Source organism: Acipenser ruthenus, chromosome 7 (assembly GCF_902713425.1).
Source record: "Acipenser ruthenus chromosome 7, fAciRut3.2 maternal haplotype, whole genome shotgun sequence".
NCBI lineage: Eukaryota > Metazoa > Chordata > Actinopteri > Acipenseriformes > Acipenseridae > Acipenser > Acipenser ruthenus.
The window spans coordinates 67020515-67287988 of record NC_081195.1 but is presented as its reverse complement, the minus strand read 5'-3'; the positions used below and the strand labels follow the sequence as shown (position 1 = coordinate 67287988).

Sequence of the window (267474 nt, the reverse complement as noted above, 5' to 3'; positions counted from 1 at the left end):
TTATATATTTGTATTTTGGAAATCAAGTAGGCCTGCACCAACAATACTAATCTCACAAGTCTAACTTGTTCCTGAGCTGGTAACCAGTGGTGTACCACAGAGATCAGTATTAGGTCCTCTGCTATTCCTAATCTACATTAATGATTTAGATTCTGGTATAGTAAGCAAACTTGTTAAATTTGCAGAAGACACAAAAATAGGAGGAGTGGCAAACACTGTTGCAGCAGCAAAGGTCATTCAAAATGATCTAGACAGCATTCAGAACTGGGCAGGCACATGGCAAATGACATTTAATAGAGAAAAGTGTAAAGTAAACTTATGTTCTTATGTTCTTATGTTCTAAAAGTGTACTGCACGCAGGCAATGAAAATGTGCATTATAAATACCATATGGGAGATACTGAAATTGAAGAAGGAATGTATGAAAAAGACCTAGGAGTTTATGTTGACTCAGAAATGTCTTCATCTAGACAATGTGGGGAAGCTATAAAAAAAGGCCAACAAGATGCTCGGATATATTGTGAAAAGTGTTGAATTTAAATCAAGGGAAGTAATGTTAAAACTTTACAATGCATTAGTAAGACCTCATCTAGAATATTGTGTTTAGCTCTGGTCTCCTCGTTACAAAAAGGATATTGCTGCTCTAGAAAGAGTGCATAGAAGAGCGACCAGAATTATCCCGGGTTTAAAAGGCATGTCATATGCAGACAGGCTAAAAGAATTGAATCTGTTCAGTCTTGAACAAAGAAGACAATGTGGTGATCTGATTCAAGCATTCAAAATCCTAAAAGGTATTGGCAATGTCGACCCAGGGGACTTTTTCGACCTGAAAAAAGAAACAAGCACCAGGGGTCACAAATGGAGATTAGATAAAGGGGCATTCAAAACAGAAAATAGGAGGCACTTTTTTACACAGAGAATTGTGAGGGTCTGGAACCAACTCCCCAGTAATGTTGTTGAAGCTGACACCCTGGTATCCTTCAAGAAGCTGCTTGATGAGATTCTGGGATCAATAAGCTACTAACAACCAAACGAGCAAGATGGGCTGAATGGCCTCCTCTCGTTTGTAAACTTTCTTATGTTCTTATGGTCTAATATTCTGGAGATTCTTTGGAATATGGAATGCATTCTATTTATCTCTACATGTTCTGTGTTGGTTGTGTTCTGTTTAACCCTACATGTTCTGTGTTCGTTCTGTTCTGTTTCCCATGAACCAGGACACTATTAGGTGGACAATCTGCGGTGAAGTTTGTGGAATTAGGCAATGAACTCAAAGTGTTTTTTTCACCATTGCCCAAAATATGGCAATGTCCAGTACAAACAGCAAACCGACACACCAAAGTTTACTTTTCAAGCACCTTACAGCACCCCCCTTCCTGCCTTTGTTTGTATATATATATATATATATATAGTTAACAATGATTGTTTGACCACACAGGTTCTGCAAATGTACAACCTCAGGTAAGCAACATTCTATATTAGTCACTTATTCAGAAAAAAAAAAAACTGAATTAAACTTTTGTATTTAAATAATACAATATATAATAATGTCCTCATATCTTTTTTCTTCCGTTATAAAAACTTTAGTGGGCGCACGGGCAAGTGCCTCTGTGATTTTTTCATGGCTGGCTACTGCCCTGCATTATATATATATATATATATATATATATATATATATATATATATATATATATATATATATATATATATATATATACACTGCTGTGAAAAGCATTTGCCCCCTGTCTGATTTTCTGCATTTTTGCACATTTTTCACATTGTATTTGGTCAGATTTTGTTGTGGGTTGTAGTAGTATATAGAGGGAGTCTGAGAGAAAAAATGACGCCAAAGTTTGGTGCTTCTTTCAATTGATTGGTGTGCAAGGTAATCAAACATGCAATCTTCAGGTGTGAAAAAGTTATTGCCCCCCCCCTAGTTAACTCAACCCAACTAAAGGGATAATTAGGGTCAGCTGTTTGAGTACTTTGGTTAACAACCAGGCCTGATTTAAGCCAGCCCTGCCCAATATAAATCTGACTAACTTTGGCCCTTATCATCAGAGTGAAGTTGTCAGCATGCGGTTCTAGAGACACATGCCACGAACAAAAGAAATTCCTGAAGACCTCTGGGAAAAAAAGTTGTTGATGTCTATCAGTCTGGATATTCTAGATGAGGTCTTACTAATGCATTGTAAACTTTTAACATTACTTCCCTTGATTTAAATTAAACACATTTCACAATATATCCGAGCATTTTGTCTGCCTTTTTTATAGCTTCCCCACATTGTCTAGATGAAGACATTTCTGAGTCAACATAAACTCCTAGGTCTTTTTCATAGATTCCTTCTTCAATTTCAGTATCTCCCATTTGATATTTATAATGCACATTTTTATTGCCTGCGTGCAGTACACTTTTCTCTATTAAATTTAATTTGCCATGTGCCTGTCCAGTTCTGAATACTGTCTAGATCATTTTGAATGACCTTTGCTGCTGCAACAGTGTTTGCCACTCCTCCTATTTTTGTGTTGTCTGCAAGTTTAACAAGTTTGCTTACTATACCAGAATCTAAATCATGAATGTAGATTAGGAATAGCAGAGGACCTAATACTGATCCATGTGGTACTCCACTGGTTACCTCGCTCCATTTTGAGGTTTCTCCTCTAATCAGTACTTTCTGTTTTCTACCTGTTAACCACTCCCTAATCCACGTGCATGCATTTCCTTGAATCCCTACTGCGTTCAGTTTGAGAATTAATCTTTTATGCGGGACTTTGTCAAAAGCTTTCTGGAAATCTAAATACACCATGTCATATGCATTATGCATTGTCGATGTTGCATCCTCAAAAAAATCAAGCAGATTAGTTAGACATGATCTCCCTTTCCTAAAACCATGCTGACTGTCTCCCAGGATACTGTTACCATATAGGTAATTTTCCATTTTGGCTCTTATTACAGTTTCCATAAGTTTACATATAATAGAAGTCAGGCTTGTTGGTCTGTAGTTACCTGGTTCGGTTTTGTCTCCCTTTTTGTGGATCGGTATTACGTTTGCAATTCTCAAGTCTGTCGGTACAACCCCTGTGTCAAGAGACTGCTGCATGATCTTGGTTAGCGGTTTGTAAATAACTTCTTTCATTTCTTTGAGTACTATTGGGAGGATCTCATCTGACCCAGGGGATTTGTTTATTTTAAGAGCTCCTAGTCCCTTTACAACACATATTGGTGCATATATGTTGTTTTTAAATATATAGTGACCCCAAGCACGTTAGCTTGCAGTTCCATACCTCTCCACTAGGCTGCTTCTGCTTTTTCTTTCTTGGTACCTAAGTTTAGAGCAGTGGATCCCAACCTTCAATAGGGGCCACCTGGAGTTTACCGCTTGAGACTAGCACAGCAATTCATTTAAGGATTCGATCACGTGCTTACCTTGCTTGTTGTAGTTATAACTAGTTTTGTAACATTGCCAGGTTGGATTTCTTATTATAAAAATGTGCAGTTTTGCACTTTGGAGTAAAGACCTTGACAAGGTGGCCCTGGTTTTGAAGCTGGTTTAGTTTCATATCTGCCAATAGCTTCCCGAAACTAATTTCTACCCATTTTACTTTCTCTAAAGATTTCTCTTTCTTCAGCCCTGATTGGACTGCTGTCAGTATCATTTTCTACTGGTAATATAAGAATCCCCCGAAAGGCAACTGCCTGGAGATTTTCCACTGGTTCAAGTAACTCCCAATATTAATACACACTTGAAATCGAACAAAACATACCCCTTTCGTAATATCAATAATATATTTCAGATCTATTGCATATACATATCACCTATCAAAAACATCGTATAGCCTACATTACAATCTATGCAATACTGCATACATTAGAACACGCGGGCTTTAAAATAACATGTTAGGAAATGTACAATGCATCATTGTATGTTATACTAACTGTATATTGCACATACTGGAGCTCGTTTCTCTAATTATAGGGTTTATAACATGTATCCGTTTTTTTTTCTAACCAGTGGTTGTAAACTTTGTAATTCAGTACTTCAGAAATGTGCCCATTGTTACAAACGATTCAAAATTGAGTTACTAGTGTATAAAAAGCGCTATAAAAATGCAAATAAATAATTAAATAAATGATTACCAATATAATAGTCACAAATAACATGTGGTCCTGTACACTCCTCAGAGGCACCCTTACTCAGGGGTGCTGAGGGTGAAATGTCAACATCTTTTTTTACACTTGAGTTTTGAGTTCTCGACATTGACTCCCCACGTCCGTATTATCAATAAAATGAACAATAAAGTGGGGGCCCTTTTGTTTTTTGACCTACTAGATTTTTACAAAACACCATAACATTAGTTATCACTAAAACACCAAAGAAACAAAAGCTTCACAACAATGCGACACCGTGCCGCACAGCTCGTTTCACCCAAACGAAATTCATTTTTGCAGCATTACTGTTGTTCCACATCGCCACCGCGTGGAAAGTAGTGGAACTGCTACAACTCGCCCCTCATACAAGTAGCGGGGCAGGGCACTCGCGCTTTCATTCTGACACCTACAGACCCAGAGCAGTGCGGTACAGAGGACGCAGCACAAGGAACAGCACCGCGATTCCAGGCAGACTCCCGAACAAGTCTGCAGGCGGATATTTGTACAATGGCCAATACAACACCTGTCCACGCGACTGCAATGAAGACTTGCGTTTTTCTGCATTTGCTGGTGTTTTTAGCGGAATCTGCGAAGGAGGGCAGCTTATACATGTGGATCGATTCGAACCAAGCCAGAACCCTAATAGGTAAAAGAAAAACTAAGTAAAGTTTTACAACAAAAAGTAAATCAAGAATTAAAAACGAAGAGTTCAGTATATATATATATATATATATATATATATATATATATATATATATATATATATATATATATAATTACTTTGTCGCCTTTACATTTATATAAAAAAAGAGAGTTGAGCTTTTAATATCTCTATACAAATATACTGCACTGTAGTCATCTCTCCTGGGAGTTAACATTTTGTTGCAATATAGCGCTTTGCTTTTTAGTTAATCAGTCAAAATGTGGAATTCAAGATTGGCTTAGCATAAAGTGCCTACTTATATTTAAAATTTGTGAATTATAGAAGGAAGGTTGTGTTTAAAACGTGTGTATCGGGATGCATTTTGACACAATTTTATTTTCTCTTGTGGCACTTCTTTAGCCTCCCAGCCTTCTAATTTCCGAGAGAAATATTTAGCCGATCTAAATATATCTTTTTGTCATTATAGACACCGGTCTAAATGATATTTTTTCTCTATAAACCCCAGCTGAACGGTTATCATTGGATATTTTATAATTACAAATACACTGCAATGCAATTGTTTTTGTTTGTTTGTTTGTTTTTTTCGAACAGGATACTTACACATTTTGTCAATATCGTCTTACACTCGCAGGTTTTGAGGAAGATATTTTAATTGTGTCTGAAGGGAAAATGGCCCCTTTTACTCACGACTTCAGAAAAGCGCAGCAGAGGATGCCAGCTATTCCTGTCAATATTCAGCACATGAATTTCACCTGGCAAGCGACAGGGCAGGTAAGACTAGGCGCCGAACACTAACATATTGACTGCAGGAATGTGCAAGACTGCGGGCTAAAGGGTTATGGGAAAAGAGTCGTGAGGAAAATAAACACCGAAAACTGACACGTTTGAAATGGTATATTTAGAATGTTAAAGTAAACAAAAACATTTTTAGAATAATTACAGGTGATTTAAGAATATTCCTAAAATAGTACATGTATTTAAAAAATAATAATTTAAAATAGTTTCTTAATGTGGCAGCTACTGTACATCTACTAGACCTCTATTGTGATATCTAACTTGATGTTGGGCTCACAAACGTTGAAAAAAAGTTTCAGATTGAAGATGCAGAAGTCATTGAAAAATTAAACTGTAAAAACTGTAAAGTGAACAGCTTCAGCAGTTACTTGAATCCTTAACATATTTATTTGCTTGTTGAGAGGATTGTTACATTAAATAATTTTATTTTACTTTCCCTCCAAATGGTGCAAAATGCATTTGGAGTAAAGAATTTGATAAGGCTGGTCCATCATTTCATCATTTTCCTTGTGTGCATGCGTGTGAGTCAGTGTGTGTCAGTTTGTGTATGTGTGTGAGTCAGTGTGTGTCAGTGTGAGTGTGTGTGTGAGTCAGTGTGAGAGTGTGTGAGTGTGAGTCAGTGTGTGTCAGTGTGAGTGTGTGTGAGTCAGTGTGAGAGTGTGTGGGTGTGTGAGTCAGTGTGAGTGTGTGTCAGTGTGTGTCAGTGTGAGTGTGTGTGTGTGTGTGTCAGTGTCAGTGTGTTTCAGTGTGAGTGAGTCAGTGTGAGTCAGTGTGAGTGTCTCAGTGTGAGTCAGTGTGAGTCAGTGTGAGTCAGTGTGTTTCAGTGTGTTTCAGTGTGTGTGTGGCAGTGTGAGTCAGTGTGAGTGTGTCAGTGTGAGTCAGTGTGAGTGTGTGTGTGAGTCAGTGTTAGTGTGTCAGTGTGAGTCAGTGTGAGTGTGTGTGTGAGTCAGTGTGAGTCAGTGTGAGTCAGTGTGAGTCAGTGTGTTTCAGTGTGAGTGTCAGTGTGTGTGTCCGGGTAGGACATGCCCAGTTGTATCATGTCACCTTATAGAGGAAATACCTTATTTGGTGACCTCAATGCCCCCCCCCCCCCCCCTCCCCCCGAGCTGAATGTGAGGAATATGTTGCTGATGCGAGGGCCTGGTTTATTTATAGAGGTGGTTCTCCTTGGAAATGGAGTACTCTAAATAAAGCTCTTAATATTTTGATTCTCTTCTCCTGTGGTATTTTACATCTTGGTGTTGTAGACATGCCTCCAGGGATCAAAGCCTAATGCTGTAGAGATTCTACTCTATTTAATGCAACAGGCATGTGCCCACCATGTGTTCCATCTGCTGATAGAGAACAACACTGGTACATTTCTCAGGCTTCTGCCAGAAACGACACTTTACCGCTTGGACAGGACGGCTTGCTTGCGGCTGGTGCCAGATTTGCTGCTGTCTTGTGCAACGCTGCATACTGCTTTGCAATAGGGCTGTGCAGAAAGTGCAGGGCCCGTGCTTTCACTTGCAAGAACTGGGTTCAGTCTATAAAGCAAACCCCCTGCAACTTAAAAGGAATCAGGTCTTTATTACAGAAAGTTGTAAAAAACGGACAGGGTAATGTAGGGGAGGCTCGGTCCTGTATGAATCCATTTTATAAATCAAAGGCACTTTTTATAGAAAAAAACATGTTTTTAATGTTCTTTAGTTTAATTTTTTAAAAGGGTTTACTTAAGGGTAATGAGCAAATTTTAAAATGAGCCATAATGTTTAATTGATCATTACAGTAAGTGCAAAAAATTAGATTAATCTTGAAATAAGTTTAGGGTGGAATTCCCTTAAAGAAACAAACCCACTAAGGGTTAAGAGGACATTTGCAATGGTTAGACAGAAAGTACACGAAAACTCCCAGTGTAAAACACCAGGATATTTGGATTAACAATAGGAAACGTACCAGTTTTTGAAAGTTGAGGCAGTGAGTTTATTTTTAATGTACCACTATAAGAAATGTCACAAAACATCTTTGAGAATTACATTTATATATACAGAGCATCAAAAGAAACTTATCACTATTATAACATATTTATTTTTGGAAAAAAATAAGGTATATAAATGATGGGCATTGACGAAATGTTTTTGGTATCTTTTTAATCACTCGATCATTCATCCTTGACCATGACACGCTTCAGTGACTGTGACTGAAGCATATGCACTTAATCACCTAATTACTGAGACACTTGATTGGACACTGGATATGGAGTGAAAATCACAGAAAAAAAACAATATGCCACGTCTGTCAAGAGAGCATCGCCTTTGTGCAATCGGCATGTTGGAGGCTGGACTAGGGCAGCGTACTGCGGCTCGCCGTCTTGGGTGCTCACAGCCAGCAATTTCAAACCTGGCGAGATGGTATAACCAGACACACTCTGTCAATGACAGGCCACAGACTGTGAGACCAAGAGTCACAACACCTGCCCAAGATCGACAGATCATTTTGCAGCATCTTCGTGATGTCAATTGTTAATCAGCACAATAAAAAGTCTCTGCACCTGCTCTAAAAGAGTTTGTCATTTTTCGATCACATCTAGTGAATTTTATCCAAATATAAGTGATATGTTTCTTTTGATGCTCAAATATAAGTGATACATTTCTTTTAATGCTCAAGTATGAGTGATACATTTATTTTGATGCTCAGTATACATAGCTGGATTATGTTATAATTGACCAGATTCATTAAGATTTTGCTCAATTAAAAAGTTTGCACGCAGTACTGTAATGTTGTAAAACGAAATCTCATAATAAAATTGAATACTGTTCTTTTTAATGTAGCTTGCTCACTACTTGCATTCACAGTGTTATTGTGCACAGTGGTATGTTTATGTGTCATATGGCTAACATACAATATGGTTTTGTATCTGATATGGTTCTAATGTGGTTATGTGTCCTCTGCAGCTGTCTTCTCCCCAGTCAACAGTAGCTCTGGGATGTCGATCACAAATATCAAATTCAATGGCATGTCTGTGCTTTCCTCCTGTTGATCTGGCAGTGTATAACTGTTCCCAAAATGAGGCAACATATCCAAGTATGACACAGATTAAAGAATGAAAAACAATTTGACCAACTTTCTGTTCTTTCCAAACAAATCGGCCCCCTTAAAAATCTTGCTTCCTGGGGATCCCTTGAAAGGAACGACTCAACACGTTCAGAAAGAATTAGCAAGAACAGGATCCCCCGGAGGAGCCAGTAGCTGGGATTCGTTTGAGGACTTAACAAGGCTTTTGTTCTACTTTGTTGCTTCGTGGTTCGAATTATACAGAACAGACACACACACACACATATATACTGTATATATATATATATATATATATATATATATATATATATATATATATATATATATATATATATACTGTATATATATATATATATATACACCTGGTGAAGCTTTGTGGGTATGGAATTAATAAAGATCTGGTTTCAGAAGGCCACATGTGTCATGATTGTATTCCCAATGAGATCATAATCTGCAAACCAGCGATGGAGTGTTAGCGGAGGTTTTTGTCTTTCTCTTCTTTGACTTCAAAGCCATCCTCGCAGGCTTAAGAACAAAGACTCCAAAGCATAAAGTGTGGGCAGAGTGATCCCGTATGAGTTATCTGTGCTGATTAGCATTCAGCTGCAGGATTAACCTCCCAGTATGCTGTGAGCTCCCCAGCCCTGGCTCGGTTTTTTTCTCTCGCTTGCTATTTTAATTTTGCTATTTTTTCTTTTACACAGAAAGGCAAACAGCAACTAATCAAGGTGTGGTGCAGCTAATGAAATGAACACGGCTAGTTTCAAACAGCAGCTAATCAAGGTGTGGTGCAGCTAATGAAATGAACACGGCTAGTTTCAAACAGCAGCTAATCAAGGTGTGGTGCAGCTAATGAAATGAACACGGCTAGTTTCAAACAGCAGCTAATCAAGGTGTGGTGCAGCTAATGAAATGAACACGGCTAGTTTCAAACAGCAGCTAATCAAGGTGTGGTGCAGCTAATGAAATGAACACGGCTAGTTTCAGACAGCAGCTAATCAAGGTGTGGTGCAGCTAATGAAATGAACACGGCTAGTTTCAAACAGCAGCTAATCAAGGTGTGGTGCAGCTAATGAAATGAACACGGCTAGTTTCAAACAGCAGCTAATCAAGGTGTGGTGCAGCTAATGAAATGAACACGGCTAGTTTCAAACAGCAGCTAATCAAGGTGTGGTGCAGCTAATGAAATGAACACGGCTAGTTTCAAACAGCAGCTAATCAAGGTGTGGTGCAGCTAATGAAATGAACACGGCTAGTTTCAAACAGCAGCTAATCAAGGTGTGGTGCAGCTAATGAAATGAACACGGCTAGTTTCAAACAGCAGCTAATCAAGGTGTGGTGCAGCTAATGAAATGAACACGGCTAGTTTCAAACAGCAGCTAATCAAGGTGTGGTGCAGCTAATGAAATGAACACGGCTAGTTTCAAACAGCAGCTAATCAAGGTGTGGTGCAGCTAATGAAATGAACACGGCTAGTTTCAGACAGCAGCTAATCAAGGTGTGGTGCAGCTAATGAAATGAACACGGCTAGTTTCAAACAGCAGCTAATCAAGGTGTGGTGCAGCTAATGAAATGAACACGGCTAGTTTCAAACAGCAGCTAATCAAGGTGTGGTGCAGCTAATGAAATGAACACGGCTAGTTTCAAACAGCAGCTAATCAAGGTGTGGTGCAGCTAATGAAATGAACACGGCTAGTTTCAAACAGAGACTGTCAGTCAGTGGCACCTCCTCTCCCACCCATTTACTTCACATGCCTGGAAAGTTAAAACTGAATCAGCTCAATGAGATTATTTGACAAGGGGGTAATTTTCAAAGGGATAGGATATTTTTGCAATATAAAGAGAAAGTGAGGAGGGGAGCTCCAATCTCAGAGTCTAGAAGTGGCAGGATCTTCTCCTTTCCCAGTCAGTGAGTCATCTTGCCTATATGGTTTTGTATTGGTTTTTAAATTTTTTATTAATGTACTTACACTTTTGTGAGCCTCAATTAATGTCTCCATGTTTTCCTCAAGAGAAAATGTGAAATATAAAGGCCATAATAATAATAATAATAATAATAATAATAATAATAATAATAAATAGAAAAAAGCCCACATATACATTTAAAGTATGAATGTATTACGTACAGAGGTAAATAAATAAATATGGCATTTCAAATTGGGGAGAAAATGGGGTAAAAAACAATTAGTGATTCAAAATTAAAAAAAAAAAAAAAAGATAAGAAAAAAAATGAATGTATGTTGGTTTCAACATTATACAAGGAAAAGTGATCTGATAATGTTCCGTACCTGTAAAAGCACACTAATGGATAACGGCTGTGCTGTCATTATTGTGTGTGCTTTTCATAAGCCCTTTATTATTTTTGTGTGTGTGTGTATATATATATATATATATATATATATATATATATATATATAGTTGGTGTAGTTGGAAATTTATAATTTATAGAAATATCTCGAAAACAAATAATAATAGGAAAAATATTTTGAAGCAAAAGTTTTGCATTTGTGGATGAGGAAAGAAAGTTACAAGAAATACCTGTCTACACTTATTTATTTCAGCTTTTTTTTTTTTTGCAAAACTCCTAAATGCTAATTCAAAAGTATTCATACCCTGACAAGGAAAATGAAATTAATAGCTAGTTGAGGCACCTTTAGCAACAATAACTTCTTTTAAATGATTAGGATATTTGTCAATGAGCTGGTTACACTGTTGTACCAGATGTGCTTGGAGGAGATTCTGCGAATTCTTCAGAGGTAACTGCAGTGCTTTAAACTCCCTAGTTTGTAATGGGTCGCCTCCTAGTGGCTGATGAGTTCATAATGCAACAGAGCTTGCTCTTTAGTTGAATGGTGAGATGTTTGTCTTTGAACCGCGAGGTTAGCGGGCCGCGGTTCGCGTCCAGCCCTCGCCTTTCCATTCAGTTCAATGGGCTGGGATGCCACGCCATTATTACATTAAGTTTGAAAGTCACAGAAAATAATACAATTAAATCTAAACAACAACAATAATACACTAGTTACGACAACTCTGTACAAAAACATCACTGCGTTTGCACATAAGACCCGGCACAACAGACACTGTGTTTTTAATTGGTTGTTTATTTCGGTATGTTTCAGGCAGAGTATTTCTATGAGTTCCAGGCATTAAGGTCTCTAGACAAGGATGTGATGGGGGACCCCACTGTCAATGTGCCCCTGCTGGGGATGGTTTCACACAAACCCTCAGGTCAGTATCACATCACTCACACTGTAAACATGTGTAGCACAGCCTGGAGGGATGCTTTATACCCTTTACTTTCCCATATATTTCATCTTGTACCTGTTCAACTTCCTATATTCTGTGTGTTATGCATGATTCTCTAATGGTGTTTCTGCTTAGATCATTATTTACCAGGCTTGCTAACTACCAACTGAATGTGGGGACGTGAGGCAGGGAAGCATAGCAGCGATGCACAGGATTCAGTGAACAAAGCTTTACCTACGAGGCAGGCTTTAGTGTACTGTGCAACACTAATATGGCATTCCCCCAGTCAGCCTTGATAAGTCATTTCAGAAGCATTTTGTGGTGGCATAGTTAGTAAGAATGGTAAATAGTTACATATGCAGAAATAATAACAGGTCACGATAGAGAACATGCATAACTGGATATTACAAGTACAGAAATGATATGATATTGTGCACTGAACTGTAGGATTGTACTGAAAGAAGTTAGTTCTCTTTTGCTGTGAGAAAATGCTGTTCATCAGATTACGACATTAGGGCTGGTTCACGTTAGCATGTGGCTATCCATATAATCTCAATGAGACATATCAAAGCAAGTGAAACACATTGCAGGGGCTTTGTTTCCCCTAATCTCCAGGCAGAAGTATGTATTAGTTCCCTTTGATGTAAAGTCTTTAGGGCATACTGTATTTCTCTGGCTGCTCTATTACCACCTTCGCAAACAGTGGATAGATTAGTGTGGGTTACAAGCAATTAAAACATGCCTGTGACATCAGCCTTTGATGTCCCGCTTGATTAAATCTGTGATTCGCCTGAGATCACATTGCAAAGTGATTACTGGAAGATTACTGTCCCAGATTCCAAAGTGCTGGAACTTCCAGGGGCTTCACTATGAATTGGCAGGGGGGGGGGGGGGGGGGTTACTAACAAATGATGCGGTCACTTACAAATTATGTTATAGGCACGAATACCACCATGGTGTGTTTGAATGCACTGTTCATTCAAATTCTCTAATATTTGTCCCATCTCTGAATATAGTTTGTAACTCAGTGATCTGGCCAGTAGACTGTTATATTCTTATACTCGTTGATCTCAAACTGACCTAGTGGACATTTTTGTACATTAAGCAAAGAAAGAATTACACCCCACATCTTGAAGTAATAAGATAAACTGTTTGCTTGATTCCAGTGGTTCAGATTGGTTTCCCCTGCTTTGGAAATCAGGACGGAGTGGCCGCGTTTGAAGTCACTATTCTTGTAATGGACGCAGAAGGCAACATTATTCTTCGGACTCCCCACAATGCTATTTTCTTTAAAACTTGTCAAAGAGGTAAGCAGAACCCATCAATGAGGTAAACTGTATCTTAAGCGATAAGACCCTGTGAAACATGCCCTACAGTATGGTAAAGTCTGCAGGCAGTGAGCAAGCGGTAAGACCCTGTGAAGCATGCCCTACAGTCTGGTAAAGTCTGCAGGCAGTGAGCAAGCGGTAAGACCCTGTGAAGCATGCCCTATAGTCTGGTAAAGTCTGCAGGCAGTGAGCAAGCTGTAAAAGAATTCAGCATTATTCAAATAAAAATGCAACAAGTGACATACCTCCCCACCATGGCTGTACACACAAGTGACATACCTCCCCACCATGGCTGTACACACAAGTGACATACCTCCCCACCATGGCTGTACACACAAGTGACATACCTCCCCACCATGGCTGTACACACAAGTGACATACCTCCCCACCATGGCTGTACACACAAGTGACATACCTCCCCACCATGGCTGTACACACAGAATCCGAGCCGAAGTAAAGTTTCACATAAATGCAGACAGACAGACAAATGCCTCCATTAATCCTCGAATTATATAACATGTATGGCTCCTCTGTTCACCCCCAGATTCTAAAACTCTCAATAACTTGAAAAGAAATGTCTTCAGCTAGCTTCACTGCAATTGGACAAGCGTCTTGATTGCTGGTAATGCATTGACTGTTGTTATGTTTCTCTCTGCAGGCTTTGTGATTTAAAGATCTCACATGTGGTGATATGGCTCATGAAGTTTGCTGGAGATCACAGAGCGTTGTGTTCTTTAGGCCCTTGAAAAACACTCGTCGGTTTTGCATACCATCCAGTCTCCTACTCTGCCTTAAGCAGAAGTTTCCAATAGGACCTAAATATCCCTCTAATGACAGTAAATACACTGCTCTCCTGGTAATGTAAACCAGCTAACCTCACTTAAGCTTGCCATGGATTCATGTTAGATAAGTTACATTGTGGTTTGTGGTGGAAACCTTCAAGTTGTAATGGCATGCCCGTTAGAGTCACAGAAAGGCATTTGTTAACCCTGTGAGGGATGAATAACCCTGGTGACTCAGTATAGTGGAGGCGCCCACCTTACTGCCTTACTGCACTTGCTGATGCCACACTCGTTCAGGCTACATGGTCAGAACTGCTTGCTCAGACATGGTGAAGCATGTGTAACCTTACTGAATGATGGGACAATGCTACTGCGAGGGCGGCTACAATGTTATGGCACCAGAGTGGGAACATGTCATATTTTCATATGCCAGTGGTATCAAGTAATACGCAATGCCGGTCCATTATTGTACCCCTGTACCACATCAGTACCAGACAGTGTGCTACCATAGCAGGACCCAATCCATTGTGTTGCCATGTCTGTTAATGCAGTGGTCTGCACATGGTCCTTAGGGTTTCTTCAGGGTAATGCAGGCATGCAGGTGTTCTGTATACATGGAAATATGCTTGTAGAATCTAGAATTATGTAACAATCTGCCATTCACTTTCATTGGGATTCCAAGTAAACAGGACATTGTGCAGTTTGGATAAACACATGTCATAAAGAGTCAGGCGACTCTTTAAGTGTGCTGTACTTGTAGACAACAGCCTCCTTGACTACTATTACATCCTGGACTCGGAGAACTGGCTTCTCCTTGTACCCTCCATGTGCCCTAAAGTTCTTCCTTAAAAAGCAGAATAATGGGGCTCCCGAGTGGTGCATCCGGTAAAGGCGCTCCGCACGGAGTGCAGGATGCACTCTATAGCCTGGAGATCGCTGGTCTGAGTCCAGGCTATTCCACTGCTGACCGAGGACGGGAGCTCCCAGGGGGTGGTGCACAATTGTCGGCCAGGGTGTCTTCGGCTCACCGCGCACCAACGACTCCTGTAGACTGACCGGGCACCTGCGGGCTTGCCTGTAGCTGCCCAGAGCTGCGTTGTCCTCCAAAGCTGTAGATCTGGGTTGGCTGCATGGTGGGCCTGCAGAGTGAAAAGAAGCAGTTGGCTGATGGCACACTTCACAGGACAGCGTGTGTTTGTCTTCTCTGCTCCCGAGTCATCACAGGGGTGGTAGCGGTGAGCTGAGCCAATTGGACATTTCAAATTGGGAGAAAAACGGGGTAAAATCAATTGCCGATTACTAAATTAAAAAAAAGCAGAATAATAAATCACTGATTTTTAAAAAGAGTTCAGATTGGTCCGTGTGCTATACTCAGGGTGGTTTAGCACCTTCCTAGTTTTCGGGCCGCGAATGCCGTTATCTATGCATGTGTTGATTTGAATGAGAAGTGGTGGCACTAATGTGATGCAGGTGGGCTCATGTCACTAATGCTGCCTTACGCTGATTGGATACGGCTCTTGTACGCAACGCCCTGATTAGCTAAACAGACTTAGATTTCAATATACAACGTGTGGGTAACGGTTTAGGATTCGGCTCTATAGAGTAATCCCTGCGCAGAGAGTGTTGTTAAGTCGGTGTATCGCTTTACTTCCACTGCTAAAGCAAACCGAGCTCAAGATAAAGTGTCTAATCCTGTGAAAGCCCTCCAGTATCAGTGGAAATGCATGGAGCATGACGTGACCCTGAGCGAAGGCAGTTCTGTTTCATGATGTCATGTGAAGCGAGCCCAGCTGTTCCAGCAAGCCAGCAGGACTGCCTCAACCCACCAGTTACAAATCAGGATTAGCTTCACCGCTATACCAGAGTAATCCCTGTTTCAGAAGGGATATACAACACCGCTAGGAATGAAAAAACTGGGGGATCTGGAGGAGCAACACGATAAACTGAACCAGAGACGCATTTCCAGGGAAACAATGGAAATGCGTTGTGTGAAATGTTCCAGAATATTTTCACAGCAATGTATTTGACATACAGTACTGTGCAAAAGTTTTAGGCAGGTGTGAAAAAATGCTGTAAAGTAAGAATGCTTTCAAAAATAGACATGTTAATAGAGTATATTTATCAATTAACTAAATGCAAAGTGAGTGAACAGAAGAAAAATCTAAATCAAATCCATATTTGGTGTGACCACCCTTTGCCTTCAAAACAGCATCAATTCTTCTAGGTACACTTGCACAAAGTCAGGGATTTTGTAGGCATATAGTCAGGTGTATGATTAAACAATTATACCAAACAGGTGCTAATGATCATCAATTCAATATATAGGTTGAAACACAATCATTAACTGAAACAGAAACAACTGTGTAGGAGGAATAAAACTGGGTGAGGAACAGCCAAACTCAGCTAACAAGGTGAGGTTGCTGAAGACAGTTTACTGTCAAAAGTCATACACCATGGCAAGACTGAGCACAGCAACAAGACACAAGGTAGTTATACTGCATCAGCAAGGTCTCTCCCAGGCAGAAATTTCAAGGCAGGCAGGGGTTTCCAGATGTGCTGTCCAAGCTCTTTTGAAGAAGCAGAAAGAAACGGGCAACATTGAGGACCGTAGACGCAGTGGTCGGCCAAGGAAACTTATTGCAGCAGATGAAAGACACATCATGCTTACTTCCCTTTGCAATCGGAAGATGTCCAGCAGTGCCATCAGCTCAGAATTGGCAGAAAACAGTGGGACCCTGGTACACCCATCTAGTGTCCGGAGAAGTCTGGTCAGAAGTGGCCTTCATGGAAGACTTGCGGCCAAAAAGCCATACCTCCGACGTGGAAACAAGGCCAAGCGACTCAACTATGCACGAAAACACAGGAACTGGGGTGCATAAAAATGGCAGCAGGTGCTCTGGACTGATGAGTCAAAATTTGAAATATTTGGCTGTAGCAGAAGGCAGTTTGTTCGCCGAAGGGCTGGAGAGTGGTACACGAATGAGTGTCTGCAGGCAACAGTGAAGCATGGTGGAGGTTCCTTGCAAGTCTGGGGCTGCATTTCTGCAAATGGAGTTGGGGATTTGGTCAGAATTAATGGTCTCCTCAATGCTGAGAAGTACAGGCAGATACTTATCCATCATGCAGTACCATCAGAGAGGCATCTGATTGGCCCCAAATTTATTCTGCAGCATGACAACGACCCCAAACATACAGCGAAAGTCATTAAGAACTATCTTCAGCGTAAAGAAGAACAAGGAGTCCTAGAAGTGATGGTATGGCCCCCACAGAGCCCTGATCTCAACATCATCGAGTCTGTCTGGGATTACATGAAGAGAGAGAAGCAACTGAGGCTGCCTAAATCCACAGAAGAATTGTGGTTAGTTCTCCAAGATGTCTGGGCCAACCTACCTGCCGAGTTCCTTCAAAAACTGTGTGCAAGTGTACCTAGAAGAATTGATGCTGTTTTGAAGGCAAAGGGTGGTCACACCAAATATTGATTCGATGTAGATTTTTCTTCTGCATTTTGTTAATTGATAAATATAAACTATTAACATGTCTATTTTTGAAAGCAGTCTTACTTTACAGCATTTTTTCATACCTGCCTAAAACTTTTGCACAGTACTGTATATCTGTGAAATGGCTATTGTGACCAGCGGACGTAATTGAAAAGTCCCACGTTTGTAACTGACTGATTGTATTAGGAGTTGCCAGGCTCTTGTTCTGAGAAGTTTGGAGGCGAGACTCTTTGGTAACATTAGAAGACATGTTGTTGCACCATGCAGGAGCGGCTCCTGATAATATCACTCTGTTATTGTCACACTGCGGTTAACACCACTCACATTAATCAGGCATACAGCTCATTTCCACCCCATTGACTAGTATTATTGGCAATGAAGGCGTAACATTCAGAGGGTTAGGGTTAGGGTTATTGTCACACTGCGGTTAGCATTATTGGCAATGAAGGCATAACATTCAGAGGGTTACATTTGAGCTAGTTGCAGGACAGACCTGAAATATTCTGAATAAGGAACAGTGCAATGTGGATGTTTACAGCTTTGAATGTGTTGTACAGTAAATTATACTAATAATTAAATGTTATTAATGAGCAGTCTCTATCTCTCTCTCTCTCTCTCTCTCTCTCTCTCTATCTCTCTCTCTCTCTCTCTCTCTCTCTCTCTCTCTCTCTCTCTCTCTCTCTCGACAGCGAAGTGCCCCGGGGGGTGTCGGAACGCGGGCTTCTGCAATGACAGGCAGGTGTGCGACTGCACAGATGGGTTCTATGGCCCCCATTGTGAGAAAGGTAAAGCAAATGTGTCACAAACTATTAGAACATTACAAGAGTTTCCATGGCTTGCATCTGGATGTCTTTGAAACACGCTAAAGAAAAACAGATGTGGGCTGAGTAATATTATAGTCTAATAGCTGTTATAAAAACACCTGCAGTCTCCAGTAATGTTTGATGTAGGTTTGGATTCAAATCAGAAGTAGTTAGTAATTTGGGGTTTGGTTAAAAATGGACCAAAAAATAAATAAAAACATAGACTGGCCAAGTCTTAACTAGTTGCTTTTGATCAAACTGAATCATTTTTCAATTTAACAGTTTTCCGTTAAGTATATAGTAAACTACAAAGTTGTATGTAATTCAATATGTTAACATAACATTGTTCAGCAGGTTTCATTCGATTTTATGATGTTAATTCTATAGGGGGAGTGCAAAACCTTTGGCTATAGCTGTAGTACAAGTTGAGTATTCAGTTGTGTTCATAGGAAAGTTTGCTAATACCGCTGTACTTCACTGGCTCCAGTAAAACTGCAATGTAAGAGAATATCAGTGCGGAGTGCTGGTGCGTTGTACCACCAGCAACCTGAAAAATACATTGGGCATTGCAAATACAGCTACACAATGATAAGGGGAACAGTGCACAGGGCACTGGAGCTGATAAAGGGTAAAACAGTCAACATTAAGCATGACGTTTCATACATCTTATCTGTTGTGCACTATAATTTGCTATTTATTGCAGTTGTGAAAGAAACACATGTTATAGCTAGTAGCCTAGAATGATTCTAGGTTGAACGCAGCTCTGTTTGCATGTCTTGCTTTTGTGTAGTCTTGCATTCCCTCGGTTATTCACCTGGAGCATGGAGTTTTTCCCACCCCTTCCATTCTTTCGGTCAATAACCAAGCAGCTGCTTCCCATAATGACTGGCATGCTTTCTAGCAAATGACATGCTTCGAAATGAGGTGTAATGACTTAGGAAGTGCGGCAGATTACCTGAAAATAAGGCCCGCTAATGCTAAGTGCAATGCACCGTTGAAACGGAAAGCATGCGATTGACTAATTTCATTTTCCTTTCATTCTGATCCCGCTCCTGCTGTTCTCTCTCTGCCCCAGCTCTCTGTGCTCCCCGGTGTCTGAACGGAGGGCTGTGTGTCAGCCCCGGAGTGTGTATATGTCCTCCAGGTTACTACGGCATCAACTGTGACAAGGGTAAGCACGGATCAGGGAAACTCCTAACCCTAGCCCACACACCATGTGCTATACAGCATATACCAGTATGAGTGCCCAATAGCAAAAATAGGGTATGTTTTATCTGTACAAAACCAGACATTAAAGGGATACTTTGTGTCATTTACATTATAATAATAATAAGGATGTGTGTTCTCTGTCTTTCTCTATTATTGTGTCTGCTTTGATCTTTATTTACTAAGCTTACTAACTATTCCAGCAAACAAAGTCCTTTATCAACCCCTGGCTCTGCTTCTGACTGGGATTTTGGTTGGATTTTTCAATAACTGACTCACAGCTGCCGCAGTTGGGAGGGCACAGAAATTACCGCTGCACATACCCAATGGGCAACATTTAGGAGTCTTTTCAGAAGCACACCATTGGTTGAAAATAACTGGTTTTGTGGGTCTGGTAAATAATGACCCAAGCACAGACCGCAATAGAGAATTACACACACAGTTTCCCTGTCTTCCAGCATTTGTTTTGTGAATGATGCATGTCTGGTTCGATTTGTTTTCAAAGGCTTGTGAAAATCAATCTGTAGAGAATCAGTGGTTCTGCACCACTGATTTTATACAGATTGATTTTCACTAGTGATGTTCTGCACCACTGATTTTATACAGATTGATTTTCACAAGCAATGTTCTGCACCACTGATTCTATACAGATTGATTTTCACAAGCAATGTTCTGCACCACTGATTCTATACAGATTGATTTTCACAAGCGATGTTCTGCACCACTGATTCTATACAGATTGATTTTCACAAGCGATGTTCTGCACCACTGATTCTATACAGATTGATTTTCACAAGCAATGTTCTGCACCACTGATTCTATACAGTGTGATTGTCTTTTCCAGCAAACTGCACCACAGTCTGTCACAACGGTGGGACCTGCTTTCACCCGGGGAAGTGCATCTGCCCTGCAGGGTTCGAGGGCCCTCACTGTGAAATCGGTGAGTACAGCCAGTCCACATTCCACTCTGATAAGCCAGGCTAAAGCACGAGGGTGCTGGGTGACTGCACCTTGTTTTAAGTTCAAAGCGGGTACCTTTCATTCTCTCTTAGAAAGCATTACATTCTCCCCATTTTAGCCGTACTTTAGCCTCTGTAAAACCAGTCAGCTCTAGAACGAGTTGCTTGAAACAATGCTGGAAAAGGCTGCCTGAAAGTTGCCAGGTGTTGTGGGCTTTTAGTCTGTTTTGTGGTCCTCCTCTCACAGTGTTTCATATCAAAGTGGGTCTCACTAATTTACTTGAACTAGCTGAAGAGCACACTTCACTGGCAGCTGTTAAAAACCTGATCAAACATAAAAGCGTTTTCTCAGGTGAGTGAAAATTTTCAGCGGGCCTTTCTGTGTTTATTGTAACTGATACTGGGAATGGTTCGGTGGCGTGATTTAATAAATAAATAAATAAATAAATAAATAAATAAATAAAACTTGTTCCAGACTGCAGACTGATTTATTAGCGCAGTTCTTTCAAAGTAACCGGCCCTTTGTGAGAGACTTCTAATTACACTGCTGCAAATCCTTTCCACAAATATAAGTTTCCCTTTTTACAGAACACAAAAAGGAAAGTGAAATTCAACAAGGTTTTATAGTGTATGTATGTATGTGGGTGTAACTTAATATGCACATTGATAAACACCTCTGTAATTAGAAGTCTCTTCAGATCACTTTTTATTTTACATATTATATTTCATCTTTGTTTCACAATCCCTGCATTAATGTTTCAGGGGTTTCTTTATTGGAAGACACATAAAGAGAGCGGAGACAAAGACTTATATCATTAATATCCATATTGGGCTGCTCTGTTGATATCTAAACCATTTCAGAATGTGATGTACTGCAGTGTAGAGGATTCTACTTATCATTAGAGGCAAGGTTCCAGAATAAGAGTCCATTTCTCATGTGAAAAATGAATATATATCTAAAATACCAGAATACTACGAATACACTTCAAATGTGGAAAATAAGTGGGAAAAGATACTTATTTCAAACATATATTTTGAATCTGTAATTGTTTTATTTTCTGATCATACAAGTGTGGAGAGATAATGCAAAAAGACTTTATAGTTTTAAGTATAAAAAGTTGTCAGTATGTTAACAATGAAAAGAAAAGTGACAGGTATGTTATTTAAACAGTTGTAGCAGCACGTGGGGCTGTATTATGTTATATTCTTCTGAACCCCGCAACCTAATCTTTAAGATACCTCCAGTTCCATTACTTGGGTGTTAGATACTGGTTCTGTAAAGTCAACAGGTGTTGTTTCTCCTTTCAAAAAAACAGGAGTTAAATAAAGACTGGAGTAAACTCTTTGACAATATGGCCCATTATGTATTGCTGATGAAATGTGGACAGCTGGTTTAGCAATTCGTTTAATCATAGTCTGAAGTTACATTTTCGTTGCATACGTTCCTTGATCATACCTCTTAGAACTATTGATTGTGTTAAATATGTGATCGACACAGTTTAATAATCTCCCACAGTCTGTGTGAAGTCCTTAACCATGTTTGGAAGATCAGGTCTTGAGTGTGCGGGTACACTGCAGAGCATTCTCAAATTCAGTCGCACTGAGACGTATTACAGCAGCTTGTTTTCATTTTTTTCTCAGGCAAGTGCCGTCAGCCTTGCAGAAATGGAGGGAAGTGCACTGGGAGAAACAAATGCAAGTGTCCTAAAGGATTCCTGGGGGATCTGTGCTCAAAGGGTAAGCACAGCAAGGACGCAGACTGGGTTAGGTGCTCGTCGAATGTGCAAAAAGTCTGGAATCTCATGCTGTGCCATGCTGCAGTGCTTTCTTTTTTGTTTCACTCTCAATAGGAGATACACTTGCAGGAAAGTTAGCAATAATCCAACTAGGACACTCTTTTAATATTCCGCTGAAGAAATCGGAGCAGATTTACTGTATCAGCAGCCCACAGCATGACAGCAATAGCTGCACAATGGATTTGGAAGTGCTGCAGTGGTCCTGTAATGGAATGCCAGTGTGTGGATGGGATCATACCATTGTGAGCCATTGTGAGCCATTGTAGTGCCACTGCATTGCCATTAGAGGTCAGCTGTTATGGGTATTGCTTTGATACTGTGCAGGGATGACCCCAATGAAATAGGCAGGCAAAACACACCAGCAAATTATGTTACTTAGTTGCTTTTTTTAATGTTTTTATGTTTTTACTTTAAAAAAAAAAAAAAAAAAGTTAATTAAAGACAATAAAAATTTTTTTTTAAATGTGACCCTTTTATGAAGCCAGAGCGAATTTAACATGAGTCCTAGAGATGTGGAAGTAGCAGGTGTTTTAAAATGTCAAGTAAATGTTGCTTTTTAGACAAGCCGTTACCACGGGAGCAGTTTATCCAGTTCACATGGCTCTGTACACAACAACTCGTTAGCTGCAGGCAGCTGGGTTGGGTCACAGTCATCATCTGTAAGAAGAGCTCCCCAAAGAGTGAAACTGATCACATAGAACTGACTGATGCCTACAAGCTTTATATATAATATATATATATATATATATATATATATATATATATATATATATATATATATATATATATATAACACACACACAAACACCCGTGTATCTACAGTCATTTACAGGCATTATTATAACTGGAGTATGAGGGATGTTATTTTAATTTGGTAGGTTTGCCCCCCCTCCACCCCCACCCCATTAGATCTGCTTTAAAAGCTATGCCAAGCTTCCTGAGTCACATAAGCCTCTCTCCCTGTTCCCTTTGCAGCTGTCTGTGACCCGGGCTGTGGGGCGCACGGAACCTGCATGGAACCAAACAAATGCCACTGCAAAGACGGCTGGCATGGAAGACACTGTAACAAAAGTGAGTGAGAAGACAGGTCGAAGGCATCCAGGCTGGCCATTCTTTCCAAGCTTCCTTGGGAAGTGCGTAATCTCCGGAAACCTGATCTCCCTTCGCATTTGTTCTGCCACATCGACCGTACGGAACAGGACATGAAAGAAAATGATTAGTATGACCTCTGGATGTTTAAATTGCTTCTACCCCCGCCCCACTCTAAATTCCACAACTACTGTATGACATTAAAGAGGCACCAGCAATGCTAGCAGTAAAAGCCAGTCATCAAAGATCACAGGCTACCCAGAGAGCTCTTTCAAAAGGAGCCCACAGCTGGCAACATGCTTGCTCGTTTAGCGGAGTTCATTAGCACTATTGCCTTCCTGAGAAGCAATAACATCATCGTCGAAAAAATAAATAAATCAATGAGTGAAGAGTTTGAACAGGCAACAGAGGAGAGAGGACGATCTTAGGCATGCTGATGCATCACTGCCACTTTCTTCAAAACGAAACAAATGAAAAATGAAAGCACCACATAGTGAGGGGTCCTCAACCTCATTGACTGTGGTAATCAGTAGGGTAAATGTGTACAAAAGCAACAGCTAATCTCATTACACCCAATCCGAAAGGTCTGTAAACTAGGAGCATATGATAAAAGCAAATTCAAGGCAGTAAACACTCACTGAGAAAGACTTCTAGTCTAAACATTTTGTCAGAGAATTTGCTAAGTTTCCAGTTGTTGTGTTCAGCATGTAGAGTGTGGCTGTCAGACAGTGTCGCATCAATCACTGGTTCTGTAATCAAAGTTAAAGCCACTGTGATTCCACAATCAATTGAGTCAATTCAAAGCATTGAGTCTCAAGACACAATCTGCCTCATTAACTGAATCGTTTGTCTCGTCGTCACTGACAAACTCCAGCAAGAAGGAAGTTACAGCCACAGCCAGACAACAGCCAAGCAGAGGTTTGTAATTCAGAGTTCAGAGGAAGGGTGCTGGTTTAGCTGGTCCCGTTGGTGCATACAGATTGATTTAAGGTCAATGCTAGAGTACATAAGGCCTTAATGTACTTTAATGAATACGAATACCCCTAGTGTGACATTTAGTAAAGAATGCAATGCAACGTCAACGGCTGCCAATTGCATAGAAGGGTTTTTACGGAATTCCATAAAAAGATGCCATAAATACGCTTTAACATGTATCTGCTCCATGAGGAATGTTGTGGATTATCATGCGGTGCCTTGCACTTTTCTTTTCCTTTTTTTTAGTATCGAAAAAAACGGTGGCACAGCATGGCAGTCTTACAGCCTCTCTTTTGTTTCTGATTATGTCATTCATTTAGGGAACCGAGCCAGTGTAATGAGCGCCCTGAGGCCAACCAGCACCAAGCACAAACTGCACACGCCTTCTCCGAAAGAGGCTGACGAGGGCAAGAACCCACCCGAAACCAATTACATCTTGTGAGCGCACACTTCTGAACTCTCCATTTACTTCTTAGACCCAGTTGCCTTGTGGATCGACTGTATTTCTCTGATTACCATGGTCTGAAGGCCGGGGTTTCTTAACTTTGCTATAAACCACTGACCAGTTAAGAAATGTTCCTTTGTTATTTTTGTTTCATTAATATTGTCAGAATGGTAAGTTATGGAATGACGCCCTGTTGATATTTTATAGATGTGTGTTCCGTTTCTAACTGTTCATTTATCTGTGCAACCATAATGTTTGTTATCCAATATCCGTGGGGCGTGGGGGAAACATTTTGAAAAATTCAAGAGAATTACATATTGTTTTTAAAAACGTACGTGCCATTTGTCACAAACACGAAGCATTTTTTCTGTTTTTTAACAAGTAATGTCATATAACTCAGAATTTAAAACTGTTTGAATAGGACCACATATTACAAAAAATCATTCAGTACCATTTTGTTTCATAATTAAAACCATTCTTTTTTTGATAGGTATTAAAATGTTGCAGGTATTCAACTTTGATCATTCTAACTATCAACCTTAATATTAAAATTAATAATCTGTACAAACTGACAAAATGGCATATTGTGATACTGTATTTAATAGTTTCTGCTACATTATGTCTTGAGAATTTAAGTTGTTGTATTAGTCAGCAGGCCACTCAACAAGTAAACATCCTTGATGTTATTTATTTTTGTGAACCCCATTTCAAACCCTCAAGCCCCCCTTACATAGCGTCGCTGCAAGGGGTTCCAAAAAATAATTTGTGAGGGAACTGAACTTCAAGCATTAGCAAACACAGTGGAGTGCGTAACAAACTTCCCAGTGCTGTCTCCTGATCCCCACATATCCTGTCAACAGATCAACAATTGCTTTGATCTATATTATTCATGCTTCCCAGAGCTTTTAAACTGGGATTCGAAACCAGACAGATACCCATGTATAGGTTAGCTGAAACCAGAAACTATTCATCTGAACACTGAGTACTTTTCTTGGTTTTGTTTCTTACTGTCTGCACGTGCTCAGCATGGCTGCGAGAGAGCGGTTCTTTCTGAATATGGCATTCAGCTAAAGAGTTTGAATAATAATCATCCAAGGAAAGGGTAGTGCAGGGATACAGGAGATGACAATAGTAAGCAATGCATTTGTTTAATAACACTTCAAAGATGCTTGCTTTTATCGCTTCTTTACTAAATATGCCTTTTGAAGTTAATATAACATCATTTTTCAGTTTGGCGTTTCATTTTTTTTTTATATATATAAATATGATTTAATAACTGTTTTTTCCTTTTCGCGAGAACACATTAAACACATTTTAATTCTTGTTACTTTTTAATTGCCATTACAAAATGTTGTATTGAAACTGCATACTATATTGTAAACCAAAAAAAATGCATTTCTTTTATTTTCTTTCATATGTGCGCAATTATGTATTAAAATGAAATGTTGCTATGCCTCATATGTCTGTGCTGTCTTTGCTATGAACGCTTTTAAATCACAAATCATGACCCTGCTGGTGTGTTTTTATTTGTTTGGCAGGGATGGGATAATTCCATCCCTGCAATTTACACCCACACCATTTACACCAGCAGGGCTTCCGCCCCGCCACAACGGAAAATAATATTGTGCAGTGGTGCAGCAGTATTGTATTGGGTTGCTTTGCCCTGTTGATTCCAACACCTGCGTTTCCAGCACTGGTGGCAGTATTCATTCTAAACGTTTTTATAAAACAATTTTCACTTACTTTACAGGATGCCATGTTCCTACTTCCCAAGGTGTTTTTACACAAGCACTTTAACAGGGGAGGCAGACAGATTCAGAGCCAAAGTACACTTGATTACATGTAATTAGTGGCTGGGTTTAATAGGGAGGCAAACAGCTAGACAATTTGCATATTTCTCAAAACATTATTTGTATTCATTGAATGTCATTTTAATTTAAAAAAGATCAACGCCCCAGCCAGGTCTAATTAACGCTGTAAGTATATATTTGTCACTCCAGTCCGACACACCCCAGTGAGTGTTAAGATTCCCAGACATAACAGCATTCCAAAAAACCAAACAAGCTTTTAAAACGAAGTATAAAAAACCAAGCCTGGAACTGAGATGTAAACGCGCACATGCTTGTGGCTCAGGTGTCTGCCTCGCTGACCGCAGTGCATTATCCCTGTGAGATACCTGAGCCTGCTTCCTTGTTTGGATTTGCCAGCCTTGATAAAAGACATCCCCCGCACCTGTCAGACTGGAGGAGATGCTCTGATATTGAGCAGCATTGTCTCTCCTGGGAAGAGCACTAGGAAGAGGCTGAAGACACTCCATTAATTGAGAGATTGATTTCTGTGTTTTGTATTCTGCGCGCTCCTCAAAAACAAACACCCAAAACAAAGTGATAAAGCACTGTTTAACAAGAGACACGCAGAGAGTAGCTCTAGGAACTAGGAGATGTTGCACAAAGAAGGATTTGTTGAAGTCAGATCTTCATCAGCTGATTGCCCTTATAAACGTATACCATGGTATTTTCACACAGTATTTTTGCAGGTTTCCCCCCATGCTTTTCCCATGCTTATACTATGCATTTAGCATAGTTCAGCCTGGTTTGCCATGTTTATTAATATGCTTTACCATACCTTGCTATTCTTTACCATGCTTCCCTATGCTTTTGCATGTTTTCTCTGTGCTTTATTACACTTTGCTGTGCTTTTACTATGGTTCACTTTCATAAGGGTGAGAGAGTATGAAAACCCGCCCTTTGCACTGAGCTCCTTCGTGAATTCAATATAATCCAATTGCATTTTGTTGAACCGGGGTGAGACCAGGTTGAGATCTACATGGTTATAATAACACAAGGACCCATTTCAGAATATCATTGAGATTACCGTAGAGTGTGAGCAGGTCTTGGGCCCATGCAGTTGTCAGATCTGATTCCCTGTCTCCACAAGGAAACCAATACAAACCAATACCAATACCGATACAATCTAGCCAGAGTGTACTGCACTGTTTTTATAGTTACTAAGTTGTAATTTGCCAACGTCACACTCTGAATCCTACTCCTGCTGGATACTGTACAGGATGCAGTGTACGGCAGTTTGTGGTGTGAGAGGAGGCGAGGAACCGAGACTGTGTGGGAAGAGCCGGGCATCCACCGTAATTAAGCTGCAGCCCAAATGAGCAGGTCACCTTGCTCTGTCTTGCTATGAGCAGGTCACCTTGCTCTGTCTTGCTATGAGCAGGTCACCTTGCTCTGTCTTGCTATGAGCAGGTCACCTTGCTCTGTCTTGCTATGAGCAGTTCACCTTGCTCTGTCTTGCTAATGAGCAGGTTACCTTGCTCTGTCTTGCTATGAGCAGGTTACCTTGCTCTGTCTTGCTATGAGCAGGTCACCTTGCTTTGTCTTGCTATGAGCAGGTTACCTTGCTCTGTCTTGCTATCAGCAGGTTACCTTGCTTTGTCTTGCTATGAGCAGTTCATCTTGCTTTGTCTTGCTATGAGCAGGTTACCTTGCTCTGTCTTGCTATCAGCAGGTTACCTTGCTCGGTCTTGCTATGAGCAGTTCACCTTGCTTTGTCTTGCTATGAGCAGGTTACCTTGCTCTGTCTTGCTATCAGCAGGTTACCTTGCTCGGTCTTGCTATGAGCAGTTCACCTTGCTCGGTCTTGCTATGAGCAGGTCACCTTGCTCTGTCTTGCTATGAGCAGGTCACATTGCTCTGTCTTGCTATGAGCAGGTTACCTTGCTCTGTCTTGCTATCAGCAGGTTACCTTGCTCGGTCTTGCTATGAGCAGGTTACCTTGCTCTGTCTTGCTATGAGCAGTTCACCTTGCTTTGTCTTGCTATGAGCAGGTCACCTTGCTTTGTCTTGCTATGAGCAGGTCACCTTGCTTTGTCTTGCTATGAGCAGTTCACCTTGCTCGGTCTTGCTATGAGCAGGTTACCTTGCTTTGTCTTGCTATGAGCAGTTCACCTTGCTCTGTCTTGCTATGAGCAGGTTACCTTGCTCGGTCTTGCTATGAGGGGTTACCTTGCTCGGTCTTGCTATGAGCAGTTCACCTTGCTCTGTCTTGCTATGAGCAGGTTACCTTGCTCGGTCTTGCTATGAGGGGTTACCTTGCTCGGTCTTGCTATGAGCAGGTCACCTTGCTCTGTCTTGCTATGAGCAGGTCACATTGCTCAGTCTTGCTAATGAGCAGGTCACCTTGCTCAGTCTTGCTATGAGCAGGTCACCTTGTTCGGTCTTGCTATGAGCAGGTTACCTTGCTCAGTCTTGCTATGAGCAGGTCACCTTGCTCTGTCTTGCTATGAGCAGGTCACATTGCTCGGTCTTGCTATGAGCAGGTCACATTGCTTTGTCTTGCTATGAGCAGGTTACCTTGCTCGGTCTTGCTATGAGCAGGTTACCTTGCTCTGTCTTGCTATGAGCAGGTTACCTTGCTTTGTCTTGCTATGAGCAGGTTACCTTGCTCTGTCTTGCTATGAGCAGGTCACCTTGCTCTGTCTTGCTATGAGCAGGTTACCTTGCTTTGTCTTGCTATGAGCAGGTCACCTTGCTGTCTCTTGCTATGAGCAGTTCACCTTGCTCTGTCTTGCTAATGAGCAGGTCACCTTGCTCGGTCTTGCTATGAGCAGGTTACCTTGCTCGGTCTTGCTATGAGCAGTTCACCTTGCTCGGTCTTGCCATGAGCAGTTCACCTTGCTCTGTCTTGCTATGAGCAGGTCACCTTGCTCGGTCTTGCTATGAGCAGGTTACCTTGCTCGGTCTTGCTATGAGCAGGTCACCTTGCTCGGTCTTGCTATGAGCAGGTTACCTTGCTCTGTCTTGCTATGAGTGGTTACCTTGCTGTGTCTTGCTATGAGTGGCTACCTTGCTCGGTCTTGCTAATTTGTTCAGTGCCTTCCTGGTGCGGCCAATTACACAACAGTAATTCCCGCTAATCAGGGTTTAAATGCCATAAATGGCTGTGAGAATGTTTGCTGGCCAGTTTTATCTTTAAAGATTTTCTAGAACAGATATAAGGTTTGAATACTGACTGTAGTGGAGAGCCACTTCTGTACGCGCTCAGCTTTTGCAATGAGATCTTGCAGATTGTAATTAACAAAAAACTGTTACAGTTATATTCAACATTATAATGAGGACTTTGAGTCTGATATACAGGGCAATATAGAAACAACACACCATAAAATAAACATGATTATAGAACATGTTCAAATTGTCCTGGATACTGGAGCTCCAGAAGAACTTTGCAGATGTCTTGCTTGCAAACATGAGCACTAATGCCTCATTTTCACTACGGGCCATGACCACCCCTGGCCAAGAAAAACACGTTTCAGTGCTTATTCTAAACATAGAAGTTCTTGTCCTGCATCAAAAGGTCACTGGGGGATTGTGGGATAGCATTGTGCTGTGTTGTAAAGAAACCTGTAGCAGTAATGTACTATGTTCAGAAAAAAAAACTGCCCGAGCAGTGGATGCAATGGGGCAATGGACAGCCTTCTCGAGATCCAGTTGTTAAAATCATTTTTTGTTTCTTCGTTCTCCCACATGCCGCCACAATTATCTTTTGTGGCCAAACCATTGCAGTGGTGAAAAACGCTTGCATGTGTCGCTGTGTTCCCCTGTCGGCTTCTTATCCAGCACACGCCTCCCTGCTTCGTGATGACGGACTGCTCTTGCCACACCAGGTAGGATTTTGCAAACCAGGCCAGTAAAAGCGGCCACGGCCAGCCAGGAAACACCCTTTTTAAACGGGGTACACATCCATATGTTCCTGACTGAAAATTGGAAACAAAAGGAAAATGTTCTGTTGTATCTTTTTTTTTTTTATCTTACACTATGTTACTTATGCATGATCCTCTATACAACAGTACACTTTTTATTTTAAATTGGTGCGTTGTTATTAACAGACGCGAGGGACACTAAAAATAAATACACACACAACAGGATGACCTGTTACAAAGCTAATCAAATACAGGCTGTATCTTTGACATGAAAACATGTTTGGAATTCGGTATTACATTTTTTATTTTATCTTAATTTTTGCACACATTTTAAGTGCTTTTGACATTAATTTTAGTAGTCTCACAATGCATTTTAACGGAGTATCCCCACATCTCACTGCTAATATGTGTTCAAATCTCTCTAACTTGGATGTTCTGGCATATCTGGTTTGCTGGTACAGTGAGCAGAGGGGACTCACAGAGACAGAGACTCCTGCTCAATCTGAATAGCGGGAGGGGAAGCAATGAAACATTGTGAACCAGTGCAGAGGAACCGTGCAAGCTGATGGAAAGGAGCCCAACAATAGCGAGCACCATTCAGCTGACAAAGTCCCCTAATAATGCATACAGGTTTACATTGTTCTTTTGCAAGATGCAACCCTCCCATTAGCCCGCAAGACCACCCACTCAGATAATGCAAGGATCAGAGCGGAAGATGGATTTCAACAATACTCTATTATTTTAGGTGCACTCATGAAATAAACATTAAAAAGGCTTGAGGCTCCTGTCTCGTCAGTACAATATATATATATATATATATATATATATATATATATATATATATATATATATATGCATATATAAATAATAACGTCACTTGATATAAACTTTAAAAAATACTCAAAATGTTATATCGATGTATCAATTTATTTGACTACATCTGGACAGCATATTTTGCTTTTGGAGTCTAATTCCATAATGCTGCTCCAATAGTGCATATGTCTATTGCAAAGTGTTGGGGTGTAAGCAGTACCAGAGAGCAGTTACATGAGCAGCATGGCCCGCCAGCTCAGCCACGCGAGGGGTTCACTGCACTGGGTCTGCAGTGCCTTCATTTGTTAAAAGAGTAAGTAGTGTCAGCTCTGATTTGAATTGCTTTTTTACATTCCTCTTTCTGTTTGTATGGTGTTTGCAATCATATCCAGAGGTTCTGCAATGATTGCAAACATAACCAGCAATGGCAACAACACAATGAATTTGGAATAGATTTTGCACTGCAATGCACTAGCACACTGGCACTGGTATGGTACTGGAATTGCAGTGGACTAGCTCAGTGTATTGGCATACAGAGTATGTTGTGGAATCATTTTTATGGTTCATTCCATTGTAGTCACCCTTGTGCTTCTACCACTGCCCTTATCTAGGGGCCGTATCTACAGTACCGTTGCTGTTGTAGTGCCAACGTATCACCATCGTAGATCACTTGGCAAGGGCAGCACGTGTGCTGGTAAAACAGTTTCAGGCTTGCTAGATCTTAACATTTGATTGAAGCCACATGAACTACAACGATAAATTAACGAGGGCAGTGGAGGGAAAGTAATTTGATGTACATTAATTTACCCTTGATTAAAGATGAAAAGGAAATCGTGGGGGAAGACACATGAATCAGCGTGCGGATTATAAACCCATCCTTTCTATCTGTGCTTTTGAAATTGGCTGTGAGCTCACTGCTATTGCTGCTGTAACACGGGGTGATGTTAATTAAAGCATGTGAAGACAAATAATCGACAGCAGGATGTTTCTAGTAACTGCAATGAAAGGATATTCTGTCACCTTCCAAGCCTCTGCACAAGTATTCACTTCATTCCCTTGCCCCACGCTGTTTATAATACAGACGCTGGCTCCTAATAAATCATGCCGTCACACCCTCTGAACCTGTCAAGAGAAGGCAGTTTTATAATAATTTAACCTGGATTGGAAAAAGTCAGGGAAGTTTGAGGCAGTTTTGTTAGTTTTTTGTAAACTAGTTGCTCCAGGAAGTTTAAACCAATCCTGTGTACTTTTATTACGAGACACTGCACTGCATTGTAAACACACTGCTTCCAGTTGCTGTGGAAGATTCTAACTGCAACAACTGCTCTTAACGTGGATGTCGCGTTCCAATGAGATCAAAAAGAGAATGTAATTGGAGGACGTCTCCCAGGCATTTCGACAACTTGGAACTGTAGTAATCTGTGTGTCTGTGTTTCTGTCCGTGTATTCCCGCTGTTCCTGATGTGTTTACGCACTGTAATTGTGTTTCCCGCTCTGTATTCCCGCTGCCGCTATGTTAACCTCTGCGTAATCCAAGTCTGCTTGTTTGTGTTCTGTGTCTTCCCTGTGATTGGTCCCGTCTTTGTGTGTTCCCATTGGTCCAAAGTGTGTGGCCGAGGACCAATGGGATGTGTGTATGATCTGCACCCTGATTTACATACAGGAGGAGAGAAAAGTTATTATTATTACGATTATTTGTTTATTTAGCAGACGCTAAAGTGTATAAAAATGGCTGTGCCCAGCACTCTGTGTCACTGTTCCTAAATCACAAGTTGCTGATTGAGTTGTGTGTAGAGAGAGTGTCCAAATAAAGCGTTGAAAAGAACCAAGCATCTCCTGTTTTCTGCCTCTTGCAAAACGCTACAGTACACTGTAGAGATTCTCTATGGCTTCTGAAATCAATGCGTTTCCACAGGTATTCGGAATATTATAATCATCCAATCACCGTCAAAGATTTGTCAATTCCATCTTGGTATAAAAAAAAAAAATCTGGTTAGTTTATGATTAACAGTACTTAATCAAGAGAACAGTCTTTGTTTTTTTGATTTATAATAAGTTAATATGTCTTGTGTGGAGTGCTTTTTATTATAAAAGAAGTCATTTCATACAGTTTGAGCTGCCCAACGTTATCATGATCAAAGACAAGTATAAAGCAGGGTGGACTAACCGTTTTGGGAAAAGATCCAGGGCTCCCACCCCAACCCTAAGCCTGTCAGCTTATACTCAAGGCAGCAATCCAGACTAGGTGCATAATGACAGGACCGTCCAGTCTTCAAGCAGAGCCTGGCTTGCTTAGCACAGCACATACAGTGCAGGGGTTCAGTCCTCAGTCACTGCATCTCAGGTAAATGAAACACACTGATGCTCTTTCCAAGCGTTTTTCTTACAGGATCTCTATACTGATGGACAGTGGCATGCTTCGCATTGGGGATGAAGAGCCAGCCCAGCTTGCTGACTCCGGGTCATCACAGCGAGTGAGCGTGAGCCCTGTCAATGCACAGCTGCAGCCTGCACAGGGGGTTATTCACCATGGAAACATGGGACTGGCACTGGCAACGTTTATGTTTTCATTTGTTACCAACGGCAAGAAAAACACACTTGAGATTTTCAGTTATTAAAACATGCTGAGAGTGCCAAGTGTTGCAAAAACTCTTCTCAAATTCTCTGAGCCCTTTGCTCCAAATTGTCATTCAGACATGTATTGAGAGGCTTGTAGGTAGTCTTAAGTCGTTTATTACTTTGAATTGTGACTCGTGTTTTTTCTTCTTTCAGAAAAAAACAAACATGCTAATGACAATTTGGAGTAAAGGTGAGCTTTGCGAATGTTAAGAGTGATTGGGAGAATCTCAAAGTGCACTTGGAGAGAGCCCTCAGGGACCCCCACCCCCAGTTTTCCTATCATCACTGATTTTCAGCCACTTTCACACCCGCCACCTCCTTTTCAACCTGACACTGGAATTTCACCCATTTAGAGTGTGCCCAGTTTGGATTGGCTGGATGTTTGAAGCAGCTGGAAGTGCTTCAAAGCGAGGAGATGAAAGAGTGCTGTTGAAGGCCTGAGCTGCCAGGATGTGTGCATTAGGATGAAGGAAGAAGGACAAAGACACTTTCTGTGTGTCATTAGAGACTCCAGGCTCTGGACAACTCAGCAGGAAAGACGAGGAGTGGCATTTTACAATTATATCCATCATGAATTCCTTCAAATGTCTTTTTTTTTGTAAATAAGAGCCATGCATAATGAAATAGTGTGGTGCAAATCAATGTCAGGTTAAGTTACAGCACTTCAATAAAATCCTTCCGACACTATGAAAGGCCTCAGCCCTTACGGTTTGCATTATGTCACAGACTTTCCTGTTTACCGTGACTTCAAAGCAACCTCTCCAAAGTGTTTACTGTCTAAGGCTCATGCGGTTGCTAATGAGTGGAGATGGGTTATTTTTTTGTTTTTTTGTTTTAATAAACACTCGATTTTAATCTTTCCCATGCTCTAATACGTTCAACTGAAAGTGGAATGTTAAATTAAAAAGCAAAAACACCGGGCAGGGTTTAGAGAAGAAGTAAAATCACCAACTTATCTGGAAAGAAAGTATATGGGAAACTACACAACACTGGGAGAACATCACCCCAAAGGTAACTGCACTCAATTCCTAATGTGTTTCTTCCACTACGGAAGAGAGTAGACATGAAACGGCTTTATTTATTTATTTAAAATATTTGTTCTGGTTACACATCCAGGTTGGTCCTCTTAGTAATTCAAGAAGAGTTATAAAAACATTACCAGACAGTCCCAGACACAGCGGCATTACACCTCCTTACTTAACATCCTAACCCTCTGCACAGACTTGCCATAAGTAAATAAAAACTACTGCCTTATTTGCTTCTGACAAGCCTCTTTACAATAATTGGTGTTTTGAAATGTTCAGGACTCAACAAAATGACTGAAAAGCACAAACCGTAGGTATACTCATAGGCACTCTGAATTCCTGATTTCCAGATACACATGCTTGCATTAAGGTTACCCCCCTTAATCTCCTTGGAGGCCCAAGCATTTCTGGAATCTATTAGGGCAGAACAAAAATATTTGTTTTGGAACACCCCAGAAAAGTCAGGGAGTAGAGTTTGTGAATTCCTGCCGTGAATATGAACTCCCCGCTTGCCAGTTCATGTACAGATCTGTGCACCCGGGTCAGGAAGTCTTGGGTAGCACGCTCTGGGTTCGGGTTCACGTACCAGTCTGCTCACAAAGCGCTTCACTGATCAAGTCCAGCACATGGACAAGTGAATAAGCATCCAGAGGAGCTGAAACACTGGATAGTGAAAGCATTCTACACTCGGTATAGTACACAGGTTTGATTACCCCCCCCCCCCCACTCCCCCCCCCCCCCCTCCCACACACACACACACACACACACACACATACACTCACATTAAAACATGCATGCCTTGCTTCAGTGACTGTGAGTGGGTGGATTTGATATGAAAGCCTTTCACTTCTTTGTTGCTTCAAGATTTGTGGCTTTTCAATCTGAAGGGATCTTGAAGGTTCTAATGAAGAGGGGACCTAATCACAATCTATACCCAATCAATACTCGCTCAAAACGTGATGACGCGTCATTTACACATTGTTTTGAAGCCCTACTGTCTGGAACACAGGTTACAGAGGTTAAAAATGTGTATTAATGATTAAACAGTGTTTTCCCATGCAGGGGTAAATTATGGACCCCATTTTTGTACACACAAATATGTCTGAAAGAGGGCCGCGATACAACAGGTTCACACACTGTCAAATCCACCACTCAAATCATTCAAATAAGTGTAGCTGACCCCATCTGTTTGTTACATTGTTGACACGATTCGGATCCTCAGTGGCTGCAGCCAATCACTGAGGTCTCGGGTGTTAAAGGATGTGTCTGCGATGTCTCTTCTGTTACAGATGACACCGTAAGATCTGACCCTACATTCTGTACAGTGGTTAAAACACTTGGGGACGGTGCGAGAGCCAGCTTGCACCTAGCCAGTCAGTTTCACAATACCTTGGCAGGGTCGGCAGGTTCATTCTAATAAGACTCTTTATTAGTGACCAGGAAAGTGAAGACATGGAATAGCATGTCACTAACGAACCAGCTGGTCTCTCCAGCGATGGAAGGGATTTCTAGGATTTCTACAACATGGTATCTTCGTTCAGCTTGGGGGATGCAACACGAATGCTCCCATTACAATGAAGAAATGTCACTTTTCCAGAAAAACTCCCATCTCCAGCACAATTTCTAACAGAATGTGATGGGGGGATATTTAAGATCCTAACAAATACACAGATTGTTCCTAAATTATTAGACACGACACTAGAGGTCGGTTAGAGGAACACTTGCATGTGCGAGTGAGCACGGGCCATATGAGAAAACCGCACTCAACTGCAGTCAACATGTCACGGACAGCAGGTTCACAGAACTAAATGAGCCTGACCACCCATCTCTTACTAAGACAGAGCTACAGGATGCAACTTCGACTGACTGTTAGGAAACGTCTGTCTGCAGTGTCTTACAGTTCAATCACAAACGTGTCTGTCTGACTAATATCTGCAAACGCTCAATCATAAACTCTGAGATAGGGATGCCGTCAAATGACTAACAGCATAAATCGTATATATATATATATATATAACACACAACTCTCTTCTGGGCTGTAGAGAAAAAAAAAAAGCAAAATAAAGATATTTACTCTGCTGGAGAATCAGAAATTTGCATTGCAAATGTAACAAATGCCTTTATGTAAGAATTAGTCATGTTCTCCAACTGTCAACAGGGGTGGGTGTGCTTGCGCCAAGAAACTGCAGACTCTTTCAACATTTGCCAAAATCAATGTGACTGTCTGCAAGCAGTTAGAGACACACACTCTGGTAACAAAGACAAGCCGAAGGGAAACTTCAGGGTTTTGCCACCCATCCAGTATTTGCCGAGACGGAGGTCCCAGCTTTCAGTGGCTGATGTCCTCTGTATTATTTGATTCAGATTACAAAATATTTCAGAATATGTGGTATATTCTGAGGTACTTTTAAATATTTTAATTTAAAAAGCAGTTTAGATGAAGCCTAAAAAGCAGTAAAGTGTTCCACTCGCCATCTGTCCAGCGTTTATCCTTTCAAAACGGAGTAGCCCTCGGCAACGCAAGGCCTCGTAAGTGTAAAATCATGTGACTCTCTTCACTTCTACAGTAAACAGGAACGCCACAATAAATGACCCTCGGTGTGTGTTGCTACCTGGTCTGTGTTCAGGATCCAGACTGTTTCAGTTCAGCTAGCACACGTGGCAGACAGAGTTCCAGTGCGTGCAAAACTAAACAGCCACACCACCAATTATTTTTACTGTGTGGCAGCACATAAACAGGGCCCCCTGCTGCACCGAAAAGCATCACCTAGCAACACATGGCACCGTGTGCCTCCACTACCATAAAAAAAGCAGTTCCAGAGGAATGCAAAAAATGTTTTTGGCTTTAAACAAAATCCAGCGCTTTAGAAATGCTGTTTAGTCGCCACTTGTTCAGGGCTGACCACCGTAGTAGCAGATGAAGAATCTGCAGCACCCAGAGGTCTGTTTTTCTAACATCGCTGTTTCCACCTCACATCTTGTCCAAATAAACATCTTTTCACAAACCCGGGAGGACTGACTTACTTTGTAGGCTTTCTGAAGCGCTGGCCCAGGGCTTGGTTTATTTCTTTAAGAATATATAAACAGGTAAGAACTATCTGAGATGCAACATCTTGCTCCCAGTCTAGAAGCATGTACATTTGGTTACACTTCAAAAATCAAGTGTGTTAAAAAACAAAAAGGGTAAATTAAACATCTCATTCTGAACTGCTGGGCAACACAGCTTTCCACTTTGTTTCTAAAGGAAGGCTGCTGATCAAGCAGTCGTAGTTTGAGGGTCACGTGTGAGTGTAACGGGCAGTGTTGTGTGATGAGAGGATGTTAAAAGCTCTATAACCATAAATGGAGACAAGCCTTGTTACATAAGTACCTGTGCAAGATGAATTATAGTTCATTACGATTTCAAACCCATGGCCATGGAAGATGCCTGAACTCCCCATCATGCTCCCCAGACCATTCGCAGGGTTCTGGCACACTGCATGGTAGCCATGTAGCCACCATCATCAGAGTGCAAGTGCCCCATTGTTGAGTGGACGTGATCCGCAGTGATGTCTAACTAAACTACGACACTGGTTTTACCGTCCAGAGTAATCAAAGGACCCAGGGGCTACCAGAAGTACATGCCCCACACGATGCCAATGGGGTAGAGGGGTCCTGATACAGTGTCCAGGCAGTTATGCAAAGCGTCCCATTGTTTAAGTGCAAGGGGAAACAGTTTTTATTCTATTTTCCAGGGAGAAGGAGGTAGGGTTATGTCTCTCAGTACATGTCAACCCCTAATACCAAGACAGGGTCTGTAATAACACCACACCATTGTAAAAACAATTTTCTGGTCCTGTGGTCAAGGGAGTGACAAGAAAACACGGCCAGATTAAGCCATCAAGGAGCGAAGACGCTGTTATGACAGCTCCACAATGACCTTGCTGTAAAGCAAAGGAAACAAAGTGACTCTGCCTTCTGGTTCACTGAGAAGCGTGCTGACAAACTAAACCACGCCATTAAAACATAAGAACACAAGACTGCTGGTTCAGCAACAGGAGGAGAAGGCAGGGAGTGAGGCCCAACAAAAGCAAAGCATGGCTTTCCTCAGCTCTATAGCCCTGTCCTCATCACATGCACTCCATCCACATCAGCACCATTGATTTGGGGGGCTCCCGAGTGGCGCATCCAGTAAAGGCGCTCCTCGCAGGATGTGCCCTATAGCCTGGAGATCGCTGGTTCGAATCCAGGCTATGTCACAGCTGACCGTGACCGAGAGTTCCTAGGGGGCGGCGCACAATTGGCTGAGCGCTGCCCGGGTAGGGAGGGCTTAGGTCGGCAGGGGAATCCACGGCTCACCGCGCATCAGCGACCCCTGTGGCCGATAGGGCGCCTGTGGCTCTGCAACGGAGCCACCAGATCTGTGTTGTCCTCCGGCACTATAGGTCTGGTGGCATTGCTGTGGATCTGCAGTACGAAAAATGACGGCTTGGAAGGAGCACGTTTCAGAGGACGCGTGTTTCAGCCTCCGTTTCCTGAGTCGGCGGGGGGGTTGCGAGCGGTGAGCCGGGGATACAGATAATAATTGGGCATGCTAAATTGGGGTGAAAACCGGGGTAAAAATAATTGGCGACGACTAAATTTATAAAAAAAAAAAAAAAAAAGGGGAGGCAGCTTGTGTTCCTACAAGTTAAACCACCCTTGGGCGGGTCCCCAGAGTCTCTCCTAGTAAAAGCACTCCCGCATGAAGTGCTGGGCGAGTCATGCCTTTGGGAGCTCGTTGGTGCGAATCCCAGTCAAGGCGAGTTGCTGATCTTTGCATTGCTTACCTTTTTGGTTTGTCACAGGATTAGGGAGGAAAATCTTTGGTTCGTCTGGTGAACCGCTGGGCAGTGGGGATGGAGGTGGTCTGTCGATTTTCATATACTGTAATTTGGGTACCTTCTAATTGAGATTGTCACCCTGCTACATGCACAACACTGCCCGCAGCACAGGCTAAGCACTGCCTCCACTTACACACGTGACTGGGACGACGCTAGCTGTCCACTTTCACTGTAATAATGCCATTACCTGAACCAATTGATCGTTTTCACCCTCCCTGCACCCCGGTTACAGACACATAAGGAATGGAGGATGTTCTGAACACTGAAATGCCTGTAACTATGAAACTTGCATTATTTACAATGATTTAATGTATGTTACTGTCTTAATAAAATACCACACCTTTAACATGAGGTACAAGAAGAAGAAGAAAGCCTAAGCCAGGAGAGCTGTGTTTAAGATGCCCAGCTTCAGATCTTCATGTCTTTTACAGGAGTCCTGTTTCCAGTTTCCAGTGGGCTCAGTTTGTAAGGGTGGAGGAGAGCTGTGTTCAGGGTGGTGTTCGTGATCCGCTGTAGTTTGTTCTAGCAGTATCGTCTAGTTTAAATTGGTTGTTACTGTGCAGCTGCTGCCCCGCTGCTTGTAATGGGTTTTCTCGTTAAATAAGAAAAAAAAGAAATAAAAAGAAACTGGCACTGGATTCAGCATCTGCCACCCTTGTTGTATAATTGAACGCCTGTGCCAGCATCATCCCAATTGTATCATATTCCTCTTCTAAACAGATTGTACATGGAACAGACACGGTGTGCAACTATCACATGTGCACCTTCCCCGCCAACCAGGATAATTATTCTATCACATGTGCGCCTTCCCAGCCAACCAGGATAATTATTCTATCACATGTGCACCTTCCCAGCCAACCAGGACAATTATTCTGCTGAATGCTGCCATTCATAGGGCTTCACTCTCTGAAATCACAAACACAAACACACATAGAATATAAGAAACGTTAAGAACATGTTAAGAACAGCAGTGCTCGTCTGCCTTTGTGGTTTTAAAGCTTTTAACCTCATCTCATCTCACCAACAGAGGACAGGACAGAATCCGTAACTGTAGTTTGTAATAGAAGAGTTCCTAATGCTCTTTTCATTGCATCAAGACGACAACTGACTGAATCAGACAGCTGTGCGGGAGATGGGAGTCGCTTGCCTATTACGCGAGTTCTGGCTTGACTGCATCACAGCTGCCTATTGAAAATAGTAACGCAGTGGTGTTCCGGCTTAACTATCCCTGACACACACTTTACTACAGGTTTCCAAGTTCCCTGAGAAATTAGAGCAGCTAACAGTAATATACACCTTCCTTCCTTCCTTCCTTCCTTCCTTCCTTCCTTCCTTCCTTCCTTCCTTCCTTCCTTCCACCCAATGCCTTCTCTGCTGCAGATGGTAGGCCTGGGCCCTATTAACAGTGATATGGCAGGGGTTTATATTTTCTCCAATCCTTGTATTTGATCCCATCATCAGCATCAGTGAAATTGAAATAATACAGACCCTTAGAACAAGGCTTCATTGAAATTCCACAGGATGATATACTTGATCACAGATCACTGTGGTGATCTTACACTCATTCTGTGAAAAAAACAATGCTCAGATCAATGATGACCTGAGAGCGCCAGGGAGAAACGGCTGCAGTCCTTTTGCACCACCCAAGGAGACACTGCTAATGTGTAATGCCACAATGCTAAACATGCAGGCTCTGTGTTTTCTTTTACAAGACAAGGACAGGTGATTTGAGAGGACAGGATTCAGTCAGATCAAAGGCTGGGGTAATCTGCATGGAATTTGTCAGTGCCGCTAAGCATGAATACAACATGCCCTGGAATTTGAAGTGGATTTTTTTTTTGTTTCCTCTCTATTCACTCGGGAGGAAGCTCCACGACTCCTTAGCTCTCTGTTGGCACTTTCCTGGAGAGGGGGGGCTTATTGTCCAGATGCTGTAATTCAGACAGTTTGGCTGAGAGCGCAAGACTCTGAGATAAGGGGCAAGGCCCCCTGACTATCTCTTTTGTTTTGCACATACCTTCCCTTGTCCTACACCTTCCCTCCCACGAGTGAGGCTGAATCAGAGAGCTTTTTATTTGTTCAGCTTTGAAGGACTTTGTGTCGGGAAACATGAAGGTTGTCATTTGCTGTTTTTGCAGCACTCAGGTTAGCACTCATTTGTCTTCAGTCTCTTTGACTATGGTCCTGTAAGCCTTGTATTTGCTTTATGCAGCAATGGAAACACAAAGAATACATTGATTATGTGCAAGTAATATAATCTCTGTTCCAAAGCTCTGAAAAACTGTATGCCAAATGCACAAGCTTTCAAACTGTATGCCAAATACACAAGCTTTCAAACTGTATGCCAAATGCACAAGCTTTCAAACTGTATGCCAAATGTACAAGCTTTCAAACTGTATGCCAAATACACAAGCTTTCAAACTGTATGCAAAATGCACAAGCTTTCAAACTGTATGTCAAATACACAAGCTTTCAAACTGTATGCCAAATGCACAAGCTTTCAAACTGTATGCCAAATGCACAAGCTTTCAAACTGTATGTCAAATACACAAGCTTTCAAACTGTATGCCAAATGCACAAGCTTTCAAACTGTATGCCAAATGCACAAGCTTTCAAACTGTATGCCAAATGCACAAGCTTTCAAACTGTATGTCAAATACACAAGCTTTCAAACTGTATGCCAAATGCACAAGCTTTCAAACTGTATGTCAAATGCACAAGCTTTCAAACTGTATGCCAAATGCACAAGCTTTCAAACTGTATGTCAAATGCACAAACTTTCAAACTGTATGTCAAATGCACAAGCTTTCAAACTGTATGTCAAATGCACAAGCTTTCAAACTGTATGCCAAATGCACAAGCTTTCAAACTGTATGCCAAATACACAAGCTTTCAAACTGTATGTCAAATGCACAAACTTTCAAACTGTATGTCAAATGCACAAGCTTTCAAACTGTATGCCAAATGCACAAACTTTCAAGTTACTTGTGATGAAACTTGCCAATAACCCCTTTTTATGAAGTTACTGTCATAATCTGGGGGTCTATTCAGGCTGTCATTCAAATAGAACCCCCCTTGTCCAATTGTGATGAAACTTGTTTTCTTAAGTGGAACTGAAATTATTATATGAGTATCATTCACCATTTCACACCATGCCCTCACTGAATGATCGGCAGTGTAATGAAAATGCAATCTTCACAAATGGGGAATGACGTGAGGCTGCTCTTGGTACTGTGTTACTACAGAGGCGTGTTAAATACCATCACAATGGGAATCCATGGCAGTACCATGCCACCCGGCCAGGACCAGTGTGCTACCATATCAGGACCACGGTGCAATATCTGTTCAAGACCCATAATGTTGTGGGGCATAGGTGTAGAAAGACTGGGCAGGCTTTTCAGTGATGGTCCAGCTGAGAGAATTCAAACACTGAGTGTAAGATTGAAATCAGCCTAACCCTAACCCTAATCTAAAGAATGGAGTAGTTTTACACTGGCTCATCTTTCTGTTTTGTATTTCGTGTACTTAAACAGTGTAGCTGTAATGAGCATAGGCATAAACATTTACAGCTGTTTTCACAGACCTTAATCAGCACAAATCTAGGGACTACCTTCCCTAATATAGCATTAGGTAGTTCAAGACTAGTGCTAGGAGGGGCCTGTGAAATAAAAAATAAACCAAGTTTACATGAACTGTGCTCTTATACCTCTCAGCTGTAAACAACTTCCAACTATAGTATCAGCAAAATACTATTGTGTTTACTTGGTATTTTTTTTTTATCATGGATTGTCTCTACACGTTGAATTGATTCAATGCTTCTGGGATCAATAAGCTACTAACAACCAAACGAGCAAGATGGGTCGAATGGCCTCCTCTCTTTTGCAACCTTTCAGATAAGAACGATTTCAAATAAGAGTAATTAGAAAAAAAGTGAGTATGGTTACCTTTAGGAGTGAAACATGTAGCTAAACTCAGAGAAAGTCTCGTTTAGTCAAAATTGTATTACTGTGTATAATTTGGAATACAGGTTAATTAATTACAGTCGGTATCTATTAACTCGAGTCATTTGTGGAAGACAGATGTAAAGCAGTGCTTGCTAGCAAATCCCACAGGCTCGTGAAGGCAACAGGCAGGTTATGTTACTGACTCAAGTCTGCCCTCTACTGTGTCTTTTTTCACTTGTGTTTTTCAGACATTTTGTAATGATCCCTTATATACTAACCCTAGCGCCGCACCTCTAAGGTTTGGGGCTCTAATGAGACCCCCTGCTGGCCAGATAGGCACATTGTATGTGTGCATAAAGACACTGACTGCAAACCCGCTAGCGGGATTCCCCTATTAGCGAAACTGTAGCGAGTCTGGCTTTAGTGCAGAGGGGCAATAGTTATGCAGAATTATCAGAAGATTATGAAAAGCAATGTAACGTGAATGTCTTTAGGAGTTGGTAGTAAATGCTCGACAGGGAACTCTTACGATACTATGCATGTATCTATAGCTCTATCTATTGACTCTGTGGCTTGTGTACCCGAAGTATGAGATTGAAAATAAACAGGCCTTCTGAAAAGTCTGGACTTGTGTGTGTTCAGTTAAGTACAAATGACGCCCGAACAAGGACATAATGCAATGTTAATGTTTTTTTTTTCTTCCTAGTGAGTGACAAGTCCCATTGAACACGGTCTTTAGAGTTTCTCTCCTGTGTGAATTCGCTGGTGTATTTTAAGGGATCCTGAATGTCTGAACATGCACTTTAGGGAGGAAGTGTATTTACAGAAAGGGTCATTGATATACAAATATGATTGAGAGCTACACAACATGGGCTGTATAATACCAAATTATACAAATTGGGTAAAACACACACACACACACACACACAAAGAGAAGAGGATCCTTGGATATGGAAAGAGAACCTGATAATTTCAAACATCTAAACATGCGATCACATGTGAAACAATACCTCAGAAATAGGGTCAAATCTTCAGAATCTACGTGCAAGGACTAGCATAGATGAAACTCTGCTATCAAACCCTTAAACTTGGGTTCCAGTAAAAACAAAACAAAACAAAACAAAACAAAAACACGCAGAACGTTTGAGAAGAAAAAAAACAAACTACAAACCAGCAACGAATCTTGACAACTTGTGCTTTAAAGTGAATAACATCCATGTGTATCCATTTACAAAACCAACACAACGTAGAAAGCAAGCAATCCAAATGCGGGCTAACCCTTTACTTAACCTCATAATGGCCAAACACACACTATTATTATTATTATTATTATTATTATTATTATTATTATTATTATTAATTTGCCAAAATTCTTTATTATGAACCTCATTAACAAAACAAAACTGTTTTTGAAGTTTGTGGTTCCCAATTTATTTTATTTTTTTTACAAATTGTATCATATATGATACTGTAGCGGGCACTGGGGAAGGCAGCAGCAGGGCTGGTAGGTGACGTAATCACACACACTTGAGCCCGATATAAGCCGGCTCTTTTTTACAGCGGTATCGGCGCTATGCTTTAGTGCTAGAGGTCCCGGGTTCGTCCTAGCCCTGTGTGATGATGAGTCTGCCTGCGTTAATCGAGATCGCTACACTACATTCGGGGAAAATGGTCATAGGTGTTTTTTAAGGAAAACGCAGAACATTTGCCATTCCACGCTTGTGACGTACCCGAGTGCCACAGTCGAAGTGCATTTTTACCATTTCAAATGCAAGCTGTGTTAAGACTGATACACAGCAAAAATAATAGGAATCCTTACAATTTCCTAAATTATTTGCTGCGTGTTATGGCGGCTGAACGGGAAGAGCCTGTAATCGTATCCCTTAAATCTTTAAACTCGGATTACTTTTGTCAACAAATCCAGACGAAAGTCCAGAGCGTGGTGGCTGGATTTCCGTCGTGACCGTGTTTCTTACGGAGACATAGGACCCGATGAAACACTGAGGTGCACTTAAATGAGTTGCGTAATTTACGACCCTACCACTGTGGAACTTCACAGCGCCTTGCCGCCCATATATTTACTTAACGGGAGACACTGCGTTTTTAGAACGCTTTCATGATAGTGTAACAGCTATAGGTATTTTAAATGGTTAACCAAGGGGTAGAAGTTATAATTCTAACGTTTAAATAAAATGTATTGCTAACTCCCGGAGGGAATGTTTTGGCAGTAGCCCCCATTTAAAATTCCAGCTAGCGTTGTTTAATTACTGCATTCATTTTCGGTTGTCTTACAGTTTAAGATTCTAATAACCCTCTTGCAGGGCTGCGATTCAACCAGTTAGGGCTACAAAAAAAACCCAAAAGACTGTGTTGGATAGATGCAAATTTATTAACAACATATTCTAATGTACACAATACTTCACATTTATCAAGCACAGTATTCCCAGCATTAATTACTAGAAAACAAATAGTAATATACCATATGTATATTAGAGTCTAAATCATAAATAATTAACAGAATTGTTGCAAAAAAATGAAATGGCCATAAATTCATAATTAATTCAGAATGAACACCACAGGAACACACCTGAATATCTTCTGCACTTCCTCAGAGTTCTAAAGGAATTCATTTTTAATTCAGCTCTTCAACTACCTGTATTCATTCCATGTTCCTTTGTAAGCGATGTTTATCCCATGTATAAGGCATGCATTCACACATGCATGATCCCATGTATAAGGCATGCATTCACACATGCATGAAGGAATACTTCTCACAGTCCCCCGGTGGGCGAGTAAGAGGGTAAGAATTAGTGAAGAATAAACAGTGAATTCATTAGAAACGGATGGAGGGGAAAGGGGAACCTGAATGTTTTTTAAATCATGATGAATTAACATGGCTGAATTCAAGCTGAATGACTTCTCAGAGGAAGTGCAGACGATATTCAGGCGTTATTCCTGTGGCATTCAGCCGGAATTCATTAGGAATTTGAGGCCAGTATTGGAAAGTATGAGCATTAAAACATAACGGCTGATCCTTCATCCCAAGGCTCTGGCGGAGCTGCTGATTGCCTGGCACTCTAGTTCCTCTTCATCGCCTCCAGCAGGCGCAGCAGGTGCAGGAACAGGTTAATGATGTCCAGGTACAGGTTGATGGAGGCCAGGATGTACTCCTCAGGGGAGAGCTTGTGCATCAGCAGGTGGGTGTCAAAGATGATGAAGCCACAGAACACAAGGGCTCCGGCACCAGCGAACACCAGCTCCACCGTCTCATTGTGGAAAAACAGCTGAGCGACAAAACACAACGGGAATGGTTTGGTTCGGGAGGGGGAGGGGTTTACAATACATTTAAACTTTCTTTGTGGCTCACGTTTTAAATAAAAACAATTTTTAAAAAGTACTTACCCTCATGAAACTTGCAATGATCAAAATCCACAGGCAAGCGAAAAGCCTGAATACAAGCAAACAAGCATGCTTCAGAATAATGACTCCAACACAGCAAGAGAAACCACTCGAATTGGGTTTTGCACAGGACAATAAACTAACTACAGTTACTTTCTTGTTTGAAGTTATAAATATTGCTTGTGGGTAAAGCCAAGAAAGGACAAAGTAATGATCACAGACAACAGAGACAATTCCCCAATTAGAATAATTTCAAACCAAGTCAAATCAGGGAAATTGGGACAAAGGCAACACATTGTGCAGGCTGAGACCGCAGGGATGACAATCTAACTAATTCTGGTGCTTGCAGTGAATATTCTTGACATCACAGAGTGGTTATCTACCATGGCAGAGAACTGACATCACAACCTGCCCCCAGTCCAAGGCTCTCCTACTGGGAGTCATGGTAGTCACTCCAGCCTCGTTAGAATACAGAACAAGTGAAATCTACTGTGGCTACCTGTACAGGGCTGAACTTTACAGGAAATCTGTGGTACTGCCACAGCTATCCAAGTTGTTTCGTTACCATTCTAGCTCTAAAGAATATTTGTGTATCTGTGGATAGATTAGAGGAGCTAGGCAGTCAAAGAGTGGGGGGAAAAGCTCTTCTTGTTCTCATTGTTGAAGAGGTCAAACATATCGCTAATGAAGATGGGTGCAAATCGGGGAATGCAGTTTGTTTGACGTATTTGTTGTTGTTTTGGGACAGATTAAGCACTAACCCGGCTCCTAGTTTGCTGAAGTCCCTCCTTGATTGGAAGGTGTAGGCAGTCAGGCCAACGAACACAGCGGCAGTGAGAGCAAAGGCCTGGAGCACCACAGAGTACTCGTAAAACGTGACTGAAAGACAACAGCAGCAATTAATACTGGAACACATCAATCGCCAGGGATGGAAAGAAGACTCCCATTGCAGAGTAGTTTGAGCCATTCCTGGTTTTACTAGGAGTTTAACAAAACACACCAGAGCATGTTACTTATGCACTGTGGCTAATCAAAAGCATACTAAAACCTGCGATAGGAGTCTTATTTCCATTCCCGAATCAAGAACCAAATGTCTGAAAGGGTTGGTTAAAGTAATACAAAGTAGTTCAGCACATTTGTTGCTGAACTCCAATACATGAGGCACATGTTACTCTTCATGCAAGTGCTAGAACAGAGATCTGAAGTTCACTCACCTGCAGTAGCAACAGTCACAGCTTCAAAAAGTGTCTGTGGAAGAAGTATTTAAAAAGTGTGCTCAGTCAAGATGAACAGGCCTATACTTGACAGCGTACAGGGTTTTTTTTTGGGGGGGGGGGTAAACACTTACGAAGCCAAGGAGCAGGTAAAGGTTGACTGGGTGCTGGTGTCTGTAGATGGCCAAGGCAAAGATAAGACCGAGCGAGCCAACAGTTGATACCAAAACTAGAGCAGGGCTATTGGGAGAACAGAACAACAGGGTTATAAAACACACTCACCTGCACAGCTACACATATGCCTGTCTTAGAGGGCACCACTGTATATATGAAAGGACTGAATTGTATGTATGCATATTTTTGTGTAATCTAGTATTACTGCTCTAAACCAAAGGGCAGAGATGGATACACTCAGCACACATTCATAAAACACAAAAATGAGCCTTTACTCTATTTACTATTGGTAAACCCGAGATAATGTTACAATCAAAATCCAATGGATTTAGATATCACCTTGAATATAAATGTGGAGTTTGCCATTATTCTGACATTGCTGCAATGAAAGCACTGCTCAGTGTCTCGGGGAGCGGAGAGCTCATCGGGATTTCACAGTGTATTACTAATACCTTGCGTGAACAAAGCTCTTGATGGAGTCACTGTACATGAAGACAGCTGACGTCACTGTGGTCAAAATAATCTGAATGGAAAGGATGCTGTACACCTTCCGCAGAAAATCTGTCAAACCAAGGAAGATAAACAGTGGTTAAAACAGAGGTGAATAAACCCGCCACTACATATCTGCAGAGTGAATGATAAAAGCCATATGTAAACCTGAGATTAACCATTTTAAACTGGGTTGAACAGACGAGTCGTGGAAGGACGAACTTCGGCCAGCCCTGATTAAACCCATCTGAGCGACTCCATGCCATTTCACTGGGGCCATATGACTAATCGACGGCATTATAGTCGCTTGACTGAAAAGGGATTCTATGAACAAACATAATACATCTCCCGGCGTCTTTATTTTACATTTTAAACGACTGTTCCATACAAATGCAATTACCAATGGAAACCAAACCACGTCATTGTGTATGCTGTGCAGAGCCGTGCGCACGTTATTTGTTTAGCAATCCAGACTTACTGCAAAATATTATCGATCTGCGCAAAACAAATACCAGCAAAAATATGACTAATATAGGCTAAATAAAACCGCACATACACAGCAGTACTTAACATTACATAAGAGAACACGTCAAACGTACTAGGTTTCGTTTTAAAATAGATGAAAACAATATAAACATGTAATAAAACACACGTCAACTGTATTAGATATAGTGTATTTGAACAATTTGTCTGGTGTGTGAAAGATATAAAGACCCTAGTATTTTTTTATGAAACTGATATTCTAGAATTTAGCCGCCGCTGTTATAATTTCGATTTCCATTTTGTTTTTTTTCTACTTACCCATTCGGATTTGGACGCTGGCCGTCGCCACATTCGTCCCGTAGTTAAAATCATCTTCGATTGAAGATCGTGGATACTTCTCGGTTTCCATTTTAGACAACAGAAAAGTACAACCACGATTTAAATACAACAGTGAGTTCTTCTCTTCCAAATACGTATCAACAATCTTATCTCGTCAGCTTCACTTCCGCCTAATCGCATCAGAGTATATCGAAGGCTTGACACCAACCCAAGGCCTGTGTAATCAAACGCAGAACGGCATCAAACCAGATCATCTGAAAAGTACAGAGGTGCAACGCAAATACCCACCACAATGAGGTGCACGGGTGCTAAGCAACTGAGCTAAAATACAATTAAATACAAAAAAACGTTTTCTGCTACTACCTGCTGCAGTTGCTAGAGGCAAAGACATTTCAATCTCAGCTATACAGTAGCTCGCCTTTAAAACGCTTTCTTTAGTTTACTGAAACAAAATAGCTGACTGAATAGCTCAAAGACAGTTGAAAGAAAGGGAACAAGGTGGAACCAGACTGCATGAAGACACAGCTTCAGTATGTTTGTGCTCATGTTAAAACACAGCATCAGTTTATTTGCATTTGACTGCATTCCCTTCTACAAAAGAGTAGCGATTGCTGAGACGTGCAGCCTTTTCCACTCTAGTAAGTCACTCAAGATAAATGAGTCTGCTTGAAGCAAGATAACAGGGAGCATCGGGCTTCTGTAACAGGGAGAGACATCAAGGAGACTGTACAGATCTGGGCTGTCTGTCTTTGACAGATGTTGAAGTAGTTTTTTAAAAAGTAGTGAGTAGTTGTTTCGTGATGAAAGAAATGCACAGTCCTTTTCTTCAGATATTAGTTTGGTTTATTCAATATATACAGGTTTAATTCTGGAAACAAAAAGAACGCTCAAAGCAAAACAGTACAGATCAAATTTTCATATGCAAACTGCACGGTGCAAAACTGAACTTCAAAACAAAACAGAACAAAATAATACAATGCATTACTGCAGGTTTGATCCTCCAGTACTTCTCGATCGACAAGTCTCCAATACTAGTCTTAATGAAAGAGAGAAGTGAGCTGAGCTGAGTGCACCTCGATTAAGTAGCCACTGACCTCAGCCCAACCCGTCTTCCTTTTGTGGGTTCAATCACCCCAGGCAACCCCCTGTGGAGAGTCTCATGTCCGTGTCGTAAAGAAAACTGGTTCAGCCTCACACTGCCTAAGAAAGTGTTATCTTGGTGTGGCCGTATACACCCAAGTCTAAGCTATCATGCTATAAGCTATCATGCTATGGTCATTACCATATGTGTAAGTATTTATCATGCGTGGTAGTTATGTGTCTCTTGTGTTTCAAGCTACAAAAATAGTAAAATAAACCTTTATGTACAATTTCCCTATCTCTCTCCTTCTACTCCTTTGCTTCTTCTGTGTGGATGTCAATGGCATATACTCGCATATACTTCAATTCCGATCTATCACTCTTGAGCAAACATTTCAAATAACAGCACATCAATACAGTTGACAAAAATGCAGCAGTCATCAGTACACATGCCCCTCAAAAGATCAGGTCCCACCAGCTATCATAATATTTAGGGTCCACTAAGAACTTCCATGCCATCTGCCATTTGGCTGCTTCACTTAATATTAAACCCACATTGTCTTTTAACAAACTCAAACTAAAACCAAACAGTTAATCTTATCATTTCTTAAGTGCATATTTCTCCAACAGATGTGCTATCTCCCCTTGTTTAAACAGCAGGAATAATTCAGAAGCTGTGGTACTGTACTGTAGAATCTCTTGAATGATTTAAAATGCTGCTCATCAAAGTGTGGGAGCTGTTGATAAAGAAAGATGGGAACCCGCATGAGGGGAGAGGGATGTGTTTAGACTTTGCAGGGACACCCTGAGAGCAAAATGTCAGCTGGAAAATGAAGCAGATTCAATCACAAAGTGCAGTTCGGCTCATTGCTCATTTTCTATGGAGTTATTCAAACACAGCTTCCTCTTATTAGTGCACTGTTTCTGCAAAACAACAGATTCTCCTGCAAACACTCAATAAGCTGTGCATGTGTGGTCTGGGAGGGACTGCATGGGGATAAGTTCATCTGCCACGCCTGCACTGGGTGTAGCTCATACAGTGCATGTACAAATTGTTCTGAACAATGCTGGCTTCAGAAAACTAAATCACAATATTACTTTTCTGAAAATGTCACTTTTCTGTGTTGCTTTTTTTGTGTGCATTTTAACCTGCCTTTCCATGGAGTAATGCATTTATATTCTTGGCAGCGGATATGTACATTATGTTACTTGGAACAGAATAATTATGAGGCTTAATGGTCAGCATTTAAGATGGGAATAAAACCCAGTTATTTCACTGCCAAGTTAACAGCTTCCTGCTGATGGAGTGCTGAGATGCATTCAAACATTGGCAGCAGCTGGGGCTGTTTCAGCTCAGTGCTACCACCAGGGGTCACTGTTTCACAGAGCCAGCCATTTTAATATTAAACGAGCAAGATTATTATTATTATTTATTTCTTAGCAGACGCCCTTATCCAGGGCGACTTACAATCGTAAGCAAATACATTTCAAGTGTTACAATACAAGTAATACAATAAGAGCAAGAAATACAATAACTTTTGTTCAAGCAAGAAAGAAATTAATAAATAACACAATAATTGAACTGTTCCTATCTTTCAGCAAAGGTGTTCCTTCCTGGTAAAATCGCGCTGAGAAATAGTACTGTATTTGTATAGTTTTTTCCATGCTTCTACTTTTTAGTACTATCGTTTTTTTTGGTTTTAACAATAACATGTGATTTACCATACTGGCTGGTACTGTGTTTTGTTACCATGGTCAATTTACCGCAGTCAACTTTTTTCAAGCAGATCTGCCAAGATGTGATCATCATAACGAGTGAGGTTTGATTGAAATGTATGATATTGAATGCATTGTCAATTGCTCTCTTTTAGGATCTAGGCTACTAAAACTGAGCGAGATGTGGCATGTCTGATCAGATACACATATTTACACAGAAAAGAGGTACCAGAGACAGAGGCACCATTTTACAATCGTACACAAAGATCTTCAGCTTTAAAAGGGAAAGGGGAAGTGAATTACAGGAAGAACTGGTGAACCAACCGTCAGGAGTGGGTCTTTGTGGTTACTGTAGAACTGCAGGGCGTGTCTGATTGCTTTCACCAGAGTTTCAATAAGATCGATCCTCTCCGATGTTGTTTATTGTTGACCATGGGCCAGCCTGACTCAAGACTTTGATTGCGTTCCTCATTGGCAGATTCAGCCCAGCTCCTTGATCACTAATACACACACGATTAAAACGCCGTCATTACTATTATTAATCCTATGTGCAACCCCCCCCCCCCCCGCTTCTCATATATTGAATGGTTTGGTCCAGCTCCTCTCTCTGTCCGCTTCAGAGCGAATGAGACTGAGGTTTTGAAACAGAAGTGCATCCGTTTGCAAAACAAGACGTGTAAGGCCACAAGTAGCCTTTATTTGTTTGTTGCGAATGAGTTTTATCTTTTAAATAAATGTTTAGCTTATTGTATCTACATTATTTCTTATATATGGGTCTAAAATAAGAACTGTCCCAATGATTACATCTAATTGTAAAACGCTGACACCTCAGCACAGAGTTGATACAGGTTCCCTTTACCTCATTATTCACACCTGTTGATACAGGTTCCCTTCACCTCATTATTCACACCTGTTGATACAGGTTCCCTTCACCTCATTATTCACACCTGTTGATACAGGTTCCCTTCACCTCATTATTCACACCTGTTGATACAGGTTCCCTTCACCTCATTATTCACACCTGTTGATACAGGTTCCCTTCACTTCATTATTCACACCTGTTGATACAGGTTCCCTTCACCTCATTATTCACACCTGTTGATACAGGTTCCCTTCACCTCATTATTCACACCTGTTGATACAGGTTCCCTTCACCTCATTATTCACACCTGTTGATACAGGTTCCCTTCACCTCATTATTCACACCTGTTGATACAGGTTCCCTTCACCTCATTATTCACACCTGTTGTTCCAGACCAGGCGCGCTATATTCAATCTTTTTTCTTACGGTTATTGTATTCTTTGCTTATTTGTATGGGTTACACGCCTGTATATCTATCTCCATATATTAATAGGAGCAAAACAGTTCAATATTCTACACGTGAAGTGTGGAAGCGGTGCTCTCCCTGCCCAAGAGAAGTGGGGGGAGGGGGGGCAACCCCCAAGCACTACACCCCTGGACATTTATTTTTTATTTTATTTTTGTAAAATTTGGGACAGTCTTTCCGGGTTTATGCAAAACTCGTCACGTGTTGTAGAAAGAGGCGGGACCGGGGCATTCCCAGTACACGGCTGTAGTGATACGTGAGCAAACTGCTGTCAGAAAAGAACATTTTACAACGGGACAGGACATCAGTGAGAAGCGCTTTTAATATACAACACCATGTCACGAATGACGAGTTGTGTTTTAACAACATCCACGTCCCTTTTCGACGTCCCGCCATTAATGATAGAGCAGTTTTGTAAAATACTAGACAGCAGTGATGGAGATCTTGGGTGGAGGGCTCTCGGTAAGTGGAAGTTTTCAGTTTCATTGGTAATGCTTTAAACAGTACGACATGTAAGTACGTGTTTATTATTATTATTATTATTATTATTATTATTATTATTATTATTATTATTATTATTATTATTATTATTATTATAAAGATTACAAACTATTATTGCACTGGCACGTACTTACATTTGCACACTACTACTATTAATAATAATAATAATAATAATAATAATAATAATAATAATAATAATAACAATAATAATAATAATAATAATAATAATAGTAATAATGTGTTAATATTTTATATAACGCAGTCGTGATCCGACACTTTGGAAACAAGTTGGATTTAGTTTTCCCATCTGTAGACAGTGGTGCACTGAATGGTGCAACTAGCTCTGAAGAGCAGCTTCTGAACCCATAGTCAGACAGACAAACACCAAAAGCAGACATCGCAGCAAGAACATTAAGGAGGATTGCAAGCATCATAAAAAGCTCAGGGGGTTGTAGAGGAAACGAATGCAACGTGTACTGAAGCTGCCCGCTCTTTAACTGTGGCAGCTGAGCGGATCTTGCCGGACTGGCTGGAGGTGCGTCGCGTGGAAAGGATGAGCGAGCAGGGGAAGAGCCGGACCCGTGAGCTGCTGTGGAGCTGGGCACAGAGGAACGGGACCGTGGGAGACCTTGTGCACATACTGCAAGAGATGGACCATCAGAGGGCGATACAGGTCTTCAGACAGCAAGGTACAGAGAGAGGGGCAGTTTAAAAAAAACTGTCCTTTAAAAAGCCTCATTCATATATATATATATATATATATATATATATATATATATATATATATATATATATATATATATATATATATAATTATATATATATATAGGTGAAATTCTCACCAAAAAGGTGCAGGTACTCTTATGCACAATCGGGTGTAAAAATTGAGACAATTTGAGTGCAAATGAATAAATACTTTTAAAATGTGTACATATCGGTACATGATACACTTACGAATACAAAATAAGCCTTAGAAAATAACTGATCAATTACCCATTCACCATAAACAAGGAATCTGAAAATACTGAAAGCTTTGTATCCTCTGCATGCATCACTCAGTCATGTACTGTAGTATAACACTTAAGATAAACCTTAAATGACAAGCATTAAGAAATATTACACTAGCGGTAACTGCTGTAGAGAGGGTTTTGTTTCATGATATCCTAAAAAAGGGATGATGTTATAAAAATGGTATTACAAAACAACAACTGTGCTATAAAAAAAATGACAGAAAAAGGTCTGAGTCAAACAATGCACAATATGGGCTAAAATACCCCTCACAGGCTATACTACTACTGATGATGTACTTGACTTGACCATCTGAATCTCCATAGTATTATTATTATTATTATTATTATTATTATTATTATTATTATTATTATTATTATTATTATTATTATTACCCAGGGCGACTTACAGTCATAAACAAAAAATACATCTCAAGAATTCTCAGCAATCATCCCCAGACTTCCCAGAGGGGGAGCTCAGACTCTGAATAATAAGTGCATGTTAGTTCTGTTCAACTATCTAATGTTGTGTTGACAGCTATTTCTTGTAACTTTTTTCCCTCCTCCACAAAAGCAAAACTTTTGCTATAAAAGCTTTTTCCTGTAATTTATTTATTTATTTGTTTTCAAGAAATTTCGAGAAATTATAAATTTCCATTGGGGTATGTAAACTTTTGACTACAACTGTGTGTGTGTATATATATATATATATATATATATATATATATATATATATATATATATATATATATATATATATATATATATATTAGCTCAAAGAGCCAGCTGCCCAATGTTTCAATATGTTGTACATATCTTTCTCAAGGGAGAAATATATATATAATCTATTCAGTGAAGCTGTGACTGTGAGGTGCACTTTTCAGCTGTATATATATAATCTATTCAGTGAAGCTGTGACTGTGAGGTGCACTTTTCAGCTGTATATACAGACGTGCTCAAATTTGTTGGTACCCCTCCACAAAAAATGAAGAATGCACAATTTTCTCTGAAATAACTTTAAACTGACACAAGTAATTGGCTTCCATCATTGTTTATTCCATATTTAATAGAAATCAGACTTTGCTTTTGATTTTTTATTCAACATAATATTGTAAATAATAAAACAAATGAAAATGGCATGGACAAAAATGATGGGACCGCTAACCTAATATTTTGTTGCACAACCTTTAGAGGCAATCACTGCAATCAAACGTTTTCTGTAGCTCTCAATGAGACTTCTGCACCTGTTAACAGGTAGTTTGGCCCACTCTTCCTGAGCAAACTGCTCCAGCTGTCTCAGGATTGATGGGTGCCTTCTCCAGACTGCAAGTTTCAGCTCTTTCCATAGATGTTCGATAGGATTCAGAGCAGGACTCGTAGAAGACCACTTCAGAATAGTCCAATGTTTTGTTCTTATCCATTCTTGGGTGCTTTTAGCTGTGTGTTTTGGGTCATTATCCTGTTGGAGGACCCATGACCTGCGACTGAGACAGAGCTTTCTGACACTGGGCAGTACGTTTCACTCCAGAATGCCTTGATAGTCTTGAGATTTCATTGTGCCCTGCACAGATTCAAGGCACCCTGTGCCAGGCGCAGCAAAGCAGCCCCAAAACATAACCGAGCCTCCTCCATGTTTCACTGTAGGTATGGTGTTCTTTTCTTTGAAAGCTTCATTTTTTCTACGATTTTCCTCTTGCGGCCGCGCCCAGAGAGGTTGGCTACAGTTCCATGGACCTTAAACTTCTTAATAATATTTGCAACTGTTGTCACAGGAACATCAAGCTACTTGGAGATGGTCTTGTAGCCTTTACCTTTACCATGCTTGTCTATTATTTTCTTTCTGATCTCCTCAGACAACTCTCTCCTTTGCTTTCTCTGGTCCATGTTCAGTGTGGTGCCCACAATGATACCAAACAGCACAGTGACTACTTTTCTCCATTTAAATAGGCTGAATGACTGATTACAAGATTGGAGACATGTGTGATACTAATTAAAGAAACTAATTAGTTTGAAATATCACTATAATCCAATTATTTATGATCTTTTCTAAGGGGTACCAACAAATGTGTCCAGGCCATTTTAGAATATCTTTGTAGAATAAGCAATAATTCATCTCTTTTCACAGCTTCTTTGATTTATTCTATGACATACCAAAGGCATGCAAGTATACATGATAAAATAGCTTTTAATTTCATCACTTTTCAGGAGGAATAAAGCATTATTTCAATGAGCTGTAAGGGTACCAACAAATTTGAGCACGTCTGTATATAATCTATTCAGTGAAGCTGTGACTGTGAGGTGCACTTTTCAGCTGTATATATATAATCTATTCAGTGAAGCTGTGACTGTGAGGTGCACTTTTCAGCTGTATATATATATATATAATATATTCAGTGAAGCTGTGACTGCGAGGTGCTCTTTTCATGTCCTCTGCACCCACCTTCTGTCATGTTATTGCAACTGCTTTCCCATGCTGATTTATACAGATAGGAACATTTGAAATGCATGTGGTGTTAGAGTGTCTATTTCTGTACAGAAATATAAGCAGAATGGCATGCACTAAAGCTCAGCCCTGTACAGAGGAGAATCACCCATTATTCTAACATGGAATAACTACTGTGACTCATTAATAAATACGGAAGTCTTCAGAAACCACCACAACAACTTTCTCTGGAAGCAGAAGAAGCACACACAGCATGAACATGTACTATAAAGAGAAGTGTGTACCAGCGGGTGACTCTCGGCCAGCATTTGGTTTTGTTATAGGAAGTTATCTATGGATTACTAAACCATAACAACTATAAAACACTCGTGAATGACGTTTATGAAACAGTTTTAACACTGCTTCAAAGGGGCTGAACAAAACTGCTGACAGTAAACTGAGAGCTAACTTTATCAAACAGAAAATGGGTGTTGATGCAAGTAGGATTTTATCAGTGTGTTTAACAGAGTATTGCTTTCATTCCAATTGTGCTTTGTTAATGAATATCGTTTTTGTTAAGTACTGCCTGCTTTACACATTAAGCATCAACACAATATAAACTTGATGTGCCATTGCATGTATGGTGTATTAGGCAGAATTTTTCAATACTGTACAACAACTTTAAATAGCAACTTGTTTACTTTCCATGTTAAAGAGCAAGTGGCTTCTGGTGTCATGTTTGTCTCTGTATATGTTACTGACCCTTAGCGCTGTCTGGTGTTTGCAGTCTTTTTGAGTGGCTGCCACTGCCTTTACTCAAACCTGAGCTCAGGAGCTGCTCTTCAGCTCTAAGTGCCTGCCGTAGATGCATGTATCCTAGGCTAGATCAGCCACAGTGTCTGCACCAACTAGTGGGGTCGCTTTCCTTCTGTTTCTGTACACTGCTGTGCAGAAGAGAATGTCAGTGCTTACTCTGGCAGATCAAGCCTGTGCAATGAGAACAGAAGAGCAGCTCCCAAAGTCATTGTCAAAACTGAAGTGACTCCAATAAGAGCCAGTCAGAACGATTGCGAACCACATGACGAGGTAAGGGGGTGTATGAACAATGCTAACCGGTGTGACAATAACTGAAGTGGTATGATCAGATCAGGTCCATTGACTCCCATTGTATTGAGACCAGGGCCTTTCACAGGTTTCTTGGGTTTGACCTGCAGGTGATTGTATTAAACTGTAGACTGTGAGCATGCCTAACTCATGCATCTTGTTGTATTATTCTTTATACTTTTAGGGTTAACATCTGCATCTTCACCATGGAGGTGTGATCATTTGAAGGCTGGAGAAATCTCTGATCATAGGGCATGTTATCAGGTAACATTGCAAAGCTTTGCAGCATTTAAGCCAATGTTTTAATGGTGTATTTTTCTATGCATATGGTCTGTATTTGTACAGTACCTGTAACACTAAATGCCCACACACTTTGCAGTTAACAAGAGGCTTCCAACAGAAGGTTTTATTTTTGTTAGTGGTTAATATACTCTACCCTCGTTTTAGAGTGCGTGTGTTCTTTCCAGTTGACTGACACTTGTCTCTGCGGTATTGCACTGTGGTTTATGGCACGTTTCTATGCACTGCTGCTTTGTGGAAAGTGTTTCTGTTTTTTTCATTTCTAATGTGCTACACAGATGGTGAATAATGCTGATGCTTGGGAGCTGGCTGATGAATCACGCGCTAGATCAGGTAAGAAGACAGATTCATATAGTTTATGAATTTGTATTTTGTTATATTCTAAATTTAAAGGTGAAACGTGAGAAACTCAGTCGCTTCCTTTTCAAAGCGTTTACTTTGTTTTGTAATGAAGTCCTGTTTGTTAAAACATATTTTAATGTCACAAAAACAAAACCTTGAGAGTGCTTCAGAGACCTGGAATTGTGTTTCTTAGTTGTTTGGTTCTAGTTTTGTAAAAGTAACAGGTGCGTTTCATCTTTCAAATAATAGGAGTTAATTAAAGACTGCAGTAAATGCTGTGAAAATAGAAGCCTTCTTTGAGTGTTATAGAAGTTAAGGGGGAATTGATTAGTTTGCAATTAGTAATAAACTAAAATGAACAAGATTATCAGTTAGTGTTTGTGCTACTTAAAAATATAACTGAAGTTGACTAAGTTTCCTTACGATAGCTTTAGATATTAATACGTCAGATCTTGTTGTCAATTCTTCTAATCTTAACAAATCTTAATATCCCCACCCCTAAAACTGATCAGCTTGTTTTCTCAATGTTGTATCTGTACTGTATATTGTAATGTTAATTAGTGGGTCTGTGAAGACCCCAGGGGAAAGCACCAGCTGGATTAACACTGAGTTAAAGAGCGGCGGTGTTCAGATCCGCCACGGTTTAGACCATTAAAATAGGCCCCATTGTGTTTCCACTCTCCCAGGAGCAAAGCAGCAGTCATTGATCAGCTATCCTGACATTATCGAGGGGACCAGGAACTTTCACCAAGACCTGAAGATTGGAGAGGGGGCCTTCTCTGAGGTGTATAGAGCAGTGATGAGGAACCAGGCGTATGCTGTGAAGTTATTCAAGCAGGTATACTTGGATAATGCAGTTCTGTGATGCTCAGCCCAGCTCAGTGAATGAATTGAGCAATGTGAATACATGAATTAAATCAGGGAGACTGGCATACTGTTAGAATATTGGGGTTATATTGACTGCTAGTGCACCACATAAAGGCTTTGACTGGCATCACAGGTGAACCTTAGCTGCTCCAGCCTGCCAGCAGGTATCACTTGTCTGCCGTGGTGCTGAAGGAGTTTTTTAGGCTAAGAAAGTAGTACAAAACAGCAGTCGTCTCCCCCAAACCCCAAGCATATGAAAAGAAAATCTCTAAAGAAAGATGCTTCATCTCTGTTTAAATAGCTGATGCTTTAGGACATGCACATAGAGCCCAAGCTTAGTACCATTGAGTAGAGATTGCTGAGCTATTTTACATTACTCTCGTTTAAAAATCACTAGAAAACAGCTTCTCATCTCTCTTACTAAAACAAATTACAGGGAAAACAGACTGAATGGAAAAAACTCTGGAAACTCTTCATGTCGGAAATAAACGTTCTGATTTTGTAAGTACATGGATGAAGCTGTCATGCATGCATGTATGTATGTATGTATGTATGTATGTATGCATGTATTTAATGTATGTATGTAGGTATGCATTAGGCATGTAAGGATTCATCATGTGTCGATAAATCGTGATGCTTTCTTTACATGATGTATCGGATCATAATAGAGGTATGTATCGCCTGCATGTCTAATTGCTTGCTCTGTATTATATATTTATAATGGTCTCCTGTGTTTCTAGGTACCACCATCCACACATTATAGAACTGAGTGGTTACTGCTCAGACAATGGGAGCTACTGCCTGGTCTATCCCTACATGCACAATGGCTCACTGCACAGCAGGCTCCACTGTCCCCCGGTAAGGCACCACAGACTAGCCAGGACTGTAAACAGACACCCCCATTTCCATTGTTAGGAAGTGGGGTGTAGTCTTGTGTATATCACTGTGCTCTGTTCCGATCAATACAGCAGTGTTGTGGTTAGCGTGTGTCTTTAATTGAAGCCTTTCAGATATCACAGTTCTCTGCAACCGTCCTCTTCCCCCTCACCAGGCTCAGGGCAGTTGTTTCTACATCATTCTTCTGGGACTTTTGGTGGAACCAGAAACAGTGCCTATTATCTTGCCTAAATCTTAGCTCAATCAATGCAATGGGAGTGTTTTCTAGTTCTCTGTTAAGGCTGGTCATTTCAAAATAGACTGGGCAGTTATTTAGTTTGAAGATTGTATGTATTTTTTTCTCTGTTTTCAGGACAATCCCACATTACTTCCTTGGGAGACACGCCTCAACATTGTCAAAGGAACAGCACAAGCCATCCAGTATCTGCACACAGCCCAGCCCTGCGCTGTCATATGTGGCAGCATCACCAGGTAGCTCATTTTCTTACACTGTTTTTGAAGATATAACTATAGTAATGCCGGAGTTCACTTAACTACATTACATGTAAGCACAGTAGACCCTTGGTAATCCAAACCGTGGTACTGTGAACTGAACCATGCTGCCATCATAACGAAATGCATGCTAGTGACAGCTGTAGAAACCCAGCTTCTTCATTTTGTGATAAAGGTTTAAAACATAAACAGATGTGTCTGTATTTTTTCTTTAAAAGGCAAAAACATTAAACAAAGACTAGTAAAGCATGTTTAGTCTGGTATGATCAATACAAATCACTGGTGGGAAAAGGGTCCGTTCCCAACTGGAGCAGATTATCAGGTGCCCTGCACTATTGCAGGGGTGTAGCATTGCATAGCATTGCATTGCGTCATACTCACACTGCTTGGCCCTTCGTTCCAGAAATAGATGACTGTGACATTTTAGTGTTTTTTCTTCATGCAAATCTCTCGTTTGTTGACCTCCTCAGTGCAAATATATTGCTGGATGAACGCTTTGAACCCAAGCTGTGTGACTTTGGCATGGCCAGCCTGAGGCCTCACACTGTTAATCACAGCAGCACCATCAGCCTGGACCCAGGTACCCGCAGAGCTTGGGGGTACCAGCCAGAGGAGTATATCCGGGATGGCAAGCTGTCAGTCAAACTGGACGTCTACAGCTTCGGTGTGGTGAGCATCAGCACTACTCTGTGCACTTCATGCAGCTCTTGAAGCTAGATTGTGCTCAAACAAAGCCCTGGTATTCAGGTCTTTGATAACAACTGCTCAAACAAAGACCTGGTATTCAGGTCTTTGATAACGACTGCTCAAACAAAGCCCTGGTATTCAGGTCTTTGATAGTGACTGCTCAAACAAAGCCCTGGTATTCAGGTCTTTGATAACGACTGCTCAAACAAAGCCCTGGTATTCAGGTCTTTGATAACGACTGCTCAAACAAACCCCTGGTATTCAGGTATTTGATAGTGACTGCTCAAACAAAGCCCTGGTATTCAGGTCTTTGAAAACGACTGCTCAAACAAAGCCCTGGTATTCAGGTCTTTGATAACGACTGCTCAGACAAACCCCTGATATTCAGGTCTTTGATAGCGACTGTGCTCAAACAAAGCCCTGGTATTCAGGTATTTGATAACGACTGTGCTCAAACAAAGCCCTGGTATTCAGGTCTTTGATAGCGACTGTGCTCAAACAAACCCCTGGTATTCAGGTCTTTGATAGTGACTGCTCAAACAAAGCCCTGGTATTCAGGTCTTTGATAACGACTGCTCAAACAAACCCCTGATATTCAGGTCTTTGATAGTGACTGCTCAAACAAAGCCCTGGTATTCAGGTCTTTGATAACGACTGTGCTCAAACAAAGCCTTGGTATTCAGGTCTTTGATAGCGACTGTGCTCAAACAAACCCCTGGTATTCAGGTCTTTGAAAACGACTGCTCAAACAAACCCCTGGTATTCAGGTCTTTGATAGCGACTGTGCTCAAACAAAGCCCTGGTATTCAGGTCCTGATAACGACTGTGCTCAAACAAACCCCTGGTATTCAGGTCCTGATAACGACTGTGCTCAAACAAACCCCTGGTATTCAGGTCTTTGAAAACGACTGCTCAAAAACCCCCTGGTATTCAGGTCTTTGATAGCGACTGTGCTCAAACAAACCCCTGGTATTCAGGTCTTTGATAACGACTGTTCAAACAAACCCCTGGTATTCAGGTCTTTGATAACGACTGTTCAAACAAACCTCTGGTATTCAGGTCTTTGAAAACGACTGCTCAAACAAACCCCTTGTATTCAGATCTTTGATGGCGACTGCACTCAAACAAACCCCTGATATTCAGGTCTTTGATAGTGACTGCTCAAACAAACCCCCAAACCCCTGATATTCAGGTCTTTGATAACGACTGTTCAAACAAACCCCTGGTATTCAGGTCTTTGATAGCGACTGTTCAAACAAACCCCTGGTATTCAGGTCTTTGATAGCGACTGTGCTCAAACAAAGCCCTAGTATTCAGGTCTTTGATAGCGACTGTGCTCAAACAAACCCCTGGTATTCAGGTCTTTGAAAACGACTGCTCAAACAAACCCCTGGTATTCAGGTCTTTGATAACGACTGCTCAAACAAACCCCTGGTATTCAGGTCTTTGATAGCGACTGTGCTCAAACAAAGCCCTGGTATTCAGGTCTTTGATGGCGACTGTTCAAACAAACCCCTGGTATTCAGGTCTTTGATAGCGACTGTGCTCAAACAAAGCCCTTTGCATTTCCTAGGTGATCATGGAGGTGTTATCAGGACGAAGAGCTATACAGGAGGGCCCGCGACACACTCTGCTGGTGAGACTGGGAATATACTGGCCCTGCATCAAGATGGATTCATAAACAAGGGTTTCCCTTTACAAAAGTTTACCACAGTATTTTTGCAGTTTTACCACGTGTTTGCCATAGATATACCATGCATTTACCATAGTTTACCCTGGTTTTACCATATTTATTAATATGCTTTACCATACCTTGCTATTCTTTACAGTGCTTACTTATGCTTTCACTATGCTTTATTGCACTTTGCTATGCTTTTACTGTGAGAAACTTTCATAAGGGTGTTAGCACCCCAGTAGCTTCCACACTTGGTTAGATGCTAACTGAAGTGAATCTTGGGTCGGGGGAATGTTTGGCAGCTAAGATATTTTCTTCTGAATGGACGTGTTTGTTTGGATCCACTTCTTCTCAACTAATCATTTATTCATTTGAAAAGTCATTACTGGCATCTCTCATACTGCCATCTCTAATACCAGATTGGATTTAAAACCAGGATCATGGCTGCTGATAGATGGTATTGAATGATTACCCCAGGACAGGAGACATGGAGCCCATGTGTTTCTTGGGCACACTTTACAATAAACAACGCTTTACAACGCTTTTATTCGTACGGTGCTCCGCTTGAATTCCTAATGAGTCGGTGGATCCTCATATCTTCACAACTTGAAAACTCATTACAAACAAAAATACAAAACACACTGCCAGAAATGCTTTTCAGAATTAATGATGTACCTGGCTTCAAAGATTTTGGATCTAGGCAAGACATTTCTAGTGTTAATATTTTTTAAAGAAAATTATTCTTTATTTATTTTTTAAATATAGGAAGCAAGTAACTTTTTCTTAATAAGAAAAGCATTTTTACGAAAGCTGCATTTTGTTGTCCCTTGACTGGCCTTAGTGGTGAGGTTTTTCTGTACTCTATAATCTGTGTTTCTGTTAGTGGTGAGGTTTCACTGTATTCTATAATCTGTGATTCTGTTAGTGGTGAGGTTTCACTGTATTCTATAATCTGTGTTTCTGTTAGTGGTGAGATTTCACTGTATTCTATAATCTGTGTTTCTCTTAGTGGTGAGGTTTCACTGTATTCTATAATCTGTGTTTCTCTTAGTGGTGAGGTTTCACTGTATTCTATAATCTGTGTTTCTGTTAGTGGTGAGGTTTCACTGTATTCTATAATCTGTGTTTCTGTTAGTGGTGAGGTGTCACTGTATTCTATAATCTGTGTTTCTGTTAGTGGTGAGGTTTCACTGTATTCTATAATCTGTGTTTCTCTTAGTGGTGAGGTTTCACTGTATTCTATAATCTGTGTTTCTCTTAGTGGTGAGGTTTCACTGTATTCTATAATCAGTGTTTCTGTTAGTGGTGAGGTTTCACTGTATTCTATAATCTGTGATTCTGTTAGTGGTGAGGTTTCACTGTATTCTATAATCTGTGTTTCTGTTAGTGGTTTCACTGTACTCTGTAATCCGTGTTTCTGTTAGTTGTGAGGCTTCACTGTACTCTGTAGTCCGTGTTTCTGTTAGTTGTGTGGCTTCACTGTATTCTGTAATCTGTGTTTCTGTTCCAGAGGGACTTGGTCACAGAGGCGGTGGAGAGAAGTGGCGGTGTTGACTCCTGCCTGCAGTTTCTGGATGAGAGGGCCGGTTCCTGGCCCCACGCTGTCTCACTGAAGCTCTTCCACTTAGCGATCGACTGCACAGCATCCCGCGCCAGGGTCAGGCCTCTGATGAAAACTGTAAGTACTGACCAGTACATGAAGCATCATCCCTCAGAATTTTACCAAAATAAAAGCGTAGCACACTGTAATAAAGCACAGTGAAGGCCAACGGTAAGCATTGTAAATCACATAGAGGAATGGTAAAGCATATTAAAAACACATGGCAAACAGTTGTAACCTATCAACCACTAAGTAAGTTTTGTGTTCCATTCTTATGCTCCTTTGTAACTAGTTTAATAAATGAATCGTTGAGATCTGGTGTTGTTCCCTCACCTCTCAAACTGGCCGCTGTTACTCCATTATTGAAGAAAACAAATCCTGACCCTGAAGCTTTATGTAATTACAGGCCAATCTCAAATCTGCCTTTTCTGGCCAAAATTTTAGAACGGGTGGTAGCGTCTCAGCTTCAGTCCCATTTAGTGTTAAATCAGCTTCATGAACCTTTGCAATCCGGTTTTAGATCTGTGCACAGCACAGAAACTGCCCTAGTTAAGGTAGGAAATGATTTGTTGATGGCTGCAGACTCAGGCTCCCCATCCATTCTTGTTTTATTGGATCTTAATGCGGCCTTTGTTACTGTGGATCATGACATTTTTTTACATCGTCTGAAGGACCTCGTTGGTCTTTCCTGTACTGTCCTTCATGGTTTACCTCATATCTGTCAAACAGAAAGCAGTATGTTACCTTAGGCGGGTTAAAGTCTGACATTACCTTTGTTACAGCTGGTGTTCCTCAGGGTTCTGTTCTGGGACCTCTCCTATTTAATATTTACATGCTCCCACTGGGTCAAATAAGTAGGCACTGTGGCATTCCATTTCATTGCTATGCTGATGATACACAAATCTATTTTCAGACTAAACCGGATGTTTCTTTGGCAGTTTCTGTACTCAATAACTGTCTGACTGATATAAAAACATGGATGCAGCAAAATTTCTTGCAGTTAAACTGTAGCAAGACAGAGGTCATGTTGTTGGGTTCTTCACATGAGGTCAGGAAAGCTGGCAATTTAGGGTTGGTTATTAATGGGCGTGAGATTAGTCCAATATCAGAAGTTACTTACCTATGTCTTTTGAGGTTCACATTAAGAATATCTGCAGTGTCCTTTTTTCACTTCCGGAATATTGCCCGCCTTAGGTCAACCTTGTCTTTGCCGGATGTGGAGAAACTAATTCCTGCCTTTATTACATCAAGGTTGAACTATTGTAATGCCTTGCTTGCTGGTGTTTCTTTAAAATCAATTAATCAGTTGCAGTATGTGCAAAATAGTGCTGCACGGCTTTTATCAAGATCTAGGAAGCATGAGCATATATCGCCAATCCTGGCATCATTATATTTGCTACCAGTAAAATTTTGAATAAATTACAAGATCAAGATGCTGACGTTTAAGGCTTTGCATGGCCTTGGCCCATCATATGTCCGGGACATGCTTAACCTTTATTTGCCACAGCGTAACCTGCGGTCTGCTAATGGCTCTAATCTGCTTGTGCTGAAGACAAGGCTTTTAAATCTGGACTCAAGACATATTTTTATCAATTGGCTATTTTGTAATTGTGCTTATTGTTTTACAGGTATTTCTCTTTTTATTTTTTGTTTTTCAGTTTTTATCTGTTGTTGAGCGCTTTGTGATTACTGGAATCAAAGGCACTATATAAATAAAATTCATTCTTCTTCTTCTTATTAGCCGTGGGAGGCACTGATTTCTTTTTTAACTGACTTGCAGAAAAGCACTTTATCAGCGGTCTGACCAGACATTCTCGTATCCTTTCATGTTTGCACTGGTCATTCCCTGTTGGTGTTTCTGCTGCGATCATCACATGCAAACTAACGGCTGAATGTGGGGAAGTGAGACGGTAAGCAAGTCAGTGTAGCGCAGGATTCACTGTACAATGGTGCACCAAGGGGATTCAGTGCAGCACTTATATTCTTACCCACCTCGCTGCAGAATAATCACCTTGGAGGAGTCCTTTCAGAAGTCATTTTGCTGGACTAGTTAGTTAAGCATGGCAGATAATGATGGAAGCAGAAACAACAGTAGAGGATACAAAAGTATTGATTGCCTTAGTACTGTAATGTGCTGTGAACACTGATGTTTGTATGCTATATGCAGGTGTTGGACGTGCTGAGTGAACTGAACCCAGCCTGTTACTCAGCAGAAGATCAGCCTCATACACTGAAAGACATGGAGCCTCCCCCTCTGACTTACGCACAACCCCACATGAGCCTGCCAGTGGAGAATGATGAAATCCAGGATTTTCATTTCCAAACCCCAGAGCTGAACACAGACGGTTCCCATCAAAGGGAGCAGGGGAGAGCCCAGAAGAGCCCTTGTGAGTGCAGCCAGTCTCAGGTCATGTTCAGAGGAAGTGACTCTGGGATGAATGCGAAGGGAAGTGAGGCAATCGCTGGCAAGTCACCCAACAGCGTGTGGAGGTTCCTGCTCCCAGGAAGCAGCGCCGAGGACTGGCCTGTGTCTCAGCGGCTGCCAGGCTCTTATTGCAGCAGAGCAGTGGAGTGCAGCTGTGCCTCTGAAGAAGCTGGAGGAGAGTGTGAGGAATGCAGAGCGAGTGGGTTCCTCTTAACAACACCTGTTACCCCCAGAGGCAAGTGCTTCTCCTTTAACTTACATCAGCCCGATATTTACTTTATCATATAATAAAAAATACATTTGAAAAAAGCCACTCACAATCGTGTGTGTAAAGGGTAAATAAACACCATTTTCAAGTTACAAAATGAGAAATAAAAAACTTAAACTGTGTTAAATTAAAGACTTGCTGTGTTAATTTCCAACAGGTGTTTTTCCATTTTAGAGTTGAGAAAAAGGTTTATATTTTGTACATGTATATTGTCATTACCTAAGTGGTAATACTATCAAGAAGCATTCTGTGTCAATACTTGTTATTAGGAAAGCTGCATCACCTACAGTAACACATACTAGCCAGGTATGGAAGATCATTATACAAAGGAAAAGTACTTGCTTTGCACATATTATAATTATAAAGGGGGGGGGGGGGGGGTGGAACTTGAAATCAATTTTGTAAGTTTTCCAAAAATTGTTTCCACAGACATCATCCAGTCAGCTTACAGAAGACGAGTGCTATGAACAAAGTGTGCAAACCTCAGGAATAGTGGGACACAAAGAAACAGCCTTCTGTCAGCTTTTTATTAAATATTCCAAGAAGAATATATAGTATGTCAATATTACAAAATACATTTCAAAGTATTGAGACATATAATATTCTATATATTTTTGGTATTTTGTTTTATAATAACATGCAGTTACAAAACGCACTGTGAAATAAGCCGTTAATATGTATTGGCAAAATGAAATATTAAAAACATGCTTAAAAAAATGAATTTCAATATGTTGTGTATCTATAATGGTATGTAGACAAAGAAGCCTAAAACACCATGAAAATTCAACAGGTTTCTGATCATTTGATGCAGTTTTGTAATAATAATTAAGTGCATTCATATTCCCTGTGGTACTGCACACATATTCAAGTTATGCAAAAGTTTCCAAACAGCTTATCTTAATTGTTTCTGGCAGCTTACAGACAACATTGTGTCACTGTGTGTCATACATTCGGTAAAACAGCTATCTGTGGCATTCAATGAACCTGAAGTCAAATTACAATACATTTCCTCAGTGAAAAGCTTGGCAATGGAATAGAAGAAAGGTTCGGAAGTAGATTTAATAATTTGATGTTTTCGGACCAAGTTGGTTTTACCAGTATTTTCAGAGATTACTGGTATTTGATTCTGCAATAAGGAGGAGCAAATTATTTCATCATTTATGTGGTCTGCTTTTATCTGGATATTGTGCAATACTTATGAAGTCAGTCGACATCAGTTGAAGCAACAGGATTTTCCACTTTGATGTCATTCCTACCAGGTTATATTGTCCTTGGAAGCTAATGTAAGCATAACCTAATTTAAGATCTATTTTTGGGATTAACTGTTTATTATTTAAACATGCTTTTAAATATAGCTTTAATAATGAAATGCTTTAATAAAATACTCTATGTAAAAACATGATAGGTGTGTATCACGAAACCCAAGTAGTTAATTTTGAAAATGACTGTTCAACAGTGCTGTTTACGTTTCTATAAAACATCCAGAGTGATCCACTGTGTGGAAGATGGCTTTGTTCTGTACAAATGTGGCAATAATAAAAAGGGATTAAATAATGTCTGTGTTTTCTGTTTTTTTGAACAGATTGTGTCAGCCCTGGAAATCCAGGGGACGTGTAGATGTTAGGAACCCCCTAAGAGACATTTAAAGATGCATTTTTTAATTGAATTTAAATAAGTATTGGGAAAAGCAAACCACTTGCAAGGAGTAGTAAATGCTATTTGTAGTGAAAAAATGAAATAAACAAGAACTTATATGATCTAAACTTTTATGATTTATTTAATTCATTATTAGTTTGAGCCAAGATATCCCCATTGAAATATAAAATCCCTCTAACTGTAACTTCCTTCCAGTAATCTTAATACCACTGTGATACTGTTAATTGTTATTCGATTTCATCCTCTCCCATACCCGGCATCCTCCTTTTTTTCTTACTACTGGCTCCGGATTCAAGATTCTCAGAACTATTTACAGCATCGTGGGTCTCGTTTCTTTTTCCAGCTCCTTCAGGGTCTGGTATCGGTGAGGACTCTGCTGTAGCGCCTCCTTGTGACTCTGGAGCAGTCACAGTGCTAGAAACGAACTGTTGGGGGAATGTAGAGGAAAAGTCAAAAGGTTTACAAAGAAAAATCTAATTTCTTTTCAATTGTGCAGATCAATCATTATCCAATTTCCTTTCAATTGTGCAGATCAATCATTAGTATAACCACAGGACACACTGATTTAGGACAGGGTTTGTGGCTTGGGATAGAATAGGGAGTGCTCTGCAGTAAGTAACCTTTAGAAAGATAATACAAGGACAAGACAGGACCCTTTTAGCACACTGAGGACTATTTTATGAATGCAAAGACTAGAAGTTCTTGCCACTGGCACCTAACAACCAAATCCCATTTGCTAATTATAAATGAAATTCTCTTGTGATTCAAGCAATCTCCCGTCAGTGAATCAATACGCCAGGGAAGTGGTGACATCACAGAGCTGTTGCTAAGAGTGACAGTTTTTAACACTCATCATTACATCGTTGTATCAATTTGGGAAGATTTTTTTTTTTTAATGTTTTACGGAATCAACTTCAGAAAAAACTCAAGTTGAAACCCAGTTGTGACGCAACCCTTTCCTGGCATATACATGCACAGCACTTTGATCCGAGTTTACCCAGGGAGGCACGTCTCATAGACTTCTAGGTAAGAATAGAATTACAACTTTGTACAACTACAAGTACAACGTTTACTGATTATTAAAGAATCCACAAGCACAACACTGGTATCATTGAAAAGAAAATTAAATGAGCCTCACACAGGCATTCTAGGACATAAAGGTTTTAGTTAATCAACATATTTGACCTTTTTGATCATTGGATAAAAAATAAAGAAATGATGCATGCCTACTTTTCGGGACAAAGTACCAAATTTTCTGATATCAGCGATTCCACGGGTTCCTCGTCTTGGGAGGACCTTGCGGGATGGGGTCTGTCTCTTCTTCTTGCCTGACTATGAGGTGAAAAGAAGATTTGAATCTCAGAAACCGTCCCTGTGATCTCACAGCAAGCATATGAAGCTCTCAGGACACAGCTTTGTTTCAGGATGGAGCAGTTCATTCTTTGCTCTGAGAAGTTTCTTGCTTTTTTAAAAAAATGTAAACAGCTGAAATGACTTTACTCCTCTTTGAAAAATGTGCCCATGAAAATAAGATCTATTGAACCATAATGTAAAGTCATGCTTCCGTTTATAGAATCTACATATTTAATCATTTTTTAACATTTGAATACCCTGTTACTGGCAAAGTATGTTTTGTATTTTTTCCTGTTGCTGTGTCTGCTCAGGTGCACCTGTAATTTCTGCCCCCTCTGCATTTTGCTAAGAGATCTAAAAAACTGTGTTTGAGGCACGTCTTAATGAACGATGACTGTGTATGTTTATTGATATTTTTATTTAATTTCTTACTTTGGAGTGCATTGAAGGAGTCTTGTGCTGGTCATTGGACTTCCTTTGCGTTTTACTGTCATAAGAAAATCCAGAATTAGCTCCGACACAGTTGAAACAATCTGAATTGTTGCCATCAACAGAATTGTCACTTGTGTTTAAGAAACTGGTTTGGGACTGAGAAGTGAGAGGGTTTGTTTCTGTGTGACCCTTCTCAGACTCCATCCAGGGTCCGAGGAACTGATCCTGTGACTCTGAGCTGAACCCAAGGCCTAGGTCTGTTTCTTGTTTCCCACCCCAGATGTTTCTTGGCTGTAGGCGTGTTGTGGAGCCACTGGCAGTGGAAGGACACTGTGTAGGTGTTCTAGGCTGGGTAGATTTGGGGGTGTCCTGACTGGTTGGGAACTCTGCAGCCTGGGGAGAAGACATCTGGTTCCACTCTGGGTTTTCCTCGTCCAGGATCTCCTCAAGCAGTTCTTTCAGGCGGGTGTTTCTTTTCGGTTTCTTTTTGCGTATCATAATTTTCAGAAAACTCTCTTTGGCGACCACGTAAACGCGCTTCCGTGCCCGCGTCACTGCAGTGTATATATGCTGCCAGTTTTGAAACCCCACAGATGTAATAACATACACGACTGTGTCAGATTCAGAACCCTTGAAAACAAAACAGAATACTAAAAGTGTATTATACACAATGGGTTACGCTTATAACCTTGGTTTTATGAAAGGTATAAATATTAATTCCTTATGGGTATTCATTAAGAATGGATAGCACACCAGATCCCTTCCCTCATTTATAGTCCATCTTCCATAGGTTGTTAGAGGATGAAGAATGAGGGAGTCTAGGTAGATTTACAACTATGTCCGTCAGCCTATAGAAGTAATTAACTTTGCTTCATAGAGTCGAATGAAACCTGCTGAATAATGTTACGTTTACATATTTAATTACATACCGCTTTGTAGTTTTCCATATACTTAACGAAAAACTGTACTACTATTATGGCTTTCGGTAGACTTTTGCGATATCACTGAATAGTTTATTTGATTACATGATGGTAAATAAACAATCAAAATATACACTCACAGTCCTATAACCCTATTATAAAACTGTTTTACTGTTCATATACAAGCTTATTTAGCCCATTGTGATTTTCACTGAAGACATGGAACAAGCACAAGTTGCTGACATGTGTGACCAATTAAGTTATTTCTAATGCAATGGCCTTAACAGCGGCTTAGTTTGAAACTTAAAATAAACAATATACAAAAATGCCCTCATGTGCTGTCATCCGTACTTGAGAATTGATCTAGTCTCTTCTCACATTCCCTATCCTTTGGTTCAGGGAAACTTAAGTGCCGCTGCAATTAAAGTCATCAAATAGCATTTCTCACCTGGTATGTGTGAATAGTCTTGGCCCAGGCATGTTTCAGTTTCCCGTCCCGTAACTCCCTGTAGGAGGCACACACTTTACGGCCATCTTTGTCATCGAGTGTCAATAAACGACATCCATCTATTTCAACATCCTGTGAAAAGATTTGTGAAATGAATTAGGAACAAACCGTGGCGGGGCTTCCAAAGCCTTTTGAATTGGAAACAAACCGTGGCGGGGCTTCCAAAGCCTTTTGAATTGGAAACAAACCGTGGCGGGGCTTCCAAAGCCTTTTGTCTTCACCTTTTCACTTAAATAAGCAGCATTAATGAACTACCATTTCACTGTTTTGCATAAAAGGGGGAGACAGCAACACACATAATCTGCAATACTGCTAATTTAGTAGTAGAGGAACACCAGTACACCTCATGAGAAAAAACACAAATGTGCCTGTGGCTAAAAAACTTTGAGCACCACTTACTTGGGACATACCTTAATTAAACAGCACACAGTGCAGCTAGGTCACCTTGTGATTGATGCTGCTGGAAAGACAAGCGAAGCAACTTTGCGAGAGAGAGAGTGCCTGGGAGAAAGAGAAGCAAGCCATGCCAATACCTTGTAAGGGATACAGTTTTTAATAAAATAGCCGGGAAATCAAGCTGATTATGCAAAAGCACAAATACTGTAGTATTTTTCTAATTAAGGTCAGGACTTCACGACTCAGCTGCTGTACAATGGGACTGTTACCATGCCCCAGTGGGGTGCATATCTCTGTGGGGTGTATGTAGTTATGTCCGCACATACATGTTTAACACGTTACAGGCTTGCTAGAGAACTCTAGAGAACCACTAATACAATTGTGATGAAACTTCTTTAGCGCAAGTTATTGAGTGCATCATAATCTGGGGGGAATGGAGGTTGTCTGACTGTTCAAATTTAAATAGAAAACTGATTTTCCAATTTTGATGAAACCTGAAAAGAACATTGTTTAGCACAAGATATCAGTGACTACCTTACCTAACATAACATTAGGTACTTCAAGATTAGGGCTAATCGGGGTCTGTGAAACCAGCCCTGAGGGCTCATTGCACCAACGTGGATTAACCACTAACCCAGATTAAATCAAGGATTATATTTTAATCACAATGCACACAACTTTAAACCAGATTTTATATGTAATCCTGTTTAAAAATGAATGCACGGTTAAACATTTCTTAATCCAATATTAAAATATATTCCCAGATTAACTAATGCTAGTTTAAATCCAGGTTGTTGCAATCAATTTGTTTATTATTATTATTATTATTATTATTATTATTATTATTATTATTATTATTATTAATAATAATTTAGTCGTTGCCAATTATTTTTATTATTTTTCTCCCAATTTGGAATGGCCAATTATTTTTAGGCTCAGCTCACCGCTACCACTCCTGCACTGACTCGGGATGAACACACGCTGTCCTCCGAAGCGTGTGCCGTCAGCCGACTGCTTTTTTTCACACTGCGGACTCACCATGCAGCCACCCAAGAGCTACAGCGTCGGAGGACAACGCAGCTCTCGGGCAGCTTACAGGCAAGCCCGCAGACGCCCGGCCAGACTACTGGGGTCGCTAGTGCGTGGTGAGCCGAGGACACCCTGGCCAGCATAAACCCTCCCTCCCCCCGGACGATGCTCGGCCAATTGTGCGCTGCCCCCTGGGAGTTCCCATCCACGGTCGGCTGTGGAATAGACTGGACTCGAACCGGCGATGTCCAGGCTATAGAGCGCATCCTGCACTCCACGTGGAGCGCCTTTATTCGGTCCTTCTGAATCAACCACTATACAGTAACAGGGTTTGGCATAGTGTACAGTGTCTGTGAAAACAAAGAGATCTGGAAATCTTATTTCACCATCCAAATAAATAAGATTAAAGTCATTATATACATTCAGTTATATAAGCAAGCTCTGGAGATTTAAGACTCAGAAGATATGGGGCGATGCTCTGAGACATTCGAGGTTCTTATGACAGAAAGGCAAACTGATATGTGTCTTTGCTACTTTAATGCACAGAAGATAAAGAAACTGAATTAAGGGAAAGAAGCAGCTTTGGTTTCAAGTGTTAAAAGGAACCCATACCTCAGTAATGAAGAATATTTCCCCATTATAAAGCCGGACAGTTTCCTGTTCAGTGAATTTAATCTTGAACTCTTTTTTGTTTGTCATTTCCTTAACATCAACATTTTTTGTGCAACATACTTTGTTGCCAATCTCGAATACCAACTCTGGATTTCTGAAATACAATTGAATATTTTTTAAAATTTTAATATAAAACACATTAAGTACACAAGTTCATATTACAAGTAACTTCTGTAAGTGCATTCCAGGTCTATTACACAAAACAAAGCAATCCGTTTTGTGTATCCTTGTTGAAGGTTTCGATCTGTAGAGTGAAAACGTGACCAATTAGACAGCATTCGACTTAAGGAGAGGAATCACACTGTACTGAATGGGGGATTGGGTCTTACCTTCCTCTTAGCAATGCATTGGTCTGTATTTTGAGGGGTGCTGCCACAGACCTGCACAATGAAGAATGATTAATTAGACTTGATATGTTTGTGTGACCCTGTACAGGCCATGCACTCTCACGCCACTCTACAGTCACTCTCAGATATCAAAGAAGGCCAGTAATACAGTGCTGACATGGCACCATGCAAAGTGATTTAGGCCAGTAATACAGTGCTGACATGGCACCATGCAAAGTGACTTAGCATTAGTATACAAAAGAAAATCTTACCTGCTATTCTTTTTGGAATAGTGTTCCCAGCAAAGTTTATTTATTATATAGCAATCACCACTGCAGTACAAAAACAAAAGAAAATGTTAATAGACATAGTATAATAGCATGGGGTTTAGATGCACCCAAATATTTATTATCCAACATTGTCAGCAACTAGGATATAGCAAAATACAGCAGGGCTCCAACTGCAACTAAAATGGTTGCCAATGCAACTACAAAAAATGTAGAAACAGTTCTTGGGGGTGGGGGGGGGGGGTGTAGGCACCATTCGTGCCTGTAACACAAACAATTCTGTTTCTCTATGGCAGGGCAGAAGCCCTGCTGCTGTAAATAGAGTGTGTGTGTGGGAATGTAAGATTGGCAGGGATGGTGTTAAAGCTATCCTTGCCAGCAATCACAGGTGTGACCATTCCCCAAGTAGGTAATTGGTGCTAATTGGGGAGTGGCCACATGTATAAAAAGGAGCCAGAAATCCTTTGTTTGGGGGCGAGTGTTTGGTTTGGTTTGTATTGTATTGTATTGTATTGTATTGTATTGTATTGTATTGTATTGTATTGTATTGTATTGTATTGTATTGGTAGTGAAGGCTAATGCCCAGCCCACACGTGTGTTATTCTTTTGTTTTAACCTTTTATTTTGGCCCTTGTGACAGTTTATTTTGTTCCTGTTTTTGTTAAAACAAACACAAAACGTGCACACCAGCGTTTACACTGCAGCTTTCTGTCTCTGGGTCTCCTTCTTGCTGACAACAGCTTTGGCCGTGACACTGCCCTGTCACACTCTCCCTTTGAAAACATGTCAATATTTATGAACGTACTATGATGTTGTGCTGTAAAGAAAGACAAGCCTGAATATCACATATATTAAACTGAAGTGTGAGATTGACAGTAACAATCTGATCAAACACAAATGCATGGAAGTCCAGAGTTGCTGTATTAACACCAGCAAAATAAGGGAACCCCAGTTTCATGCAGCAGTTGTGATGGTGACCAAACGTATGTGAGTGCCGTTGTGTAAAAAGTTGAATATGGTATCAACTTGCGACTAAGGTGGCACCCAGCAATTGGATTTGGTGACCAATGTTTTTGGGCCTAGGAGCCATTGTCTTCTAAAGCAGAAAGTCTGGAGTTCTGTACAGTATTAAAATATGGTTGAATGTTCATATTTGTATTACTTCATGTAAATTGTGTTTTAGATGTACAGTTGTGACAAAACAGGTTTTGTAGTAAGATTAGTACTTTTGAAAGGATATAATAAACAATGGCTTACTTTTTAAATGTAATGAACTGTGATTTTGCATCATCCTTCAACCCTGGGGCTGATTCTAAAAGGAATCTAATAGCATCTTCCAAACCTGGGAGACACGAAAACAAATACAATTAACTTTCACCACAGCAAATCTAGGAAAGACAGCTCCACTCAAAACTAAAGGAAAGGACATATAACTACAGTATGTCTGTGTAACAGGGCGAGGTGCCTTGTACATTGTTTTGTTTATTTATTTTCAGAACGGGGTCCCCCTCCGCCCCTGTGTCATTTTGTATTTGTTTATTATGATTTAGTATTTAAATGTATGACAGCGAAGCGCCGTGGGTTTGTTATTGTTTTGTTTACTTTTTAAAACATGTTCTGGCAGAGGCGAGATTGATGCTCGTCCTCTGCCAGGAATAATTAAACTCGTGCAGAAGGTGGCCATCTCCCGAATTAATTAGGTGATTAATTTTGTTGCTAATCGGGAGATGGTCACCTGAATATAAAAAGCCAGCAGCTCTCCATGTTCCGGGTGGGTGTTAGGAGCGGAGAGAGCGAGAGTGGAGAGAACGGAGAGTTTAAAAAGGAATTTAAGAAGATAACAGGATCAGTGAAGGCTATAGCTCAGCCTGACCTGTGTTTTATTTTGGGTTCGTGATTGGTTTTGTTTACCCTTTTATTTTGCTCTGTGAGTGCAAGTGTTTTTTGTTTAAATATTTTATTTATTTTTGTCATTAATAAAAACGGCAGCCAGCCGATTCTTTCTTTTACCTGCAGTACTCTCTGGTGTCAGTTTATTTTCCCTTCCTGCTTCTGCCTTGACGTCAGACCACTCGACCGCCCTGTCACAGTCTGTTTGATCAATTAATCAGTATAGTGAAAATATTAATTTGCTATCCCCAGGATGGAGCTATCCATGTAATTTTAGTGCTTAAAGTTTCCATGGATACTATCGATTACAGAAATAAGACTCATGAGACAGAAATAAGACTGGTGACAAAAAACAAACTCCTGCAAAAAAACAATCGATTGGCCTTACTGAATTCTCCATCATAGAACAGCAGTTTAAAAGGTGCATTTTACAAATCATTCTCCTGTACCAAAAACTAGTTAAAAGTGCTCACAGGTTAACTTACCAGTGTTTTGGTTTCCAGAGGGCAGAGGTATGAAAATAAAGCTCTTGTCATCAGTCTGTATTGTGACTTTCGAATCTTTCTGTGCCGGTACAGTGACGACAGCATCAAATTCCAGGTCGGAATAGGAACGATTCCTTATTCCTATTTCTGAAATTCTAAATTAATACATAAACATATAGAATTCTATAGACACAAAAACTGTCTAGCCAGAAGCATACACAAATGAACATGGACTACATAACATTATACAACGTTCAAGGTCATTTCAGCCAATTGGAACACAGGTAGACATTAATTTACAAATCACTGCTAAATGTGTTTTTACAGCCATGCAATTATACTACAGCCATGGATGAAACCTACATCACAATTAAGTGCAATTTATGTGCAATGTCATTCAGTTCAAACTTTAATATCGAAATAATCGGCCAACCAAAACATTTGCCTTTGGGTTGTCTTTACTAATGCTGGCCGCATTTAAATATATCCCCTTGGTAAGCAGGTGCTCGTACTTGATTATTCCATACAACCTGCAACCCATCAGACAATCAACATGCCACGGACAGCAGGTTCCACAGAACTGTCAGCGCAGACTGACTGTTTGACAGTGGAAAGCTGGCCAAAGTCAGGTCAAAGTATTTAAAAAGATGAGATCTCTCTCACTGTTAATCACATGATCTGCCATGAAGAGCATGCCAGGGATCTTTGTGACCAAGCAGCTACCGTATTCAAGCAGCCGTAAATATTAACCATCAGTTCAGGGCTTCCCAGGAACTTACTTTGTAGCGTTACGCACAATCAGATGGGATTCAGAACGATGATTAGTAGTTAACTCTATAGTCCATCCTTTTTTACAGAGGCCTTCAAACATGTCAGACAGAGCATTGCCAGGCTGGATGCTGGGTAGTTGTCTGACATCACCTAAGAAGAAATAATACAGACAGTGCACCATTTGGGTATTTTAAACTATGATGTTATAGAGCAGTAGTCCTCCTGTTTTTTGGCCACAGGTTGAGAACATGATTGTTTTTCTCTCTTGACATCTACCTTCTCATTTAACTACTTATTCCAGAATTGAAAATAAAACGACATTAAAATGCAGATGCATCAAATGGCACAAATATAAGAGATTGAGAGAACAGAGTTGTGTTCATTTTGTAATTATTTTAGTTAGTCTCCTAGTAGTATTGCAGTATTATTCCACATTATTTCAGCTGGCATAGTGGGCAGAACCTATTGGTCTCACACGCACAAACGTGCCCACTACCAGGGCCACTTTTACATAGCCTCCACTGGGCATTAATCTGCTTTTTTTCATTCCTCAAAATCCAGGACTACTGCAATTGAACTTTGCTTAACATGTTTTCTACTTCCATTAATCTATGATGGCATCTCTGAGTTTATAAAAGAAATGGGCAGTGCCTGCGCATATCGCTTTTTTCAGTCATCAAACAGTACGCCTCTAACATGATGGATATAACTGTTTAATTAGAAACTGCCATATCAAACTCACCAAGAATGATTACTTTTCTTAACTGTGCCTCCTTCATCAACCGTTTAAACACATAGTTCAAGATCTGGACCGAAGCCAGGCTGCCCTCATCCACCACAAAGACCTCCACCTCAGAAAACCTCCACGTAAAATCTTCTTGATAATCTTCAGATTCTTTTCTCCTTTTAGCCCTCTGTTTTTGATAAAGATCATAACTCCAAAGCACCTGTCAGAAATAAACATTGGGATTTTATCTGACATCCACAGTGCTACAGTAGTGCATTACAGTACACATGCTTGAGTGTTTTTTGTAATGGAAGTTTCCACTGCCTTATGTTGTTTTTCACAGGTGTATGCAATGTGTTTTTGTTGAGCAGTGTGCTCTTGCGCCTAGTTATCATTTTCACTGACATCTAGGCGCATACCTGTTCATTAGAAACAATTGTGTAGAACTGTGCCCCATCTGCACCATGAAACCAGTCAGAAAAGGACTTTAATTTCAACTTGGGGCAGCAGCCTTTGCATTGGATGATCATTAGGTAGCTTCCAATATCACAGCAAGTTGGAGAGACAGACTTCTGCCAACTTGAGTCTCGCATTTATTTTTTTTTGATCTGCTGCTACTGAAGGAAAATAACTGATTTCAAGTCAATCCCAGTAGCAGATGGAAACGCTTTGGAAGCTGCATATGATGTGTGAAATTTGTTTAGAAGTTAAACATGATAAATACCTGATACAACGTGTAAGCATCAAAGCCAGTTTGTTTCTTTAAATTGTTTGCTGCTTTTCCTACTGGAGCAGTGGGGAGAACCTTAGGCTTTCTCCCAGGCTCCTTTCCTTCGGATTGGTATTCAGCTTTCAAAGTCTGGCTTACTACAGTAGTTTTACCACATCCACCTTTCCCACTTATTAATGTGATAGGATTCTCACAAATCATTTCAACAGCTTTCAGTTGTTGTTTGTCCAGCAGTATTTCGTTTTGGACTAGCCTGACAATCTTCTCCGTATTAAAGTATGATTGTGGCCTGTGAGCCAGTTGTTGTATGGATTCAGCAATTTCTTTTTCACAGTCATAAAGGTATTTGAGAAAAATCTTATTACTTTCCTGCTTTAAGATATTGTTAATCTGTAGAAACTCCAACGATTGCTGTATTTGTTTCTTTGAAATCTTATTTGAAACATGAACCTTATTAACAAGATCATCCTTAAAGACATATGTGTGCCCATCACGGCTATGTTTCATTTCATTGTAGATCATTAGGGCATGTTGCTGCAGCTCTGGGACTTCGGAAAGCAGGTCACATTGTATGAACTCCTTCAATGTCGCCTCACACCGAACAATTTTTAGTTCCCTGTATGTTATCTGAGGAAAGAATACAGAAATGTGCTTACTTGTTGCTTTTCTGTTGTTAAATACTGTACATACCATCCCATCTGTTGCACACTTCCCTTCGCTATGTACAGGTAGGTTACAGCAAAACACATGTTCTTTATCAAACACAATATCTCAAGCAAACCTTGCTTTCAGTTAGTATTTTGTTATATTTTGTTTGCAAACAGCACTTTTTGTTATTTGAACCGGTGTCCATTCAAAATAAGTGGATACTATGCAAGCCCCACAGATTAGAGCACTTACGTCAGAAAATCCCAGTTTCCAAATTTCTGTTTTGTCAGTAAGCATCTTCTCCAGTCTGTGTAAGAAACCCGGTTTCAGACGGCTGATGCATGTGTCATTACCTAGCACTCTTTCTGCCATTTTCAGCAAGTTCATGAATCGTCTTGGGAGAAGTCTGGACACATATTCCATTACTAATGGGTAATCGGAGGCGATCTGTACAAATTTTCCTGCATCTTATAAAACAAAATAAACATGCTGCTTAGACAAACAAAAGGGTGTACAAGTGAAATTGTAATACATATGCAATTAATTATTTCATATTTCGGAGTAATAAATTCCGTTTTGCACCTACCTGACCTATTGATTCTTTGAAATATTTGTCTGGCAATTTCTTCAGAGTCATTAGGCTTTCTTCTGGCAAACCTTTGCAATTTTTCTTCCAAATTTTCAAAATGTACTGTTTTAGCCCACTGTAAAAACATTCTTCTGTGCTCATCATCAACATCACATTCCTTCAGGAATAAAGAGATAATGGATGTGTCTGTGTCTGTCCTCAAGCTGTAGGATGACCACTGCAGAAAGCTCTTGCTAAATCCAACTTTCACTGATGCTTTCAGGCGCCACCAGGGGTCAGTGAGTGGAAAATGGCCATATACGTTCAACTTCTCCTTTTTATCCTGAAACAGAACTATACAACATGGTGTCTGGGTTAGAGGGAAATAGCCATGGCTTTAACCTCGTTTACACAATCCCAAGTCCTGTACTATTACTGCTGATCACTTAGTAAGTACATTTATACTTGTGGGGAAGTAATTCTCTAACTTCATCTTGAATGCCCAAGTACAGAAGGAACTAAAGCTGTTTTCTGGGGGGCATAATGCAAGGGGAACGGCATCTCTGATAGAATGGTATGTAAAATACATTCAATAGATTTGTGAAAAAAATCACAAATGTGGCTGCAAACTAGTTATTGTTTATTAGACTGTTATGAAAAGCACATGTTCTCTAACAACGGTAAAGCTAGACGTTAACTTTTGTACTGGGCAATACCTGTAAGGGAACTTGATGGAGAGAATGATAGACTACAGCTGCGTAAAAAATAAGACAATGGTCAGTTGACCTAAAGGGTGGCGGATGAAAATAGTGCCATTATATATATTATATATATATATATATATATATATATTATATATCAGTTATTTCAGAAAATTGAGACTTTTTGGCTTTTTTTCTTTTTTTTTTTTTCAATGCAGTGTCTAGCATTTGGTCCCAAAATGTTTTACTACCCCTAGAGTACATGGAACTGAAGCTGCCAAGCTCCCACCAAATGGCTATGTTATGGCAACAAGATAAACATTGTGGTCCCTCAAGAAATGTCAACTTGGTCACGCAAAAACATTTAAAAAAAAAATGTAAATACAAATCAAACCATTTTTATAGTGTTTGTGAAGACTTTACCATCTGATCTTGTTAATGATGCAAAAAAATATTATATTCTGCCTAGAAATGTACACAGTTAAATGGAGACAAGTAAAATACGTTGGTATTTTTTGTTTGATTTTACAAAAATAATATATTTTTCAAGATATTTTTTTAAAACTATGCTACTGATGATCTTTAGTACAGTGGATAAACATAACATTGAACAATTTAAAAAAATGTTGAGCAGTTTTATTTTTATTTTGCAATTGAATCTTGTGGCAATACCGTGACCAAGATGACAAGAATAAGAATTGACTAGTGACTAGTATTCTTTGAAATTGTTTAATGATTTTTAAATAAACAATATAGAATAAAAAAAATATGGAAATATGTATTCATCAAATAGAATATTTTTAAAATGTAACAGTACGAACAAGTGCAATATGTCAACAAGAAAAATATAAAACAATCTAATACATATTGATATTTTATCAAAAACAAAACTGTTAACAATAATTACAAAATGCAAAAAATAATTTAACTTTTAAAATTAACATTAAAATATTATAGGGTAATAACTTTCATAATGTACTAAAACTGATTAATGTGGGCTCCCGAGTGGTGCATCCAATAAAGGCGCTCCGTGTGGAGTGCAGGATGTGCCCTATAGTCTGGATGTCGCGAGTTCGAGTCCAGGCTATTCCTTTGGCAACCGAGGATGGGAGGGCGGAGCTCAATTGGCAGAGCGCCGCCGGGGGGGGGAGGGAGGGAGGGAGGGTTAGGTCGGCCAGGGTGTCCTCGACTCACCGCACACCAGCGACCCCTGTAGTCTGGCTGGGCGCCTGAGGGCTTGCCTGTAAGCTGCCCGAGAGCTGCGTTGTCCTCCGACGCTGTAGCTCTTGGGTGGCTGCATGGTGAGTCCGCAGTGTGAAAAAAAGCGGTCGGCTGACGGCACACGCTTCGGAGGACAGTGTGTGTTCGTCTTTGCCCTCCCGAGTCAGCACAGGGGTGGTAGCGGTGAGCTAAGCCTACAAATAATTGGCCATTCCAAATTGGGAGAAAATAATCAAAAATAATTGGCAACGACTACATTTTTATAAAAAAATAAATAAAAAAAAGATTAATGTATAATAATATTTCGGGGGGTGTGTTTCAGTGTGCATGCTACAAAATTGCACTGTATCTACAGAAGACAAAATACCCCCCCCCCCTTAAAAATAATAATAAAGGCATCAGCTACATGTCTAAATAATAATTATCCATCCATTTATCATAACCGCTTAATCCTTTAGAGGGTCGCGGTGAGCCGTTGCCTAACCCGGCAGACACAGGGCAATGCAAGGCGGGACTACTACTACACCCAGGACGGGACGCCAGTCCATCGCAGGGCATCACACACACACACACACACACTCACACAGAGGGCAATTTAGAGTGACCAATCAACCTTGGACTATGGAAGAAAACACACACAAACACGGGGAGAACATGCAAACCCTGGAGCTGTGAGGCAGCAGCGCTAACCACCACACTACCGCGTGACAAGGTATTTTCAGAATTAAAATGCATTTATTTCTAATTTGACATTTATTTTTATGTTTTGATTATTTGTTATTTAAAAAGAAGATACAACTGTTTATTATCAGGGAGGCTGAATTGCTTTACAACTTGCTGAAATATTTTTGTTGGTGAGATTTTTAAATTTTGGGACTTTAGCTTGGGACACTATTTTAACCATGTTACTGACTTAAGTGTAAATTTCTATAAATTACAATTGTATATTTTTTCAAAATATTATCGATAATTTGTAGTAAATAGATCCTACTTTAAAATATAAACATTTAATTAAATGTCAATTTAGGATGCAATTGAAAAAAAATACTTAAATGCTGAGGACAGCAAAAGTCCAGATTTTCTGAAATCACTGATATATATTACAGAAAGGTTGGTTACACAAAGGAGCTATTTACCAGGAGGTTCCTGGTTCAATCCTGTCTCAGCCACTGACTCACTGTGTGTGACCCTGAGCAAGTCACTGAACCTCCTTGTGCACCGTCCTTCGAATGAGACGGAAAACAAACGAGGTCCTATTGGAAGTGACTCTGCAGCAGCAGTTGTTGATGCGTAGTTCACCGTCTAGTTTTTGTAAGTCGCTTTGGATAAAAGCCTCTGCTAAATGGCCAATTAATAATAATAATAATAATAATAATAATATTAATAATAATAATAACAACAACAGTGCAGGTCATTTCCTTTTAGTCAAATGTTTGGTTCAGTCAAGCACATCACTGAGAATGTGGACAGGCTCCTGGAACGAACAGGAGACGACCCGGTAGTAGTCGTCCACATTGGTACAAACAACATTGGTAGAGACAGGCCAAGATCCCTGCAAAACAAATTCAGAGAGCTAGGAAGGAAATTAAAAGACAAGACCAAAACTGTGGTATTTTTTGGGATACTGCCGGCGCCTTGCAAAGGACCATATGGACAGCTGGAAATACAAAATCAAAATGCATGGTTGAAATCGTGGTGCACACAGGAAGGCTTCACCTTTCTTGAACATTGGAGCACATTCTACAACAAGGACTATCTATACAGGTGGAACGGACTGCACTTAAACAGAAAGGGAACCAATCTACTCGGAGAAAGGATCCTTCAGGCGGTCCACAAGCATTTAAACTAGAAAGGAAGGGGGGAGAAAACAAAAAAAAACAGAAGGGAGACCACATCAAAACAAGGGCAACAACTCAGGTAAGACCACTATTAAATGTATTTATCTTAATGCTAGAAGTCTCAGAAACAAAATGTTAGAACTTGAAGCTACTGCACTAACAAGTAACTACGATGTGATAGGTGTTACAGAAACTTGGTTGTCTGAGAGTGATGGAGACAAATATAATATTAGTGGGTACACACTATATAGGAAAGACAGGCAGGACAGAAGAGGCGGAGGGGTAGCGCTATACATAAGAAATAGTCTTGAAGCCCAGGTGTTAAATCAGGACAAAGAAAACAATGCAGAATCAATATGGGTCAGAATAATGGACACAAATTCAAAGGGCATAATAATAGGAGCATGCTATAGACCGCCAAATTCAGACGCTGAGCAAAATAATCTGTTGTACAATGACATTCGAAATGCGTGTAGAAAAGGAGAAGCCATACTAATGGGGGATTTCAACTTCCCCTGTATAAAATGGGAAAACCTGATGGGGGGCACGACGGACGAAATTAAAATGGTGGAAATGACAAATGACTGCTTCCTAATGCAATTTGTCAAGGCACCGACTAGAGGGGAGGCATGCCTTGACTTAGTCTTTTCAAATAATGAAGACAGAATAACTAAAACAGAGGTCAGAGAGCCATTGGCAAACTCAGACCACAACATGGTCTCATTTGAAATATTTTTTAAAACCCCAAAAGTAATGACTAAAGCTAAGGTTTACAATTTTAGAAAAGCAAACTACGAAGGTATGAAACAGAGACTAATAGAAGTAGATTGGAGTAAAATAGAGAAAACATCCACAGAAAAAGGATGGCTGTTTTTAAAAAATGTAGTACTAGAGGCACAAAACAATTACATCCCAAAAGTAGACAAATCTAAATCTAAAACAAAATGGCCAAAATGGTTTAATAGATCAATTAAAAAAAATATTCAGCGAAAAAAGGCACTTTACAGAGCGTTTAAAAGAGACCAAAAACAAAGCACACAGAAAGAGTACTTGGAACTGCAAACACAAGTCAAAAAGGAAGTTAGAAAGGCCAAGAGAGAGATAGAAATCAATATTGCTAAGGGGGCTAAAACCAATTCCAAAATGTTGTTCCAATATTATAACAGCAAGAGAACATTCAAAGAGGAGGTTAAATGTCAAAGAGACACAAATGGCAAAATCATAGATGAAGAAAAAAAAATAGCAAATATATTAAATGATTACTTTTCACAGGTTTTTACAAAGGAGGACACAGACAACATGCCCCACATGTCGACCTGTTCCTATCCAATTTTAAATAACTTTAGCATAACAGAGGCAGAAGTGTTAAAGGGACTAGGAGCTCTTAAAATAAACAAATCCCCTGGGCCAGATGAGATCCTCCCAATAGTACTCAAAGAAATGAAAGAAGTTATTTACAAACCACTAACCAAGGTCATGCAACAGTCTCTTGACACAGGGGTTGTACCGACAGACTGGAAAATAGCAAACGTAATACCGATCCACAAAAAGAGAGACAAAACCGAACCTGGTAACTACAGACCAGTAAGCCTGACTTCTATTATATGTAAACTTATGGAAACTATAATAAGATCCAAAATGGAAAATTACCTATATGGTAACAATATCCTGGGAGACAGCCAGCATGGTTTTAGGAAAGGGAGATCATGTCTCACTAACCTACTTGACTTTTTTGAGGATGCAACATTGAAAATGGATAACTGCAAAGCATACGACATGATCTATTTAGATTTCCAGAAAGCTTTTGACAAAGTCCCGCATAAAAGATTAATTCTGAAACTGAACGCAGTAGGGATTCAAGGAAATGCATGCACATGGATTAGGGAGTGGTTAACAGGTAGAAAACAGAAAGTACTGATTAGAGGAGAAACCTCAAAATGGAGTGAGGTAACCAGTGGTGTACCACAGGGATCAGTATAAGGTCCTCTGCTATTCCTAATCTACATTAATGATTTAGATTCTGGTATAGTAAGCAAACTCGTTAAATTTGCAGACGACACAAAAATTGGAGGAGTGGCAAACACTGTTGAAGCAGCAAAGGTCATTCAAAATGATCTAGACAGCATTCAGAATTGGGCAGACACATGGCAAATGAAATTTAATAGAGAAAAGTGTAAAGTATTGCATGCGGACAATAAAAATGTGCATTATAAATATCATATGGGAGATAGTGAAATTGAAGAAGGGAACTATGAAAAAGACCTAGGAGTTTATGTTGACTCAGAAATGTCTTCATCTAGACAATGTGGGGAAGCTATAAAAAAGGCCAACAAGATGCTCGGATATATTGTGAGAAGTGTTGAATTTAAATCAAGGGAAGTAATGTTAAAACTTTACAATGCATTAGTAAGACCTCACCTAGAATATTGTGCTCAGTTCTGGTCACTTCGTTACAAAAAGGATATTGCTGCTCTAGAAAGAGTGCAAAGAAGAGCAACCAGAATTATCCCAGGTTTAAAAGGCATGTTGTATGCAGACAGGCTAAAAGAATTGAATCTATTCAGTCTTGAACAAAGAAGACTATGCGGCGATCTGATTCAAACATTCAAAATCCTAAAAGGTATAGACAATGTCAACCCGGGGGACTTCTTTGACTTGAAAAAAGAAAAAAGGACCAGGAGTGATAAATGGAGATTAGATAAAGGGGCATTCAGAACAGAAAATAGGAGGCACTTTTTTTACACAGAGAATTGTGAGGGTCTGGAACCAACTCCCCAGTAATGTTGTTGAAGCTGACACCCTGGGATCCTTCAAGAAGCTGCTTGATGAGATTCTGGGATCAATAAGCTACTAACAACCAAATGAGCAAGATGGGCTGAATGGCCTCCTCTCGTTTGTAAACTTTCTTATGTTCTTATACCAGTATGGCCAGTATCATTGCTAATTTTAATATTTGTGGTGGAGGTACTTAGATCCAACACTGATTACATCAATTGAATTATAGACCTCAATATGTCAAAGTTTAGTGTCACTAATCCAGCACACACCTAAATTGTCATTGACGTCAATATTACTTCAGTGTCCACACCCAATATAACCCACTGGCACCATTGCACATCACCACAGCTTCTCCACAATCATAACACGCATGTGTGGGGTATCAACAGTATTACCACTCTCCTCTCCTGTCAGCAGAAACTACTTATTAAACACAAACGAGGTGAACTACCAAGACAATAATGTCCCATTATTATTATTATTATTATTATTATTATTATTATTATTATTATTATTATTATTATTAATTTCTTAGCAGACGCCCTTATCCAGGGCGACTTACGATTGTTACAAGATATCACATTTTTACATACATTTTTTTTTTTTTTTTTTACTAAACACAATATAACTTATATTGGGTTTATTTCGACTATAAACTGGTAAACAGTGTGTCCAAAACATAGTAAATGTTCAATGTACGTTTATTTACCTGTACAATGTTTTCCTTGCCTTCTGTTTAGGTTATTTTTTTTTTTTAAATCTAGAAATTCTGTATGAAAATTCCGTGGTCAACTGCTGCGTGGGAGTGCCCTGCAATGAGGCTTCCTGATTGGTGGATGAAGGTTCTGCCGCGTTTAATATTTTGGCGCCTTTGCAACACCACAGGAAAGACGGTGCAGAACAGTATGAACTGAATCGAATAACACTCGCATTTAGAATAGATATCTTGATTCGTAAAGCCCGCCGCACACAGCCCGACTCAAGCCGTCCTGACTCATTACATCTGAGTATGCACAGATTCTGCGATCAGTTGTGCTCAGTTTTGGTTTGATGGCACAATTGAGTTTTTCCCGACTGGGTGTCGCACACTGCTAAGACTGAATTAGACGGACCACAACTAGATCCTGGTGATTACTATGTATGCAGATGTAATTAATACTGCCCTGTACATATTTTTGTATTAACTTAGCTCAACATAGCGACCCTCATATTATGCATGGCATCGTATGCTGATTAGACAGCGGAGACAGCACAGCGAGGCAATCAAAAGAAGCGCTTAGCCTATTAATTAATTTACTATTTACACCGTACAAACGTTTCAGGCAGTGTTTGACTTTTTGTATAGCTTGTCTACTACACTTTTTTGATTGTTGATTTTTTTTATTTGACCTACCGTAAATTGTCGTTGTGTTTTTATTATTGGTTAATTTACGGTTATGATGGCTAGTATAATAAGTAAGATCATTTTGTATCCAAACTCACGATTTTAATAATTACAGCTAGAACGTTTCGGCTCCCGCCTTCTTCAGATAACATGGGTAGCTAGGTAGACTGATGCTGTTAAATCATATAAATAAATACATTACGGTATTTTTCAGGATTATTGCCTTGTTGTTCTTCATACACTACATATACCAAACAGTCTGTTATGAAAAACAAAAGTTTGACCCAACTCTATATTGACTTTTTTAAGAAATAGACTTGTACAGTAACATTTCAATTAGAAAATAATAGTAATAGTAATAATAATAAAGATAAAGATATATACCATCTTAAAACTTCAACTGTTGTAGCAGGAAATGTGCTTTGAAATACAATTTAAATATGAATAAATTCGCACCAGCGGTAAGTAGTTGGACAAAGTAAATACGTAATATGGTCAAATGCGTAACTGTCCGTTCCCCTTTCTCTAAGGGTCAGACAATAGAACCCATTCTCTTTTTACACGCCCTAGGATTGAACTAGTGGTAACAGCCCTTCTGACTGGGAGTGGGTTTTGCTTCTCTTTTATTTCTTACGGGTAAGCTACCACCCCGAGGCTGCTGCCAATAGAGTTTCTAGAAGCACGTTGTAAATTGCAGGTAAGGGTACTTCTCAAAGTAGAATGGAAAGGCTGCGTACCTTCTCTCTGCCGGGCAGCAGAGGGTGCAATATGCTGGTATCTGCCCGATGAAACACTGCTCATCTCATTGGGGTCGAGAAATTCCTCTTCGCAATTATCTTCCTGCACCTGTGAATCGGTCTCGTTTTCTGAGTTTTGAAGACCACAGTCTTTGTTTAATATGAATCCTTCTATGAGTCTATAGATTTTACGCCGAGCTCCAATCTGCCTTGCCATTTTCAAACTGCAGGGATGACAAAGTAATTACCAGCTGATCTGACTCGCCCTTAAAAAAGCTAAAATCTGGGAAATCGAAACTTTGGCTAGGATCAAAATAATGGGAGGAGCTTTTTGGTACCGCGAAAAACAACCAACCGAAAAACAAATAGAAATTTAATTGTGTCCTATCATGATTTAGTAAACTGTTTCAGATGTCATTGTAGATTTCATATTGGCTGTCTCTGCGGATGTTGTTTGGGGAAGCTTTGCAGACCGTGGTTTTTGAAAATGACAGGGCGCAGAGCAGAAACAAGGGGAAACAGGACTCCTGTGTTTAAACAACTGGGAGGGCAGAAATAAGAGTCTCATTGCATTGAAGTTTGATCCATTCCTGGTTTTACAATGAGTTTAATAAGACACAGCTGAGTTTGTCTTAGCCTATATGCACTGGGGCTAATCAAGCATACATTAAAACCTGTAATGGGTGAAACTACGAACAGTATTATTTATCAAAGAGCGTCACTGTGTACTGTAACTTGCCCTGGTTTACTAGTAGTTCTAGAATGTGGTGTTCTAGTTCAAAAACAATACTGTATGGCAACACGCATTTTGTTTGTAATTTTCATTTTAAAGGTATATAGACTCCCGTTGCATATTATTATTATTATTATTATTATTATTATTATTATTATTATTATTATTATTATTAATTTCTTAGCAGACGCACATATCCAAGGTTACTTACAGTTATTACAAAATATCACAATACAAAGTATCACCTTACAAAATATCACAGTACAGAATCACGTTACAGTTAAGAGCAGTTAAAGTACAGTAAAATCAGTAGAAAATAAGATCAAATTCAAATAAGAGCAAAATAAAGAATACAGTAAATAATTACATTTAAGAGCGAGTTTGACTTAAAGCAGTAAACTTATAGTAAAAATATCATGAAGTACAGCGTCAGCGAGGGAGGACAGGAGAATAGAGTGGTCAAAGGCAGGAGAGAGGTCGAGAAGAATTAGGACAGAGGAGAGGGAGGCGGCAGAGACTAGAGAGTTAGTGACGGAGAGAAGAGGTGTTTCAGTGGAGTGTGCTGGGCAAAAACCAGATTGGAGGGGTTCGAGCAGAGAGTGTGCATTCCTGGTTTTACTATGAGTTTATTAGGACACACATGAGCTTGTTACCTATGCACTGGGACTGATCAAGCGCGTGTAAAACCTGGAATGGCTGAAAGCGCTAAGAAATAGTTATATTTCCATCCCTGAAGTCATTGATTTGAGGGGGCGAGGGAAGCCCCCTTAGTCCACTTTTGTTGGAATGACCCAATACTATATTGTGTCTAATTTCATTTATTTTTTCCTCTAACCTTGCTCTATTTTGTTCAGGGCTGGAAATAAGACTCACTACTCCATTCTTGGTTTTACTATGAGTTTAATAACCTAGGCTTGTTATCTATAGACTGTGCCTAATCAAGCTCATAGTAAAATATGGAATGGCTGAAACTGCTATGTAGTATGAGTCTTATTTCCATCTCTATTGTTGTCATTTGATTTTCAGGACTTGAAGTCTGAGTGCAAGTACAAGCTGGTTGGCCGGTTTTCTCTTTCTGACCCGTGGTGGGAGGTGACAGCTCCAGTGCAAGGAGGAGGAGGGCGGTCCAAGCTCTTCCTACAGGGGTTCCCTTCTTACAGCCTGCGGACCGACCTGGGGGACAACCCCAAATCCGACATCGCGCTGTTCCTCAAGGAGTGTGGTGTGGTCGCGGAGCACGTCACCCAGTTTATGGAATGGGTCCCTGCGTCGAGCAGGCTGGATTTTTCAAACTTGCAGGACCTGTTGAAAGATTTTGCTGATGAAGAGTACAATCACTCTGATACTGTTGCGTCAGATATAATCTCAAGGATCAGTCTCTCAGGTACATGCCTTTGTTTCTCTTCTGTAAGCCGTTAAACATGCCAGCGCTGTCTCTAGACTGTCTGGAAGGAGCAGGAAACACATTTTCATAATCTCCGTTGACCACTATCTTCATGTCCTTGTTTTTACTAATTTCATTTCTAATAGTTATCTATACAAATTAAAACAATCAAAATCAAATGCAAATCCAATTTGCATCCAAGTTTTCAGCGAGTTTTACAGCAATATGTTCCTGTTGGAGATGTGATTTCACAGTGGCCTGAAGTGTTTGGTACTGCAGGTGCTGTTCTTAAGACAGACCCTTCCTCTTCCTTTTCTTCCTATAAAACTTCCATGGGCACAGCACTCTTAAGAGAAAAAATGTATTGTGGTATTTCTGTTCTTATCCTTTTTTAGGGGGGTTTGTACTTTTAAAATATCCCTTTCAAGTTGTAGATACTCTCATACACCCACAGACTTTAGTTTTTTCTTTCCCGTTCTAAACAGTGTGAATTTGTTTGATGTCAGATGCAGGGAAAGCTGTACTGGTAGCCTCACTGGTTGCCTCAGCTGTACTGGTAGGCTCCTGCCACGTCAGTTTGAGAATTTGTTAAAGAAGTACGAGGGGGTGCAGAGCGACGGCAGGGGTGAGGACGGCACAGGGACATCTGTCCTGGACAAGCTGGAAGAGGTGCTCAGGACAGATGTTTGAAAGCTGGGGTTCAGTGTAGTAAGTATGCGGTTGCTTTTGTGTGGCGTGGACAGTAGAGTGTTAGAAGTGAATTAGTCATGTGTACGTACAAAACCAAGAATACACTGTCGATAAAATGACTCCTCCCCCTGTTAATGGGTTGTTGCTTTCTTTTCATTCTGATGGGAATTAAGACATGTATATTAAAGGTGTAATAACCAGAGCTTTAATTGTGAAGTGAAATAAATAAAAATAACAAAATAATTGTAGAAATACAAAAAAAAAATCCTCAAATGAAATGAAATCTATACTGTATAGTCAGATCTTAATACAGAGCAAATATGTCAGTAGCTGTACGTAAAATACAATTTATCAGAAATTGTTACATGTGACATTTCATAAGTGTCGCCTCTGATGTGTGTGATCATGTCGCCCCACAAGAGTCTTTCTAGGACTCCACCAGGGCCTTAAACTCACTACATATTTCCAAGATCACTTTAAACAGAGCTATTTAAAATAGCCTGTATAATTATTGCTAGTAACCTGATCTTTTTCCTCTAGATGACCTTTAGGGATCTTGGCCTAGTGCGCTGCGAGGCTACCTTGGAGGCGTTCCGCCAGTGTGACTTACTCCCGAAGATCCCTGAGCTGCAGCACCACGCCCTGCTGCTGTACGATGAGCTGAAGCGCTCCAGCAGGGAGTGGGGCCACACCTATATCAGCGTGGAGAACCTCACCAGAGCCCTGAGGCACATTCCCATTGAGAAGGCCTGGGAATCCCTCAAGTTTCTGAAGGACGAAAAAGTGGTGGTGCAGGAAAGCAAGAGGGTCTTCCTCAGACACCTCTATCGGTACGAGAAGGGGATCGCTGAGTGCGTTGAGAAGTTGGCGAGGATGCCCCCCTGGTGCATTGACCTGGATGTGAAACAGGTCCTCCAGGACGCCCAGATTAATAGGATAGCCGTAAAGGCACACAGGAATGGAAACGAGAGCGAATGCGATGATTTAACTGAGGATGGTGCTGAGAATACAGATTCCTTCCATTTGGAGCACAGCACTGTCAACGGTCTAGGGACCGACCCTGAAGACCAGTGTGAGGACAGCGACTGCAGTGTTGAACTGGATCCCGATCAGATGAAAGCTGCCGAAATGATGTGCGCCAAGACCACCGTGGTCAGTCTGATCTTCCAAGCGGCAGTGAAGAGTCTCTGCAGAGAGGAGGAGGAGGAGGTGCAGAGAGCCTGCAAGGACTTTGAGAACGACCTGAGTGCCTCGGAAGACTGGGACACGTTCACACAGAACCCCAGCCAGCCTCGGGAGCAGAGCGCCCAGGACTCCGGCTCAAAGAAGCCTCTGGAGGTTCTCCTTACAGCCCCGACTGGGAGAGCTGCGTCCCTGCTCCAGAAACGCACGGGATTCGAGGGGTACACGTTGCACCAGGTGGGTTTTGCTCAATGACATTCTTTAATGGAAGGTAAAGGGAGGGATTGCATCAGAATATATGTGGACACTGGTCTACGTCAGTGATGCTCACTTGCAGCTGTTTCATTCCAGTCCAAAACAGGGCCTTGTTCCTACAGTACCAGGTCCTAAATTTAAAGGCTTATGGCAGTGCCATAGCTATACTACATACTGGCTGAGGCGCTGTCATAATTTTTGATTTAATCCAGGCCAGGGTGTATAGCTAGTCAATTGAATAACTAAATTCAGCCAATTAAGGACCTGGTTGTTCAGTTCAATAGTTCACAACACAGTTGGAATAATGTCCTGGACTGGAATGCATTGAAAGATCCGCAGGTTAGAGCCACTGGTCTACATCATTAAACCACCCCATAGCTCAGCATAATTGCCACTGAGCATCTTTGCAGGCAGCTTCAAAAGGAGAGACCAGGGATTGAGCAAGCATGCAAACTGAACTGCCTCTGTGCCCGATTAAAACAACACCAGCACTGTGCGTGTAAGTCTGTATAAAGGACTGTCTGGGTATCTAAAAATGTATTGAGTGCAGTACTGTACTGTATGTCTTCATGTGTCAAACTGTGCATTCTTTCCAGGTGCTATGGAGTTACATGAAAGCGGAGAAGGATGAAGAAGGCAACCCTTTGAACTGGAAGTTCAGTGCAGTGCAGATATTTGTGGTGGATGAGGGCAGCTTGGTCTCTGTGCAGATCCTTTACTCTGTGCTGAGCATGCTGATGGAGCACGCTCAGCTGAGAAAGCTAGTTATTCTGGGTGAGTTTAATAGACTTGGTTCTTTTTCCCCACTTTGATGTCCTTTAGCATAATTGTAGCTGTGATGATTTCCCTTCAATAATAGAAAAAAAGAATTGAATTATTAACTGTGCCTACTTCCAGTCTACTCAAGCTAGACACTTTCAGAGTGCTTGAATGATAGACACTCTGACATATTCATGTACAGCACAGTGCACTTTCAGAGTGCTTGAATGATAGATACTCTGACATATTCATGTACAGCACAGTGCACTTTCAGAGTGCTTGAATGATAGATACTCTGACATATTCATGTAGAGCACAGTGCGCTTTCAGAGTGCTTGAATGATAGACACTCTGACATATTCATGTACAGCACAGTGCACTTTCAGAGTGCTTGAATGATAGATACTCTGACATATTCATGTAGAGCACAGTGCACTTTCAGAGTGCTTGAATGATAGACACTGACATATTCATGTACAGCACAGTGCACTTTCAGAGTGCTTGAATGACAGATACTCTGACATATTCATGTAGAGCACAGTGCACTCTCCCAATAGAGATACTGGGAATTAGAGGGAATTGTTTCCATTAACATATTGGAAATGATTATAACTAATCAGAAAAGCCCTAATAAACTCCCAGCTATTAACACCCCCATTGGAAACTTTTCAGACTTCTTGTTTTGTACATCCCTGATATTATCCCTGCTCCTTTTACATACTGTTTATCTGCCATTTCAACATTCATTTTATAATAATATAATACTCTACACTTTAACAATCATTTTGTCTTTTAGAGCTTCAGGATGCATTCAAATTACTTCTGGAGTCAGCCCCAGATCTAGAGGATGATAACTGTTCACAGTTCATTGCATTCAGAAGGTAAAAATCATTCTGCTCAGAGTCAGAATTAGGAAAGCACACTGAGTGTTGTGAAAGTTTATTTTTGTTTTTTACTACTCAAGAGCACAATGCATCTCTGCATTTGTAATCCTCGGTCAAACCCTACCGAAATGAGACTTGTGTTCTCCCGGTTGTGAGAGTAGACCTTCTAAGCTCTTCCTTTACACCATATGAAAGCGTGAGAACTGATGACCTATCACACTCCTTCACAATCAGAGTGACAGCTATGGAGAATACACAATGCAAAGTCTTTAGAGCTAGTAGCAAAAAACAGGAAATCAGTCTGGCTTCGTTTGTTTTTTTTCATGACGATTTGAAAAGCATAACTGTATTTTATGCTTGTATACCCTCTATCTATATTTGTGGATACAGTACATCAAGGTTCATGGTCCAGAGCCCATGAATTACTCAAGCAGAAGTCTGATCTGTTAAGCCCAGGTTTAGCAGGATCCTGGTTGTACAGTTGCCTTGATGCCTTCCAACAATAAATAAATTCTATAAATCACAATAAGCCACAACAGATTATATAAACATATTAAATATGTTAATACCAGCTTTTTGTCTTTTTATTTAGATTGAATGACTTGCAATTTGTTTTATCAAGTTGAGAGTATACTTTCTCTCGCACTCTTTGTATGCCTGACAAAGCAAAGAGTGCATGAGAAATCCACTCTCAACTTGATTAGAAGTAGCCACCGAACACTTAGAAACATACAGTATAAGGCAGGGCTGCACAAAGGATGCCTTGTGTTGTATCTGGCTCATTGAGCTCCACAATACAGCTCTTTTTAAAAAGACTACAAGACTCATGTATTATCAAAATGAATCATATTGATGTTTTTTTTTTTTTCTTTTAATTTAGTCATCGACAATTTTTTACCCCGGTTTTCTCCCCAATTTTTAGCATGCCCAATTATTATCTGTATCCTCGGCTCACCGCTCGCAACCCCCCCGCCGACTCGGGAAACGGCGGCTGGAACACGCATCCTCCGAAACATGCTCCTGCCAAGCCGTCATTTTTCGCACTGCAGATCCACAGCAATGCCACCAGACCTGGTAAGCCGTGGATTCCCCTGCCGACCTAAGCCCTCCCTACCCGGGCAGCGCTCAGCCAATTGTGCGCCGCCCCCTAGGAACTCCCGGTCACGGTCGGGTGTGACATAGCCTGGATTCGAACCTGCGAACTCCAGGCTATAGGGCACATCCTGCGCGGAGCGCCTTTACTGGATGCGCCACTCGGGAGCCCCATATTGATGTTTAATGAACTGCTGCAATGTTGTCTTAGCGTAATTGCTACTATTCAGTCCACTTTTTAGTAGACTGAACTTTTTTTTTTTCTCGTTGGCTATATGTATATATATATATTTTTGTATGGAAATTCATGTGGCTTTCTGGACCAATAATGCTGGTCAGCTCTATTTTTATGAATATTCAAAAAATGTCTTTTCAAGAAGACAAAAAGCATGCCAGATTGAAATGAACCTTTTGCTATTAATGTTTAAAGGAATGCATTACTCCAAACACTTAACCAAGTAAGGTGGAACTCGTCCCTATTGTTTTAAAATATAAACATCTCAAAAATGTGTAAAATACGAGCCCATCTGTCTTCCAACAAGGTCCAGGGGTGTATTCTGGGTATTCAGATTTGTATGTGCTTTCAGACTTTTTTGACATGGTAATGCATTTCTTTTTTGTGTTGCTCCAACCCCTTGGAGGAATTGAGCAGCTGTTCAAACAGTTTCCTCTTAAAATGCATTTGAGAGTGGATACATGTGGATGAGCAGATCCAACCTGTCAGTAAATTCTAAACCCTGTTTCACATACTTCATTGCAAAAATAAGAAAGCTAGCATCACTTTATTTGTGGGACAATATGTTCCTTGTATCTTTAAGAAGTAAAGGACATATTTTTGCTTGTAAATATTTGTCGTAATTGCACCCCCTTAATCATAAACCTTTTTTTTTTGTAAAGCCTCATTGACATTAATAATTCCTGCAGGGAACTATTAGCGGTAATAGGGATTTATAAACTATACAAATAAGTGATATTACGACCCTTGAGGAACATCCTGTTTCAAACTGGATAAAGATACAACAAGTTTCATAGACTGGTTTCAATGGGACAGACTGAAACATGACATTAGTTAAAACCAAACTAAGAACACAACTCTAGTGTTTCCCACTGGCAGGTTTACAGGAAGAGTAGAGTGGTTATAGAAGCAGTTTATACAGGTACGTATAACCTGTGGAACAGACAAAAGAAAAAGAGCTCAACCTGAAAATAGACGAAAAGAGCAAGGAGTCTGTCCGGCTTTGTAACGGGGAAATATTCTTCATTACGGAGGTACGTTATTTTTTAGGCATTAGGAACAACATTGGAGCAAGTAGTGTTGATTTTATTTATTTTTCTCATTTCAAATTTATTTTCCAGTTGATATGAGCCCTCTGAAAAATGAGTTGACCTCGTCAGATTTTATTGTAATATGTATACGCGGTAGAAAGAAATACAGTGGCACATGGACTATAAAGGAATATTGCATGCATTGCTACTGTATTAACCTATGTCTTTTTGTTATTTTTTTTTGTTATTCAAATGTCCTGTTAGTTGAATCTCCCCTGGGCTGCTCCAAACTCCAGAGCCTGTCTCTAAATAACCCTCACCCAGCCACAGGAACCAGGCAGCTGTTCCATCCTGCTCCCCTCTGAACAGAAGAACTGTTAAGTTTGAAAATAAGAGAATATAGTGCAGAAATTAACTTAAAGTAAAAACTTCAGTCAAAGCAGAATTGTACCAGTCTGTGTCAGGCATATACAGTGCCGAGAAAAAGTCTGTGAACCCCTTAGGATTGTCACATATTTCAAACCTAAAATGTTATTAGATCTTAATCTAAGTCCTAATAATAGATAAAGATAACCTTATTAAACAAGTGACACAAAACATGATACTTTTTCAACATTTATTTATCCACCAATGATTCAACATTCAGTATCCATGTGTGAAAAAGTATGCAAACCTTTAGATTCAGTAACTGGTGGCACCCCCTTGAGCAGCAATGACTTCAACTAAGCGTTTCCTGTAACTCATAATAATAGGAGCATGCTATAGACCGCCAAATTCAGACGCTGAGCAAAATAATGTGTTATACAATGACATTCGAAATGCGCGTAGAAAAGGAGAAGCCATACTAATGGGGGATTTCAACTTCCCCCATATAAAATGGGAAAACCCGATGGGGGGCACGATGGACGAAATTGAAATGGTGGAAATGACAAATGACTGCTTCCTAACGCAATTTGTCAAGGCACCGACTAGAGGGGAGGCATGCCTTGACTTAGTCTTTTCAAATAATGAAGACAGAATAACTAAAACAGAGGTCAGAGAGCCATTGGCAAACTCAGACCACAACATGGTCTCATTTGAAATATTTTTTAAAACCCCAAAAGTAATGACTAAAGCTAAGGTTTACAATTTTAGAAAAGCAAACTATGAAAGTATGAAACAGAGACTAACAGAAGTAGATTGGAGTAAAATAGAGAAAACATCCACAGAAAAAGGATGGCTGTTTTTAAAAAATGTAGTACTAGAGGCACAAAACAATTACATCCCAAAAGTAGACACATCTAAATCTAAAACAAAATGGCCAAAATGGTTTAATAGATCAATTAAAAAAAATATTCAGCGAAAAAAGGCACTTTACAGAGCGTTTAAAAGGGACCAAAAACAAAGCACACAGAAAGAGTACTTGGAACTGCAAACACAAGTCAAAAAGGAAGTTAGAAAGGCCAAGAGAGAGATAGAAATCAATATTGCTAAGGGGGCTAAAACCAATTCCAAAATGTTTTTCCAATATTATAACAGCAAGAGAACATTCAAAGAGGAGGTTAAATGTCTAAGAGACACAAATGGCAAAATCATAGATGAAGAAAAAAAAATAGCAAATATATTAAATGATTACTTTTCACAGGTTTTTACAAAGGAGGACACAGACAACATGCCCCACATGTCGACCTGTTCCTATCCAATTTTAAATAACTTTAGCATAACAGAGGCAGAAGTGTTAAAGGGACTAGGAGCTCTTAAAATAAACAAATCCCCTGGGCCAGATGAGATCCTCCCAATAGTACTCAAAGAAATGAAAGAAGTTATTTACAAACCGCTAACCAAGATCATGCAACAGTCTCTTGACACAGGGGTTGTACCGACAGACTGGAAAATAGCAAACGTAATACCGATCCACAAAAAGGGATACATAACCGAACAAGGTAACTACAGACCAATAAGCCTGACTTCTATTATATGTAAACTTATGGAAACTATAATAAGACACATGGCAGACACATGGCAAATTAAATTTAATAGAGAAAAGTGTAAAGTATTGCATGCGGGCAATAAAAATGTGCATTATAAATATCATATGGGAGATACTGAAATTGAAGAAGGGAACTATGAAAAAGACCTAGGAGTTAATGTTGACACAGAAATGTCTTCCTCTAGACAATGTGGGGAAGCTATAAAAAAGGCCATATTGTGAGGAGTGTTGAATTTAAATCAAGGGAAGTAATGTTAAAACTTTACAATGCATTAGTAAGACCTCACCTAGAATATTGTGTTCAGTTCTGGTCACCTCGTTACAAAAAGGATATTGCTGCTCTAGAAAGAGTGCAAAGAAGAGCAACCAGAATTATCCCGGGTTTAAAAGGCATGTCGTATGCAGACAGGCTAAAAGAATTGAATCTATTCAGTCTTGAACAAAGAAGACTACACGGCGATCTGATTCAAACATTCAAAATCCTAAAAGGTATAGACAATGTCAACCCAGGGGACTTCTTTGACCTGAAAAAAGAAACAAGGACCAGGGGTCACAGATGGAGATTAGATAAAGGGGCATTCAGAACAGAAAATAGGAGGCACTTTTTTACACAGAGAATTGTGAGGGTCTGGAACCAACTCCCCAGTAATGTTGTTGAAGCTGACACCCTGGGATCCTTTAAGAAGCTGCTTGATGAGATTCTGGGATCAATAAGCTACAAACAACCAAACGAGCAAGATGGGCTGAATGGCCTCCTCTCGTTTGTAAACTTTCTTATGTTCTTTAGTTCTTATTGTTTTGCTGCATGACCCACTTTCTGTTCAGCTTCAGCTCACAGATGGATGGCCTGACATTCTCCTCTAGAATCTTCCAATACAATGCAGAATTCATGGTTGTGTCAATGAGGGCAAGCCGTCCAGGTCCTGAGGCAGCAAAGCAGCCCCAAACCATCCCCAAACCATCACACTCCCACCACCATGCTTGACGGTTGGTTTTCGTCAAACATAACGTTTCTCATTGAGGCCAAAAAGTTCTACCTTTGACTCGTCTGTCCAGAGAACATTGTTCCAGAAGTCTTGTGGATCATCTATGTGCTCTTTGGCGAACTTCAGACGGGCAGCAATGTTCTTTTTAGAGAGCAGTGGTTTCCTCCTGGCTATCCTTCCATGAACACCATTCTTCTTCAGTCATGAACACTCACATTAGCCAAGGCGAGAGTGGCCTGCAGATCCTTGGATGTTACTCTGGGGTTCTTTTTGACTTCCTTGATGATTTTCCAGTTTGTTCTCTCAGAGATTTTGGTAGGACAACCGCTCCTGGGTAGAGTGACTGTGGTCTTGAACTTTCTCCATTTGTAGACTATCTGTCTGACAGTGGATTGGTGGAGCCCCAAATCCTTAGAAATGGTTTTGTAACCCTTTCTAGACTGATGAGCATCAATAACTGTTTTTCTGAGGTCCTCCAAGATTTCTTTTGATCGTGGCATGATGTGTTTCCACACACCTGTATGGTGAAGACCAAACTCACATAGTTTCTGATCTTTATATAGGGTTGGGCCTCCCATACTTACTCGTGAAGATCTACCTAATTATTTAAACAGCTTTCTAATTATCCCCTTAATTGAGCTGATAAAACCAGGGGTTCACTTACTTTTTCACATACCCTGAATCTTAATTACTCATTATTTGTCTAATTCATACATCATTTTGGTTCAAAAGGCATGGAATTGGTTAATATAAACCCTATTGGATATTTAAGAAAAGCTATCATGGTAAAACTATGGAATTTCCATAATTCTCATTGGGGTTCACAAACTTTTTCTCTTAACTGTAGTAGGCTTGCCAAAGAGAAGGTAATTAATTTTGGTAACCTTTGCTTGCTTGCGGTACCAGACGGGGGGTAATAACTTTTTGGCAACTAATGCGAGTTTCAATGTTTGTGAACAACATTGAAATCCAAGGTTTGAAATCCAAGGTTTCTATAATGAATGATCTTTTACATATAAGAAATACCTCCTGGTACAGGAAAGGGGAGTCAGTGGTGAACTATATATGGCTTCATTAAATCATAAAAATCAATGAAGATCTGGTAAAAACAAGTGAGGGGGAGCCATAGCATAGGACCATGTTATGCCATACGTCTGAGAAAATGCTTACAGAAGACTCTTCTATTAATGATGGCTAATTAATTTTATGGAGGGAGTTGCCGGGTGTTTTGGGAATGTTGTTGACTTGAAGGACAGGAGCTGTTAAGGCTGATTAATGTTTAAGACTTAATTGAGACTTCTGACGTAAGAAGCGAGGCAGAAACTCTTTAAAAACCGATGTAAAAACCTAGTCAAGTGTCACTCAAATTGTTACCTACAAGCTGATGTGATCCATGCTCTGAAGATCTCTGATCGAGCTGATTGCTGTTGGTGTTGTTGCCGTTGAAGACAGCTTCTGTCCTTACATTGTATTCTATGCTTCCATATACTGGAAGGGAAGCATATATTTTGAATCTAGATCTCTTTTCTATTGATGCATTGCTATAAGGTGTATGACTTATGTTTTAGTCTAAGAGAGTGATATATTGGATGTTTAGGATTTAGCGGTGGGAGTTTTTAGCTTTATGCACGTATAGCCTTAGGGCAAAACAGGTTGTAACCATAAATGTATTGGAGTATTAATGCTATTATACCTGTTGAGGCACTGGACCGCCCAGGTTGCCTGTCAGCTGGGATTCGACGTAGTCTGTAACTACTCAATCCATTTTTAAGCATTTAATAAACCGAAGGGGTACTAATACTACTCTGATTCATTAAAACTTCAAATCGAATGAGTCTGTGTGAATTTCTTGATTATTAAAAGTCATCTGGATATGTTGCAAGCCCACTGCACAAACGATACTTACATTAGTCCGAAACACCTTTATGTCCTCCTGAACATCTCCCCTGAGTTTAAGAGTGTAATGATAAAGCTCAGAGATGTTCATCATGATCTACTTATTTTCTTTCCCAGGTAACGTCATTGGAACCATTTTCAGGAATGAAGCAGCAGGTTTAAAACGTAGCTTGATATTGGGTGAACCAAGCCCCTGCATATATTATGACTAAAGTAGTGGTTTATTTCAGTGGTAAGGACAACAAGTATAACATCATTTTTTACACTGTGTAAGTTTCTGTAAACACGCTGTAAGTATAAATATATGTGATAATAGAAGAATTCAGTTTTGCACTACAATGACGTGCCAATTTGTATAATAAGAAATAAACTAATTTTATACACCTTTATACCATTGTGTATTTTATTCCTCCCCCCATACAAAGGTTTACAACTGTAGGAATTTCCAGTTATACACAGACAATAAACATCATGCTACCAAAGTATTCCATTTGTACAAAAATACTTTACAGTTTGTAATACTCGTTCATTAAAAATAAAGGTACAGTATCCAAGGGACTTGAAAGAGAAACCGATTGTTATCTTCAATTTTATATGGGTACCTAATCATTTTCATTGGCAGTGCTGAATTCCAGTTTAATGTAAAACAACCGTCAATAGATAGATAGATAGATAGATAGATAGATAGAACACAAACACACACCATTAACAGCAGCCCTGTTCTTTTTGTCCTGTACAGTAGGTAAGGAGAAGAATTATTAGAAGGTGCAAGAGCAAGTTAGCTGGCTCTTTGAGCTAAAATAGTATATATATATATATATATATATATATATATATATATATATATATATATATATATATATAACCGAGCATCAAAAAAAAATACTTCACTATTATAACACATTTATTTAAAAAAAAAAATAATAATAATAAGGTATATAAATGATGGACATTGACAAAATGTTTTTGGTTTCTTTTTAATCACTCGATCATTCATCCTTGACCATGACACGCTTCAGTGACTGTGACTGAAGCACATGCACTTAATCACCTAATTTGTGAGACAGTTGATTGGACACTGGAGTGATTTCAGCTGCTGAATTGCAAGCTTGAATAAAAGCAATAAAGAAAATCACAGAAAAAAAACAACCAATATGCCACTTCTGTCAAGAGAGCAGCGCCTTCGTGCGATCGACATGGGGGAGCAAGTCACAACACCTGCCCATTTTGCAGCATCTTCGTGATGTCAATTGTTAATCAGCACAATAAAAAGTCACTGCACCTGCTCTAAAACAGAGTTTGTTATTTTTCGATCACATTTAGTGAATTTAAGTGATACATTTCTTTTGATGCTCAGTGTGTGTGTGTGTATATATATATATATATATACAGTACTGTGCAAAAGTTTTAGGCAGGTGTGAAAAAATGCTGTAAAGTAAGAATGCTTTCAAAAATAGACATGTTAATAGATTATATTTATCAATTAACTAAATGCAAAGTGAGTGAACAGAAGAAAAATCTAAATCAAATCCATATTTGGAGTGACCACACTTTGCCTTCAAAACAGCATCAATTCTTCTAGGTACACTTGCACAAAGTCAGGGATTTTGTAGGCATATAGTCAGGTGTATGATTAAACAATTATACCAAACAGGTGCTAATGATCATCAATTCAATATGTAGGTTGAAACACAATCATTAACTGAAACAGAAACAGCTGTGTAGGAGGAATAAAACTGGGTGAGGAACAGCCAAACTCAGCTAACAAGGTGAGGTTGCTGAAGACAGTTTACTGTCAAAAGTCATACACCATGGCAAGACTGAGCACAGCAACAAGACACAAGGTAGTTATACTGCATCAGCAAGGTCTCTCCCAGGCAGAAATTTCAAGGCAGACAGGGGTTTCCAGATGTGCTGTCCAAGCTCTCTTGAAGAAGCACAAAGAAACGGGCAACGTTGAGGACCGTAGACGCAGTGGTCAGCCAAGGAAACTTACTGCAGCAGATGAAAGACACATCATGCTTACTTCCCTTTGCAATCGGAAGATGTCCAGCAGTGCCATCAGCTCAGAATTGGCAGAAAACAGTGGGACCCTGGTACACCCATCTACTGTCTGGAGAAGTCTGGTCAGAAGTGGCTTCATGGAAGACTTGCGGCCAAAAAGCCATACCTCCGACGTGGAAACAAGGCCAAGCGACTCAACTATGCACGAAAACACAGGCACTGGGTTGCAGAAAAATGGCAGCAGGTGCTCTGGACTGATGAGTCAGAAGGCAGTTTGTTCGCCGAAGGGCTGGAGAGCGGTACACGAATGAGTGTCTGCAGGCAACAGTGAAGCATGGTGGAAGTTCCTTGCAAGTTTGGGGCTGCATTTCTGCAAATGGAGTTGGGGATTTGGTCAGAATTAATGGTCTCCTCAATGCTGAGAAGTACAGGAAGATACTTATCCATCATGCAATACCATCAGGGAGGCATCTGATTGGCCCCAAATTTATTCTGCAGCATGACAACGACCCCAAACATACAGCGAAAGTCATTAAGAACTATCTTCGGCGTAAAGAAGAACAAGGAGTCCTGGAAGTGATGGTATGGCCCCCACAGAGCCCTGATCTCAACATCATCGAGTCATCATGAAGACAGAGAAGCAACTGAGGCTGCCTAAATCCACAGAAGAACTGTGGTTAGTTCTCCAAGATGTTTGGGCCAACCTACCTGCCGAGTTCCTTCAAAAACTGTGTGCAAGTGTACCTAGAAGAATTGATGCTGTTTTGAAGGCAAAGGGTGGTCACACCAAATATTGATTTGATGTAGATTTTTCTTCTGTTCACTCACTTTGCATTTTGTTAATTGATAAATATAAACTATTAACATGTCTATTTTTGAAAGCATTCTTACTTTACAGCATTTTTTCACACCTACCTAAAACTTTTGCACAGTACTGTATATATATATATATATATATATATATATATATATATATATATATATATATATATATATATATATATATATAATTATGTGTGTGTGTTTAAAAATAATATATATATATATATATATATATATATAATGCCTTGTTAGATTACAAACATGGCAGTCAAATATTAGTTAAAATGTATTAACAAAAAAAAATTGCAATTATTTAACTAGGATGCTTTTTATTCCTTCTCTCAGGATTTTTTTTTTTTACCCATTCAGGTGCACAAAGAATCGAGCGCTTGTCAAAATGGTTTCTTCTTAAAATACATTTTGAGAGTGACTCAAGTATCACGCGGAGGAAACTAACAATTTGGATGACCAGATCCAACCTGTCAGTAAATTTTAAAGCATGTTTTGTGCACCTCATTGCAAAAATACTAAAGTTAGCATCATTTGTATTTGTGGGACACATGTGTCCCTGGTACCTGAAAGGGTTGCGTTTCTTGTGAAGAATGAAGGGTTACAGGACACCCCTGTGCTGTATGTCTATGTCCTGCAGTGATCTATTCAACATGATCACTGTTGTGAAGAATGAAAGGGTTACAGGACACCCCTGTGCTGTATGTTTATGTCCTGCAGTGATCTATTCAACATGATCACTGTTGTGAAGAATGAAAGAGTTACAGGACACCCCTGTGCTGTATGTCTATGTCCTGCAGTGATCTATTCAACATGATCACTATTGTGAAGAATGAAAGGGTTACAGGACACCCCTGTGCTGTATGTCTATGTCCTGCAGTGATCTATTCAACATGATCACTATTGTGTTGATTTTTGTACTATCAATAACAAGCTGGGGACTGAAACACAGACCACTTGAGAAGTGATTCTCTAGTGCCCGTCTAGACACGCAGACATCCCCTCCTGTATCCCAAATCAACGCTGATGCCAGAGCCACAGAACACAAGACAGGCAAAGTAATGTGTTTGTTTAAACGCTACAGGGTGTTCTGGAAACATTTCAAAGTTGTGGGCCATATTGGTATTTTTGTCAGGGTGCTGAAACGAGGGGTGTTTTACTGTGAGATTTGCTGTGAAATGTAGAATTGGGTGTGCTATAGTCACTGACTACATGAGGGGAACACCAGTCAGCAAGCCAGGTATTTTAATCATTCTGAACACACATGACTTCTTTTCACCACTGCATTTTCTACCTGTGTTTTAAAATATTTAAATCTTATGGACAAACTTAAAAAAAAAAACAAAAAAAAAAAACATTGCATTTCTCTTGGGGGGGAAAAATACATTACAAGCTCATCCAATTCAGCAAATTCACCAGAGACCCAAAACTCTCAGAACACACATACCATACAGTGCCATCTTACACACAGTTCTATTTGTACAGCCTGCAGCTCAGTAAACAGCTGGTTAACCACAAACTCAAAGTTGCAATGGCACATCAATGTACACTGTCAGTTCCATATACACTAGCATAGTAAATATTTACTAAAATTGGGAAAAGATGCAGAGTAAAAAAAGTACAGTTGTATATCTTGAGTTAACTGCACCACCTCATGCGTACTGCCTTATAAAAGAAGGTATAGGCAAGACCCAAGTGTGAGGCTGAGCAATCTGCTACAATCCCATCTGTTTCATCACAGTGTCTCCTGATTGCTGAGGGACTGTGTTATATGTTCCCTTATGTTCCCTTATGGTCAAATCATAGGCACATTTTTCTACAATAAATGTAATGGGCAATTTGCATTCCCCTTAAATGTTTCATGAGTTTATGGGTTAGAGTTACCTTTTAAAGCAACACATTTAAGTGAATGCCCTCGACAAAGGGGAAATGATCCTGAAGTGTAACACTTAGAGAGTAAGGAGCAGGGTTCTTTTCTGGAAACCCGCTACTTACTCTTTAATGCTGAAGCTGTTTTATGCAACCGCCCCCTGGTCCGTATCAGCACAATATTCATGGGTTTTGGAAAAGTGAAGACCCACTGCAGTTGCAGTTAAAGATTAAAGCCAGCAGTTTCTTTCCCTTCGCTGTTTTACCTGCTTCCACTGGCTGGGATGTGGTCTAGAGGGCCTCTGCCTCACCTTGCTGAATTACTGGACTCAGTAGTCTTGTATATGGGATGTCCCCTTAGGAAGGGGGTCTGGATTGAAGGCTTTAAACACCTCAGTCATGTACACAGATTGGTCGGTACAACACAAAAGCATCAATGTCATCTGCGTGGTTCTTTTCTTTGAATCAAGTGAGCACAATAGTCTTTTAACATTTCTTGGGTTAAAAATAAGGGATGGCACTTTTTTCACATACCGAAAGCACTTTGTCATCATCATTATCATCACAAAGGTTTGAAACACACCCATCATAGGCAAGAGAGAAAGTAGGGTCCGTGGGCTTTAACTGTGGGTCATGCTCTGGTAACATAGGAAGTTCACTGTGCTTATTATAGACTCTTGACAGACATCTGTCCCAATCGCCACAGGGGGAGCACAATTCAAAGTGCTGTAGCACCATGGGAACGCTCAAGTCGTTCAAAGTTGGCTTTGCTATAAGGTTTTGGTGGGCTCCCTCATATCGATTCCCGCGAATCGTCCAAGCTGCTGCTGCTGAAGTGCGGTGCCCTGGTCGTTCCACTCTCCAGAGACGCTCTGTTGTAAAAGCGGCTGGACCAGTTCTGCCCCCTGCTGGCGAGCCAGCGGGTTTCTACTAATCACCAAGTCCAGTTTGTTGCCAGACTCTGCAATAAGAGGCACCACCAGACAGCAGTCAAAGTCTCTGGTCCGCACGTGGTTTATCTAAAATGAACACAAAAACAAATGTATAAAATAATAACAGTTATTTGGATTTTGTTTCAGTATAAAACCAGTTTTCATTAATTGCACAAGCATGTTTACTACATTCACCTCCTCCCACGGCTGTAAATACAATATGAGAGCTATCGGCATCGTGAGGAAGTAGATCATCGTGACCTGGAGCCACCTTGCATGTAAGAGTGACCTATGGATGGACAGACACGTCCCTCATTGTACCCCCAGATTCGGGAAGCTAGAATCAAGTTTCATTAGAACTGGATAAGCATTTCTCTAGATGTGCAAAACTTGACAATGTGACATATGCACAATAACATAATGAGAATGTACAGAAAGGAAGGTAGAGGATTTAGACATGTTTGGAAAGTGGAGAACTGTGCTCTTTTTACCTGTAGCAGCCGATCGTAAGGCTTGAGGGCTCCTAGATCAGCTGGCCCGTTTGTCCGGATGTTATTCACGTACACACCCTTCTCCAGCATCCCATCTGAAACGCTAAAACCAAAATCGTCTAAATCGGAATCCTTGTAAAGTGTCACCTGAAAAAAACAAACCAAAAAAACAACATGCACTGTGGTTAAAACTAAAAGAAACACACACATAAAATGCTTAGACATGCAGAACCCCAATTCATTTGAACATGAAATGAAACACTTATACCCAGATGGGTCAAAGTCTTTATATCAAGTGCATAGGAAAAAAGGCTTAATAAAAACTAGTTTTAAATACCCAGATAAATAACTTCTATATTGTGTTCAAACCACAACACTTATTTCATTGAAAACTACGAATTCAGCCTGTCGTTTTAGTTTTGACCACTAGGTGGATAATTTCAGTACTACAGTAGGTAAGAAAAAAATTCTGCTGTGTCGAAATGAAGATATATTTAATTGCAAATAGTACATGAGCACTATCCTTTCAGTTTTGAACGCTGTGTTGAACTATGACATTTCTATTAATGAAACACCAATTTACTATAATATTTGAAGACCCATATACAGTAGCAAAAGGGTAAGATGTATGGAATAATTATTATTAGCACTTAAGAATGAGACTGGCCAACCTTGTGCAGCTCAACAGGGGTGGGAGACATCATCTCTTTCATCTCCTGCTTGATCTTCCTCACGGCCACTGACTTCCTCCCCACGGCGCTGGGCAGGGTGTTGCTGCGGCTGGCCTGAGTGTACTGGGGTCTGGACGCGCTGCGCTCCTGGAAGCTGGCCTGCCTGCCCAGGAGACTGCGGGGCTGGGGCGGCTCGTGATTCAGGCTCATTGTACTCCCAGACATGATGGAAGCCTGCCAAAAAACCCAACGCCAGCACGTCTGAGTACACGCAACACGCCTGCGATCCAGCTAGAGAGGCAGCGCTTTTTAGTTGCTATCAGCCCACACAAAACAAAGTGTAATGCAAAGGAAAGAAGAACTGCAACTGCATGCTGGGATGTCTTTGTTTCTTAGGCGGTATGTGAGACAAGATTCTGGAGTTGTGTTACTTTAAAACGCCTCCCCCAGCTTTGCTCATTAGTGCGTTACGAACTCCTTCACAGCTGTATTCAGGATTGTGGCAACTCTAAACACAAGCCTAAATTCATACCGTTACAGAAAGTTCATAAGAAATAATGGCAAAGAGACGTGCCCCAGATGGAGAGTACATTTAAAAAAGAAAGAGTTACCCAAGTCATTTTTACATGGCAGGCGATGGCAATACAACGCAAGCCCCAACCCTGTCCCATTCCTTCAACCACTAGGACCTCAAACTATGCTGTTTTAAAATGAATTTTCAGAATCTTGACTGCGGTTCAGTAAACCGCTAATCCCTCCATCTAGCCGCAGCACTCAGAAGCCTTGCAACAGCTTTCCTTTCATGCTTTGCAAGAGCAGACATGCTCCACCATCTCCCCCAGGCGTGACGGTTTGAAGTGCATCAATTCAAATCACTCAAACCTGCCATCACGGTGCTGTCATAATACAGAGAGATCAAAATAAACCAAAAACAACAACAGCAAAAAAACAAAACAAAAAAAATCAAACACGGTGCCCTCTATTCATCCAAGCTGATGTACACATCGAATTAATGGAAGCAAATAGAAATCTGGGACACCACAAGAGACACTATTCACTTTACCTTCATTTGAAGGTAACGTTGAAGACTAAAGACATTCTAACAATCTCCTAGGCATGATAATATAAAATATTGAGATAGAGCAAATTATAGAAATGGTGGAACAAACTGGGCTGGAGCTACTGTACAGGAGGACCCACTTTGTGTCATCAGCTGGTGAATAGAGAGCTCCAAGAGTTGAACAAATGCGAGCGTCACAGGCAAAGAAAAGCACAAAAGGGAAGGGTACCAAGATGGCCAGGTTTCTCTTATTCAGAAGCCTGTCAGGCTTGTCCTGGAAAAAAAAGGAGTTATTACACACTGATTGAATCCACTACTAGTACTGTACGTGACAACAGGGCACCAAGAAATGCTGAAGGGATTTAAACGACAAACAATCCACAATTCCATATAGTTCTCATTACACGGCAGATCTACATTCCAAGGCTTGTTAATGATGCTGACTTTCTGATTACCTCGAGTTCTCGCAGGATGCCAGACTGACCGCATGTCTCCAGATCTTCGAGGGCCTGCGACCAGAAATTCTCCTCCTGGTCAGGCTCAGTGCCGTCATTAATGCCAGTGTAGCTGCAACGGACCAAGAGGGTTAACCTTGAGCACACAAGCAAGAACAGTCCACCGTTCCCAGCTGGTAGGGACCATGGGTGACATAACTTAAAACATGAGAACGAACAGCCAGCCTCCTGACTCGACAGGGCTGATGCAGGGTGAGCTACCTGAGCTAACCTGAGAGACACACGTGGACCCCCTTGAAGCTGCATTACCCCATTACAACACTGCTAGACTAATCAGAAGATGAATACTTGGATTGTGATAATGAATAAGAATACCTGTTTTATGTTTAATCACCTCAATGCAGTCATTCTGGCCTGCTGAGCACCCCTGGATTAACATAGCAAGACAGGCTTTATTTTCCTGTGGTTTATGCAAGGGGGCACTAGGGTGACTGAAGGGAGTACCATAGGGCTACTGAATTGTGGCTTGCCGGCTTACCCACTAGTGGTGGGTCTGTCCCATTCATCGTCACTAAGCCCCATGTCCTGGAAGGCATTGTTCCTCTGGTGGCTGGCGGGGGACAGGCTGTCCACGTGTTTGGCGTTTCTCCACTCGTGGCTGTGGAAGCTGTACCCAGACGCCTGGTACCCCGGACCTGGGGAACAAAGCCATTCTGCAAGTGAGAGGCCACAAGGACAGTGCCTTCTCTGCTGCTCCCATTGGACGAACTGCAGTGCTGCATCATTTCAGACACTTGAGTATTTAATAATAATGAAACCTGTTCTGGTAAAATGCAAATGAACTTGCATCTAAATACCGGCACTTTGAAAGCAAGAAGCTAAAAACAATGATAAACCCTTTGTATTAGGGCTGTTATTAATAATCTTTAAGAAGAAAGAAAACCCATTTTCATCAATATGGTCAGTGGCCTCTCTCCATTGTGCCTTATAAATGTTTCCTGGAGTACAAGCACAGCAAAGTGTACTAAAGCATAGCGACAGCACAGCAATGTGTAATAAAGCATAGGTAAATGCATAGTACAGTATAACTGGGAAAACTGCAAAAATAACATGGAAAATACGGTGGTAAACTGTTGGAAGGGGTTCCCTGCTCCTACCTTGGCTCCCGTAGCCCGTGTCGATGCCGGAGCCGTCCCAGGACTCGACGGCGCTGTCCACGCTGGGGATAGTGGTGCCGTAGATATCGGACAGCTTGCCAGGCTGAAGCGTCGTCAGAGATTCGTCATCCACATCACCGAGCTCGCTGAGCCGCCCCGACACAGAGCTCTTCTTAGGGCTTGTCACTGCAACACAAACAGCAGCTGTAAGGAAACTAATAAACAAATCCATGGTGTCTGTCAATGAGTGTGCACAATGCAAATTGATGTGTTAGCAAGTTTACTTTATTGATTCCAATATTCAAAAGTTACACACATATAGCTTTAGACACAACAATGTAGCACCTAGCTCTAAACAGAAATTGGACAGTGATCAGTTACCTAATCTTCTGGGAGAAAGCTCAGGTAACAGCAGCACTTGGAGGTGCATTTGAGAAGCATCAAGCTCCTCCATGAACACACACCAGCGCCATGTCCAATGCTTCTTCCACAAACTGGCAACTGATCTCATTGCTTCATTTCTGTTAATAACTAGTGGCCTCATTATTGTGTGTAATGATAATGATTAAGCTGTAAAATTGTGACTTTTGATTATTGGGATCAGTAAAAGGAAAGTTGTTAAATTCTGCTTAAATCCTTGTTGTGTTTGCTCCTTCACACACAGATACATACCTTATTTAGTTTCCTTACATCTTCATAACCCTACAATGCCCTTGGACTATATAAACAAAAATCTGACGTTAACAGCAGAGTTACTGTAGCCGACTTGTTAAGATGCAATAGGCATTCCTAATGTGATGCTTGAGCTGTGCTACGGTTACTGACTGCTCCTGGGTTCAGTGCTTTTAAATATGGGAATGATTACGTGAATTCAGTGCAGCTCAAAATCATCAAGAGAACGGCTTGCAAAACTGAAAAATATCTGCTAAGGCTTTAAAGAAATAGCTATGCAAGCATGCACACTGCAGGGTTTGCACCTCCACCAGTGCAAGTGCAGGCCCAGTAGAACATGTGTTGTGTTTGAGGGTGCTTGCTGTTCTCTGTGAAGCAGACCCATCCTTATACTGTACACTCAAGCAAGAGTCAGGGCTGAGTCACCTCTAGCCGATAGTATACGTGATTCTATTCCAGTAAGACTCTGACATCATGATCTGCAGTACATACACAATGAATGCATTTCAGTGTGTGATGAAGGCCTGCAGTTTGGCCGCTGCTCCAGACCTGGCTCACCCTCTCCTTGCTTCTTGATTTTCAAGGTGACGGATTCTCCAGCCATCTGTAGAAGATGAATGGCTTCACTCAATGGCTTCCCCTTCAGGCTGTTGCTGTTAATCGCTAAGATTCGATCTCCAATGTGAATTGCTCCAGTCCTGAGAGAGACAGAGAGAGAGAGATTACCAGGCTTACAAGCTGCGGAGTGAACAATGAAGTTGCTTGTTTTATTGCTCCATGGTATCCAATGAAACACACAGCACCTGCGGCAGTAGTTCTTTTGAAACAGCATTACACACTAACAAGCGCCTGGGCGACAGTGACAAATCACTCACATCAGGTATATTGCCGAGAGGGTAGTGTAAAAATCAGTTTGTGTCAGAGATGTCAATCTGCACGTTATAATAGCTGATTCTATACTGCTTGTAGCTCTTATAAAACATAATGGGATTGTTCTTCCCAATAAAATACATGGAAGTATTAAAAATAAAATATTTCAATGAGAAGTCTTAACGTCTTCATGTTTGTCTTAAGAATTGCCTTTGTTTGATTTGTTTGATTTCTGTTTGGTTTTATATGGGACGCACAGATTTTGGCATTATTCATACAGTTGCTTACATACCAATGTAAGCAGTGTGCTGACCTAGCTTGTCTGCCGATCTAGCCTGTGTGCCGACCTAGCCTGTGTGCCGACCTAGCCTGTGTGCCGATCTAGCCTGTGTGCCGATCTAGCCTGCCTGCCGACCTAGCCTGTGTGCCGATCTGGCCTGTGAGTTACCTCTCTGCCAGCCCCCCCTTTGTTAAACTGGAGATGATGATGGGGTCAAAAGGCTCCTCGGTCCCGGAGATGGTGATCCCCAGTGGCCCCCCGTATCGCTTCAGTTCCACCGTGTAGATGATTGCGCCGGAGCTCTCCTGCTCATCTGCAACAAAATAAACAGGAAACAGGGATTTCTTCCAAACGATGCAGCCACAGCCAAGGGGATCTTAGGAGAAGTTTAAAATCAAACCACATTACTGTCCCGTTCAACCCACAAATATGCAGCCAACTTCAAAACGGGCCATCCTTTAAGAAGAACGCTTACATTCTCTTTTTAAATCAGAGCAATTCTAACATTCAGCCACTAGGAGTGCTATACTATAGCCTCAAAAAGTACCCAACAACACCTTAAAAGGACAGTTAATTGATACGCAATTTGAGATAAATTATTAGTAATTAATAATAAAAAAACTGTTTATAATTAATAATAATTAAAAAACTGTTTACTGTTGAAGTTGTTTAGGGACCCCTCTCATTTATTAATTACAATACATGACTGAAGATGCAACATTTATTTTTCAGTTTTAACCTGCAGCAGGCAGAGGCACTCTGAGACATAAAGTTTAAAAATCATGGTGTACATTGGGGTGTTTATCTGTCTGCACTACAGTACTTTCACATTTCATTTGAAGCTATACTATTACTGCAGACAGCTTGCACAACAAACATGAAGAAACGATGTCGACCCTACATTTATTCCTGTCACGTCAGGAAAGTAAATCTCTTCTGGTATAAATGTCAGATTTCGGTAGATGTTAAGACTGGGTAGTAAACACCTATCTTTTTTCAAGTAGAATTTGAAAAAATGACAATTTGAGGGATGCATGGAGGTATGGAGGATGCTCATAAGACTGAAAAGTCTGCATCTGTGAAACTTATTATTTCCAATGACTTCATGCAGGGGTGGCCACAGTTGGCCCTGCCACGCCTGGTCTTTGTTCCAACCCTGTTCTATAGTGTTTAATTGAACCAATTAACCCTCCACCCAGACCCTGTCGTAGTTCATTATCTCATTGTACCTGGAGTGCAATGGCCCTCCAGGACTGAGACTGGACACCCCAGAATGAATCTGTGTGTATTAATAAAATTATATGTTTTAACATGAGGAATAAGATTAAGAAAACAAGAAATAAACCAGGAGAGCTGTGTTTAACTGTTAAACTCCCCAGCGTCAGATCTCCACGTCTGTTACAGGAGCCCTGTATCCTGTTTCAGGTGCTGTTTCCTGTAAAAGCACGCTCTGCTTTCTTAGGGATGTGTTTGTGGATACCTGAGTTGTCCTCATCTTTGCGGATCTTCAGTTTGACCAGATCCTCGCACTGCTGCAGAATCTGCACGGCGTCTTCCATCGAGCAGTTATCCAGGCGGATGTTATCGATCGCCAGCAGCTTGTCCCCAAGCTCCAGAGTGCCCGTCCTGCCAAGAGATTGAGAGAATACAGACCCCTGCAGCTGGATTCACATGAGACTCTCACTTCACAAGAGATTGAGAGAATACAGACCCCTGCAGCTGGATTCACATGGGACTCTCACTTCACAAGAGATTGAGAGAATGCAGACCCCTGCAGCTGGATTCACATGGGACTCTCACCTCACAAGAGACTGAGAGAATACAGACCCCTGCAGCTGGATTTACATGGGACTCTCACCTCACATGAGATTGAGAAAATACAGAATCCTGCAGCTGGATTTACATGGAACTCTCACCTCACAAGAGATTGAGAGAATACAGACCCCTGCAGCTGGATTTACATGGGACTCTCACCTCACCTTATTATCACTGGATTATTAATGAATGCATTGATTTATTTATTTGCCACCACAAATGAACCTGCTTTGAAAAGTCTTTACTTTTGATTAACATTCTGTCACTATATATATATATATATATATATATATATATATATATATATATATATATATATATATATATATATAGTGACATAATGGGGGGAGGAAGAGAAATATGTGAAATAAATAGACAAAAATAATATCCATTGCAATGCGTATGGAAAGGAGAGAGAAAGGAAGCTATGAAGCATCAGTAAGAACACATGCACGTGAAGGAGAGGATGGGAATTGACGCTGGTTAAAGGGCTCAGAAAGGGCTTTTCAATCTAAAATACACAACAAGTGGAGTGTTAAGAAACCCCTCTCACCTGTGAGCCATGCTGCCCTTTTTAATGTCCGAGATTATGAGCGGGTCCCCTGGCTTCCTGCTGGACGGAGCTGCAAGGCAGGGGGAGATTTCAGATTGAAAACAGAAGAGCTTCACAGTGAAGTACATTTATTACAAATGGGTTCTGCACTGTCGTTATGAGTCTATCATTGCTGTATTCAGCACATACTACAACCTGCTGAAACGACCCCTATCATATTGCTGCCACCCCTTGAAGAGTCACTTCCCTGTAAGCTATTGTATATCACTGAGTGATCGTGATCTCCACGGCGGAGTCACTTACCTGTATGCTATTGTATATCACTGAGTGATCGTGATCTCCACGGCGGAGTCACTTACCTGTATGATATTGTATATCACTGAGTGATTGCTGATCCCCATGGTTTAAAGTTATGTACAGTTGGCGTGGACCTGACCCAGTACATATTCACATGTTCAGTACCTTTGTGTTTAATTGGAAAATGCACTATATTTTGTGAGCTAGCTAGACAAGGCAGAGTTTACCCCAGAAAATACCCTTACATTGTGTCAAGAAAACCAAGACCACAGACGTTTGTACGAGTCCTTTCCATATTTATCTTACTTGAAAATCAAACTGTGGGCATTATTAATGCTGATGTCCTTCTGTATTCTACCCTTTGACCGTCTGTGAAGTGTATTACACAGTGCTTTCAATGTCTCAGCAAGTCTAACCAGGGAATGTACTGCTAACACTAACTCTGAAACTCTCTGAGTCTGTCTTACACATCACAAAAATCATGAAATATTGAAAACAGCGAACTAGGGAAGGCACCTCATACAGTAAAATAAATGACAATGTGCTGTCAACATGGTCTAATGGGTGAATTAAACAAATTTGTGAATGAACGGTTTAATTGATGTGCCTTCAGATGCCTTCCTGTAGTCTGCCATGAGTGATGTCAATTACTGTTGCTACGAACACACGCTCCATCACGTCTCATTCAGGGTTTTGCCTCTTTGATGAAATCTGTCCCTCTTTGCCATTCCTGTCCTCCTATTACCTGTCACTTAGTCAGCAGGCATCAATACACAGCCCCGCTGCTCCCTTTAAACCATTAACAGCATTTATACACAGCCCCGCTGCTCCCATTAAACCTTTAACAGCAGCGGAGAAGCAAAACCACCAAAGAAAGCTGTACCTTTCAGAACACAGGTTCTCTAAGAGATTTCTATACATTATTCATGATGAAGACCTGGCTGCCTGCCCACTCTCGGAATGGACTGGCTGAATGTACCTGATTGCTTGGCACAGCCCACTCTCAGAATGGACTGGCTGAATGTACCTGATTGCTTGGCACAGCCCACTCTCAGAATGGACTGGCTGAATGTACCTGATTGCTTGGCACACACACTAAAGTGCCTGCTCTGACACTATTACCCCTGTTGCAACTTCTCAGAATGCACCTGTGTACAGAACAGGGACCGAGAAGATTCTTTCTGGATTCGGAGATCCAAATAAGATTTTTAAAGAGAAAGCTGTACCTTCTAGTTTAAGTATAACTACCCTTGTCTTTAAAGGTAAAACATCCACTTCACATCAGCCAAGGACCCATCAGCTCAGGCGATTGGTTTCTCCAAACATTCCTGCAACTCATAGACCCAACAACCCAAACAGGGCATCTCCACATAACCCAATAACCTGTGCCAAGCAAGTTTCATCAAAATTGGACAAGCGGTTCATTGGATATAATAAGGCTGTGTAGATTCTGTAAAAGATGACAATTGCAAATGTGCTAAGACTAACAGTGAGCATATGTCAACGTTTGTTTTTTTTGCCTCCCCTGATGATGTGAATGAACTTTGCTTCTGTACCTAGAAACCCTGCTGCCTCCCTCCACATCCCACAGCATCTGTTTTTGCAAATAATTCCTGTGCATAAAGCATGAAACCAGATCGGTCTAGCGTACAGATCTAAGGCACATCGATTGAACAAACAGCTTCTGTATAAATAGTATAGAAATAAATAGAAGCGCAATGTGATCAGTGCAGAGTAACGATATATACGCCTCATAATGCTCATGCATAATAAGCAGATGTATAAAAAATAATACGAGAAATGTCCTTCACCTTTTAACAAGCACTGCAGAAGCCCAGTGACTCAGCTGATACCAAATGACCACAGCATCGCTAAAAGATGAAATACATGAATAAATAAATACCTATCCCATATCAGCTCATGCACTGACCCCTGAAACAATCAGACCCAAACTCTGCAAACCCAGCGCAGTGAAGATGGGTATTGCTAAAATGAAATTCACGTTCCAACAGAAATGTTCCCAATCTCACTTGCCACATAAAAATGAGGTAATCAAAACAGAGGGTCAGCTTTTGAATACCCCCATATTGTGATACACACCCAATAAACTGTGCTGAACAAACAATACCCTTTCACAACAACCGGATTAGCTGTTCTCTAGATAGATAGATACAAACTCTAAAGTGGAGGGACGGTCAGAAGGCTGGTCACCAGGGATATGCTCAGGAGGGCCAAACAAAGCTCACAGCTTCAACTGCTCTGCAAGAGTCTTATTACCCCCCTCGAGTGAGCAGCAAAATCTACAGGATGTGAGTACAGGTCTGCACCAGTGCCTTAACCACATTCCATATAGGCTGTGCAGAATTACATTTAATTTGCAGAAACTGCTAACACAAAATATGCATGTACAGAAAAAGCCTTAAATAGCTCTTATACAGTAGTGTGCAAATGTGTTGGAACAACTCTGAGATTTGTCATTTAAATCCTTTATATACCTACCTGCATGAACACCTCAGGGTGTGGATTTCAATTTTTGGTCCATAATCGGTGATATAGAAGCAATACGCACTTGTGTGTGAATGTTAGACCACTGTGCTTTAATTATCTTAAACAACTTCTAAAACGTCTCATGCATTTTACCATTTGTGGCTATGCGTTCCTGTTCTCTTACTATTTCAAATAAATTGCATGAGTGGCCTATTAAAGTCATGAATTAAGTTAGACAATACCTAATTTGCCTATTTCGACAATTTTCCAAGATTTTCAGTTCCAGTGGTTTGATTTCATATGCACAACAAATCAAAACAACAGACGCAATGGGGTGTTGTAATAACTTTGCACACTGTGGTATATCTATGGAGAAACAGGGTGAGCAGAATTGCAAACTGGATTTCAGCCGACATGTGATGATGAAGGAATTCACAGGCAAGTCTTCACTTCATGGTACAGCTTGGTGCCACGAGACTCTGTTAGAACAGCAGAACAGCCTCCTGGCATCTGTACACCTCTACAGAATCCTACAAGCTTTAACCCTTGTGTATATACTGTACAGTTTAATGGCACATGCTTCAACTACAAGTCTTTTTCAATGTCATCAAATTAAAGGCTTTGGAAAATACTTCTTAACTAAACATTTGTCACTGAACTTATAGTTTCTTTGTTAATCTACATTTAGCTCTATTGAGTGTTTAACAGTTATAGATGAAAAATATACATTTATATCTACATTTTTGATCCACAGTAGTAACAAAAGTAATTTCCCTTTCCAGTAAGGTAAAGATGTCAATGCAGAGCATGATTAATTCAGGAAGACAAGACCAGACACTTACAGCTAATGGTGATTCCCAGCTCTACTCCCAGTCTCTTAGGGAGTTTCACATGAAACGTGCCACTGCTAGGAACGACAGACTCTGAGGAGGAAAGATAGAGAGGAGCACGGCTTCAAACACAAGAGAAAAACAGACTCCTTACAAACTTCACAAGAAGAAGAAGAAAAGCAGGTCCGGCTTATTTCATTAAAAAGGTTATCTTGTATATTTTCTAAAGATTGCCTTCAATCCACAAAAATGCAACAGCACGTTAACCCTTTGCTCTCCTTTGTGTAGCACGTATGCATTAGACTTGATACTCTTAGTATTATTACAAAAAAAAAAAAATCAGGAATTCTCATTTCTCCCACTAGATTTAATGGAAATAGGTTGTGCTGAATTTCTGTTGAATCGTTTCGTTTTCATTGCTTTTTACATTCCCTTAGCATTAGGTCTGGGTTCTGTTGCTCAAGTATATAGTTCTTATCATTGTTCTTTACCTGGCTATGAGCAATGAATAACCTTCCTATTTCCATTCATATTATGAGACAATATGACCTTTCGACTCCGCCAGTGCTTCCTACACTATAGTCACCAGGGATGGAAATAAGACTCCTATTGCATAGCAGTTTGATCCCTTCCTGGTTTTACTATGAGTTCAACTATTTCATGCATGGCAACCTCATATGGGGATGGATAAAAAATAACATAAAAAAACCCTCTTCTAGTCTTTATATGTGGAAGATGCAAATGCATGACCTCATATGAGGATGCCATTTTGTCCCCACATAAAGCAATGGAAAAATGTTCAGCTATTTTCTACGCATTCAAAAAGGTTTAACAGAACATAACTGAGCTTGTCACCTATACACTGTGGTGAATCAAGCTCTTAGTTAAACCTGGAATAGGTGAAACTGCTGTGCAATAGGAGTCTTATTTCCATCTCTGGTTCTATAAATAGGGGCTAGCAAAGTTGAAAAAGATCAATGTCATTTGAAGCTGCATCATCTTTAAAGGGAAATTATTTTGTAAAGCAAATACCGGCGACGTCGAACTCTATCTCCAGCGTGGCCTTGCTGGTGATGCTGGAGTCTCGGAGGAGCTGGTTGGTCTCCTCCAGGGTGCTGCCCTCTGTCAGGATCCCATTGATAGACACAATCCGGTCCCCGACTTGCAAGATCCCACACCTGCTCAGCACAGAGGCAAACAACACCTTTGCATGTATATTTTCTAACATGAAGACAAAAACAAAATCGCTGTAGCCTGCATTTGTAAACCTGGTTTCCACACAGTATTCCAAAAGTGCTTTTCAATGTTGGTTTTTACAAAGCCACTTAGAAAACGGGGTCACTTAGCTGCATTCTACGATTTAAAAAGTCTCGTAACTTTAACTACAGTACTTTGTGAGCCCACGAGTGCCACGAGTGATGACACTGTACTTCATCTGTAAACATTGCATTCATCACCACCATGCAGCATGAACTTCTGATTGACTTGCAGCTTTCTTTAAAAACACAAACTATCCTGCTGAAAACAGGGATATAAAACAATGAACCCAATCCGGAGAGAGGATCTGTAAAAGAGGGTTGGGTCCAGTAAATTACAAGGAGCTAGCAAAACCTTTTCAATGAGTTCTGCATTATCTGAATGCTCCTGCTAGTCATTGATATTCTGCGACACGGTTTATATACACGTGACTGTCACTGCAGCTTTGACACTAAGCTAGACTGACAATAGGTTTGCTCTCGTCAAGTCACAGTGAAGTTTAAAGCATTGGGAGGTCAGACAGTCCTACAAGGGCCTCCTGTCCTTTACAAGATAGACAGTTTCCTCTGAAAGCCGGTGGTGCTGGCGTTAAATCTCTTAATTTAAGAAAGGACAGAATTGTCCCTTCGAGCCACAGAGCGTCATTAATTGGGAGAGACTATCCCCCTAGCAATCAGCTCTGGACCTCCACTATCTCCTCTTCCTCTGGAAGATATACAGTAAGAGCAGACAAGCTCTAATACAAAGTGACAAATCCACACAACTAAAAGAAGAGCTACGACACTCTAAACATCTTCAAAAATCAACGTTTGTTACATAAATTAATTTGCATAATCTTCCATTGAGTGTTTGATTGTGTTTTATAGCTCTGGATAGATATATTTCCAATAGTTCATAAAAGGTTCAAACACACATTTCTCATTGACTCGACTCACATTTCTGCTTAAAGGTGCGGTACAGCTTCATCAACACCTCCTCACCTTTCTGCAGGGCTGTCCGGATCCATGTATGCAATGAGAGGTGGAGAGGAGAGGGTCTCTGTGGCAAACACCCCCCCCTGCAGCTGGATCCCAAAGCCTGTGACGGGGTCACTGACCAAGACAACCTCGGTGGTGTCTGTGTGGACAACCTGCCCAGAGAGACCCAGAGTGCTGGAGGCTAAAGACACTGGACACCAGAGAGGGACAGAGAGAGAGAGCGAGAGAGCGAGAGAGCGAGCAAGAGAGAGAGAGAGAGAGAGAGATCAGGGTGGAGCAAAAGCCTTTCCACTGCCCAACTGAATGACTTCTTTCAAGCAAGGACTTTATTCTTATGGCATATTGTTACTTTATATTGCATGCTCATTTCATCTCAGATGCTGCCATTTGAAAAAAATTTTTTTTTTACTACTACTTAGAATTACTTCTTGATTGTATTCATGAAGTAAATGTTTCTGAAATTCCCTATTGCCTGAATTGAAATTATTGGTAGCTTGCCTAGACTAGAAGGCCATTATAAAGTCAGCTAGCCACTCTATACCAAATGGGCAACATGATTCAATTACTGCTAGCACAGGTTAACAATTTCTTAATACGGTATGTGACGGGTACCCCTCGCCCCTGTGTGTTTTGTGTTATTTTGTATGGTTTGGGTTATATAGCACGGGTGATTTAAAATGTATATTGGTATGTGGGCACGGGTAATGCACAAATAGTTCATGTGCAGACTGTGCTGAGGCCAGATTGAATGATTAGCAATCAAGTCCCGGCACAGCTGCTTAAAAAATACAGTTCTCACACTCGAGGCTGGGTGTTCAGAGATACCTGCTTTGGGGTTAGTGTTTGTATGTTTTGTGTGTCCGCTTCTTTTGGTCACCGTGCCATTTATTTTGGTGTATCAGTGTTTTTTTCAGCTTTGAAACATTTCGTTTTTCAATAGATCTACACCACAGCGCATTCATTCACAGAACTGTGTCTGTATTTCCTGCTCTGATGTTACCACACACCATCCTGATGACAGGGCACCGTTTGTTAGAAAGAGGTGCCATTGTTACGATTATTAGCTATGCTGCATTTCCACAAACAAATCTTGATGCATCCAAGCCTTCACAAAGTTAGGGATGTTTTTCTACAGCAGAACTGCTAGAAGTGGCTATATGCTGTAAATGACCCTGTATGTAAAACGACTGTTAATTGCATTATAAAACTATTATTCTCACAATAAAGCGCCTTTTTTAGTTTTAATTCAAAATACTTTGAGGTTTAAAGTTCACTCAATTGCCTTGGCTTATATTACAGAATCAAGGCCTTTCAAACACAATGGTTTCCTTTAGTGTGTTTCTATTTGATTGGATTTTCTCCAGCAGAACGTATTACTAGTGGTAATGGCACTGTATGGAAATGATATCAAGCAACACAGAACATTAGCTGACAATTACTCTATGTTAATGTGAACCCGCTGATTCTGGAAATGTCTACCTTGCTGCATTAAATCACTAAAAAGCTCAGAGCTGAAGGCAAAGGGTGGTCACACCAAATATGGATTTGATTTAGATTTTTCTTCTGTTCACTCACTTTGCATTTAGTTAATTGATAAATATAATCTATTAACATGTCTATTTTTGAAAGCATTCTTACTTTACAGCATTTTTTCACACCTGCCTAAAACTTTTGCACAGTACTGTATATATATATATATATATATATATATATATATATATAATATATATATTATATATATGCTTAATAAACCACAAGCACCACAAGAGCGTGCTGCTGAAGCGGTAGTGAAGGGCTGACATACAGGAGCTCCTGTGATCTTTCTTCTTCAGCTTCCTCCTCATGAGGGTCCCCCGCGGGCTGGTGGGGTACAGGTTGCGAGGCAGGGTCCCCATGTTCAGAGAGCTCAGGCTGTACGCGCTCATGGAGGCAGGAGAAAAGGCGGACAATGACACCAGAGCTGCGGGAAGACAGGATCCACAACACACAGTCAGTCCCGTCATACAGCACAAGTAGACAGACACGGACTCCTACATCAATCTATCTACCTGTCAATCTAGCTCATAACCTACTCTTCAAATGGGATCAGTAGGTACCATTATTCAGCACAATAATGCGAATACTGTAGCATTTAACCACTGTAAGGCATTTTCTGGCAATTACTGTATAAACTGGTAAATCTAGAATGAAAATGTGCTGCGTACTGCCAAGCCCATTTCAAGATATCTGTTTCTAAATCCCTGCTCTAGTTAGCTAATTGCAGGGTTCTGGGGCTGACACAGCTACATGTTCTCTCCTGAACACCTGCTAAAAGTGCATTCAGATCAGCATGCATTCTGCTGTTCTTGGTAGAGGAAGCTGACCCCTTCCATTCTCTTCAATGACAACCCTAACCCTAACTTAAACTTAAACTTCTACTTGCACCTAAAGAAGAGACTTGTGAGGTCATGAAAAGTTAGTGGCTTTATATCACAGTTAATCTAATACACTGTATTAAACCATCAAATATTTAAGTCTAATTGGACACAGAGCACACGTTCCACAGAGAACTGCCTGACACACACAGGCCTTAGGCACATTAACGCATGCATTTATTGGTACAGTAGATTATGATTGATAATGCAAGTTAGTCACTTTACCGCTCCACCACCTTTATTCATCTTGTTTTCCTATTCTAGACAAAGCAACAATACCATTTTTTTTTTTAAACGCAAACAAAAAAACAAACATCTGTTATTAAATTATTGCCACACACGTTCCAGCACAACAAAATGCAAGACACACAATAATTATTTCATGTACAACAGACATTGAAAATATACACACGTTTATGTTTTACTTTCTGGATAATGCATTATTTACTATTTGAACAGGCAAATGAAACCTAACTTTCAACCGTTTCTGAAATAGTTGATGTCACTACCCCATCACCAGCAAAACAAAACTGGAATATCCTTCAGGTAGCAAAAAAAATGCAAATGATTTAGAACAAAAAACAAAAAGACATGATGGCTAACGAGCAGCGGCTTGTAAAATGAAACGGCAGTGACTGATCTTGAATGGCTTCACTGTGAAGGGTGCAATAGGAAGAACAACACACTAGCATACACAATATTGTCATTGGAATGCAATAGACTCAGAGGTCCATTCGGGTTTAGCCATGGAAAATGTATTCAGTTTTATATGAAAAGCCTACACATTTTAAAATCTATTCTCTTCCCTCTTATTAGCCCTAGCAGCATGTTCACTGCCCCCCCCCCCCCCCTTTTTCTTGTCTTGATAGTTCTAGTCACTTCCCTTTACTCGTTCCAGCTATCAGCATCCGGCCTGTTGTGCCCTTGAGCTTCACGTTGCAGAATGACGCTGCCGTGTGACAAAAACCCATACGCCTCTATAGAACATTGAGCGGCAAGATTTCATTTGTGTTCCTAAAACCTGTGTGTGGACGCCTGAGCTGTGGCCAAACCGACTCATCTTTCATCTGGTTTCATTCAAGAAAAGAGCACCACTGACAACGCTGCTCCCACAGCCAAGTGGTGAGAAAATGGATGGAACAATGTACCGCAGTCCTTTAAAGAAATGCAGCGTGACTTCAGCATGATTCCACACAGCGGAGCCTAATCCGGGTCGCACCTGCTAAGGGCTCCTCTGAGCAATCGTTTTGGAAAGGATTGGACATGAGCTCCTGTTGTATTCCAGGTACAATATCCCTAACCAGGTGTGTTAGTAGTGATCTGTTTTATAAAAGAGAAAGGCACTTTGCATGAAAGAGGAGGAGGAGGAGGAGGGGGGGGGGGGAAAGCAAGGAACATTACGAAGGTTGTTTGGAGCGTGTTTCTGGTATTTCAAGGCTTGCGTCCTGCTATGGTCAGGGTGGTAGGTGTTATAATTTTGGTAGGTGAGGAAGTTGCTGCTGTTGTTGGCACAGGAATCCCAGGTGAGCTGCCTGTTGCTCCTCTGCACCTTGACTGTCCACATGAAGGGATGACAGGTATCGCAGACAAAAAGAAAAGAAAAACAAGACAACAAAACAAAAGCACCAGAGAACAGGGAAAGGAAACTAAGTGAGCGGAAATGGGAAACATTAAATAAAATCAAAAGAGCAAGTCGCTTCAAATCACATTTTCTTCATTGTTTTATTATGTCCTTATATCAGCTGTACAATCATTCTGAGAGGTTCTTATTGAGATTACTCAAATACTGGATTAAACTGCTGGACTGTGAGTTAAGGAGCTTCTCTTAGGTTATAACAGACTGCCACAGATATATGGACTGTAACAGAGGCAAGATAAGCCACAGCGTCTTTCTAGAGGCAAGAGCCAGTGCCATCCAGTGATCTGCCGATCAAGCTTCCTTTTGCATTTCTGACAATACACTGGCTGTACACTAAATGGTGCTGTCACATACAAACAAAAAGACTGATTGAGCCTACTGTACATTACATATGTCTAGGACAGGCAACCATAACTGAATAGCATCTCTTGAATTGCAATAATAACCACTCAGAACAATTACAAACATCATACAAAAGATGAAAACGTAACAGGAAGCTGCTTGCTGATTATGCTTGGTTGCTGTAGTTCCAGCCGGTTTTTTAATTTCGTCACAAGAGCATTGTCCCCTGTGAACCATACAACATGCAACGCAATCAGAAGACTATGATTAGGAAACCTGCTAGGAGTACAACAACCAACACGTTGATATCAGCATCAAGATTAGCTGTAGGGGTTTCTATTTCTTAATTACGGAATATTCTTCAAACTGAAGGACCTGCGTGGTTCCTAGTGTTGAAAGCATCTGTACACAGAAATAAAGGTCCTCTGGTGAATGCAATACAGCCCCCTGTAAATATTCTTTACAGTTAATTCCCCACCCCCTCTTGTTTTGCAGCTGACTGAAAGCATGGCTCAGGGTTAAGCTGCGGAGCTCTGTTTGTAGCTGCCTCCCAGACATGCGAAAGCCACTGGGAGGCTTTGGAAGACTCAAATCTGACAGCCCTGTCATAGCCAATTTCTCAAGCAGCTCTCGTCATCTCATCTCTGGACAGAAAGCGAAGAGCACAAGATAACACTAATCTTTTGTAATAGTGTAGAGGACTGCCCTAGGGATGAGACAGCAGCAGGATGGGAGCCGGTGCTGCAGTGGACCCTCAAAGTAATTTAAGGCACTTTTTCAACATTGAGCATGGGCAGCTAATGAAAATAATAAAGAAAAGGCACTTTCTGAAGCCAGGCTTTTTGTGGGCAACATAATGTAAAATAAGCAAAGAAACAGAATGATAACTTAAAACCCTTGGAAGAAGCTTTAATGACAGTAATAATAATACTACTACTAATAATAATAACATTGTCTTGCCAAGTGTATGTTAGACTTTGTATCATTTTTCATTTGCTGTTTTTATTTCTTCCTAATTACTTATATAAACTAAAGTGGGGGCTAATTTGCTCCACTGTGCTAAATAATTTGTCAACAAAGATCTTTATCAATAAAGACACAGAGAAGACGTTTTCAGTTTGATGGGCTCAACCTGGATCCCGCTGGGCATTGTTCCACATTGCTAAACCAGCACAAAATTATGCACATGAGGCAGTCTCTGTTTGAAGCCCAAGACTGAACGGCAGGCAGGGGATACTGCGATCAGGACTTCCCTGACCACCGCCAGTGCCATGGTTACAAAGTTTGAGAAGCGATAATAAGTGAACACGTTTGGGGTACTGTAGTAACAGCCAGAATCAAGCACTGTCACAAATTCCCAATCTTTTATTTTTATTTTGTATATATTTTTTAAAACAGAATTCTCTTAGTGTTGCCCTTTAACAAAACCACAATGAATGTATTATATAGAAACAAGGTTATTTGTATTCCACATCAGAAATCTGAAATATATATATATATTGTTACCGTGATCTGGGCCTTTGAGAGCCAGTCGGGTCTGGTGGTGAGGCAGAATCTCCAGTTTGACGTGTTCACAGGTGCTGGCTAACAGCTGGGTGGCCTCTGCTAAAGTGCAATACTCCATGCTGGTGCCATCAACGGACAGGATGTGATCGCCAACGTGCAGTGCACCACACCTGCATGGGTTCAACAATATCCAGCCAGTGCACTCACATGGAAAAGGTCCCTCAGCTAGCACCTGCTTTTGATTGTCTTTTATCAAAAACATTATTCATTATACCAATATTTTTTTAAAATAAAGTAACACTTATCTAGGAGAACTAAGAAATGTAATGTTCAAATTCAAAGGTGCAACATGAACTTACTGCACGGATTACCTTTCTATATCACCTCACTTACTAAACAAATCAATCAGAGTAAGGGTTGAAGAAGTGTAAAGCATGTTTTAAAAGGACTGTATGCACCTTGTAGACAACAAAACCCAACGTGTGGAATAAACTACAACACATATTTCACTGTGCTAGACAGTTGTTTTTTTTAGCATACATCAGTGATTATTTTTCACCACAATATTCATGAAAACCTCTCATTAGTGGAAGAGAATATGAACATTCTAGTTACTAAAAGACAATAAAACTACAGTTGGGTGAAATGGAACACCTGGAGCACAGTGCCTGTGACAATGTTTCAAAGCTTTATATAATTACCTGTCGGCAATGCTTGCAGGTTTAATCTTGTCGATGACAACGACCTGCTTGTTACAGTACATTGATGTAGTTAACGCAACTCCCAAACTGGAGCCAGGGCTTTTGGCAACTTCCACCATCAGAGGTCCAGAAGCAGTTGCTATTGTATCTATCAGAAGCAACAAAAACACCAACACCACAATACATTACTGTATCCCCAATTAACGACATAGCATCTCATCTATATTTAACCAGCACTAAATGCCATTGTGAGTACGGTGCAGTAAATGGGGAAGGGTGATCATTATATTGAACACCACCATCTGGCAATATTGGGATGCATGCATTTATCATGTAGCAAGCCAGCCAGGGTGAAGTAATAAGCTTGATAGTCATACAGTGGTAAGCAGAGAGGTATGAAAGAGGCCATAGACAGAACAAGTCCTATTTACCCTCAAGCAGTGCAAGATGATATAATGCAGTCAGGGAGTGGAGAATACATTCTAAACAACCATCATTAGTGACAAATGAAATGGTGCAATAACAGACGGGAGGGGCTATAGGGAAACCTATCAATAACAGAAGGGAGGGGACTATAGGGAAACCTATCAATAACAGAAGGGAGGGGGCTATAGGGAAACCTATCAATAACAGAAGGGAGGGGGCTATAGGGAAACCTATCAATAACAGAAGGGAGGGGGCTATAGGGAAACCTATCAATAACAGAAGGGAGGGGGCTATAGGGAAACCTATCAATAACAGAAGGGAGGGGGCTATAGGGAAACCTATCAATAACAGAAGGGAGGGGGCTATAGGGAAACCTATCAATAACAGAAGGGAGGGGACTATAGGGAAACCTATCAATAACAGAAGGGAGGAGACTATAGGGAAACCTATCAATAACAGAACCTGGGTAGAGAAGAGTGAGCCTATGGAGCTGGGAGTCCAGCAGCCTTATGAAAAATGAATCAGCGCTCCATTAATTATTCAAGTATAAAGATGTTTCAAGCATTAGAATACCTCCACTGTGACTGACGCACTCATAAATTTGCCTTGAATTATCGGCCGTGGAATTCTACGAGAATCATTGCTGATGAATGTTTGTGCAGAGTCCTGTACGTCTTCATTTTTATTAATTTTAACAGCACAGCAAAACTCATTCCAGAAAGAAACAGTACATTCCAGCAGCAGTTGCCTTGAAACTGCTGAAAGTGTTTAATAGCGTGGAACGAGCGAGTTGTGCTTGTTCTGTTGGGGATCTATGTTTCTGAGAATAATGTTATACTCATAACTAGAAAACACTTAAGAGTATTAAATTTAGGAAGCTTTTGATTAAAACACTGTTCATTGGGCTAATTTGCCAAATCACACAAGTGAAGAAACAGCTGCTTGGATTTGGGATGATGGCTCTGTGGACTACAGCAATCCACACAAATCCAAGCAGCTGTTTCTTCACAGCTGTTTCACTTGGAATGGTAAGCCATTCCAATCAACACCAATGACCCTGACCAGCAGAGAGCTTTCTTCCGAACAAGCGGTTTGTGCAGCTCTGCCAGTAATACAGCCAGTCTGAAATGAGTCTGGGTCAGCACTTCCCTTCTCGTGAATCCAGAGAGATAAGCAATGCTGATCACTAACAGTTACCCCAGTGACAGTACACCAGCACCTGATCAGTATCTATCGGTATCCTAGTCAGAAGAGGGTTGTGAAGCTGATCTCTCTTTCACAACGTACCCATCACGGACACGTCATACTCAATCAGCAGTGTCGCCTCCTGGCCACACTGCTTCAGGATGCTCATGGCTTCCGCATGGGACGTCCCGTGCAGTCGGATCCCGTCCACACTCAGCAGCCTGTCTCCTGCCTTAATGGTTCCTTCTCTGGAAAGACAGGAATATGAATCCAAACAGATTCCAACACGTTACTGTCAATCACACAGATATAGTCAATTCAGCAATATGGAACCCTTATACAAGTTTGCTAGGGTATTTTTGCACAGCATTTTTGCAGTTTCCCCCCATGCTTTTCTCATTGTTATACTATGCATTTAGCAAGGTTTACCCAGGTTTGCCATGTTTATTAATATGCTTTACCATACCTCGCTATTCTTTGCAATGCTTTCTCTGTGCTTTATTATACTTTGCTGTGCTTTTACTGTGGGAACCTTTCATGAAAGCATATAAAGACAAAGAAGTGAAAACATTTAAATACAAGATGACATTTTTGAGTTTCCTCAGTTTAACTGAATAGAAGTATAAAAAATATCAATGAGAACGAGTGTCAACGTCGTTATATGTTACAATGTTGCTGTAGCCATCGAAGGTTACATATCACTAACAGGAAGTCACTGTCTAAGATGGTTTTGGAAATATTAGCAGGTTAAATAGTGATGGAAGATTACAGTAGCTTTTGCAATTTGATACTCCAGAACCAAGGGAAAAACACTGTAATCCATTTAATTCCCCTAATGTAAAAACCATTAAAATGAGATGACTTGTAATGCGTTCTCCGAGGCTGAAACGCAAAGCAGTAATCACAGAGGAAATGTGTTTAATATGGAATTGCAAGTCATTTCCATATATTCAAAGGGCCAGCTGACGTGTGGTAAAACACTACTTTGATATCACTTTGCTCTTCAATTAAAAAAATAGTCATCTTCGTTCATATGTGAGTTAATGGGATTATGCTCCGCAAAAATATGTGACAATTCATATTCCACAGTTCTTATGTTGAGTTCTACTTTGCTTTGGAAGTACAATTAGCAAGTTAGCAAAAACCAGTTGGCAACACGCCAAGCTTATAGCTCACAGCTTCATGTTGGCATATGATAGGCACAGGACAGACACTATTTGAGATGCGCTCCAAGTCCTCCTGCTTGAAGGTGCGTGCCAACGCTCTCCCAGGAGAAAGGCAAACCGATCGATACCCGACTTCTGCAATGGCTAGTTGCTCCATTATAATGTCTAATATGTGTGTAACTGTTGAATGTTGGTAGCAATAAAGGGAACTATTTTTAAATTCTTAATTATTGTTTGGACATGAATCATTATAAACGCAGTATTAGTTTCTTTATATCATCTTTAGCGACACCACACTTAGCAAGCGAGATTCACCTGTCTCCTGGACCTCCAGGCCTGACTGTGGTGATGACGACAGGGCGGGACTTGTTCCTGTCTTCATGGGCGCCTCCTTTGGAAGATAAAGCAGCCGTTTGAAAGTAAAGAACATAAACATCATTCACAAGCTGTTCTCTATTCCCTGGAGAATAAAGGTAAGAGAAGTAAATACACATCAGTTCACAATCTATTCTACACACATCCTCTTGAATAAGGGAGGCCAAGGGACACATGAGGTCAAATAATATGAACTAAAAATGGCAAAGTTAAAAAAATAAATAAAAAAGGTTGATCTCGAGAATGTAGCACTGCCTGTAACTTGCAATGCAATGTTATAAGAGTAGAGTTCTACATCAGAACCTCCACCAATCAGCAAGCGCCATTGCAGAGCACTGCCATTTGGGAGACGTCCGGAAAACATTCATACAGAATGTGAAGCTTTAAAAAAGAGAAACGAGAGGAAGGCATTGAAAATGTAAATAAACATGTGACTCTGAGGTATAAATGCACGTTTACCTTGGTAGTTCACCTTGTCTGTACGGTAGTGTCTACCACATGGTACTGCCCTGTCAGCAGGGTTCCATTGCATACACTGAAAGATTTCTATAGAATAGAATAAACATACCTCTTATAACAAATCCAAAGGTATTGCCTTCTTTGTGTAAAGTGACCTCGACGGTTTTAAAGATTACACCCGATCCTTGCACAGCTACACAGAGAGCAAAGAGAATGTGCAGCGTGAGAAACATAGGAGGCATTATTAACAACCAACAAGCACATCAAACAGATTGCAGCAAGGATCGTCTCACTTGTACAGGGCTAACCTAAGCAAACCACAGCTTGAAAATGAAGTCCAACTATCACATAACCACTGACGTCAACACAACTACATTTTTCTTTAATTTTAAATCGCCATCTCTAAAAATAAAAGAAGCAAAAGAAGGAAGGCTGACTGGGAGGTTTGAAGCATCATTAATGTTAATAAATTTAAATAATACTGTAACTGTGGCAGACAGCTTTGCAAAAAAAAAAATATATATATATATATATATAAATCTCAGTGAGCAATTAAGAAAATGGAACAAAAAAAACCCATAAAAGATCTATATATTTGAGTATGTTTAGAAGCTTTCTGAATTATGTTTTAATTTTAAATTAAAAAAATGTGGGGTCTAGAAAGCATAAACTAAATAGCTTATGTCGAACCCCTAATTATTATTTGACACTAACCCCATTTCAAAAGCAAGGCTGTGATTGTATCCTTTCATTCTTCAAATACGAGAACCCTTGACGTCTATGGCACTTTTTAATTAAACACAGTCAGGCATCCAATACAAGTGGCAGCAGACTTATTGCTTTGGAAAAGAGCTTTAAAAATGCATGAGCTTTAATATTTGTTCTGTGAGAGACGTACTGTATAATGCAGTCATCAGGAGCTCTCGGCTTTGCACCAAGAATAGTCATGCAAGACAAATATAGAATTCACCATGTCATGTTGGGTTCTACCTCCGGTGTACTGCAACGACGGCATGCCACCAGTGTATTCTATATCTGACTTGCATGACTAGTCTTGGTGCAAAGCCGAGAGCTCCTGATGACTGCATTATACAATACATCTCTCACAGAACCCTGGGATCCTTCAAGAAGCTGCTTGATGAGATTCTGGGATCAATAAGCTACTAACAACCAAACAAGCAATATGGGCTGAATGGCCTCCTCTGGTTTGTAACCTTTCTTCTGTTCTTATGCTTATAGTGTAAAAAGGGCAGTTTCTCTGTAAAGTACAGCAGAGAGCTGCACTGCTGTATGAAATACACTGCAGCTGCTGGAAACACAGAACTAAGAAACATGATATCGCCCTGGCTGCTGACTGGCACTTTTTAAAAGATATACATACAGTATGTATGAACAGATAGAAATACAAAGCATTCAAGCTTTTTTTTGTAAGGCTGTAAATCTACACACAGGTAAAGGCAGATTTAGATAAACAATTATCAAAACTCTAGCATTTGAATACAGCTACTCCTTAAGGAAAGCAAGAAATTAATCTCAGGGCTATGTACAAAAGGATGAAGGAAAATTGAAGATGAATGGAATGAAGAGTTCAGAGTGCAAAGACAATTAAAAAGATGGCTTTATGTTCAAGGGCAGAATTGAAATCTCCTTAATCATTTTGCCTCCACCACCACACACATTTTTAATTAAACTAGAAAAATAGAAGTCTAATGAGTTTCTTAAAATAGAGTTAGCGTAACTGCATATTATTATTATTACATAATAATAATAATAATAATAATAATAATAATAATGGGGCTCCTGAGTGGCGCATCTGGTAAAGGCGCTCCGCGTGGAGTGCAGGATGCACCCTATAGCCTGGATGTTGTCGGTTCAAGTCCAGGCTATTCCATTGCCGACCGTGGACGGGAGTTCTCAGAGGGCCGTGCACAATTGGCCGAGCGCCGCCTGGGGGGGGGTTAAAGTTGGCCAGGGTGTCGCTCACCGCGCACCACCGACACCTGTGGTCTGGCCAGGCGCCTGCAGGCTTGCCTGTAAGCTGCCCGGAGTTGCTTTGTCCTCTGATGCTGCATGGTGAGTCTGCAGTGTGAAAAGAAGCGGTCGGCTGACAGCACACGCATCGGAGGACATCGTGTTTTTGTCTTCGCCGCTTCAGAGTCAGCGCAGGGGTGGTAGCGGTGAGCCGAGTTTTAATAATAATATTATAATATGATAATATGAATAATTGGATATTCTAAATTGGGAGAAAATAATAAAAAAAATAATTGGTGACTACTAATTTTAATAATAATAATAATAATAATAATAATAATAATAATAATAATAATAATAATAATAATAATATCCTGCCAAGCCTGCTGCCAATTTTTTTTTTCTCTTTCCACAGACACAAAAATGAATGAAATGAAAATCTAATTAATGACTGGAGACGGTCTCTTTGGAAACAAAATAGTAAAACAAATGTAGTGACTGACTGACTGATGCATCAGACTCTGATGAGACAGTGAAATCTCGTGAAACGCAGCGTGCCCTTCTTATCTGCAGTCCCAGCCGCGTGGGTTCCCTGCTGCTCTCTGCACGTCAGGACTTACAGACTGGTGGCAGCTCGTATTCAACCTCCAGAACCACTCTCTCCCCGACGTTCTTCAGGAGACTGATGATCTCGTCATGGCGAAACTTAGTCAGGTTGATCCCGTTTACTGATTTGATGTAGTCGCCGACGTTTAACTGGTCACTTCTGTAAACGAAAGCAAGACATGTGAGAAGAAGTGGGAGGAATCCATGCAAAAGTGTGATTTTAGATCATCAATACTGGCTGCCATCAAACATTAGATTCAACCGTCTATACGATTTCCGGCTGGAATCAGGTTTAACCTCAACTGTACTTCCAACATTGTATTTGATTTAACCATGGACCTCGGTAGCCCCAATCATAATACAGTGCCCAGAACACGACGACGAATGTGTAGTGTTTACATGCAGGAGTCAGGGTTTCAACACACTGCGACACATTTGTCAGCACATCCAGAGTATTATGTAACGTCCTCCCGTAACGTGCCTCTGTATCTCTGTCTAGACATCATAGAGTAGCTTCTTTTAACTCTGATGGTAAGCAAGATGGAACTGGTCCCACACTTAAGAAGAATCATGTGCTTATCAGTGAAATATCGGTCTCGAAATGAATGAAAGTGCTAAACCCAGACATAGGAAGTGAGTGTCACTCAAACTGTGCATCTCCCACATTGGTATGCATTGGCTTTTTTTTTTTTTTTAAATCGCTATACTTTTAGTTTTTTAAACTTAGCAGACACTTTCTGAATCATTTGATGGGAGTGTATCCTGGATCATGAACTGGTCTGCAGAGCTTGCTGTATACACAGCAGTTCTCTTGTTCTGCATTACATGTTGATGTAACTCTCTCTCTCTTTGTTTATACACCAATGAGTAATTGATATAAAAAGTAAAAAGTAAAGGAGTCAAAGCTTATTGTGCTTGGTATTTGGAAGACAGGCTGCAGAAACAGATTCAGAGCACTCGGATAAAAAAACAAAAGGGCAATTTTTCATGTAGACAGATGATTTATTAATGGCTATAACTGCATTTAAAAAAGACAGATGAGTGATTTCTTGTGCTTGTCTCTCGTCTCTGGAGAGCAGACTCACAGTCCTTGTGTTTTAGCACCAGTGTCGTTTTACCAGCGGGCCCTACTGCTCCACCGAGGCAGCCCTGAAAACCCTCTCCATGCACAGCGACAGACGTGAGTACCTAGCAACTCTCTTTACACACAGCGCCAGACCTGGTAACCTAGCAACGCTTTCCACACACAGCACCAGACGTGGTTACCTAGCAACTCTCTTCACATACAGCGCCAGACCTGGTAACCTTGCAACGCATTCCACACACAGCGCCAGACGCGGTTACCTAGCAACTCTCTTCACACACAGCGCCAGACCTGGTAACCTAGCAACGCTTTCCACACACAGCGCCAGACGCGGTTACCTAGCAACTCTCTTCACACACAGCGCCAGACCTGGTAACCTAGCAACACTTTCCACACACAGCACCAGACGTGGTTACCTAGCAACTCTCTTCACATACAGCGCCAGACCTGGTAACCTTGCAACGCATTCCACACACAGCGCCAGACGCGGTTACCTAGCAACTCTCTTCACACACAGCGCCAGACGTGGTTACCTAGCAACTCTCTTCACACACAGAGACAGACCTGGTAACCTAGCAACGCTTTCCACACACAGCGCCAGACGCGAGTACCTAGCAACTCTCTTCACACACAGAGACAGACCTGGTAACCTAGCAACGCTTTCCACACACAGCGCCAGACGCGAGTACCTAGCAACTCTCTTCACACACAGAGACAGACCTGGTAACCTAGCAATGCTTTCCACACACAGAGACAGACCTGGTAACCTAGCAACGCTTTCCACACACAGAGCCAGACGCGAGTACCTAGCAACTCTCTTCACACACAGAGACAGACCTGGTAACCTAGCAACGCTTCCCACACACAGCGCCAGACGTGGTTACCTAGCAACTCTTTTCACACACAGCGCCAGACCTGGTAACCTAGCAACGCTTTCCACACACAGCGACAGACGTGGTTACCTAGCAGCGGTGCCCCCCTGCCTCAGGTTTGACACTCTGGGCCTGCCATCCTTGTCGATGCCTCCAGACACCGTCAGCCCCAAGGTGGTGCCTTCCTTCTTCATCAGCTCCACTATCGTAGAGCCCTTGAACTCATCTGGGGAAAGAACAAAGGAGCGGCAGGTTAGGCTGGGTCAACGTCATGCTGTACTCTAACTCAATGTGGGCTGCCTTTCTACCGTAGCGTTCCCAATGCACAGCGCACTACATGGGTTGAAAGGTTGATGACTACAGGCTAGTTTGTTGTAGCAGCATTGCTGTTATTTGGAATATGCATCTCGCTGCCAATACAAAACAGAAGTTCAGCTTGGTACGTAATTGGTCTAAAACGTCGCCAGATTCCGTTCCAAAAATCAGTTGACTGTACATAATTATTTTTGCAATGACCACAAGCAGAGGAACAATTTTAATTATGCAAACATCTTCGAGGTATGAAAGAACATTCAATCCTGAATGTCACTGTGTTTAGCACAAGCATGAAAGAGATGCTCAAATAGCTATGAAAGGCTTTGATTTTAATTACATTATTCAGCTCCTGCAGTTACACTACCTTACCACCAATAGGAGACACCCTACACACAATTTATTATTATAAATTACAAAACTGAAGACTGTTCCCAAAAACTACTTTTAAATATTTTACGTGTTGTTTTTGAAGTTTATAACTATGCTGTATGTTCTATGCACAAGATAACACCTGTGCACAGGATATGTTGAATACTGGAAATTTGATAAATCCTCAATGGTGATTGGTTGATTTCTCGGTGGTGGAAAAAATGTGATAATCCACAAACATTTTACTTCTCTCAAGTTTCTATTCGGTTGGTATGTATACAAAGCAAGGCTAGGGTTTTCTAGGACACATCCCTCGATTTAGCATTTTACGGTACTTGATTGTCTGAGATAATTGGTTAATAAAAATAAAACTTTAAAAAATACTTCTGTCAAATCCAAAGGCCTCTTTCACAAGCGGTTTTAAACTTTCTCTGAGTAGAGAAAAGCAATCCACAAACCGGATCATGTAACAGCAAATCCCTGTCTTTAAAATCATTGTTTGATTGACGATTTCTTCACAAGGGTTGTCAGCCCTGTAAATCTGTGTAACTGAAGAATCCACAGAGAATACACAGCAAGGGGGTTAGGCCCTATAAATAAGAAGCAGAGTATTGGTAATCAAAGCAAAGGGAGACAGCTTTTATATTATCTTAGGTCTGTTGATCGATAAAACCACAAACTAAATGATTGAATAACGATGTTGAAGCAAATGTCCTGACTTTGGGGTTAGTTGGCTTGTCAATAAACAGACAGCCCTGCACTGAATGTTCTTGATACAGCAAATTGCTGAAACCGTGATCTGTGAGATGTCACAAACTTAGATCTCGCAGCTTTAAAGCAAAATGTAATCAATGCTTTTAAAATTAGGGTATTGCTTTCCAGAATTGAGAATCAACTATAAAAATCCTTAATTCTGCAAAATTCACTGCAGCTGGACCAAGACTAACCCTTTCAGCACTACAGACAGTTCAGGAAAGAAACTATTCCATTAGTTATCTTGGGGTCAAGTTGCTTAGCGTTTAACTAGTGCTCTACAGGCAAACTGTCCTGTACTGTACATTAAAAGTAAATCCAGTAGTTGCCATCCACAAAATACTCATCAGCTGCTCACGTCAACCAGTTAAAAACACAATTGAGCTAAACAATCAGATGAAATTTATATGTGCTTTTTATTAAAGTTGAAACCATTGGTTTACACAGTAATCTGGTGGTAATAAACGGTTGTAAACTGTTACCTGCAATTAAACTCATCTGCTGTAATCATTTGTGCATGGCAAATTAAACCCCCCACTGTACTGTACAGCATTCTCCTTCCCTGGATCTGTTCCGTCATGCACATGTATTACATGCATCGGCCAGAACTTTAAAACAAGCAATCCAAAGTATAAGGTAAAACTGACAAGAAACGAAGGGGTGGGTTTGATCAACCAAGCCATAGCAGGGCAGCAGTGTGGAGTAGTGGTTAGGGCTCTGGACTCTTGACTGGAGGGTCGTGGGTTCAATCCCCGGTGGGGACACTGCTGCTGTACCCTTGAGCAAGGTACTTTACCTAGATTGCTCCAGTAAAAACCCAACTGTATAAATGGGTAATTGTATGTACAAATAATGTGATATCTTGTAACAATTGTAAGTCGCCCTGGATAAGGGCGTCAGCTAAGAAATAAATAATAATAATAATAATAGCAGACTCATGTTACACATCTAGGGAACCCACCTGCACAGCATCTACCACCTATACTTAGGGATACTCCCAGGAAACCCAGGGGTATGTGGTTGATGCAAATCAGAGGCAATTCCTCAGTGCTTTAAAATTGTACAGTTTGATAAATATACTGCTTAGTCAAGTAAGCAAACATTCTGGCCGAAGCATCTACTTGACTTACATACATTTGTATGTGCAGGCATCCCCCCAGCTGGGGAGGATTCAAACATTCAAACACACTTTTTAAAAGGAATACATGCCAAACTGTTTTGTATACTGCAGGTTTAATTAGAAACGTAATGCAAATCCACTAAATCATTTTCAATGACTGTCACAAAGACGGCCGGAGTGGGTGGTGTCAGACCAGAATCAGGAAGTAACACACAGAGAGATGGGGTTTTTGGTAAAGCTGAGCGCGTGATTGCGCTCAGCATTTAATAACGGAACAGAAAATAAAAGGTTTGCAACAACAAAAACACAGGACACGGCACTTGCGCCAAAATAAACAGACATACAAAACGACTAAACACGAAACAGACGGTGCAGGACAGACGAACAAACACGGTGAGCAGATTTAACTATTACTATTACTATTATTATTACTTTACTTCACCTCCCTCTCCAAACCCGTTCTCCACTCACCGAACACCTAACCCTGAGTGCAAGAAATGTGCGTCTATATATACTATTGTGCTGGGATTCAATTACTAATTAATTATTCACTTTAATCCCAGCACGTGAATTAATTCTGTGCAACCCCGTGCTCACATATTACATTTAACCAGCACGTGAAGTGATTTGTGCTCTCCTCGTGCCTAAATACAAATCTACACTTTAAATACACGTGAAACACAGACCCGTTTATATCCCGTGTACCAATCTATACACCAACATTTACACACGCAACATACACAAATGCACACAGGGACGGGGCACATTGCCACATATACCCCCCCTTGTGCGCAGCACACATGGCCTCAACGGCCACCTCCCCCCTTAAAAATCCAGCAGTCCAGGACAAAGTCTCGGGCTGGGAAGGGAGGCTTCCAGGGGCCCACAGGTGGCAATGTTGCCAGTAGCCAGGCTGCTACTGGCCATGCTGTCAGCAGACGTGCTGACAGCTCCCAGACTGACTCCTTCAGCAGGGGCAGTCCTGGCAGCGGAAAGGCTGCTTGGGGGATGGTCTCCTGACCTCCCCTCTTCTTCGTAGCCGGCAGCTCCCTCTTCCGGGGCTCCGGCCACAGTCTCTTCTGCAGCACAAGTGCTGCAGTGGGAGCAGGTCTCCGGACCTCCCCCACGATCTCCGGCAGCGAAACTGCTGCAGTGGGAGCAGGTCTCCGGACCTCCCCCACGATCTCCGGCAGCGAAACTGCTGCTGGGGTTGGTGGTCTCCAGACCTCCTCCCCCTTCTTCGTGGCCGACAGCTCCCCTTTCTGGGGCTCCGGCCACCGTACTCCCCGTGGTGGAAGTACGGGAAGCAGAGACAGCTCCTGCTGTTCTGCTTCTGGCGGTGGTGGAGGCAGAGGCAGCTCCTGCTCCTCTGCTCCTGGAAGTGGCAGAGGCAGCTCCTGCTCCTCTGCTCCTTCCGGTGGTGGTGGCGGAGGCAGAGGCAGCTCCTGCTCCTCTGCTCCTTGCGGTGGTGGTGGCGGAGGCAGAGGCAGCTCCTCTGCTCCTGGCGGTGGTGGAGGCAGAGGCAGCTCCAGCTCCTCTGCTCCTGGTGGAGGTGGAACCAGCAGGTATTCACCCTCTGCTGGTGGAGGTGGGAGGGGCAAGCAGTCCTCCCACTGTGGTGAAGGTGGAACCAGCAGGTATTCACCCTCTGCTGGTGGAGGTGGGAGGGGCAAGCAGTCCTCCCACTGCGGTGGAGGTGGAACCAGCAGGCATTCACCCTCTGCTGGTGGAGGTGGGACCAGCAGGTATTCACCCTCTGCTGGCAGCTTGGGTCCTAGGGCTGTGGAAGCCCCGTCTTCCCTCTCTTCGGGCTGTGGACGCACCGACTCCTCCCTTTTGGGCTGTGGACGCCCCGACTCCTCCCTGTTGGGCTGTGGACGCACCGACTCCTCCCCGTTGGGCTGTGGACGCACCGACTCCTCCCCGTTGGGCTGTGGACGCACCGACTCCTCCCTTTTGGGCTGTGGACGTTCGGGCTCCTCCCACTCAGGCGTAGGACGTTCGGGCTCCTCCCACTCAGGCGTAGGACGTTCGGGCTCCTCCCACTCAGGCGTAGGACGTTCGGGCTCCTCCCACTCAGGCGTAGGACATTCGGGCTCCTCCCGCTTGGGCTGTGGACACTCAAGCTCCTCCCGCTTGGGCTGTGGAGGCAAAACCAGCAGGAATTCTTCCTCTGCTGGTGGAGACGGGGACAGCAGGCATTCTTCCTCTGCTGGTGGGACTGCTACCTGGGCTGCTGTTCCACTTATAATTGCCTCCAGGTAGCTGAGGACCAAACCCACACCTTCCTCCCAGGTGCTTACGGTCTGCTCCCTTGCATAAGCCTCCCATCGCTCCCTATCCATAAACTCCAGGAACTGGACGACTACTGGGATAGACTGGGCCTCCAGCCCAGCATTTTCCAGCATCCAGTCCCGCATTTTGATGGCGTCTTCTGCCATTTTTTTTTTTTTATTTTATATATTTTTTTTTAAATCCAAAACTGCGGTTCCTGCTCTGGCCTGAGTCCTGGAGGCGCTGTCGATCCCACGCAGGACACCACGTGTCACAAAGACGGCCGGAGTGGGTGGTGTCAGACCAGAATCAGGAAGTAACACACAGAGAGATGGGGTTTTTGGTAAAGCTGAGCGCGTGATTGCGCTCAGCATTTAATAACGGAACAGAAAATAAAAGGTTTGCAACAACAAAAACACAGGACACGGCACTTGCGCCAAAATAAACAGACATACAAAACGACTAAACACGAAACAGACGGTGCAGGACAGACGAACAAACACGGTGAGCAGATTTAACTATTACTATTACTATTATTATTACTTTACTTCACCTCCCTCTCCAAACCCGTTCTCCACTCACCGAACACCTAACCCTGAGTGCAAGAAATGTGCGTCTATATATACTATTGTGCTGGGATTCAATTACTAATTAATTATTCACTTTAATCCCAGCACGTGAATTAATTCTGTGCAACCCCGTGCTCACATATTACATTTAACCAGCACGTGAAGTGATTTGTGCTCTCCTCGTGCCTAAATACAAATCTACACTTTAAATACACGTGAAACACAGACCCGTTTATATCCCGTGTACCAATCTATACACCAACATTTACACACGCAACATACACAAATGCACACAGGGACGGGGCACATTGCCACAATGACGCAGGAAGATGAGCCAACAACAATCAGACATTAACACACCTCTGTAAAAACAAACAAGATACTGAATGAGACCACGAGCCATTCGACCTGCTATCTGATCCATTTGAGCACCGCAAACAAAACGGCGAGGGTCAGCGGCGAGGGAATTGTGCCGGGTGGTGCTGAATCACACATCAAGAAGTTAACCTGCCTGTTAACATGTCTCTCAGGGAGCGTCGGAGTAACTATTCTTCTCAGAGACTTGCCAGTCTGAAAACGTGATTCAGGAGTTTCCCCCCCTTCACTACTGTACACTCTGTCCTCCTTTAATCAATCACGGGGCTCTTCCCTGGAGAATAATGCATGCATAATGAACTAACGGCAAGAGAAGTATGAAGGCAGATGCAATAACTTGCATGAGTCAACATGATATATTTAACTGAACATAATTAAGCACTCTAGCGAGAGGATAAAACTGTGCTGTTCGGTCCTATTGATGAAGCCAACTAGCTGCCGTCCCCAGTCAGGTGTAGAAAAGAAGCTTTTTTCCTAGGTAAAAGCTTTACTCAAGTCTGGGTGCACAGCTCCAAGCAGATAAAGCTTTCAGGATTCGAATGGATCGGTCACCTAGAACAACCCGACTGAGCCTCGGTAGAGACTGCAGGGAGATGCACAGGAGACTGAGCCTGGGTAGAGACTGCAGGTAGAGACTGCAGGGAGATGCACAGGAGACTGAGCCTGGGTAGAGACTGCAGGTAGAGACTGCAGGGAGATGCACAGGAGACTGAGCCTGGGTAGAGACTGCAGGTAGAGACTGCAGGGAGATGCACAGGAGACTGAGCCTGGGTAGAGACTGCAGGGAGATGCACAGGAGACTGAGCCTGGGTAGAGACTGCAGGGAGAGACTGCAGGGAGATGCACAGGAGACTGAGCCTGGGTAGAGACTGCAGGGAGATGCACAGGAGACTGAGCCTGGGTAAAGACTGCAGGTAGAGACTGCAGGGAGATGCACAGGAGACTGAGCCTGGATAGAGACTGCAGGTAGAGACTGCAGGGAGATGCACAGGAGACTGAGCCTGGATAGAGACTGCAGGGAGACGCACAGGAGACTGAGCCTGGGTAGAGACTGCAGGGATACGCACAGGAGACTGAGCCTGGGTAGAGACTGCAGGGAGACGCACAGGAGACTGAGCCTGGGTAGAGACTGCAGGGAGATGCACAGGAGACTGAGCCTGGGTAGAGACTGCAGGGAGACGCACAGGAGACTGATCCTGGGTAGAGACTGCAGGTAGAGACTGCAGGGAGATGCACAGGAGACTGAGCCTGGGTAGAGACTGCAGGGAGACGCACAGGAGACTGATCCTGGGTAGAGACTGCAGGTAGAGACTGCAGGGAGATGCACAGGAGACTGAGCCTGGGTAGAGACTGCAGGTAGAGACTGCAGGGAGATGCACAGGAGTCTGAGCCTGGGTAGAGACTGCAGGGAGATGCACAGGAGACTGAGCCTGGATAGAGACTGCAGGGAGATACACAGGAGACTGAGCCTGGGTAGAAACTGCAGGGAGACGCACAGGAGACTGAGCCTGGGTAGAGACTGCAGGGAGACGCACAGGAGACTGAGCCTGGGTAGAGACTGCAGGGAGACGCACAGGAGACTGAGCCTGGGTAGAGACTGCAGGGAGACGCACAGGAGACTGAGCCTGGGTAGAGACTGCAGGGAGACGCACAGGAGACTGAGCCTGGGTAGAGACTGCAGGGAGACGCACAGGAGGCTGATCCTGGGTAGAGACTGCAGGGAGATGCACAGGAGACTGAGCCTGGATAGAGACTGCAGGTAGAGACTGCAGGGAGATGCACAGGAGACTGAGCCTGGGTAGAGACTGCAGGGAGATGCACAGGAGACTGAGCCTGGATAGAGACTGCAGGGAGATACACAGGAGACTGAGCCTGGGTAGAGACTGCAGGGAGACGCACAGGAGACTGAGCCTGGGTAGAGACTGCAGGGAGACGCACAGGAGACTGAGCCTGGGTAGAGACTGCAGGTAGATACTGCAGGGAGATGCACAGGAGATTTTTCATATTTCTTCTGCTCAACAAAGTACAAGGTAAACAGTTTTCTGGTTTATGTTTCAAGTTTAAACCGAAGACGTTTAAAAAAAGTATTCCAGTGGAAATGTTTGTCATTGAATTTATTTAGTTCTGTACTAGGAGAAACTGGCTGCACGGGTATATTTCTTTTATTATTATAAAGAGAAAATAAATGTATATACTCTACAGTGCATGAAAATAAATATGTGGGCAGGGAGTTAAAATGATGGCTTAAAGCAAAGCAACATTTATTATTAATGTGGTCACATTTATCTAGGATTTCAACAGTTGGAACTCAATAAAAAGAACAGCAACACAAAACAAACCAAAGCTATTCTTTATACCAAAGTCCTCTTGAATACTGAGGGACTAAAAGCACTGACCGTGCTTGAGCAAGACTAAGATATTAGCGCCTGATTGATCACCACTGTGATGCACAGACTTCCCATTGGCTGAATGGACAATTAAAATCCAATGGTAGAGGCTATTGGCTTTGCAATGAAGAGGTTTCAACAGAAGGCCATGGAATCCCTCACCCCTCTGAGCAGTGTGTGTGATTGCCACGGGTGTGTATTTCTGTTCTTTATACAAACCACCATCAGGCTTTTATCAGAGGGATTTCACAATTTGGAAATTAGTATTGGAACAGTGAGATTGTTGGGCTTGGTAACCAATAAGTAGTACTGTGTTATTTCTAGATGTAAGAGTAACTTCATTGAACCAGTTATAAAAAAGTGAAATACTGTACACTTGTTATGACAAATAATTTGTTTTGACGAAAACATTGGTTTTCACGAAAACAAATAAAATGGTTTTGTACAAGGAGTGCACCGGCAACACAATCACTCTGAGGGACTTCATTTTGCAGCTAGCCCTGGAGCTAGGCAGAAACATTTTGATAAGAGACACGAAAGCCGGCTGGCAAATGCCCCTCAACCTTCAGCCAGCGCTGCGAACACTGGCACACGGAAAGACAATGCCAGGTTGATAAATGCAATAAAAACAGAACTTTTTATGTCTGCGCCCGTTGTGAAAAGGTAGGTCTGTGGCAAATGCACTTGTACAGTTGAAAAGCGTGTTTTCTGCGTAGATTGTACTCTGAACAGACAGACAGCCTTTGAACTCAGTTTCACTCAAGCGCTTTCACGTTGCATAAGTTATGTTAAGCTATATTTTTGTTTTATGCTATTTTTATAACTAGTTATTTATGTTTTATAATTTTATATGTGCATACAGCTTTTTACACCTGTTTACACAGAAGTTTATTGCGTAAAGTTTATTTTATTAGTTTTTCGTGTTTATGTATGTGTGCTCTTTTTGAAAAAAAAATAAGAAAAAAGTTTAATTTTCAATGTAAATTCAGTGTTTCTGCTCTGAAAATGTTATGTATGATGTTCATAAATAAAAATATGAAGTTGTATGCGATTGTTTGTTTTTCATTTTCATATCGAAGCAGTTTTAAAATGGAGCCGCACATCTTGCGGGTGCGACGGTTGTATGTAGTCGGAAATATCGGCGGTTCTAGTGTTAAAATAATTACTGAAATCCGAGATGTCGTTGTATTTATTTTTATTCCTCCCATCTGTTCAAACAGTGTGTCTGGTGTATCTTTTCAATGGCAATGTCCACAATATCAAAAATACAGATGCACTTTCTTTTGCATGTTCCAATACAATTAATGTATTTACTTAGCTTAACTTAGTGTGTAGTTCAAAGTTATAAATGGGGCTACTTCATTGGCGTAAGGATATTTAATAAAACTAATAATATTTTGCCCTAAACATGATGTATGCTTTTCATTCTTCAGATCCGCAGTTTGTCCTGGATTATAATGCTATAAAGCCCTTCAGACCATCCGTATACGTTCATGAATATATGGACTTATCGACTTCGTCTCAACAACACCCCGAGGCGTCTGTGTATTTGACGTATACGGACGGCCTGTCGGGTCGTATTGTATACATACACACATTATATACATACATACATACATACATACATACATACACACACACATATATATATATTATATATATATATATATATATATATATATATATATATATATATATATATATATATATATATACATACTATGTGATACAAGATCATCCAAATATGGAAATCTAGAAGTCATGCAATGTACAAAATGCATTTAGCTAAATTAAACGGGTAATACAGGCACTAAAACAGCTAATTGCTTTCCTTGGGGTCTATGCAAATTCAGCTGTGAGAAATGGTCTTTAATTCTGTGCAGTTGAGCATCGCTGCTCTAAAGCCATGCCTGACCTTTGGAGGGATTAGCCTGGTTTAAAAGCCGGGAGGGGGATTCTAGCACTGTAATTCCTCCAGACGAGCAGTCCCTGCCTAAAAGCACGGCTTCAGCTGTACACGCCAGTTCACACAATGTGGGCCGGTTTACATGAGCCAAGTATTATCACTGGCATTGCTCTACACTTGGCAGCTTTTAATAGCAATGCAACAGGCAAAACAGCAGACTGTCATGTAAATGCAACATTATAAATATTATTATAAGAAATAGTCCTATTTAAATATCCATATGGGATACTACACCGGCTGTCAAATGACAACTGGAGAAAAATACTATTTAGCACCTTCAAAAAGAGGGTGCGAACAGGGATGGATATTGAACTAATTTGAAATAAAATCCAATTCATAAGGGACTGTAAATGAAATGTTCAGATGTAGAAGGGAAAGTAGTAGTAGTCCTTAAAATAGTAGTACTTAAAATATTCTTAGGTGTACAGTCCCAAAGACTGTGTAAATGTACCAGAGGGCAGAGCTGGATATTCCATGTGTCCTCTTTCCAACTCATTCTGTAAGGGCTTCTTCATTTCCAATCAGTACCCGTTCCATTCCTCTGCTCATCACCCAGGCTGTGCAACTCATTCTGCGAGGGCTTCTTCATTTCCAATCAGTACCCGTTCCATTCCTCTGCTCATCACCCAGGCTGTGCAACTCATTCTGCTAGGGCTTCTTCATTTCCAATCAGTACCCGTTCCATTCCTCTGCTCATCACCCAGGCTGTGCAACTCATTCTGCTAGGGCTTCTTCATTTCCAATCAGTACCCGTTCCATTCCTCTGCTCATCACCCAGGCTGTGCAACTCATTCTGTAAGGGCTTCTTCATTTCCAGTCAGTACCCGTTCCATTCCTCTGCTCATCACCCAGGCTGTGCAACTCATTCTGCTAGGGCTTCTTCATTTCCAATCAGTACCCGTTCCATTCCTCTGCTCATCACCCAGGCTGTGCAACTCATTCTGCTAGGGCTTCTTCATTTCCAATCAGTACCCATTCCATTCCTCTGCTCATCACCCAGGCTGTGCAACTCATTCTGTAAGGGCTTCTTCATTTCCAATCAGTACCCGTTCCATTCCTCTGCTCATCACCCAGGCTGTGCAACTCATTCTGCTAGGGCTTCTTCATTTCCAATCAGTACCCGTTCCATTCCTCTGCTCATCACCCAGGCTGTGCAACTCATTCTGCGAGGGCTTCTTCATTTCCAATCAGTACCCGTTCCATTCCTCTGCTCATCACCCAGGCTGTGCAACTCATTCTGCGAGGGCTTCTTCATTTCCAATCAGTACCCGTTCCATTCCTCTGCTCATCACCCAGGCTGTGCAACTCATTCTGCTAGGGCTTCTTCATTTCCAATCAGTACCCATTCCATTCCTCTGCTCATCACCCAGGCTGTGCAACTCATTCTGCTAGGGCTTCTTCATTTCCAATCAGTACCCGTTCCATTCCTCTGCTCATCACCCAGGCTGTGCAACTCATTCTGCTAGGGCTTCTTCATTTCCAATCAGTACCCGTTCCATTCCTCTGCTCATCACCCAGGCTGTGCAACTCATTCTGCTAGGGCTTCTTCATTTCCAGTCAGTACCCGTTCCATTCCTCTGCTCATCACCCAGGCTGTGCAACTCAAGCTGCAAGCACTTCATTTTCCGGAGCTGCATATACAGTATACACCTAAAACCTTTCTATAGTTTGCAGGTAGCGGTACGGCAGTCAGCACTTCTGAGAATGACACATATCAATCCAGGTGACAAGAGCAAATACAAATGAGCACGTGTTGACTGGAGGTATCTCTTATAGTATAAGAGATGTAATCTCATGCAGTGGGTGAGAGCTTCTGGTTGCTCAAACTGTGGGGAAATGAAGTATCGTATAACAAGAGACACCCCACACATGACCTATTATGAAATCACAAAAACTCAGGAACTACAATTAAACATAGACGAGTTGTTTCTTTTAAATTCAGGTTTGTGACATTTAACAGTGGTTATTCATATGTGATTTAGAAATATGTGAAATAAAACCTGTAGACTTCATTAACCTCTTTCAAATACAGATTTGCAGAGGCAGTCTTTGTTCTTACGCACTGTGCCAAAATGGAGAAGTGCATGAAATCGCCAGGGAGCCCCAAGCTATGATTTGTTCAGCATCCTGAAACTTCAGCTCTGGCCTAAATCATTGTAGAGATGTTTCCATACAGTAAATCACTCTGCTGAGGTCTGTGGGTCTGGATATACTGGTGCTCGGGGCTAAGTGTTTTATTGGTTTATTCGTCAGGCTGGGTTTAAATCTAGCTAAATGAATTAGCTACTGTTAACCATGCCCTTGGTGGCCAGTGGTATCAACATGTGATGAATGTTGTTTTTTCATGATGATACAGGATGTATAAACCCGGCATTTTGTTGCAATGCTAACTTTTTCAGTACCCTTAAAGGTATTTTTTATAAACTGTTTAATCATCATTTATTACTGTTTCAGCACTCTTGTTTCACATTTTTCATGTTTATTAAGGTCACCAGCTTCTGTAAGTTTTATATCTGGGCTGGTTTGAATTGAGCAAGGTGGAAGTTCTGCAGTACGGCCAGTATATAAAGGAATGCCCTAGGGGAATGCAACATTAGCATGCAATGAGCATGCAATGGAACACAGCTAACAAACTCACTATTTCTGGTGGTGTGTTTTATACTAGCCTCACTGCAGAAATTCCACCTTGTGGAAACCTGGGATTATAATAGAAAAGTACATATACAGTAAATATATGCATGTTTTCAAATATTTGCATTGTGTTTGAATAGCATTGTTTACACATGAATATATGAGGTTAGGTGTCAATGTACTGAAAAGGTGTGGGCTGTGTCTATTCACTAAAGCCTGATGAAGGCCGTCTGTGGTATGGTATGGTATGGTGCTGCACCTCTATGATCTAGTGGTATGGTGCTGCACCTCTATGATCTAGTGGTATGGTGCTGCACCTCTATGATCTAGTGGTATGGTGCTGCACCTCTGTGATCTAGTGGTATGGTGCTGCACCTCTGTGATCTAGTGGTATGGTGCTGCACCTCTATGATCTAGTGGTATGGTGCTGCACCTCTGTGATCTAGTGGTATGGTGCTGCACCTCTGTGATCTAGTGGTATGGTGCTGCACCTCTATGATCTAGTGGTATGGTGCTGCACCTCTGTGATCTAGTGGTATGGTGCTGCACCTCTATGATCTAGTGGTATGGTGCTGCACCTCTATGATCTAGTGGTATGGTGCTGCACCTCTGTGATCTAGTGGTATGGTGCTGCACCTCTATGATCTAGTGGTATGGTGCTGCACCTCTGTGATCTAGTGGTATGGTGCTGCACCTCTATGATCTAGTGGTATGGTGCTGCACCTCTATGATCTAGTGGTATGGTGCTGCACCTCTGTGATCTAGTGGTATGGTGCTGCACCTCTATGATCTAGTGGTATGGTGCTGCACCTCTATGATCTAGTGGTATGGTGCTGCACCTCTACGATCTAGTGGTATGGTGCTGCACCTCTACGATCTAGTGGTATGGTGCTGCACCTCTACGATCTAGTGGTATGGTGCTGCACCTCTATGATCTAGTGGTATGGTGCTGCACCTCTATGATCTAGTGGTATGGTGCTGCACCTCTATGATCTAGTGGTATGGTGCTGCACCTCTGTGATCTAGTGGTATGGTGCTGCACCTCTATGATCTAGTGGTATGGTGCTGCACCTCTACGATCTAGTGGTATGGTGCTGCACCTCTACGATCTAGTGGTATGGTGCTGCACCTCTACGATCTAGTGGTATGGTGCTGCACCTCTATGATCTAGTGGTATGGTGCTGCACCTCTGTGATCTAGTGGTATGGTGCTGCACCTCTGTGATCTAGTGGTATGGTGCTGCACCTCTATGATCTAGTGGTATGGTGCTGCACCTCTATGATCTAGTGGTATGGTGCTGCACCTCTATGATCTAGTGGTATGGTGCTGCACCTCTATCTAGTGGTATGGTGCTGCACCTCTATGATCTAGTGGTATGGTGCTGCACCTCTATGATCTAGTGGTATGGTGCTGCACCTCTATTTTCATCGATTGTGAGCAGTTGGGATATTTGAGAAACTGGTTCCCAAGGTAGCACCCAGTAATGGAAATAATTATATTATAAAATAGTAAGTGTGCGATATTAGCTACATGATCCAGACTTTATTGTTCAGAAACCTCCCCATAGATAAAACTGGTGAATCTACTAAAAGTGTCTAACATCTATTGAAACAGTAATAATGGTGAATAAGGACACATCATATACTGATACAAAAATAAACACAATGCAAATTCAGAATGAATAATGCAATGTAGGTAATGCTTGAAGGATTAAAGTAATAAACATGAATAAAAAACCTATCATTCACTGTAGTTGTTTTTTTAAGGGGTATTTTTTGCACGTGACCACAGGAGGAATAGCTATTTCTATTTCTTTCCTTTAAAAACTCCTTATCCACACTACTTTAGCATTGTGCAAAGCATCATAATAAACTATTATAAAACGAGTAAGTGCCTCTATAGCCATGGTAGTTTGCTCTTTAACGAGACATTAACTTGACATTTTAATGTCGATCTCAATGCTACGCCTGGAACCGGATTCGACGAGTGTCTGAGCTGTGCAAGTTCAAGTGCTGCATTCAGGGAATAATCAGACTTTCACCCGAAGCAACACACTGTCCTTTACTACACTTCAGCTTTCTAATGACCTACATTTTAACACACAAGAGAGTCTTCAGGCACACCTTCAGGACAGTACAGTCACATAGCCGTAGACTATGCACCAGTTAGAAACAGAACATTACGAGCAGCACCTGATCTGCAGAAACAGAATATTACGAGCAGCACCTGATCTGCAGAAACAGAACATTACGAGAAGCATCTGATCTGCAGAAACAGAACATCACAAGCAGCACCTGATCTGCAGAAACAGAACATCACAAGCAGCACCTGATCTGCAGAAACAGAACATCACAAGCAGCACCTGATCTGCAGAAACAGAACATCACAAGCAGCACCTGATCTGCAGAAACAGAACATCACAAGCAGCACCTGATCTGCAGAAACAGAACATTACGAGCAGCACCTGATCTGTAGAAACAGAACATTACGAGCAGCACCTGATCTGCAGAAACAGAACATTACGAGCAGCACCTGATCTGCAGAAACAGAACATTACGAGCAGCACCTGATCTGCAGAAACAGAACATCACAAGCAGCACCTGATCTGCAGAAACAGAACATCACAAGCAGCACCTGATCTGCAGAAACAGAACATTACGAGCAGCACCTGATCTGCAGAAACAGAACATTACGAGCAGCACCTGATCTGCAGAAACAGAACATCACAAGCAGCACCTGATCTGCAGAAACAGAACATCACAAGCAGCACCTGATCTGCAGAAACAGAACATTACGAGCAGCACCTGATCTGCAGAAACAGAACATTACGAGCAGCACCTGATCTGCAGAAACAGAACATTACGAGCAGCACCTGATCTGCAGAAACAGAACATCACAAGCAGCACCTGATCTGCAGAAACAGAACATCACAAGCAGCACCTGATCTGCAGAAACAGAACATTACGAGAAGCATCTGATCTGCAGAAACAGAACATCACAAGCAGCACCTGATCTGCAGAAACAGAACATCACAAGCAGCACCTGATCTGCAGAAACAGAACATCACAAGCAGCACCTGATCTGCAGAAACAGAACATTACGAGCAGCACCTGATCTGCAGAAACAGAACATCACAAGCAGCACCTGATCTGCAGAAACAGAACATTACGAGCAGCACCTGATCTGCAGAAACAGAACATCACAAGCAGCACCTGATCTGCAGAAACAGAACATCACAAGCAGCACCTGATCTGCAGAAACAGAACATTACGAGCAGCACCTGATCTGCAGAAACAGAACATTACGAGCAGCACCTGATCTGTAGAAACAGAACATTACGAGAAGCATCTGATCTGCAGAAACAGAACATCACAAGCAGCACCTGATCTGCAGAAACAGAACATCACAAGCAGCACCTGATCTGCAGAAACAGAACATCACAAGCAGCACCTGATCTGCCGAGAAGGCAGCGCTGATGGGAAACTTGAAAAGGGCTCAATCATTTGAATGCAGTTATTTTAATTAACACAGAGAAGCTGAGCCATGTATCTAGATGTCACACACTGAGCAACTACACGGCAGGTCCGAAGTATTTGTATTTTCTTTTGTTTGTGAAAAGGTTAAGCGAGTGCCCCACATACATTTGCCTTTTTCTCTGTGATAGAAATGTGCATCTCAATGTTTCAACAAACAAACCTGCCCTTTTTATATTACCTACGTTCTTCTTCTTTAACTGGCTCTTTAAAAATGCATGATATGCCAGCAAATGCATTCACTAAGGTTAGAGAAACATGCCGTCTGAAGAGCTGCAGTGCACTTAACGGCACTCTTATGTTTTATGAATACGATTCGAAATGCTCTTATAAATAGCACACTCGTCTTAAAATACCTTTTAATTATTACTGAACATACTTATACACTGGTTTCTGGAGTTTACAATTTTATTTATTACTTTTACAATTACAGAAAACTAACAAGAGGATAAATATTAAAAGAACAATTCAAAATAAATGACCTCCCCCCCAAGACCAATCTACCTTTCCCCGGTGAAGGAATTATTAGCCGAAACGTCTGTCTGCTTAAAGTTGATTCTAGTTTAAACTCCAGTTACAGTGAAACACACTGCAGCAGCTTTTTTCTCTGAATAAGACTGCAATCATACTTACACGGCACAGCAGGAGTTGTAGAAGACACTGTCATATTAAAATCTACAAGTCAAGTTAACGTGTCTCTTAACCAGCCTTGGGTTCATTAGGATTAGAATTACAGTTATAGCAGAATTGTTTGCTGAAATTGCAGTTCCAATCACAATGCTATTTTGTTGAATTACTCTAAAAAGTAACTTAACAACTACACACGTTAACATGTTATTCTAAATAACCAAACAATAATCACAGGTACAAATACACAAACATACTACAAACTTATTTTACTCAAAAGAAATGGAGTCCCCAAAAGTGGTTGAAAATCCAATAATGATCGAATGACAAATAAATGTGTAATTGAAGTGGAATGGATCAATGATATGGTGTAATTACAAATTACGCAGGTGTGCCAATATTCAACCACAATTACAATTGCATTTTCATTGTAAATCGCATTTATTTAGGAACTGCACAATACAATTGTAATTGGATTGTAATCGCATTTAATTAGGAACTGCACAATACAATTGTAATTGACCCCTGGTCTGAACACCACCTCAGAAAGGAATCCTTTTATTATCATCCCCAAAACAACAGTGAATACGTAAACTTAACAGCCTTGGATTGAATTCATTTGTAAAGCACTTGTCAAAAGGAAATCCGCTGGCAGCCACCAGGAAAGGGGTATTTCTTTGGTTTTCTTTGTTAATTCCTTGCTCTCTGTGTGGTTTCTGTATAGCATCTGATTATTCACGCCAGCATAACTACAAGAGGAAAATCAACAACCCCTAACTCTGTCACTCTCCCTGGACTAGTGCTGGCGTACTCAAGCTTAGGGTTTTATTCACATCCCTAATAATTATGAGCGTCACTGTGTACTAGTATTTACCCTGCACAGAAATACATTCACAGGTGACTGAAGCCTGAATGTCAAACCAACCTGTTGAGAGAAACAGAAGGGGATTGAAGCCTCTGGCTAGCTTTGTGCAAATGCACACTGATGGAGCATGCAGATAAAGAGGAAACACATCCAGAATTCAGATAACTGCTTTTTTTTTTTTTTTGAGCGGATGAGGTTTAAACATATTGAAACAAGCAAATTAAAATATTAATGTTGTATAAACATTTTAGATCCGTTATGCACACGTAGCACAATCACGTGACGCATTTGGTAATGCTGCGAGATGTTTTGACCCGCAAGATTAATAAGAAGTTTGACAAAGTCCAAATGAAGTACCTGGGATGCTCTGCCTTCGAATAGCCAGTGCTCCCTCTGGTGGCTTCGAGGGGTTTGACGGTTTGGTATACGGTCCCTCATCTGAAAATAAAGAGAAAGCAAAGGGTTACCACTGAATTCACATCGTCGCGTAGCGGCAGGATTGGCAGGACTCCGTGATAACAATAAGAGATGTACCAGAGAGAAAGATCTGGCAGCAGCATCAGTCCTGACCAGATAATTAAGCAAACATCTGCAATTTATTATTGGAAAACTGAAGAGAAGATTACAAATTTAAAAAGGAGAGTAAACAGTGCAAATTTGGCACATAATGATAATAAGCTAGGTGACTTGAATATTGACAAGGACAAAGTACGAAATGCACAAACAAGCCAAGAACTAGTTGAGCACAGCGAAGTAGACAAGGGACTAGCAACCCAGGCAAGTACAGAGCCTTCTACCGAGGCTGAATCCAAGAGACTGGATAGAATTCAATTAATGAAGGTGGAGCAACACTGCGAGACACAAAGTGCTCATCATTTCAAGCAGCAACATGCAGCTGCCCACAAGCTGTACGATGATGGATCATCAGAAGAACAACCAAGCAGCACAGTGAGGTGCCAGAACCATGTTGATAGCCCCAGACCAGAGAAGCATCGGGTGCCACGTATCTATATCAGCATGGAGGGGCGAGAGGTCACTTTCAGAGGAGTGTGCTGCATTACTGCACTGCCTAAAGCAACAGCGAGGGAAAACAACACGGACACCTATTACTTCCAATCTGAGTGGAGCAGATTTTCATGGGTTTCTCTGTAATGAGCAGCAGTCATCTTATTATAAACAAAGCTACAGCAGGTGGCAAGCGCTTGCTCACTTCTTCACCCTCTGACAGCAGGCTATTTATCATTTGTTCACCGCACAGCATGCTTACGAAAATGTTTTTAAAAAGAGACAATTTACTTAATTCCTTGGCTCATTAACAGTAGATTCTCAGGCAATTCAAGTCAAACTGCTCCTTAAGCACAGTCATTTCCAAGCAATAGCTGATGAGATACAGGGAGGATTTCAAATATATATCATCTGCTGACCTTCCAAAAAATCACCTATCCCTATTTTCATTCCAGGTTTTACTATGATCTTTTTGCTAAGCAATAATAATAATGAGCCACAGTGTATCAGGTGCTTATTAAACCAGGAATGGATTCAACTGCTATGCAATGGGAGTCGTATTTCCATCCCTGTGGTACACACATATATCTCCTATGTACTGTGTTCCTGATCTAGTATACCGAGGGAGACAGTGAGAGAACAAACATATAAGAAGTATTAAAAAAACACATTAGAAAACAACAGGCAACAAGGAGCAAGAGTATTATAGCTACAACTCAAATACCAGCTCACCCCTCACATACAATGTGATTGAAATGGGTGCCACCAGTCTGAATTAGAACTAAAAGTGAAAGGCTTTGCATCCCTGTACTAATGCATCAAGCCTCACGGTGATCCTGAACAGGCTCTTTGATTGAATCACATGCCAGGGAGAACACTGTCCGTGCTGAGCACAATCAGACTTATTTCTTTTTTTCCCCCTGTATCTTTTGCATGACAATGCTGTTGTTACTCCCTTAGCAACATTACCTGCATCAAACCTGGAATACAGCCAGCTCCGATCCAGGAACACAGGACAGAAGATGCATTGCCTTTCGGAGTGTGCTGTCAGCAAACTTAATAACACTCATCACCCAGTGTGGGCTGAAACAACTTTAGGACTGAAACATACAACGTGTGGCAGAGCGACAGCCCGCATCCAATTCAGAGACAGAGACACTGCATTATCACTAATCATTAAACACTCCACCTACTTCCTGGTGCTCAATGAGGGACTCGCAAGCATGCTTTCCTGATCGCAGCTTCATTCAATAACAACCATAAATGGACAAAATCAAAGTTGGTCATGAATAATAAAACAGACCTTGAATGTTTGTACTCATGCTAATATTCCTGCATACACAGACACACGGCGTCCTATATCCCTCACTAATGATTTTCATCTGCTCATTAAACAGGGCGCGGACCCTGCTGTAGTTTGTACAGCCAGGGCAGGGTAGTGACTCCTGATCCCCGCACAGCTGGTGATGCCTCAGCTCTCCCACAGTGCTACTGTGACAGGCGGAAAAGCACATTCACATTCCACCTCTTCAAAACCAAGCGAAATTCCACAAGCACAGCCCTCCCCTCCCCTTCTCATATACAGTAAAGCAAATCACAGCAGACTACTTGAACAGGTGCAGCAAAAGTGTCCCATGCCTGTCAAAAAACACAGCATCACTTATTTCAAGAATCAGTTATACTTACCAACTTCACCACGAAAAACATGACTTGTGCCACATAGGAATGCCATAATAGATCCCCTAGCAGGCTAGGCTTAGCTGCTGCTTGTCTACTCGATGGCAGCTCACAGGGAGTACAAGACCATTCAGAAACCAGCCCCTGAGCTCCTATCTTATTCCCAGCTGTCCTGCTGAATCTTCACAGATTATAGTTTTGTCTCTCGCCCGACCGCAGAAAGCTAGCTACCGTAGCTCAAAAACACATCCTTTTACTGCAACTAGCCTGGGAAACCCTTTCAGCCGAGTGGACGAGTGTTTTTTAATTTAGCTTATATGGTAAGCAGGAAGGCATTTGGCAGTCGCTCTGCATTTTCATGGTTGCATTTGAACACGCTCCTGCCCCCCCCTCCCTGCCCCGATCCATCAGACAGCGATTCATGCAGAGGGGGGTTAGGAGCAGTGGAATTCCAGTCAGTGCAGTATTACCGATCAGCTGACCGGGCAGCTGGCATTTACACAGCCTGCTACTACAGAGCCAAGTCATGAAGCCAGGCCATTCAACACGAGGTGTATGCAATGCTCAAACACAACACGTACACATGTGTACCAGGTCAATTCATTCACAAAAACAGAAAGAAAAACAAAAAAACATCATTCCCTACAGCATGCATCCCTAGACTAGCAGCACTGCCTGAGCAGTGCAGTGTCCTGAAAGTGCACTGATGCAGAGCTGTCAGTTCATACAATGCCCAACCATGCACATCACATGTGGAAAAGAGGAGGGGAGGAACTTTCAATTAGGGCACACACTAGAGAAGAAAAGTTTATAGCAGCTCTCTCCTGCATTTATCTCATCATCACAGGAAGAATCCACCCCCGGCCCCGCCCCCAGTGTGTTGGGATTAAAAGCTCTTGAATTTTACATGCGCTGCCCTAGCCGGTATTCATGCAAAGTCACTTTCTGTCACACTGAGTCAAACACGCTTCCTGCCTTGTGAGGTGTGGGAGGCAAGAGAAGGCAAAGTGGAATGATGGGTGGGGGGGATGGGGGACAATCTAGTTCAGCTCTTTCTTTGTTCCTATTTTTTTTCTTCATTGCAGCAATGAAACTTCCATTCTGATCCTTAAGCAGACAATTAATGTACATTTTCACTGCCAAACAGAACATACAGTACACTTACAAAACAACTAAGTTCATAGTGGTTCCCCATCACTCCATGAAGTGAACTTTGTATTGCTTTTCTAACCCTGCAATGCGAAAAGCTACTTTAACTAGATTCCGTTTCCTGTCCAGCAAGACAATGTACTGATATGAAAAATTCTGGCTTGCGAGGCTGGATTTAAAATATAATATAGAGAGGTGGCTAAGCATTGCATCAGATATGGTACTGAAATGGGCATTACAGGGTTAAAGAAATGTAGGATTATGTTCATCAGGGAGGGCAGGACAATCATTGGAACAGCACAGTGCTCATCAAGTACTAGGTTCAGATCAGAATGTGGTTTGGGGCAGTGGAATCAAAGCCTAACTTAAGTTATTAGAACTAAATTTTACATGCTGCAAAATGTACTAGGGAAACGGGTAATAAATCTTTGAATAAAAATACAATGTTTTGAACAGCCCTAATAAAAGTTTCCCATAGTAAAAACATAGCATAGTGTAATAAAGCATAGTGAAAGAATGGTAAAGCACAGGTACAGCAAGCATTGCAAAGTCCAGTGAGGTATGGTAAAGCTTATTAAAAAACACGGCAAACCAGGTTAAATGCATTGGAAAAGCATGCTAAAACTGCACAAATATCATGCAAAACTACTTTTACAAGGGAGTTCCTATAGAATCTTTAATGTTGAAGTCTGCATTCTACAGCTGCTATCAGCATGCATTTAATTATGAGAAGAGCAATGCTGAATCGAGACAACCAGGGTTCTGATTATCAAGAGTCTGCTGTACCAAGAACAACTAGGAACCCTGATTATTATTATTATTATTATTATTATTATTATTATTATTATTATTATTATTATTATTATTTAAATGCTCTGTGACGTTTCAGATGTTGTAAAATTAATTCCCAACATACTGTACCAGTTTTAGAAATCTTAAAGTGCAGTGTGAGTTAGCAGTGCTAAATTTAATTGAGACTGGCATCTTTCTGTGATGGAGTACGTATTGCAATAAAAATAGCGCACATTTTTGCGTAAATACTGAACATATTCTCTTTGATGATGTCTGGGAAAGGCTGTGGACCGTGCTAATCTATTTACTTTATTCTTGTCTGGATTTACAGAAGGCTAATGTATGCTGTTTGGACATCACAGCAACATATTCCAGAACATATTCCACCACGAGTGCAATTAGAAGCTAAACATGTGCTGTATACTGCACTTTAAATGTGCTTGGATTGTAAAATAAGCACCCACAGATTGAAATTCACAGCTGGACACATCATTAACCAGTCCAGGCACATTCATACACAAGCCTCATAATGTCAGTACCTGAAAGACATAAGGGTTAATGTGTCTAATATCTAATTGATCAGAAGTGTGCCACTGGCAATGCTGCTCAGCGAGGTAGAATTTGGATCTACAGGTAAGCGTTAAGGTTAAAACGTGAAAGGCTGAATGTCCAGGTATAAAATTGTGAGTTTATGGGATTATAGCCCAATGCAATCTGAAACGTCTAGTGGAGGCTGGGAGTGTAGCCCAGAAGCTAGAGGAGGCTGGGAGTGTAGCCCAGAAGCTAGAGGAGGCTGGGAGTGTAGCCCAGAAGCTAGAGGAGGCTGGGAGTGTAGCCCAGAAGCTAGAGGAGGCTGGGAGTGTAGCCCAGAAGCTAGAGGAGGCTGGGAGTGTAGCCCAGAAGCTAGAGGAGGCTCGGAGTGTAGCCCAGAAGCTAGAGGAGGCTGGGAGTGTAGCCCAGAAGCTAGAGGAGGCTGGGAGTGTAGCCCAGAAGCTAGAGGAGGCTGGGAGTGTAGCCCAGAAGCTGGAGGAGGCTGGGAGTGTAGCCCAGAAGCTAGAGGAGGCTCGGAGTGTAGCCCAGAAGCTAGAGGAGGCTGGAAGTGTAGCCCAGAAGCTAGAGGAGGCTCGGAGTGTAGCCCAGAAGCTAGAGGAGGCTCGGAGTGTAGCCCAGAAGCTAGAGGAGGCTGGGAGTGTAGCCCAGAAGCTAGAGGAGGCTCGGAGTGTAGCCCAGAAGCTAGAGGAGGCTGGAAGTGTAGCCCAGAAGCTAGAGGAGGCTCGGAGTGTAGCCCAGAAGCTAGAGGAGGCTCGGAGTGTAGCCCAGAAGCTTGATGAGGCTGGAAGTGCCCCCTTGCCTTGATTACAATAACAAGATCTACACTTCAACCCGGCAAACCTTCTTTTCATGAGAACCAGCAGTCTGATTTGCAGTGACAGCTGGTGGTCTGTGCTGCAGGTGATGGGGCTGATTACACATCATTCCCACTACAGCACATCGTTAAAAATCGCAACACTGAATAAGCAACATAGACATAATTCAGAGACCCAATATCATGAGGCCAACGTGGGCTGAACATTGCTTATGGCAAGCAAAAAAGCTTTTGAGCAAACCAAAACAAAAAGGAACAGAACCGTGCTTAGAGGTCATCAGTGATTGGTAAATGTCAGCCACCAAGGTAATGCTCGATGATCAGGGTTTTAGTGAGATTAGAAACGGCTAAACACTGCCTTTAATGTTATTTCAGTGTAAATGTAAACCTCTACTGTGCATGCTTATAAAAGGGTTGGAAAACACAGTCTTACATTTTTTAATAAACCACACAAGATGATAATTAGACTGCTGGCATTGTCTTTTACAGGAGTCCCCAACCTGACTTCTCTGTCTGTAACTGTAAGTGACTCAATAAGAAACACTTCAGATCGAGAGGAATCAAATTTAATGGCTTCACTAATGCCTCTGCAGTTTACAGTCATACTGTGTACTGCACATGATGTCAACATCCAGCACAGAATAACCAGCCTCCCAGTTAACAGATCATCTAAACCTGTCAAAAGAGCACAGAATAACCAGCCTCCCAGTTAACAGATCATCTAAACCTGTCAACAGAGCACAGAATAACCAGCCTCCCAGTTAACAGATCATCTAAACCTGTCAAAAGAGCACAGAATAACCAGCCTCCCAGTTAACAGATCATCTAAACCTGTCAAAAGAGCACAGAATAACCAGCCTCCCAGTTAACAGATCATCTAAACCTGTCAGAGCACAGAATACCCAGCCTCCCAGTTAACAGATCATCTAAACCTGTCAACAGAGCACAGAATAACCAGCCTCCCAGTTAACAGATCATCTAAACCTGTCAGAGCACAGAATACCCAGCCTCCCAGTGAACAGATCACCTGAACCTGTCAACAGAGCACAGAATAACCAGCCTCCCAGTTAACAGATCACTGAACCTGATTGATGCTTAGTCTGTGTTAGTCATACAAATCCACAGGCTTATTCAGGTTCCAATCAGAGTACCCCGTACATGCATCCATAAAGGAGCAGCGAGGTTTCATTGTGAGTTTGTATTTACCATAGAAATGTTTGAATGGGACCTCAGTCTATCCAGGGCAATACCAGCTTGTGGGATTGACAGTGTGATTCCCAAAGATCACAGGTCCTGTCACTGAAAGACCCTGTTTTGCCAATGGTTCTACCTAACATTCACATTTGACAACGCAGCTCTGAACCACAGTAGTGATGTGCCATGCGTATGCAGCTTTTCAATATCGCAGCCCCAGTTTTTCTGCAAATGCCTGAAAGAATCCTGAGCGGCAGGTGCAGTTTCAGTGCCAGCAACGTGTGAATCAAACCTGCAGTGAAAGCTTTACGACCCCAAGAGGACCAGCAGCTCCAGATTACATCTACACCCCCGAATGAATCCCTGCTGGATCGGAGCGGACGAGAGAGAGGGCATGAGCTGCTGCCATAAATAAAACAAACACCCAATATAAAGCAAGCACCAAAGTATTTTTTTCATTAGGAGACAGGGTAATTACATTACACGGAGGCATAGTCCTTAAATCTTTCACATCAAACCTTTTCTTTAAAATATGAACATCACTATAATCTAGCATCTTTGCTTCTCTAAAGGATATTTGTTATGCTGTAAAAGGATGTTCACACTAAAGTATTGCAATATTAAGATGGTTGAAGCAGTTACTGGAATAGTCAGTGCCTCAGGAATAGTTTTTTTTTCTTCACTCCCTTCACATTAATTCCTGAGGTGAGCTGGGAAGTTGAACGCAGACCACAGGCTTCCTCTCGGCCTCCGCCTGTCAACTTCCTCTTCATGGTTCACAGCCAGCCCTCCAGTAACTTTCTGTTTTAGCCTTAATGCACTGTCCTGCTTAGAGAGCAGCTGTGGCTCTGAGGGCTGGGAGCTGATGTGTGGGCGATGTGTTTGGAAGATGCACTCAACTAGAGTGGGATATTATCGGGTTTATACCAGAGCCTGGATCTAGACTAGTCAAAATGCCAAATCCAAACCAAGCGATGTTCATTTATGTATATAGTATACTGGAAACTTTAAGTAGCAACAAAACCAACGTGTGTGTATCTATATCCTCTCAATGTATATAGATGTTTTTATCCGTTTACTATATTGTTAACTTATGATCTTAATAATTCACTACTGTTACTCTTTCTGATATTTGACATGTATTAAAAGCAGGAGCAAGGTGTAATTTCTGTAATAAGGTCAGTACACAAAGGTGTGCAACAATGATCTCTTCCCCCCCTGAAACAGAGAGTTGGAAAGGAAAAAATCTGAAATTACCGGTTCTCCCCCTAAGTGCACCCCAAGTGGCAATTTTTATATTGGCTTCATTACAGAAATTCCACCTTGCTCAGGCTTGCTCACAGACTGTCCCGAAGGTAAAATATGCTGGTGTGATTATTAACATGCCAAATACCCAGGGTGATACATTGAAATTAACAACAACATCGTTGGATAATAATTAGATCATAATATGTGCATATTATATGTGTGTGTGTGTGTGTGTGTGTATATATATATATATACACACACACACACACACACAATATCACTACCGTTTTAAAGAAAAGGCAGCTGTACTGTATCCAGGAGACCTGCATTTACTGTCAAAGGATACTTTTTTCTGTTGTGTTTTATCTGCAGTAGTAGTCTGTCCATAGAAAGTCCTTAATGCAGCTTCCCTTAGATCAATAGTAACCCATTATTCTGAGTGCAGGCCTTTATCATTACATAAGATGCTCGTTTTCTGAAGAGCACACAATAAATGTCGGATCATTTCAAGCAGAAGAATGATTTTTGTTCTTATTAATCAATAGCCACATGCTCTCTCATGACAGTGATGAGTTTCTATTCCACAATAAGCATGCCCATGGCACCCATTATAAATAAAGCTGCTGTTTAAATTACACCTTGAAGATGAAGGTGGGTAACGTGTGTGAAGTGACTGGGAAGTTCTTGGTTATTGTGGAATACATGCATATCTTGCCGGTGGTACTGTACATGCCCTCACTGTACTGTGCAACAGCTGATAATAGCAATACAAAATGCACTGAAAGGGTGTCAGTACTAATGTATGATCATGCCATTTCCTAACTAAACACATTACTGTTCAATCCTTAAACACAAACCTGTATTCTCATTGAAAGGTAATGAAGTGTTTAATTAACTTATAACTGCAGTGAAGGACCTCTGTGCATAACCCTCACCCAATCTCTAACCCTAACTTACAGAACCAAGAGTCCGAACCCAAACCCCTGCACTGACTGACTGAGTATCTGAAGCCACAGGGAGGCAATGCTGGGCTCCCTTGATAGTTTTGATTGTTCTCTGTTTGGCCATGTTGATGGTAAATTGCACGTAAGGGCCTGTGACTGATGCTTGGGACCCTGTACAGAGCAACACAGCCAAGCTTCCATAAAGCCCTTCAAAAAAAAGACAGGATTGCTGTTGGTGCGATGAGGTTTAGAGAATGAATGGGTTGTGTTTAGACAGGAAGGGGTTAATTCCTAGGTTGATAAACTCATGCGAGAATGTGACCGGAATGTATAAGGCTGGGGAGCTGATTGGTTAGCCAACTGGCCAATCAATTTATCCAATTAATCAATCACCTGCAATGTAGGTGAAATATCTAGTAGCTAGAGGGAGAAGCACTGAATCCAAGAGTAAGGGCCTTGCAACACAGTACTGTTGGTACAGTCCTGCCTGAAGGCAGCATTTAATTTTGCTGTTGTTTTGGCCACACTGTTTCTTTTGCTTGTCTTCCCAGGCTGTAACTTGTGCCAGGACCAAATTCAATTCAATTGACCAAAAACCGTTATGACAGAAATCCATCTGGAGACGAAATACTTTTACAGTACACTTTTTAAAAAACACATGACAAATCTATTAAAACTAACAAGTCAGAAGGTTTGCTGAACAACTGCGTCAAATTTAATATGTGATACCAGGTTTACTTTGGTTTTACTTTCACACAAAAGGAAGAAAATAAAAATAAAATTAAAAAAAAAACACTTCTGGGGAAAAAAAAGACCTTGACAGAGTTTACATTAAAATTCAGTTACATCTTTACTACCAGATGGCACTGAATGAAACCAAAAAGGTAATATATCTATAAATATGTTTTTTGTTAATTCAAAATGAATCACATAATGTAGCACGTCATATGCATTACATGCACAGTAGCGTGCTGCTGGTGCAATAACACACTAGGAGGTGTTAGTCCAGTTTTCGGCACCTGTGTAATTTATTAAAAGGCTGTTTGACACACCAAGGAGCTGCCCAGGACAAGCTTCATACAGGCCCCCGAGGGCATTCCCCCATGCCAACACACCAGCTGCAAAATGCCGGTGCCAAACCTGAGAGCTAAAAGGTGGCTTCAATTCCTAAATGTGCCAAACTTTACCCTGCACCACACTGGAGTCCAATTATTTCCAAAAACTGTTTGCTTTCTGCAACACCTCTGAAATGTGTGTGTATCTGTCATAAATGAAGAGGGCTTGGTGTGGCAGTGCTTATTTGAATGGAGGTAGAATGCTCTGACATCTTCATCGAATTCAGAAAGAACGAAGTCGATGTAAAAGAATCAATGAAATGAACACGTGGAAGATCTCATGAGGTGAATTCTGAATCTGGATAGTTGGCATGGAAAGGTTGTCACTGCATCGCTTACAGTACAGACCGCAGTGCTGGGCAATGAGACACAGCCACAGAATGCTGGACACGCAGATAACAAGGTGGGCTTGATTCCAAACAAGCAGGTGGTGAAACAGCAGAAAGACATTATCCTACCGATAACACAAACATTTCAGTGGTGCCTCTTGATGTGATTTAGCTCTAAATGTATCAGTGCTGTCAGCGAACACGATTCATTTGAAATTCCGTTCTTTAACAACAACAAATAGCATATGCATAAACTGAACGTCCTGTTTGTTTAATGATGCTAAATGAATGTGTGTTGCGAGTTGTGTGTCACCACTGTGTAAATACAAACATCCTGTTTTTTGCTGGCATTCACAAGAACGGAATAAATTAGGTGTTTATGTTTTGTGGAGATCAGCATAATCTGTTCAAACAGCCAGTGATCCCAGTGTAAGCAGAGAAAATGATGTTAAGCCTGTTTAATACCATCTCTGACTTTTTTTTTCCATGAAAGTGAATGTATTCTGGCTTTGTTCTTTAAACTACTGTATCTTCATGTGGACTAGACTTGAACACTCAGGCTTCCCTGGTGATGTACTGAATGCTTCTCTCAGCCTTCAAACTCCTTCTCTGCAGTTGGCTTTGCTGATTTGGAAACAAGACACATGTTAATCAAGCTGATTCAACTCTGCAGCAACTCGTGGCCATCAACATGAGTTTCCCCACTGCACAGCAGCTTTACAGATCGTAGCAACTTGGTTACTTTTACAGGCAGAGGTTAAGTTGAGAATAAAAAGGTACCAGATCTTATAATTAAGGAAGAGGAATTGCATTTTCTGTTTCAAGACCTAATGTACTGACTTTGATTTACAGTAGCTCCCATATATGCTTCAAGTTCTCATCTGCTTGTTGGTTTCGTGCATTATAGTTGGTGTCGGTAGCTGCATACCGACCTTTGCCAAGTCATGTTTTAACACAATCTTCAGGTTTAAATAATACCAGTGGCGGGCCGACTAACCTGATGAACAGGAGCGATGGACACTGCTGTTAAGATAGATAGTTTTTTGGAGTTTCACTGTTTTGGGTTGTAAAAACAGCGCACGTTTGCCATTCAATTCATGGAAAAGGCAAGTGTTTTTTTTTATTGTACATGTTATGCATATATTTTTGCAACAACAACAAAATTCTTTCATTAGGTTCATCATTTGCAAACTGTATAATTCTCACCTATCAGACAAATTAACCCCTGCATATAGGCAATAGTGGGTAACACTTTACATGAAGTATACATGTGTATTTATTAAGTAACAGTAATTAGAGACACATAATTTAAAGTGGTGTTTGCATTATGTAAAATGGAGCTGTCTCACAAGACAGGGCCTTCAGTTCTTTGTATATTCCTCGCTAATCACAAGGCTGCTGCTGCCTTACAGAAGATTGGCTAAGTGCTTTTTCACGAGATGCCTCAGCAGAAACTCTGATCTGTTTCCCCAAGCATGGGGCTCATGAGAATACTGGAGTTTACCTCAAGCATGGTGCTCATGAGAATACTGGAGAAGCTTGCCTCAAGCATGGTGCTCATGAGAACACTGGAAAAGCTTACCTCAAGCATGGGGCTCATGACACCACTGGAGAAGCTTACCTCAAGCATGGAGCTCATGAGAATACTGGAGAAGTTTACCTCAAGCATGGGGCTCATGAGAATACTGGAGAAGTTTACCTCAAGCATGGAGCTCATGAGAATATTGGAGAAGCTTACCTCAAGCATGGTGCTCATGAGAATACTGGAGAAGCTTACCTCAAGCATGGGGCTCATGAGAATATTGGAGAAGCTTACCTCAAGCATGGGGCTCATGAGAATACTGGAGTTTACTTCAAGCACGGTGCTCACGAGAATACTGGAGAAGCTTACCTCAAGCATGGTACTCATGAGAATACTGGAGTTTACCTCAAGCATGGGGCTCATGAGAATACTGGAGTTTACCTCAAGCATGGGGCTCATGAGAATACTGGAGAAGCTTACCTTAAGCATGGGGCTCATGAGAATACTGGAGTTTACCTCAAGCATGGGGCTCATGAGAATACTGGAGTTTACCTCAAGCATGGTGCTCATGAGAATACTGGAGAAGCTTACCTCAAGCATGGGGCTCATGAGAATATTGGAGAAGCTTACCTCAAGCATGGTGCTCATGAGAATACTGGAGAAGCTTACCTCAAGCATGGGGCTCATGAGAATACTGGAGAAGCTTACCTCAAGCATGGTGCTCATGAGAATACTGGAGAAGCTTACCTCAAGCATGGGGCTCATGAGAATACTGGAGAAGCTTACCTCAAGCATGGTGCACATGAGAATACTGGAGAAGCTTACCTCAAGCATGGTGCACATGATAAGATTGGTGTGAGTGTGTGTCTCTCTCTCTCTCTCTCTCTCTCTCTCTCTCTCGCCTACATTGTGGGCAGACCCATACTGCTTTCATAAGCACATTCAGACACTGGAAACAATGGAGGCAACCTCACGCTCGTCTCCCAAATACACCCTCCCATGTAAAAAACACAAATTCCAAGCTTTTCAATTCAGAACAGTGTAAAAAACACAACCTCCAAGCTTTCCAACTCAGAACAATGTACAAAACACAACCTCCAAGCTTTTCAATTCAGAACAGTGTAAAAAACACAACCTCCAAGCTTTCCAACTCAGAACAATTTAAAAAAACACAACCTCCAAGCTCTTCAACTCAAAACAATGTGAAAAACACAACCTCCAAGCTCTTCAACTCAAAACACTGAAGAAGGCATGAGCTGAAATGTTAATCTATGGGGAGGCAATGCAAGCTTGTTACAGTTTTGCTTCATTTTATATTGTTTCAAGATCTGACATTATGAATAGTAGCTACAATACCCGACAGAGTCAAAAGATGTTGGCAAAATAGAAAGACTAAAAATGCTAACGAATGTTATGCAAAAATGACATATTTAATGCCCTCTATTCCCTTATACAAGATTACCATAGTAAAAGAATAGCAAAGCATAATAAAGTGAAATCATGGTAAAGCATAGGTAAAAAAACATGGCAAACTATAATAGACTACAGTAAATGCAGAGTATAACCATGGGAAAAGCATAGGAAAACTGCTAAATTACTGTGAAGATTTAATAAACTTGTATAACTTGAAAACGTATTTGCTTACGATTGTAAGTCGCCCTGGATGAGGGCGTCTGCTAAGAAATAAATAATAATAAAATAATAACTAAACAAAGAGAAACAAATACTGCACCCTTTCATCTGCGGTGCTTTGAAGTCACGGTCTCAGATACCAAGCCCTTATCACTAAACCAGTACACAGTGCATTGCAATTGTGCACCATTAGCAGTCTCTGCTCGTGAGGCTTGAGTAACTGGATTATAAAGAGGTTTGGTAAAGAGTTCACTTGTTTACGTTATCATCATCCACAAAATGTGAAGTCCCAAACAATAATAATAATAATAATAATAATAATAATAATAATAATAATAATAATACCACCTCACAAAGCTTAGTCACATTATAAATTAAACAAAAGTAGGACAATCATTTAACCAAATCTGCCACAGTTAAATGTAATATTATAAATAAACTGTGAATGCATTTCTTGAAACAGCTGTGCTTGTCCCAGTACATCTACACCACCATCTCATACAGGCCTGTAAATATACACAATTAAAATGCTCTGAATAATGGGGTACTGAGAAGATTCAATCCCTAGCTTTTAATAATTGGTATCTGGATTTTGGGTTCAGTAAGGGAGTATGAAATGGTGTCCCCAAATGTCTGTATGGTCTCTGAATAGAAGATGGCAGTAGGGACGGCTGCTTTATGCCTAATACAAATCCAAGTGTATTTCAATGAAGTTACACTTCACAATAAATCACTGTAGATTGTTCTAAGTGAACACTGACGGCTCTTGATATTTCTCAGGGCACTTTCAATAATGCATCTTCAACTTGTTTGCCAACGAAAAAGACGGGTTGCTGGGTTTGACACGAAATAAAACATTCATTGCACTTGTAGAGAGAGAGAGCTGACCTGCGGAGCCAAGCTGATACAAATAGCTGTCATTAAAATATTTATGGAATTAACAAGTGCTGTAAATCTGAAATGCTCCGCCCACACAGGGCTGCTTATTAAAACAACATGCAGGTGGCGCATCCAGTAAAGGCACGCCAAGTGGAGTGCAGGATGCGCCCTATAGCCTGGAGATTGCAGGGTCGGATCCAGGCTATGTCATTGCTGACTGTGACCGGAGGTTCCTAGGGGGCGGCGCACAATTGGCAGAGCGCCGCCCAGACAGGGAGGGCTTAGGTCGGCAGGGGAATCCATGGTTCACTGCGCACCAGCGACCCCTGTGGCTGATAGGGTGCCTGTGGTTCTTCAGTGGAGCCATCAGATCAGTGTTGTCCTCCGGGACACTATCGGTCTGGTGGCCTCTCTGTAGATCCGCAGTGTGAAAAATGATGGATTGGCAGGAGCACTTTTCGGAGGACGCGTGCTCCAGCCTCTGTTTCCCAAGTTTCCAGGGGGTTGAAGCAGTGAACCAGGATACAAATAACAATTGGGCATTCCAAATTGGGGAGAAAACTGGGGTAAAAACCCATTGGCGATGACTAAATTAAAAAAAAACAAACAAACAACATGCAGACACAAAAGAATTACAAACCCATTGGGTCGCATTAAATGCGTGCGATTATGGGTATTAACACTCTATAAACATGGGCTCAGACTGCAGCTAAATGTAGGAAATCAGTCATTTGCAAGAGTACCATTTATCTGTTTGTGGTTTGCAATGAAACAAGGGCTGCTTCTTAGTTTTCTAACAGCAGCTTTCTTGTGTATGAAGTAGGACACACCCTCAGTTCATTACACAGGGATGCTCTGAGGTTAGCACTCCGAATGATCTGAAGAACCCATGTGCAGAAGTGACCTCAAAACAACACCTTTGAAGCACACAGGCTGCCAGTGTACCGAGTGCCTGCAAGATGAAGCGTTTGCTCAGTAATAAGCTTCATGAAGTTATTCATTTGTATATGTGTATTATTTTTAAAAAGGTAAAACTATACGAAAATATGTCAGGTAGACAATTCTTTCACAGCAAGCCCCTTCCTGAGTGTTGTAAAATATGTATACACTATTTATTAACTGGGATTAAGAAAAACACAATCTCATTGCACAAGCAAATCTCATACAACACACACAATCTCATTGCACAAGCAAATCTCATCTCACACACACACACAATCTCATTGCACAAGCAAATCTCACACACACACGCACACACACACACACACACACACACACACACACACACACAATCAGGGCCAGATTTCTAAAGGGCTTCACACCAAAATGCAATTTGCACCATTTTTTGTTTAAGAAAAATAAATCTGTTGATTATTTATTTATTTTTTTACTTGTTTTGTAAGATGATTACTTTTACTGAAACAAACAAACCAAAAACAACCCAGCATTTTGATGACTGATAAACCTGGCACTAAACACCCTATACACTGGAAAGATTCCAATAAATGTACACAACAGATGAAAGCTAATTTGAAATTTGACACCTATTCAAAACACCATATATTATATAATATATATATATATATATATATATATATATATTGTGAAAGAACTCACCCACTCGGGTTCGTTGCCCCTTTAAAAATACGGCCCAAGACACAAGAAATGGAGTTTTTAAGCGCAGTCGCGCTATTTTTTTAATAAACACAAAAGTAAAACAAAGCACAAAACAAAACCTAACTCCGTTTTGGAGTACTTACTACACAGGTTATTCCCTGCCTAACTTGCAGGACGGCTAAGCCGTTTACCTGACACCGAACACAAACGCTAACACAGCACTTACTTCTTCTGACTGCTCGGAAGCAGAGCACCTCTTCTGCCTCCTTCTACTCAGCAGCCCTGTGCAGACAAGCTGCACGTCTTAAATACCCTGCACTTGGTTTTAATTTACAATTGTACCCAGGTGCGGGTGATAATTAATCAATAAACAAATTAACAAAACAATAAAACAATTAAACAAAATGTGCATTTCTTTCGCAGGGAGGTTTTAACCCCCTCCCTGCTGTCTCTCACAACCCTCTATCTCACAATATATATATATATATATATATATATATATATATATATATATGCACACCCCTCCAAAAAAAAATCCTTGTTTCTTTTATACAGAAGAACCAAACATTAAATTCATATCACAGTGGAAAAACACATTTGGATGCAACATGAAGCACTGTTCCCAAACACCTTGTGGAACACCACACTTACACTTTCCAACCCACTTCCCTAATGCAGAGCTTGCATCAGTGCCAGACTGATGTATTACCACAAGCCAATCTCAAGCTCACATCGCAGCAGAATCAATGATATGCACATGCAGGAATAAGCACCGTACCTTTAGCCACTTTGCGAAGGATCTGACAGCGACACTTGAAAGAGACAGCTATCATTCTAGCTGATGGCACGGAGGCACAGTGCTCTTAAGGCTGTGCTCTGGTGGATGCAGCAGAAGCATCTGAATTCCTGGCACATACTGGGAGAAAGGCAGTCCCACTGGGGAGTGACAGAGCTTCATTCCTCTTGGCAGATGCAGAGATCAGCTTTATGTCATGAAGCAGAGCTTTGTCATTCACAAGACCATCCGCAACAGCCCATCCGTGCTCTGCAAATCTTTTTTTCCTTGCCTTATTAAAAAAGGTGTCTTTGTCCTAGCATGCTGATACAGAGAAACGACAAGCTTGCACAGCTCAGCAGCTCCTCTCCGTTCCACCGTCTTAACAAAGCTGTTAAAGTAACACGCGATCATGAAGAGTAATCTGTGCTGCTATTTAGCTTTACAGCTCCAAGACAAAGTGGTTCAATTTCATCAGCGGCTTTAACAGCCAAGGAGAGCCTGATGCCCTTGATTGTGTAAGGAATATACCTTTCTAATATAATGAAGAGATCCTGAGTGCAGGGGGGGGGGGGGGGTGTTTGTAATGAAGCCCAGGGTTTGGTTTAGCAGCAAAGCAAGACATTGTGGGAATTCATCCAATGAGGAAACAAGCAGTCACTGTGCTTCACGTGCTCATGAAAACTGTTCATTTTCTTTTGCAAACTCAATTAATGAATGTCTTTTATTGCAATTAAAAACTGTTTTTTAAGTTACTAAAGGAAATGCTAACTGGTTTGCCTAGAGGTCCAACAAGGTTCACGAGAATGGAGGTGCTAAGAGCGTCTCTCTTATTCATCTCTTGTATTTAAATTGTGCTCTGCGCCCAGTACAGCTTCTTCTCATCTCATACATTAACCTGCAGTCCGGTGTGTATTTCATGCACAGCACCTGCAGCAGTCATAGTATCGTGCATTTACTTGTAATGTCCCCAGACTGTGGAACTCATCGCCCTTTTCTATTAGAGATATTTCAGTCAAGATTAAAGACTTACTTTTATAGTTTAGTCTTTTTAACCTGACTTACAAATCTGTTGTTGGTTTGCTTATTTTTGTAATCTTTTTTTTATCATTCTTATTACATTTCCTGCATTCTTTAATTGTTTTATGTATACTTTGTATTGTTATTATTTATTGATATTATTATGATTTTGTAATGTTCCTGATATTGCATACGTCTTTCTGTTTTAACCCTGTGTAAAGCATAAAGCGCTTTGAGTCACTGTGGGTTGAAAGGTGGAATATAGAAATAAAAATCAAATTAAAATAAACTGAATTAAATTATGCAAACAGCTTTAAGAATCAGCCAGCCGGATTTAAAATGTTTTATTTGCATCTGCAATATTCACTTATAAATCGATCCCTTTAGGGTATTTTTTTTTCTTTATTCAGTAACAATACAGTATACACACACACACACCATACCTTTTGGTGCTAGGGACAGAATAAATACAAACATTAAAATCAAAAGATGCAGTTATGTACACATCGCTGTCCGAATTCCATACAGATGGCTCTCCTTTATATGGAGGATGGACCAACCTATGTTTCTCTGTATCTCTCTGCAGAAACTGTGTGTTTTTTAGGCTGGCTCGTACTTTAATCCAGCAACTGTAATTGAGGGTGATTCTAGCTGGTTTCATGAATACAGCATGATCGCAAGACTGAAAGATAAACCAGCCCTCCCACTGTGCTGTAGTGATTCATTCATTCAGTACAATTAAATAATTATGCATTATTACATATTCTGTAATTACAATTGTTTCATATTTCCCCTTTAAGATTAAATGACGTTGCTTTTCACATTGCAAGTCTCTTAAGATGAAATATTGAACTTAAATGAGCATTTCAACAGTGGAAAGTCCAGGCATATGCACTACTCTTAGTTCCTGGACTTCCTCAAACGTATTCTTTTATGAAATGTCGCAATTATAGTAAGTTGCATTTCATCATGCATCGCACAAGGAATAAAATTGTCTAAAAGTTATTTATTTAACGAGAACATCAGATGCCGGTTACCATGAAATAGAAACCTTCAAAGTGTCACGCACCAATCAGTGCACTCCCACACCGTGCTGTGACTGACTGTGGAACACTCAGATAGAGCACTGGAAATATTTCAGACATTGATCTTGTTTTATAAAAGAATACTCGTGCTGTGATTACTTCACTCATGATGGCGGCTGTGGACAACCCACTAGGTTATTTTGTGGAAAAGCTAGAGCACTCCATGAATGTTCATGCTATATCCTCTATATATTTAAACCAGGCATCGTAAATATACTGTATACTGGTCCTTTTTTTGTTAGAACACACACATGTATATGCCTAGTTGATTAAATCAGCTTGGAAAGTAATATAAAAGCAATCTGAAATACATGATAAAATGAATACATGGTATGAAATGATAGGGGAAGCAGTGCTTGCGATAGGCTAACAGTGACACTGTGAGGTAAAGAATGAATTTTCCGAGCTGGGCTTCGACTAAATCACACTCTAATTGAGGGAAAATGACTGCAATTGACCTGTGCCTCGATAATAACACTGAATGTCATTATCAATGCCAGGCCCAGTTCATTTACCCACTGATCACCCTCCAGAGTCCATTACTGAAGAAAGACATCAGTTTAACATTGCCATGGACTGCAACTGAAGCGACAAGCTCAGCTGTGCAGTTCACCCTCTCAGAACACAGTACTTGAGGGAGAAGGGAAGCCATATTTTAGATTCTGCTTGATGACAGGGTATCCGAGTCCAGTGGAGGATCACAAGGCACTTGAAGGAAAGAGGCTGAAATTCATTCTGGCTTATCAAGAAGTATCGCAAAGCACTGTACAGTACATAGCAGAATAAAAAAACAAACCACAATACATTTGTATAGCATGTCACACATACAACTGCCATAATCAGACCATTCAAATAACAGATTTAAATAACAGTATACACATAATACAAAAGCAGAAATTTTAAAGTTACATTAAAACCCACTAATAAGAAAGCCATTTTATAAAAGTGTGTTTTTAGTCTTGACTTGAAAACTGTAATGGTTCCATCTTACCTGACAAACGAAGGCAGAGCATTCCATAATTTCGGAGCTCTACAAGAAAAAGCCCTACCTCCCGTGTTGCTTTTGTTGACCTTAGGAATAACCAGCAGCCCCGCATCCTGTGATCTCAGAGTGCGGTTTGGAAGATATGGGTTCGGTAACTCCTAAAAATAACTAGGTGCTAATCCATTCAGGGCCTTTTAAGTTAACATCATTTCTGATGTCTAGTATTTTATTTTTAAAGAAATGTAATAGCTTCCTCTCTCTCCAGCTTTCTCACAAAACATCTAAATGATAATTAGGCTTTACAAAATGACATACTGCAAGTCAGCCAGTTTCCACCAAAGAAGTGCTCCAGCTCCGAAAGGTTTTTCACTTAAATCTTTTTCTATTATCTTCCTCTTTCTTTTTATTCAGTTACCACGATACCAGCAGCCTCTAGTGGATAAAAAAGCAAGAAAATTAACCATTAAAAGATGAGACCTGTTTTTCACTTTAGCTCCCCCTCAGCACAAGTTATTATTATTATTACTATTATTATTATTATTATTATTATTATTATTATTATATATATATGGGTTATAGGGAGATATGCAAATAAAGCATAACAAGAGCCAATCAAATCGTGTGAAAGTTGCCTAACGGCTTCTACATTCACAGCCGTTAGGCAACTTTCACACAATTTGATTGGCTCTTTATTTGCATATCTCCCTACAACCCATTTGTTTTTTAATCTATTGCTTTCACTCACCTTAACTCCAAAGCTACTTGTTTTATATATATATATATATATATATATATATATATATATATATATATATATATATATATTTCACTTACAGAACTTGCAGAAGGCAGTAAAAAATAATTTAAAAAAAGTCTCACGTAAATGGCAGCTCTTGAAAAGTGACTAACCCACAGCCAGGAGCTCCTGCCGGTCTCTCCAGCGGATACAGAATGCAGGAGGTGCACAACAGAGAAGGGCTCCCCGCTCCCGCTGCGATGTCATGACACAGAGTCTCAATACTGGAGCTGGGAGGCTGGAGCACATCCAGGGAAGCAGCCATGTGCTTGTTTAGAGGGATCACAGTATTGACTTCACTGGACTTGCACTAATTGCTTCCTCCAACACCAGGGGGACGGGGACGGGGACGGGGACGGGGACGGGGACGGGGTCGGGGTGGGGGGCATTAAAACACTGGGTCACTGATCAAGGCACGCACACTCAAACCAATACAGTCTGCCACCGGCTGCACCCGCCCGAGGGAAAACAAAACTCTGTTACCCAGGGAAGAGGTCATCCATGTGCTGTCCACGCACAGAAACTCAACTGAGCTCCAGACAGCCTTCGATTCTCGTGTCATTTCGTGTGAACCCTGTGGTTCCGATGCAGAGGTCGATAGAGCGGCGCATTAGAGAGCGGGGTGATGAGCAACCACGTCACTCAATAAGAGCTACTCCGATATAAATGTGTTAAATGGTTTACTGCCTGGCGGTATGGAATCATTAATGGGTCCATGGTACATAAATAACATAAAAGCAATTAGCAACAGCAATGCTCTTAATAAACTGGTATGTTAATGTAAAAGGCTGAAGCAAGAGAATTTGAAAGGAACATTGAGCAACTTCCTGGTGTATTAACTATTTCCCTTTTTCTCTTTTTTTGAAAACCCATTAATCAAATTATTAGCACAGTGCCACCAAGTGGCTGCACAGTGTAAATAGGGTTTGGAGTTTAATCTTAATGCACAACACCACCACCTAGTGCCCAAAACTGCGTCATAACTGCACCAATAATCATACTGGAAAAATCCAATTTCACTTTTCTGTTAACACTTCATTATTTCTGGTTAGCAGCTGCTGTTATGTATCACAATTGTTTTGTGACAGCCAGTGAATGACCCCTCACATTCCTATCCCCTAATGTCCACACTGCCTGGCAGCCAGCACAAGATTCTGTAGAATGAAATCAATCACTGCCATGTCTCTCTGTGATTTTCTTTTATCGCCTTTCACTACAAAAGTATTTTTTTTCCCCCTTTTCGATTAGTTCAAATAAATAAACAGCCTGTCTCTTGAGATGTGAGTCAATATTTCCCGCACTGACATCGCACTGCCAGAGGGCTGCCACATGACTGATTACTGTCATCTGTGTCCATCAGGATCGGCACGTCTATAACGAGCCTGTCTCAAGCTGCTTCGAGAATGGAAATAAAGACCGGGAGCCGTGCCACAGCTCCAGGACGGGAATACAATTAGAGTGGCACACTGGGAGCAACAGTACATAACTCAATTAGCAGAGATAATTCTGCATGTGAATAAAACAACAGGTTTGGAAATACCAAGCAGTCAACCGTCATAGCAGAAATAACAGCAACTTTTTATTTTATTACAATTGTTTTGAAAAAAGGTTAACTGATCGGACGCTTCTATTTGTAATATTTCTTTGTTTGCAATTTGGTTAAATAACTCTTCAAGTCTAAAACCACAACTTTTAAAATAAACAAACATACTGTACACACACGCAGAAGTTTACACACACACACTCACACACACATATATATACATACTGTATGTATAGTTAAATGCACTTGAGTTTCTCTATTTTATTTAATATATTTGTTGATAACCATGTTTTACTGTAATCTCTTTACAATGCAATACATAGAATAGCAAACAGAAAAATGACATCAAAATGACGCGTGTGTAAGCAAATGAAATATTCAAGTGTCCCTTTTATACTTGATAGCCATGCAGTTTTAGCTGAGTGGACCAGGAGGGGCATCACCAGCTGGATGTGCTCGGCTAGGACAGGAAACAGGTTTAAAAACACACAGGCCACTTAACAACGGTTTCAATTTCTTCCTTCAGTAGCTCCACATACAGTATTAACCTGCTGTTAAAGTGCCAGTAGCTTCAGAATACATTTTCTTATTGTCTTCACTACTTTCTGATGTTTGCAAGCATTCTTCTCACTGCAGTTACTCAAATGAGTGTCAGATTAGCCAAAGTGTCATCATTGAAGTAAGAGGCAGTGGCATCTAGTGCACAGCAGTGTACTGCCAGATCAGACAACTGTCTTTATAGAAGTACCAGCTCCATCGTTTCACCAGACATAGCTGACATTTGGCTCATGTGTCTACAGCAGACAACTAGAACAGAACAGCTCCTTTACTCAGCTGAAAACACAGACTAATACAACGAATAAAACACTCAGTATGGGAGTGATAGCGATAGGCGCTTTTAACTGACAAAAACAAAGCCTTTAAATGGTAGTCGAAATTGAAATTACATTTTTACACTCACTTGATAGGCGGGGCTGGAGCTGCAAATCAAAACGTTCCCATAAAAAACAAAACAAAAAACAAAAAAATTCAAACCAGAGTAATACGAGGAATCAAGCTGGCTGGTGTGTGTGTGTGTGTGTGTGCGCGCATGCACGTGTGCATGTTAGGATTACAGAACAATGTCAGTTAGTCTGGCTATGGTGACTAAGAGCACATCATGGATGAATCATTTTCATGGCCTGTTGCTGCCATCATTACTTCACTGCTACTCTCCAGAGAGACGCCTAGCTGTCCTTTCTTAAAGTAATTGGCTTTGAAAGCTATTTTCTTTATCCTTAAATCATAAAATCTAAAGACATTTCTTCAGACCACTAGAGAAACTGTGGATGATTGCTGTCATACCCGGTGGCTCCACGATGTGATCTGCAGTACAGTCCTTTAATCATTTGTCTTTATTGTCATTTTCAACCATCTTTCAGCTAACTCCACTGAACCGCTAAGTGACCAATATGTCCTGTGATGCTTTGGTTCCACCAGCTCTATACTATAACCCCAGAAGCACATCCTGTTTGGAATGAGGAAATGAAAGCCTGAGGGTAACTTAATAAAGTGCTGGTCTTAACAGGAAGCTTTAAACAAATGCTTCCATCTGCACCATGAAACCAGTCTGCAAAACTCAAACTCATCTCATTCCCAGTATGAAACTGGGACTGCCTAGTTTATAACTGTGAATATTTCATTTTAAATGCATTCATGCTGTATTACATCCCTGCATTCATGCTGTATCACAGCCCTGCATTCATGCAGTATCACAGCCTTGCATTCATGCTGTATCACAGCCCTGCATTCATGCAGTATCACAGCCCTGCATTCATGCAGTATCACAGCCTTGCATTCATGCTGTATCTCAGCCCTGCATTCATGCAGTATCACAGCCCTGCATTCATGCAGTATCACAGCCTTGCATTCATGCTGTATCTCAGCCCTGCATTCATGCTGTATCTCAGCCCTGCATTCATGCTGTATCTCAGCCCTGCATTCATGCAGTATCACAGCCCTGCATTCATGCAGTATCACAATCATTACAGCAGAACTTTCAATGCTTCATGCAAAAGCTGTTACCATAGTAAGGCTTCTGTGTGTTTAAAGTTTTGTATTAGCAGCGGACTAGCATCAGTCTTTCAATTGTATTCAGCTGTTTGAATTGAAACGGAAAGTGGCAAACACTGTTGAAGCAGCAAAGGTCATTCAAAATGATCTAGACAGCATTCAGAACTGGGCAGACACATGGCAAATGAAATTTAATAGAGAAAAGTGTAAAGTATTGCATGCGGGCAATAAAAATGTGCATTATAAATATCATATGGGAGATAGTGAAATTGAAGAAGGGAACTATGAAAAAGATCTAGGAGTTTATGTTGACTCAGAAATGTCTTCATCTAGACAATGTGGGGAAGCTATGAAAAAGGCTAACAAGATGCTCGGATATATTGTGAGAAGTGTTGAATTTAAATCAAGGGAAGTAATGTTAAAACTCTACAATGCATTAGTAAGACCTCACCTAGAATATTGTGTTCAGTTCTGGTCACCTCGTTACAAAAAGGATATTGCTGCTCTAGAAAGAGTGCAAAGAAGAGCAACCAGATTTATCCCAGGTTTAAAAGGCATGTCGTATGCAGACAGGCTAAAAGAATTGAATCTATTAAGTCTTGAACAAAGAAGACTACGCGGCGATCTGATTCAAACATTCAAAATCCTAAAAGGTATAGACAATGTCAACCCGGGGGACTTCTTTGACTTGAAAAAAGAAAAAAGGACCAGGGGTCATAAATGGAGATTAGATAAAGGGGCATTCAGAACAGAAAATAGGAGGCACTTTTTTACACAGAGAATTGTGAGGTTCTGGAACCAACTCCCCAGTAATTTTGTTGAAGCTGACACCCTGGGATCCTTCAAGAAGCTGCTTGATGAGATTCTGGGATCAATAAGCTACTAACAACCAAACGAGCAAGATGGGCTGAATGGCCTCCTCTCGTTTGTAAACTTTCTTATGTTCTTATGTTCTTATGTTCTAAACTGTAAAGCGTGTGGTTTCAGACGGTTGCGATCTATGAACATAAAGCAAAGTGTTAAAAAACAGAACCTTCACATGACTTAGTCATATATTTTAAAAGTAGTGACTAGTCAACCTATTGGGACTGTTTTCACCTTGACTCAATAGCAGTCGTCCTGCCTCTACCTCCTAATAAAGTGTGGTGTCCCCTGTCAATGAGATGCTGGCTAATCATTAATGATTAGGTGTCATAGACAAGGTGTGGCCCCGGGACTTAGGATCTAGTGCCTGTGAAAACCCAGTCAATCAGGGTATCTGCTTTATAACAAAGCATACACGTTTATATCAGCTAATTCCACAGAATAGTCGCATATCAGTCAGAAGCAGAGAAATACAAACCAAATCCAGGCAGAACGTCAAATACATGATTGAGCTTGCACTTCTTCACTGCTTAATAAATCAGAATGTATTAGTGACATCACTCTCACGTCAGCTCAATGCCAGCAGCCAGTCTGCTTGTGTATTACACTGGCACACACGCAGTGCAGGTCTAGCTCAACACCTCCTATTGCTGTTTAATGCATCCCTCTAGTGGCTGGGATAGCAAAGAGGTTTCTAAAACAAAGACGAAAACAGCGATCAAGCCATTGTACTCTGTACATAGAACTGAAGAACAGACTCTGAATTCATAATCAAAGCACCTTACAAGCACAGGATTCAAAGAATAATATAAGCACAGAGTTTTAACAAGAACGACTCAGAAAGATTGCAAACATCACACAAAGGTAAGGGGGAAGTAACATATATGTGTGTGTCTGTCTGTCTGTCTGTGTTTGTGTGAAAATGTAATTTAAAACCAATAACTCTTGGGTATACAGGGATGACAATAAGACTCCCATTGCATAGCAGTTTGATCCACTCCTGGTTGTACTATGTTTAGTAAGACACACCTGAGCGTGTTATCTATACACTCTGGGTAATCAGGCAAATTTAAAAACCTGGAATGGGTAAAACTGCTATGTAACAGGGTCTCATTTCCATCCCTGGTACAGCACAGGACGTACAATTGCTGATCATGGGTTTTATTCAATTGATCTAAATAGTAAAAATAAACCATCAGAATATTAAAATCAGACCAAACCTGGAATTTTGCCTAATGATTTAAACAGTGCCTTTCTTAAGATCTGTTCAGGTCAACAGAATAGACCCTTTGAGTGCTGCATGTTGACTAGAACGTGGTTTAACTGTGTTTCCATTTACCAAACATGGTCTGGCAATGGCTAACCATGGCACAGTAAATCAGGGCTGACCATGCTCATGGTTTAATGTATTCCATCTCAGATCTCACTGCCCACTACTGCTACCCCATATCGACTTCTGATACACACACACACACACAAACTCTCCCCCATAAAACAAAATACCATATCAGGGATGGACATAAGACTTTCACTCATTCCAGGCTTTAATACATGCTTGATTACCCGCTGTGTACAGTAACAAGCTTATCAAACTCACAGTAAAACCAGGAATGGATGAAACTGCTCTGCAGTGGGAGTCTGATTTCCATCCCTGCATACTGAATAGATCATTCAACATAGTGCTGGTGCCTGAGAAACTACAGAATCAGAGAGAGGCCGAGTCGACAGACACTTCTGATCCGCTTCCTGAAGCACATGAGTAAGGCTTCAAAGCCACCGCCTACTCCAGCGATACGTCAGCGAGGAGCGGGATTAGTCACCCAGCCCTTGGAGGCTCCTTTGGATAACATCCTTCATCTTTTTAGAAAGCAGTTTCTTTAGAGTGTGAAAAAGAAGATGCCACAGACTGATTCATGCTTCTCTAATTCGTCAGCTTCTCACTTACAGTACAGATCCAGAGAACCGCTCCGCATCCTATTCTTAGTTCAGAGAACCAGGCACCAGACCAAAAAGCTTGCTCAATAAGTGTGAAAACCAGTAAGACTGGGTCTTAAATATACTGCAGATGCAAGCCTTTTTTCCCCCCAAGGGGTGCTTAATAATAGCATCTGCACTTTCATAATTACAACATTTAATTTCTCATCAGTTTAACATCCCATAATGTGTGTTCTCTGCCTTTCTCGGAGACCATTGTTGACCAGGCTTACTAACTATTGCAGCAGGAATGATCCCTTTCAACCTGCTACTAAAGGCTGGATTTAGGAGGAGGTGGCTTTAGAAAAGCCCGCTAGGGGTATGCGGCAACCATTTGTGTTCCCTTTGACACTTGTAAGGTGTCTTTTCCACAGGTGGAGGTGCAAGGGTAGGTCTGACTATGGTGATCTCCAGTATACACACACACACACACACACACACACACACTCAGGCTTCACTCGCAGGATTGTGGGTCATCACCATTCACGTAACATTTATTTCACTGTACCAGCCAGTCTTGGACAATCTAAAGGGTGACATTTATAAAACCATAAGAAAAAAGGATGGCATCAGTTCTGGTGTATCCCCATGTTTACTGCCTTCTGACGCTTTTAATGTCACCATGACAACACAATCTTATGTTGATGTTGGCTAGATCTCCCTCTATGGCCCGTGGCTGTTGTTATGTTTGTCACATTTTAATGTGTACACTCGTTAGAATTTCTAAATGTTTGCACCAAACTCATCAGCTTCATTCGAAGCTGAATTTAGAAGGAGGAGGTTCAGCAAGTTAACAGCAAAGTCATTTATTAGGTTGTGTTAGCGCCATTAAAAAATAAAATAAACTCTCATGAAGTGTTTGTTTAATAATTCTGATTGTGTGTACAGCATGTTTAAATGGTTGTAGATAATCAATTTAAAATAAAATAAACCCTCTCATGAAGTGTTTGTTTAATAATTCTGATTGTGTGTACAGCATGTTTAAATGGTTATATATAATCAATTTAAAATAAAATAAACTCTCATGGAGTGTTTGTTTAATAATTCTGATTGTGTGTACAGCATGTTTAAATGGTTATATATAATCAATTTAAAATAAAATAAACTCTCATGGAGTGTTTGTTTAATAATTCTGATTGTGTGCACAGCATGTTTAAATGGTTATATATAATCAATTTAAAATAAAATAAACTCTCATGGAGTGTTTGTTTAATAATTCTGATTGTGTGCACAGCACGTTTAAATGGTTATAGATAATCTATTTTTTTCTAATCTGGCTTTTTGTACGTGAACGTGTTTTGATTAGATGACAATAGAAAGACAACAATGAGTTGTGAGGAGCTGCATTAAATACATCCGATGTTGAATTTTTAAATTATGCTTGTGTTATTATATACAGTTATTTTAATGGCTTCGGTGAATTGAAGAAAAAAGCCAGTTTTTCACTCTGGAAACCTGGTAACCCCAGTCAAGCAGGATATTTTAAGGATATTTTCCCATTATGTTCAAGATCAAGACTGTGTTTAACCATCACCTCCTACCCCAGAGAAAACTCTGTACATCTTGCAACCACAAAAAAAAATGAAATTAACAAAACAAAATGTGACAAAATCCAATGGCATGGATGACATCTCCATTATTTTCACTCTAGGGATCCTCACAGGGATGTGTCACCAAGCACACTGAGGCACACAAATGAATATTATCATAACGAACGTCAGCGTCCTTTAATTTGCCCTGGTCAGAATCCCCTCGGCTATATCCGCTCCACCAACAGAACCCCAACCCGAGCTTGCAGTTTCACACACAAAGAAAGATGTCACAGTGAAAGGTCACTGCCTGGGTTGCTAATTAGAATTAGTATTATGCTGTTTTTCTTCAAGTCTTCATGTAAGGGAACGAGAGGGGCACCTAAACAGCTAGAAACAACATTGTAATCTCCTGGTGGCTGTGTCTGTGTGTCTGCTACTCTTATAAAGAGCGCTGTCTCATCTTTATAATTAAAGGTATTCTACCACCCCCCAAGGAAACCTTAACGCCCTACTGTAACTAATTATTATTTACTGATGTACTTAACGTACCTATTCAGATACCACAATCCTTGCTTTAGAAACATTATTATTATTATTATACATTTTTTAACATAACATCCCTACTCGGACACCACAATCCTTGCTTTAAAAACAATGAGTTGCTGCTTCAGGGTCGGTGATCTTAAGAGGTGTGGATAATACCAGCCCAAATTTCTACTTCTAGGAGGCGAGGACGATGGGGGGCTGTGGCAAAGTGGTTAATAGTGTGCAGGTGCAGGTGATTAAAGAACAGACTGTCAATTGTAATCCAGGTGTAAAGGTTTGTTTTATTTGTTTTTGTCCAGTGCCTGACGGCGAAACAAACAGTAAACAATAATGAAGGTAAGTAATACAGCGGTGTGTATTACTTAATTTATAATCCCCGGGTTTGCCCCGCAAATAATAGTCCTGTTTTTATTATACACCCACACAAAACACAAAACACATATACAAGTCCGTTAGTGTGTGAATTAGTGCTAGTGGTGCAAATACAGTTATAGTGATGCGAGTGCAGTGCTGTTCCGGGTTTGTGCTGGCCTCTGGCGACAGCTCCAGAACGTGTTAGCGATAGGAAACAAACAAACAGACAGAACAAAACAAACACTCACGATTATTTCACCAAACACAGGTCCTTCTGGGTCACTTATTAATAACTAAAACGAAGGAACTCATTGCTTCGACCCCTATTTATTCCGTCACTCATGACCCCTTGGTAAACGATTGCAGCTGTTTTTTATGATCTGCAGCTGCCACATCATTTCCCCTCCGGTTCAATGAGTTAGTGTACCGAAGCTCCGTCTCTTTTCTACAAGACCGAGTTCCTTTTAACCCTCGGAACGAAGTGTCAGGCAACTTAGTCCGGAATACTCTGTTCCCGTTACTTAGCACCCTCACAGGTCGAGGGGGAGATTTACCACCAAGAGTCATTGTCTTTCTGTCACAGGGGCTTAAATGGAAGAAATCTTCTTTGCTGAGACACTAAATATCCATGTAGATGAAGATCCCGGGCAAGCTTGTGTGGGCTAGAATACTGGGATCAATCAAGGGATTAGCAGCCGTCCTTCCAGCACTAATAAGGGAGCAGCCTCCAGGGTCAAACGGCCTCTTCCGATTGCCAATATTTCTGATGGCCAGTGACGGTAAAATAATAATACCCAACAGTCTGTGAACCCATATCCTGCTTGTAAAAGTGTTAATTTAGACAAGCACTTGTTCACGTTGCTATGTTTTTACTATGAGGAAGCTTTTATAAGGGTTGCTTCAACACTTACAAGGATCCCAGGGCTACTGCATATGTTATTGAATCTGTGCACAGTCTGTATTTAGTCAACATATATTGGTGGTAACACTTATAAGTGATGACTAAAGAGGGTCAGATCTGTTCACTGAGGAAGACGCTCACTGAAACGTTTGTATACTTCACTTGGAATGGTTCTAGTCATATAAAGGGATTGCTTATTGGAGGGCTATGCAGCTGGGCCCAACTTTTGAAATGGACGTTGAAGCAATTGTTCCGTCTGCTTTGATAACGTGCAGATCCTAAAGGGACTCGCTTCTTCCTTTCATCTTCGAAACATCTTCAAAGTGTGTCAGTCCCACCCACTTCATATCTGCTTCTCCCAACACCTTACACTCAAAAAACAAACTTGCACTTGAATGTCTTTCAGGAGATCTGTCTGCGGCTGTCTGTCTGTGACTTCCAAGATTTCATCTGGATTCTCCTGATGTGTAAAAGCAGTTCAGGGAACCACTGAACTGTACTTCCCTACTTTCATACCCCAGCATGAAGTTTCCTATGGAAACCAGCATACTTGCTGAAAGGTTTCCCTGTATAAAGTAAAGTACCTCCATTCTATCCGAGAACATTTAAATCGCGCTTATTAATGTCATCGTTTTGTTGTTGATGAAAGCAGTAATTGGTATTCATCTCATATTCAATGCAAGCCTGCAAACCAGTTTACATAATGCAGTAGTTATCAATCAGTTTACATAAGGCAGTAGTTATCACAAAGAAGAAAAAAGCAGGGTAAATATGGTATAGAGAATCAGGTGGTGCAATGGCTTGCATAAAGGCAGCGCTAGTTAAATAATCACTGATTTTACTGCTAAAACCCCAGGCCTCTTGTTTACAGCAGGGCCTGTCCTGTGCAGAGCTTGAAACCTATCTAGCACATTCCTACACAATGAAGCGCCTAATTAAACTCAGTCTGGCACCCTCCCAGCAACCCTGCAGACCTGCAGTGCTTCTACCCAGGGCAGAATACCCCAAATATTCCTCACATAAACCCCCTGCACCAACACGTGTGCATATCACAGGGAATCAGCTTAACCTTCTCAACCCCCTGCACATACATGTGTGCATATCACAGGGAATCAGCTTACCCTTCTCAACCCCCTGCACATACATGTGTGCATATCACAGGGAATCAGCTTACCCTTCTCAACCCCCCTGCCCCACATCATTAGAAATACAACATCTGGGATTTCTGGCTGTGTTTCTGAAGAAACCTGAACGACAGTTCCCTCATCAAAGACAAGTTTGCATTTTTTTTCTCAAACTTTAATACTAAAAAGTATTGATAAATTCTGTTTTATCTTGCCAAATTGATCTGAGAGCTTACATCTTCAATGCTGCAGCAATTATTCAAATACGCTTATGCAGAAATCTGTGGAAGTTAATAAAAAAAAAAAAAAAGAAAAAAATAAGTGAGAAGGCATAAAACAAAACAAAAAAAGCTGCCAAAAGATGACTCACTCCATTTTCCCCAAGCTTCCTGACAGCTCGCGAGATGTCATCACTCCTCGGTGACAAATCTGACTGCCGGAGTATGAGAAGAATAACAGAGAGCAGAGTCCTCGACAACAGAGATGTGAAGGTCACAGCAATGAGAAGCCAATACGTCTTGCTACGCCAGAAGCTCACACTTGACAGAACCTCGTTATCCTTGTCATCGCAGGGCCTTATGTTTTGAGAGCTCCAAACACTTTCAGATATATATTTTCAAAACGCGCAAAACGCAACACATTCGGAATTGAATAAAAAGGTGTGATTTATGTTGAAAAGGATGCAGGGGGTGGTACGGCTTCAAGGATTGACCAGACATAATATGCATTTTAAGTTATTCCAGGCTGTGCTGTGAGTTTAAAGATCAGTCTCCGTTGAGTGTGCACGCATTGCTGAAGTTTCTTCACAGCACATCATATTTAGCTAGGGTTTCTGATAGTAGGTTTTAATCAATAAACAACAACAACAAAAAAGCACAGGTGGTTCTCAATTCATCCTACAGTACCTGAAAAGGTAAAAAATATATATTTTTAAAAAATTGAGTTTTGAGATAATAGCAAATGCATTCAGAAATGCCTACTGGAGGAATTGAGTGTATGATGAGGGAGGATGGTGCCGAAATCAAGGCTGTTTTCGTGTTTACCATGTACAGAGACAGACACACCGACGGATGGACACAATCAGCACTTCAGTGCATCTCATGTTTGTGAACGAAGCCCTAAAAATGAAGCTTTTGTTATGCATTATTACATTTTCTCGAGTGATGAGTTATGATCAATCCAGTTGCAAGCAGTATTTTAAAACACCAGAGATATTAATTGGTCTTTGCAGGAGTTAGCCATCAGTGTTGGCATGTTATGGAATATTGTATAAGGGCTGCGTTGGTTTGGCACCAATTATTCTGGCTTTGCGTGACCTTTATCCACCAGCATTGAAAGGTTAACAACTAAAAAGATCTGCTAAACACAAAGAGCTCACACAATAGTGTGCAAGGAGACTTGCAGTAGGTAGCAATTCTCAGTGCTGATTTTTCATGAGACTAAAAAGAAAATAAATAAAAAACAGCAAGTTACTAATATTCCAAGCTATACGCTTCCATAATAAACAGCACAGTGTTTTACTATTATTATTATTACCTACATTTTAGTAAGCTTGCATGACCAGCATTTAGTTCTGGACCTCATACAAACAGAGACTAGCAATTGTCCGCTATTGTTAAGGTTTTTATCACATGGACTACCAGTGTCTTGGGCCGACCACACCCATTTCCCTTGTGACCCGAGCATGGATCAAAGCCAGGACTCCAGACTTGCAATGAATCAAAGGTAAAAATAAGCTGAAACAAGCAGAGATGATGAAGTGAATCTGCACGGGAATCTGCCTGCAGGGACGCCACCAGACAGAACGGATATACTGAAGCACCCTAATCAATTTGGGAAAACCAAAAAAAGAAATAAAATCTGTTTTGTTTTCCGAAATGAAAAACGCTGCCAAAAAAAAAAAAAAAAAATCAAGAATGCCTTAAGAAAGTCTTAATACAAAATACAGACATCTACAATAATGTGCAAAACTGCAATTATTGAGGGAAACAAAAATAAAGTATCTTCCATTATAAATATTTCATTTTTGGATGTAAGATCCCCATCTTATAGACTTATCCTTTTTTCTTGTTCACTCTTTCAAGCAACAAATGAATCAAGTGTATTTTGCAGCAACACAGTGTTTCAGTTTCTTGCCAAGTGGAGCCACCGGGAAACAGAACAGCACACCCTCCTGTATCTCGACCCTGGAGCTCACTCTCAAATGCAGTGCTCAGACATCGCTACTGGAGACAGCTTTACTTACAGGGTGCACAGCAATCAATGGAGTTGGATGTGCACATTAAAAAAAAAAAAAAAAACACTGGCACATTTAATTGCCTTTTAAAATAAAAGCAGTCAACAGTAAACTGCATTAGCCTATGCAGTCAATGTTTATTGAACGCAGGGCTTTAGGCTACTGTCACAATACAGACACTGTGGACACCGGAAGGTCCATGTTTTTCAAGCCCGCTTCAAAATCATCAAGGTCGCTGGCTACCGCTGAAAACAATACAGCAGTGTAGCTAAGTAATTATTCTAGTCTTTTATTATTCAAAAGATACCCCGAGCAGACAACAGTCAGGCTGTGCTGTTGTTTCAGCGAGTGTGTGTGTTTGAAATATGAATCTGTAACATAACAGATGGTTACTGTTATTTCTGTTTACACTCAACCACACACTCAATGTACTAGCGGCCAATATGTGAAAATATCCATAAGCCTAGAATAGTTCTGAGTATGTGCAGTGTACAGGTGTGAGTGTATGTTCTGTAGAAGCTAGGCTTTCTGGTTCCACATAGAGGACATGTGTGACTAATGTCTTCAGCAACAAATGCCTAAAAGTGCAGAAAGCTTTCCGATCAGATACCGCAGAGAACCAGAACTACAGTAGGAGCAATACAGAATGATTGGAAAAATATAGTAGAAATTCACTGAAGCCAACATGACATGTCTATGTGTTACCACTACTAGCAATGAAAGTACATATCATAATGATGCCAGCCTTAGAAATATGGAAATATACATTTAAAATTGGCATTACTTAAGGTTCATTAAAAGTAATAAAAAGAGAGGTTTAATTTTGAATGTGGTGCATTTAAATGGAATCATTGGTACCCTGGTGCCTTTGATACAGCTACTCATGGTCACCCCGCTTGTGCTTTGGAACATTGCTGGGCAAATGAATGATATTACTGCATTGTTTCACCTTTCAGTATTGCCTCCCAGCTGCCACACCGTGATGCAGGTGACCGCACTGTACAGCAGAGCAACGCTGTTGGACTGGCGGCTCCGGTGTCTTGTGAAGAGTATGAAAGAGCTAACCTGCAGATCACAGGCTCGCTGGACTCCACTTCCTGTCCTGTGCCGAGTGCAGCTCTTTGAATGTCCTCCTTGATCTTACAATAAGGCATTCCCAGCTGCCTCGGGTCACAAGGGTGGACAGGTGGTGCGCATTTCACTGGCTGTGCTGCTCCTAGAGGTCACAGGGGCTCGCATCGTCCCCATGCTTTCCTTGAGCTTTTCCCTTTCCAGAATGGGTGCAGAGCAAAAAAAAAAAAAAAAAAAAAAGAATATGCACCTCGGAAGCAGATTTCTGTTCCTTTGGGAAACTTCCAAAAAGATCTAATCTATCACAGTTATATATTGCATTTGCAATCACATTAGTTTGTTAGCCATTAAAACAAACTGAGCCAAGACCACAATTTAAATTGCATTTTCAGCATTTCTGTACAATAGATCATGCAGTCTACGAGCTGACAGCACAAGAGAATGTAGGCAGCTTAAATGCAAATGAGATATGGTGCTTATATAAAGCAATACTAGGACGGTAACAAACAATGTCCTGTAGCCTCCTATTAAAAAGCTCTGTTTAGATGTGGCCACTGCTAGTTGTGCAGTTACAAATACAGCATGTAGCTCCATCGGTGCTGATAAACACTAAACATCTCTGCTGCAAGAACCTCCTTCATATGCACTTTAAAATGATCAAGCCCAAGTCGACCCCACTGTGCTTCCCTGCGATAGTAAAGTTGATCAACATTGTTACATATCCCAGCCCCACCCAATAATGGCTGCTTTCATTTAAACAGCACTGTTCTATTCCACTGCTCGTTTCGTTCAACACCCAGCAGTATTGGTACCTATATAGAAGCTTAATACGAGTTAGAATGCTGCAGACCCAATCTATAGGTCCTTCATGGGGCACGAGGCTATGCTAGTTGAACACTGCAAGCCACTATCATTTCCATTATGTGTTCTTGAAAACATGACATCATCAGTGCACATACTGTACTGTGAACAGCTGGCAGGTGGGTAACCCTAAACCAAGTCTCTCCACAGTGAGCTTTGTATTGCACTCAACAATTACTGAGTGATTGACATACTGCAGCTTCAAGGTAGATACAGCCCTATGCGTTCCTCCTGACTCAGTAAACTACAGACCTAAAAGAAAGACTTTGCACTTACTTTCTAATATTAATCAAACAAGGCCAAGACTGAACCCTAACTAACAGAGATGTAGTTAACCCTCTGCATCCCAGGCCCATTGTTTAATCTCGATTGGAAAAAAAGAACTAGATGGAGGCGCACTGCAGGAATAATTAGTCTGCTTCACTGTCAATACTCAATCGAAATCCGAACGAATCACATCAGAGATGCAGACTAACGCGTGGCTCAGGGTTTCTGCAAAACCTGGCAACAGTGCCGAGCGGAGCTGCTAATTCAAACCAATCGTCATTACATAGTGGGCTGAGCTCGGGAATGTTAAACCAACTACTATTACATTCATATAGTCGTTCAATTCCGATACAAAAAATCAAAAAAAGGAAGCAGTAGCCATTATCAAGAGCTTACTCCGTCATTCATTTTAAAAGCAATAGCTCAGACGCCCCCTAGGCTTAGACGTCAATGACATTTTTACTGCTCTGCCCAAAGTCTGGAAATATCTTTGAGACATTCATTCCACCCCTCCTCTAATCTCTGAGCCATTAGGCACCTTGTCAAATCAAATGGAAAGAACTCCACAGCAGCGCTTGATTTTCACTTGAACATGAATGATATTTCCAAAAGCACAAGAAGCCCTGGGTGGCTGCGGGCCTCAATGTGGTTCAGCACAAAGATACAAACAGAACTAATGACATGTTCATTTGGGAGCTAATGGGGCTCCATTTAAATACTTCCAATACATTTTATTACATTGAACTGAAAACACTTTGAGAATATGATGGTCATGAAAATAAGGATTGGGTTTTATTTATTTTTTTACTCTTGAAAAAAATAAACGACTAATAATAATTTCACGGGAGGGTGCTCAGTATCGAATGAAATCATTAAATAAAGCTGTAAGATATAAAAGGCTTTCCTCATTAAAAAAATAGAATTATTCTGTCAAGGATTTGAATTGTGTGTTATTCTTATAGAGGGGTGGTCTTGTGGGTTTTCAAAAGAAAATACATTTTCCATAGATCGATAAATATCTTGTGAGCAGAAATTTAAATTTAAATTAGGCAAATCTAATCAAAACATTCCAACGCTTCAGAACATTCAAGGAAGTTTAATGCAGAAAAAAACAGAAAAAAGATGGTAACAACCTGGTATCTTATGAAAATAATCAATTAGTGAAGAAAAACTGCCTTCTGTCTCTTAATTATGTTTTGCATAACCCACTTAGAACTATTGTGGTTCATCCATTAGATGATTAAAACAGAGCCAACGATTTCTCTTCAACTACCAACAGCAAATTCCCTAAAAAACACAAGATAGTAATGAAATATTCAACATCTTCATTTGGAACAACACTTTACTAGCCCGACTGCCATCACAGTAAGCTCACAGCACAGCTCAGGTTTATCCGACAAGCTCGACTGCGGCGGTTCAGAAGACTCACTGGCAAAGAGTGTAAATGAAACCCAACACCTTCATTAACACTCCCAGGAAAGCAACTTGCACACTGGGCTCCTTAACAACTCCGATATGCACTTCAAATCCTCCCAGCCAATTAACACTAACCTCTCAACTGTAAAACCCACTCCTATTATTTATAGTATAGGCCCTGTAAAGATAAACCACGTCACTTCCAAAGCTCAACAGCATTGCAATACAACACTTAAACACTTAAAAGACTTAAAAGGATGGACCTGCTTTTTGGTTATGTGTTTTTATAAATTACATGAGCTCGGTTGTGTTGAAGTCACTGCTTTGTGAAATGAAGTGTTCTCTACTGACTGTTGCTGTGTTAATCAGACTTCTAAGTTGCATTTAACTGTTGCGTTGCATTCCATGCAAGGGGAGGGAGGGGGTGGGTCCCACTGGGTTCTCTCGTGGTAACAAATGAATACATCAAACAGCAAAACAATAGCTGCTTGTCATGCTAATAAAAACAAAAAGCCTTATCCCAATTTCAACCTGAATTTCCATTCACTTGTGTTTTTTTTTTTTTTTCACTTCTAATTGAAATTCTGCACACAAACCTCATTAAAAAACACACACACACACACACCTCAGGCCAGCCCAGCACGCCTTTTTAAAAGTCAAAGCTTTTTTTTATTTCTTCAAATCCTTTCAATGTTATTAAGTCACTTTCTGTAACTTTAGGTGCTTCCGGTGTGAACCTGTCACTGTAAACGCTCTGCTCTGTTAATGGAGACCTGTATTGCAGTGTCTTGTTTCTTTGCACCCTGACTGTCAGTGTTACTCTCTTTCAGCACTGCTGTATCTTATGGATTTCACAGCTAGCAACATGACACATCCCTGAGCCCTTCCTTTATTTTAAAAGAAGAGATCATCGGAATAAACCATCATCTAGTTTACAAGGGGGTGTTCAGAAATCAGTAGCAGGTGCCCTGGGGTCTACAAAAGGTACACCTGTTGTAAAACATAGGTAAAGTTATCCCAATCCTAAAAATAATCATAATTTAAATATACTGCAGTATTACAGAATGATTCACACAGATTACAATGGTCTCAGAAACTTGCAACCTAAAACTAGTCCGGAATCCTTTATAACTCATCACCAGGAGCAATATCCCTACACACCACAAGGAGAATGAGCGAAAAGAAGATCTTCTTTTTTAATTTTAACCACTGTCTTGTATGTGCATTAGAAGGTGCTGCATATATCAGATATTCTTTTCTTTTAACTGTTAGATGTTAGTGTCTTTCAGCACGGCACACTCGTCTAGTGGTGTAGGGAAACAGAAGAGATTGCTATGTCGCTGTCCATATTAAAGACGGTTTTATTAGATTATACAAGGCTGGTATTCATGACTAGCTTTTCCAGACTCTAAACATGGTTACACTTGTTTTTCTTGTCATAAACCTAATGAAACGTTTATAAAAACTCTTCAAATAATAAGTAAAAGATTTGTGAACAGGCTGATGGGATGTTAAACAGCACCCCTTTAAAAACACATACAGAATTTAAAAATGAAATGCATCACAGGCACTACTACCTCCACTAGCGAAAATGAAATTTTAATATACTGGGATCACCTCCCTCGAAACGCAAGGCAACATGTCTTCCCTCCTCACTGGGTTAACAAAGCCCTGTTCCCTGCTGAATTGCCTTTCCCATTTCTGAACCCCCAACACATTACTCATAAACAAAGGACACAGAAAGTACAGCTGCCAAGATATATCAGTGGACCAGATAAATACTGCAGTTGGTTTGTCACAAGTCATTTACAAGCAGTCTCACGACTGCAGAAACACCTTTAACATTCTCAAACCGGTTCGCACATATCATTAATAACACTGTCCTGAAGTTAAAGCTCTTACAACAGGAAGTCGTTTCAATGGAGATGGGTAGAATGCAGGGTGCAGTATCATTGAGAACACATAGAGCACTGGTGAATTTCAAGAGTGCATCACCTAGCTTCATTGATCGACTGGCTGATCAATTGCTTCATGTGCTTTTTTCTATTGTAGGATGTTGACATGATATCAAACCTCTACAATGACAACATAGCTTGGTTTTCTGGATGCATTCCCCTATGAAACACATCTCTTGATCTAAGATCACGGTTTGACCTAGCGATGAATTGAGGAAGGCCTTTACGGATGCCTTTATACACAGAGAGCAGAAAATCCTTCAGTTTCCCAAAGTGAGCCAACTAGCATTGAGGGGACAATGATGTAAAATGCAAATACCATGACCAACATTCACTGCATGCACATAGTAAAAATGTACGTAGTGCGACAGGACGGACAAACAGCCAGACAAACAGCTTCTATCCCCAGATTCTTATACTCTATAAATCTGGAGATCTAGAATCATACCCAATAATACCCATGTTGCTTGGATATGTATGCCCAGAGGGGGATAATAACTGCTCACAGCTTCTGAATTATAAATTATATAAATGGGACTGCATTCAGGTACAAAAACAAACAAAGATGAAGCAACTGAAACTGCATTAATCCATGTCTTCAGCATGACACAACTTCCCTGGCAGTTTAGATCACAGAATTACACAATGGGGCTGATTTATCTGCTTCTTCTACGCCACTGTGTCATTGTAATTTAATGAGGAAAGAAAAATCAAACTGTACAAAACTAGTACCTGACTTAGAATCCCATTGAGTCCATTAATTAATGATTGGCTTCTAACCAAAATTATGAATAATTTGTTTTTCCATTAACTTTTTTTTTTTCATACCGTTGGCTGATAAACTGTATAAAACACACAACTATAAACCCAAACAGAAATCTGAAGCCGCAGTGCTTCTTTCTTACTCTGTATACTGCCTTTTATCATGACTTTTATTGCATTTTATTCTCTCCAGCTAAGCTGGACTAGCTAAGGCAGTAACCTACTTAACCCATGAAGTGCCATTGTCCTCATCGGAGAACAGGTTACTTCACAATTTTTTGGAGCATTTTTTAACTGGCATCTACCTGTTATTGTAATTTTCTCTTTAACTATACTGTTATGATAACTTATTCAAATTGTGTTAACCACAAAAGTTTAAGTCTAAATGCAAGATATCAAATTACATAAATACAGCTTGTGTTCTGATTTTTTCAAAGAAAAATTAATTTGGTACTTAATGGGTTAAAGTGACTTTTAGTACTCTGCGCAAAACATTCCCAGAGTGTAAAGTAACGCACACAAACCTAAATTCTGCTGAATCTGACCACTGAATTAAGCCTTAGGATTGCACAATCAGACTCTATCACCCAACACCTCCTGTGCACAAGACCAACGACTCAGAGGAAAACCAGCTGTTGTCTTGGCTGTAAAAAATATATCCGTACATTAATCAAACCCTAGAAAATATGATTACCCCAGTAAATCAAGTGATTTTAATGCCGGCTCAGAGGCGCTCCAGTGGGACCTGGCGTGCTCCTTCAGAACTGCAGTGTGTGCACTCTGTGCTGCTGACAGCTCCTTGGGTTTAAGACACGCTGAAGAACCCCTGGAGGCCCCTCCCGTGTGGCATGTTTACACAAGACACCAGAGCTCCATCCACTTTCTTCTGTAACCCTCGTTTAGCAGATAGCAAGCGTCCTGCTTTCCATTTGCAGTTTGGCTAGTTCATATTAGTAGGCAGATGTCCTTGATTTAGTCAAGTGTGCTCAAATGTTGTCTAGTTGAAGGAAAGGTATGGTTTTTATTCAGTGTTCCAAACAGCTTGGAGTTATTTAGAAAAAACTGCATGGACTAGATTCAGGAGACACTTATTATTAAGTGTTAATACTGGCAATTCATGTGCAATTATATTACTGCAGATGTCTTCCCATGGAATTCAGGTAAAATCTAATTGAATCATTATTATTATTATTTATTTCTTAGCAGACGCCCTTATCCAGGGCGACTTACAGTCGTAAACATATCACACCCTAATATAATTTAAATCAATGAACATTTGATTTATAGAATATGTGGTCAGTTTTATTTTCCGTATACTTCTCAATATTTATAGCAGGCTCAGGAATTGCTATACAATGTTACTTGTATTGTAACACTTGAAATGTATTTCCTTACGATTGTAAGTCGCCCTGGATAAGGGCGTCTGCTAAGAAATAAATAATAATAATAATAACAACAACGCACACAACCTGGACTAATATTGTGGTTTACTAATTGCTGTACACAAATACAATAAAATAAAATAAAATAATAAATAAGACAAATGTCTGTGCAACTTGAATCTTTCCATGTGACTGCTTCTTCTGACAGTGTCTAAACTACTGCATCTGGCTTAGCTGAGTAACCCAAATACACTCAGTATGCAGGCAGTGTCCATGACAGCTTCGTACCTACTGTTGCATTCTGTGCAAGGAATTAAAGCCACCCAGGTCCACTGTTTTTCTTGATCTGCCAAGTTTGCCTTGACCGGCTGATTAATGCAACAGCTATTTACTTGAAGGCTCAACCAGCATCTTAAAGCTCCTAGACACCGCAGGGGACAGGCCAGGATAACAAGTGTACATAAATAATCATAATTTAATAACATACCAACCAAGAAAAGAAAGGAATAGTAGCTGTGGGAGAAGGTTAATACTAATCCGATCTCATGTTAGAATGCGATACTCAGCCCCTTCTGACGAGGGGAATGTACAACTCCCAGACCCCCAGATGCACCAGAGTATACCTTGACTGGCTAAGCTGCTTGACTCCCCCCTATAATGAATTATTCCTCCAAATAAAATTCTGAAAGTACAGCAGGGATGGAAATAAGATTCCTATTGCATAGCAATTTCACCCAACCCATTTATTACAAGCTTAATGAGCCACAGCGTATAGGTAATAAGGTCAGGTGTGTCTTATTAAACTCATAAAACCAGGAATGGATCAAACTGCTGTGTAATGTGAGTCTTGCTTCTATCCCCTAGAGTGGCCCGAGGCAGTTCATATCTGGGGGGGGGGGGGGGGGGGGGGTTAAGGATCAGGGCTGATTTTAAGAGGACTGACAGCTTAACGAAAAGGTCCCTGCTGAACCACTGCTTAATTATTTATCTGGTGGTAGACACATTTTCAGCCTGACATTTATTTTGTAGGATAATTATTCACAATCCACACCTGCAGTCATTTGTCACACACAGAGAGAGAGAGAGAGAGAGAGAGAGAGAGAGAGAGAGAGAGGAGAGAGAGAGAGCCCTTTGAGAAGCAAACTCCCACACTACAGCAAAAATGCAAATTACAGGCCGCCACTCATTCCTCTGGCATTAGAGACCTTCTGCTTTGAGGCAGACCAGGAGAACACAGCCTGGAATTGCTGCCTCTCGGGCCAGTTATATAAAAAAAAAAATACTTAGCACTTACTAATTTTGTTCACTTCACACCTGTTTGATCGCGCCAGAAACACACTGTGTAGGAAGCAGTAACTGCACACGATGCTAAAAAGGGATTTGTGTATTACTCTTTGATTTGTTTTCAAACAAAGCTTAATTTCACATTCTGAAGAGAAAGTAATGCCTGGAGGAGTGATCACTTCAAAAAACTCAAATTGAAAACACTATTTTCAGACCTTACATTTAAAGAACAATTAAAATATTACACAGTCTTATTCAAAGTGTCTACCACTTTAAGCTCCCCTGCTCCCTCTTACAAATTTCACATAATCCCCAGTTCATGCATACATACAGTATGATGGAAGGAGCCTCGCTCAGGAGAGCCAGAGTTGAACTACAGCACAACAACAAAAGGGACCAGGGCTCTTCAGAGTCCCCCAGCATGGGCACTTACTCTGCAGGTGCTCTGAGGCATAGTAATAGACGTCCTCGTATCCCTCGTGGTAATCCTCCTCGGGGCGATACTTCTTGCCTTTGCGTCTCCTGGACCTCCTTATCAGCTTGACAAACCCAAAGAAGCGCTCCATTGCAGCCCTGTCTGCACAGTCAGCAGCGGCTCACCTTCACAAACCGCGTGTGTGTGTGTGTGTGTGTGTGTGTGTGTGTGCGTCTGTGCCAGCAGGAGGTCTTGACAAAAAGCTGGTCGAGCATGAGAGAGCAGGAGCAGTCAGCAGCAAGAACAGAAAAAAAAACAAAGAACAGGAGAAAGAAGAGCTGCTGCCTCTTAACCTGCCATTCCGTCAGTGCAAAAGGCAGTTTTAGTCATCCTCTGTTTCTTTCAACAGCAGCACTCCTTAATCCAGCACACAGCATCACTGCCCAGAGTCAAATCCATTTGTGCTATCATATGTGTGTGCGTATTATTTTCCAGAAGGTGGCTGGAAAACACACACAGCATTTAGCAGTGGCTCCCGTTAGTCTCTCACAGGAGAGGAACAAAGTTCAAAAGAGCTGCCTGAGAGGCGAGGAATCCCAGCGCTTGGATTTTACTATCTCTCTTCTCTTCCCTCTCTCTCTCTCTCTCACACACACACAGTCATTCCATTACAGAGCAGGAGGGAGGGGGAGTGGGGAGTGGAGAGGGGGGGTTGGGATGCATTGCATTTCTAGAGTCTGCACCAGAACTGCAGACAATCAAGGTATTCCATTGCTTGCCTTGTAATTCCATTGTGGACACAGCTAACCTCGCAAGCCTGTTTGTTTGAGAACTGCCACATGTAAGGCAGTGGTTGCCGTGCTGCCGAGTGTCACTACTTATTACTAAACACAATGGTTTAATCCACTCGGTGCACTAATAGACAAGTGGAGATGTGTTAACTGGAGCAGGAGAGCAGCTGCTTTAAAATGGCACTTCTACTCTGAGGGCAATAATACATCTGAAATACTATTCACACCCACCACTGTTCAGATACTGTGCATCTATTTCCCAGAGCGCATAATCATACAGAGAATAATAACGCAAGACAACACAGCAAACAGACTCAGGGGGCCGGAGGGACTAAGGGATGCATTGTGTGTTAATCTCCAATCTTGTTATGGCTCTGAATGTGCGTATCAAAAGTCTGAACAGGACTTTGTTATGTCGATATATTCTAGATCCACCGTAAAGATTTTTTTTTTTATTATTATTTCCTAAAAGATTTTGTTGTTAGCATAACTAGATAAGCCTGGAATGTCAAAAGGAATTTGAATCTATAGATGTACACTGCTGTGCGAAAGTCTTAGACATGTTGCATTTTTCCACTCTGAAGCATTATGAGCATCAACAATTTACTCAAAGCCTCCACTAGTGTTTTCTACTATTATAACAACCTTGACTTGCATAAAGTAGGAAAAACATTGAATGAAATATCTCGCATCACTCGATTTTCAAGGTGTGGTATCCAAAGCATAATCAACAAGTACAGAGAAATATCATCTGTAATTGACAAACCCAGGACTAGGAGACCCCAAAAGCTGTCTAACAAGGACGAGCGATACTTGAAGATAATATCCTTAAGGAATAGAAAAAGAACACTGTTGAATTGACAACAGAACCTGCAGAAGGCACAGGTGTCATTGTCCATCAAATCAACAGTATGAAGGTCACTCTTGAAATCAGGACTTAAAGGATGTGTTGCAGTAAGAATACCTCTGTTAAGAAAGTGGAACAAGACTAAAAGGCTAAAATATGCACAAGAACACAGAAACTGGACTGTGGAACAATGGTCAAAGGTGCTTTGGACTGTTGACAATGTTTTTCCTTTTTTTATGCAAGTCAAGTAGAAAACACTAGTGGAGGCTTTGAGTAAATTGTTGATGCTCATAATGCATCAGAGTAGAAAAATGCAACATGTCTAAGGCTTTTGCACAGCAGTGTATTTGTGCTATAGATGAGCTCTATCTTTTTGGCACAGATCACACCTGTTCTTTCCCATTAGTCATGCACGGTTGTGTACACCCTCCCATCTAATGACGACTTAATGGAGCATTAGGATCCTGAGCTGTGCGCCATTGGAGCCCCCAGATACAGTGTCAGATCTCTCTCCTTGTGCTTGGAAAAAAGATCATTATTTCAGGGAGGCAAGTTAGTCTGCCACTGGGCGACGCAGCACTTTGTCAATCCCAGGGTCCGTTCAGGAACCCATCCCAAATCCATCTCCCAGTCCGGCAATTTCACTGCCCTGTGGTTTTATGGCACTTCCAGAGGTTAAAGCTTCATCCCTCCCACGATTCTCTTAGTACACGAAATCTGGCAAATTGATCAGAGAAATGATGCAAGGGTTGGAGAGGGTGCATTCATCTTAATGGTTTGATTTCCACTTGAAGTTCACTTTACCGGCTGTACAGTCATCATAAATATGTGGCATTCTGGACAGTCCAGCAACTTTGAGTAAACAAAGCCATACGACTTGCTAGAAAACATTATATACTTGAAATGGGTCCACTGAGATACAGTGCCACGTTTTCAGGGATATCTCATCGCTATTTAGGGGATGAAGGATTTTGAATTAAAAATAGCCTTGGGTAGAATGCAGCCCCAAACACTGTGCTTAACAGACTTGCAGATCTTAAAAATAGCACCATGACATCTTGAGAGATCCTGAGTACTGTACAACTCTAACAGTACAGCACACACACACACACACACCCCACAGGGGAATAGGGGGTGCTTAGTACTCAACAAGCAGGGGGAGTGGTTGTTCCCCTAGCGAGCCATAAACTTCTGCAACACCTGGTTGTCCTTGACGACCTGACCTCACTTACAGTAGCTCCTGAGACAGGATCCTAATCTCTGGTGGAATGGCTGCTGGCACATTTTGCTTTGTTTTCACCACACCCCTCACTGTGTGAAATTGCTCCCTGATCTTTGAAGTCCAGTCTGTCCTAAACAAACCCCTCCCCACGCCCCGCCACTCAGCACACATGTGCAGACACGATAACCTGGGGTGCTGTTTGTAGGGAAGGGTGGCTGCATCATCGTTGTCAGGGCACTGCATCAGACCTGTTGTGTACCGGGTCTTGAAAACCAACTAGAACATCTCTCGTTTAGTGCATTACATCTTTTCAGCACGAGTAACACTATTACTACCCACTCACCCCAAACCCACCTCTGTGTGGCTGAAGATATTTTGTTTCCTTGTTTCAAATATAACACTGCAGATTATGTAGAAATACTAAAAGAAATTAGTCAAACTTCGATAAGTAGTCTTTCCTAACATTGATGAACAGCCCTAGTTAAAATGTTTGTCAAATATTTATGGGTGAATGCTACAGATTAACCTGGTGTTTAATCACTTCCTGCTCTAGGTCACATGGCTCGATTACAGGAGTGATACACAACACAGGAAGCTGTTAGCTACCAGGAAGAATAACTTTCAATCTATGGTGCTGCGTTTAAGTAACAAAACATGGCGGGAACTCAAAAGACACTAGGGCAATGCTGCTGGATAATATGACTTTAAATGGGTTTTTAAAGAACTCCTGTAAAAGAATGCGGAACACCGCGAAGAGAGCTATTAAAATGATTTAAACGGTAAGGAAACTAGACACCCTGTGATTTAATTAAAACAGACAGTTATACAGTCTCTTTCAGGACTTTAGAACATGGCCGTGTGCCTTAGCCAATTTATTTCCGCTTTGCCTGCGAAGGCGACTTGTGTTAGCAGGTAATGTAACTGGTAAGATCGTCACAGCTGTTTAAATGTTTAGCTCCAGCTGCCAAGAATAAACAGGGGAGCTGAGACTCTGCATTCGAGATACAGCTGAGCCCTGCCCAGCAGCTGAGTGGAACAGACAGACTTAAGAAAGTACTGACCATTTAAAAACCACCAATAAGAACCTGCTGTACACTACACAAATATAACTAGAAGCAGAGTCTATCAAAAACACACCAGTGTGACAACCACTCTTAACCATTCTCCAGCAAGTACCCTACCGCTTTATCCAAACAGGATCATGAAATAAATAAATCAAGCTGTGAAAGTGTGGATCGCCCTTGCCTGTTTCAATGTTGCATTGTATACTGCACTTCACAGTTCATTCATATCGAAAAATAAATACAGTTTGGTACATTTGGTGTGAAACATACAAGTCTGGTTCGCTTGCTAAACCTCAATGTGAACAACTGCTGGACTCTGTCTTTTTGCACATAAGAAACAAACTATAAAACAACATGCCGCTTGCCCTGCCCTGGATCTCTCACTGGAGAACGCATCCAGTAGCAGCTGTGGATCGCTGGAAGACGGTGAGAATGCTCTCCCTCGAGGTCCTGATCTCTCACTGGAGAACACATCCAGCAGCGGCTGTGGATCGCTGGAAGACGGTGAGAATGCTCTCCCTCGAGGTCCTGATCTCTCACTGGAGAACGCATCCAGTAGCAGCTGTGGATCGCTGGAAGACGGTGAGAATGCTCTCCCTCGAGGTCCTGATCTCTCACTGGAGAACACATCCAGCAGCGGCTGTGGATCGCTGGAAGACGGTGAGAATGCTCTCCCTCGAGGTCCTGATCTCTCACTGGAGAACACATCCAGCAGCGGCTGTGGATCGCTGGAAGACGGTGAGAATGCTCTCCCTTGAGGTCCTGATCTCTCACTGGAGAACACATCCAGTAGCAGCTGTGGATCACTGGAAGAAGTCCTGAACTCTCCTCCAGTGTTCATCATTGCTTTCTTCCACAGCAATGCGTAAAAATACAAAGAATCTAAAACATGCTATTCAAAACTGGAGCAATATGTCAATAGATACCAAGATGCCTTGCAGGACAAGGTAAACATCCGGTTCGCAGACCACAGCTAAAGGAACCGAGTGCACTTAAAAACTGCGTTGTGAACATAAACAAACTCGGTCCTGAAAAACATGGAAAATGACCCCAAAAAAACAAAAAAAATCTTCAGCTCACATCCAAACTAACTGGGTCCCTTTGCTCGCAGATAAGTGTGAACAGCAAGCAAACTGATACATTGTTTCAAACAAAAACGGACCAGACTGAGTCAGTTTGAAACGGACCCAGTGTGAATGCAGCTTAAAAATCACATGTCAACCCCACAATGATGGGGGAGGAAGCAAAAAACAGTACTACAAACTAGATACGTTTAAACAAAGGCAAAGGACTTTAAAACCACCTGTAAGTAAACATTTGAGTTAAAGGTGAAGGTTCTTTTTATGAGCAACAATTTGTTTGGAACTCATTCCTGTGGAATCTGACTAAAAAAAACTCTCCTTTACTATATAGTAAGGGGAATGAGTTTATAAAAGCTGTTTTGCTTTGTATGAACCTACCGTCGTAGGTAGTTCAAGATAGGGATGCAGTCTCCAGGACGCGGCCCGAAGCAGATGCTGCTCCTAACAGCTGGATATCCTCCCGATTGGAGAGGTGGGGAGGCCTGCAGTCTCAAATCCCACTCACACTGGAAGTCTGAGTTTACAACAGACACGCCACACTTTTTAAATTTCATTTCACGCATGAAAGACAAACATTAACAAACTCGAAGCAGTGTCATCCTCTATCACCTCGGCCAAGAATCTCTTGGCAGATAAGGCTCCGACCTTGAGAAATATTGCACATACGAATGAGCTGGTTTAGTTTTCCAGTCACTAAAAGACTGGAGTCACCGTCCAGCCACAAAAACAAAGAGTAGCAGAGAATTTACAGGTAAACAAGCCACACATACAGAAACACACACACACACACACACACACACACACACACATGCAGAACACACACGCAGTATGGTCGTACTGGGGAAACATAATAATGCGAATAATGTTAATAATAATGACGAGTGCAAAAGAGTAAATGACTGTAATACACAACCTTGTCACAGTCAAGTGCTGGTGAGACATGGCTCACCTATAGGCAGGCTGGGTATTTATTTTATTTTATTTTTTAACCCCAAGCCCAAAAAACACAAGTATGTGTACAGAGGTGACTCGCATGATGGATGAATGAACCACAGACCAAAAGAAAGCTATGAAAATGAATTTACCCTGGACGATCGTGTGGGAGTTAAGAGACCGAGATATCTGTGCCTAGTGATGAGAATTGAAGTGCTGCTGGAATGGAATAAAGGCACTGTGACCATAGCACCTTATTCTACAGGGATGCCTTTTAATGAGAGACAAGGAACACGAAATGGGAGTCTTATTTCCATCCCTGCAGTTCAGAAGATGCATCGACACATCAAGTCCAGAAGAGTAGAATGCAAAATATAAAACGTCCTGAGAAAACACCAGTGTTTCGATCCATCTGGAAAAAACCTTTTATTAAAACAAAAACAGAGAAATAAAAAATAGACAGAAAAACAAAAGCTTTGGGTATATTGAAATGGTTTAGCAGTGACACCGAGGAAACGTACATGCATTTACATATGATCTAAACTGAAGCAGGATTTAAATACATGAAAACAGTACCATCAAGTTTGCCGGCGCGAGCAGCTCATCCCATTAGACACTGCAAAGGCAGAGAGGTTTTGAAGCTCGTGGTATATTTTCTATTCTAGCGCATACCACTTGATCATTGGTAATTATTGTTTTCCCATAATAGCTGGTGTTCTTTCATTTCACTGAAACACATTTGCTGCCTGAGAGAACAGAACAGCAGCAATGAAGTATACAAACCTGCCCACACACTCTTTATTTTCCACTGATGCAAAGGGCCCGTCTTACCGCTTGTGTATATAAAATGTGAAGATGCTGAGTCATCCCAGTGCAATGTGTCTCCTCGCCCTAACTTCACCTGCTATGCACGCAGTTATTAAAGGCATGCTGGTGTACCTAACTGAAAACAATCACCCTTCAGACTTCTAGACCTTACTGGATGTCCCGAGATGTCGGCAATGCTTTTCACTCCTGACAAGGTAATTTTAAAAATGACCTTCTCTAGCTCTCCAACTATGTTAACATCACATTGAAGAGAGTGGTCTGTTTCCGAAGCAAAGGCATCAGTTTGTGGCCGGTACGGTCTCAGATGTCTCAGCTTGCTTGACTAGTTGCGATGCTCTTATAATCAAGCTTGCACAGCGTTTGCCCACAAACCAAGAAATCACAGGGTTCAATCTCCTGCACACTTACTTTCCAAATCCTTTTTATGGAATACAAATTTCATAACCTCCTACTGCTGCAGGAAGCAGCCGTAGTGTGCCGCTTTGGTGTCACCGTGACAAAAAAGTTGAATCTGTTTTGTGTGCATGAGGCTTTAATTGCCTTTTGGGGATTCAAAATGTGAAGGGTAATATCATGTTTGTAACATTGGATAAGTCATCAATTGTAGTCTACTGGCAAGCACAAGACTATTTGATGATTTTGTGCATTGGGATCAGTGCAAAAAACAACATGGGCTTGCTGGTTACAAGCGCATTGTTCTCATGGAACGGCAGTCCTGCTTGTTGCATTACCAGACTGGTGTGATCTAACTAGGGGCCAGTTTGCGACAATTATGACCATATACTGAACCCTCTGCAGTCTTTACTCGAGAAAGACACTAATGGTCTGGCATCTGGAAACAAACAATTTGGGTCCCAGTCTACCCAACATGCTTACCTGCAAAACCTTACAATAAGACTTGCAAGTACACCATACTACTGATACAGATGATGACTGGCATGGCTTTTAATTGGCAAGTGATAAAACACTGGCATGGCTCGCTGACTCAGTATAACAGGAGTGGCACTTCTGACTGCAGTCTGTTAGTGTTAGTCTGTTTCTGAAATTTCTGTGAAAAAATGTAAATAACTATCCAAATTTGCAAGTACATGTATTTATTATATGCCTTAAAACATGCAATAGAGAAAATTGAATTATATTTTAAAAGCAAATTTAGTATTGTTTGGCTTTTTTTATGCAGCAGAATCAACAGCGGCTTTGTCTCGGGATAAACGGGGTCATAAAATGTACATGATTAACACAGCAGCTGAAGAATAAGCTGGAAATGAATTGGAATTGAAGAGCGTGCTGCAGATTCATTTGAAGAATGACTCAGCCAGTACAACGGCGTTTGATGCCTGAATGACATATTTGCATCGGTAGTGAAAACGCTTGTACTGATGATGGACTCTCAATTTCAGCCGTAATCATGTCATGTGTTTGTCACGTCAATGGATCATGGCCAGTCGTTTGTCACTCATTGAAATCCGCTGATGCCAACGTGAAGCGTGCCCAAGGGAGGAAGCCAGAACACAAGCCATAGTTATGTCATTTCATATTACATTGAGACTGAACAAAATGAGAATTACAATATAGTTAAAAAGAAAATTAAAATAACAGGTAGATGCCAGTTAAAAATGCTCTAAGACAATAAAAAAGTAGCCTGTCTTCAAATGAGGACACCGGCACTTAATGGGTTAATGTTCCAGCACTATATATGGCATGTACATTTCTTCACTCGGAGAGGAGGCATCTCATTATCAGTGGGGTCCTGTTTGAACTGGGGAGACCCATGCACCAGGTCACAGAGACGATCCCAGTGTCAGCATTCATATCCAGGGGAGACCCATGCACCAGGTCACAGAGACGATCCCGCTGTCAGCATTCAAACCCAGGGGAGACCCATGCACCAGGTCACAGAGACGATCCCAGTGTCAGCATTCAAATCCAGGGGAGACCCATGCACCAGGTCACAGAGACGATCCCGCTGTCAGCATTCAAACCCAGGGGAGACCCATGCACCAGGTCACAGAGACGATCCCGCTGTCAGCATTCAAATCCAGGGGAGACCCATGCACCAGGTCACAGAGACGATCCCGCTGTCAGCATTCAAACCCAGGGGAGACCCATGCACCAGGTCACAGAGACGATCCCGCTGTCAGCATTCAAACCCGGGGAGACCCATGCACCAGGTCACAGAGACGATCCCGCTGTCAGCATTCAAACCCAGGGGAGACCCATGCACCAGGTCACAGAGACGATCCCGCTGTCAGCATTCAAACCCAGGGGAGACCCATGCACCAGGTCACAGAGACGATCCCGCTGTCAGCATTCAAACCCAGGGGAGACCCATGCACCAGGTCACAGAGACGATCCCAGTGTCAGCATTCAAACCCAGGGGAGACCCATGCACCAGGTCACAGAGACGATCCCAGTGTCAGCATTCAAACCCAGGTTCTCCTGCTGCTTTCCCTCTAGAGCACACTATCTGCTACTTAACGCCACAGTTAATCCCATTAACCTGTGCGCAGTGCTGCTTCCAGCTGAATCAATTAAAACACCACTCTACCATCCGATTACCTTGGCTTCGAAACCTCTGATGTGCTTGCAGTACAGTGAGCCGCTTTGACACAGCAAGATAGTAAGGATTATACTCATTTTACGACACGCAGTTCTAAGCATATTTGTAGCTTACTCTAACTGTTAATATCGACAACACAAGTCCATATATCAAACATTAAAATCCACCCTGTCTTTAAAAATACAATAGGAATTTCATTAATGCTTAGTAATGACATAAATAGATATGCAATTACCCATCAACTATTAATTACCCATGTTAAATAGTCAATGGAGATGCAATAGGGAGGTGTAATCATATCTAAATGACAATATATTTATTATTATTCTAATACTTTCATATATTTGTTGGAGCAGGAAACTACCAATATAAGTTCTCCTAAGCATTTTCAACATACATATGACAAAGTAACCTACTTAAAGTTATATGGTGGTTTTATTCACTAGAGAAATCTTGACATTTTCTGCACAGGGATGGCAGGCAGAGTGAACTAATGAAAGTGTCCAATGTAAGATTTAATTTCATTATGAAGAGACCAGGGGAAGACAAGCCTATAAAAAGACCTCTTAGAAGTGCCCTATAGACCAATTAAACCAGTCCAGTGCCTGACTCCAAATCACCCAGACTGATCCAATCAAGTAAGTTTGTGTAGCCTCTGAGACTTTACAATTGGAATCAATAGAGTGGTTACAACAAATCTGACTGGCTGATGTACTACTAGGGTAGTCTTGGTAACATAGGAACCTGAGCAAGAAGTTCCGTTCCGGGCTGCAATGGGGTTAAAAGCAATGTGCCTGCAGGTAACAATAACCTGCAGTCTGTACTGAAGATTGATGAATCAGCCACTTCCTTGCTGATAAACTTCTTTTGATCTTTCTTAGTGTACTCTTTTGAAATCTAGCTTTCCTTCACTGACTGTTCTTGATATGTTATACAGGGATATAAATCTATAGAGATGTATCATTATAAATTGATCCAGATCTCAACAAAACTTTTCATTCACTGGTACCTCCAGATAATAGCTTAATTATTCTGCCTGGAAAGGAGTTTGTGTGCATTAGATTTCTGACTGTTTTACCTCGTAGAAATCTGTTGTCAATGAACACAATGCTATCTAATTGCATCTGTCCGTCTGTCTGTCTGTCTGTCACACTCTACTGGGTGAACACCAACTGCCTTGATTTCTTCACCAAACATAAGAACATAAGAAAGTTTACAAACGAGAGAGGCCATTCGGCCCATCTTGCTCGTTTGGTTGTTAGTAGCTTATTGATCCCAGAATCTCGATCCAAAGGTGTCAGCTTCAACAACATTACTGGGGAGTTGGTTCCAGACCCTCACAATTCTCTGTGTAAAAAAGTGCCTCCTATTTTCTGTTCTAAATGCCCCTTTATCTAATCTCCATTTGTGACCCCTGGTCCTTGTTTCTTTTTTCAGGTCAAAAAAGTCCCCCGGGTTGACATTGTCTATACCTTTTAGGATTTTGAATGTTTGAATCAGATCGCCGCGTAGTCTTCTTTGTTCAAGACTGAATAGATTCAATTCTTTTAGCCTGTCTGCATAAGACATGCCTTTTAAACCCGGGATAATTCTGGTTGCTCTTCTTTGCACTCTTTCTTTCTATCCTTTTTGTAACGAGGTGACCAGAACTGAACACAATATTCTAGGTGAGGTCTTACTAATGCATTGTAGAGTTTTAACATTACTTCCCTTGATTTAAATTCAACACTTCTCACAATATATCCAAGCATCTTGTTAGCCTTTTTTATAGCTTCCCCACATTGTCTAGATGAAGACATTTCTGAGTCAACATAAACTCCTAGGTCTTTTTCATAGTTCCCTTCTTCAATTTCAGTATCTCCCATATGATATTTATAATGCACATTTGTATTGCCTGCATGCAATACTTTACACTTTTCTCTATTAAATTTCATTTGCCATGTGTCTGCCCAGTTCTGAATGCTGTCTAGATCATTTTGAATGACCTTTGCTGCTGCAACAGTGTTTGCCACTCCTCCTATTTTTGTGTCGTCTGCAAATTTAACAAGTTTGCTTACTATACCAGAATCAAACACATACCAGAATCTCCGAGATTCCTATAGAAGCTTGGGATTGCATTTGGCTATAATCCGGTAACTGCTCTGTTTAATACATTATGCTGGAGTGGCCCTTGAGACGAGGGCCATGTGAGTGGTGTGTCTTCAGATGCGCTTGACATTGCGTTTACGACATTGTGTCCCCTGATTCTCTCAGTGCTGGCAGATTTAAATGCAGCACTAAAACTTAGCAACTCATTTCTGAACAGGACTGACTGATTGGATATGAATGGTTACAGGGACAGCAGAATAACTGAATCAGAAATGAAATAAGGTACATCAAATAGAGAGAAGTGGGGGGGGGGCTGATTTTATTTTCTGGGATTTCATATTCTACAGTGTTTCAGTACTGTACATAGTAGATCACCTTTAAAGTACAAGAGCCCTTGGGAGGCCAATTTATCCATGTTACAGCACAGAGGACAGTGATCAAACTGGACAGGGTGTATTATCATGGAGAAAATGTAATTGTGGCTTGAAACTAATGCCCTCCGAGTTTATTCTTTTTCTTTAAATGAAACTTGGTGCCTTCTATTACATTTGAAAATATTTCCTACAACATCATAAATCTCTCTAAAAGGAATTACACTGTATTGCAAGGCACCGATAGCAGGATCATGGCTAAACAAGCAGACAGGGCCATCGTACAATCCAACTACAATATTAAACACAATTAGGGCTGGACATATTAATTATCCTTCTCATAAGTACAGCAATCTCACTGCAGAAGGGAGATGATTTCATAACTTCTGCAGCAGTGAGAAAGCCAGACATATCCTGGCAGAATTAGATCTAATGTAAATGAACAAATCAACTGTACAGCCATGCAGGGAACCGATTCAACATTCGATCTGATGCCGAAACAATAAAAAAGGACACAGTCAATACGGCACGATAATCATTGAAAGCTTAAAAAGAGAAAACAGGTTTACAAGATCCTAATACATCTGGAGAAAGTACTATTGTAACTGCATGGCACTTCCTCCCTGGCTTGCTTCCCCTCACAGCCATGCACACAAATCACAATACTTTAACATTAGAGCTGCTGATAATTCACAAGAGCTTCTATCCTGGAAAACATATTAATACAAAAACAATGTGAAGAATTCACAGAATGAATCACAACATCAGTGAGCAATATCTTTATAAATAATACATAATAATACATACAACTTTCTCCTAGACATTTACAGGCCGACACAAGAGACCCATTGTCCCAAAACTGAAAGTAGTAGTAGAGGTGTTTTTCATGTAACTTTAATACCACAAGTAACCCTTTACGGTACATAATGATTCAATAACTAGCATTTTGCATTTCACAGAAGACTGTTTAACGGCTGTACAGCACAGATGCAATATTAGTTGCGCTTACCCTACAAAAAACAACAGTGTATTTTGCCTATTACATTACTGTGCACAGCAAGATGTATCATTTGGGAATGAAATGGTTTGTGTAATTTTGTGTAATAGTGCCTGGGCGCTTATTGGCATCCCTTTCCTGTTCTTGTTCTTACTGCCAAGTCTGCAAAAAACAAAAATAAATGACCCCCATTTATAATTTACGACCTGGAGCAATTACAAGTGAAACAGTTTAACACTTAAATATCGCTGATCTGTGTCATTCTGGGGAAGCATGTCTCTGGAGAAGGAGATCCGCAAGTCTTCAGCGAGTACGACGGGAGGGGTTTGCAGAATAACTCTCTGGCACACACAGAGGGGGTGCTCAGATTCCATAGTAAACTAACTGCAGCAGCACAGAAACGTAACTCGTCACCCTACACTTCTGTTGATGCAGTCAAGGTCGTCATCCACTCCAGATCAAGGAAACAAATCCCTATACCGGGGTGGGATGGCTGTCAGTGGACTTCCGGAATGTTCACATACCCAGTGTTCCAAACGGGAATCCATATACTGCAACACACACACATGCTACTGGATGGATCAGGTTTTCACTGGCAGTACTTCAAATAGAGCACTCCCACCTGCCTGGGTGCACACTATGGTAATCTGTTCATGTAGAACCTCCTGGCAAAGTGTTTTTCAATTAAATTATTCATATTGTGAGGCTTTTAAAAAAAATGTAATTGCTTCGACAGATCCACAGACAGACCAGAATATAAAAACTAAAGCAGCCTTCTCTGGGAAGGCTGCAAACATTTGTAACCTGTTCACTGGCAATGCACTGTCAAATCCACAGTTAAACTGGAGTGTGTAATTGTCACAAAGACGGCCAGAGTGGGTGGCGTCAGACCAGAAACCGGAACACAAACGACAGAGAGATGTGGAGTTTGGTTAAGCTGAGCGCGTGATTGCGCTCAGCATTTAATACAGAAAATAAAAAGGTTTGCAACAAAACACAGGACACGGCACTTGAGCCAAAATAAACAGACAAACAAAACGGACTACACAGACAAACACGGTGAGCTTCTTTTACTACTTATTTTACTTTACAATACCCTCCGTCTCCTAACCCGTTCTCCACTCACCGAACACCAACCCCCAGTGAGTGAAAACATGCAGCTTTTATGCAGTTGTACCGAGATTCGATTGCTAGTCAATCATTCAATTGGAATCTCGGTACAACTGCACGTGAATTAATTAAAGTGCAATTCCCCGTGCTCACATATTACTTTTTACTTGCACGTGATGTGATGTGCCATCCCCGTGCCTAAATACAAATATACAATTTACACACACGTGAAACACAGACCGCTTATATCCCGTGTACCAATGCCTATACACCAACATTTACACACAACACGTAACATATAACATACACAGGGGGGGGCACTTTGCCACAGTAATCTACAAAGATACTGACCCGACTGGGTACCGCACTGCAAGATCTCAGGATGTTTTCATTAAAACTGAGTGCCCCTATACATGTGTGCTGCCACCTGGTGGAGGGAGAGAAACAACATCTTACAGGCTATTGACCTTCACTGTCTGACAATAAAAGCCTTTCTAACAACCCCCATACAATATACAGTTGAGGTACAGTGTACTACTGTCAGATTGCAATCGGCTGTTAAATTGATTTTGGCAAGCAGGAACACAACACAATAGCAGCCAAGGACAGAATGGAATTTGATTTCCCTTTATCGAACATACCAAATCAACAGAGCAAATTGTATCATTCCAGTCCTCGTAATCGAAAGATCTACAGTAAGGGCGTGCTAGAATACAGATTTCAGAAGAGATTTCCTTACTTCTCGTTAGCACTAGCCATGCTATCTCTCAGTTTAGAATATACAGGTATTTAAAAAAAAAACAATATTGATGAAATGCTGCTTATGTTTCCTGGTACCCAATTGCTTCATATATTTCAATTCAAACACACGTCAGCAGTTGAGCTGCAATCGGACCATGTAAACAGGAGGTACCAGGAGTTATTGTTTTGTCTATTTGGAATATTTATACAGAAAAGATTCTCATGACAATGGGTTCAGTGACAAATGTTATCGCTGTTAATAAGGTGAGAAGATGAAATTCAAACCATCGGTTAGCACTCCTTTAACACAAACCCAGCAGCCGCAGTCAGCCTGCCTCACAATGCGAGAGGCAAGATGCTAATTCCACATTTTAAAGCCAACAAGCCATTCATTAAAGCCGCTCTGAAACCCAAGCCGAGGTCTCAAGTAGTTCTGTAACAAGGCTTCAGATATCACTCAGAGACACAACAGACCCCCAGCCAGCTGTGTGCTCACCGCCCCGGCTTCCCTTCTTAGTGCTGAAAACACCCCTCACTGCAGGCCAGAATCCCTCCAGGCCTTCTCTCACCGGCTTCCCATATGAGAGACCAAGGTCCAGTCCTCTCAAGAATGCCCTGGGTTTGAAATTCACTTCCCAGTGCTTCTGTGTTCATTACCCTGCAATGTAATTGACGGGTTTGTGCATGACAGCGGTTCAAGCAAGGGGCTCAGGTGACTTTAGAACACTAGAGTCCTTGGATTAGATTACAGTTTAGAAATCGCACGCTTTCGGTTTGGTGATTTTTTTGGGGGGGTAGATGGAGAGTCTCGCTGGCCCCAACGCTCCCACGGTTTGGGATGTTACTGCACTACAGCGGTCCCCCAATTCGGTTCTATATCCAGATGCTGCTCCATAGCACGCCGCAGTGTTACAAGTGCAGCACACACGCTTACGTCACCAGTGTGTCGTTAAGATGACACAGCTAAGAATTCTTCCTCTGACATCCCCTCTGGTGTTGTCAGTTTCAGTTTCGGTTGTATTTTCATCAGCACTTTGACAGAGTTCCAAGCATGCTTTAGCAAGTTTACAGTATCTAACTGAGACATGTTATTTACACACTGAATTTGCGCATCGCTTTTCTCTCTTCAGCCAACTGTAAACCCGACACTACGTACAGTAACGAGGTGCAAACAGCTGACTGATCCATCAGTCAAGCTTTTTCTACAGTAAAGTGCTGTCTTTTGTATTGAAATCTATGTAAATGGCACATACCGAGATCCAAACAGCTGAGTTTGACCAAATTATATGGCATGCTTAACACGGTATAAAAAAATCCTTTGTTATTGAAATCAATGGGAATGGCAAACACTATTTATCTGATATAAACAGCTGCCCGAAATAACCGTGTACGATGTAAGTGGTGGATACTGTATCTCCGCCCCACTCAATCACACCGTGTCGTCCAATCAGCTGGTCAGAAACGACTCAAACTAAAAGTGGCGAAACCTGCTTTATAATTAACAGCTTTCATGGTGTTGCAACACAGAACCCCTGTCAAATACATACTCTAAGCGGAGTGAGCCCCTGAAAAGGAAACATTGAAAAGGAGAAAGCCTTATTATAAGACACTTATTTTAGAACTGAACTCTGTTGCACTGGTAGTAGCATGGCTGTCACTTCTGACTATAATATGGTTTGATCACTGATGCAAAGCCTCTGTGAACACCTTTTTTTCTAAAAATTAGTCAAACTGTAACGGGATTTGATTAGCGATATGCAATTTAGTATTACCCTTTTTATTTAAAAAAAAAAAAAAAAAAAAAAGGATTACTTTGGCTTTTTAATATGTTAATGGACTTTTGCACACCATCTGTTGTGTCACTTTAATATGCTAATTCAGGTACTGTGTTCGTAGGCCCTGACATAATATTCTGTGATGGATATTCAAAAGATCATTCAAATTTGACTGTTTTCCTTTGCCGCATTATGGCTCACAGTGTGGACTTATTAACATAATGCATACCAAGCTACCCTCTGGAAAAGCCAGTTTCTACATACACTATTTGCATCAAATCAGCCTTCTCATATTAGCTCTGACTTCTTGCATAAAGCCCAGTTCTTAACTCTCTGCAAGTTTGGCTAAATTCCAGGGCCAGATATTTTCCATCCATCTAATTTTCATATCTATCATCTCGCCAACATCATCAGCAAAATCCATAAGTACTGCGACCTACTGAATTCACATGTTCTGCCATTATATTAATGACTATATGCCTGCAAGCCGCACTAATTGAACCAAATACATTCTGCACAAAAATCAGAGCAGCAGGTCTTTAACCCATGAAGTACCAAATACATTTTCCTTTGAAGAAAATCAGGACACAAGCTGTATTTACGTAATTTGATATATTGCATTTAGACTTAAACTTTTGCACTTAACAAAATTAGAGTAAGTTATCATAACAATATAGGTAAAGAGAAAATTAAAATAACAGGTAGATGGCAGTTAAAAATGCTCCAAAACAATGAGAAACTAGCCTATCCTTAAATGAGGACAATGGCAGTCCTATCCAATCTCTGGCCACAATTCATCTCAGTGATACTCAACAAGAAAACCCTTCATCCTCTGTGTCTCTTTAATCAGTGGGGGTTGAAAAGCAGAATCACTCAGGTAGCGAACCTCAAAGGTTAACACTGCATGTATAAGACAGTGCAGCCTCTACAGCCCTGTTTCGAGCACCCACCAGTTTGCTGGTTCTAGAAAGGAGTGTGCTATATACACCAACAAAGCATGTTAAAAACATGTGCCTTATAGTGAGACGTCACTGTACCAAGACAGGCATTGGTTCAAATCAAACTAGAATACTTTGCAAAATGGACAACTTGGAAAAATATGTACGCTCAAAAATATTGGACCTACATACATAAATCACCAAGTCATCATTAGCCAATCTGAGCGTTTTATTTCATAATGAGAGAATTCTGTACAAACTCCAAAACAGCATCAACATAACATAACTAAAATGAAGGACCCTGCAGCAAATTTAGGTCTGGATATTATAAACTTTGATTCATTCAAGAATGAGTTTACAGCTTACACTCATAAAAATGTAACACACTCATTTGATTTCCCAATTACTCATTTAGTGCGAGCAGGTTTTATTGTATCGCACACTTGCAATGTCACTTGTAAATCATTCCCAGCTCTTGTGACGTCATCCACATCTGCACATGCTGTTCCCCGTTGTGCTCTCTACATACTCTCATTCAAACTCCCTTGCTAATAAGTTGGTTGCGAGTTGAGCAGTGTGGTTTCTAGGTTTAAGAAACCTCACAGGCACCCTCAGCTCTACGCAGATAAGGGAACCTGAACTGCAGCTGGTGAGTGTGGCAAAGTGCCCCGCCCCTGTGTGCATTTGTGTGTTCTGTGTTGTATGTTGCGTGTGTAAATGTTGGTGTATAGTCATTGGTACACGGGATATAAACGGGTCTGTGTTTCACGTGTATTTAAAAAGTGTATATTTGTATTTAGGCACGGGATTGCACATCACGCACGTGCATTTAAAATATAATGTGTGGCACGGGGTTGCACGTAATGAATTCACGTGCTGGGATTCAAGTGAATAATTAATTAGTAATTGAATCCCAGCACAACAGTATATATAGATGCACGTTTCTTTCACTCCGGGTTAGGTGTTCGGTGAGTGGAGAACGGGATTGGAGACGGAGGTAATAATAAGAAGAAGAAGAATAATAATAGTTAAAGTGTTTTCACTCACCGTGTTTGTTCGTCTGTGTGTTGTGCACTGTCTAGTCCGTTTTGTTTGTCCTTTTATTTTGGCATATAGTGCCGTGTCCTGTTTTGTGTACTGTTTAAAACCTTTTATTTGTTATTAAACGCTGAGTGCAGCCATTGCACTCAGCTCATCACAACCACCGTCTCTGTCTGTGTATTCCTGTCTGGTCTGACGCCACCCACTCTGGCCGTCTTTGTGACACGTGGTGTCATCGTGGGATAGCCGCGCCTCCAAGCGTCAGACCAGGAGGGGTCTGTTTAAAAAAAATATATATATATAATGGCAGAAGACGCCACAAAATGGCGGGACTGGTTCCTAGAGAATGCTGGGCTGGAGGCCCAGTCTCTGCCCATAGTTGTCCGGGTCCTGTGGATGATGGACAGTGAGAGATGGGAGGCATATCAGCAGGAACACACCCCAAACACCTTGGAGGAGGGTGTGGAGTTTGTCCTCAACTACCTGGAGGCAACCATAAATGGAACAGCAGCCCAGGTAGCAGGACCACCAGCAGAGGAGTACCTGCTGTCCCCATCTCCACCAGCAGAGGGTGAGTACCTGCTGTCCCCATCTCCACCAGCAGAGGGTGAGTACCTGCTGTCCCCATCTCAACCAGCAGAGGGTGAATGCCTGCTGGTTTTGCCTCCACAGCCCAAATGGGAGGAGCCTGAGCATCCACAGCCCAAATGGGAGGAGCCCAAGCGGAAGGAGCCAGAACGTCCTACGCCTGAGTGGGAGGAGCCCGAACGTCCTACGCCTGAGTGGGAGGAGCCCGAACGTCCTACGCCTGAGTGGGAGGAGCCCGAACGTCCTACGCCTGAGTGGGAGGAGCCCGAACGTCCTACGCCTGAGTGGGAGGAGCCCGAACGTCCTACGCCTGAGTGGGGGGAGCCCGAACGTCCTACGCCTGAGTGGGGGGAGCCCGAACGTCCACAGCCCAACAGGGAGGAGTCGGGGCGTCCACAGCCCAACAGTGAGGAGTCGGGGCGTCCACAGCCCAACAGGGAGGAGTCGGGGCGTCCACAGCCCAACAGGGAGGAGTCGGGGCGTCCACAGCCCAACAGGGAGGAGTCGGGGCGTCCACAGCCCAACAGGGAGGAGTCGGGGCGTCCACAGCCCAAAAGGGAGGAGTCGGGGCGTCCACAGCCCAAAGGGAGGCAAGTCGGGGCTTCCACAGCCCTGGGACCCAAGCCACCAGCAGAGGGAAAATGCCTGCTGGTTCAGCCCCAAGAGCCAGAAGGGGAGGAGTTACAGGCTCAACCCCCTGAAAATTTTTTGGGGGGAGAAGGGCAGGATGCTGGTGTCCCCCAGCAGCCTCTCGCTATGCTGCTGAAGGCAGCACGGCGTGCACATGCCCAGCCGCCACAGCAGAGGGAGCCAGCACCGCCAGGAGCAGAGGAGCTGGAGCTGCCTCTGCCTACACCACCTCCAGGAGCAGAGGAGCAGGAGCTGCCTCTGCCTCCACCACCTCCAGGAGCAGAGGAGCAGGAGCTGCCTCTGCCTCCGCCACCACCACCGCAAGGAGCAGAGGAGCAGGAGCTGCCTCTGCCTCCACCACCTCCAGGAGCAGAGGAGCAGGAGCTGCCTCTGCCTCCGCCACCACCACCGCAAGGAGCAGAGGAGCAGGAGCTGCCTCTGCCTCCACCACCTCCAGGAGCAGAGGAGCAGGAGCTGCCTCTGCCTCCACCACCGCCAGGAGCAGAGGAGCTGGAGCTGCCTCTGCCTCCACCACCGCCAGGAGCAGAGGAGCTGGAGCTGCCTCTGCCTCCGCCACCGCCCGGAGCAGAGGAGCAGGAGCTGCCTCTGCTGCCCGTACCTCCGCAGGGAGTACGGTGGCCGGAGCCCCAGAAAGGGGAGCTGCCGGCCACGAAGAAGGGGGAGGAGGTCTGGAGACCACTTTCCCCAGCAGCAGTTTCGCTGCAGGAGTTCTTGTGGCCGGAGCCCCACAGGAGGGAGCTGCCGGCTACGAAGAAGGGGGAGGTCGGGGGACCACCCGCCCCCGCAGCTTTTTCGCTGCAGGACGGGACCAGCATGCTGTCAGCCGTGCCACTACCGGCAGGGGAGCTGACAGCATTGCCAGCCATGGGCCTACTGAAGCCTCCCTTCCCAGCCCGAGACTTTGTCCTGGACTGCTGGATTTTTAAGGGGGGAGGTGGCCGTTGAGGCCATGTGTGCTGCGCATAATGTGTGGCACGGGGTTGCACGTAATGAATTCACGTGCTGGGATTCAAGTGAATAATTAATTAGTAATTGAATCCCAGCACAACAGTATATATAGATGCACGTTTCTTTCACTCCGGGTTAGGTGTTCGGTGAGTGGAGAACGGGATTGGAGACGGAGGTAATAATAATAAGAAGAAGAATAATAGTTAAAGTGTTTTCACTCACCGTGTTTGTTCGTCTGTGTGTTGTGCACTGTCTAGTCCGTTTTGTTTGTCCTTTTATTTTGGCATATAGTGCCGTGTCCTGTTTTGTGTACTGTTTAAAACCTTTTATTTGTTATTAAACGCTGAGTGCAGCCATTGCACTCAGCTCATCACAACCACCGTCTCTGTCTGTGTATTCCTGTCTGGTCTGACGCCACCCACTCTGGCCGTCTTTGTGACAGTGAGTCAGGTCAGGTCCATGTAGAAGCAGCAGTTCAAGGTGCTCTATGGAAGGCTACAGTGACATGGAAAGGAAATGCACCAATGAAAGCAGATTTATTCAGTAGCTGTTGGCAATGACCAGTATAATCTCAGTAATAACCAGCTATTCTGGTGGATGCTGATAGAGTCACGCCTTGCTTAGTTTTCTGCTGTCAGTTGTTGACAGTAATTAAAATCGGATTAGCAACAGTGGATATAATAAAACTGAGAACAAAGCACAATTAATTATTATCTAAGAGCTGCAGGGCTGGAGCTTGTCAAGAATAGCAAACACCAATGATCAACTTCAACCATAGTATACAAACAGCAATGTGTGTATTTATGACACTTATACAAGCTCAGTCACAGTTAAAACAAGCACTTTCTATGCAGCATGGGAGTATTTCTGTTTGTATCCTGTATTAAAAAAAATAAATACAAAAAAATAAAAACCATCTGCTTTTTAATTAAAATCATTTGCATATGACAAGATGTAATTAGCAGTAAAGAGAGAGTCAAGTTTTGTCTTGTGGATTCCTGGGTCTCGTCCACAGTGATTCCCCTGTGAATAGAGAGCATGGCAGCAATCCAGCCACACTTACCACACAGCTGTGAATTAAAACCACAAAATAAAGATTGGCTCAAATTTTCCTCACTTATTTAACAACCTTCTAGCCAGTACAACACATGATTCAACTGCTTTATAAAACATATCAATTGGACTTCAAACTGTGACCATGTCTTAGCAGAGCAACGCGAATGACTCACTCTAATATCACACATCTAAATCTGGAGCAATGTGACTTGACATACAGATGGCAGCACTCAAAAAAGCACAGGACCGTAAGACAATTCTGATTTCTAATGCAACTGCACCAGTTTCAAGTTTACTGTCCTGAGTTCAGTATTGATGTCAAATGCCCTCCTGTGCTCATGCTGTTTTTAGTACTGCGAGACATGAGCAGCTTGCGATCAACACAAAACACTAACACCACCGGGACCGGCTTTCTGTGTGTGGGAGGCGAATCCTTATGAGAAAGGCGAATGGATTCAAAAAGCCAAAAAGATTAAAATGTAAAGCAGAAGCTATTATCAATCATTGAGATATACCATTGCCCATTAAATTGTGACCTCCTGCCCCCTCGGTAATAGGACAGCAGCCAGACTGCCAGGCTCTCTGTGGGAGTTCAGTCACCCTGCTTGCTCAGCTCGAACTCAGAGTTACACCTCCCATTGCTGAGGTTACAACCAACAGGCTTGGTGTCATGACAACAGACTTCGCTGTCCCTACAGAGGTCCCAAAAATAATCGCTATAAAAAAAAAGAAACTACGCCTGGGCTCCATCAATGCAGGGCTGGCTTGAGGCGCAGCAGTCATAATCTCAATGCATTCATTTATAAAAATATTAACTTATTAATATTAACAAATCATCTTTTACTGTTTATAACACCCTCTATAGCATCTCTATAGCATATTTATCAGACATGTTAATGTGTACTTGTATTTTATAACTTCAATTTGGAATTTAAGACAATGCCATGTACTGGAAGTAAATGTTGATAATGCTTCCTCCTGGTATGAAATCATTTCTGTAGCCCAGTTTTACTCCAATGACAAAGCTGCAATCAAGCCATGTGACCCAACACACAGGAAGTAAAAAGATACCAGGAAGAAACAGTTTGAGCATGTTTTTTTTGTTTTTTTTTTCTGTAGAACATTGTATTTGAAAAATCTATGCATGTCAAGAACCAGAAGATGTTTAACAAAAAACAAAATGACCAGTAATAATAAAAATATAAACTTAGCATGCTGACATCATCAAATAACAAGAAAAACAGTGGAATGGGGTGTTTCACATAAAACAAAAGATTACAAGTTAAAATAACTGGATTTGAAGTGGGCTAAGAGGAAACACAATCGCTCCAGCCAAACATCCCAGATGGTGGTGGTTGGTTTGGTGGAGCAGTTTTAGGCAGATCTGCGTTATTCAGTAGGAAGAAGCCTCTTCACTCCACATTCCAGTTCAACGGAGACGATAAGTTGGAGGATTCTTAGTCCATCGGGATGAAGTCAGTCCTCTTGTTTGTTTATCTGGTATACACAGTAATCCCAGCAAGTGATGAAATTTGTACCTTGACCCTGCTAATAATCCAATACATTCGTTAAGCCTGTGAGGATCTGGCCTGGCATAAGCATTCTGTGGTCTTGAAATGCTTGATGCTTGGGATGATCTGAAGGAGACTAATCTAGAAGCAGACCTTCGAACTCCACCCTGGAACAGACAATGCGCTTCTCTCAGAGAAGATTCTCTTGAACTCAGTAGAGGTGTTAAACGTTAGCCAAGCGTTCAGCATTTCATTGTTGTCCATTATGAAGGTGGTTTTTTTCTTTCATTTCATTTCTCGTGTTTAGACTGCCGAAGGGTAAAAGATTGTCGCATTTTTATCTTACATTTTAAAAAAAATATAAGTGAACTCTATAGGATAAGAGAAGTGAGTAGGACTATGAATTACAAAGTAATTATACATGATACAATTATACACACACACACTTTCTTTGTGATCCCAGAAGTGGTCTCAGGTGCTGTTTGTTTATTTCATTCTATTTCAACTTCCTCACCTGGAAACACAGCCCTTAGACTGCAAGTCTCAACAGCATGCAACGTGTTTACAATCACATGAGCATACTAGCAATGTGATACACATAGCATTACAACAAATACAAATTCCAGCTGTTCTGGGATGTCTCAAACACACAGGCACAGACAGGTTGCACTGTATATTTATGTTTTTGGGGTTTCAGATGTTGCAGACAGAAACATACCAAGGTCCAGATGGGCTAGCATATGAACCTGCTTTACCAGCCTCCCCTCCTACACACACTCACCTGCACTTACCAAAGCATGTTCAAGACTTGTTCACAATAGATATGCAACAATTGAGATGACTGATCGATTATTGATCACCCCAGCCTATTTAGAGCCTCACGTCGGTACAGTAGCTCCTCAGAAACAGGTGCTTTCCTTTGTTAGGCTGAAGCGGTTTTGTTTGTATCTATATTGTGATAATAAATGGTTAAATCTAATATATTCTTGCTTTCAATAACAATAAAAGTTCTCAATGCAAAGATTATATTACTTTGTATAATAATAATAATAATAATAATAATAATAATAATAATAATAATAATGCTACTAGTAATAATAATATTGTATTTTTGAAGAGTAAACATTCTTTTATATTTTATTTTATTTAAATTCTAAAGTACTGATTACTTAGATTACTGCCTGTCTGCTATTCCATTAGGAAATGTGTACTGTGGCTGACTGCACCTCCATTTCACTCTTTACTGTTCTCCATTGTTCACACGCAAAGTTATATTATATACTACTGGCAAAACATGCTCCAGATTTGTTGCAGACAAACCCATGAATAACTAGGAAAGTCCACCGAGAACGGGGTCTTGTGGTAAAGATCCCAGAACAGAAAGGGTTAAACAATACAGGGTTATGGTTTATTCAAAGACCACGAAGTGCACAATTAACAAAAATATTTAGAAAAATCGGAACCCGTAGAGACACTTTCTGAAGCTGAACTGAGGCATGAGATCAAGAGGACCTTTAAAAACACAAAAGGTTCAGCCGGATGATGAAAACGTCTGCAGGAAAATGACACCATGTAACCCAACTTTAAATAACTCAAAATGACAATGCATGGCAGTGATTTTAGGGTAGGCAGAAAGAACAGGCACGTTGCACAACTAGTTTTTATAAAAAAAAACTGCAGGCTCAAGATGTTGATCCAACTGCTTGTCACAATGCACAATGATCCACATATCAAATACTATACGAATCACTTTCCCAGTGCCTTTGACAAAGCATCGGTGACTGGCAGGACTCTTCTGTTTGACGTGCACAGTGGATATTAATATCCTCCACAGCCTGGGGCTGCAGTGCTTCACTCCAGATATTCATCACAGCACACCTGGGGTCACTCCTAACTCTAGTTCCAGCGACAGCAGCACTGTTAGCTGAAACTGCAGTTCCAATTCCAGTGCTAGTTTGTTTAATTACAATTACAATTCTGCTGCGGCAATTCTAAACTACAATTTGCTATGATGTGTGTTTTCAAACCATCATTTATTAATGTTGCTGCATGCATTGGGCATGTTTTATGAAGTCACCAGCACATTTTAGCCTGAGGGCACGGTCTCTGAGCAAGCTTGGGTTTGTTATTTTTCCCCCTGACAAACCCCAAGTGTACCCCTAGTTCATTAGAAAAATCCCACCATGCTTAGGCTTGCTCAGAGACAGCTCCAAAGATTCAAATAAGGGCAGATGACTTTAAAGACATGCTTAATATATCCATTAATAATGATAAAACACCACATAACATGGGCCGATACACAGATTAAAAAAAAAAAAATAGAATGTTCGAGTGCCATCTTCTCTCACACTCATAGTCCAATGTTTCCATAAAATGCATTTAAACAACATACAATATTGCTACCACTGTTACTGGAACAGAAAGTGTAGGGTTTGAGACAGCATCACAGGCCTGCGAGTACAATTTGGATGAAACACTTTATCATCAACACGCCACTGTTTGAAAACATCATATCCGTCTGTCTGTCACACTCTACATGGTGAGCAAAATACCTGCCTACAATTTCTCTTCCTGGCCTGCTATAGATTGTATTTGGGCATAATCCAATTAACTGTTGATTTATTGGAAATATTTACAAGAATACGAGAAGCCTCCCTTTATGTGCGCACAGGTTTTAACCACAAACTATATTAAAAAATACCATGTTGAAATCTGCCTCCTTAGACAACAGAGACAAAACAAGGGAATAAAATGCACCTATTATCCTTCGGAAGACCTTATTACCAAATAAGAGGAAAAATCCTAACAGTTTGGAATAATAGGGCACTGGCAATTCTCTCTTATTGATTACACAATCTAAAGAGTTAGACAATTTATACTATTCCAAGCACTGGGAAGTAATGAGAAGCGACAAAGTCAGCTCACATTCATAGCACTGTTATGAAGGTTCTATTTTAGAATCCTGTTAGTCCAGCATGCAATCCACACAGCTAAAGTGATGTGAAGTGACAATGAATGGACTTTTAGACACCAGGAGGTTCAGACTAGCTTTTTCAATCCAAAATAGAAGGTAAATAACAATAATAATAATAATAATAATAATAATAATAATAATAATAATAATAATAATAATAGTGCATATCAAGTGTAGTTTGTTGCCATGTTTAAAGGTCGGCATCATCTGTTCCTGACATAAAAATATATATTTTCATGTTTTTAGCATCACTGGGGACAAATCAACTTAAAAAGCTGTTAATTAAAGTTAACCTTCCAATCTGCTCCTTGCAGTCCAGATCTTTGTTCCAACCATGTTCTTAAATGTTGAATTGGCCCATTCATCTCGGTAGCTAGGACCTGTATCCAGTTATCAGTGCACCTTCACTTTCAATTCTGAAGACATGGCATGATGTTTAGGGCAGATCTATGAACGCACCTTCACTTTCGACTCTGAAGACATGACATGTTTAGGGCAGATCTATGATTTTTTGCCAGCCATGTAGCCAAACAGGGTTGGATTAACCTATATGCAAATTACACTACAGCATAGGACCCCCAGCAGAACTGGGCATCAGTCTGCAGGATGAAACGTATGAATCAGGCTCAATTTACATATTCATTTATTTCAGTTTTAGGGCCAATTTAAATTCTTGTCTTGTCTCAAATGTGCACAGTATGCCTCTTTATATTTTAGAAACTTTCCTTTTTCATTTGGGGGTTGTAATTTTAGAAAAAAAGGCGGGAGGCTGAAGGAAATTCAAAATGCGCATGTGTGCAGCCGACAAGAAAGGTGTCCATAGTGTTTGTTTCTCTCGCTACAAAAAAAAAAAAATCAAAAAGAAGTAAACAGAAAAGTTATTACTTTTTTTGTTAAACTGCATTGTTTTGTTCTATTGCATGCAATGCTACTACTGGTCCATAGAAGGAATCTACGAACAGGTTTGGAAAAAAAAACATTGTTTTTGTTTTGCTATATATATAATTCTGCTGCTACTGTATATATTAGCTGCTGGATTTTTTGGTAAACTAACAAAACCACTGACCTATTAACCTCAGTGGATGTTATATTATGCACTTGCTAATGCTTTTGTACTTTATTGCCCAGGACTGAAGCTTTTTTTATGTCTGTGATCCATATTGCATCACTTTGTGTTCTATGTTCTCACGGATGTTTGAATGTTAATTAAAATGATCATTAACAGTGAGATTTAATTATCACTGAAATGTGATTTCTTTTGTATGGTACAAGGCAATAAAGGCATACACAGTTTAACAAGCCTCATGCCCAGCTATGATCAGCAAAGACAAAAGCCTACATAAAGTGCTCCAATAAGTTATGTAATTCAATTCAAAGACACTTCCTCATTATTATTGATTGGTACTGGAAAAAAGCGTCAATTGAAAATAAAGTGGAAGTTAGGAAATATCACCTTGCAATTACCAGGTTCCTATGATGCTGTGTACAGTGCACTCACATATTTCAAACTTTGCACATGATTCATATCAAATTAGCTTTATACTGGGCTTGTTTGTATCAGAATACCTCATAGGGAGCTCAAAGCAGCCCACGAACACAAAAGAGTGAGTCTCAACAGGGCTGACGGATCACCCTGTAGTGTATGAACTATCCCTAAGAGTGCAGAAAATATCAACCCTGTTCACAGCGCTGTATTGAGGCATAACCGTAGAACTGTATAAGAATATAGACTATAAAATAACCACAGACAGATGCACACACTGGAGCTGCCATATAAAAATATGAGAAACGTCACCAATTGGAAGAATTTATATTTTTCCTTCCATAATGAATTATAAAGTGCAACGCCAATCACTCCAGCAACTACCCCACTCCGCTCCCCTCCTCCATAAACAATTTGCTCACTCCGCTCACACACTCTGTCCCCAATGCAGGGCTGGATTAACCAATATGCCAATAACACCATTCGCCATAATATGCATCGGACCCCCAAAATATGGGTTAGTGTAGGGCCCCCACGTCCTTTAATCTGGCCCTGTAGCCAAACCAACCTTAGAGGAATGTTATCTAGACAAACTGGAGAGTAAACAAGGCATGTCTTCTGAGAAGACAGGAGGCTAAACTATGGAAACAAATACATTAAACAGTCACATTTTAGTATAACACAGAAACTGATTGGGAGACACTGCAACTTTCTAGCAATTGTATTTTTTGTTGATAAACCTGGAGTGCCCTCTAGTGTTTTATTTCAACATTACTGGACCAAGCTGAATCGCCCTTGTGCTGGCCTGTGTGGTCTGGGAAAGCAGGAGATACAATTCTAGTTTAGTTGGTCTATTACCACGATACCATACACTGTGCACGCACACTTTCACTTACAGTTCAGGGAAATACATATAAGTCCAATGGGGGTAAAAAAAAAAATAATATTGCAGTGAAAAATATTACACATACCTGAACTGCAGAATCTTCACTTCCCTGGTTATTGCTTCAATTAAAATGCACTTGCTCTCTACCCCTTCATTCTTTATTTTTAAAATCATAAAATATTTTCATAGAGCATTACAAAAAGCTCTGAAGTGTGCCTTTCAGGGATTGCATCCCCTGTGGGGTTTACACAGAGTCCTATCCCTGCAGCAGGACTCCAGCATGACTCTGCAGGCATTGCATCCCCTGTGGGGTTTACATGGAGTCCTATCCCTGCAGCAGGACTCCAGCATGACTCTCCAGGGATTGCATCCCCTGTGGGGTTTACACAGAGTCCTATCCCTGCAGCAGGACTCTAGCATGACTCTCCAGGGATTGCATCCCCTGTGGGGTTTACATGGAGTCCTATCCCTGTGGCAGGACTCCAGCATGACTCTCCAGGGATTGCATCCCCTGTGGGGTTTACAGAGTCCTATCCCTGCGGCAGGACTCTAGCATGACTCTCCAGGGATTGCATCCCCTGTGGGGTTTACACGGAGTCCTATCCCTGCAGCAGGACTCCAGCATGACTCTCCAGGGATTGCATCCCCTGTGGGGTTTACATGGAGTCCTATCCCTGCAGCAGGACTCTAGCATGACTCTCCAGGGATTGCATCCCCTGTGGGGTTTACATGGAGTCCTATCCCTGCGGCAGGACTCCAGCATGACTCTCCAGGGATTGCACCCCTGTGGGGTTTACATGGAGTCCTATCCCTGCAGCAGGACTCCAGCATGACTCTCCAGGGATTGCATCCCCTGTGGGGTTTACACGGAGTCCTATCCCTGCAGCAGGACTCTAGCATGACTCTCCAGGGATTGCATCCCCTGTGGGGTTTACATGGAGTCCTATCCCTGCGGCAGGACTCCAGCATGACTCTCCAGGGACTGCACCCCTGTGGGGTTTACAGAGTCCTATCCCTGCAGCAGGACTCCAGCATGACTCTCCAAGGATTGCATCCCCTGTGGGGTTTACAGAGTCCTATCCCTGCAGCAGGACTCCAGCATGACTCTCCAGGGATTGCATCCCCTGTGGGGTTTACATGGAGTCCTATCCCTGCGGCAGGACTCCAGCATGACTCTCCAGGGATTGCATCCCCTGTGGGGTTTACATGGAGTCCTATCCCTGCAGCAGGACTCCAGCATGACTCTGCAGGGATTCCTGTGGGGTTTACATATCCTATCCCTGCAGCAGGACTCCAGCATGACTCTCCAGGGATTGCACCCCTGTGGGGTTTACACGGAGTCCTATCTCTGCAGCAGGACTCTAGCATGACTCTGCAGGGATTCCTGTGGGGTTTACATATCCTATCCCTGCAGCAGGACTCCAGCATGACTCTGCAGGGATTCACCCACATGCTGACACCAAGGCAGCCTCGTATACATTAGAAATAATCCAAACCCTACAGCAGAGTGTATGCTACTGAATTATTATTATTATTATTATTTATTTCTTAGCAGACGCCCTTATCCAGGGCGACTTACAATTGTTACAAGACATCACATTATTTTTTTACATACAATTACATTATTTTTTACACATTATTTGTACATACAATTACCCATTTATACAGTTGGGTTTTTACTGGAACAATCTAGGTAAAGTACCTTGCTCAAGGGTACAGCAGCAGTGTCTCCCATCTGGGATTGAACCCACAACCCTCTGGTCAAGAGTCCAGAGCCCTAACCACTACTCCACACTGCTGCCCCCCGAATTGATCCCCCGGCCTGGGGAACACTGCTTTCTCAAGTATCAGGGAGAAACCATTTCTGTATGTGCTGCTTCAATTAAGAGCAGATGTTTTTGTAAAAAGAACTCAAATGAGTGCTTTCATGGATGCTGCGGGAATACAGTGAAAGAGGCACGTCTCCAAAGTTCCTCGAGCTGAATGCTTTCATTACTCAAGTTTAAAGCTGCATGCTTTGTAAGTACCATCTTCCTAATAAAAGACGCCCACCACACTGCTTAGAAAACTATGCAGCAAAGCAGAAGAGCTAGTGTATTTTGATTGTTTGTACCAAACGACTGAATCAAAAGTTCTGCTATTAGTCACAGAGCTTAGTGACTAAGAAACTCACAGACCAGGCTGGATGAGTTGACTGAAAGCAAGCAGGTAGGAGTGACTTCTCAAAAGACAAAACGCTTGCGGTTCATGCATCAGCCCCGAAGTACAGCAAAGAACTTGACTCTGCAAAGCAAGAACCCCACAGGCGTTCCAACGCCCCAGCCAACTGGCCTCTCCCACAGCACTCCTCCTCAACACTGGTGCTGAAACTTTACCAGGGATCAGCGAGGGCTTCCACAATGGGGAGTGCAGCAGCACTGCTTTGTCTAAGGCTGCATGAACACAGTAGTGTAGTGTGGGTTGTTCAACACAGCTCCACCAGCACATCTCATACACTTACCACTTCATATTAAAATTATAGGAGGCTGTGTGGTCCAATAGTTAGAGAAAAGGGATTTTAACCAGGAGGTCCCCGGTTCAAATCCCAGCTCACTCACTGACTCACTGTGCTCCGTCTTTCGGGTGAGAGTTGTAAGTGACTCTGCAGCTGATGCATAGTTCACACACCCTAGTCTCTGTATGTCGCCTTGGATAAAGGCGTCTGCTAAATAAATAAATAATAAAAATGCAGGGGGCCATATTCAAGTATTAACCACCATGCTAAGTTAACAAGTTTTTTTTTTCTGTCTAAAAAGAAAACAATTTAGATGTAAAAATTCAGCTAAATAACTCGTGTCGCTAAATCCCTAGCTGCACCTTGCTAATGTCTTGCTACGGTAGTTGCTCGCTATATTTGTGTGTATGGAAGAGATTTTGATCAAATAATGAACATGAAATATCACTCTAGAGCTAATGAAGCGATAAACGCTATTTCTGGGCATGCATATTTATGATTCAGTTCAACTTTCTTCCAGTGGTCTAATAGTTTAACACATACAGGCATTTAAACTATCCCAGGAATTGACACTATGTTGAAATGCAAAAACTCAAAGCAGACTATATGTATAGGAAATGTGACTGTTCCTTATAGAGGGGGTTTGGACAGGTCGCTCAGCTCAGGGGTTAAGTGTGTATTATATCAGCAGAGAGGAATCTGCTGTTCTTCCCTGCAGCACAAGCGAATGCCAGGTAGCACTCAACTGATTTCTGCAATGATTCAAACTTCAAGACTGAAATACATTGCGTTGTGGAGTAATTATGTGTTTGAGGGCTGTCAGGTTTGTCTTCTAGTGTGGCATACCTACAGTAGGAGCTTACAAAAAAGTCTAAAGGCTACCCAATCTATCTGAATTAACAGCAGCACATTGCAGTTATATTGCTCAATTCAAACTGAACCATGTCGCAGTATGGCACATGAAACACTGCACCAGGAGGGTTTTAGAGTGCCGTTAAACCTGGAGAAACTGAACACGTGTGTGTTGGAGAAACTATAGTTTACAAAATTAACTGGATTTAAGAATCAGTTAGTATTTGGGTTTCAGTTAGTTAGACAATTTGGGGTTTAATATTAATTACTGGAGCAGGATGACAAATGGCAAGGAGAAAGCTTTCAAATGCAACATATTGCAATTTAAAAGGGGACCCTGTGTTTTCTCAGAGATAACATTCTGGGGCTAAAACCTTAATTACAATCTCCTTCCTTCCTTACATTATGGTTTCCCATGGAAAACCTCAAAGAGGCTTTGATGTCACATTCACTTCAGATAATAAAAGGAAGGTGTACCCACATGGTCAATGACTTGAATGGTTGATAAAAATGTGCATCCGTAAGCAATTGTCTTTTCTGACAGGTTAAGGAATAATGGGTGATGTCATAAGAGAAGCTATATTAATCCAAACATTGTCTTGTCTTGTTGATTCTATTATAACTTGTGCTTTAGGAAAATAAGAGTACCCAGCTGCACTACTGTATCTAATAAAATATCTTTGTTGAAATCTACAACAGAGTTTGGAAATCACAAGAATTTTATACTCATGGATACACAGAGAAAAAAAGAACGGTAACAGACGTCTTTAATTTCTTGTTAATTTCTACAATGTGCAACTGTTGGGTAGCTGCCTCATCATGAAAAAAAAATCCATCTATTGTTGTTTCGATGCATTCCTGATTTTACTGTGAGTTTAGTAAGACACACCCGAGCTTGTTACCTCTACACTGTGGCGAATCAAGCTGGTATTAAAACCTGGAATGGGTGAAACTGCAATGCAATAGGAGTCTTATTTGCATCCCTGTTTCCTCTTAGATAATTATTTACCCTGCTTACTCTCCTTTTTCAGCCCCGGGGGCTGCTTTTGAAAAGACTCCCTAAAATTGTGCGATTGTTTGAAAAAAAGAAAGTAACTGTAGTTTGTGTCCCTTCTTAGGGTTAGTTAGATTTTCTGAATGACAGAGGGAGCAGAAATCCCAGTTTCACCCCCCCTACTGGTCACTTCTTTAACCCCCCCCCCCACCAAAAAACCCCCCCAAAAAACCCCAACCCTCACTTCAGGAATTGAGCTCTTTAGGGGCGGTTTCAGGAAAAGACTGTTGTTGAAAATGGAGTCAGTAAACCTGATGGTTAATGATCTAATCAGGGTTCACATTCCTGTTCAACAATGCTTTAGTAGACTGGATACAAAGTCCCGTTTTCTGTCTCCTGATTTGCAAAGGAGCAGAACCTCCCTACAAAAATGCAATGTGCCACACAGGAGATCAAGGGTGAGTGTCTGAGTTCAACCACATAAACAGTGATGTTTTACACAGTGCATTCTTATTAGCATTCCTAAACAGTGATGTTTTACACAGTGCATTCTTATTAGCATTCCTAAACAGTGATGTTTTACACAGTGCATTCTTATTAGCATTCCTAAACAGTGATGTTTTATACAGTGCATTCTTATTAGCATTCCTAAACAGTGATGTTTTACACAGTGCATTCTTATTAGCATTACTACACAGTGATGTTTTACACAGTGCATTCTTATTAGCATTACTAAACAGTGATGTTTTACACAGTGCATTCTTATTAGCATTCCTAAACAGTGATGTTTTACACAGTGCATTCTTATTAGCATTCCTAAACAGTGATGTTTTACACAGTGCATTCTTATCTCGTAGCCCCGTACATGAAGTCTGTATATAAACAAAGAAGAAATATCTTTTTAACAAACAGGTAATCTTTTTGAAATACCTGCCAGAACATTGAAGGACCATCAGCCTGTGTGCCTGTGTTGAATTAATTTCAGTTGGGATGTGCTGTCTGAGGATGAGTGCTACCCTGAGCCTGGTAGCACACTGTCTGAACTCTGCAGCTTAGCTGTCATTGTCAAAGGCTTTCTGCATGCTTGGAGCGCAGACACATTCTGACACGTTATCACATGAAATTAACATTAGAATTTGTACTGATTGCTGAAAAACAGGAAGTAATTACAGTTCATATCATTCATCAATTTGTTTTGCAAATCTGAATAAACAACTATTTGATGGTTTGTTTCCCCGCGGTCTTTAAAAATGCTTTTCGTTATTAGGCCTAAATCATTTTGGACGAGGAGAGTTTTTAATGATTGCCTGTTTTATTGTTTAGTTTTTTCAGGAAAAGCCCTCGCACTGCAGATGAAAAAATCACATACAAACATGAAGCCTTGGTATCCATAAACATTTAAAAAGTTAACTTTTGAATTCAATAAACTCAAAAAAAGAGAAAGAAATTAGACAGCATTTGCAGTCGTCAGCATAGCAAATATCTGTACATCTCCTTACGCTTCAAGTTAGATGCAGGCATGGCCTGTTAATAGTGCCAATCTGCCAGTACAATCTGTGCCAATCAACGTTTATCATTTAATTGCTGCACTGTTCTCATGCATCGGATCTACTTCAGTCTACAGAACTGAACATTAAACTCTGTGCACAGCGCTTTCGGGTAGTGGGTGATAAGGATTTATTTTTCGAGTTTTGAAACATTGGCAATGACATTGTTAAGAGCCGTTTATTAGGGCGGGTAAAGTGGGCTAAACAAATCCCAAACCGAGCATCGCACAAAATAATTGGACAGAGCAATTTGAAAGTGTTTTGCCAACTGAATACCGGCAGTCACGTGACTGATACCTATTGCAACAGGGAGATGCAGCCTATCTGATGCGGTGCAACAAATTCGACAGGTAATAATCAACAATACATTGATACATTGAGAACACTTTAGTATTCAAAGCAAGCCTTCAAATACAATTGAAGACATTCATGTACATATATAAATAGTAAGACAATGTATGCATTAAGAATGATATTATAACTATTACTTTCACTATTGAAATGAAGGTACATTTGCTTTTTTCATTATGTTCTGCCCTTTCTCATGACAAAACGGAAGAGCTTTGGTCTAACAGCATGTAAGGAACGCAAGTGTCACTGGTTGGCTAGCTACGTGAGGATCCGGACAGGGGCATCAGGGGCATTTATTGTAACTATAGTAACTATATGAAAGTGAAAAGCGGTATGTAATTCAAAATGTTAATGTAACATTATTCAGCAGGTTTCATTCGACTTTATGAAGCAAAATAAGTTCATTCTATAGGGTGATGCAAAACTTTTGGCCACAGCTGTACAGCAACCTGCAATGAAAACAAATCACAAGCACGCTCAGTGAGCCATGGGATTTTATACAGATTCACAAAGCATGCATTTTTAAGTGATTAGTCCTTTGCTATATAAAATTATTTGTCAGTTACTGCATTCATACAAGGAGTAATATATAAATGGGTCTTTTGGCAAAATAATTTTAGCGTACATTATTCATCAACTTCAGCACAAACTCTGGGTGTAATTTGTGTTGATTACCGATAGCTTTTATTGCATTTTGGCTGCTGAGTAAAACAAATTGACAAAAAACACAAGCAAAGGAAGTCATTTTAATTTCTTGCTGGGGAGAGATGCTTCATTTTGATTGATACTTTTGCAGCATTAAAACGCCGGGAAGAATGAAAACCAGCTGCGTTAATGCTCCGGCTTTTTAAACAAAGTCTCAGCATCTTGCATGTAGTTATTAAAGACTCAATACACCAGAAGACAGATCAGTGCTGTGATCGTCACACTCATTTCAGTTATTGTTTCGGCTTGTTATTTGAGAGAAGAGCAGCTGAAGGAAAGATCTGAAGTCAGCTTGGAATACTGGGCCGGCTGGAACAGTGTCAATCCAGCCAGAAGGCAGTACACAGAGTCCAGACACTGACTGTGTGTTCAAGCACATAGCACAGTGTGTTTAGCAGTCAAATGCTTCAGACCATACATAACCTAGTTCCACAGTTCTATTTTAGAACATACATGTTACTAGTAATCCCACACTGTTCCTGATACAGCCAAGGGTCGACAGCTCTCCACCTTGTACAAAACTGTTCAGAACCTTTAGGTGGTTCTCAACAGCCATCAGCATGCCAGGCTGAAATTAGCTGTAGCATTTCTGAACTGTATCTTTGGAGATGTGATGGAATCCGGTTCCAGAATGATAGCGCTGCAGGCTTCACAAGTGAAATCGTGTTTGGTCGTGTCAGCGATCCAGCGAGCGCAGAGGCACACATAACACCAGCACACAACTCAGGGAGGAGAAGCCCCTCAGTTTCAGAGAGCCCCGTTATGAAAAGGTCAGTTTAGAACATACAAAACGAGGAGGAGGACACCAGTTTGAGTGTGCACACTGAATGCACTTCTCTGCCCTCAGCACAATGATGTGCGTCTGAGTGAGTGAGTCACAGATCCTGCATCCTCACGATAAAGAGCATCAAGCCGTCAGAGGGCAGATGTAGAAGCAGCGTGGCGAATCATGTTGACTGAAGTGCGAGACAAATCGAGGGGGTGGGGAAAACTATACTACAAGTGGCCCCAACACCCATCATATTTTATTGACCGCATTTTTCCTTTAGGGCATCAAAGATAGATGGAGATTTCAGGCTCCCACAGCACGAAAAAAAAAAACATTTATCATTGGTAACTATGGGCTTTAACCCTTATTGCGATTGCTTTTTTGGAAAAAAAAATCCTCTGGGCATTATGTTAAAGATCACATTAGCTTCCCAATCAATGAATCAGAGCCGTGTAATTCTTCAGGTCTGTGAAGAACTCAAATGTGTGTGTGTGTGTGTGTGTGTGTGTGTTTTAAATGATTTTTGCAAATCTTAATTATGCTGGGTTATATAAAACCTCTTTACATTGTATGGGTAAACTACTTACCTCAAGCTTCTCTCTCATGTACAAATCTCTCCCTCTCTCTCCTTTCTCAACTAAGACACTTGAGAAGTTTCAAAAACCACTTCTTCGCCCCCTGTTGGTCAACAACCAGCATTCCAACCTGAAGCAAGGGTCAATAGGCATTGAACAATAACATGTCACAACGTGTCAACATCCTTTTGATATCACTTCAACACTGGATCGAGAAAGAAATTTGTTCAACAAAACTTAGGATTAAAACACATAAGTGTTGATACAACCATTGAGTCCAGATATTGCTGTGGAAAATATAGTACTAGGTACAGGGGTCTCACTGAACAGTGGGCCAGTCGAATAGAAAAGTGACAGCAGACCAGAGTGTGATAATAACCAAAGCGTTACCGGGAGCTTGTCCCCCATTGACTCCCATTATAGTCTGTCCAGAACATTTCAGTATGGTGATAATAAACATACATTGGCATTAACCTGAGTGGGTCTGACAGTAAATCAGTAATGAAGGAGTTTGATCCGTATGGAACTCGTCTAGACTGCCGGTAAAGAATCCCACAACATTCTACAATAGTTCCACGAATATCAATCGTCATTTCATTCTCACATTCTCTAGATCACTAAACTCGATCTGATAACAGATTTTATCCTCTTCCCTTCAGTCCACTGACCTCTTCAAAAAGAGAGCTAAAATCACAAGTGACAACTGGGTCATTCCGTTTCATTATCATTATTATTATTATTATTATTATTATTATTATTATTATTATTATTATTAATGCCCCTCTGCTGAGTTGATACAAGTATTAAGGCAGGACGAAATAAACTTCAGAAGTTTCTAAGCCGTTTGCTGCACAAATCCCATATCTACACACTTTCATGCCTGTGTACTTTAGAAGTGAAACTCATTTTGAAGTGCGGGGACACGTGGTGTTCTCCAGAACAGAGGGCATTATGAAGCACAATCCCAACGTGATCCACAGAAGCCAGGAACAGCAGCATTCTCATTTGCATGCTGCAGCACAGATAGCAAGATAAGGAAAATAATACATCTGACCCTGAGCATGATTGGCAACTAGAGGGAGGTCGCGTTTGGAAGGCACGGCTGGATGGTCACAATGCAAAGAGATAGGTTGCTGAAATTAAATAAATAGTGAGCCAGCACTGAGGACTGCAAAACACATTTGAGAAGGAAATTTGATGAGGTGCCTGAAACATGTCCAAATTAGGCTGCTGTATCAATTCCTTCGCACAGACACACACTGCTCCTGCACGGCAGCTAACCCAGAAACTCAACAACAGCTCCAGAATAAAATCTGATCTCACGTGCTGTGCAGAAACTTCTATGTAAGTGACCGAAATGTAACCCCCTTGATGATATCCTTGACTTTGAATCAATAATACAGGAGTGGGGGTTTGATCTACAGTATCAGTATGGGCAATAGTTTTATCTGTGTAATTACACAGTAGGTAATACACAAGAGCAAGCATTACCCTGTGATCACACATTAGCCAACATGTAGGCATCATGACCATAGCCCTGTTATTACAGTGCAATTACCTAGTAGCTAACATGTAGGAGTCACTATCAACCACCCTGTTATTACAATGTAATTAGTTTGTTTATGCCCTGTAATCTAAAGTAATCTAAAGAGAACACTTGCTCATCTACAGTACTGCACTCCCAACTAGCTCTCTAAATAAAAGGTCAGAAATAAGAATTTGGGTGACCTTAAAGATGAAGAGGAAACTGAAACAGACTGGAATCCTGTCAGTTAAAGTTATTTTTTACAGCACAGTGCACTGCATGCTGAATGGAAACTAAAAATCAATTCTGAAAGAAAGACACCTCATCTAAATAGAACACACACATCAGATAATAGTTTCTTGTACTTTTCTCTCATCACACTCGTTGCCCGGCATGTTTGTTGTTTTTCTTTCTGGAGTGTACTGATTGATGCAACGTAATGATGTAAATCCTTAACCCCGCCCCTGGCTCGGCTCGGCTCACAGCCGGATTTAGATGTCTTGTGAGGCTGGAGTTTCACGGTTTGATTCTCGCTCAGCTCAGCAAATAGCCTGTGGGGAACCACCCGTACCCGTACTGTACCAAGCCCTCACAGGTCGGGTGTGCCAGTGGAGAAGGGGTAGAAGTCAGGTAAAGGCAGAGAAAAATGAGAATACTTCAATATGGGAGCAACCGAGCCAGAACTCCTCAAACAGTATAACATAGTGAGGGGAATGTAACAAGCAATTCAAATGACATGTTCAAGCTACTTAGTTCTTACATATACAGCTGCATGATGATGAATAGTCTGTTGATTAGCTTTAATTATTCCATTATTTGGATAATTAACACAGCCTCGCTGGCCTTTTTTCTTTGCAATGCAGTTTGTTGCGTTACCATATATATATATATTGTAACCGGCCGGCACTCACGGTCGTTCGTTGCCCCTTTGAAAGCAGACCCAGGACACCAGAAATGGGGTTTTTAAAGCGCGATTGCGCTTTTTTTAATAAACAGAACACAAACAAAAATAAACAGCTAGCTCCGTTTGGAGCGCTAACTACACACTAAGCCGTTTACCTGTCACACAAAACACACCGGTTTCACACAGCACTTAATTATGTATGACTGCTCAGAGACAGAGCACACTATCTGCCTCCTTCTACTCAGCAGCCCCGTACAGACAAGCTGCACGTCTTAAATACCATGCACCTGACATTAATTTACAATATAATCAGGTGCGGGTGATAATTAAACAATAAACAATTAACAAAACTAATAACACAATTAACCAAAATGTGCATACGCACATGTTTTCTGCAGGGAGGATATTAACCCCCTCCCTGCTGTGTTACTATATATATATATATATATATTATATATACAGTATATTGCATATATATATATATGCAACCAATGCTGAGCATGTTGCATATCTATTGCATTAAGTGTTACAGAACGACTTCAATACCAGAGGTAGGTGTTCATTAAATAGCTAATTGAGATGGCTGCAGACAGTGCAACACACTGTACCATTCAACAGCGTTTGTCCTTCATTGTTAAGATGTATAATATCTCAGGGTCTGAAATTAACTTTTTCATGCACCAGCCACCTGGGCTAGTGAATGGAAAAATCCACTGGCCATTTTACAGGCCCAGTATAAGGTTTGTTAATGTGTATAACATATGTTGCATTTTATATATTAAATAAGGGAACACAAAAAACTTTTTTTTATTGGAACACTGTGGGTGCTATATTACAATGTAAATAACTGTATAAACTACTGCTGAAAAAAGAATCCAGCAAGTAAACAATGAAAGATGAATCATTGAACCTTCTGTAACTAGACTGGGTTTGTTGTAGGATTCACAGTCTTTAAAATAAGTAAAGGTTACCTTAATCATGACCATAGTCAAGTCATAAATAGGTACACATGGGACACATTTCTAAGCATGTCCCCCTTGACTACTTGCTTTTTGTCACTTCCAAGTCAGATAACGTCTTCTCCTACTTCACTTCCAAGAAAGATGATCTCTTCCTGTTCTTCTTGGGTTTCCTTGCTTGCATGCCACAGCTCCAGTGCAGGGCTGGGGTCACACTTCTGTATGTCGGGTGACACCAGCTGAACCATCAGCAAGTCTGAAAGAGTATCACATTTCAGATTTGATCTCCAGTCACTCTTTACCATCTTCATTACGTTAAAACCTCGTTCACACTCGGCTGTGGAGGCTGGCAGGCACAGAATGAGCTCAATCAAGTCGAGGAGAGAGGAACACTGATCCCTGTGCATCCGGTTTACTTCAGGCCAAGAAAGCTTCTGTAGAATCTCTGTAGTGAACTGTAGTGCTAGTATATGTTGGACTTGTCAATTGATCAGGTATATCGTTTATGTTGACTCTAGAAGAAACCAAGATTGGCTTGAAGTGCTCCACAAGGCTATATCACCAAAATCGGAAGGAAAAAAAAAATAGCATGTGCAGTATGTAGCAGTCTGCCTATTAATCTTATATTAATTCCTTATATTATTATAATTACTATATAATTATAATACTATGGTGTCTACACATTCCCTGCACATCAACATTGGCAAATGTTGATCTTTTCCCCAGTACATAGACAGTAAACTGCTTACCTGTAATAATAATTACTCTCAACCTAAATGATGAAATACTTACTAAAATAAATACCTGAAATGTTTTCTAGATTTGGCCAAGAGCTGAAGTTTATAACTCCAGTGCCTACATCCTGAAATCTGCTCTCCAAGCTGCACCTCAGCTCATCTAATAGTGTGTTGTTTGATGATGCAAAAGAGGCATCTGTGTCATTGCTTGACAACTGACTCCCTCAAAGCTTGTCTTGTCCACTACAGCACTCAACATGGGACCAGGACTGAAATATTCAACATAAAGTAAAAATAATTTTAATTGATCTTACAAAAAATAAATAAAAAAAAATGCTAGCATAATATAAAATACAATGAACACAACTTTTAACCAAATAAGTAAACACACCTGGATTTATACTTTTGAAGCACAGCTTGGGTTGATGTGAGTATGTCATGTACTTCTGCCACAGTAATTGTTGTCCTCTGTAGTTTCTGAAACAGGTTGCTCAAATGAGATAGAGCATCATGCAGAAAACAACTACATTTGATTGCATCACTTGCTGTTGCAGTGTTGTAATATTTACTGTATTACTTTGCTGGACACCTCTAACACCTTCTGCATCCGGTAATTGAATCTAAAATGTGTAAGAAAAACATTCTAATGAACAAAACTGTAAAAGGAAAGACATACCTGTGAAAAAAAAGGCATGACCTGACTGTTAAAATACATTTACCTGCTCCAGGTGCTGTACAATGGCTTTGTATCCCCTCAGGAAGTGATCAAGGGCTCCGAGTAAGTGGGAAACCCATCCTGTGCCCCCTACTCTGGTGGGTACAAGTGGTTACACGCCAAGCGCTTGGAAACTGTTCATCATTCTCTACAGGGTTTGAAATAGTCTCCCTCATGAGAGAAGACATAGCTTCTGAAATGTGCTTGGCATCTGCCTTCTCCACAGATTTAATGCTTACAAACATCACATTCACCAGCCCTTTCTGACAGAATCTTACATACACCAGCTTCTCTTCCACGACTGCACTATCTGTTGAACCATCTGACATAACTGACAGGAACTTTGCACTTTTTATATAGTGCATGAATTCCCTTGCCTGTTTCTCATTCCTGTAAGTATTTCCTAGTTTTAGACCTTTCTGTTCATCAACCCTATAAAGATAATTAATGAAATTAATTATAAAATTACGGCATTAAAAACATTTTAATAAGATGGGTGCATGGCTGCGTGATTACGTGGCTGAAGTGGGCGGGACGCTAAGTATCGAACAGAGTGGGTGCGTACACGTCATGCATACTTTCCTCAATCTGCGAAAGTGTGCCGCGACATGAACGCAGTCAGGGTGATGGTGTCTTTGAAGTGGTGCGAACAAGCCAGTGAGTTACAGCCTGTGTGGTACTTCGAACCACAGCCACACCGCAATACAGTACAATACATGGTATTACAATATAAAACATATTCAACTCAGGCTCTGCGTTAAATCTCTATCTCTATACCTTGCCTTGCACTTTAATACTCACTAGGATAAAATATCTGTAATAAAACAGGACTGCTTCATAATAAAATGTTTATAACTTCACTGGTTAAACAATAGGATGTAAATCCCAAATCCTTTTTCAATACTGAATGCAAATTAATTTTTATTTATTTGTGTGTGTGTGTTTAGAAGATACGTGTACAGTAGGCCTACGGGTATAAAGTATAAAATTGTTAATTAAAAACTCCTTACACAACAGCATTGTACAGAACTGATTAAAAATGCAATACTTACTCGCACATCCAGACAAAATCAGAGCAAGGTCTTCCCTTCTTTCCAGTTGCGTAGACAGTATGAAACATTTTGAGCTTTTCAAGGTTTGCAACCTTAAGTGAAGCTAAAGCCTTCTCTGCTTCTGTGGAGCACATGGGGGCTGCCTTCGCTGAAGCAATCCCCATGCAACGTTGATGGCACTTTGAAAGCTCATGATCTTTGACACTTTCTAGCTTCCAGTTGTTTGTTCCTTGCACAAACGTTTGTTAGTTTGTTTTTTTCTCCGTACAGGACATTCCGAGCAGTACATGTTCCGTTTACCGGTCTCGTCTAAGAAGAGCCATTTACGATGTTTTCCATTTGCATCAATTCTCCATTGTTCATTGAACTTGCAGAGCCTGCCGCCCCCCCAACTTTTAGTTGCTCACAAAGTTGCTAGCAGGACTTTGGAAGTAGGCATGATGTCTGTTTTGTACATCTGTTTTTTATTATATTTTTCTTTTAATTTCTTAATAATCGCCAATCAGTGACCTGAATATCCAGGCTCTCCCCTCCAGCGTGGGAGTGCGAGGGGTGAATATCCAGGCTCTCCCCTCCAGTGTGGGAGTGCGAGGAGTGAATATCCAGGCTCTCCCCTCCAGTGTGGGAGAGCGAGGAGTGAATATCCAGGCTCTCCCCTCCAGTGTGGGAGAGCGAGGAGTGAATATCCAGGCTCTCCCCTCCAGCGTGGGAGTGCGAGGAGTGAATATCCAGGCTCTCCCCTCCAGTGTGGGAGTGCGAGGAGTGAATATCCAGGCTCTCCCCTCCAGTGTGGGAGAGCGAGGGGTGAATATCCAGGCTCTCCCCTCCAGTGTGGGAGAGCGAGGGGTGAATATCCAGGCTCTCCCCTCCAGTGTGGGAGAGCGAGGAGTGAATATCCAGGCTCTCCCCTCCAGTGTGGGAGAGTGAGGAGTGAATATCCAGGCTCTCCCCTCCAGTGTGGGAGTGCGAGGAGTGAATATCCAGGCTCTCCCCTCCAGTGTGGGAGAGCGAGGGGTGAATATCCAGGCTCTCCCCTCCAGTGTGGGAGTGCGAGGAGTGAATATCCAGGCTCTCCCCTCCAGTGTGGGAGAGTGAGGGGTGAATATCCAGGCTCTCCCCTCCAGTGTGGGAGTGCAAGGGGTGAATATCCAGGCTCTCCCCTCCAGTGTGGGAGAGCGAGGAGTGAATATCCAGGCTCTCCCCTCCAGTGTGGGAGAGCGAGGAGTGAATATCCAGGCTCTCCCCTCCAGTGTGGGAGAGCGAGGAGTGAATATCCAGGCTCTCCCCTCCAGTGTGGGAGAGCGAGGAGTGAATATCCAGGCTCTCCCCTCCAGTGTGGGAGAGCGAGGGGTGAATATCCAGGCTCTCCCCTCCAGTGTGGGAGAGTGAGGAGTGAATATCCAGGCTCTCCCCTCCAGTGTGGGAGTGCGAGGAGTGAATATCCAGGCTCTCCCCTCCAGCGTGGGAGTGCAAGGGGTGAATATCCAGGCTCTCCCCTCCAGTGTGGGAGAGCGAGGAGTGAATATCCAGGCTCTCCCCTCCAGTGTGGGAGTGCAAGGGGTGAATATCCATGCTCTCCCCTCCAGTGTGGGAGCGTGAGGGGTGAATATCCAGGCTCTCCCCTCCAGTGTGGGAGAGCGAGGGGTGAATATCCAGGCTCTCCCCTCCAGTGTGGGAGTGTGAGGGGTGAATATCCAGGCTCTCCCCTCCAGTGTGGGAGTGCGAGGGGGGCAGTGCCAGGGGCCAAGATGGTTTTGATGGATTGACCTGAATGCAGCCAGGAGAACTGAGAAATGAGAATTACGTGAATTTAAAAGCAAGGTGATGGGCATATTTTTTATTATATTGCATCAACAGAGAAATGGAGAGTACATTTTAAAAGAAACATCTCTATAAGCAACAGAGGCTTTTGGTCAATTAAACCAATTATGGTCACTAAAACCAGAGGCATTGTAACTAAGACCAAGCCCTCCAGCAAGGTCATTTTCAAGAACATTAAAAACGGTAAAAATCTAACCTAAATGGATCATGAATAAAGTGAACCCTGACATACTGAGCACTAACAACACTGCTCATTAATTAAACACCAATGACTCTGTTCAGGACAGTGTACGGAATTACCCACAATCCACAGTCTGAGTTTGTTCATTGAACTTTTCACTGAACCAATGCAAAATGTGTTTCCTTAGACAGAACCATCTCTGTATGCATCCATTGTTCATGCACACAAAAGCGGGTTTGATGTATCAAATGAATTAAAATGCTGCCACACAACTGTATGTCTTGAAATCGATCAGAAACATTAACAAATTAACGAAATCACCAACGTGCATATCAGCCTCACTGCGCCATTCTGAGGAAAAAAGAAATGCCACTGAGAAAAAAAAACTGCTTTAAAATGTTACTGTATTTTACAAACACCATGGAAATCGGAATTACGTTACATGAAGGCAAAATCATTCACAGATAAGAGCAATCTTGACTGTTCAGATCCTAGCAGCCAGGACACTCTTCAGGAGCACAAAGCAGACCTTTCCTGCTCCACTCTAGCTTGGGTGTTGAGATAAAGTCTAAACTGCTTCTCCATGTAGAAGTGATATGCAAAATCCAAAAATCCAGTGCTTCTCAGTTTCGCCAGCTATGCTGATTAGTAAGTCTTTGCTTCAAACAGGGATACAAATGTCATATAAAGCAGGGTCACTCTGGAAACACACTGCAGAGCAGCTCTGCTGGGCCGACAAGGAATCGAGACGTGGGTTCAGACAGTTCAAAGAGACCGCTGCCCTTTGGTATTTGTGTTTCCTCCTGAGGCGCCGTCTCAAGCTCACAAACAACACTTGCAATTTATTGCTCTGTGGTTTTAAAACTCCTCTGTACGACAGACACTTCTGCAGCCCCAGGCTGGTCTGTTGAAGAGTGACAGATTTGTTTTGAATAAAAGTAAAGAGGACTGGACCTCAGGGCCGTGACTCACCCTGTTAAGTAACTAAACTCAATATATACCTGTATAGATGTGCTCTCTTCTGGGAATGTCGTTGGCTTCTGACATTTCTTACCAGATCAGCTCAGAGAACAATACTTTTCAAGTGAGTGTGAGGTAGGATAAAGCATAGGTTATACACTGCCCGGCCACTTTATTAGGACCTGTACCCAATATCTGGTCGGGCCACCGTTCGCCTCAGAGCCTTGACACAATGTGGCATAGACTGCAATGGAAGATGCCTGAAGTCTCCGTTATGCTCCTCAACCCATTCTGGCATGGTGGATGGGTGCGTTCTCATACTGAAAGTGTCCATCACCATCAGGGTGCAAGTGCATAATGGGGGGTGGACTTGATCCACAAACGACGCTTAATTAAACAAAAAGCTCTATAGTGCTGCAGGGATCACATGTCACATCATGTGCTCAACCTCCAATGCAGTGCGATGCCAAATCCAAGTGGGTAGCTGGATCCTAATAAAGTGGCCAGGAAGCGGATGCATTTGTGGTGAATTTACGTTGTAGTCGCAGGACATACAGTAAGCAAATGCTTATTCTTTCTTTCTTTCTTTTTTTTTTCAGACCTCTGGTTGCCAGCTGGACGGTTGTACTGCACCAGGGAGTCACTGATATGAAATTGCTGGGGGGGAGGGACGGACGGTGCTCAGTTTTCGAAATTAAAATTATTAGTGTTATCGTATATTTTGTATGTTTCAAACATATTCTACCACAGCACTTCTCTTACACTGTCTTGTACGCTAGATATTCAGTACATATTTTACTGAAGCACTACAACCGTCCCAGTGTTTTTGATACTATACCCTGCTCCATACACAGCAGAGGCACCATGTAGAGTTGCTACATATAACGATTTGGTAGCGGATTTCAATACAACTTTTGTTTACGTAATATGCATTATACAAATCAAAAGATCGAATTTTGCATGCGAGTGACATTTAATGTGTGATTTATAGTATTCATATATTGTCAAACCGTTTGTTAACAGAAAAAAAAAAGAAAACGTGCATCAATGACGTCTGATGAACCTTCGAAGGTTTAAAACAATCTTCGAATCCCTGGCTAGAGAACAAACCTTTGAACACAGTCCTAAATTTGACTGATGACTTTAACAGGCCACACATGCAATTCATTTAAAATAGTAAGAGAAAAGGACCACAGAGTCACACATGGTAAAATGCTTGACTTTTTAAGATGCCTAATTAAAGTACAAAGAAGTGGTCTAACATTTTCACACATGGGTGCCTATTGTTTCTGTATCACCAATTACTGAGCGAAAGGTTTTCATGTATATAAAAGAATATAAATGGCAAATTGAGGTGTTCCAATAAATTTGCACACTACTGTCAAAGTAAAATAAAAAACCAAAAGTGGTATTTCATGCATCCACTGCGAGTGCTGCTGGGGGTTCGGTTGGAGGTTAGCATGCATCCACTGCGAGTGCTGCTGGGGGTTCGGTTGGAGGTTAGCATGCATCCACTGCGAGTGCTGCTGGGGGTTCGGTTGGAGGTTAGCATGCATCCACTGCGAGTGCTGCTGGGGGTTCGGTTGGAGGTTAGCATGCATCCACTGCGAGTGCTGCTGGGGGTCCGGTTGGAGGTTAGCATGCATCCACTGTGAGTGCTGCAGGGGGTCCGGTTGGAGGTTAGCATGCATCCACTGTGAGTGCTGCAGGGGGTCCGGTTGGAGGTTAGCATGCATCCACTGTGAGTGCTGCAGGGGGTCCGGTTGGAGGTTAACCATGATTCTGAGAGCTCTATTGGGGGCACAGGGGGGCTTTAAACTTGAGTTTTTAGAAAGTCACCAGGATGGACTAACAAACAGAACATTCTACAATGTGAATCTAAAGAAAAATACATTAGTAAATATAATTCTGATATTCCATACCTATTGTATAACAAACGGCATTTAAAAAAAAAAAAAAAAAACACACCTACAGCGACCACACTACTCCTAAACAGACACACGGGTAAATCAGTCCTTGGTTATGTTAATAATGGAGTAGTAAAACCAATCAAATGTGTGCATTTCAGTTACCCTCAAAGATAATCTTCTTTCAGGAGCCATGCCATTTACAGTAAATCAATAAACAAATAAAGAGCCAATGGAATTCATCATCCAGAGTTCCATAAGCATTACAGGACTTGCCATTTAGTTAGGGTCAGCAGCGATGGAGCACAAGGCAATCTTCCACACCACAGCAATGTCATTATGATGATGAGGAAAGAGGGGGGAGCTGTGAATGGTTTCAACTGAACTGCACAGTGTATGCACATAGTAATATGATTTCCTGAAAATGTGCTGGTTCATCAGGATCTTACAATAGATTTTTTGTTTCATTTGTATACTTTGCAAACTACTACAATTGAATACAGCATGGGAAAAGTGTATGTCAAATCTGAAAGGCAGCATTAAATTATAAAATATGACTATACATACAGTACTAAATCAAGTCATCCAAACGACAGTTTGAATGTTACACAGCCGTTAACACCAAAGGTTTAAAAACGCTTACTCTATTAAATGTAAAAATTTGCCATGTGACAATGTGGGCTTTCAACTCTGCTGGCCAAGCCCACTCTACCTGTATGCGCAGTGAGCAGGAGGGACCAGCCAAGATACAAATGATTCACTAATAGGTAACTAAAGACAGATCTAGAGAAAAATAAAAACTGCATGTCGGATGAACAGAACCTAGATCCACTCAATATGTTTGCAAACTTGAAAAAGGCAAAGGAAACATTACAAAAGTTTACCACGGTAGTGTTGCAGTTTTACTATGTATTTACTACAGTTTATCTTGGTTTATTAATATGCTTTACTATACCTCACTGTTCTTTACACTGCTTACCTGTGCTTTATCATGCTTTCATTATGCTTTATTACACTGTGCTGTGATTTTCCTGTGGGAAACATTTATAAGGGAAGGCTGAAATTACAGTCCAGGATTTCCCTTCAACTATGTCCTAAATATTTGTTTTAAATGTCTCGTTCTGGCAGTGGGCACAGACAGCCTAGGAAACATCTTTATACAGTGCACATAAAACACTGATACAAACAGTATACAGTACGGAGTGCTCTCAGAATGTTGACCACTGTTAAAAGCTTCAAATCCCTGGCGACTCGGAGCTTCAGAGAAGAGATAATGAATATTTGAAGCTCTTTCATTTGGAAGTATTGATGCGGGGAAGCTCTTTGAACAAGCACCACACTTATTCTGAACCGGGCCCTGCCCCATGCTTCCTTATCTGGAGAGGTGAAGCTCTGTGGCCTGATCATTGGGGTCAGTAACTGCTCTTTCTCTTCAATAAGCACCTGGGGACTCCTGACAGCAGTGACACAGATAGAACCTGGTTTAAACACCACGGCCAAACAGCGGCTCTGACAAAAGCATGCTGTAGCACAGCAGACACGCACACACACACACAGGTACACACGCACTCGGGGGTGGACAGATATGAGTAAAGAACAGTCTCCACAATGGAGGAAGATGACATGGAGTAAAGAGGGAGGAGATCCAGAGGAGGTAGGATCGACAGAACAAAGGCAAAAGGAACGCTATTACAAGCTTTGTTCCTCTCTGCACATTCACAGCAGTTTGTTTAAATATCGATGTGTTACTTAAGTCTGCTTTGTGTTGTAGCATTTTTCAAGTCAGGGTGCTTGTATCTACCTGAACTTTTCTATAAAATATCACTATTCACCAAAGCAAAACAAAAAAATCTTCAGAACCAAACTGTTATCCATCTCTGGAAGAAACCCTCTCTCTTGCTGTGTCTAGAAATGTTTGTGTAAATAAACTTACTGACAAAAACCTGGAGATTAGACCCTGGCTTTTATTTTCTGTGTTGTCAAGAGACAATTTGCATGAGTTAATGTCAAAATGTCTGTAGAAAAAATAAAAAAACAACAGCACATTATATATATATTCAGTCCTGGGACAGCAATGTAAATCATGTTGGGATGTGTTGAATCCCCACAGCCCACATGGACTAAACCACTCAGATATGTATTTGTTATGCACTCAGTGTTGTTTATCCATTAATAACGCGTCTTTGTAAGCAAGCTTTTAAAGAACAGCTATTTGTACATCTCTGTACTGCACACACCTCCTGCCAGTCTGTGTTTTCATATCTTGCACAAATAATATAATTGAAAAGCTTCCTACCATGATGTAAAGCTCAGCAGAGTTCAAAATCCAAGTTTTTCTCTTACACTGGGTAAATATGTTAAACCATTTCTTTAAGCAAGCCTACATCAGGGATGGAATAAGACTCCCATTGCATAGTGGCTTGATTCATTCCTGTTTTACTGCGAGTTTAATAAGACACACCTCAGCTTGTTAACAGGATATTCAAGCTCATAATAAAACCTGGAATGGTTGGAACTGCTTTGCAATAGGAGTCTTATTTCCATCCCTGCTACAGTACATACTTAACAGGTATAGCACACTCTGTTCAACTTCCCTACCCTAATAACTGGATAGGCTCCGGAACGCACATGCACTTTTAACTTCCTAGGATCAAGTGAAGAACCAGGCTGGACTAAGCATATTCCAGATGCACAGACAGGGATATGCTGTACCTCGAGTCTGAACTGCCTTTCACAGGCTGTACCTTAACAGGGAGCAGCCTTGATACACCGCTGTCAAGCCAAACCCCTCTTCATCCACCAAACCTTAAATCATGGATGTTACCAAGCAACACACAGCAGAAAACAGACACATACACACTCACACGTGAAGACACACAGACACACACGCAGAAGAAATAGGGCTATAGAAGCCTGCAGAATCTTCAACTGCTGCAGATTTCCTAAAACAGAATCTTAAAAGTTTCATGCACTGTGTACAAAGATTGAATCCATCCCAACAGACGTGGTATAAGTTGAGATGTATATAATATATGCACAGAGTAAATATTCAGGAAACCTGTTTTTCTGGGATCACGACTTCAAAAAATACACAGTGGACACGACTGGAAAATGATATTCTAGAAAACAAACAAACCCACAGCTGTTAGGAAATATGGGGCATAATCTCAACCGTTTATGTGATTTGCTACTGGCTTTCATGTGTAACACTTTAAATACAGTATAGGGTAGTTTAAAGACTTTGGCAGACAGCAAGGGAGAAATAACTGCAATGTAAAACATTTCCTCTCCAGTATTCACAGAAGAACAATTTGTTCTGAAAGTACTTCACAACTGTGCAATTCCCTTGGCATGCATTAATTCTACCAATGAACACAGTAGAGACTGCGAGAGCACAGCACAATGCTTACTGCTCTGCTTTACATGAGAGATCAATGCAGGTGCCAGGTCAAACACCACAGAAGGAATCAATATGAATTTGTTGATTCAGCATATCAAAATGTATTTGATTCATTTCACTGCCTGTGGAAAGTGTAGGACGAAAATCTAAACCCTGAAAGAAAAAAACAAACGCACATCTAGCTGCTCGGCTGCAAAAAGTATTTTCTAAAAAGCTTTCTGAACCTGAAGGGCTGGGTGACAGGAATCTGCAGAAAGATGATAAAAAAAAGACAAGACAGGAAAAGATGCATAACTTGGAAATAATTTTTTTAATCTCCACGGCAGCGAAACTCCTTCAAAACAATGAGAGGTGACAAAGCAAATAGTGCACAGGTATGCTAGAAAAAAAAGGAAAGCATACAGCAAAAAAAAGTTATTACACCATTTAAATGTGGGTAAAGAAGCCAGAAATGAGAAAGAGAGGATTCCTTTCATGGGTTAAAAGCATTATCCCACCGATTCAAGGCACAGGAATAGGAAGAACACATTTAACTCAGCTTGGAAGATATCTGCATTCCCGCAGGGCTTGCAGCCACTTCTTGAATATCAATGGAATGCGACAGAGAGAGGAACAAAATCTTCCTCACTTTTATTTTGATAAAGCACATATCTGAATGCCTACTGTACACAGTGGATTTTAATTAAGTCAGTCCACAGTCTTCAGAATACAGCAGTTTAATTCAAGCCTAAACAGGTGTTTGATGCCAGATTACTGAACAGTAAAGTCTTTTAAAGGACTAGAATCTGTGGAACCTGCTGTGTAGAGCCTGAGCCTCTACAGGTGTATGATATAACAGGACCCTTACCCTTAGCCTATAAATAACTGCGCAATCACGCATTATATTGTTCTACCTACAAACTATCACAATCTGCTTTACACACTGCCTTCCAAGCAGTCTGGAGACAGACACAGCTTAGCCATGTCTCTAACAAACCCCACCTGCGCTTAACAGGTTCTACTGTATTAAGCCATGTGTGAATACAGTTTATGAATGCAGTCCTACGTTACTTGCAGTCTGGCTCAATGATTTTATAATCTTCCATTACCAGTTTGGGGTTTTTCAAACCATTCAAAAAATCTTCTGCACACGCTCATATGGCAGCATTCCAGATGATCTCTACTAGTTATAAAAGCTGCAGTATCAGCCTACCACCCAGAGAACAATAATATACTAGGCTACATGCCGATTTCACCACCACACGGTCAGCAGAACTTGCTGTATATAAAAAGACATTAACTCCACTAATATCTGCTACGATAAACATCAGGCTTCACGACTGAATGCTGAACTGGATTCTATTTTTAAAGTACTTATTCCAAGTTTCTCTTTCCACTTCATTCTGTATGTCCATTCATCAGGGGAAAACTAAAAGAAACTGTGAGGATCATGACCTAGATCTTGGTGAAAAAAAGCTCAGTTGATCCACTTGAGCTGGAATGAGTCTTTTGAAATTGGTAATCGTGTGGCATATCCGAGATAGAATTTTAAAACTGCATCATAGCTGCAGTAACGGTGTCTACATACTGTAAGCAATACATTAGAATTATACATATATTGATTTGTTTGACAATAGCACAAAAAGAAAAATATGCACAATTATTCTACATAATCTGTAGCCCATCTCATTATTTGAGAAGAGTGGCGCGCACACACACAAACACAGGTACACACAGCTTCACTGAACCAATGCATGCCAAGCAAAGCATGCTGGAAGTAAAGTATACAAAGAAAGCTGGAATCTCCCAAACTACATTTATCCAATTTGCAAGAGAGTTCATTCATCATGTGACTTCACTCACGTGTCTGAAACTCAACATGGTGACTGCACCAACAAAGAAAAAAACAAAAACAATGTTTCAGCAAAAGACTGAGCGAAAACATTCTCTGATTATCTAGGAGGATGGTGGGATACTATCCTGCAAATGTTGCTGATCATGAACGAGTCAATACCATTAAAGATCACATCACCAGTCGTAAACAAGTAGAGAACAAGAAAGCAAAAAAAGACGGGAACAAAAAATGGCAAAGCACTGCATTCTTCTACGCTGAACAACGCAAGCGCCAAGGTACTGTGCTCAAAGCAGGGCATTCCCGAAGTAAGCAAAGCTAAATGAATTGCCTATTTCATTATTGTTTAGTTTATTTCTTTCCATTCTACCTGCACGTAATAAATGTTTAAGCATGAACGTTTCGTAATTAAATGATATTATCTGACAATGAAGAAACTAACTAAAAGCTATTTTTCTAGCTATACATTCCTTAAAGGAAACTGATCACTTTACTGTGTAAAGGATGTAGTCACTACACTACACACCGTTTGTTTCATAAAGACATTCTGTCTGGAGACACACCTCCTGTTAAATTTTGCAAATAACAAGGCAGAATTAGCAAAGAAAGAATTGTGAGGATACATTATGCGTTTACATTAAAAACGGCAGCAGGAACCATATGATGGCAAAGGGGTACCGTGGGAAAATAAACCCCCAAGGGAATGCACTGTTTCACGTTCAGAGAAAATAAAAATGCTCAAACAGCAACTCATTCCTCCACAAGCCCCACTGATGCCAGCTGCCTGACTGCTTCTTCATCAGTCACGCTCAAGCCATCATCCGCTGTGAAAAATTCATACTGCACAGCGATTCCAGTTTTAAAAACTAAACTGCTCCCAGCTGTACCGCTCTGTTCTGCTGTGCTGTGCTGGGCTCCAGTCAGGTCTTTATCAGCTTCTCTCTTCTCCTCTAACCAGTGATAAAAAATGCACTATTAACACAGAACTGCAGTACACGTTTATCAGCAAGGTGACACAAAGTGAGCAATTTCGTTCCTAGGGTTATTTAATGGCATTTCACTGATGCGTTTCCTCCCGCTGGACAGCCGTTTACCACAACAAGTCACTTGCAGCTAACGCAAGCCATGCACACGTATAATTTGATGCTGTCTAAAAATACTTAACAGGTCTCTGCAAAGTGTGTGACCCTACAATATGCACAGATTTTAAATGAAGCTTTTAAACATAGGACTGAGATGAATAAATAAAAGGAGAACTACTTTGTTTAGAGAGAGGAGTTTGAAAGGAGAGTTCAGTGAAGGCTAATGCCCAGCCTGAACCACGCGAGCATGTAAGATGCACGTGAGAACAGTGCTTGGGTGTCTGATTTCTCTGCTGATTTTGTTGAGTTTTGTTTAACCCTTTTATTTTGGTCCTTGTACCTTGTTTATTTGTTCCAGTGTTTTTTACATGTTTTGTGTTTGTAAATAAACGCGCGCCCCATCCCCTTTAACTGCAGCTCTCTGTCTCCCAGTCTCCCTCCTGACAGTACCCAGCCTTGCCATCGACGCTACCCTTTCACATTCTCACTTAACACAAACAGATGACACTTCACAAACTGTGTGTCTTAATCCCAGGGCAGGATGCTCACGGCAGCATTATTATTTTTAATCAGATCAAATGTGTGTTAAAAGATGTAATGAATTTATCTAAGCAAGTGACACCTCCGAAAGCTCTGCTAAAGTTAGGACCCCCCAGTTAATAGAACTGTATTAAATGAGCTCCTCCCACTTGACTGATGCTTGAAGTACATTAACCCTTTACTGTCCACAGCGAGGGAGCTATAGTGGAGACGCCCGCGTGGCATGTCTCTTGTTATTTAAATACAGTCATTGAAGAGAACTGCTTATCTTCAGAACACGTTTTGAGAATAGAAGAGGATACAATGAGCTGCCTCCCCGTTTGTCTTTATCTGGATCTAGATCTGCTTCTTGTGAATATTTATTTTTCAGGGGCTCACAAAACCCCATAATAAATCACTCGCCTTTTAGAGTACCTTTTTTTACTTTTCAGCAAACTCGAGATCTTTACTGAAACATCATGAATCCTGTTAATTATACAACAAGTTGCAGGGGCTTTGCTATTCAATTAGATGACTTTGAATGTATTCTGCTTCTGGTCAAATGCAGTCAGAGCAGAGATATTCATGCTAAGGAAAAAAAAAAAAATTACGGCAAAATAAACAGGTGTCACATACCTGATGTAAAACACACACGCACACACGCACGCACACGGATCCTATTGTCTATTGATGCTTCACATCCTCGGATGCTGTTCAAACTTTTTTTTTTTGGAATGCCGCTAATAATTATTCTAGCAAACTCCTCTTGACTGATTTGAGGACATGACACAGGGAAGCACATCAGCATTGAAGAGGCTCCTGTGCACAGGGCTTCACTAAGGGCTTTATCCAGATGCCATCCACCTTACAGTGCCTGCTCATTTTAGAATACTTTACCGAGGCACAGCATGTGCAAGTACTGGATTTCTGAAACTGAAGCCATGCTTCTACACACAAGCATGGGCTAATGCCTAACACAGAAGTGCTTTAAAGGGCCACTTTCACTTTCAGGGTTAAAGCCCTTCAATAATGAATGTATTACTTTACCTTTGTGATACAACTGCCTGGGAGAAGCATACTTCTGTGCAGTCAGGATGGAGGGGCGCAGTGCAATTCAAAATGCAATGTCAACTAAGAATTGGATGAACAATTTGCAAAAATATTTAGTTTTAGAATTCTTGAAAAACAAAAAAGAAACACAGTAAGAATCCCTAATGAGGAAAACTTGACTAGTAAAGCACCTCTGAGAAGAATAGGAAGAGAACAAAACACATTCTCTCAGCCAGCAGACAACTGTCACCGGTGATCAATCGCGAAATCAACATCAGCAGCTGATAGAATGCCTTTAAGCTGATTGGAAAAGGATATTAAATTGAACCAATTTCAGAAACATTCCTCTTATCTTAAAGTATTTGCTCAAATGTCACCCCAGAAGCGCATTAACTTCTTTAACTGGATTTGGTTCACCAACTCACTCCGAGATCTTGGCAAAATGTGCCCTGAATTTTAAGTGCAAATAAGCTGTATTAAGTGGAATCTTAAGAGACCGTTTCGGAAGTTGTAATGTTTCACTTTGGATTAAAAATAAAATAGTATGCAAATCCTACTAGTCACAAGGTAGCAATATATATTGAGGTACCGAATGTTAAAATGACAATTCACCATATCTGAGTACAGGCAGGACACAATTATATAATTCCCAAAACATAAAAAAAACCATTTAACAAGGCTAAATTACTATGAAGCGGATACAATGGAAAATGACAAGACTTTGTTGATCATTATTATGCATAGCCATTACATGCAGTCGAGGCATGTTTAGCTAAAGCCAGTATACTATATGTGGGAAGATGAGGCTTTGAATACATTTCAACCACACAACGGTCTGTATTCATATTGTATACATAATGCATGAATCACCAAAAAACTACTACTCAATCTATATGTAAAACAGCAGGCTGGCATAGAACATGAGTACAATCACACACGCACACACACACACACACACACACACACACAGCCACACACCTCACTCGTTTTTTGCATTCTGACAACTACAGCTTGCCCAGTGTTCACCTCTAAATCGAGAGAGACATATTGTGGAGTTCAATAAACCATATCTGGCTCCAGAGCCTTCCTTGGCCGGCGCTGCATTAGACAAAGCCTGCGCATCACACACACACACACACACACACACACACACACACGTGCAATATAAGTGTGTATGCAGTAGTAGTTAAAGTGGTATCATATTATCAGAAACACAGTGTAAGCACTACATGTCTTGTATAGAGTGTGTGTGTAGTTCCCTCTGCTCAGTACTCAGCAAGGTGGCTCAGTGATTGCACAGCTCAGGGCCTCACAAACAAGTCTGCCATCCCCATTGCCACAGCTGTACATTCAAAATCACAGCTAGCAGTGGGATGAAATGTTTATTCAGAGGTTCTGCAGATATATGCAAAAATGAAATGAGCAGACAGACAGACAGACAGACAGCTCCATGTATCCTCAAAATCCGACACTCTCAATAACGGATGCTAAATAATGCTACTACCAAGAGTCATGATAACAACTGGATAAGCAGATCTCCAGAGCTATGCAAGAATACCACGCCTCCACTATATCCCCTTCACAGGGGCTTTCATTGCCAGCAGGGCTGGCATTCAGAACACTTGGCTTGATACATGCAATGTAATTTCTTTAATTGTATTAAAAAAAGTTTCACCTTATAATTTTTTTTTTTTTTTATCCAAGTGCTTGTTATGGATTTGCAATTCATTATTTATAAATCTTTGACCAAAGTCATATTCAAAAATTGAAATTCAGTCCTAAAATAGGACATTTGTTTATGTGCATTCTCTACAATGCAAAGCAAATGTACCACTTGAAATATTTTCATAATCCTTTGTGATCCTTATCCGAACACTGTTTTTTTGCAGTTATTTAACAAAAACACACACATACATACATACATATATATTTTGGAGGTTTTTTATTTAGTGTTTTGACCTAGTTGACAAACATCCTGTCATACTTTCCAACCCTAGTGTCAAACAACTAATGTATATCAACTCACACACACAAAACAACAATAAAACTAGTCCGAATCAAAACATCAGTCTGCTTTAATAAAACCACAGCGTTGTCAAGGGCAGCAGGGTACGTTAAACTTCAGGTCTGTAATGCTGGAGATTAAACTGTCCAACAATGCATGCCTCGCAGCGATATAAAATGCTTTCTTCCTCTTCCGCCCTTGTCAACACTCCCAATGCAGTAACCGTGTCTACCTCTCCCACACCGCCCAGGTGTGCCAAACCCAGCTCGCACCGAATACAAAGGGAGAGTAATGTTTTAGTAAAATGTACCCTTTCAAAAAAAGACTTCAGCGCTCCACTGAAGCGTAGCCGAAAGAATCGTTCTAAAAATACAAAACACCACAGATTCACAAGCGAATAGGTGCATTCCGTGCATGCAAGGCACGATTACAATGAAACCATACCGCAACAACTGTGTTCTTCAGGTCGCTGGGAAGTGAAAAGTAGCATAGAAAAAATGATGTATGGAAGTTAAGCGGTCTTGGATTGTAATGCAACGGCATCAAAGAAAATACATAAATACTATATATATATATATATATATATATATATATATATATATATATATATATAATTTTAAAAATATTTCACGACCCAGGCCTGATTAAAACGTAGCCGTGAGTCGCTGAATGGGCTTGCAGTGCACTGTACTACGACTATCACAGCAACAAAAAAGTTAGCCAGAGAAGCAGGAGAATGGGAACAGCGGCGGTTTTGGTTCAAGAAAACGAAACAGTGAAGGAAAGGCTGTTATAGCAATCTTATGAGCAAACCGTGACCGAACCCGCGAACTTCCAGCACCCTCGCGTTGGGAATATGAAAGCTGGTCTGAAGCCAAGGTACTACCTAGCCGTCCCCTCTATCCATTCCAGCTGTCTCGATGTAAGCAATCACTTTTGCATGTCATTTTATAAATCTCCTCTTACCTCCCTCCTCAGCCTGCAGACAGACGGGGATACTCTTTTTCCAGCCCGGCATTTCCTCTGCAAAGTGTTCATTCAGAAGGTTTGGAATATAATCTTCAGTGCATTTCAATCTCGGTACAGCCGGTCTCCTACGTTTGTATCCCCACCACTATGCTGCTTTTTTATTTATTTTTTCTTGCCGGTGTAATTCAATGCTGTGTCTCTCACAGCCTCGTTATGGAGAGAGGGAGAGAGTCGGTTTGTGAGCGAGCTAGCTGCGTGGGGCCATTCACTATCACAACTGCAAGGAGGCAGTCGGGCAGGATTAGGGGGATTAAAAAAAAAATCAACTCTGCCTCAACAATGCAACTACGTTCCAAAAAATAAAACTACTTTCCGTTTAAAACGTTTGCCAGGCAGTAGAATAGACTAGTGCGTTCTCAGTCTATTTGGGTTTCCAGTTTAAATGTAGGTAATGCTTATGGGTATGTTTGTGTGAGATTAGAAATTGAAGACAGACATAACAACATAAGAAAGTTTACAAACGAGAGGAGGCCATTCAGCTCATCTTGCTCGTTAGGTTGTTAGTAGCTTATTGATCCCAGAATCTCATCAAGCAGCTTCTTGAAGGATCCCAGGGTGTCAGCTTCAACAACATTACTGGGGAGTTGGTTCCAGACCCTGACAATTCTCTGTGTAAAAAAGTGCCTCCTATTTTCTGTTCTGAATGCCCCTTTATCTAATCAACATTTGTGACCCCTGTCCTTGTTTTTGTGACAGGGCTGAGACGAGGTGAGAGCCCCGGGGTTATCAGTGTAGGTTATATCCATTATTGATGCATTCCGTACCATGAATACTCTCCGTGCTTGTGCATTGCCCTGCTCAACACGGTGTCAGAGACAAAGCTTGTGATTCTACAGGCGAGGACGGGCAATTGTGGCAGAACATTAGCTGTGCTTCCAATGCAAACAATTCACCTTTGCATAGGGCGGCTCTGCACAAGTGTGAAGCAACGTTTCTTGGAGGTCTTTGTTGTTCCACTTTCCTCCATCACGGGTTCATTTGAATCGATTGTACATAAACAACAAGAGCACTGTCATGTCATCAATACATTATAAAATTTATATATATATATATATATATATATATATATATATATATATATATATATATATATATATATATATACTGTATACTGTGTATATATATATATAGTTTATTTTTTTAAACTTTCAGACAATAAAAGATTAATTTATCCTAGTGCTGAGAGTGGTTTTTCATGTTTGAATGTTTGAATATTCTTTCAAAATGGTTTTAGGAACAAATCGGAGCATGACCTTTTTTGCCACCCAGTACATGCTGTGTAGAATCTTTGTTTTTGACTCATTTATACAGCAGTGATGAGCAATCCCAGTCCTGGAGTGCCATTCTAACCCAGGTCCAACAGGCAGGAATAAGAGCCACTGCTTTAGGAGCTGGGTGGAGGTTTACTTGGTTCAATTAAACAATTCATAACAACAAACGCTACAACAGCAAGCTTCAGTTAATACACCGGCAGCAGCAGTGGCTTTCTCAAGGTGTTTAACATGTAGGTCAGGAAGAGGCTTGATGGCTGTTCTCCCTAATAAGAACTGTCAGGGAATTCCAGAGCCTTGGCAGAGTGGGTGTACTGTTTAGTGAACACAACTCTGAGAAGACCAAGGAGCAAAGAGCCAGAGTTTACATGTAGAGCTATAAGATCCTGCTTGACAACAAGCTGGCTGAGCCACCTATTACCTGCTCCTGGATTCAATGGAATCTATGGTGCCACCACAGCCATTATAAAGTATAGCAATGATGTTGCCATAGGCTTTGGTTTAATTCAGGGCTTGGGGGTGCAATTGGATGAAGACAAGGGTATTTAGTTAATCTCAGGGTTGATTGACTAAATTCAGGCCTGATTAGTACTAAAAACCCAGATAAAACCTGTAAAATTAAAACAAAAATGAGAGAAAGTATCAATATGAAAGTATTACATTAAAGAAAGTATGAACAGCAAAACAACAGCGGGACCTGCTGTTCTGCTGATAAGAGGCATGGGAATGCTGGGTAGTGCACTGGTTTGGACACCTTTAATCTTTTCATTACATGTATTAGTTAGCTCACCAAGCCCAGTGCACAGTAGATGGTGGTGTACTGTGAGGAATGTAGATGAAGGGATTTGACAGCATGTTGCAAATGCAAATGTTGCAAATGTTGCGTCGATCACAAATTTTATATTGATTTCCATCAAAACAAGTACAACCACCGGCATAATGACACATGTAAAGAAAGGAAACACAAAAGCCGTAGCTAGTCAGCTGGAACATAGACATTCATGGCTATTACAGGCTTGGGTACGGAAGCAATGCAATTTCTTTCAAGTGCTGGATCTCACTGAGGGAGGCCTTGTTCAGAACTGCCAAAACATTTTTACCATTATAGAAAAAAAATGCTGCCAGTCAGCTCAGAGGAATTGATTAGAGACGTCCAAGCAACACTTACAGCTCCTATTGAAGTGGTATTGCCACTAGGAGAATTTCTAACTGCTGTAAATGATGTCAATGCGTTCCAATGCATGATGGCTGTATGGTCCAGACTTGTGAAACATTTAAATGTTCCTCTCGATGGAAGTTACTGATTTAGGATTTCAAATATGCATGTGCAAACAGCAATTCAAGTATTGGAAATTATTTTCATCTTATATCACAGTAATAGGACTACATTATTGTGGTATCCGCACACTGCACACATCACAGTAATAGGACTCTGTGGTATCCTCACACTGCACTGTACACATCACAATAATAGGACTACATTACTGTAGTATCTGCACACTGTACACATCACAGTAATAGGACTACATTACTGTAGTATCTGCACACTGCACACATCACAGTAATAGGACTACATTACTGTAGTATTTGCACACTGCACACATCACAGTTATAGGACTACATTACTGTGGGGTTTCCTAATAAAGTGGCCGCTGTTGCCATGTAGGATTATTACTAAATCACCATGAAGGCATGGAGATTTATTAGTCATAAGAGTTGCACATTTTGACAGTGGAAATTGTGAAGTAATAATAGTTATCAGTGTAACTTCTTATATGAATAGGTGAGTTATATATTAGATTGCGGTGGTCAGGGATGAGAGTAATTCTTTAAAAAGCCTTGTGAAACATTGACCCTGGAAAGGTCCGCAGGGATTACATTCTGCAGTTTGCACACTGCACTGAGACCCGCCTTGCATCTTGGTGTGCGTGCCCCTTTCTGTTTACATTACTGTTGAGGATTAATAGCAATGGAACAGAGCAGTGGTTTACAGGGTCAGGTTCATTGGAAATGTAATTGAAAAAGCCAGGGCTGTAGTAAAACAAATGGGTTTATCAGGAAAAGAAGTAGAAGCTGTAGACAGGTTCCTCTCCATTGTGCAATAATACTCTCAACCATTAGCTTCAGGCCTTCTGTTCAATTACAATTACAGCATAACTGTTTCTGAACTTGCAATTATAATACGATTCAGTTCAATTACAATTAGTTATGGTTATGCTGCTGTAATTACAATTGCACTAAAAAGTAACATAAACAACTACACACATTAACATGTTTAGTCTGTTTATTCGAAATAACCAAGCAGTAATGAAGGTACAAATACAGAAACATACTTCATAACTTTTTTTTCAAACAAATGGGGTCACTAAAAGTGTTTGAAAATACAGCAATGATGGTATGAGCAGTAAATGTGTAATTGAACTGTAATTGATCAATGATACAGTACAGTTACAATTACAATTACGCAGGAGTGCCAAGGCTCCACTACAATTCCAGTTGGGTTGTAATTGTAATTAATTACGAATGGCAGGTCTGGTCTAACACAGTGCTGCAGCTGTTGTAAAGCTAACTATAGTAATTGTGTATTGCTCTCAAGTCCTCCGTACCTACACTGCCTGGACACTGTATTAGGGCTGCCTGTTGACTTGATTGGATTAGAGATGCAAATTAGGCTGATGGTATATTAAACAACAATACAGAGACCCTTTGCCCTGATCAGGACCTTGGCACAGTGTGAAGGCACGCAAAGGTGTCTCAAGGGAAGTCAATCCATTCAGGCATTCTAATATTCAGAGGATTCAAGTTCATCCCAAACATGGTCCATTGGATTGTGGCGACCACAGAAGATGCCTGAAGGATCTGTCATGCTCCTTCATGAGCAATTCCGCCACAGTGAGTGGATGCATTACCGTCTTCAAAGCAGCCATCGCCAACAGGGCACAAGTGCAGCATTGCTGGGCGGACTTGAACTACTGCAGAGTGTGCTGCAGGGATCACATGTCACATCACATGATCAACCAAACCTACACCTCTAATTCAGAGCGATGCCGAATCCCACGTGTAGCGGCAAGCATAGCGACGTCACAGCAAGACGTGTTGTAACTGTCAGCAGCACGGGTAAGTAACAAAGCAACTACCCTGCATGGTCTAAACTGGTAACAAGTCGAAACATGCTAAATATAAAAGTCGCCTCTAGACAGTGCTGCACATTGTCTGGTTACAGTATTGAATACATCTCTTCTTGCATTGTGGTGTCGCTTGTTAATCCCGACCGGGATTCTTTGAACGTTATTGCATGCCGCCTTTATATTATCAAAAACTATCCTTAGGATAGTTTTATTTTATGTTTTAAAAAGGGTAAATTACAGATCTCAAAATTGAGAAAATTCAGTAACAGCAATACCAGTAATGTGTGTCTGTGCCCTCTCTATGAAAGTTATTGCATCATGAATACCGAGGGCAGAGGAAATCAAAGGCTTGGGGCAGTGGAACCTCTCCACCGCACTCAGGGGAGCGATGTTTGGGTAATGTTCACTGTTATGTCACCAACACGGGATCCTTAACCCTGCGCGAACGCCGTGACCTTTCTTCTGAGTGCTGCTATTTCAGTGAAATTGCTTTCCACGACACGGACGCGTAGATTGTAATGAACACATTTAACCGCTCCGAACGAGTTCAGTCACGACAGAATGCGTCTTGTTTTTATGTTCGTTATTTCATGGCACAGTTGCTGCTGGGTGTAATGAATGCTGCTTAAAAGGAAGTACAATGATGTGTGTAACTGGATGCTCTGAAGGCCATCCGTAATAGCAGGTACTTAAAAATGATGAAACTATGTGAAAATATACTGTGGTCTAGTGTAGTTAATTCTGTATAGTGTACTGCATTAGTATAGTATTACTGCTATGAAGTACAGCAGTATTGTTGAACATACAGCTTATACTAAGACATGTGTTCTTTACGGTTCCAGTACTCCTTAGAGTAATGATAGCACTGTAGTTTAACCTGTCAATTTATAGTGTGGAGTCAATGCACCCAATACAAGCAATGTATATACTTGTTATTTACTGTAGAACTGTAGCAGTACTATATAGTTTCAAAAAGCTTACCAGCAATAATTTTCTTTGTAAGAGCTAGCAGTTAAAGAACGGAGACTTATTTACCACTGATGCTACCACTAGGGGGCGTCAACTCCAAAACACAGTGCAGCAAACCAATTTAGATAAACTTTAAATTAAATTGTCAGTAATTGACTCAGGGTTGGAGATTTTTGAAAAACAAATAAAAAAATCGATTTATTTGATTTAAATCAGATTTTTTTCAGTTAAATCGATTTTTTTAAAATTGTATTTATTTTTTTTTTAATTGTGGATTTATTTTTTTTGTATCATAGTTGTAGCTCTACAGCACCTCCAAACTGTAAATTTAAGGATGTTGGTTAATGGTGTATTGTGAATAGTTACATACCAAACTACTTGTTGCCAATTTTTTCCCCTGGTTTTTCTCCCCAATTTTGTATGCCCAATTGTTATCTGTATCCTCGGCTCACCGCTCGCAGCCCCATATATCATTTAGGTTACATTGTGTCTGACTGTGCTCAAACTGTATGCAGTGTGTGACTGTGATCCACTGTGTCTGACTGTGCTCAAACTGTATGCAGTGTGTGACTGTGATCCACTGTGTCTGACTGTGCTCAAACTGTATGCAGTGTGTGACTGTGATCCACTGTGTCTGACTGTGCTCAAACTGTATGCAGTGTGTGACTGTGATCTACTGTGTCTGACTGTGCTCAAACTGTATGCAGTGTGTGACTGAGATCTACTGTGTCTGACTGTGCTCAAACTGTATGCAGTGTGTGACTGTGATCTACTGAGTCTGACTGTGCTCAAACTGTATGCAGTGTGTGACTGTGATTCACTGTGTCTGACTGTGCTCAAACTGTATGCAGTGTGTGACTGGCTCGCTTCAATAACAGGGTTTAAAGCTGTCTTGGGAAGGTGTTCAGAGTCACTAAGGCTCTTTGCAGTGTCTCTAGGATGTGGTTCATCACATTTAGAGCTCCAGGGTATTTCCTATTCATGGCATCTATTATTTAGAATGAACGTTAGTCAGAACTGTCCTCAGCCCCCTGCTGCTCATGCACACGATACATTAGGAATGGAATGGGTAAGAGAAGGGGCAAGCGACTGCAGACCCTGCTGTCAGCGCAATGACACTGTTCTGGTGTTTGTGAAGCGATTGTTTAACTGTAGTGCCCATTCAGCTCTGAAGGACGTATTTTAATGAAAGGTAAACAGCACCGTCTGGTTTTGGCGAGGAAGAGTATTGGCTGAAGAATGACAGCAGATCACATGATGCTTTGTGTGACAGTCAGGGTAGCAGGGCTTTGGGACTGAAAAGGCAGACACACAGACAGGTTGCAGTTCAGCATGGGGAGGGAAACTATGAGGGAAATGTCAGTGACATACATTAGATTGAATTCTGCAAAGCAAAACTGTTGGCCTTAATTGTGTTAAATAATTCTGATGAAATCTGCTAACGCCATTCTGTAGCACAAGTTATTGAGAGAATCAGAATCGAGAGAAAAGGTCATTGAGATGCATGTGAATAATATTTTGAGCAGTAACCGGAGCTGCATAATTAGGGCTTGTGTTTTACACGACTTTTCTTTTAACCTGTAATTTAGTCCGACAGCCACAAGATGTCGATACAGTCTCCACAGTAAGCCATATAAGAATATCATGTAAAAAAAGATTGTTCATAAGGAGCCCATAAGTGTTATGTATGTTTGCATGAAATCCATTCCTAGTTCTTGTCATTATATTTTGCTGTTAAACTTAAGCATCGTCAGTTGGTTAACCCATCTTCTTTCATGGATTGAATTTGCTCTGTTAAAATCTGTCCATATGAAGAAACACTTTTTTCAGCATCCACAGAAGTGGTAACAACTGACAAATATTGTTTAGCTTTTCTTGCTAAATTGGGAAATAGTTCTTCTGCATTTCTCCAAAATTGGGTCAAAGAAATTCCACTACCATTTTCTTTTTCACATAGTTGATCTCCCTCCATTTCTGATTTACAGTCAGCATCAAACCCTGGAATACAATGTAACTTTTCAAAAACTTGGTGGAAAGTTTTAACAACACACTGTTTATTTATACTGGCATCTGTGCTGTGCAACTCTTATGCCAGTGCTCTGTATGTATTTATTAATTCTGCAACTTTATTATATAAAGAAATGCTTTTTGAATTTGTTGGTGAGTCTATTCTAAAACAAGTCTTGAGGTAAGTTTTGTCTTTAAACTCCTAGAATGTCAGTAATTGTCCCTCGTAATGAGGGAGTGTTTTCTAATTCAGGGCGTCTCAACCCTGGTCCTGGGGACCCCCTGTGTGCTGGTTTTCATTCCAACTGAGCTCTCAATTACTGAACTAAACCCATTATTGAACTAATCATTTGCTTGATTAGACCTTTTTACTTGTTCCCAGCTGTTAAATAGTTGCAGATTTCAAGTTAGCTATAACATTTTATAAGTAACTTGAACTCTGCAACTTTTTGGAGCTGAGAACAATTAAAAAGGTCTAATTCATCGGATTATTAGTTAAATGATGGGTTTAGTTCAGTAATTGAGAGCTCAGTTGGAATGAAAACCAGCAGACAAAGGGGGTCCCCAGGACCGGGCTTGGGAAGCCCTGTTCTAATTAGCCAGAATGTAATGGGTTGATTATGTAATTATTCTTTTGATCCGTTTAGCTGGAGTGGCTACACAGACATCTTGAGGTTTAGGATGCCGTTCTGTTTCTCCTGTGAATTTCACAGGGCCCCATGCATAATAACTATAATAATGATAACAATCATGGACAATGTCTATGATTGGACAGCTTCTGTGACATATCGTCTCTCTCTGTCTGTACAGCGATCATTCACACAGGCACTTCACATTCAGGTAATCAAGCCTGCAGCCATCCCAGCCCCCCAGAGGTTAACTGCCCCCTGGTAGGGAACCTGTCTCTCAGAGCCGTTTTCCATTGCCAATAAAGTGATGACCCCTGCGAAGTGCCCCAGGCAGCCCATTCCAGACGGCTGCCATGTTGAGGCGCTAGGTAGGCCGCACTTTGGTTGATCCCTGCAGCCATCAACACCTGGCCAATAGGAAGTCCACGTTACCTGGTGGAGGAAAAGCACTGAAGGCTCATATATTACAGGGAAGCTACTGTACGTGTTGGTTGGTCCCCACCATTGCTGTCTCATTTTATCTTGGTGCAAGTAAATAACAGCCACTCTCAAGTAATGAAAGGCAGGACTTGGCAGCTGGTAGTGTTTCTGACAGAAGTAACGCTGTCTTTCAATTTCAGATAGCCAGCTGGAATCTCCTATACGATCCCCTGTGGGGAAAAACAGACTAAAGTCTGTCACTAATTTCAGTGTACCTAGAGTGAGCAATCTGGCTCGGATTAAATGTTTTAAAGAACTAAACAACAAAATTAACCATAAATGTGATGATCCATATATTATTTATTTATTACTTGTACCCTAATGATGAACTTTCTCTGTTATTTGGTATTGCTGCACCATATTCAGATGTAATCCCGGAGCTAGCAAGTAATAAAGCAGTTTAACATCTCCGTAATAAAACCTGCAAAAGGAGCCAACATCATCATTGAAACCCTACGAATGCACAGTGTTGAATTGAATAGAAAGATCCTATCAAGCCATTCATATCTGATGCACAGTCATGTTAGATTGGCTCCTTTTAACAGCAAAGCACAGCCTTCAACACAGAACTCGAAAGTGAAGATCATTTAGACTGGCCCTTTGTGCACCGTGTCTCTGAACAGCAAAGCACAGCATTCAACACAGAACTCGAAAGTGAAGATCATTTAGACTGGCCCTTTGTGCACCGTGTCTCTGAACAGCAAAGCACAGCCTTCAACACAGAACTCGAAAGTGAAGATCATTTAGACTGGCCCTTTGTGCACCGTGTCTCTGAACAGCAAAGCACAGCCTTCAACACAGAACTCGAAAGTGAAGATCATTTAGACTGGCCCTTTGTGCACCGTGTCTCTGAACAGCAAAGCACAGCCTTCAACACAGAACTCGAAAGTGAAGATCATTTAGACTGGCCCTTTGTGCACCGTGTCGCTGAACAGCAAAGCACAGCCTTCAACACAGAACTCGAAAGTGAAGATCATTTAGACTGGCCCTTTGTGCACCGTGTCTCTGAACAGCAAAGCACAGCCTTCAACACAGAACTCGAAAGTGAAGATCATTTAGACTGGCCCTTTGTGCACCGTGTCTCTGAACAACAAAGCACAGCCTTCAACAC

General features: G+C 41.2%; 6 protein-coding genes across 15 annotated transcripts; 3 read left to right on the top strand and 3 right to left on the bottom strand.

The window, feature by feature from the left end:
- The first annotated feature begins 4491 nt into the window (after positions 1-4491).
- Positions 4492-26246, top strand: LOC117415357 (wnt inhibitory factor 1-like). The gene is made up of 10 exons (XM_034025594.3): positions 4492-4795; positions 5445-5584; positions 11782-11890; positions 13075-13215; positions 18205-18300; positions 19394-19489; positions 20369-20464; positions 22125-22220; positions 23255-23350; positions 24664-26246. Exons 1-10 carry the CDS (start codon positions 4657-4659, stop codon positions 24783-24785), a joined length of 1131 nt encoding a protein of 376 aa, XP_033881485.3. The 5' UTR covers positions 4492-4656; the 3' UTR covers positions 24786-26246.
- A 19885-nt stretch (positions 26247-46131) lies between these two features.
- tmbim4 (transmembrane BAX inhibitor motif containing 4) lies at positions 46132-50087 on the bottom strand. The gene is made up of 7 exons (XM_034024780.3): positions 49839-50087; positions 49001-49109; positions 48509-48614; positions 48375-48408; positions 47922-48039; positions 47164-47209; positions 46132-47045 (listed from the first exon to the last, which is right to left on the bottom strand). The coding sequence occupies exons 1-7, from the start codon at positions 49927-49929 to the stop codon at positions 46839-46841; spliced, it is 711 nt and encodes a 236-aa protein (XP_033880671.2). The 5' UTR covers positions 49930-50087; the 3' UTR covers positions 46132-46838.
- A 4122-nt stretch (positions 50088-54209) lies between these two features.
- Positions 54210-70116, top strand: LOC117414498 (interleukin-1 receptor-associated kinase 3-like). 2 transcript variants are annotated; one of them, XM_034024270.3, is made up of 13 exons: positions 54210-54445; positions 54991-55173; positions 59202-59281; positions 59596-59650; positions 60346-60497; positions 60963-61027; positions 61267-61384; positions 61776-61894; positions 62386-62584; positions 64176-64238; positions 65788-65955; positions 68045-68537; positions 69000-70116. In XM_034024270.3, the coding sequence occupies exons 1-13, from the start codon at positions 54319-54321 to the stop codon at positions 69035-69037; spliced, it is 1860 nt and encodes a 619-aa protein (XP_033880161.3). In that variant the 5' UTR covers positions 54210-54318; the 3' UTR covers positions 69038-70116. The 2 variants fall into 2 exon arrangements, with proteins under 2 accessions (XP_033880161.3, XP_058883668.1); XM_059027685.1 differs by lacking the exon at positions 69000-70116 and having other exon boundaries at positions 68045-68947.
- Position 70117: 1 nt separating this feature from the next.
- Positions 70118-90908, bottom strand: LOC117414497 (DNA helicase B-like). 2 transcript variants are annotated; one of them, XM_059027683.1, is made up of 16 exons: positions 90628-90908; positions 81987-82322; positions 81653-81867; positions 80747-81379; positions 80038-80242; positions 79304-79445; positions 78525-78679; positions 78160-78240; positions 77407-77491; positions 76135-76194; positions 75866-75916; positions 75477-75630; positions 73380-73511; positions 72012-72641; positions 71457-71558; positions 70118-70651 (listed from the first exon to the last, which is right to left on the bottom strand). In XM_059027683.1, the coding sequence occupies exons 1-16, from the start codon at positions 90842-90844 to the stop codon at positions 70454-70456; spliced, it is 3396 nt and encodes a 1131-aa protein (XP_058883666.1). In that variant the 5' UTR covers positions 90845-90908; the 3' UTR covers positions 70118-70453. The 2 variants fall into 2 exon arrangements, with proteins under 2 accessions (XP_058883666.1, XP_058883667.1); XM_059027684.1 differs by lacking the exon at positions 72012-72641.
- Positions 90909-92386: 1478 nt separating this feature from the next.
- On the top strand, positions 92387-96565 carry LOC117414631 (DNA helicase B-like). Its single transcript, XM_059027898.1, has 5 exons — positions 92387-92744; positions 93251-93452; positions 93975-94853; positions 95468-95645; positions 96427-96565. The coding sequence occupies exons 3-5, from the start codon at positions 93975-93977 to the stop codon at positions 96513-96515; spliced, it is 1146 nt and encodes a 381-aa protein (XP_058883881.1). The 5' UTR covers positions 92387-92744; positions 93251-93452; the 3' UTR covers positions 96516-96565.
- A 10764-nt stretch (positions 96566-107329) lies between these two features.
- On the bottom strand, positions 107330-200060 carry grip1 (glutamate receptor interacting protein 1). Of its 8 annotated transcripts, none has more exons than XM_059027675.1 (25): positions 199449-200060; positions 156119-156199; positions 138068-138203; positions 136036-136181; positions 133554-133637; positions 132926-133001; positions 131547-131692; positions 129834-129981; positions 129133-129302; positions 127047-127199; positions 125036-125191; positions 123235-123421; positions 122030-122175; positions 121010-121090; positions 117384-117453; positions 116496-116641; positions 115184-115328; positions 114415-114563; positions 113194-113379; positions 112575-112731; positions 112037-112148; positions 111811-111855; positions 110522-110755; positions 109851-109997; positions 107330-109446 (listed from the first exon to the last, which is right to left on the bottom strand). In XM_059027675.1, exons 1-25 carry the CDS (start codon positions 199579-199581, stop codon positions 109198-109200), a joined length of 3483 nt encoding a protein of 1160 aa, XP_058883658.1. In that variant the 5' UTR covers positions 199582-200060; the 3' UTR covers positions 107330-109197. The 8 variants fall into 8 exon arrangements, with proteins under 8 accessions (XP_058883658.1, XP_058883659.1, XP_058883657.1 ...); XM_059027676.1 differs by having other exon boundaries at positions 114424-114563; positions 199449-200059; XM_059027674.1 differs by lacking the exon at positions 111811-111855 and having other exon boundaries at positions 114358-114563; positions 199449-200059.
- Positions 200061-267474: the final 67414 nt, after the last annotated feature.

What these genes read in the sequence shown, in the direction of transcription:
- LOC117415357 (XM_034025594.3), top strand. Translation starts at nt 4,657, where the DNA reads ATGGCCAATACAACACCTGTCCACGCGACTGCAATGAAGACTTGCGTT. An exon ending in CCTGGCAAGCGACAGGGCAG is followed by an intron (nt 5,585 to 11,781) that starts GTAAGACTAGGC and finishes GGTATGTTTCAG; the next exon opens with GCAGAGTATTTCTATGAGTT. An exon ending in GGGCCCTCACTGTGAAATCG is followed by an intron (nt 20,465 to 22,124) that starts GTGAGTACAGCC and finishes TTTTTTTCTCAG; the next exon opens with GCAAGTGCCGTCAGCCTTGC.
- LOC117414497 (XM_059027683.1), bottom strand. Translation starts at nt 90,844, where the DNA reads ATGGCAAGGCAGATTGGAGCTCGGCGTAAAATCTATAGACTCATAGAA. An exon ending in CAGTTCATTACATTTAAAAA is followed by an intron (nt 76,195 to 77,406) that starts GTAAGCCATTGT and finishes TTTGTACTGCAG; the next exon opens with TGGTGATTGCTATATAATAA. An exon ending in AGACTATTCACACATACCAG is followed by an intron (nt 72,642 to 73,379) that starts GTGAGAAATGCT and finishes TTTGTTTTCAAG; the next exon opens with GGTTCTGAATCTGACACAGT.
- grip1 (XM_059027674.1), bottom strand. Translation starts at nt 199,581, where the DNA reads ATGGAGCGCTTCTTTGGGTTTGTCAAGCTGATAAGGAGGTCCAGGAGA. An exon ending in GTATGACGTGTCCGTGATGG is followed by an intron (nt 129,982 to 131,546) that starts GTACGTTGTGAA and finishes TGCTTCTGATAG; the next exon opens with ATACAATAGCAACTGCTTCT. An exon ending in CAAAGATGAGGACAACTCAG is followed by an intron (nt 115,329 to 116,495) that starts GTATCCACAAAC and finishes ATTTTGTTGCAG; the next exon opens with ATGAGCAGGAGAGCTCCGGC.
- LOC117414498 (XM_059027685.1), top strand. Translation starts at nt 54,319, where the DNA reads ATGTCACGAATGACGAGTTGTGTTTTAACAACATCCACGTCCCTTTTC. An exon ending in ATCATAGGGCATGTTATCAG is followed by an intron (nt 59,282 to 59,595) that starts GTAACATTGCAA and finishes TGTGCTACACAG; the next exon opens with ATGGTGAATAATGCTGATGC. An exon ending in GAAATAAACGTTCTGATTTT is followed by an intron (nt 61,028 to 61,266) that starts GTAAGTACATGG and finishes CTGTGTTTCTAG; the next exon opens with GTACCACCATCCACACATTA.
- tmbim4 (XM_034024780.3), bottom strand. Translation starts at nt 49,929, where the DNA reads ATGGAAACCGAGAAGTATCCACGATCTTCAATCGAAGATGATTTTAAC. An exon ending in TGTGACTGTTGCTACTGCAG is followed by an intron (nt 48,040 to 48,374) that starts GTGAGTGAACTT and finishes GTTGTCTTTCAG; the next exon opens with TCACGTTTTACGAGTACTCT. An exon ending in TCATTGCAAGTTTCATGAGG is followed by an intron (nt 47,046 to 47,163) that starts GTAAGTACTTTT and finishes TTTGTCGCTCAG; the next exon opens with CTGTTTTTCCACAATGAGAC.
- LOC117414631 (XM_059027898.1), top strand. Translation starts at nt 93,975, where the DNA reads ATGACCTTTAGGGATCTTGGCCTAGTGCGCTGCGAGGCTACCTTGGAG. An exon ending in AGGGGTACACGTTGCACCAG is followed by an intron (nt 94,854 to 95,467) that starts GTGGGTTTTGCT and finishes CATTCTTTCCAG; the next exon opens with GTGCTATGGAGTTACATGAA. An exon ending in GAGAAAGCTAGTTATTCTGG is followed by an intron (nt 95,646 to 96,426) that starts GTGAGTTTAATA and finishes TTTGTCTTTTAG; the next exon opens with AGCTTCAGGATGCATTCAAA.